The 288,358-nt window shown below is 41.1% G+C and overlaps 1 protein-coding gene across 1 annotated transcript; it reads right to left on the minus strand.

Annotated features, from left to right (window-relative positions):
- Positions 1–101,567: 101,567 nt before the first annotated feature.
- LOC124789014 (U-scoloptoxin(05)-Sm1a) lies at positions 101,568–230,238 on the minus strand. The gene is made up of 3 exons (XM_047256304.1): positions 230,037–230,238; positions 107,686–107,841; positions 101,568–102,351 (listed from the first exon to the last, which is right to left on the minus strand). Exons 1-3 carry the CDS (start codon positions 230,110–230,112, stop codon positions 102,143–102,145), a joined length of 441 nt encoding a protein of 146 aa, XP_047112260.1. The 5' UTR covers positions 230,113–230,238; the 3' UTR covers positions 101,568–102,142.
- Between the last annotated feature and the right edge of the window lie 58,120 nt (positions 230,239–288,358).

Consider the following 288,358-nt stretch of genomic DNA (forward strand, 5'->3'; position numbering starts at 1 on the left):
TGCCAATAGAATATGGACTAGTTTTTCAATTCAATGCAATTACATAGAACTTTGAGATTTAAAGATTTTGGAAGAGACACTGGGTTCACGTATATAAAAGGAGTTTATAATGTTGCAGCACAATTGCAACTTCCATGAAAGCAACAGACCATTGGAAGATATATATCGCCTTTGTACACTAACTGCAACTATTACAGCAAAGTTTAACCATGATTTAAAAAATAGTAGTTCACTCATATTGGTGTCCATGACCAAGCGAGGCTTAAAACAAAGTTCACACATATAATAGCCACATAAATGTCAAAGAAATTGTGTCACAAGTTTCAATGACAGTATGATGCAGAAAACTATTTTATTTGGAATGTGCTTTGAGAGGTGAAGTTAAAGTGAAATTACAATGAATTATTTGCCAAAAACTACAGTGGAACTGATTATGACTCAGTTCTTGCTGAAGAAGATTGTGAGCTGAAAAAGTCATATATAGCAATCATGATTAAAGATGAATTCAGGAGTCCCATGCGTGCATAGAATGTATTTCCTTTAGTGTCACAATCATATATCTTTGCAAAGAATAAAGTTTCTGATGAGACATATCAAAAAGGTTGTTCTCAAAACTAATGTAAAACAAACAAAATGTGCACTCATTTAATAAGTAACAACGAAGTGGAGCAATAAATGGCAATGGATTTCAAATTTATCTACCATACTTAATAATTATTATCCACAGATGATGAATAAGGATATTTATTCGTGTAAGTGAATAATGTTTCGAATAATATTTGTTATTCACGAATGTCGAATGATAATTATATCTGTATTTGTTATTCGTAATTCACATATATTTGGCCTATTTGGTGGTAAGTGAAGAACATCGCACATGTGCACAATGCAGATTCGCAGCGTATGTGCAAATGAATGCAGGTACATGAAATCCACGTGACTGTAGAGTGTGCCAGCCATGTGGCTGGATGTACATGCACTCACGTGGCTGAAATTGGCATCGGTACTCTTCAGCAACTTCTGCCAATGTTTGTGAAGCATATATGGGCTCTTTCACACTGCAGGCGCGTGCAGGCAATGCAGATAGGTCATGTGCTGCATGACTCTAGTGAAGACATCATCCAGCCGCCATTCCATCTTAACTATGGCGTCTCAGCTTGTAGTGAAAAAAGGCAAGGCAGAAAATTTTCAGATGCGTTCAGAAAACCACCAGTCAGTAATTTCAATCTGTGATCTATTCGATAGTAATGTAGAACACGTTACTGGGCTTCTTGTAAAGTTATTTTACCTTAAAGATTATTTATGCCACAGTATAAAGACAAAAACTTGTCTTATACATCATTATATTATGATGTTATATGCCCCTTCATAGCAGCACTACTAGTATAAAGACAATATGGTCGCTTTTGATAGGTCATTTGTTTACAATTATCTTTCATTTAATAACAACGTTATTGCAAAGAATTATTTCAGTGCATTTTGGTCAACAACAGTATTGCACAAGTAACAAGTGTGCTAACAATATTCAAATTTCAGTTTACGTTTCAATCCCGCAACTGAGTTTACTGAGATATAAAATTTCATTCATGCAGGTAACTTTGCAGTCAAACAACAAATTATTAAAGTCATCTAAAGTTTGCTAAAAATCATTTAAGTTTGAAATATCAATACGTTCACGTTTCTTTCATAAGTGTGGAGTAAAATTTGCTCCTTCAGAGCAGGTGACTGATCTTCATAGATTGATCTTCAATTATTTACAGGGTATAACTCATGGTAATTGATCAATGCTCTCACTGGTCATTTCGAGGTTATATGCTGTTGAGTCTGCTAACTGGAATCCAAAATGCAGGAGAGTGTGTGAGGTAGGAAGTGCGACTGTGTACAAAAAGTAGGATAGTGTTTTACCTAGGACTGATTCTCTAATCAACGCTGTACTTCGATGACAAAGTTCGATTTGCATTTTATTTTGTGCCATATCCGAATTAAATATTTTCTGTAGGAATACATGTCAAAAGTTTGTCATTTAATATTTAGTAACTGTGTTAGATCAAGTGTGAATATTGTGCATAGAATTTTGCTAATGCTCAGATGAGCTAAGCTAAGTGACAGTGAAATATGTTGTGTAACCTCCCCACTATAATTGTTTCTGTATGAAATTTACCCCAACTTTACCTCCCATTCCATAAACATCTGCATATTGCCAAAACTATGTACCTACAAACATCCAAGTTATACTCGTATGCTAACCTAATTTGAATCAAACTGTAGATGGTTTGAACACAACTTGTCTATACATTAAATGTGCAACTGAAGTAAAACAGTTATCTAGCTCAAATCAAGATTTCCACTTACCTCGCATCTTGACAACATTGTTGCAGATTTCTCGAAAGTGCGACAGCAAACAGCGTGCAGGCAGCACCTAACCTATTTTTCTATTTCAAAATAAATATTCACACTATTTCAAACTACATTGTGCAATGTGGTAATGTGTAATAATGAACAGTGGGATGGGAAGAGTAACTACTCCTATGAAATTATATTCCAAGACAACGATTTTAGAATGAAGTATGGATTCAATAAGATACAGTAAAACTTTACATGATCTTCACACATAACATGGTCTGAGCAATACTATGTTTAACAAAGTGAACAATGATTTAAAGAGGGTATAATGTTAACAGAGAATTTCTATAAAAATCAAACAGCTTAATAAGTTAATATGTTAATGCAAGACTCAGGGAAATGGGGAGGCCTTTCTCTCAGCTCTGAAAAAGTGAACAAAGTTAACTAGCTCCCAATAATCGTTTCTACAGATTAGGTATACATGTTTTACCTCAAACTTCTTATCTTCAACAAATAATAACATTTTGTAGTGCTTCAAGAATTTTGCGGTAAATTCTAGAAACACTTCGCTCTCAACAGTCTCGAACACCCGATATTTTAATGACAAGAGTGAGAGAGCCTTTTTACTGCGCCACACATGTCTGTGTGTGCAGGAAGGACAGCTGTCACGAGGAACCAGGAGCTGTGTCAGATGAGTGCCCTGACAAGTGGTTACAAGCAGCGCCCTACCAGTTATATCAAAACGTCAAACAGTATTTGTAGGTATAATGTTCCATGGTGTTATGAGGATTGTTACAGAGACAGATGAAGATTGTGTCATATAGAGACTTTTACTTTATGTCTTGGCTCTGCGTGAGGCAGAACGTATGTAATTGTGTGAGTGTTTAGTCGATTCTAACATTTATCTCAGAACCAGTTGGTTTGCTAGAGTTGGTACAAAATAATTGTTACTTTGGGCCGAGAGCCGAAATATATTGTTGTTGAATTGAGACAAGCCTACGAGTACATAATTTATTTCAAGAATATAGAGCTGGTTAATAATATTCCCCTTAACCTGATACAGTCTTCGGAGATGAATGGAATGGTGAGAGCAGAGTAGCTGATAACCCAAAGAAGACGATCGGCTGCACACACAATGTGTAAGTCAACTGGAAGAAACGTGTGAGTCGTTCAACCCAACAGCGCACTGTCTCTTGTCATCTGAGAAAGCGTTAGAACGTGGCGATCCAAATGACAGGACTCGGAGAAAGAGGGAATTTTACGTCATAAATCGAGATAAGAAGATATTGAGTTGCCACAGCAACTGAGAATAACAACACAAGGAAACTGTTACTCAGAATTGGATTCTGCCTAAAAGAAAAAAAAGGGTAAAAATTTTAACAAGCACCAAACAAAGGAAGACGCAGAGAATAGTTGAACTAAGCAGTCCTCACACACACGTCGACCCAGCCGACGTATACACAGTAATCAGCCGACGCTGGCGCAGTAACCTGCCAACGCCGACGCAGTAACCAGGCCCTGATGTCGAAGCAGTATCTTGCCAACAACGCCAACACGGTAACCAGCCGTCGTCACCGTCTGCAACTGCCATTCGCCATTGCTGACTTCGCGTCCGCTCGCCGACGCCGACGCCGCAACCACCGTTCGACGCAGCCAGCGCCCGTGCGGTTCACCGGTGTCGATTCTATACCTGCTCACTGACACAGCCTAGCCCTATACGACAGGTGAGCGAAAACCAATAACTCTTTGGTGAAGTTGAAAGAACTGCAGGACAATAAACTGTGGGTGTAGTTGTTGTACACAATATTTTAGGTTAGGTGATTACTAGGGCGAAGAAAAATAGAGAGATGGATAATATTCAGAAAGTTGGGGAAACTTCTGAGCCAGCCATGGCAATGACTGTAACAAAAGAAATGCCAGACTGGGCTGAGGTAGCAAATTTAATTAAAGCACTAAGCCTTAAAATAGATAACCAAATACAAGAACAGAGTGAAGCTCTAACTAGGTTAGATGCTAAGTTAGAAGCACAGAGTGTAACTTCAACTGCTCAAATTGCCTCTTTGAGAAATGTGATAAGTGCTACTTTAAGTGAAAAGTTAGAAGCACAGGGTGAAGCTCTAGTTTGTAAGTTTGAAGTGTTAACTGATAAAGTGGAAAATTTACGATTAGATTTAAAGAATGAATTAAGTAATTCTTTAACTGTCCAAATGAATCAAATGTTTACGGATTTTAGCTAAAAGCAGGATGATCAATTTCAGAAATTGTCCCAAAGATTAGAATTCGATATTGAAGACAAGTGTAACAATATAGAGTCTGAATTTAGCGAAAAATTAGAATCTTGTGAAAATGTATGTAATATTAAATTTAATTCTGTAAGACATGAACCGAATATCTTGAAAGACAGCACAGATTGTCCTAAGGAGTTAATATCGATTATTCAGTCGAAAATTCCAAGTGTTAGTATACGAGCTGCTACTACATGAGCTGTCAGCTTGTGAATGAATAATGTAAAACAAAATTTCAAAGAAAAAATAGTCAACTTCGACATTATAAGTGTAAGTAGTCTTGCAGAACCTTTCGAACTAATTATAGATCGAGAAGTTACCGAGAGTATAATGTCCGGAAACGTTGCGACTGTTGCTTTTTCGAAACATAATGATACTGACAAGGTTATGGACAAAGAATTCAAACTTGTCCATGACAAAGTAGAAAATAGAATAACTTTACGTAACATTGTGTTACGTAGTAAAGTGATAATTGTTTTCTTGTGGGGAGACTTTCACGCAAAATTTAACGAAAAGGGCCAGTTTGCATTAGCTCAAGTGAGGTTAATGGCAGATCCATGAAATCTGGGTGGAGTCACAACTGTTCCCCAGGGATGTTAACATTCTGTGTTCATGGGCGGAGTGACGACCGTCAGTGCCTGAGTTGTTTGTGGTGTTCCACTCCACATCAGCTTTCCTACACCAAATTCCCTTCAAATTTTCAACTCTTCTGTAATCTGTTCATAACCTCTTAAACTATCCTAAAATGTTAGTATTTAAGTGACCGAATATGACTATAAGATAGTGACTAATTTAAGAGAATCACGAATGAACAGTGATCTGTAAACATGGAATGAAACGATTAGAAAATAGTACTAGTATAAAGGTAATATCATGGTATATTCAAGCAAAGTAATATCTAGATGTCAAAAACTGAACAAAGTACTTTACATGTGTATGAAAAATAGTATAAACTAAATGACTAAACAATTATGTTATCGTAGTGTATAATTTTCTAATTTTATAGAATAATTTTATACAGTTTGTGAGATGTAAGATAAATGGGAGGGTTTGTATCACTTTTGGAAAGGGTGGATAGTGTAGGTACAAACATTACTAACACTACAAACACACCACACCTTTCAGACAACCCTCACAGACAAGTGTAACTGATTCTTCACCATTTGTCATTCCATAGGAGTTGCTAAGATCTTTCTTCAGGGAATACAAAGGTGAAAGTCAGAATGTCCATTCTGTAGGAGACGTTAAACATCACACCTTCTCTGGTTTCTCACTCAAGTACTGGCGAAGTAGGTATCCTGAGGAAGGGGGGTGAGAAGTATTTCCTGTCTTTGGGGCTATCTTCTTTCACTTCTTCGATCTTAGCAACCATTTCTACTTTTTCCTTTCTTATTTCTCATCTGAGTAGAAGTCTATATTTCTCTCTTTCCATATGCATACACTTGTCACTGAAGTCCTTCTCATTCTCTGTGGTTTCCTATAACCTTCAACTTATTCAAATAAGTAGGCTGAAGAACTGGGCTGCACAAACACACATCGACATACACGCAAAATTACACTTAGCCAGAAACATGAAAATTATGGATTAGAAACCTAAAGCAATGTCAGAACCACCAAGAGATTTAAGGGAATAAAGCCCTATGTACATATGGGTAGATGCACATATTGTATGGTTGATATATGATGGTTCTGTATCGCCCCCTTTTTTTCCTTTTGTCACTTCTTATATATTTATTCAAAGGTATAAGAACAAAGACTTTTCTATATCGCACAAGGAGGTGTGAGAAATGAAGAGCTAATGAACAGAAAGGTATGATGTAGTGAATTCTATATAAATATGAGGTCTACTGAAAGTGTAGGAGTTGAAAAGTAGCGGAGGACTCTAGGGGATCAAATAAGGTACCAAGAAGTAAGAGAGAAGTGTGAAGTGGAATTGGCTTTTGCCTGGTAATATTTAGCGACAGTATACATAAAAATGTATGCTAGGGCAGTGAACTATGAAGCCTACTCAGGATAGTTATTATCTAAACGAACCAAAAAAATAGAAAAGGAAAATCTAAGTATTAAGTACACAAGGACTAAAAGAGATATATTGTATGTTGATTGAAATATAAATTACTGTTGTGATAGATATTAATGTACATGATGAATATGTGAGGGCAGGGGGACCAAGAAGGGGATTGACCTGTACCATAGTAGATTAGGAAGTTTAAAGGGGTTTACGTACCAAAACGGAAGGAGGAAGAGCATTGACAGTACCAACCTGTAGGTAAGGTATAGGTACTGTGCCTAAAAGGAAAAGGGCAGTATCATGAGAAAAGTCACACATTTTGTAGAGATTATTCCAGTAAGTTTAAATTCTCTATTCCTCTAGCATTGTCAAGTTTCATATTCGTAAATGTCAGAAAGCACCTTTCCATTTGCCCAGAGATTCTCCAGACTCCGAGAAATGTTAGTTAATGAAGTTAATATGTACCAAAGAAAAAAAGTACAGAGAAGTAGAGTAAAGAACGACATAATTAAGGGCTTATGACACCTGGAGTTTGTGAGTGGAGGTTATGAATATTGGTCACACAATCCTTTTATTTAGATGTATGAAAGTCCTAACTTCAATATTGAGTGCAATGCTCAGATAGTTATTATCGAAACAAAAAAAAAAAAAAAAAAAAGAAAAGAAAAGAAAAAAGGAAAATTATTTAGGTATTAAGTACGCAAGGACTAAAAGAGATATATTGTATATTGACTGAAATATAAATTAGTGTTGTGATAGATATTAATGCACTTGATGAATATGTATCAAATATCGCGTGTTCGAGCTAAGGGGAGGGATATGCAGTGCTTCGAGAATTTCAGGGTAAATTCTAGAAACACTTGGCTCTCCACCATCTTGAACACCCGATATTTTAATGACAAGGGTGAGAGAGCCTTTTTACTGCGCCACACATGTCTGTGCGTGCAGGAAGGACAGCTGTCACGAGGAGCCAGGAGCTGTGTCAAAAAGTCAAAGAGTATTTGTATAATGTTCTATGGTGTTATGATGGTTGTTACAGAGACAGATGAAGCTTGTGTTATATAGAGACTTTTACTTTATGTCTTGGCCCTATATGAGGCAGGACATATGTAATTGTATGAGTGTTTAATCGATTTTAACATTTATCTTGGAACCAGTTGGCTTACTAGAGTTTGTACAAAATAATTGTTACTTTGGGCCGAGAGTCGAAAATATATTGTTGTTGAATTGCCACAAGCCTACGAGTACACAATTTATTTCAAGAATATAGAGTTGGTTAATAATATTCCCCTTAACCTGATACAGTCTTCGGAGATGAATTGAATGGTGAGAGCAACGTAGCTGATAACCCAAAGAAGAGGATCGGCTGCACGCACAATGTGTAGGTCAACTGGAAGAGGCGTGTGAGTCGTGCAGCCCAACAATGCACTGTCTCTTGTCATCTGAGAAAGCGTTAGAATTTCTCAAAATTTGTATTCTCTTTGCTTTCTAATATATACATCTTATTCGTCCTTACTGTCCTTTACAATCAATCTTTCTTCATTTAACAGATGCAATCACAAGTCAACACTGCGCTACTAAATATGTCCATCACGTACCACACTTGAACTAAGAATGCAACAGACTGCTCAGAGGCGAAGACTGTGCGACAGTAAGACCAAAGACTGTTCAATAGTAACGTAACTTGCTCTCTCTTTGACATTCACATCGATAACATACAAAAATCAAAATGAGATGACCACCTTACAGAACAGGGGCAGCGACCTGCACTTTTGTGAACGAGTGCCACATGACCGACCAATGCAGCGAAAGAGTCGTCAAACGCACAAGCGTAGAAGTAGTAAGTGGCTGCCGATTCTAGCAAGGCTAACACATTAAAATTACAATTAGTTACTAAATTTCGCCGATGCTGACAATAAACAAAGTACATTGATGAGATCAGGGGTAAAGAGAGCCAGCTGTACTTGACATTACAGGAATTGAAATTAAATAAACGTCACCTACATTGTAAACAATAGTGATGTCAAAGTAACAACATGCAAGCAATGCAATTTGGGTTCATTGGTCAGGGTACAACTCTCCTACGCACCCCTCCCACTGCCGTATTCTGCTGCCTGCCAAACCTGTGGAATATTCTTATCCATACCTTCTCTATCGAACTTTCAGGCCCTTGCCTCATAACTCATATCCTTGCAATAGACCTATGTTCATTACCCCCATACATTCTCCCATCACAACCTCCTATTCCAATCCAGCAACAGGCATCACCTGTCCCATCAAGAGCAGGGCTACCTATAAATGCAGCCATATTGTCTAGACACTAAATTGCAGTCATTGTGCTGCTTTCTAAGTGGGTATGACAACTGACAACGGTCTACATGAATGGAAACTGGTAGACTGTGGCCAAAAGACAGCTAACCCACCCAGTTGCTGAACTTACTGCTCTATACAAAGTGCTTCACTTCAGTGCATGCTTCACAGCTTGCATGAGCTGGATCCCTTCTACTGACACCAGATTTTCTGAATTGTGCAGGTGGTAGCTTTCCTTGCAATATATCTAAGCACTATGGCCTCAACCTTTGCTGATCCCCATCCTCCACCTACCTATCCCCTGCCTTGCTCCCACTACATAGCCTTCTATCCTGCCAATGCAGTCACTAGTCTTATTCCTTTTCTATACTTTCCTGCTTTTCCACTCCCCTTCTCCCCTCTCCCAACACAAAACCTTCCAATTGCACCTAGCAACACTACCCTGATCGCACTACATCCCTGCATGCCCCTACAGGCAACTCTGCGAAGCCCTATGCTGCTATCCTGGCCTCTCCCTATCTGTGCCTCTTTACCCTCACCACCTATGTCAGAATGCCAGACTGCTGCTACCATCACATGCAGTTAATATCCACAGGCCGACCACTACAGCTGGAAACAGTGGTCATGTGTGGGTAAGTTGTGTGAATGTGTGTGTATTATTTTCAGAAGAAGGCGTTTTGGGCAAAAGTTTAAATGTATAGTGGTCTTTTCAGTATGCCTATCTGTGACTAAACGTCTCCTCTACATGAATAAATAATAAGATTAAAGCTGTATGGGACACTGTCAAATGGGGGACAGGACAGCCAGTCAGTGTAAAAGATACCATAACAATTAAACCAAATGATAATGTTCTGACAGGTAATTCCCAAGTAGTGAGTACTTTTAACAATCGCCTTATAAATATAGCAGGAAAAAGGATTAAATGGTTCAGCAGAAGCAGCAAGAGAATATATTAAAAATATCATTCTACAAAACCATAAGCAACAAGAAATTGCACCAACATCATTCACTGGCATTAACAGAATTATAAAAATTCTAAAAAACAAAAGCTGATATAGTGTTGATTGATTCTAAAGCAAAATTCTGAGAATTTGTTCTAACTTAACATGAAATGGCCTTATGGACAATATTTAATGCATCACTGGCACAGATTAAAATATGCAGTTCTGAAACTTATTTATAAGAAAGATGTCAAGAAGGACTCAAATAATTATTGTCCAATCTCCTTAATAACATCTTTTTGGAAAATATTCGAAAAAGTAATGTACTCACATTTAAGTAGAAGCAATTTACTTAGCTTATCACAGTTTGAATTGCAGAAAGGTTGCTAGACTGAGAATGCCATGTATGCATTCACCCACCAAATATCACAAGGCATACATAATAAAAATATAGGCAGTTAATATTTCAAGTGATCTTTCCAAGGCATTTGAATGTGTACCTCATGTTACAAGCTTACAAAAACTTATGTTTTAAGGCAGTGTTGGCTTTACATGCAACTGGTTTGGGTCATACTTAACAAAATGAATACAAAAAGTTGTGCATAATAATTAAAACAATGTTGGAAAGGTAGACAATTTTCATGATGGGGGAGAAATCACAAATGTAGTCCCAAAGGATTAAATTTTGGGGCCACTCCTATTCCTTAAGTATGTGAATGACTTTCCCTTAACATTCAACGAACAGATCTGGCAATTTTTCCAGATGGTGTTAGTGTTCTAATAAACTGTATAAAAGAGAATATGACAGAACAGATTGTTAATTATGTTTTTCAAAGAATTATGAAGTGGTTCTCCGAAAATGGACTATTCCTTAATTTTGAGAACTCACACTATATTCAATTCTGTACAAAAAATACTCATACCAACAACTAATGTATCATACAAAGAGGAGTCACTAAATAGGAAAGACCGCTCAAAATTGTTGGTGGTATGTAATGATGAAAACTTGAACTTTAAGAAGCACATTACTGAGCTTCTCAAACAATACACCTGGCTACTTTTCCTCCTCATATAATTGCTGCTCTTGGAAACAAACTAATCAACTTTCTGACATAGATTACCTATTTCCACTCAATAATATCTTATGGGATAGTTTTCTGGGGTATCTCATAACTTAGAAAGAAAGCACTGATTGTACAAAAGTTAAGAGTAAGAATAACACGTGTTCATCATGTAGGTACTTCTTTAAAGATTTAGGTATTTTAACTACACCATTGCAATATGTATATCACTAACGAGATTCGTCATAAATAATCCGTCATAATTTGAGAAGAACAGTGATATCCACACCTACAACACTAGAGGAGAAATGACCTTTATTACTCGTTATTAAAGCTGTCAGTGGCTCATAAATGAGTTCAATATGCAGTAACAAAATTTTTTCATAATTTACCTTATAAGATAATCTGTCTGACAGGTAGCAAAGTAAGTTCCAAATCTAACCTAAAATCATTTCTCCTGGCAATTCTGTCTATTCCGTGGACGAATTATTATTTAAGAAACGGTAGCCTGCAAAAAATCCTAGTTTTCAAGCATAGTTGTCTGAGTATGACTGAAACAATAATGTTTTCATTAATGTGACACTAAACATCTGCAGATACCATGAAAGCTCGTTCATTTCCCATCATTTCGGCAAAGGAATTATTCAAATCATCTAGAGAACATGTAACTAACTATCCAGCCAGCCTGGGTGGCCAAGCAGTTCTAGGCGCTACAGTCTGGAACCGCGAGAGTGCAGGTTCAAATCCTGCCTCGGGCATGGATGTGTGTGACGTCCTTAAGTTAGGTAGGTTTAAGTAGTTCTAAGTTCTAGGGGACTGATGACCTCAGATGTTAAGGCCCATAGTGCTCAGAGCCATTGAACTATCCTCTTCACTTCACCCCTCATTAGCTTGTTACCCAAATAGCATAGCTCAGCTATTACTTTTAGTGTCTCATTTCCTAATCTAACTGCCTCCATATAATCTTATTTAATTAGACTACTACCCTTGAGTTACTTTTGTTGATACTCTTATTAGAACCTTTTTTCAAGACGCTATCCTTCCCATTAGAGTGGAACAAGTGTGATTCTGAGCCACTTTTAATTTATTCAAGAAGTTGGACTCTCCACCCACCCAAACTCCCTACCCCTTGGTGTAGATACAGCAATGTTGTGCTGATGATGACATGGGTTTTTCCCCTTCCCTGCCTCTACCATCCACACCCTCCTCTCCTCAGCCCTGTCCCGCCCAGAAAAAAAATTGCAGGAAAAGAAGTTCAGTCTTTCCTGACCTGTTGGTGTGGAAGGACATAGGATTTTTTTTTGTTTTCTTTATTGTGAGTGATATCCTGTTGGAAAATTTACTTTATTTCATCATTTTCTGGGTTAAAATTCGTGGTAAATTCGAAATTTTTGTGGGAAGCAGCTGGCCGCTGTGACTGAGCTGTTCTATATATATATATATACACGGTCGCAGGTTCGAATCCTGCCTCGGGCATGGATGTGTGTGATGTCCTTAGGTCAGTTAGGTTTAAGTAGTTCTAAGTCTAGGGTACTGGTGGCCTCAGATGTTAAGTCCCATAGTGTTTAGAGCCATTTTGTGGGAAGCAGGACAGGCATTTACCCTACATCCTTGGTGTATGACCTACTTTGGAATACTGCTCTAAATTCAAATTTTTGGCTGGAAACATTTGGCTATATCCTAATTACAAATCATGCAATCATCTCCCCTCCCACAACCTGGAAATTGGCGGTAAATACGCTCAGTCTCTGCTAGCCTGTTGGTGTGGCAGGACATATGGAAGTTTTTCTTTATTTTTTCTTGTGCAGGAGCTCACCCTGACATGTGGAGACCAGATGGCCTTGTTCACATTACTACCTCCAGAGGGCGTTAGGAAAAGCAACCTCCCCTGGCCCACCTAGAAACTGGTGGGAATGCACAGTTCTTTTGTCGGTGTTACAGATCGTCAGTGACATGTTCACCAGTCATTCCTTGGCGGATGGAATGTCTTTGTTCCATCCACTAGAGGTTTCTACAAACCAGATGATGCCACCCGTTTCATTCTTGGAAATACACTTGGTAGCCTTTGTGAGAGAGACCAGAATGCTTCATTCTTTGTTAGTGTTTCAAGTGGTCAGTGGTATTTAAGTGTTCAGCTGTCCGGCTGTTGGATGTAGAGAGAATATTTTCGCTACTAGTCCAGCACTAACAGTTGTTCCATACAGTCTAGCCAATAGCCATAGGTGGGAATGGTGATGATTACATCTACATTTATACTCAGCAAGCCACGCAACGGTGTGTGGCGTAGGGCACTTTACGTGCCACTGTCATTACTTCCCTTTCCTGTTCCAGTTGTGTATGGTTCGCGGGAAGAATGACTGCTGGAAAGCCTCCGTGAGCGCTCGAATCTCTCTAATTTTAAATTCGTGATCTCCTCGGGAGGTATAAGTACGGGGAAGCAATATATTTGATACCTCATCCAGAAACGCACCCTCTCGAAACCTGGACAGCAAGCTACACCGCGATGCAGAGCGCCGCTCTTGCAGAGTTTGCCACTTGAGTTTGCTAAACATCTCTCCGTAACACTATAACGCTTACCAAATAACCCTGTGACGAAACGCGCCGCTCTTCTTTGGATCTTCTCTATCTCCTCTGTCAACCCGACCTGGTACGGCGGATCCCACACTGATGAGCAATACTCAAGTATAGGTCAAACGAGTGTTTTGTAAGCCACCTCCTTTCTTAATGGACTACATTTTCTAAGGACTCTCCCAATGACTCTCAACCTGGCACCCACCTTACCAACAATTAATTTTATGTGATCATTCCACTTCAAATCGTTCCGTACGCATACTCCCAGATATTTTACAGGAGTAACTGCTACCAGTGTTTGTTCCACTATCATATAATCATACAATAAAGGATCCTTCTTTCTACGTATTCGCAATACATTACATTTGTCTATGTTAAGGGTCAGTTGCCACTCGCTGCAACAAGTGCCCATCTGCTGCAGATCTTCCTGCACCTCGCCACAACCCTCCAATGCTGCAACCTCTCTGTACACCACAGCATCATCCGCGAAAAGCCGCATGGAACCCCCGACACTATCCACCAGGTCATTTATACATACTGTGAAAACCAATGGTCCCATAACACTCCCCTGCGGCACACCAGAGGTTACTTTAACGTCTGTAGACGTCTCTCTATTGAGAACAACATGCTGATAACAATAATAACAGGACAGTAAAGTATTACTGAAGTGCAGTAGAGTGGCATCCTCCGATCTGCAAGTGAATAGCTGCTGGGTGGGATGTAAGGATGGATAATAATATTAGTTCAGCGATCCACTGTCCCAGTGCTGCTGTAAATCCATACTCCCTGTATACAGGAGTCATGTAGCAACAGCATTGGGAATGAAACACACTTGTGCCTGTTCACGAATCACAAGTTACATCCTAGCCAACAGAAATGTGGGGAAATACATCATGTTTTTTTTTTTAAAGTGTAATGCTGATTGTCTTACTTGAACACAGCATCTCAAGACGAAAAATTGGCCAGTCATCTCCACTCTGGTGCAGCGCCACATACCGAGTGTATTGTATACCTGAAGGGCTATCTGGTCTGAGCCTTTCTTTGTACCCACATGCTCGCGATAGGATAAGCCACGGCTTCCGGTCGGCCAAGCCCTCGTGACCACACCTGCTGCTGCCCATGGACCAGCGTCACTAACTGCTAGCATGAAGAGCAACTATGAGGGCAGGTGCGTCGCGCGCTCTTGCAGAGAGAGAGAGGGAAGATATGTTGCGAGGCTGCCAATTTCAAATGGTTCAAATGGCTCTGAGCACTATGGGACTTAACTTCTGAGGTCATCAGTCCCCTAGAACTTAGAACTACTTAAACCTAACTAACCTAAGGACATCACACACATCCATGCCAGAGGCAGGATTTGAACCTGCGACCGTAGCGGTCTCGCGGTTCCAGACTGTAGCGCCTAGAACCGCTCGGCCACCCCGGCCGGCACTGCCAATTTCCTTCCGTCAGTTCACGCACTGAGACAGCTGACGGCGCCTTAGCATAAACATTATTCCACAGTGAACTTTAAGAAATGCATTCTTGGTAACGAGAATCCTTATGCGCGCGCGCACACACAACCTTCCACATAGAATTAATTAATGATGAACTCAATCACAACATTCCCAATCGTATAAAATGCCGAGATAAATAATTTCTCCACATTAAGTTCCATATGGTAGAAGACGACAGACTCTGAAAGTAAGACAGCTGTAAAGAAAAACATAAAAAACAGGAAACCACTGCATGTGGTAACAAGGTATACATGAAAAGCTTTATGCTGTTTTCAGATTTGTAAAAACTTCCTTAAAACCTCTAATTTATATATTTATAAGTAACAACGAATATTTTTTCTATTGTATAACAGAAAGCAAATGAAAGCCCAGCGATGATGCCGAAACCTCAACGAAACGTCTCTGTGTGTTAGCACAAAAAGAAATAATTGTGTTTTGCTCAAGGCAGATCCCTTCCAAAAGTACAGTTTATTTGTAAAGCAGACACAGACGGAAGAGCTTCAATTTCAAGATGATACACACACTATTTTGTCAGTAATCATGATGCAGCTTCATTCTTTCTCTAAATAGTGTAAATTTTTAATGTTCCGTCTTTTGACCGACGACAATTTGTTTCGTTAATCAAACGAATTTTGCGTTGCTTACATTAGGCACCTGCAGTGATTGAATACATTTAAGACATTTTCAAGTTTTAATAATTTGTGAGCAGGATATCAGAAACAGATCATCTAATGTGTTACTAAAAGCTAATTTTCATTCATTGTGAAACCTGCTATGGCGTTATAGTATGTGTACTTAGTTGAACGAAATATGTTTTATTAAGAAAATTGCGTTAGTAGCTCAAAGATGAAACTTGAGCTACTAATAATTTTTTATGCTGCTGCAGGCACAGTCACACAGTCATAAGTAGCAGTAATTGGTACTTACATAATTCACAGCAAGAAATCCACGCCATTGCCTTCTCTGTCCGACATACATGAATCAGACTCAGCAAAATTTATGACAAATGGTTCCATAAACGTGTCCCTACCAATTTCCCTGTTGTCATCTTCATCTTGCAGTTTTTCTGTGCGTCTTGCGCAAGCTGCCCATGCAGATGTTGAGATGCTGTCTATTGCCTCATGTGTAAGTCTCTCAACATATGCGATTTTGAATGTATTGTTATTTTTTGCAATATATGCTTTCACCCGAGCCCATACCAGCTCTATTGGGTTGTAATGGCAATCCCTCTCATCTGTCAGACCGCTTTCTCTCTCCTGCTATTCTATTAGGACACGTCTGACATGCGTAGCCGGCATGTGCGCGTAGTGACGTGACATCTCTATCTAAATAAGCGTCAAGTTTCCTCTGGGCCATGTGCCTGCGTGTTCACCGCTGCTGACGTCTTTCCCATCTATACCTGCACTCCATCGAAGACGTATTTGCAGAGCGACTCACCCTCGCAGACGCTATAGAAAAACTGTTCCACCGCACGCGACGTATGTGCGCGTGACGTGCACCCTGTCATCACAGATTATGCAATAGGAATCTGCTCGCGATTGTAATGGCACTCGTGCGACATGTGTAGCCCGCACGTGTATAGTGATGTCACAGCGTATAGCCCGCACATGTATTTTGTTCCACCACTCGCGACATATGTGTGTGACGTGCATACTGACATTACAGATTATGCAATAAAAATGTGCTGATTCAAATGGAACACATGCAACGTGTAGCTGAAGCATCATGCACCTAACAAAGTTCTCAAGTAACATAGCTATGTAAAATAAGAACTACATCGAACTCTCCAAAATTATACACTGCATAAGAAATACTTAACGTCCACTTTCCTCATGTCTCAGCCTGTCTGCATAAAAATTCACACCCTGACATTAGCTGTTTACCAAAATAGCTCAGAATTTCGTCTTTTCTGCTGTACACCATTCCTAATTCACCATTTTATCATCTCGAGACTTTCTAAATCCTTGATCAAGCCTATATCTAATTGCATCCTCATCAGATGAGTTCGTAATATACACATAATGACTTCAGATTCAAAGGTTGAATTTAATATAATCCAGCGTGTATTCCAAATAGCATCTTCACTCATAGTATGAATTCTTTCGCTGTAAATCGATAAATTATCATAGATTGCGCCTCGAGGTACTGGAAACATCTGGTTAGTTCAGCCTTCAGTCGCTAGAAGTGTTAGTGAGCTCAGCCCCCACCCACAAAATGTTCAACCCTTATTGGTTCACACTGAGATCACGTGATACTACGTTATCACATCTATATAAGGAACCACTTTCCATCAGTCTTTCTCACTCGTCCCTTGTTCATGGCATCGTTCGTTCGTTCGTTCGTGTGTGTGTTTGCTATTTCTTTTATCCCTGCAAAGATGAAGAGGAGTGAAAACAGTCTTGCTCACAGTTCCTCCGAGCTCAAATGTGTCCGCTCATCCGAGACCCAGCGTAAGTTATCATTATCTTTTTTTACGCGTGATCAATCTTCTGCACTTCACACTGAAAATTGTTTCAGTTCATGTGCATTTGTCTAGCTCAAATTTTATTTCTCTCTCTCTCTCTCTCCTACACTATATTCAGCCCTTTCGTTGCAGCATTCGGGCTAGACGTTTCAGGAGAAATAAATCAGAAGGTTGTGGGGGAGATGAAGGAACAACAACAGTCTTCATCATCATTCCAAAACCGTGAGTTGGAATTTATTTATCTTCTTATATTGTTATTCTGTCTGTGCATCCTACTTTAGATTATACGTACAGGCAACTGATGCAGACGCATAACCTTGCTCAGTTATTGTTTCAGAGCATATCTGTTTAATGAACTTCCTTTGCTTAATTCATGCGCTTCATGTTACCGAGTCTGTAGATCCATGTCCATCCTCCTCACCAGTGCCCGAGTGGGTGCACGAAATGGCTGAGGAGCGGGGATATACAGCACCCAACTTCGCGCAAGATGTAGTATTCGATGCGAATATTTGGGAGGAAATGCTGTCCTGGCAGCAGGGTGAATTAGGTAATTACCATTATTATTATTATTATTATTATTATTATTATTATTATTATATCAACATGTGTTCTATTCCTAATATAATATCGATCTTACTAATTATCGCCTCCGTCCTATCTTTACAAAACCACCTTCTCAGCGCATGTTTCGCACTCCTGCACCCTCCGTAGATGCACACAGGTTGTGAAAGCGGCAGGTCCCCGCTGTCACACGTCGCTGGCTCGCACCCCTTTGCTGGCTGCTCGACAGAGGTTGCAGGAGGCTGCAAGCACCTCTGCAAGTGGCTGCGGGGTAAGTGACGGTAGGGCAAGACAACCGAAAAGACCCAGTGTCATCTGCTACGCTCCACCTGCACCTGCACCAAGCCCAGGCTGCTCTCACTAGGAAGCAGCTACCGTAGCCGCCCCCTCCGCTGCTCTGGGTCCCGCCCCAGCCGCCATGATTGGAGCAGCATCGCTCTGGCGTCCATGGACTGCCCTCCCTCAGGCTAGCGTTTTAGGGCTGCAGCAACCAGACTGCTCGCAGCGGTCTGATTCCACACCGCCTCCTCCTCAGCCATCATGCCATCGCCGTCAACGAAAGGTGTATGTACCAAGGTGCATACACCTCCCTACAGCTGACGCACCCTCACCAGCCCCATCATAGATGGGATGGACTCCTAGTTGTAGTATTAGTAATAGTAATATTGATTATCCTATGGCTAGCAGTACTGCTCTCCCCCATCCTATTGATAGTGAAGAACATCAGAATAGTGGTATAATGACCGTCTAGAATACTCAGCAGACACTAGGGATTTTTAGGGGCGCATCTCATTCACAATTCAGATTCCGGGAGGGAGGTATCGCGACCCTTTCAGGTTTTTGGAAGCATGCGTCTCTGTCTTGGAGACTGAGCTCCTCAAAGTCCTAGACAATCCGAGATTTAACGCCACTAAATGCAGTGCAGTACCATGCTGTGAGTTGAATCACACACACAAAACATCCAGGTGATGCAGAGGCTACAACTGTGCTCTATATATGGGGTGATAATCGCGTCATTTCTCGAAGCACATCCATTGCTGTGTGGTATCATGAATCGACCTTGAGCACTGTTGTGGCCCGATTTTCTGAGATGAAAGTATGTGGATCCACTAAAGTGCTCAGCCATATACCACACCTTGAAATCCATATACATATCTATGATCCGGTAAATGAAGGGTCCAGCTACATTAAACTCCCTAAAGGTATATCAAACAAGAAGGCATGCATTAATGTCGAAAATCAGTATGACAATGCTTGTTTTGCATGGTCAATCCTGGTGTGAGAGAAATTACCAGAAACATGTGTAGTGTCCAAATAGTTACAAAGTCTGTGATATTAAGACATCTTATAACTTTGATGGTATAGAGTTACCTATAAAGATCCAGGACATACCTAAATTTGAGGCGCAGAATACTGGAAAAACCAAGTCAGATGAGCAAGACAAGCACACCATCGTCGGCCCCCTCCATTTCTCGAAATTTGAAGTTGAGCGAGAGTTGCATGAAAACTTGATGCTCTTCTCTGAAGGTGATAATTGTCACAAACATAGTGACATCATAGTGGATCAAAGACATGTCCCAACTCCTTTCCTCCCAACTGTCAACTAGTCATCGTCCAAAACATATTTGTTTATGGTGTCTGAATTATTTTCATCAAAGGATTTATTAGCGATACATCTGTTAGATTGTGCTTCCAAGGACTCGATACATGTTATTATGCCCACAGAGGAAAACAACTTCATTAAATTTCAAAATGCTCACCACCAGCAGTGATGTCCTTTTGTAGTGTACGCCGAGTTTGAATGCCTGCTGGCTCCTATTACTCGTTGTGAAAGGAGCCCCTTAGCCTCACATACAACCTCCATACAAAAACACGTACCTTATGCAGCAGCATTCCAAGTTGTATGTGGATATGATTCTATACTTAACCGCTATGAGTCTTATGTCGCAGATGATCCGGTAGTTTGGCTCCTCACTGAACTTGAAAAACTTTCATGGGAAGTTGATAAGCTCTACAGGACCAACATTCCTATAACCAAATCAAAGGAAGATGATGAATTGTATGAAAAGGCGGTTAAATGTCATATTTGTGGGCTAATGTTAGACAGAAAAGAGGAAACTCCCCGTAGAGATCATTGCCATCTTAAGCGAAAGTTCCACTGTGCAGATCATAATGCATGCAATTTAAAGTATAAGCTACCACAGAACATATCTGTCTTTTTTCATAATTTGAGTGGGTATGATGCTCATTTTATCGTTGAGCACTTGGCTATTTTCGGTATGAAGAATGATCAGGTCAGTGTCCTGCCTGAAAGTGCTGAGAAGTACATTTCTTTCCCAAAACGAATGACGCCAAAAATTACGCTCTGCTTCCCTGACTCTTTATACTTTATGCAGACTTCACTCCAGAAACTCGTTGGAACTTTGCCTTGGAATGATATGCATATCACTCGATCTGCATTTCCTGATGAGGAAAAGTTCCAACTTGCGACTAGGAAAGGAGTTTTCCCAGACGAGTATCTTGATTGTATGGTAAAACTCAATGAAACCAGGCTTCCTGACATATCAGTATTTACCAGTACTCTCACAGGTGATGTCGTAACTACAGAAGATTATGAGCATGCCATGAATGTCTGGCGGGAATTCAACATCTCCAATTTGGGAGAATATGCAAGACTATACATGGACACACAGGTGCGTTTGCTTGCAGATGTTTTCGATAAGTTCCGGTGTGTATGTTTGGCCATGTACTCTCTGGACCCTGCCTTTTATTACACAGCACCTGGGTTGTCCTGGGACGCTATGCTTAAAAAAACGGGGCACATCATTGAACTTTTGACTGATGCTGCAATGCTTCTATTTTTTGAGCGCAGGATCCATGGGGGACTTTGTCAATGCATTCACAGGCATGCGAAGGCAAATAAACCATGGATGGGTGTCTGGTTTCATGCATCCCTTGATATGAGTTACATTATGTAGTTCGATGTGAACAACTTATATGGGCATGCCATGATGCAGCCACTGCCAGTTCGTGGGTTTCGATGGGTGCCCGAAAATGAATTGAAGGGATTAGGTGGAAAAATAATGGGTCATGCGACCGATTCTGATGTAGGGTATGTGCTTGAGGCAGACATCTCATATCCTAATAATTTGCATGAAGAGACAAGCGACTTGCAGTTCTGTCCAGAGCAACAGATTCCGCGAGGAAGCAGCATCCCTAAACTGTTGGCTATTGTTGGAGATAAGCAGAGGTATTTATTCGTTATCATAATCTCCAGCAGGGCCTCAGCTTAGGGATGAAGCTTGTTAGAATCACCCGGGCTATCTCCTTCAAGCAATCCCCCTGGTTGAAGGAGAATATTGAACTAAATACCGAAAAGAGGGCAGTCGCAAGTAATGATTTTGAAAAAGATTTTTATAAATTAATGAACAATTCCATTTTCAGGGAATCTATGCATAATGTAAGAAATGAACGCGATATTTTGATTAGAACCCCATGGGAAGGGTATTATGGCGTGAGAAAGTGTATCGCCAGGCCAAATTATAAGTATGCCACCATCTTCAATGAAAACTTTGTTGCTGTGGAGATGTCGAAGACTGCAGTAGAGTTTATGAAGCCTATTTATTTGGGGATGTGCATACTGGATATCTCCAAATTCTACATATACCGCTTCTACTACGAGTCTGCATGACCTTTTTTCATAGAACCAAAGTTGCTTTATATGGATACAGACAGTTTTATCTATTGGATCAAGAACTGCAATCCATATGAAGTAATTAGGTGCCACGGTAAAGAATTAGACACGTCTTCTTATGAGGTTGATAATCCTTACGGTATTGTTCCTAAGAACAGGAAGGGTATCAGTCTCATGAAAGACGAGGCGAATAGTTTACCGATTGTAGAGTTTGTGGGATTGAGGTCTGAAATGTATGCATACCGCACAATAAATGGGGGCACCCAGGGGCGGGCAAAGGGTGTTAGACGTGTGGCATCTCGTGCTCTCACAGTTGATTACTATTTTCAGTGCCTGTATGGTCACAGCGTTCAGGGCGCTCCTCCACACATCGTGCGGCAAACTAGTATTCGATCGCGAGCTCACGAACTGTACACTGTACTGCAATCTAAAGTCGGATAGTCTCCTCATGACGATAAAAGAGTCATTTGTGAGGATGGGGTGGAAGCCCTCCCATACTCACACTATTTACTTGAAGCGAAAGAAGGGTGGGGGACTCTGATTTAGCGATAGAGAGAGAATAAGTGCGTGAATGTGGTGGGATGGGTTTATGTATCAAATAGCATGGCTCTTTTACCATAGTGTAAGTATTGGTTGTGTGTATGTTGTGTGATGTGTGGTCTGAGCGTGTGTTTTTCCGTGAGAGTGTAAAAAAAAAGGTCCAAATAGCTCTGAGCACTCAATATCTGAGGTCATCAGTCCCCTAGAACTTAGAACTACTTAAACCTAACTAACCTAAGAACATAAGGACATCACACACATCCATGCCTGAGGCAGGATTCGAACCTGCGACCATATATATATATATATATATATATATATATATATATATATATATTCTGTTCTGGGAAATTTGTCGATGATTCAAATTCAATTCGCACTTCTATAGGTCCAGACTTAATTATCTCAATCTGCTTCGTGCAGTCTATTACGATGATCAGTGAAAGCTCTTTGAACATATGCGGACTGAGGAGACACCCTCCTCCCTCTCCTTCGGCAATTTCATAGAATGAAAAAAAAATGGTTCAAATTGCTCTGAGCACTATGGGACTTAACATCTGTGGTCATTAGTCACTTAGAACTACTTAAACCTAACTAACCTAAGAACCTAAGGACATCACACACATCCATGCCCGAAAAAGGATTCGAACCTGCGACTGTACATATATATATATATATATATATATATATATATATATATATATATATATATATATATATATATATATATAGTCTGTTCTGGCATAGCTGGCCGGCGTAGAAAGAAACGCGAAACTTTGCATACATGTCATACGCTAGACTGCATACATCTTGATTCCACAGCAGATGTAGATTGTCATATGGGTAGAATTCTGAATTGAGTCAGACTTTGGCATTAGTTAACTTGCAGTTGTCGAACACGTTGGAATCATTTGCTATATCACCTCTTCTATCACTCTGAAACGCAAGTATGATGAATCTAGGTGTCTCTAGATGGCTGGAGGTTTTAATAGCCCCTGTTTGTTTGCTCGCAGTTGGTAACACTGGATACTCGAAAATCTCCCATGAGCGAAATGTCAGTGACAGAAATGTACCTGAATTCAGGACTTTTAAAAGCTTCAAATGCTCCTCATCTGGTACATTGATGTGAGGCATTTTCCATATTATCTTGCTGATCGTGATCACATTCTCCTTTTGAGCTCCTTGAACGTATGAGTTATTGTCCGTCGCACTCCATATCAGAATGAGTTCCTGTTTAGCGTTCATAATAATCTGTGGCATGTCCTCAAAGTACCCCATAAGCATTTTTAGAGGTATACAGGCTGTAAATCGCTTGTATTCTGCAACTTTTCTTTCCTCTGGATCGTCTATGAACCATCCTGCATTTTCTAAACTATGCAAATCTGCTGGTGATGCGGAGACATATGTTTTAAGGGTTGATGTTATGCTGACATTGCTTGTGCCGTCGATCTCAGACCTGTTGAGTTCATAGCATATCTCTTGGAACAGCAATGTTAAAGCGTTACGTGTCAGCTTGGATACCACTGTATTGCTGCTGTCAGTTTTCTTGAATGACCCCTCTAGATATATGAAACTCTTGCATGGAAGCATGAGTGCGTCTTGGTGCTGGATGACAATCCTCATTTCATCGTTCTTGTTAAACGTGGTTGAAGTGTAAGGTTTATGAGAGAAGTATTCCTAATGTATAATTTTCTCATCATACTGTACTGGACTGGTGATATTGAGTGAGGACATCATTGTGCGCCTTCACGTCAACTGATTTAAGAAACACGTAGTTCGCACTTGTTATCACTTTGCTGTTCGCTAGCGAAATGGCATGCTGTCGATTGCATGCACTTGTTTTATACCGTAAGCCTGTCCTGCCTTAGATGTAATCCTACAATGATTTCCTCACCACGAATGTCGACAAGTTGATTATTCTGGTCCACAATACGCAGCTCAGAATAGTCAAATGCCTGAGATGTCACTGGAAGGTATATTGCATTGGCAGGGGTCTCAACAATCTTATACCCCATTGCAACTGAGGGGAAGAATCCGTTAATAGTGTGAATCAGACTATCCTTGAGACAGGAGTTCGTTGCAATGTTACACTCAACAAAGATTGTGCTGACGGTGAGTATGTCCACAGTCTGATCTGACTTGTAAAATTTACTTACATTCTTCTTCAAAATCTGTCCTTTTGTGAGGCCCAGCAGGCGCCCTATTGAACCATCCTGGTTAAAGTCAATCGTTGCATTTAAAGTCATTATTTCAGATTTAAGTGTATTGATGTTTGCACGTAGTTCAATACCTTTACCAGACTGTTTTAAGACTTCGTTTCAATAATTGATATCGTATGCACCCGGTTCTATTTCCACAATATCTTTTTCACCATTAATATCCAGATGCAGTTTATTGTTAGTCTCAGTGATATTTGGGATGCTGTTGTACGTCTCCAGTCCAATCAATGCAATACTCCTTTCACCAACGCTCAAATCAATTGGAGGGAATGTCAAAGTGTACGTCATTGCATCTGTACCTCAACTGATGAACGAATGTTTAAATCTCCTCCTTATATAGCATGCTTCTTCTTCTTTTTCTTTGTGAACGTCAAAAGAAACATGATGCATAGCTGTCCACAGAGGTGTGTATTAAAGTCCTGATAGCGTCGATAATTGTAGAGCACACGTTTTCTGTGAGTGAAGTATCATTGTAATTCTTCTGGTGATTGCAGGTCACCAATTGAGTCGAAATAGTAAATGGTATCGTCATTATTTATAACATATGATACCCAGTGGGTGCGTGTCTTCCAGCAACATAGCAACATCTAAATTCACAATATCGCATTCACCAGTTTTCCACATAGTCTTCTGTAATGTATCCCGCGTAAACACACCACGGAATCTTGGTATCTTGGATTTGGCTCTAAAAACTTACGAACATCTGTATTTGTGAGTGGTCTATCTGGTAGGACGGCTAATGTGCTTTTTTTGTTTATGAATAGACCAAGCCCTTTCCTGTCTAGTCCTTTTCCGATGCCTGCGGCTTCCATCATGCGGTTATGCCTTCTTGCCTTTCTAACTGTGCTTGGGAGTTTTGCGCATTCTTTACCGTTAGAGCAGTAGCTGCAGCACCACCAGCTAGGGAACCTACCGCCAAGAGTGCAGAGAGGCCTGGGATGAGAAATGGAATAAAACCGCCAGATGTCTTGGGTATTGGTAGAACTCGAGGTGCTTTAACCAATCCTCCTCTTATTCTTCTTCCCACATCTTTCTGTTTCAGTGCGTTTTTAGCTGCGTACATCGCTGTCAGGATACAGTTCTTCAAACAGCCCTGCTTCCCGCCCTTCTTGTTCTTCTTCTTGTTTAGTGCACAACATTCATAACTCGCTTGAAATTCATCTCTCCTAAACCCAACTTAATTTTTCCATGGATGGTTTTATCAGCTGCAAATGCTGCCATGCATTGACCTATGCCAATATCCCATCTTCTCCATATCATCTTAACCTTATCAGCTAAAATCCTATCTGCAATGTGACGATTCGATAGATCTTTATTTGCAGCGTATGTTCCATACACACTTTGTCGAGAAGATTAACTCCCTTATCAACTTGTGCCAAGTGTTTCTGAAGCTTTGTCCCAGGTCTATAGTAGTTATAGCCAGGGATGTGTAATTCCACTGGTAGTTTGTCTAGAATACCACCTCCTCCTCTAATGCATCTCCTAGCACCCATGTTACGCTACTGTGGTGGTTGTGGACAATGCATGCCCAATTCATAGCAAATCGCCGGCATCAATCCAACTGTTTTGTGTAACAGGAAAACCAAGCCAGTTGACTAGTGCTTTATTTCCCCGACGTCTTATGACTCTCTCCACGAGAAAAACATCCGGTTCTGAGCTTTTCTGCATCTCCTCAGTGTAGAAGCAACCTGTAATTTCTTCACCTTTACTATCCTTCAATATATAAGTTCTAGGATTCGTTCGTTGCACCTTTGAAACTGTAAATACCTCAGTTGACCAGTTGGGTAGGTATGATTTCTCAAATGCCGTCTTGTGTTCTGAGATACACACCAAATCACCTACGTTAAATTTCTGTTTGCGTGGATCCAGCATCTGAATGCGCTACTACACCATATCCATGAGTCCATTATCACGAACATCGATTGGTCACATTTTTATTATGCTATGTTTGGTTCGATTATACTGAGAAATTATTTCTGGTAGGATAATATCCATTTGTATGAGCCGCGAAGGTTACAAAGCATCCACAATTTCTGGGAGGATATCTGTCCATTTGTATGAGCTGTGAAGGTTAAAACGCATCCACATTCGACCTTTTGTTGTTCTGTTCAGCCGCTCCACGATACTTGCCTTCAGGTGAGTGAATGTCAAGTAGTGATGTATTCCGTACCACTGCATCACAGTCTTGAAATACCTATTGTAGAACTCCCCACTGTGATCAGTTTGGAGGTTGTCTGGGCATCGATTCGTCACTGTCTGTAGCAAACGCTCAAAAACATCTGTGACATTTCCACCCGTTTTTGTTTTGACAGGTAATGCCCAGGCAAATTTGGAGTATGTATCAATAACCATTAATATATATTTGAATCCATTATTCTCACGTGAATATTCCCTCATATCTACAAGATCAGCTTGCCACAAGTCATCCAATCCTTTAATCATAACTTGCAAGGGTATGTTTTGCACGCTAGCTTATGCAGTTCTCGAACTACTGTCTCCATACTTATTTGATGATACCTCTCCCTGAGATTTTTGAAACAACCTCATTCGAATGAGCTGTATTATCTGCAGCAGATGGTGCCATGACCAGCCATAGTCGATCTATTAGCTCGTTGGTGTCATCATAGCATACATAATGAGGGACTCGATCGTTCACTGCTTTACGCCCAATATCAATACCATCACCGCTGCTGCTGTTGTTTTTTTTGCCGTCAAGTATTGGTTTTATAATGGTTTAATATTTATTGTTACTCAGGCTTTCCGTGATCTTGTGAACACTAGTCATGTGCAGTATTTCATGGTACGTTTCTCTATCATTAACTGAATAATTTATAGGTCTTGTGGTAGGTCTTAGAAAAATAAGATCCATTAAGCCGGGCGTTCTCTCAAACTGTCTATCACCAATCTGTATTGCGTCATCAGTTACAGTTATAGGATGCGTACCCAACATATATGGTCTTCCCCTGCTAACGCAGAATGTTGTATCTATCTGACTGGGGTGCGACGAATAATGAATTCATCAATGGCAACACCCTCGTTATCGTGTGTTTTTGTTTTTACTGAGAGCTTTCAGAGAGATTCAGTAACGGGCTTAAAGGTCTCTTTTAGTGTTTGCTGTCGATCCATATGCCCTAACCTCAGCAGCTGTAATTTCTCACGAACTGCTTCACGTGCCTGAATCACGTTCTGCTTTGTCGACATCTCGGTGTATACTAATCAGACATCTCTGCAGCATGAGACTCTATATATCCAGTCATTTTTCTTTCTCCTCTTACTATGATCCTGATCGCCCTTCTCAACAACAAGGAAGTCTACATCTATTTTCCCCTCAATAGCATCGACCTTTTCAGTTAAGTCGGTTACTTTCTTACTGACTTGATTAACTAGCCCATTTAACACATTCATCGTTCTCAGAAGAGTCTGGTAATACGTCTCTAGTTCCAGCACATACCTGCGACTTTATGTGCAATAGCCCGAATTGTCGCATCAATTTACAGGCCAATGTTCTGTCTGTGTACACCCATCCCAGGGGTTGAGAGGTAGACGTACGCGCGAATTTGTCCATGGTGTTGCGTAGACTGATGTACCAACCTCTCTTACTGTGCTATATGTGCAAAAACTCTTGAAAGTTTTGCCTGTACCTACCATCACTGAGTTTTCTTGTTTTATCAATAACGAGAAACCCATACTGTGAATGATTCCAGCAATCTGCACATATCTTTACAAAATCATTGAACGACATGTCTGTTCCGACATGTGCCTGGTAAATGTGTTTTAAATTCAGGTTGTCTTGTCTGAAAGCTATAATGAGGGTTGCGTTACTCCTAACCAATTGTTTGGGGATTCTGGAATATGTTTGACTTAGATAAAATACATCAGCACCCATATGACAGCTGAAACAGAAGTAATTTCGAATTTAGTCTTGGTTTTCCACAGCAACATCGTCAAGTATTTATTTATTTATTTATTTATTCATCTGTGGAACAATAAATATTGTATGGATGTCGTCAGTTTACAACACATGAGCACACATTTACATTTACAATGAAACCGGTTTATCATATTTTGTGTAATTTTTATAACTAGTCATACACACATTTATAATTACATAATATTTTGGTGATAATGTCATATGTTGCTAATAATCTACATCTATGTTAAATATTCTTTTACAGTATAACAACTTTTACTTACTAAAAAGGTTTTAAGCTTTTGTCTGAAAGTGAGGGGCTCATTTATTTCTTTAATTTCTTGTGGTAATTTGTTATACAGTTTTATCCCATTATAAAATATACTTTTTTGCGTCTTTGCATTGTTCTTTCTATCTAGATGGAGGTGGTGACAAGCTCTTGTTTCATGGTCATGTATTAGGCTGTTTGTGTTGTACATGTTGAGATTTTTCTTAATGAACATTATGTTCTGAAAGATATACTCACAAGAAACAGTTAGAATTCCTAGCTTTCTAAATAATTCTAGACAGTGGGCCCTGTTGTTGCTGTTTGTTATTATCCTTATGGCTCTTTTTTGTACTTTGAACAAAGTTTGTATGTTACTGGCACTTGTTCCCCAAAACATGATCCCATAGCTGAGGACTGAGTGTAGATATCCGTAATATGTTATTTTAAGACAGGTATTATTGCATACTGGTGCAAGGATTCTAAAAGCATAGCATGCTGTGGATAATTTCTTTGCCAAAATGTTGACATGGTTTGTCCATTTCAGTTGGCTGTCTACATTCATCCCTAAGAATTTGGTACTTGTTACACGTTCTAATTCATTATTATTAACTTCTATTCTAGTGGCAATATGTTTTTTGTTCAATTGGAAGTTAATATAGTTAGTTTTCTTTACATTTAGGGTTACTTTATTTTTTAATGACCAGTTGTGGACATCATTGAGAGCCTCGTTTGCTCTTTCTGACAGTTGTGTTGGATTTTCACCTGTTATTACCATGTTGCTGTCATCAGCAAAAAGTATTTTTTCTCCATGTCTGATACTTTGTGGGAAGTCGTTAATGTATATAAGAAACAATATTGGGCCTAATACACTTCCCTGTGGGACGCCTATATTCACATTTTCTGGGTCAGACAGGTGTTTTATAAGGGAATTGTTTGAAACTTGTGATATCTCAACTCGTTGAACTCTGTTTTCCAAGTATGATTTGAACCACTTCTTTGTCAGACCTCTTATTCCTATTTGCCCTAATTTATGAAGTAAGATTTTGTGGTCAACTGTATCAAAGGCCTTGGACAAGTCTAAAAAGATACCACTTACATTTTCACCTTTGTCCAGTGCTTCTAAAATTACTTTAGTGAACTGTGCTATAGCAGATTGTGTGCCTTTTCCGGGCCTAAAACCAAATTGGTCATTGGAAAGAAGATTATATTTATTCAGGTAATTTAGCAGTCTCTTTTTGACTAGTATTTCTATTATTTTAGAAATGATAGACAGTATAGAGATCGTCCTGTAGTTCTATACATTTTCCACATCTCCGTTTTTAAGGATAGGTATAACTTTTGCTTGTTTTAGGTAGTCCGGAAAGTATCCAGATTCGAAAGATTCATTAATTATGTCTGTTAATGGGCCCTTTGTGGAGTCTATACAATCTTTAATTACGTAGACTGGGATTTCATCAAGTCCTACTGAAGTTTTATTTTTTAGTTGGTGTACTACTAGTGCCATTTCCCTTTCTGTAGTTGGCAAGAGCACCATTGAGTTTGTTGGCTGGTTCTGAGTAGGTAAATCGTACGTATCTGGAAATTTCTGCTGTAATTTTTTTGCAATACTACTGAAATATGAGTTTACAAAATCAGTTAATTTTTTAGGGTTACTTACTGGTACATCTTTGTTTTTAATATATGAATTGAGGTCCTTTTTAGTAGAGTTAGATGTTTCCTGTTTGATGATGTTCCTGGCTGCTTTGCTCTTGTTTTCAGCTTCAAGTAATATTTTGTTGTTTGAAAGTTTTTTTGCGGCTAGCAACACCTTTCTGTATATTTTCCTGTACTTTTTGTAGAATTGCAGAACTTCTGGGTTAGATTGATTATTTTTTATGGAGTTGAGATATCTAAGAGTTTCTGAGGATTTTTTGATACCTGTAGTCACCCATTGATTTCTCTTTGTAGTTTTAATTTGATAAAGAGTTTTGGGAAACATCTCTTCAAATCTGAGTTTAAAAATTGACATGAACTTGATAAATTTCTGATTTGTATTGGTTTCTGCATAGACTTCCCTTCAATCTTCATATTCTAGCTGGGATTTAAACTGATACAGGGCTGATTTGGAAAACATTCTTTTGTATGTACAAAGTTTAGGAGGAGTTTCTACATGAATGTTAGTTTTTAAGATCTGGCAGAGGTGGTCTGATAGACCCAGGTTTTGGACAACATATGACATTTTTTACTATCAATATCTGTAGCTACATGATCTATAGATGAGGAGGATTCTTTCGTTATTCTAGTTGGACAATTAACAAGGGAGGATATTCCATAACAGCTTAGAATATTCACATATATGTTGCTAGCGTTATCAGGCTTCATCATATTAATGTTTAAGTCACCACAGATAATTACATTTGCTTTTGGTCCAGAAACCTTGTCTAAGCTTCGATTCAGTTTTGAGAAGAATATATCAATGTCTCCACTGGGAGAGCAGTACACACAAAATATGACTATTTTTTTTGCTATGCCAGGTCTTATTATTTCAACAGCGGAAAGTTCGAAATGTTTGTCCTCACCTAGATCTAAAAGATCATATCTAACTTTAAATGACATACCTTTTTTTACATAGATACATGAACCTCCACCATTCATTGAGATTCTGCTATAGTAACATGCAAGGTCAAATGAGGCTAATGCAATGTGTTCAGTTTCCTTCCCTTCGCACCAGTGTTCAGTGATACACAAAATTTGGCTATCAAACTTTTCGAATTCTACTTTTAGCTGTTGTGCTTTGTTCTTTATGGCTTCAGTGTTTTGGTGAAACACTGTTAGGCATTTGTTTTCACTTATCTTGGTGGCGCCTTTCCCTTTAGACCTGATGCTAAAAAATCCTTTAGGTGAGCTGGTGGCATGGTTATTCTTCTGTTGATGACAGTGGAGGTGAGTATGAAGATGGTGTTTGGGTTTGCTCTTTCAGGTGGAGGGATGTCACCGCTTTCACTGAATGTCATGTATGTAACACCATCTACACCATGCAATAATCCTGCAATAGTTGATACTTGGGTTGAAACAGTGTTTTTGAGAATACATAAACATGTTAAAATCGAACCCCATCTACATGTGTTAGCAGAGTCATGAAGACATTAGTTTTCCCACAGTTGGATGGACCTACAATAATTGCTTGTATATTATCAGGAAGGAGAATTGTGTTCTTCTTCAGGTCTTCAATTGCAGCTTCACAGTATATAGAAAAATACACTTGAAAGTATAATAATAGTATGTGTAGCCACTATAGTTCCATCACTTAACTGACTGAGCTATATTGACTACACAGAGAAAACAGCTATATATTTTACCCATGAAGAGTAACGTGATCAATGATCATCTCAGTAGCTCGTAAAGCATTGAAAAAAATTAATAATTGTAATACTTTGATTATAACGAGAGAGGTATAAAATAAAACACAAACATGGTTTGAGATTATATATACATAAATTATTTATTTAAATATCATACATGGGGTGTAGTATTTCAGGAAATCATTACATTCTGTATGTATTGTCTTCTTCACACCTGTACAGTATTTACCAAATAAAGCTTTTTGACATGCAATAATTTCAGTGCATATCTCACTCAAGCCAATAGATGACTCACAGTACTCAGGTTTTTCACACACACATTTAATCTGTTTCTCTTTAGATTTAGCGTTCATGTGCAAACAAAGGTGCTGCTTAAGATCTTCAACATGTACACAAAGCACCCATAGGGAGTTTGAAACATCATTTTATGCAGAGTCTACACTAGGCAACCAATGGTTCAGTCTGTCCAGTGCAAGGCATATGGCAGTGTCCAGATCGTATAACTTCACAACTGAGTCATGTCTTATTATAAACACAGATGTCACCCGATTTCACACATAATGCACAGTCATCATACACTGTTGTAATAGAAAGTGTCACACCAGTAAGGCGAATGGCTGAGGGAGAACGAATTAGATAATACTCTGTAGTCATCTGCTGATTGATGTAGTGCCCTGCACGACATATTTCATCCCAGTCGAACTCGGAAATTGGCATTTTAACACACTTGGATACATTTTCAATTTCCATTCTTGCAAGCAATCGCCAGACATGAAGCGCTTCTATAACAATGTTCACACATTTAGATCCACTGGGAGTTAAATTGTATGTGGAGGCGAAAAGTGTAGGTGCACTCGACGCCCTCTTATCCACAGTATCTGCCCTCTGTGGTTGCACTGTCACAGGGGTGTTCTGCTGGGATGGGTCATATGTTGGCAACCAGTACTGACCTCCATCTTGTTGTTCAACACCGCAGTGACAGCATTTGATATCCTGGAGGCAGCTCACGTGTCCTCATCACACAAATCAATGAATGGGATGGCTAACAGCAACTCCTTGTCCTGCTCCAACAAGTGGGCTATGTGCGCTACTGGATCCCACATGGCCACTATTGATTCAGACACGCTGGATGCTGTTGCTGCAGGTCTCGATAAGATGGCAGCCGAGGTTGCTACAGGTCCAGACGTGGCAGCAGAGCTTGGCATGTTGGCGCTCGCCCATGTAGAACAAAGACGAGGAAGCATTACACTTGGACCAAGATGTGAAAACATTGAATAATAATAATAATAATAATAATAATAATAATAAGGTTAACAAAAGAGAAAGATGCGATAAGGGAGACTTACTTTTCTATTTAATCCTGTTCTGCGTGACTGTGCTGGAGTGCGACGTGTTGGTGCTTCATGGTGGTTCTTTTGCTGCTGCTGCAGCTACTGACTGACTTGACAAGACTGAGGTCCAAGAGGTGCTGAGCCTTCCTAAAATGACATCACCAGTGAGTTGATTAAGGGTTCTTATTGGTTCCCTCCATTTACCTCACCCCATAATGTCATCTTGGATTGTATCATGGAACAGATGATAGCGCTCTCTAGTGGTGGTATGTGTACTAGGGCCAGACCTCGTGGTGAAACCACTGGTTGCCACCATTTTGGATAATGGTACTTGCGTCATCAGATGATGTCATGCCTGCCATCTTGGATGACAGCAGCCTCTAGCAGTGGTACTGTGTACTAGGTCAGTTGGGCTCTGGACCTTGTGGCAAACACACTGGATGGCGGTAGTGGCTCAATTGGTTAAATAAAGACTGATGCATGATTTTGACAGTTGACGATTAGCAAGCATGTTTGCAGAGTCTTTTAGTGGTTCGCATGTCTGCAGGCTGTGTGACATGACCCCAAGCATGTCAGAGCATGTGTTTTCTATCAGTGTAATAAATATACTCCATCCTTAAATAAATTGTTCCAAAATAAATAAAGTACACTCCTTCCTCTCTCCACCAGCCCAGTGCAGGCTGAATCCTTTTCTCACCAATCCCTAGGAAGAGGTGACAGTCGGATGACTTAGGTTAGTGTAGGTAGGCCAAGTGTCCTTTCTTTCATACCATTTTCTTAGCTTAATAGAGATACGTGAATTGAGCTATCTTCCTGCCAAAATTCAAACTTTGCACCAGTTCCTGGAATGAGGTAGTGGTTGGCTGGCTTAGGTTAGTGGAGGTAACCCAACTGACCTTTCTATCCCGCCATTTTCTTAGGGTAGTAGAGGTTGCATTGTCCTGATGGAATTTGAAATTCCCCCCTCACCAGGGGTGTGTGTGGCAAGGGGGCATGGCAGGGGGGCGTGGCACTTTCCCGCCATCTTGGATAATGGTACTTTGGGCCAGAAACCAACCGCCTTGGGGTGGGGTGACATCACGACCGCCATCTTAGATGACGTCATCAGATGATGTCATCGCCTCCATCTTGGATAACGATACTTTGGGCCAGAAACTGCTTTGTCCCAATACTCATACTTTGCAGTTTCGTCTATCTCATAAACTCTGTATACAGGCTTGTGTTGATTGACAAGAACCAGCAATTCTACTCTGGTATGCGACGAGTTACGAGGTATTCCGTTAGATGACAGTCATGCAATAATGTCTGTCTTTTTGGAGTTCGTATTTGGAGCTTTGTTCCCTTGCACTGAGTGGATGCTCGCATTGTTCATGATTATAACTGAAGACGCAGGAATATGTGGCAATAATTGTTGTGTAAAACACCTTTTGAAGACGCTGTACATCATTTCAGAGACGTAACCTTCAGAATTCTTAGCTTTAGATGCCTTAAAAATCAGCTTACCCTGGGTAATGAAGCCAGTATCTGCTGATCCGACATGAAGCACTATAATTCTGTTGCCCTTACCAACAGGAAGTTTTAATCCGCCGTACCCATCGCTCATTTTCCGGCACATAGCCCTTTTGTGGTTCTGATTAACGATAGTTTCATATAAGTAATAAATTCGAGATGTGCCAGCTTCTCTGATCTCCTGCATTGTTCTCAAAAACACAATCCTTGGAGCTACCATATCGCTTTGTTCCATTAATAATTCCTACCATCGGTCATTTTCTGATACCTGAACCCCATATCTTTCAATATCCTTAACATAGTCCATTTCCGTTAAAATTTTCAGCTTCTTTCATACGCGAAAATTGTTTCTCTGCTGCTGGATACTCGCCTTCAGCATGGCTGCTGAACACTATGCGCCGCAAAACGTTTTTCGCGAAATCGTCTAGTTCACCCACTTCTCTTTTGCAGTTGTGTTGCTTCCCTGGTGATTTGAAAACAGATGAGCCGCAGGCTTGCATAGACGTCTTAGCTTCGCTGGATATTCTCTGAACGGGCCTCAAACAAACACCACAGGCTTCAGCTGTCTGCTCCTGGCATTTGCCAACGGCGCGACCCGCTCCTTGTGCCGGCGTGGATTCAGCAGAAGATTGTCTCTTAAAGTATTGGTACATACGGAACACTATTCCTCTTGCCTGTTTGTGTAGCAATTGGCGTGATTGCTTAAACAGTTAGAACTTCCGAACACAGCACGACCCGCACAGAACAAAGACAAGAATGTCACTGGCGAGCGATTGGCTGTGAGTCACTTGCTACAATTTCGCATGCTTCTGCACATCCGACCCTCGCCCGCCTTCGTAGCTGCTCTCCACTTAGCATATTACGATACAAGATGGTGCAGCCTGGAGCTAGAGTTCTAACTGCAATTTCTATCTGACATAATTCTCCAATTTAAAAATCCATTATCCAACCTGAGACCAGAATATTGTTGTTCACACACCTCGAATTTTTCACACGAAGTGTAGAGTCCTTCCTTTTATACGTGTTATTTCTAAAGACAGAAGAAATTGGAGCATACACGCTTTTTGACATTGCTAAATTATCGTTACTTGTTGATACTTAGTGTGAAACCTTGAACAACAGTATGGCATAGGTTATATTTCACCTATGTATTCTCTCAACTGGTAAAAAATATCTGTTCCTAAAAGTTTAACATCTGTTACACCCTGCATCACAGGACAAGGATATAAGACTTATCTTTGACTCATGAAGTAATGCTAAGAGCATGCTCTACCTCTGTCACAAGATGCCTCCTCACTTTCGAACTCTCTTAAGCTAGTCAAATGCCTCACCACCTCCATAGTCTCTTAAGGCAGCCAAACAGCAGCAAAGGGAGTTGTAAATATCTGGTTAATACCACGTATAACTTTATAAATTCGGTAACATACCGTACGTAATTTTATTTCGATGGCCATCCCTCCCTTTGTAGGTGGGAGATTGAAATTTCGTTAAAAGATCTCACCGCAACGAAAATTGCTTGATTACCGCTCCAACTCGCGATTCATATCTGTGGTATTCTCACTTTCGCTTCCACACGGCTGGGCGGGCGTCACTGATAACATGTTGGTCAACTAATTAATTAAATTGATCATGAGAGTCCCTTTGCATTGTGAGTGATGTTTTTTGTGCTGTCGGGCTACACTCGCCAGGTAACTCAAATGGGAATCTCAGGAGGAACGCTATTGAGAAAATTTAGAGAACCGACATTTGAAGCTGTCTGCAGATGTATTTTACTGCCACCAACGTACATTTCGCATAAGGACAACGAAGAAAAGACACGAGAAATTAGCGCTCATACGAAGACACATAGGCAGTCTTTTTTTTCCCTCTGTTTGCCATTGGAATAGGAAAACAAATGACCAGTAATAATACAGGGTACCCTCCACCATGCTCCGTGCGATGGCTTGCAATGTATGCATATAGATGTAGATGTAAATTTCGTCTACTTATTAAAATGTCAGTCCATCCATTTATAGGAAAACAAAAGTCATGGAAGAACGTAGTCACTTACTTATTTAGAAAACAAAAGACGGAATGGGACTGACTTTCACTAAAAACCTTTGTATTAGCCTCTAATTTCCTCATGTTAGAAGCTGTAATATATTTGCTTTCAACACTTACAATTAGAGGAAGCAATATAGAGCACTTCTTTCAATTCCCCTTTTGTCGGAGTATCACTTACCCGCCATATTCTCATGACTCTTCCTGTCTTTGATGCATAGGATTTGAATCCACCTGATTCTGATGAGTAAGAGCCAAATCACAGATCTCTGCTAATTCTCTTGATATCCCATCGCTTTCCGACGGCACTGTTCCAGCAGTTAGAAGACTGTCTAGTCCCCCACCTTTCACTGACTAGGTAGAGAGCTATCACGACGAAAAAAAATAGCACTTCACATTTTTTTCCTGCAGGTATATCGCCGTGGCTACTCTGCACTTCCTATTTATCTCGGTCCCAAGGTACTTATACAGGTCCAATACCAATTTCCATGAACATTTTCATACTTACTCGATCAGTTTGTCGATCAGTTGAGGTATAGCCGCTAATTTTCTCATTGCAGTCACCAGTCACTTCACGAGACGCATGTAGGAGAGAATAGTATGTTTTCTCACAACGATTAGAAGAAGCATTAGAGATCACCTCCTAGCCTCCCTCTTGTCGGAATATCGCTCACTCCTCATATTCCCACGAATCTTCCAGTCTTCGATATATAGCGATATATACCACAGCCAAGTCACAGACCCCCGCTAAATCTCACGGAACCTCATCACGTTGCGACAACACTGTTCCCTTAGTTCGAAGGCTGTCTAGCCCTCTATCCTTCGCTGGCTATGTAGCGCGCTACCACAACAAGAAAAAATAGCACACTAACTTTCAGGGAGAAATTCACCACTATACGGATGCTCACGATTGGTACTGCTTCTAGTGATTTGTAGTCAAAGACGCTATAGGACAGTAGCATATCTCGTCGGCTATTTTAGATTCAATAATTACATTTATGTACATTCAGCGCCAACACTCACCAGTCCTCATCGTCTGCAAATCGCAATGACCTGCTGATGTCGCAGCACTGCTGTAAATACGTATCCTCTAAATACATATTCTGCAAACCACTGCACTGTGAGGACTATGTCTTAGCAGTATTACCGATTTTTTCGTCCTTTTTAAATCCAGAAGTAATGCTCGGCTAAAAATGAATGTCCCTAATCTCTTCTATAATCGCTACGCCAGATTTACGTTTTTCTAATGGCCAATGGCTGCACCTTTGCTATACGAGGACTGCACAAAGAAAATCTGATACATCTGCAATTCATTGATATTGAATGATTGTCTATAAATATGTTCCCGTACATGTCCCAATCTCCTTTATCGTATTCCAATGATCACTACGCTAGATATGCGATGGTATAATCGCAACAGAGTCTTCGTTGACAGCATAATTTTTCATGAGAAATACATCACCAGTCTTTCAGTTGGGATATACCTCTGTAATACAATTCTGAGAGTAGCACAGAGCTTCCAACACGCGCGTTATCCACTGAATCATTTACATTGGTGCAACAGTCTCGCACCTCCACTCACAATTCAGAGTTACTGCAAGAGCAGGGAAAGATTCAGGGTTTAATCATAGCGCTGTTCATTTTTCCCACACACGCTCCTCGGGTATGGACCGACCATGACAACATATTCCATCTAGAACAGAGTACACTCAGGTGACAAAAGTCATGGGATAGCGACATGCACATTTACATATGACGTAGTATCGTGTACACAAGGTGTAGAAGAGCAGTGTATTGGCAGAGCTATCATTTGTGCTCGGGTGATTCATGTGAAAAGGTTTCTGACGTGATTATGACAGCATGACAGCAATTAACAGACTTTGAAGGCGGAAACGTAGCTGGAGCTAGACGCATGAGACATTCCATTTCGGAAATCGGTGGGGAATTCAGTATTCCGTGACACACGGTGTCAAGAGTGTGCTAAGAATATCAAATACCAGGCATTACCTCTGACCAATGACAATGCAGTGGCCGACTGCCTTCACTTAACTACCGAGAGCAGCAGCGTTTACGTAGAGTTGTGAGTGCTAATAGACAAGCAACACTGTGTAAATACCTGCCGCTATCAATGTGGGATATATAAAGAACGTATCTGTTAGGACAGTATGGAGAAATTTGACGTTAATGAGCTATGGCAGCAAACGATCAATGCGAGTGCCTTTGCTAACAGCGCGACATTGCCTGCAGTGTCTTTCCTGGGCTCATGACCGTATGGGTAGACCCTAAACGACTGCAGAATCGTGCCTTGTCGAATGAATCCCGATTTCAGTTGATAAGAGCTGATGGTACGAGACACGTGTGACGCCACGAAGCCATGGACCCAGGTCGTCAAAAGGCAATGTGGAAGCTGGTGGAGACTCCATAATGGTGTGGGGCGTGTTTTCATGGAATGGACTGGATCCTGGTTATGCTCGGCTATTTGGAGACCATTTACAGCTTTTTATGGACGTCAGGTCCCGAAACAATGATGGAATTTTTATGGATGGTAATGAGCTGTGGCGCTGGACCACAATTGTTCGTGATTGGTTTGAAGAACTTTCTGGAGAGTTTGAGCGAATGGTTTGGCCACCCAGATCATCCAGCACGAATCCCATTGAATATTTATGGGACACAATCGGGAGATCAGGTCGTGTACAAAATCCTACAGCGGCAATGCTTTGGCAATTATGGACAACAATAGATGCAGCATAGCTCAATATTTCTGAGGGGACTTCCAACGACTTGTTCAGTCCATGTCACACTGAGTTACTGCACAATATCAGGCAAAAGGAGGTCCGACTAGGTATTAGGAGGTATACCATGAATTTTTTATCTCAATGTATATCCACGTGGTAGTATATATATGCGTAATGCAGCTATTTTTTAGAAGCAGCCGGCCGCTGTGGACGAGCGGTTCCAGACGCTTCAGTCCGGAACCACGCGGCTGCTACGGTCGCAGGTTCGAATCCTGTCTTGGGCATGGATGTGTGTGATGTCCTTAGGTTAGTTAGGTTTAGGTAGTTCTAAGTCTAGGGGACTGATGACCTCAGATGTTATGTCCCATAGTGCTTAGAGCCATTTGAACAATTTTTTCAGAAGCAACCACAGTTCCTACACGCTTGCCCAACTATCGTACAATGAGAGCCAGCTAACCAACAAGTACAAGCCAGACAAAATCAATGTCCATGTTTCCTCCAGCAACAGCACTCTTAGAGCCTCTTACATCTCGATCTGAATCGTAGTGAGACAATCTCCAGGTGACATGCCAACGGAAACTGCGATCACTCGCCTCCCACACTATCACTGCTTAGCAGATGGATTACACCTGCTTAAAAATCCATCTTCTTCTGATTTAGCTCACTGACATGTCAGTCCTCAGTGTTTGAGTTGATTCCCTTAAGATTCCAGTAAATAAATCTGACCCTGACTGAAGCATTCTTCTTGAGCTCGCTCCCGATGCCTAGTGTTAAGAATTTTACTGCAGTTATCGCTTCCAATGACAGCATACGGGATATCTAGCTTTATTAATTTGCAATAGATCTCGTTACGTTCAGGTCAACTACCAGCCCAATCATAGGTCTTCCCACCTGCTTGCAGATAACTCTATCATCTCTGAACGTCATGCCCATAAAAGAAATACACCACAAGCTGCTGTACAGTGCATGGTGGAGAATACATTGCACCAGTATTATGGATTATCCTTCCATCCCAATCTCAAGCACTGATCTAGTAAAAAAATGATTATCTACATACTTCTATACATACTCTATTCCACCCTTATGGTTCCGTGAGAAATAGGTCATCTTTCACAGAGTTTTTTTTCTGTTATGTATTCGAACAGAGTATACCAATCCATGTGATCCTAGCAGCACCAACATGATGCTTTTACTTCGTGGGTCACCCAAGTAACATGAACTGATATGGGCTCACATGATTGGTGGATGGGGACAATCCAGTGTTGAGCTGTCGAATCGATGTTACTGTTCACCAGTACGTATCATTTAACCACAAACGAGTCTACACATCTTAATGTGGAGTTGATAGGTGACAATGACCTCAAAGTTATAGTGGAAGTTAAGAATGTATGTTGAGGTACGAAGGTGGAGCTCGTTCACATAGATTAGAAGAAGCAGTGTGCCAAAGTGCACAAAATATATCGTAGGGCAGTTGACAGATAGGTATGACACACTGTCTTAGTATTCCTGCCTCTGACAGCAGCAGTGTAAATGTGTCATTACTCATTACGCTTGGTGTTGCTGTTTTAAAATCAACAGCTCAAGAGGCATCATAGAACGTACTCTTAAAGGATCGAAGTGTTGTACACGTACATGGACTGCAGAACGCGGTATGAGCCGCAGTGGAACGAGAGTAAATACAGAGTATAGTCTTGCTTAAGATAGCGAGCGCATTGAGATGGAGACGCGCTTTTTGTGATTTTGGTCACTCAGTCATTCTAAGATTAACGATAGTTCAATGCATGCTGGTATACCTACTCTATCAGGTTTTGGATGTAATAATGTCAGAGTGTACAAAACGACTATCTGTTAAAGACTGTCGCATAGTCTTCAAACGTAAGTCACTATTATTTTAAGCACAGTGGTGTGTGTGGTACTTCCTCCCACCCTTAACACATGTTCCATTAAAACTACAGTCCTACATATTATATACATGCATATAGACTTCATTCCAATTTCAAAATGTAATTTGCTTACGAAGAAAAGAAAACCAGTAATACAGCGGTGCAATGGAATCAGATGCACGTTAGATAGGTTCCAAATTTCTGTCAGGGCTGTTTAAGTGCAGTAATGCTGTATAGGTACTTCCACTCATCACTAACAAATGTTCCACGAAAACTATGGTCATCCACATCATATACATTCCATACTGATTTCTGAAATGTACTTCCATATCGCTAGCATTTAGACAAAATCAAACTCGAACAGTCCCTTCCCGTAGTTATAAATCAAAGCTTAAAAACCATGTTCTTTTAGAGGAGGAAGATGAATGGGGAATGGGCTACAGAGGCCCAACTCATGTAAGGTGGAAAGGATGTGGTGTAGCCAAGTGGTTTTATAAGCTTTACGCATGTCGAAGAGGCCTTCAACAAGGTGCTGACGCTGGGCAAAAGCCATTCGGATAGCAGACTCCAGGTGGAATAAATTATCTGCAGTAGAGTGACCTCGGCAGAAGCCCCTCTGCGTTGAAGCCTAAGGGTCCTGGGATTCAAGGATCCAATACAGACTTCGACTCGCCGTATGTTCAAGTAACTTGCAGAGAATGTTGGTTAAACTGATCAGATGATAGATACAATACAGACTTCGATCCACCGTATGTTCAAGTAACTTGCAGAGGACGTTGGTTAAACTGATCAGATGATAGATACAATACAGACTTCGATCCACCGTATGTTCAAGTAACTTGCAGAGGACGTTGGTTAAACTGATCAGATGATAGATACAATACAGACTTCGATCCATCGTTTGGGTCTTGAAGATGACATCACACGCGTAGCTGTCAGGAAATCCTGATCAGTAATCAAGAAAATGATAGCTGTTTTTTTTCAGATCGAGTTGTTTTGGACACACATAAGACAGTCACAGCTAAGTGGTACACTGAGCAGTGCCTGCCAAGTCATTCAACCCTTGAAGAATGTGCGACAGAAATCAAGAATAAACACTTGGTTCCTCCATCATGACAACACTCCAGCTCACCGAGCCAAAGCAGGCACCAAATATTTGCGGGATACAGGAATGAAACTTCTCGAGCATCCTCCTTCTAGTCCAGACCTTGCTCCTTGTGACTTTGCATTGTTCCTGCATGTGAAAATTAAGCTGAAAGCAGTGAATTTCTCCTGACGACTTGCGACAATGGGTGTGCCTAGGGAGAACTGGCTTAGGGATTGGTTGCGAAGGATGGAGAGTTGTATTCTATGTGGCGGAAATTACTTCGAAAAAATTAAATAAATAAAGTTGTACTGCAAAACTTTCCTACTGTCCTTTCTATGACGTTGGGTAGCCACTGGTAAATGTTGAAGTATTGGTTGTGTACCCAGTCTGGTCCAGGAGTCTTGTCAGGGCAGAGAGCAAGGGCGCTGGTAAATTCTCATTTGCTAAGCGGGAGCAGACAATTCCAGGGGTAGATGTGGACTCTCGCCACAACTGTTCGTTATGAACTGTAGATTAAAACTGAAGAAACTATAAAAAAGAGAGAATATAAGGAGATGGTACTTGGATAAACTAAAAGAATCAGAGGATTTAGAGAGTTTCAGAGAGAGCATTAGGGAATGATCGACAAGAACAGGGGAAAGAAATACAGTAGAATAAGAATGAGTAACTTTGAGAGATGAAACAGTAAACGCAGCAGAGGATCAAGTAGGTAAAAAAACAAGGGCTAGTAGAAATCCTTGGGTAACAGAAGAGATATTGAATTTAATTGATGAAAGGAGAAAATATAAAAATGCATTAAGTGAAGCAGGCAAAAAGGAATACAAAAGTCTCAAAAACGAGATCGACAGGAAGTGCAAAATGGCTAAGCAGGGATGGCTACAGGACAAATGTAAGAATGTAGAGGCATATATCACTAGGGGTAAGATAGATACTGCTTGCAGCAAAATTAAAGAGATCTTTCGAGAGAAGAGAATCAATTGTATGCAGATCAAGAGCTCAGATGAAAAACCAGTTCTAAGCAAAGAAGGGACACCATAAAGGTGAAAGGAGTATATAGAGGGTCTATACAAGGGCGATGTAGTTAGGGCAACATTATGAAAATAGAAGAGGACGTAGATGAAGATGAAATGGAAGATATGATACTGCACGAAGAGTTTGACAGTGCACTGAAAGAACTAGGCTGAAACAAGGCCCCAGCAGTACACAACATTCCATTAGAGCTTCTGTAGCCTTGGGAGAGCCAGCCGTGACAAAACTCAACCATATGGTGAGCAAGATGTATAAGACAGTCGAAATACCTTCAAATTTCAAGAAGAACATAATAATTCCAATCCCAAAGAAAGCAAGTGTTGACAGGTGTTAAAATCACCGAACTATCAGCTTAATAAGTCAGAGATGCAAAATACTAACATGAATTGTTTACAGACGAATGGAAAAACTGGTAGAAGCTGACTTCAGATAAGATCAGTTTGGATACGTAGAAATGTTAGAACACGTGAGGCAAAACTGATCCTACGACTTATCTTAGAAGATAGATTAAAGAAAGGCAAACCTACGTTTCTACCATTTGTAGACTTAGCGAAAGCTTTTGACAATGTTGACTGGAATACCCCCTTTCAAATTCTGTAGGTGGCAGGGATCAAATACAGGGAGTGAAAGGATATTTACAATTTGTACAGAAACCAGATGGCAGTTATAAGAGTCGAGGGGCACGAAAGGGAAGCAGTGATAGAGAAGGGAGTGAGACAGGGTTGTAGCCTATCCCCAATGTTATTCAATCTGTATACTGAACAAGCAGTAAAGGAAACAAAAGAAAAACTCGGAGTAAGAATTAAAATTCATGGAGAAGAAATAAGAACTTTTAAGGTTTGCCGACAACATTGCAATTCTGTCAAAGACAGCAAAGGACCCGGAAGACCAGTTGAACAGAATGGACAGTGTCTTGAAAGGAGGATATAAGATGAACATCAACAAAAGCAAAATGAGGATAATTGAATGAAGTCGAATTAAATCAGGTGATGCTGAGCGAATTAGATTAGGAAATGAGACACTGAAAGTAGTAAATGAGTTTTGCTATTTGGGGAGCAAAATAACGGATGATGGTCGAAGTGGAGAGGATATAAAAAGTAGACTGGCAATGGCAAAAAAAGCGTTTCTGAAGAAGAGAATTTTGTTAACATCGGGTATAGATTTAAGTCTCAGGAAGTCATTTTTGAAAGTATTTGTATGGAGTGTAGCCAAGTATGGAAGTGAAACATGGAAGTCTGGACAAGAAGAGAACAGAAACTTTCAAATTGTGGTGCTACAGAAGAATGCTGAAGATTAGATGGGTAGATGACATAACTAATGAGGAGTTATTGAATAGAACTGGGGAGAAGAGGAATTTGTGGGACAACTTGACTCGAAGAAGGTATCGGTTGTAGGACACGTTATGAGGCATCAAGGGATCATCAATATAGTATGGAGGAAAGTGCAGAGGGTAACAATTGTAGAGGGAGACCAAGGCACGAATACAGTACACAGATTCAGAAGGATGTAGGTTGCAGTTGTTACTCGGAGATGAAGAAGCTTGCACAGGATAGAATACCATGGAGAGCTGCATCAAACCTGTTTCAGGACTGAAGACCACCACAACAACAACAACAACAACAAAAAAGGGTGTTATAAGATTCCAGATGGCTGGGAACGAAAGATGAAGGGACTCGTTCCAGACACCTTTTGAGAAGACTGAACAGGGGCATATAGTGGACTTATGCTGAAACCTGGGAGGAACGCTGAGCAATATGCTCAGCGACAGAGTCCAAGCTGGTGAACGGAATTCCCAGGACACCTGTAGGAGGGTGGCAGCCAAAAATGCGCCTGATCTTTGTCCTTTGCCAGAGACAGATCATTCCCAAAAAAATCTGTTTGTGGCGTTTAAGAAGATAATGGGCCCAGGCCCGAAGCCATTTAAATGGCAGGAGGTAGTCGAGAAATGGATGCTGTTTACAGCATAGGAGAGCATGACAGCAGTATTTAACAGCCACAGCAATTCTGGGAGTCAACGAAGGGACAGTCTTCCACAGGGAAAACCCAAGGAAGAAGTAATTGCTGAAGCAACTGCCAAAAGGATGGCATTAGTCAAACTCCATATGCACTCATGAATGGTGTCATGTGGTGGAGCAGTTGGGATAGCAGCTGAGGGAAAGGGTTCCCAATCCATGTTAGCAAAAGCTGGGAGGGAATCCAGGAAAGTGACACTGAAGAAGAGAGAAGACCTTCGGAAAATGATCACAGTCACACAAATAGTCACCAACTTCAAGGATGGGTGAAATCCAGGCCAAGAAAGCGCTATGTGGTACATTAAAGCGTGTGGGGTTCCAATGTTGTGGAGGCAGACATCAAGCTCTGCCAGCAGGTCTTCAACAACCCTGCCCCGGTCAATGGTTGCAGTACCACCCCTCAGAGGGTTACAAGTGTTAAAATCTGCAAGGAGAAGGAATGGGGGGTGGAGCTGTCGTAGAAGGGCAAGAAGAGGGGAGGTGTAGGAGGCCAGGCTAGGAGGAGCTAGAGATTGCACATAGTTACTGCTAAGTCTAAATGTATCAGAATGGCCACCACTCCCTGTGCAGTATGAAGAGGAAACCTGAATCCAACAATGTCTGTGCAAACCAATGTACAGACACCACTGGATGTTCACGAAGGACCAACCCGGTTCTGGCAGAAGGCTTGGAAACCATGAAGAATTGGCGAATAAGTATCCACAAATGAGATCCTGCAATACAACATTATCTTGAATGTAAGATCAGACCCTTATTGAGAGGAAGTGGGCGACACATGCTGGGATGTTGGAGGAACTTGTCCTAAGACTTATGAATCTTCGTCTTCTTCTCCTCCAGAGGGTGAATCGAGGTGTGGTCAGGAAGAGAGCAAGTTGTGACACTATTGTGATCCGAAAGAAAATAAGTAGCCTTAACGCCCACAGAGCCTGCATCCTGCATCTGACTCAAAGTAAGAGGGTTTTCGTCCTGTAGATGCTGGGGAGGGGGATTTCTAGATGGAGCCACACCGCTGGCAGGTGCCAGGGAAGAGGGTTTCTCCTCTGGCTGAGAAGGAGTGGTTCCATGAGGGGAATGAATGGGAACTACCAGGGAGGAGAAAAAGGAAGGGGGACAGGATGTTGATAAGAAGGAAGGAAGAGGAGGAAAAGACGTAATGGAAACGAAGGTAGACATCAAAGATACAGAGAGGATACAGTCGAATTTCTGTTGGGCCTCAGAGTAGGATAGACAGTTGGGAGTTTTGAATTCCTGAATCTTGCTTTACTTTTTATAGATTCAGCAATCCAGTAAGCGAGTAGAATGTGCACCAGAACAATTCACGCACTTAGGTGGTGGGGTGTGAGGACTCCCCAAATAAAGAGGGTGGCCACAGTTGCTGAAAGTAGGATTTGCCTTGCACCATGAAGACGTGTGACCAAAGTGGAGACCCCAGAAACAGCGCATGGGAGGTAGGATATAGAGCTTCATGATGCAATGGTAAACCATAACTATCACTTTTCTGGAAGGGTATACAGCTTCAAAAGGCAGAATGAAAGCGCTGGTATCGACTTGATTGTCCTTAGGACCTCTCTGTACTCGCCAGATGAAATGAAGGCCGCGCCATTCCTGATAAGTCTTGAGTTTCTCGTCAGAGTGAAGGAGGTGGTCCCTGTGGAAAATAATTCCCTGCGTTACACACTGACAAAAAAATTGCAGCACCAAAAATAATAATGAAGAGTAATGTGTGCTAGATATCAGTTTGTGGGAGGAAGTTCCATGCTTGTTGCATTTGGTTGGTCAGTACAGGGACGATTAATGCTGTTTGTGGATGATGCTGGAGTTGACATCCACTGATATCCCATATGCTCAAATGGAGACAGGTCTGATGACTGAGCAGGCCAACAGACATGTTGACACTCTGTAGAGCATGTTGGATTACAACAGCAGTATGTGGACAACCGTTATTCCGTTGGAAATGCTATTCATGAATGGCAGCATAACAGGTCGAATCACGAGATTGATGTAAAAATTTGCATTCAGGGTTCATGGGATAAGCAAGAGAGTACTCCTGCTGTCATATGTCTTTGCACCCCAGTCCATAACTCCTGGTGTAGATCCAGTGTGTCTAGCATGCAGACAGATTGGTTGCAGGCCTTCAACTGGCCTCTTCCTAACCAACACACAGCCGTCTCTGATACCGAGACAGAACCAGCTTTCATCAGAAAAGACAACAAACCTCCACGTTGTCCTCAAATGAGCTCTTGTTTGACGTCGCTGAAGTCGCAAATGCTGATGGTTTGAAGTCAGTGGAATGCACACTACAGGGCATCTGTCTCAGAGCAGTCCTTGAAGTAAATGGTTTGTAAGAGTTAGTTATGTCACTGTGGCGCCAACTGCTGCTCAAATTGCTGCTGCAGATGTCGCCTGATGCGCCAGAGCCGTATGACAAGCATGGTGGTCCTCCATCTTGGTAGTGCCGTGTGGCCATCCAGAGCCAGGTCTTCTTGCAACCATACATTCTCATGACCACCACTCCAGCAATCATGTACAGTGGCTACATTCCTGCCAAGTCTTTCTGCAGTATCACAGAATGCACATCAAGCTTCTTATAGGCCTGTTGCACGACCTTGTTCAAACTCAAGGAGGTGCTAATAATGCCGTCTTTGTTATCTTAAAGGTATTCTTGATTAACATCAACTCATCACATCTGATCTCAAATGTAACTAAAGCTCATCTACATCTACATCTACATTATACTCCGCAAACCACCTAATTGTTTGTGGCAGAGGGTACTTTCCGCACCACTATCTGATCCCTCCAACCCTGTTCCACTCACGAATACTGCATCGGAAGAAAGATTATCGGTAAGCCTCTGTATTGGATCTAATTTCTCGAATTTTCTTCTTGTGGTTAATGACTGTTGCAGCAGGTATTTAATGCAAAGCTGATTTGTATCCTCATAGTGTCGCTACTAACGCCACTCATATGTGACTGGCGTGAAATTTGGATAGGCATCAGCTTTCAGATGTGGAAACGTGCCTATCAACTTTCGTTTATGTTGTACAACTCCACCTTGGCGTTGTAATTTTTTCTGTCCGTTTATTTAAGGACTGATGAGGAGTAATGCTCACTGGGATGTCTCCTAAATGCTCACAAGTACCAGGGGAAGCCAATTGACTGACAGAAGAGGTTTTAATCGGTAGGAAACCAGTTTGCATCTTGCAAAGTGAGTCAGCTTTACCAAACTTATCTTCAATATGTTCTATAAAAAAAGAACGGTTTGGTAGGGGCGAAAGTCTCCCTGTCTATCATGGAACAAACCAAATAGGGGGAAAAGGGGCTCGCCACAAACTGGCAGGCCTGATCCTCCTCCCACAGGGTGGGCAGGAAAGCAAAATCTGAGGAAGCAAAAGTAGGAGCACAGAGAGAACCATTCCTGTTTGAAGAGAGGGCTACAGAAGCATGCCCAGAAGTATGGATCTCAGCACGCTTCTTGTGCAGAGTGCCTGCACTGGGACCAACCACTTGATCAGGAGCTCGCCCCTCGTGTGCCACCCACTCTGTGGAAAGGGCTGCCTGGCACAGTGGTCGTTGTTGGGAGTTTAGATGCCCCTTACCACTCCTAGGCACAAGGTGGTGACAGCTCAGGTATCATAAATGTGATCCCTGCGTCGGCTCATTCAGATGGGTACATAACAGCCCCACCACACAGACTGTCTACATGTGATAGTGAGCTGGGGAAGAAGGGGGACTATGGCAGGAAAGGAGGGGTCTGGGGAACGCATGCCAGAGAGGCTTGGGAGGGAGTTCCACCCCCAAATGACTCACAGTACCGGAACAGAATTTAGAAAAGGATGTCAAACTCCAAGGACGACCACAAAGGGCAGGAAAAAAAGAGAGAGTTGAGAAATGAGACCAAAAAGGTAGTGGAACCGAAGCAGTAGCTAAGTTGTCACAGAGAAAAACACTGAAAGAGAAAGGGGGGCAGGATGGGAAGGGGCTATGATGGGAAGCAATGGATATAGGGAGGGAAATCTTGAACATTTATGTCTGAGAGCTTCGTCTCCAGCGATGCTATAAGTTTACACTGGAATATCTACTTTCCGTAAAGTCAGTGATTACATTTAATTTTTCAGAGATAGTATTTTATGGTTTTTGCATAAATGACAAGTGTTAAGGTGTTTTGTATTTATCATGGTAATTTGCCTTTTTTCTTTTATAATGTCAATAAATTTTTCAGTGTACTTGTTTTGTTTATCATGTGGTTTGTTTGTTAAGGACGTTTTCCGGATAATTTTCTGTACGAGAGTGAACTTCCATTTCCTCCAAAATGTTCGCTGTATATTCTTTAGATAACTGAGTGAACTTTTAGGACGTTTTCACTATTTTCTGCCTTATGTTCTTGGATCCTTAAATTCAAGTATAATGTGGACTGGTTGCTTTCACAGCTTCGCACTCATTCTTTAGATTTGATTTCGAAATATATGCCTGTTATTCTGATATAAAATTTATTGCATTTTTCACTAGAAGGTCTGTGCGCATCATATTTGAAAAAGTGGTGACACTATTTTTTGTTGATCATATTTTGGCCTTCAACTTGTTATTTGTACAAAATATTGTAATAGATTTGTAAGGACATGCAAATAAAAAAAAACACATAAAGAATGTGACGATATCATAAGAAAAAAGGACCTAAATTTACACCCCAAGGTGCCATATGGACCACATCATAGCAGCTATGATGTAAGCATGAGGCGCATATGCAGATATAGACTAACACAAGAAATAATATACCTATTGCACCATCTTCACAAGTACATTTGATAAAGACAAAACGCCAAAACGAGCTCGTTGTGTAACTTGTATCACTATGAGTAAATAAATAATGTAGCAAAAACTGATATTTAAAATAAAACATGTCGTTCTTCGCCCTTATATATGAAAGATGTTTTTTATTCTTTACCTGTAGTACTATGGCATGTCAAGTATTCTTCTAAAAGTTACCCATAAGTGAGTAAAACTATTACTACTTCTATTACTAGAATATTCATCCTCAGTGAGTGGTACATCTCTAAAGACATCCTTGTGAACAAAATGTTAAACTAAATACTAACCTTGCTACATGCTATACAGAAAAGACCTCCAGGTTCCAAGCAACCTGGAATTCCCACAAGCTCCCCTAACCGTAACTCGCTTATACCTAATGGTCCATTGCCGTAACTCACTCATACCCATCACTCTCTCTTGCCTATTCTCACGCAATCATTCAGCCCAGTTCGTTGTCATTATCTCTTTGTGTCTCTCTAACCGTCAGTCTCCTGCCTCACAGCCACAGTCTCCTCCGTTCTGTTGTACCACTGCTGTCACTGTCTCCCTCTTACTGCTACTATGAGGCGTGTTTTTTTAAGTGAGTACCGTTTTGAAATTAAAAAAAATACGTGCTAAGATATCTCAATCATTTTATTTTTACATGAAAGCCTGTACCTTAATCTACGCTCTGACGTCATTACAGTCTGATTCTTCCTTGTTTACGTTGTGTACTGAGAGTTTAAGATGCCTCTGATAATCGTGAGTCCCGCTGACTGTGAAGTACGGGCTGTTATAAGATTTCTTAGTGCTAAAGGCCTAAAAGCGATCGATATTCATCGTGAGATCTGTGCAGTTTACGGAGAAAATATTATGAGTGCTGGAATGGTAAGAAAGTGGATGAGAGCATTTAAAGATAGCCGCAAAACGCTTTACGATTTCCTTCTTGCGGGATGACATTCCTAATGTTTCTTGTAGTGTTCTGTATGGCATTGTGACCGAGCACTTGAATTACCGAAAATCGTACGCACGTTGGGTACCGAAAATGTTGACGGATGTTCACAAAACCAAACGTTTAGACAGTGCATTGACTTTCCTTGAGCGGTACCACAACGACGGTGATGATTTCTTAAGTCAAATTGTTACGGGCGATGAAACATGGGAGGCCTACGTCACACCAGAATCACAGCAACAGTCCGTGGAGGTTGAGCAAGGTCATCGTTTTGCTGCAAGACAATGCCCGTCCGCATGTGGGGAATCAGACCAAAGATCTCATCACATCTTTTCGATGGGAAACTCTAGATCATCCTCTGTACAGCCCCGATCTTGCGCCCAGTGACTATCATCTGTTCCTGCACTTGAAGAAACAACTGGACCGTCAGCATCTTCATGATGATGACGAAGTCAAAATCAGTGGTGATGCAGTGGTTAAAAAGTCAGGCGGCAGACTTCTATGAGGAGGGTATTCAAAAACTGGTACAACGTTATGACATGTGCCTCAATATTGACGGAAATTATGTAGGAAAGTAGATTAAGGTACAGGCTTTCGCGTAAAAATAAAATTATTGTGATATGTTAGCACGTCTTTTTTAGATTTGAAAACGGTACTTACTTAAAAAACATGCCTTGTATCTGCCACTCTCTCTCTCTCTTCCTCGTTGTCATTGTCATACACTCTGAATCTCATTATCATTGTCTCTCACTCACTCCACTTTCTCCTTCTTTCATTCCTGTCCCAATGGCACAGTTTTCTTCACTTTTTTCCTAGCATTATTCTGTTGCTGTCAAATATGTTCCACTGCCACTGTGTCATCTTCCTTCTCTCCACTATTTATTATTTTTCCCATTGCCATTGTCTTCTCTATCAGCATAAAAAAGTGTGAATATTTTCATATGACAATAGTTTTGTAGGTGTTCATGAAGGTAGAATGAATCAGCTGGTACCCCACTTATCAGGCAGAATTTTTAAACACAGCATGTTCACCTCTTTTGTGCTGTGGTAGCAGCATTTTTCCGCTGGTTCCCTTCTTTTCTCTGCCACAGTGGGGCATATCGTTCATACGAAAATTACTTTATGAGTCAGTGCAATTTTGATATTTTACTGATACGAAATTGAAATAATGTTAACATATTTTAGACATCAGACCGGATTTTGCACGCAGAAAAATTTTACATGTGATTCAGTACTACATCTTGGGGTACTTGCGCATTTTACACTTCAAGAGGTACCTCTGTATCTCAGAAACAGATAAAAGTATCAACAAAATTGTCAAAGTTTTAGGCATTGGGATCTTAAGAATATATAAAAATTTCACTCATTTGCTGTGCATAGCCGTCATGTAATCTTTGGCTTGGTTTTGGTACCCAAAAACAGTGTTTTTGGGATTTTCTCGATAATGGATAAAGATTTCTGAAAATGAGAAGATAGCACTTCTAGATAAACACCTACAGAACGTAACGTTAAAATTTGAGCAATTTGCTACTGTTATTTATTATATAGAATTCGGCTTAAACCGTTTTCTAAGTGTGTATATTACATGTACAAGTAGGGTAACTTCGAACCTCGGTATCTCGGAAACGGATATAAATATCTATTAACTTTTCCAGGTTGTTCGAGATCGGGATTTTAGAAATATATCGTTAAAGTTTCAGCCATTTGCTGTGTATAGCCGTCTTGAAATCTGCAGCTATAGTTTTGGTACCAAAAACTGGTAAAAACAGTTTTTTTAAGGGTTCTCTAAGGAACCGCCCATGAGCTAATGGTGCCTCCATAAGCACCCTAAGACCCACTGTAGACCACATCAAATGTAATAAGAAGCAGACAAATTGCTCCATTCCCCTAAGCAGAAGGAAGTGTACAATATTTCTTCTTTGACCTCAAATTGTAGGATAGTGACACTAAGACGATCCTTCTGTTGGGTATACAAATGGTCTCTAGCTCATGGGCTATCCGAAACACCTGTCTCTACCTTTCTACCACGAATAAAATCCGAAGTATCATCACCAGAAGAATCCCATTCTTATACATGGCGTTTTGGGACATGCAATGGCGGGGGGGCAAGAGGGGGGGGGAAGGATTGAGAGGGCGCTGTCATGCATACACATAGTATAGAATTTTCCCACTAGATGGGGTTAGTAGAGGCCTTCACGAAACAAATGCGCAGACAGCGTCAGTGTGTAGGTGAACGTCCCCCCCCCCCCACCCCCCACCCGACTGTTGGCGTCCACCGCTTGCAAAGTCGTTACAGCAACTTTAAAAGAACAAAGAGCGTGTGTGAAATTTTGTGTCCTGTTTAAAAAAATCGGCGACGGATACTCACTAAATGCTTCAAGAGGATTTCCAGGAGAATGCTATGAGCCTCACACAAGTTTTCGACTGGTTTGGGTGCTTTGAACGTGGTGAAATAAAAGTTGAAGACAAATCTCGTTTTGGACGCCCTGTAACACGAAGTGAGAAAAACATAGGAAAAAAGTCCGCCAGAAAATCAACGAAGATCGGCATTTCAGAATCGGCCAAATTTCATCAGAGACAGACAAGAGTTGGAGCTGGTGCCAGCAGATTTTGAGTGAGGACCTGCACATGAGATGTGTTGCCACTAAATTTGTCCGTTTCAACCCTCTGGATTCGCGAGACCTAGATCTGTGCTACTTTCTCCTGTTCCTGTGAATGAAAAAAAAAAAACGCAACAGAGTTGGAAGAGTTCCGGACATGCTTCAGTGGGAAAAAAAACTTGACAACTGCATCACATTTAACGGAGAGCACTTTGAAGGTGACTGAAAGAATTTCGTAAAAAGGTCCATGAATAAATTTTTTATAACATAAATATTTTTATGCATCACCCCTCGTGTTATATAGCACATGCTGTTACATGCATACTGATTCTCTTGGTGTGTTCAACAATTTATGATGACCTATCACGGACTGTAATTGTGAACTATCAAGTGACTACAGTGTGTCCCTATTTTCTGTTAATAAACAGTCTGTTGCACTGTAGCACTGATATACTTCCAACGATGGTTTAACTTAGCGTGTGTGTTAGGGCAACAGGTGAGCAATTGTGGATCTGGGGTTTGCAGCAGCAACAGCTGCAACTTCAAATGCAACAGCAGGCATGACAATAAAAACTACAAACGCAAATGCTGGAACAGCAACAAAGGCAGCAAGTTCCAATTATGGAAGAAGAACAGCTTATGCCACAGCAGTTTGTCATGCCAGGACAGCATCTACCACCACCATTTGTGACATTTCACCCAGAAGACAGAGACTAGGACTCTATGATGGGCAAGAACAGTCCATCGGATATACATATAAAAAGCTTACGTCAGCCCAGATCAATTATTCACAAATCTAAACAGAGCACTGGAGACGTATCTACCACCCAAGGATTCCATACAGCACAAAATTTCGCCTCATAATGGACAACAAACCGTAATTTTCTTCTTCAGTCCTAAGAACAGTCACCCAGAAAAAAACGACTCAATGCCTACAACACTGAGTCCTCTAGCTCAGCAATTACAGTGATTCAGTTCACTAGATTAGATTAGATTTACTTTCATTCCAATTGATCCGTAGTGAGGAGGTCCTCCTGGATGTGGAACATGTCAGAAAAACAACAATACATGACAAATATTTACAACTAAAACAAATAAACTAATGTACCATTCCACAGGTCCCAAGTGGAATGATCGTCATTTTACAAATACTAATGCACTGAATTTAAAATAAAAAACGTTTTTTATTTATTTATAAGGTAATAAACATGTAATACAACTACTGTAATACTTATTTACAATGAACACATTACTGCACTGAAATGGTGCAGAAGTTAGATTATACTTACACACACACACACACACACACACACACACACAAATTTTCAGTGAACACATTACTGCACTGAAATTGTGCAGAAGTTATGTTGTACTTATATACAAATCAGTTGGTTTTACTAAGAAATTCATCAATGGAGTAGAAGGAGTTGGCCACCAATAAATCCTTTAGGCTTCTCTTAAACTGAATTTCATTGGTTGTTAAGCTTTTTATGGCTGCTGGCAAGTTATTGAAAATGTGTGTTCCTGAATAATGCACACCTTTTTGTACAAGACTAAGTGACTTTAAATTCTTGTGAAGATTATTCTTATTTCTAGTATTGATTCCATGAATTGAGCTGTTGGTTTGAAAAAGTGATATATTTTTAATGACAAATTTCATTAAGGAATAAATATACTGGGAAGCTGTAGTTAGTATCCCTAGTTCCCTAAACAGGCTTCTGCAGGATGTTCTTGAGTTCACACCACATATAATTCTTACTGCACGTTTTTGTGCCCGGAAAACTTTAGCTTGGCTTGATGAATTACCCCAAAAAATAATCCCATATGACATTATGGAATGAAAGTAAGAATAGTATGCCAGCTTTTTCATTTTTATATCCCCTACATCTGACAAAATTCGCATTGCAAACAGAGATTTGTTAAGACGCTTCAGCAGTTCTGTGGTGTGCTCCTCCCAATTGAATTTATTATCAAGCTGTAATCCCAAGAATTTAACACTGTCCACTTCTTCTATCTTCTTGTCATCATATGTTAGACATATACTCTTGGGACACCCCTTACAAGTTCTGAACTGCATGTAGTGTGTTTTTTCAAAGTTTAGTGACAAAGAATTGGCTGACAGCACAACATGCTAACGCTGATGTACTCTCCAGACCACCTATGGGTCCAGGTCCCACATTCGCCTCTTGGGAAATACTGTTGTAATAGGATGACCGCAGCAGTTGGCACGGTCGGGGTTGTAGGGCGTGGCTGGGTAGAAGAAGGTGGCTGTTTTTAGCAATCTTCCTCTTTATTGTTGGTTCGTCCAATACATTTTCCGGTAGCTCAGCCCCACCGCTCGTGATGTGGTGGAGACGTGCTGATGCACGCAGCCCAGGGAACGTGAAGCCATGCTTGGTCAGTAGCTGCGCAGGGGGTAGGAAGTTAGCAGCAAGATGCCCAGCCTAGCGTGCCTCCTGCAGACGCTGCGGCTCGTGATGACGCTGGAGTCGCCGGTGCAGCAACGGGCAATGGCAATCGGTCGAACCACATGCTGAAGCCCACCTCTGATGCCCTTAAATAGTGCAGACCGCTACTGAATCTGCCGGTTATGCAGTGCTGTGTTTATCAGAACTTTCTTGACGAATTGGCTAAAGCAACCGCGCCACACGCGGCCCGCACCTGCGTAATTCTGCTAATGCTGCATTCTGGCTGTTGATGGCTGCCTCGCACGTACACACATACCGACGCTCATTGCCAAACTGTGTCACCTGCATAACGCGCCGGCCAGCCTTCGTCCGCCGTCTGTCATGAGGCTGGTGCATCACGCACTGAAACACACTAAATCACAATTTCGCCATATTTCCTAAAAATAACCCCTTGTCCTCTACAATTCCTCCCACGTACGAAAAGAATTCGTCTCCGAATTCAACCAAAAAGTCAAAACAACTACAGTTCACTTCATAAACACCACAAAATGCGATTGATTCACTATTTACATGGTGTTCATTCACTTCTATCCTCAGTCTAATCTTTGTTCATAACCATTACTCAGTGTTCTGCTGCGGTGCCTCACAACTGTTCAGTGATTTTGTCTGTATGCTTAGGTTCAAGGTTGGAAGGGGCGGGATTTGGGCTACCTTCCTCTTGAGCCGATAGTACACTAATCCTGCGACAAAGATAAAAATACAGGTGGTGGTGGTTGATGATCCAATAACTAGTAAACGTTGCTTATGCTCATTACGGTACTCATGCACTTGTTGAAAAAGACGTTCCATAGTTATATGTCTATCCTGAGCTGCTAGCATCTGGTCCAAAGAGGCGAGCAAAGTCGGATCTAATGTGCTATTCAAAAGAGTGAGATTTTCTTTCGTGATGAATTGCACCAGTTGGTCAGGTACATAGATCAATGTGCGTGTTATGTTCTTGATTGTAGCTCCAGTAAACACAGCTGGGAAACGGAAAGTTGGCCGTGAAATGTCACACTGTGTGCCGTTAATTAACAGTCCCTGCCCCTGCAATTCTATTCTTTGCGTACTCGCTTGCTTACCCTGCTCGTAACAAACGCAAATAACGACTGTATTGTCGATTACTGAAAATACCCAATGTGGACGCATTTGCTGGAAGAACTGTACCGTGCCTGCTATAATTTCCTTGGGGAACTGTTCGACTGGTTCTTGAGAGCGGAATAGAGAATACTCACAAGATTTGGGAACAGTGTGTAACAATTTCGTGGGGCAGATGGTAACCGGACCTGTTCGACAACACAGCAAGTCTTGTGCAGAGAGGAACGCATGAGCTCATCTGTTACATGCCACTAACAGTATTTCCCGTACGGTTAATTGTACGAATTTCTGCAAAATTTCCCACTTCACTGGATACGTATTCTGGTACCGCGCGCCGCGGAATTTGAATCCGCGCCAGACGTCATGGACGTCGAAGACCCATAGAGGTAGCTGCACCTAAGTTGTGGCAGCGCGAGCCTCCTGGCCCGCTTTTAGTGTGGGGGCGCCACCAGTGGAACACGTGGTCCCAGCGGCCAATAGCGGCGCTCCCAAGAGCGTACTTAAGCGCCAGCCACTCACACGTCAAGTCCATCCGAGGGTTGGATTCCCTCACTTCTTCATCGAGGACTCGCACTGCCTGGGCTACTCTCAGGGTGTATCTTCGACGTGGAAGAGCCCCACCATTTCCTTGCCGTGTCGTCTGCTCGCCATCCGGTCGTTCCTCACCGCCGCCGCCGCCTGCCAGTGCTCGCCGCCGCCTGGTCGCCACCTGCCAGTACTCGCTGTCAACGCCGCCGCCGCTCGGTCGCTGCCTGCTGCCGCCGCCTGGATTCCGCCGTCGCCACCGCCGTCGTCGCCGCCTACCGCCGCGCCGCCGCCGCTCGGTCGCCGCCTGCCGGTGCTCGCCGCCGCCGCCGCCGCCCTTCTCGCGCGCCGCCACCATGTCCCAACGCACCACCACTATCATTTTCACCTCTCCCTCCACTGCTCCAACCACCATCACATGGAGCTCATCCTCCACCCCCCTTCCCATCCTTCCTTCTCTCCCTGTCCACCCCACCGCTGCGCCACTTTCGGCTGTAACCACCCCCAACTCCCCCTCCCCTATCACTGTCGCCCCATCGACAGCTACTGACTTTCCACCGCTCCCTGCACTGCCTCCGAAAGGCTCCGAGCCGGCACGGATTTCGGCTCGACGTTCCACAGTCTCTGTGACACCCACACCCCCTCCTTCTCTGTCGTCTGCTGCTCAGGGTGGTACTGGCCCCCGCCATCTCCCCCTGAAACTCATTCCCCAGCCCCCTCTCCACCCTGTCGTGACCACGAAACCTTCAAAGTGCCTGAATGTTGACCCTTCCCCTGAAATCTCCTCCAAGAAAACCCCCGATCCCCGTGACCCACCCGCAACCCTCACCCCCTACCACACCCCGTCCTCTGCCCGTCAGCCTCAAACTCCCCGACGTCCGCCAACCTTCACCGCTGTGATCACGAAGCTTAGCCCCGTGATCACAGAGGCTGAGGTGTTGGCCCAACATTGAAATCTGCTCGGACCGTCGCATCTTCAGTGATGCCGGGCCAACTTTTCTCATGCGGATATTCAACGAATCCTCCTCCTCCATTGACTGCCTCCTTCTGTTCCCCAGTCCAATCCTACCGCTGCCAACGCTGTCTCACATAGAACGACCATGTTACCTCTGCCTGCAAGAACCCCCTACTTGTCCCCACTGCAAAGCTTCACACTTCCTCAAGAATTGCCCCAACCTCACCTCTTCCCCTCCTGCAACACTTGTAATGAACCACATCCTACCTACTCCTCAAAGTGTAAAGCAAAACCTCCTCCAGTCACCCCTGAGCTCACCGTCCCTGTCCGTCCTGTTGATGACCCCATCCACCCCAACAACTCGCTCTACCCTCCACCTACTGCAGAGGACATCATCCATTTCATCACCCATTGTGCTCCAAAACATCCACCCCTTCCAGCACTCCCACACCCTTTCCCAAATCGCCCTCGCTGCCCGTTCCATCTTCCATCTTACCACCTATGCCACATACTCCCACAACAAGGCCCACTTCATCTTCACCCCCCTCACCACCCTTGTCTAACTCTCCCCTCCCATGGTACAACAACCCTACCGTATCCTGTACCACAACATTCGCTCCTGCCCACCCCACAAACTCCTCTTCCTCCACACCCTGCGTCAACACCGCGTGGATGCCTTCGTCCTAAATGAAACCTTCCTTCAACCCCGTATCTCCATCTCCATGGCTCCTTACACCCTTCACCGCACTGATAACCTGTACCCTCTGGCGCATGGCGGAGTTGCTATAGGCCACCTCAAGCAACTCCCTGTCTGGCCCCAACCTCTCCTTAACAATCCTGCCGAGCATCTCACCCTCAGCCTCTTCTTCCCCAACCTTACCATCACCTGTGCCACCATTTATGTCCGCCCTCGTACCCCCATCCCGTACGATTTCCTGGCCCACATTGACTGCACCTTCTCCACCTACGTGATTGCCACCGACCTCAATATCCACAGCCGTGATCCTGCCGACCTCCAGCGGTGGCATCAGTTTCTCACCACCCTCCAGAGAGACCTGGTTCCCCTGCCTAGGCACACCCGACCCGTATCCAACACCACTCCCGATGTGGTCCTTGCCTCTCCCAACCTCCTTGGGCGCATCACTGCAGATGACCTTGACCTCATTGGCAGTGACCATACTCCTGTTCTCCTCACTATCTCTAATGGTCGCCATCCCCACAACGCTCCTCACCCCGACGTCTATAGCGTCCCCAGTGCTATATTACGAAAAGACTTAAAAACAGTATTTATAAATTGAATAATATATTTTTATCATGTAGCCGTAAAGTAATAATCTCTCTGTCCGAGTTTCAAATGCAATGAAATAATTTATGACAAAATGATCTAAAGAGACGACAAGATACGCTCTTTTGTTAATTTTTTTAGTCGTCTGGACTTCCTCTTTTGTCTTGAAAGTGTATAGAGGGACATCTTGCGAGTGCTGGCAAATGTAAGCATATTTGTATGAGTTAAGCATATAATATACTGATTTAATATTATTGTGCACTTTTAATTTGTAAGAGGTGATCCCGATTTCATGTCCGCCTTCCTTGAATTAACCTGCATTCAAGTAATTTACAGTTCAACAATCGCAGCGGCCGATGCAGCCAACGACGCCATTACGTGGCGATATTAAGTTTTAGCGGAAGCGAAAAACTCGCCCGCTATTAGCATAATATTAATTTTTCTCCACAGCCGCCTGACGTTGCAGAAAATACTTAGCTTTAAGATTCTCATTTTCAGTACCATAGCCGAGACCCAGAGCCAGGAGTCTGACTACAATACAATGGTTAACGGAGGTAAGAAAAATACTCTCGCGCGTGTGTGGGCCGCAATTTTAATTAACAACTAAAGATCTTATGCTTTAAAGTGAACTGACTATCTGTGGAAATTAATATGAAAAGTTTATTACATTGTACAACTTCTATGCTCATGTTTTAAGTTTCAGCGAGTCTAACATTCATTAACGTAACAAATAATTTGAAATTAATATTGTTAAAAAGGAGAACTTCAGGAAAGCATTTAATCGTAAAATCAAAATTAAATGGAATATTATTTTTATTAAGGTCCACCATGTAAGTCGGCAACAATCAAAAAATAATAATAACCATAACAATATATTAAATTACGACGGCCGACGGACGCGAGATGTTCCTCCTAAACTTGTCCATGATCACTCCCATGCTAACTGGGATGCCTACCGGGACTCCATTCACATCCAGGTTTATGGCCACGACCTTACCCTCCAATCTCCTGATGACATCTCTCGCACTGCTGCCTTCCTGCACCAGACCTTGTCTGACGCTGTCGCCACCCATATCCCCACCAAAGCCATCCACCCTCACCGCCCCGCCCTGCCTCCACAGGCCGACCTTCTCCTTCGAGGGTCCCGCCGCCTCTACCGCTCTTTTCTCCGCACTCATGACCGGGATACACTTACCCGCCACCGGCAATTACAATGACACATCCACAACCTGCTTACTGCGAAGAAACGCCGTGCCTGGCGCTAGACATGTAAACAACTCAACACCACGCTCCCCATAAACTCTTCCAAGTATTGGTCTGCTTTCCACTGCCTTACTGAGAACCGCCCCACCCCCCAGTACCCTCTCCTCCTTAATGACCGTCCCTTTCCTGACAACCTCAGTAAGGCCAACCACTTTGCCTCTCACCTCTCTGATGTTTTTTCCATCCCAGATGATCCCCTCTTTGATTATTCCCTCTTCCCTGATGTCATGGACCGTACAAATACCTCTGTTCCTCCCCTTGCTCCTAGCTTCCAGTACTTGGGCCACACACCACCATCTGAACTTAACACTCCCATCACTACACAGGACATCAGTCTCACACTCCGCACTAAACACAACACTGCTCCCGGCCACGACTGCATTACCTACCGCCACCTCAAACACTGCCCTCCCTCCATCCTTTCAGTCCTTGCCACCCTCTACAATGTCATCCTTGCCACTGGCTTCTATCACGACCTGTGGAAAACCTCCCATATCCTGATGTTCTCCAAACCCAACAAGCCTCCATGTGATGCCTCTTCCTATCATCTTATCTGTCTCACATCGGTGTTCAGCAAGCTCTTGGAATCCATCCTTTCCCGGCGCATCCATCACCACCTCCGCCAAAACCACCTCCTCCCCAACACCCAATGTGGCTTTCGACCTTCCTTCTCTGCTGATGACCAACTCCTCTGCCTCACTCATCTCCTCTCCCTCCAGTTTAACTCCCGTCGTTCCGCCATTTTTGTCTCCCTCGACCTCGAAAGGGCTACGACCGTGTCTGGCATCCCGGTCTCCTGTTTAAACTCCAAACCTACGCCCTTCCTATCAACTACATCCGTCTGATGGCCTCCTTCCTCTCCCACTGCCCCTTCTATGTTACCATCCATAATGCCAATTCCCACACCTTCTACCCCTCCGCAGGTGTACCCCAGGGCTCTGTCCTCTCCCCTCTCCTATCTATACCTCCTGTACACGGCAGATATGCCCCAACCCCCCCCCCCCCTCTTGCAATATGCTGATGACACCGCATTCCTCGCCCTCGCTCCTACCCTCCAACGGTCCCAATGCCTTCTCCAGAATCACCTTGACCTTTTTGCTGCATTGTGTAACCAGTGGCTCCTGAAAATCAATCCTTCCAAGATCCAGGCAATCATCGTAGGTCATACCACTCGCTCCTTCTGGCTCCTAGATTTCTCCCTTACTGTCTGCACCCGTCCTGTCTGCCTCACCCCCACCCTCACCTACCTTGGCCTCACCATTGACCGTTACCTCACCTGGATCCCTCATCTCCGCTCCATCCAATCCAAAGCCCACAACTGCCTCCGACTCCTCAAACTCCTCTCTGGCCGGACATGGGGGTTGCACCCCTCTACCATCCTCCACACCTACAAATCCTTAATCCGTCCCATCCTCTGTTATGCCAGTCCTGCCTGGATATCTGCCCCCCCCCCCCCAAATTCTATAAGTCCCTCCAGATCCTTGAGCGTCATGCACTCCACATTGCCTTCTGTATACACCTCCCGTCCCCCACACGGATCCTCTATGATCTCATTCCTTTCCCCCATCTGCTCCTATTCCTCGAACATATCCTCATCCTCTACACCTCCCACAGCCTTGATTTCCATCACCCCCTGGTTGCTCTTCTCCTCTTCCATCCCTGCCCCTTGCCTTGTCTTCACTGTTGTGTCCCCCCTACCCTTCATCTCCACCCTTCATCTCCTTTCCCAAGGTGGCTTCCATCAACTCCCCCTCCCGGATGATGCCCTCTCTCCCTCCATTTATCCCTCCTATCAACTCGGATCCTCACTCCCCCTCCTTTCCTCTGTCCTTTTCCTGGGCTCCCTCTCCCCCCTTCCATCCTATTTTTTCCCACCTGCCATCTCTCTGCCCCCTTCTCTCCCCCGAGTCCTTTTGCATTTCCCTCCTCTTCCTCTTCTCATTCCCTCTCATGTCTGCCCTGCCCCTCTCCCCCTTTATGAGTCCTTTCCCTCCTTGGCTCCTCTCCTTTCCGTTTTTTCCTTCCTCCCTCCTTGTTCTTCCCCCTCCTCCAGGTCCCCCGCCCCCCCATCTGCCTTTGGCTCAGGAGTGTCATCTTCGTACCGCCATTTCCGTGCAGTGTTTTACAGTGAGTGTTCCGTGTTGTGTTTTTTGGGAAGTGTTGTGAATGGCTATCATACTGTCGCTGGGTGTGCTTTTTATCTCTTGTGAACAGAAACCAGGCTGTCGCCATGTTTTTTTTAATTGTGTGTGTACTATGTTACTTGTCTGATTCCTGTGTCTTTTATTAACATTGCAACCCCATTTGCTTTCTGTTTTAACTTTCCGCATTTTTCCGCCATTTTACACTTTAAGTCACCATTTTATCGCCTGTTTTTCTTGTTTCTTTTCTTCTTCCGTTTTTTTAAAAAAAAATCTGTAGGTTGTAGAGCAGCGTACTAAACTGCTGCCAGCCCGCCCCCTTCGGGGGGAATTGAAAATCAATAAAGAAAAAACAATACATCAAGTCAGTCTTATCTCGCTTACGTCTGTTTGCACCTCGCTTGCGCTAGACTGCTTTCTTCTTGGTTCATGTACGAATTTGTTTCCTTGTGACTCTGTTGTGTGGTCTTGTCGTATTCATTCTGTCCTACGTTGGTCGTGTCCATCCTTTTCCGTTGTGTTGTTGTTCGCGGGCCTCTCGGCGGGTCCCGCCGTGCCTGTTTTCAGTGCTACCCCGCGACCGTCCTGGTCGCAGTTACAACATGTATGCAAGGCGTAACATTCAAATTTACAATCCTTAAATGTTAATGGTATTATGATATGAATTCTCAGCAGGGTACCCATCTCCGTACTGGTAACAGTGACCATTTTGTAGTACAGAGATAAGTGTTCGTCTGTTAATGTCGTCAGTAGCTCCAGGGATGCGGGCAATTCCGATTGACCTTTCCGTAATCCTTCCCGAAGTTGTTCTGAACGTAACAGTACCGGGGTTAGGTGCCCACGCATTGCGTGCAACAAAGCCTCTGAAGTTCCGTGGCTTCTATGAGTGCTTCCGTAATACTATCAGCAAGAAAACGGAGCAGCTTAGCGATTATCAGCTGTGAATCGATGTTATCCAACCGGCACTTGATTATACCCAAGTCGTGATTGGTTGTGTCGGCTGTGGCCTTAATGTGGGACATCAAGGTCGCGCCCAAAGCTCGAAATTGGCGCGTATTATTAACTACATCTTTCTCCAAACTCTCTAATTGGGTTGTGCGAAGATCTAGCATTACCTGGTGTAGCGTTTCATTAATACTTTTAGTATCTTCCGCATCAGCGGTCCCAAAAACAGTTTTCAGGATACGGCCACCTGCGTCTAACCTTCCTCTTTTCCTGCGGACGTGTGGGATTAACCCTGCAGTTTGATGCAAATGAGCGCGTTAGCGTGCAAAAGCTGATTGTAGTAGCTGATATTACCCCTGTGTGTCATTAAATCTTGACTGATTAGCCACTGTGGAATGAAGTTCATTAAATGTATCCTCTAATTTACAGATTTCGTCTTCAACCGCCCAAATATTACAGTCCATTGATGTCCGGACATAATTACATCTGCTTGTCACGAGAACAAAACACCACTTGATATAGGACGTACCTTCAAGGCTTCAGCTAAGTTGCAACAGCAAAACAGAATAACTATGCTGAGAGATAGTGCACACCTTCCCTCTTCACTCTTCAGCGCAACCCATGACACTGGAACTGCTGGTCTTCTCAGAATGTCTCGCCTCTTGAGAAACCAAAGAAAAACAACTCACATTAGCTCTTCATTTTTATACATGTTTGATCACTTCACAATTAACTCGGTTCTCTTGTTTATCTACTCCTTTCTTATTATTTTTCTTAGATTCATCTTTCTCTCCACTAGAAGTTACTGCAGACAATGAAGGAAGTTACTCAAAATTCCCCTTGAAAGGCCTAATTCGGCTCACATGCACAATAGCAGGGCATGTTGGAAGCTGTAATTTTAGATCCACCAGCGATGTCATCTCGATCACCTGGAAAGGACCTTGATAATGGGATATAAATTTTTTCGTTTTGCCTTTTGGCACATATGGATTAGTCATCATCACCCATTGTCCTACATGATATTTGGGTAAAGCAGCCTTTCTATTGTGAACTTTGTCCTGTCTCTCTAGCGCTTTAGTGTTCATTTTTTTCACCTGCTGCCAGATTGTTTTCAACGTTGTCGATAAATTATTAACAGCTGAAATATCAGTTCCTGGTGGGGTCTTCAGCAATTCAAACAGAGATGGCATCTTCCAACCAAACAGTACTTCACACGGAGACAATCCTGTACTTTCATGCACTTTTGAGTTATACGCCGTGGTTACAAATGCCAATAGGGTATCCCAATTGTTGTGTTGCGAATTTACATAATAACTTATCATATTACCTATTGTACGATGAACTCTCTCGGTTTGACCATTATCCTGTGGGTGTAATGTGCTCATTCTCAATTTCTTTACATGCAACAATTTGCATAACTGTTTCATCAAATTGGACATAAAGTTTGTCCCTTCATCTGTAATTATAGTTTCAGGCGTTCCGAATTTCAATATCCATTGATGCACCATGACGTGAGCCACTGACTTGGCTCGCTGGTCCAGAATAGCTGTCACAGACACATAGTGCGAAAAATGATCTATTATTGATAAAACATAGTGAGTGCCCACTGGTGTTTGCACGAACGGTCCCAAGAGGTCTATGCCAAGTAATTGGAGAGGTCTATCCGCTTCCGGTAGTCGTTGCAACACAATTTTCTGATGACTCAATTCCGCCCGTTTGCAGGGAAGCAGCATACTCACGCCTTATAAAATTCACATCAGTCTTTCCATTGTGTGCCAGCCTAGTCCGCTGTAACTAGCTCTGACGTCATAAATATTGCGCAGTGCTTTAAAATGAATTAAATAACCTGAAACGTTTCTAGCATGTCAGGAGTAATACAAAATCGATATGTGTTGGATATCAGTTCAATAACTTTAACCATTTTCGAAATATGGATGTTTTTCTATAAAAATCATTGGCGCAACAGAAAAGAGCTAGAAACTTAAAAATTTATATTTAGATTCCTTTTGCATAATAATTTACTAGAAACAGTATTCTGGATCTCACAAATTAAAATTTTAGTTGAAATTCATGATTTTCTGGTTTTTGTCTTAGAAATTAAGGAAGCAAGATAGATTAAGTAGGCGAATAAATAAAGCTAGGATGTTTAAATTTAAGTAGAAGGGAGATCCGCTATAATCATAAAAATGTGAGAAGTTTCAACAGAATAGCTATAAAACTATAGCTATAGTGTGTCTCCAAAGAGCAAGTTCAGTGTAATGTAATTAAATTAATTCTCTCGCCCAAAATATTTGACTTAGCCACGTCAGACTTTTATTATGATTACTTACTTGTGTGCTGATTGCACAATTAAATTGAAAGCTTCATCGGCCATCAGCAAAGGAAGCAATGATTTATTCGATAACGTAAAGTGGTGCATTACTAGCCCAACAGCTAGTCGGGAGAGCAGATTTGATGAGGCGTTCCCTTAGCCGTCCGCACCACGGCTTTATATGTAAGAACGCTGCACGAGAAGAAGGAAGACCCAGTTCTGTCCAGACGCTGATTAGCGCACCACCTGTGCCGGGAGTCGGTATCTTTGATATAAACAGCCTCGGATGCAGTAATAAGTTACTCGGGATACGCGTAACCATGAAATCGTTTTCGAGTAAAGTGTTAATTTTGGGATGACGTTAATGATCTATCTTTAGTTTTTGTATGTCGTATTTTCACGTGCCACCACAGGACAGACATTCTACCATTATTAGCGTGGCGTTTGATGAACATTATCATCAAATTATGGCGAGCATTCACTTAAACATTTAATTTGAACAGTTATAGTTGCATCAGCGCATTAGACTCTGAACTGCTCTGGTAGTTGGATTGTGTGGATTCGTTTTGGTCTGTGACTTTCAGAATATAGCGAACATTTTAGAGAGAATGGTTTTGATTATGAATCCCAGACAATCTCCTAATTCCTCAGAGCTATAAGCTGTAGCTATAAATGTATTTCTCAGATGAAGTGGGCACTAGGAATTCTAATTACAGGCTTCACGTTTTGCTAATCACTTTCTGGTTGCCAATGTTGTAGTTAGAGAGCCAGTGTTGAGAACGGCAAACAACAGCATTAAATAAATAATAGGAACATTTAACAATTATTCCACCCACCGCCCCACATATGGTGCATCGGCCGGGAAAGAAACTGAGTAAAAGTGAAAGTGATTTTTAAATATTCGGATTCGGGAGTGAAATGCGACACGCAACTGAGTAATACAACAGTGATAGTGTTATGTGTGCATGTGGACGACGCAATTGGATTAACAATGCATCTGGATTGACAGAGCTGGCACTGAGTCTAGCGGCACTGCCGGCATCGCGAGAAGCCAGTTTTGCCTCACCGCAGTCGTCCACCGGAGCAACCGGAGCCGCGCCTGCAGTTGCGGGCCACGCAAACACACAACAGCCGTCGAAGTGCCGCCTGCAGTTCAACGCGCCGCGTCGCATCAGTAATCCTGGTACGCCGCGCTGGCAACGCCATACGTCGTGCAGAAGGAACTAAGTTAAGTGAAAAGATGTTAAAATTTTTACTAACCTGCACTAAAAGACTGTCTGCGATGGAACCGCCAGAAGAAACTGAGGTTAAACTTAAATCAGAACCTATGTCTGTTGAGGGAACTGTAAATCCAATCAACGGTTCAAGTGTAAATATGCATGAAAATAGTAATGTTAAAGTGAAATATGAAGTATTGTCTCCTGACAGTAGTGTGAAAAGGGGCAATGATTCAATAATGGAGACCCCTGTAGTAAAGCAGAAATCAGAAATTGTTAATTTATTGGATGATAGTTTATCTGATGAGTTAAAAACGAAACAGTCATCAGAGGTGGTAGAGTTTAAAAAGGATAAGTTAGATATGACTGATCAATCAGATGTTTCATTTCGTTTTGATGATTCTGGTATTGGAGCTAGTTTTTCGTCACCTGAGTGTGATAAAAACCAGCTAGTGAGCAACCCAAAGATACTGGGCCTATTGATTTAAATGTTATATTACAAGCAATAGCTACCAGTGATGCTAAAATGACAGCTGAATTAAAGTCTGAAATAACTAATTTTAATAAACGATTGGAGGTAATGGACAATACCTTCAAGGCTGGTTGCAATAAGTTGAAAGAGGATCTGGACAGTTGAATTATAAAATTGATTACAATCATGAGGATATTAAGAAAAAGGTTTCTCAACAATTTTCTGAAATGTATAAAACAGTAAAATCCGAAGTTGCTGAGATTCGCAAAGACTTCCAAATGGAAGATGCGAAGCTGGAGCACAAGTTAACAGAAAAGATCGAAGCGGAATCTGAACTGTGCTCAGATAGGTTTAAAGATGTTAATATAAAAGTAAACATACGTCAAGCAGAAGTAGACGCAATCAAAACTGATACTACTCGTATTGTGCAAAGAGTAGATAATGTTGAAATGAGAGTAGAAAATATTAGTACTAACATTGATAACATTGAGAGTGAAGTAGCTTCAGTAACTTCTGGTAATGGTAGTATACAACAAGTATAGTAGTATACAACAAGTTGTAGCTGCAAAGGCCGCATTTATCGGATGTCGGTAGTTATTTCGGTTCGATCCAGATAAAAATATCCACCCGCTAGATTTCTGGAACGATTTTGAAGATGTGAATCCACCAACTTGGTCTGAACGGGAGAAAATCTCATTTATTAGAAGCCATTTAGCAGGTGACGCCATGCGTTGGTCAGCTGATGTTATGTTGAAGTGTAAAACATTAGCGGAATTTAAAACAGCTTTCATTAATGAGCATTGGTCTAGCAATAAGCAAAATGAAGAGTTGAGAGAATTTTGGAGTGGAAAACGCTTCAATGCAGGCAAGGAATCTATTAAAGAGTTTGCTAGGTCATAAATTTCACGTTTGTCACATTTGGCGGAAAAGCTGAAACCTGAAATGATAATACTAGGTCTTGAAGCCAAACTGCCGTGGTATTGGCAAACTAGAATTATATCTGCCCCTAGAGACAATCTTGATCGTTTCATTGAGTATTTGGAAATTGTAGAGCGTGTTGCTGCCAATGAGGAGCAAGCACGTAATAACAGAAACGGTAATAACACTAGTAGTAATTTTAAGAACGAGCAGAATGGCAATGTAAACATCAGAACAGTAGGTGTTCGCCATCGTAAGAGGGGACGAATTGGAGAAATAATTATCAGAACCAACAATGGCATCCAAATGATAGTAATTTTGTACCGAGCAAAATTATGCAGGTAAACAACAGTGCGGAAAGCAATCCTGTGCCAGTTAACTATAATGGAAATAAAGGAAACAGTAGTAGACCGAGGCAGGAAAACTAGTTCCCGTCTATGAGGACCCTGGCGCTCACCAGGCAGTTACTTTTCCTAAGCCAGTAATTACAGTAATTGGTAAGACAGATCAGAATACTCAGACTGAACATGTGGATGAGGGGTCGGTAGCATCTAAGGATACAGCAGAAATATTAGATCACTCACAGTATTTAATAGATACCATGTTAGAGACGCTTTCTAAGTGAGAAGAGAAAGAGAAGGCGCAGCAGTGTAACGGTAGGGAAGAGCTACAAAATACTGAATTGTCAGGTGAAGAAGCAGAAGAAATTCATGCTTATATTTACGATAAGGATGATGTGCTCTTATCTAAAGTGCCTGTGCAGGATGTTGATACTGTACTAATAGATTTAGGATAGGAGGTAAGTGAGAATGTAGAGGACAGCCTGTTGTGGGACGATGAACCCAGTAGCTGTGACCAGTTGTCACTTGAGAAGGAACCCGACGATAATAGTGAAAGTGGTTTAGCTGTAACTAGTGTTATGCCCGGTCTGGAGGCGCAGAATCGCTCAGACTACAGTAATTTGGGTCATGTTCAGCAAACTAAATGTAAAGAAGTCGTGCGGTGTTTCGATTTAAAATTAATAGACCGACTGGAAAAGTTAGCTGAAAATGTAATTCAGGAAACCCCTACACACTTTTACCTAAATGTAACGAAGACAGATGTCGATCACTTTAGTTGGAGACAAATCCAAAAGGAACTATTGGATGAGTTTGAGGAACCACCTGTACAACCTAGAATAAGCCACCCTATAATAATAGTGAATATGTTGGGTATCAATGTACGTTGTCTCTTAGACAGTGGAAGTGAGGTGAGTGCGATATCTCAGTCCTTCTTTGATGCATTACCTAGTAAAGACAAGCTTACCGTAATGAGGGTATCAGGACTAAGAATAATTGGTGCTACTGGCAAGGTGTCAAAAACGGTAAAACAAGAAGCTTTGCTGCCCTTTAACATTAATGGTAATTTAATTGACCATCCATGCTTAATTGTAAATAATCTCAGTATTGAGGTTTTAATTGGTATAGATTTCTTGTCGAAATATCAGTGTGTTGTTGACTTTGAAAGAAGCCAGTTAAAATTGGTCTTGCCGATAACCAGAGTAATCACGGTACCTTTTATTGATAAACATGTTAATGATGAAATTGGGAGCTGCCTATACGAGTTCTGAAAAATAGCAGATATTGGGACGAAGGTGTTAATCTTAGTAAAAGTAAGCTATCCACAGACGAGAAGAAGTTAAAGGCTAGGACAAATATAAGGAAAAGAGCATTGGGAGGGAAGAAGCGTGATGACGCAAAAGCTGTACCCACCAGTTTTGAAATAGGTCAGTTAGTCCTTGTCAAAACCAAAGGAAAATCAAAGAAAATAGATGCAGAAACAAAGAAATTCATGTTCGTATACCAAGGACCTTTCAGGATCATAGGAAAACCATATGCCAATGCATATAGGCTAGAGTACCCTAAGAGTAAAAAGCTATTAGGTCTCAGGAACGTGATCGACCTAAAGAAGTTCATAGGTAGTGAATGCTTTCTGTAGGGAGGAGGTTGTTCTGTAACCTCTACACAGTGTGGCAGCTGTGCAGTCCCAGCTGTGTGAGATCTTCTTTCCATTTCAGGTCTCACTCATTCTTCATCTTTCCTATCTACAAAAATTTCGACTCCTTCCTTCCAATAAAAAAAAATATTTCTGAAACCAATGAATTCTGTAGGGAGGAGGTTGTTCTGTAACCTCTAGACAGTGTGGCAGCTGTGCAGTCCCAGCTGTGTGAGATCATCTTTCACATTTCACATCTCACTCCCTCTTCAGCTTTCCTATCCACCTAAAATTTTGACCCCTTCTTTCCAATACGAAAATTTTCTGAAACCAATGAATTCTGTATGGAGGAGGTTGTTCTGTAACCTCTACACAGTGTGGCAGCTGTGCAGTCCCAGCTGTGTGAGATCTTCTTTCCTTTTCAGGTCTCACTCATTCTTCATCTTTCCTATCCACCAAAGTTTCGACTCCTTCATTGCAATACAAAAATTTTCCGTCATGACTATCAAGCCATGAGTTCTGTAACCATTCTATCCACCGATTAGTGAAGAAAATACCTAATGTGACAAACCTAACAGTGACATAAACAACTGAGAAGTATGATGTAATTAAGATACAAAGGTGTTTGAGTAACGGGTATGTATAGAGCCCTGGTAATATTATAAGTACAAAGTTGTTGTTTTATTGGAAATGGTCCACCAACAGTAATTTAAAAAAGATATACAAGTTCGTTTATAAGCAGGATCTGAAGTGGCAATGAGACCTAGTGTATGCATTAGAGCTAACTAATAAATAGTAAGAGAGAATGCTTAGTGTTATGAAAAATAGACAGATAAGTTGTAAAAATGAACTCACCTTGTGTAGCAAGGAATGGCAGTGTAACAGAATTGAACAGTGTTTATGGTTGAGACGTGAAGGACACGTCCTTGAAATATTTATAAGGTACACGTATTGAGGTTATGACTTGGAGGCGTGAATGCGACCATAGGTACCCTTATGTTAGATGAGACAGAGCAGCTCATGGTGTCCCATAGGTGTAAGGAATTTAGCATTACGCTCGGCCATAATTACTTAATGCACTTTAGTGGTAGGTCGAGAGAGACTACCTATGTTTTCAGCATCCAATGAAGTGGAAATGGACTGCAACGTGAGTAAACTGATCAGCTGCAATACACTATAGATATAAAATAAATGAGCTATCCTATGCGTTAAATGATAATAGATTGAGTGTTAAATAAGTACATACACTAGCAACATAATTGAGTAACATAATGGCAGACGTGAAACATTATTTACAGCTCAGCATAAATACACTTCGATGATGTAAGTACATAATTGCAGATGTGGAACTGACACAGCAGCAGAGGACCAATAAGTGGATTTAGTAGTCAACTAAACGTAGTGTGTTTTGAACACTCAGAAGTGTACTATTACCACAAGTTACTCACATGTACAAAGAGGCTGAGAAGACAACTGCTAATCAAATATACTCATACTATCTGTAAGAATAAGGTAATCGAAGATGAGTCAGTTAAGTAAATAAAATACAGATTTGTCAGGAATGTTCCGAGCATTGGTTAAGTGTTCCGGCCCAGAAATAATAAATTGAGATTAAATAGGATTTATGATTGTATGCCTTGAGCATAAATTTTCTCTAGTACGTGACTAACGGCGTTTTGAGCCATTTGTTTACCGATTTTATGACAGTTAAGTAACCGCGAGAGTAAAATTGAAAAAGTTCTGTTAACTTTGTTCCAGTAACATATTGAAAGATAAAAATGTATATATCCCCATTTCATTGTGACCCACCCTTAGATATTAAGTGAACAGAGTCTGAGGCACTCTTTTTGTTTGTTCTACAGGACAAACCAGATAATGGCAGCCTGGTAGCTGCGTGAAAGCGTGGAGTGACTTGGACACAACTCACAGTGACCCCTCTCCTTTCCCCATGTAATTTAGAGTGAACGTGAAGGGCGCACACCACAGCAACTTCCCCTCCTTTACCCTTGTGAATGGAAGTGTAGAACGCCAGCGAAAGCGGCTACAGTCGCGTGTGTAAAAATGAAATTTAAATGATATGTGAAATTTTCTTTCAGGTTTAGAAAAGACTGCTAAGATATAATTATCTGTTTATATATCATGAATATCTGTGTTATTTTCTTTGAATTTGTGTATGTAAAAATATTTACAGACAATTTAATGGATTTAAGATTTTCATAATTTTACATATTTTTATGTGTTTGTCTGTCTAAGGCAATATGTATGCCAAAGTCTTTCATTGATTTTGCTTAAATTTTGAGTCATAATTTTGCTTAAGAGGCAGTGAACATGCCAGCAGTTTAAATAATTGAAGTAGGTAATAAGTTTTCTTTTAATATTTATATATGTTTACATTTCAATTTTAATTTTCATAGGGAGTTAAGCTGTACTCTTGCTTCCCTTTTTGTAATTAATTTTTTTGCATTTACATTCAAAAAAATTAAGTAGAGGGTGATGTAGGGAAGCAGCATACTCACGCCTTATAAAATTCACATCAGTCTTTCCATTGTGTGCCAGCCTAGTCCGCTGTAACTAGCTCTGACATCATAAATATTGCGCAATACTTTAAAATGAATTAAATAACCTGAAACGTTTCTAGCATGTCAGGAGTGATACAAAATCAATATGTGTTGGATATCAGTCCAATAAATTTAACCATTTTCGAAATATGAATGTTTTTCTGTAAAAATCATTGGCGCAAAAGAAAAGAGCTAGAAACTTAAAAATTTATATTTAGATTCCTTTTGCATAATAATTTACTAGAAACAGTATTCTGGATCTCACAAATTAAAATTTTAGTTGAAATTCATGATTTTCTGGTTTTTGTCTTAGAAATTAAGGAAGCAAGATAGATTAAGTAGGCGAATAAATAAAGCTAGGATGTTTAAATTTAAGTAGAAGGGAGATCCGCTATAATCATAAAAATGTGAGATGTTTTAACAGAATAGCTATAAAACTATAGCTATAGTGTATCTCCAAAGAGCAAGTTCAGAGCTCGTCCACTGTGTGTAGTGTAATTAAATTAATTCTCTCGCCCAAAATATTTGACTTAGCCACGTCAGACTTTTATTATGATTACTTACTTGTGTGCTGATTGCACAATTAAATTGAAAGCTTCATCGGCCATCAGCAAAGGAAGCAATGATTTATTCGATAACGTAAAGTGGTGCATTACTAGCCCAGCGGCTAGTCGGGAGAGCAGATTTGATGAGGCGTTCCCTTAGCCATCCGCACCGCGGCTTTATATGTAAGAACGCTGCACGAGAAGAAGGAAGGCCCCAGTTCTCTCCAGACGCTGATTAGCACACCACCTGTGCCGGGAGTCGCGTCGCGTCGGTATCGTTGATATAAACAGCCTCGGATGCAGTAATAAGTTACTCGGGATACGCGTAACCATGAAATCGTTTTCGAGAAAAGTGTTAATTTTGGGATGACGTTAATGATCTATCTTTAGTTTGCGTATATCGTATTTTCACGTGCCACCGCAGGACAGACATTCTACCATTATTAGCGTGGCGTTTGATGAACATTATCATCAAATTATGGCGAGCATTCACTTAAACATTTAATTTGAACAGTTATAGTTGCATCAGCGCATTAGACTCTGAACTGCTCTGGTAGTTGGATTGTGTGGATTCCTTTTGGTCTGTGACTTTCAGAATATAGTGAACATTTTAGAGAGAATGGTTTTGATTATGAATCCCAGACAATCTCCTAATTCCTCAGAGCTATAAGCTGTAGCTATAAATGTATTTCTCAGATGAAGTGGGCACTAGGAATTCTAATTACAGGCTTCACGTTTTGCTAATCACTTTCTGGTTGCCAATATTGTAGTTAGAGAGCCAGTGTTGAGAATGGCAAACAACAGCATTAAATAAATAATAGGAACATTTAACAATTATTCCACCCGCCGCCCCACACGTTGTGCAGACAGAATGCAATTTTTTACGTACTGATCGACATTTAGCCTGCGCGTTGACCACCAATAACTCTTTGCTACCCTCCTTTCCGTTGCTCTTAGACACGAATGACCAGAAAACATTGAATAATGTGTTTCCCTTAAAATTTCGCTTCGCAGTTTTTCTGGTATGGCTATCTGTGGACCATTCCTAGTTTTACGGTACAATATCCCATCATCCACGACTAAATGTCGCTGTGAGATAAATCGTTGACAATCTGTGTCTGCAGTTTATGCCTCCACCCATTTGTTCTCGTTTATTCCTGTGCATTCCACGGCGCATACTTTACGACTCAGACCATCCGCATTTTCGTGCGATTTACTTGGTCGATGAATCACCTCAAAATCGTACTCACTAAGACGCAAAGCCCACTTAGTTAATCTACTCGTTGGGTCTTTAAGCCCTAACAGCCACTTAAGTGCTGCATGATCAGTAATCACCTTGAAACGTCGTCCATACAAATAACACTGGAAATAGATTATTCTGAAAATTAATGCCAATAACTCCTTCTCGGTTGTTGAGTAATTTTTTTCTGCATTATTTAGCTGTCTGGAAGCATGTGCTATTGGGTGTTCCTGCCCATCTATTTCCTGAGATAATACAATACCCAAAGCAAAATTGCTAGAGTCACAAGATAATATAAACTGTTTACCAAAATCTGGAAAAGCCAAAACCGGACTAGATGTTAACAAATTTTTTAACTTTTGAAAAACCTCTTCGCATTCTGCTGACCAGTGAAATTTTGCTCCCTTCTTCAACAACTGCGTGAGGGGCCTTGCAATTTCCGCAAATTTTGGAATATATCTCCTGTAAAAATTGGTGAGGCCTAAATAAGACTGCAACTCTTTTACTTTTGTAGGTGTCGGGAAATTCATTACCGCCTCTACAAGTTTTGATGCGTGCGGACACCTTCCTGTCCTATAATATGACCTAAATAACAGACTTCTTGCAACAGAAAATGTTATATTTCCATATGAAGAGTTAACCGCGTTGCTTTCAGACGATCGAAAACTTCGCGCAAACGGCGCGCATGTTCTTGCACGTCCTTTGAGAAAACAATTATGTCGTCCAAATATACCATACACTGATTAGGTTTCAGCCCTCGTAACACGACGCTATCTAGTAACCGTTGGAAGGTTGCCAGAACATTTTTGAGTCCGAAAGGCATTCGCCGATATTGAAAATGACCTGTAGGTGTTGAGAAAGCTGTCTTCAGTTGGTCTTCCGGGGCGACATCCAACTGGTGGTAACCGCTGCAAAAATCCCAGGTCGTGAATTACCGACACTGACCCAAATTATCCACAGTTTCAGTGATATTAGGTACTGGGTATGCATCCGATACAGTTTTTTGATTCAGGAAACGATAATTACAACAAAAATGATATGCCTTGCCCCCATCAGGTGATTTTTTACCCACTATTACGACAGGAGCGGACCAGGGACTACTACTGGTTTCTATTATCCCATCCCTCAGCTGTTGATTAATAAATTCTTCCATGACAGGCTGTAAACTTTTTGGAACACGATATGGACGTTTATACACCGTTGCTTCATTCCCAGTGGGGATGTAACGCTGAACTAACGGTGTGGCGGGCAGTGGACCATGAGAATTAAATAAGTATATTCCGTCAAAAGGTTCTCCACGACTTCTCTGTCTTGCCCTTCTAAATGTGCTACTTTACCCCTCAGTGCTGACCAGCTGACAGACACTCCTGGCATTGTGTAATCTGCTGCGAAATCCTTATCCAGTTCATCTTCCCCTATTATCTCCCGATTCGCTATTACGGTACCCCGTGCTTACTGCACCTCTTCAAGGCCAAAATTATCAATACTGACAGGCACAACCTTTTTTCCTTCTATCTCCTGCACGTAGGACATGCTACGGCGCGTAAAACACTTCATTTTATCCAGCGGCTCATTCTCAGACAAAGGTTCAACGACACACAACGAATTTACCGGCACGTTAGCTCCAACATCTGCCCAGATTATTTTACTTGTACCCTTCGTTATAGCATCCTGCGAGTTAACCCTAAGGGACCTTGTACGCAGTTTAGGTGGCCCACCCGACGTCTGGGCAGTTCCTTGCGACAGTTATGGTTTTTCGGCCGCAGAACCTAGGCGAAATTGTATTTCATCCAGTTCTACTGTACGCCGTTCAAGGTTAACTTTTGCGTGATGCGCAACCAGGAAATCCAATCCGAGTATGAAATCATAGCTGCTGCCAACAACTAGAAGAACTCCTACCTTCACCTGGAAGTTCCTCATTTCCACTTGGAAATTTAACACCGCTGATCCGAGTGACTTCACCTGTCACCCACCCACGCCATTTAACGCCCAGCGTGGTGGTTTTAATTCTACTTTACCGAGTACATTTCTACTTGGCACAGATACGTGAGAACCGGTATCCAATAAAAATTTGCATGGTCTGCCCCTCACCAAGCCGGTCAGCAAAAAGTCTGCCACTGATTCTGCACTAGCATTAATCCTTACTGGGGGTGCTACACAGTGGACACATTACCCCCTGCCCCATTTAACTGAGGGGGGTGAGGCCCACCTTGCGGTTTCCTATCATGTTTCTGCCAGCACATTGCAATTACGCTCCTGATGACCGCAATGTCTGCATTTCCTTCTGCACTTCCTTGCAATCGCGTCTAATGTGTCCCATACGACCACATCTGAAACATCTTATTTCTGCATTAAATACTGCTTTCCCGTCCCACGTCTTTGTTACTGCTTCAACTTCCTCTAATGCCACAGCGATTCCGACTGCCTCATTGAGAGTCTTAGGGAATTCCATCCTAATCTTGGGGGAGCTTTCGGGTTGTATTCCCTGCAAAAATGCGTCTAGTGCCCTCTGCTCAGCTTCCTGCAGAATGGCTTCATTAACCCTATCGGAATCCGTTAGCTCATGGGTATTAACATTAATTTTTCGAATTCGATCTACAAAAGCTTCTATAGATTTCCCATTCCTTTGATACATTCTACTCAATTGTTCCCGATAATGTCTAGACATAATTTTCCTCCGATTCCTTTCCAGCAGTCCTTTTTTGAATACTTCAAATGTCCGAGCATCACTTAATTCTTCATGGCATGTAACGTATGCTCTTGCATCCCCAGTTACTTTCAACTTAGCCACATGCAAAATCGTTTCTGCATCCCAATTTCCCAATTTAGCGACTGTGCTAAGGTTCTGAAAAAAAAATCAGAACATTCTCCCCGGGTTTTCCCGAGAAAGGGGTGACCAAAGACGCAGCGTTAGTGTCAGGAATTACTGCATTAACAGGAATCCGTTCCTTGCTCACTTCATTAGACCAAGCAAGCTCTATCTCTAATTCCGACACTCACTCAAGTAGCTGCTGAATAGCCACCTCGGCTGACACAGTCTGTTCCATCACTACCAGCTATCGAATCAAGTCTACAGTAAGCCCAGAAAGAAGAACAGGAAAGGGAGACAGACTATGCTACAGTTCAGACAAACCGCCAAACGAAAAATTGGCACTTACTTGTCATGTTGCAGGAGTTGCTGATCCATTGTTGCCCTCCTCAGGTGCCACATATCCTCGTCGATTACCAGCCACAATTTCCTCCAAATCCAGGGAGAAGACCACTACTGTCATCAATTGTAACAGGAGTGTGTGATGCGCAGGTTGCCTGAATGACACCACTTGTAATAGGTTGATCGGAGCAGGTAACGTGGTCAGGGTTGTAGGGTGTGGCTGGGTAGAAGAGGGTGGCTGTTTTTAGCAATCTTCCTCATTATTGTTGGTTCTTCCAATACATTTTCCGGTAGCTCAGCACCATTGCTCGTGTCGTGGTGGAGACGTGTTGATGCATGCAGCCTGGGGAACGCGACGCCATGCTCGGTAAGCGGCTGTGTAGGCAGTAGGAGGTTAGCAGCACGAGGCCCGGCCACGCTCGCAGACACGGTGGCACGTGACGACGCCAGGAGTCGCTGGTGCAGCAGTGGGCAATGCCCTCCGCTGGCCGGACCTCGGGGACAGCGTCACTGATGACGATGCAGCAAACAGCGACCGAACGCCCAATCGGTCGAACCGAGCGCCGACGCCCACCTCTGATGCCCTTAAATAGTGCCGGTTACGTAGAGGCGTGTTTATTACAGCGTTTTTGATGAATTGGCTAACGCAACCACGCCACACGCGGCACGCGCCTGCATAATTCTGCTAATGCTGCGTTCTGGCTGTTGGTGGCTGCCACGGACGTACACACACACCGAAACTCGTTGCGAAACTGTGTCATCTGCATAATGCGCCGGCCAGCCTTCGTCTGCCGTCTGCCATGAGGCTGGCGCATTCTGTACTGAAACACACTAAATCACAATTTCGCACCATATTGCCTAAAAATAACCCCTTGTCCTCTACAATGCATAAAGACTCCATTCCAATTACAGAATGTAATTTGCTTACGAAGAAAAGAAAACCTGTAATCAGTGGTGCAATGCAATCAGATGCATGTTAGATAGGTTCCAAATTTCTGTCAGGGCTATTTAAGTGGAGGTACTTCCATTCATCAGTAACAAATGTTCCACGAAAACTATGGTCATCCACATCATATACATCCCATACTGGTTTCTGAAATGTACTTCCATATCGCTAGCATTTAGACAAAATCAAACTCGAACAGCCCCTTCCCGTAGTTATAAATCAAAGCTTAAAAACCATGTTCTTTTAGCGGAGGAAGATGAATGGGGAATGGGCTACAGAGGCCCAACTCATGTAAGGTGGAAAGGATGTGGTGTAGCCAAGTGGTTTTATAAGCTTTACGCATATCGAAGAGGCCTTCAACAAAGTGTTGACGCTGGGCAAAAGCCATTCGGATAGCAGACTCCAGGTGGAATAAATTATCTGCAGCAGAGTGACCTCGGCAGAAGCCCCTCTGGGTTGAAGCCTAAAGGTCCTGGGATTCAAGGATACAATACAGACTTCGACTCGTCGTATGTTCAAGTAACTTGCAGAGGACGTTGATTAAACTGATCAGATGATAGACACTTTCTAGCCATTGTGAAAGGAATTCCCCCTCACTCTAGAGACGGTTAAAAAGGGCAAATGTACAAGGGGTACTAGGAAAGTTTTGCAATACGACGTAACGATAAGTCGCAAGAGGCTGATTGTTGAGAATACTTTAACTGAGAATACTTCATACTTGCACTGTAGCCTCTGGGCCAAGTCTGTGGGTGCATTCGTTCACTAGCAGGATGGCACAGCGGCCACGAAGTGAGATTTGGGCAGTTTTGCAGTACAACTTCGTGCGTGGCTTAAACATAGAGAGGCTGCTTTGATGAAATGTCTCTTGCACTCTGTGATGTGTGTCCACATCGTACAACTATATTCAGGTGGTATAGAGAATTCCAAAGAGGAAATTACATCTGGAGGACGCTGCGAGAACAGGTAGGCCACGTTCATCAGTTCTGGAGGAAAACATTGATGCTGTCAGGAAAATGCTAGCAGAAACAGACGAGTGACCTATAAGCAGACAAAGGATACCTTAGGGCTAAATGCACCAGCAGTTTGTTCGATTCTGCATGATCATTTGTAAGTAAAGAAACTTAGTTGTCTTTGGGTGCAGCATAGACTCACAGAAAGCAGATGACATGACGTCTGAGTTGGTGCCAAGAGATGTCAAAAAAGTTTTCTAAACGACAATCTCAATAAGTGAATAACATCATGACAGGTGACGAGACTTGGGTGTACTATTATGACATGCCGACTAAGACAAAGAACAAAATTTGGGTCTTGCAGATGACATCACACGCGTAACTGTCAGGAAATCCTGATCAGTAAACAAGAAAATAACAGCTGGTTTTTCTTCAGATCAAGTTATTTTGGACACACATACGACAGTCACAGCTAAGTGGTTCACTGAGCAGTGACTGCCAACTCATTCAATCCTTGAAGAATCTGCAACAGAAGTCAAGAATAGACACTTGGTTCCTCCATCATGACAACACTCCAGCATGCACCAAATATTTGCGGAATACAGGAATGAAACTTCTCGAGCATCCTCCTTCTAGTCCAGACCTTGCTCCTTGCGACCTTGTATTGTTCCTGCATGTGAAAATGAAGCTGACAGCAGTTTTACTGAGGGTTTGGGACAACGAGTATGCCTAGGGAGGACTGGTTTAGGGATTGGTTTTGAAGGATGGAGAGGTGTATTTAACGTGGCGGAAATTACTTCGAAAAAATTAAATAAAAAACTTTACTACCATCCTTTGTATGGTGCTGGCTAGCCACTGGAAAATGTTTAAGTATTGGTTGTGTACCCAGTCTGGTCCAAGAGCCATGTCAGGGCAGAGAGCAAGGGCGCTGGTAAATTCTCACTCGCTAAACAGAGGCAGGGGTAGATGTGGACTCTCACCAGAATCTCTTGGTTATGAACTGTAGATTAAAACTGAAGAAACTGCAAAAAGGAGCGAATTTAATGAGATGGTACCTGGATAAACTGAAAGAACCAGAGGTTGTAGGGATTTTCAGAGAGAGCATTAGGGAATGATTGACAAGAACCGGGGAAAGAAATACAGTAGAAGAAGAATGGGTAGCTTTGAAAACTGAAACAGTCAGGGCATCAGAGGATCAAGTAGGTAAAAAGACGAGGCCTAGTAGAAATCCTTGAGTAACAGAAGAGATACTAAATTTAATTGATGAAAGGAGAAAACATAAGAGTGCAATAAATGAAGCAGGCAAAAAGGAATAAAAACGTCTCAAAAACGAGATTGACAGGAAGTGCAAAATGTCTAAGCAGGGATAACTACAGGACAAATGTAAGAATGTAGAGGCATACATCACTAGGGTAAGATAGATACCGCTTGCAGGAAAATTAAAGAGATATTTCGAGAGAAGAGAACCACTTGTATGAAGAACAAGAGCTCAGATGGAAAACCAGTTCTAAGCAAAGAAGGGAGACCAGGAAGGTGGAAGGAGTATGTAGAGGGTCTATTCAAGGGGGATATAGTTTAGGACAATATTATGAAAACGGAAGAGGACATAGATGGGGATGAAATGGGAGATATGATACTGCGTAAAGAGTTTGACAGGGCAGTGAAAGACCTACGTCGAAACAAGGCTCTGGGAGTGGACAACATTCCATTAGAACTACTGATAGCCTTGGGAGAGCCAGCCCTTACAGAACTCTTCCATCTGGTGAACAAGATGTGAGAGACAGGCAAAATACCCTCAGACTTCAAGAAGAATATAACAATTCCAATCCAAAAGAAAGCAAGTGTTGACAGGTGTGAACGTCACCGAACTATCAGTTTAATAAGTCAGAGATGCAAAATATTAACACGAATTCTTTACAGACGAATGGAAAAACTGGTAGAAGCCACCTCAAGGAAGATCAGTTTGGATTCCGTAGAAATGTTGGAACATGTGAGGCAATACTGACCCTATGACTTATCTTGGAAGACAGATTAACGAAAGACAAACCTACGTTTCTAGGATTTGTAGACTTAGCGAAAGCTTTTGGCAATGTCGACTGGAATACTCCCTTTCAAATTCTGAAGGCGGCAGAGGTGAAATACAGGGAGCAAAAGGCTATTTACAATTTGTACAAAAACCAGATGGCAGTTATAAGAGTCGAGAGCCATGAAAGGGGAGCAGTGGTTGAGAAGGGAGTGAGGCAGAGTTGTAGCCTATCGCTGGTGTTATTCAATCTGTATATTGAGCAAGCAGTAAAGGAAACAAAAGAAAAATTTGGAGTAGGAATTAAAATTCATGCAGAACAAATAAAGACTTTGAGGTTTGCCGACGACGTTTCAATTCTGCCAGAGACAGCAAAGGACCTGGAAGACCAGGGAACACAATGGACAGAGTCATCAAAGGACGATATAAGATTAGTATCAACAAAAGCAAAACGAGGATAATTGAATGTAGTCGAATTAAATCAGGCTTTGCTGAGGCAATTAGTTTAGGAAATGAGACACTTAAAGTAGCAAATGAGTTTTGCTATTTGGGGAGCAAAATAACTGATGATGGTCGAAGTAGGAAGGATATAAAATGTAGACTGGCAATGGCAAGGAAAGCGTTTCTGAAGAAGAGAAATTTGCTAACATTGGGTATAGATTCAAGTGTCAGGAAGGCTTTTCTGAAAGTATTTAGTTGGAGTGTAGCCATGTATGGGAGTGAAACATGGACGATAAATAGTTTAGACAAGAAGAGAATAGAAGCTTTTGAAATGTAGTGCTACAGAAGAATGCTGAAGATTAGATGGGTAGATCATGTAACTGCTGAGGAGGTACTGAATAGAATTGGGGAGAAGAGGAATTTGTAACATGACTTGGCTAGAAGAAGGGACCGCTTGCAGGACACGTTTTGAGGCATCAAAGGATCATGAACTTAGTATTGGAGGGAAGTGCAGAGGGTAATAATCGTAGAGGGAGACCAAGGCATGAATACACTAAACAGATGCAGAAGGATGTAGGTTGCAGTTGTTACTCGGAGATGAATAAGCTTGCACAAGATAGTGTACCATGGAGAGCTGCATCAAACCAGTATCTGTGCTGAAGACCACAACAACAACAAACAGGGTGTTACAAGACTCCAGATGGCAGGGAATGAAAGATGAAGGGTCTCGTTCCAGACAGCTTTTGAGAAGTCTGAGCAGGGGCATATAGTGGACGGAGGAATGCTGAGCAATATGCTCAGCGACAGAGTACGAGCTGGTGAGGGAAATTCCCAGGATACCTGTAGGATGGTGGCAACCGAAATTGCGTCTGATCTTTGTCTATAGCTGCAAAGAGGGAGAATGGAGTCCTTTGGCAGAGACATATCGTTCCCAAAAATACTGTTTCTGGCGTTTAAGAAGCTAATTGGCCCAGGCCCAAAGCCATTTAAATGGCAGGAGATGGTCGAAAAATGGATGCTGTTTGTAGCATAGGAGAGCACGACAACAGTCTTTAACAGCCACAGCAGTTATGGGGGTCCACCAAGAGACAGTCTTCCATCAGGGAAAATCCGAGGAAGAAGCAATTGCTGAAACAACTGCCAAAAAGATGGTATCAGTCAAACTCAATACACACTCATCAATACTGTCATGAGGTGGAGCAGTTGGGATAGCAGCTGTGGAAAAGGGATCCCAATCCATGTTAGCGAAGGCTCACCTGGGAGGGAATCCAGGTAAGTGATACTGAAGAAGAGATAAGACCGTCATAAAATGATCACAGTCACACAAATAGTCACCAATTTCAAGGATGGGAGAAATCCAGGGCAACAGATGGAAAGATCAATGGCCAAGAAATCACTACATGGCACACTGAAGTGTGTGAGCGATCCAGTGTTGTGGAGGCAGACATCAAGCTCTGCCAGCAGATCTTCAACAACCCTGCCCCAGTCAATCGTTGCAGTACCACCCCTCAGAGGGTTACAAGGGTTAAGATCCCCAAGGGGAAGGAAGGGGGGATGGAGCTGTCATAGAAGGGCAAGAAGAGTGGGGAGTGTAGGATGCCAGTCTGAGAGGAGCCAGAGATTGCATATAGTTATTGCTAAGTCTAAATGTATCACAATGGGGTCCACTCCCTGCAGTATGAAGAGGAACCCTGAAACCAACAATGTCTGTGTAAACCAATGTACAGACACCACAGGATGTTCACAAAGGACCAACCCGGTTCTGGCGGAAGGCTTGGAAACCATGAAGAATTGGCGAATAAGTATCCACAAATGAGATCCTGCAATACAACATTGGCTTGAATGTAAGATCAGACCCTTATTGAGAGGAAGAGGGCGACACATGCTGGGATGTTGGAGGAACTTGTCCTAAGACTTATGAATCTTCGTCTTCTTCTCCTCCAGAGGGTGAATCCAGGTGTGGTCAGGAAGAGAGCAAGTTGTGACACTATTGCGATCCGAAAGAAAATAAGTAGCCTTAACGCCCACAGAGCCTGCATCCTGCATCTGACTCAAAGTAAGAGGGTTTTCGTCCTGTAGATGCTGGGGATGGGGATTTCTAGATGGAGCCACACCGCTGGCAGGTGCCAGGGAAGAGTGTTTCTCCTCTGGCTGAGAAGGAGTGTGGTTCCATGAGGGGAATGATTGGGAACTACCAGGGAGGAGAAAAGGGAACGGGGCAGAATGTTGATAAGAACGGAAGAGGAGGAAAAGATGAAATGGAAACTAAGGTAGACATTAAAGATACCAAGAGGATACAGTCGAATTTCTGTTGTGCCTCAGAGTAGGATAGACAGTTGGGAGTTTTGAATTCCTGAATCTTGCTTTACAGTTTATAGATTGAGCAATCCAGTGAGCAAGTATAATGTGCACCAGAACAAATCGCGCACTTAGGTGGTGGTGTGTGAAGACTCCCCAAATAAAGAGGGTGGCCACAGTTGCTGAAAATAGGATTTGCCTTGCAGCATGAAGACGTGTGACCAAAGTGGAGACCCCAGAAACAGCACATGGGAGGTAGGATATAGAGCTTCATGTTGCAATGGTAAACTGTAACTTCCACTTTTTCTGGAAGGGTATGCAGCCTCAAAAGACAGAATGAAAGCGCTGGTATCGACTTGACTGTCCTCAGGACCTCTCTGTACTCGCCAGATGAAATGAAGGTCACGCCATTCCTGATTAGTCTTGCGAACCTCGCCAGACTGAAGGAGTAGGTCCCTTTGCAAAGTAATGCCCTGGGTTATACATTGACAGAAAAAAATTGCAGCACCAAAAATAATAATGAAGAGTAATGTGTGCTAGATATCAGTTTGTGGGATGGAGTTCCATGCTTGTTGCATTTGGTCGATCAGTACAGGGACGATTAATGCTATTTGTGGATTATGCTGGAGTTCACATCCACTGACGTCCCACATGCTCAAATGGAGACAGGTCTGATGACTGAGCAGGCCAACAGACATGTCGACACTCTGTAGAGCATGTTGGATTACAACAGCTGTATGTGGACAACCGTTATTCTGTTGGAAAATGCTATTCTTGAATGGCAGCACAACAGGTCGAATCACGAGATCGATGCAAAAATTTGCAATCAGGGTGCATGGGATAACCATGAGAGTGCTCCTGCTGTCATACCTTTTTGCATCCCAGACCATTACTCCAGGTGTAGATCCAGTGTGTCTAGCATACAGACAGATTGGTTTGCAGGACCTCAACTGGCCTCTTCCTAACCAACACGCAGCCATCACTGATACCAAAACAGAACCAGCTTTCATCAGAAAAGACAACAAACCTCCACCCTGTCCTCAAATGAACTCTTGTTTGACGTCACTGAAGTCGTAAATGATGGTGGTTTGGTTTGAAGTCAGTGGAATGCACATTACACGGCATCTATCTCAGAACAGTCCTTGAAGTAAATGATTTGTAACAGTTATGTCACTGTGGCGCCGACTGCTGTTCAAATTGCTGCTGCAGATGTGGTCTGATGCACCATACATTCTCATGAGCACCACTCCAGCAATCATGTACAGTGGCTACATTCCTGCCAAGTCTTTATGCAGTATCACATAGCCACATTGCAAGATCTTGTTCAAACTTAGGGACGTGCTGATAATGGCGTCTTTGTCGTCTTAAAGGTATTCTTGATTAACATGAGCTCACCACATCTGATCTCAAAGGTAACTAACGCTCATCTGCATCTACATCATATTCCGCAAACCACCTAATGGTGTGTGGCAGAGGGTACTTTCCGTACCACTATCTGATCTGTCCAACCCTGTTCCACTCGCAAATAGTGCATCGGAAGAATGATCGTCGGCAATCCTCTGTATTGGCTCTAATTTCTTGAATTTTCTGGTCGTGGTCAATGACTTACAGCATGTATTTAATGCAAAGCTGATTTGTATCCTCACAGTGTCACTACTAACGCCACTCTTATGTGACTGGCGCGAATTTTGGATAGGCATCAGCTTTCAGATGTAGAAACGTGCCTACCAACTTTAGTTCATGTTGTACAACTCCACATTAGCATTGTAATTTTTTCTGTCCGTTTATTTAACGACTGGTGAGGATTAATGCTCACCGGGATGTCTCCTAAATGCTCGCAAGCTCAATGGGAAACCAATTGACTGACAGAAGAGGTTTTAATCAGTAGGGAACTAGATTGTATCTTATGAAGTGAGTCAACGTGAGCAAACTTATCTTCAATATGTTCTATAAAAAAATATAACGGTTTGGTAGGGGCGAAAGTCTCCCTGCCTATCATGGAACAAACCAAATAGGGGGAAAAGGGGCTCGCCACAAACTGGCAGGCCTGATCCTTCTCCCACAGGGTGGGCAGGAAAGCAAAATCTGAGGAAGCAAAAGTAGGAGCACAGAGAGAACCATTCCTGTTTGAACAGGGGGCTACAGAAGCACAGCCAGAAGTATGGAGGTTAGCACCCTTTTTGTGCAGAGTGCCCACACTGGTACCAACTGCTTGATCAGGAGCTCATCCCTTGTATGACACCCACGTGTGGCAAGGGCTGCCTGGCACAGTGGTCATTGTTAGGAGTTTCGATGGCCCTAAAAGACAAGCAACCACTCCTACGTACAAGGTAGTGACAGCTCAGGTATCAGAAATGTGTTCCCTGTGTTGTCAGAAGGCTCAGTCAGATGGGTACATAACAGCCCCACCACATGGACTGGATACATGTGAAAGTTAACTGGGGAGGAAGGGGGCCTATGGCAGGAAAGGATGGGTGTGGGGAACGCGTGCCAGAGAAGCTTGAGAGGGAGTTCTTCCCCCAAATGACTCACAGTGCAGGAACCTCAAGGGGGGACCAGAAAAGGCAAAAAAAAGAGAGAGTTGAAAAACGAGAGCAAAAAGGTATTGGAACCGAGGGAGTAGCCAAGTTGTCACAGAGAAAAACACCGAGAGAGAGAGAGAGGGGGGGGGGGGGGAAGGATGGGGAGGAGCTATGATGGGAAGGAATGGATATGGGGAGGGGATTCTGGAACATTTATGTTCGACATCTTTGTCTCCAGAGATGTATATGTTTACACTGGAATATCTACTTTGCAGAAAGTCAGTGATCACATTTAATTTTTCAGAGATAGTATTTTATGGTTTGTTGCATAAATTATAAGTGTTATGGTGTTTTGTATTTATCATGATAATTTGCCCTTTTTCCTTTACAATGTCAATAAAATTTTCAATGTACTTCTTTTGTTTATTAAGGATGTCTTCTGGATAATTTTCTGTATGAGTGTGAACTTCCATTTCCTCCAAAATGTTCACTGTATACTCTTTAGGTAACTGAGTGAACTTTTAGCACATTTCCACTATTTTCTGCATTATGTTCTTAGTTCCTTAAATTCAAGTATAATGTGGACTGCTTGCTTTCACAGTTTCATGTTCATTCTTTAGATCTGATTGCGAAATACCTACCTGTTATTCTGATATAAAATTTATTGCATTTGTCACTAGAAAGTCTGTACACATCATAGTTGAAAAAGTGAAGATATTTTTTGTTGATCATATTTTGGCCTTCGACTTGTTATTTGTACAAAATGCTGAAATAGATTTGTAAGGACATGCAAATAAAAAAAACACATAAATAACATGATATCATAACAAAAAAAAGGGAGCGAAATTTATGCTCCAAGTTCTCGTGTGGACCACGTCATAACAGCTACGATGTAAGCATAAGGCTCATATGCAGATATGGAGTAACATGAGGAATGATATACCTATTGCACCATCTTCACAAGTACACCTGATAATGACAAAACGCCGAAACGAGCTCCTTGTGTAAGTTGTATCACTATGAGTAAATAAATAATGCAGCAAAAACTGATATTTAAAATAAAATATGTCGTTCTTCGCTCTTATATATGAAAGATGTTTTTTATTCTTCAACTGTAGTACTATGCCATGTTTAGTATTCTTCTAAAAGTGATCCAGGTGAGTAAAACTATTACTACTTCTATTACTAAAAGATTCATTCGCAGTGAGTAGTATGTCTCTAAAGACATCCTTGTCAACAAGATGTTAAACTAAATACTAACCTTGCTACCTGTTATACAAAAACAACCTCCAGGTTCCAAGCAACATGGAATTCCCACAAGCTCCCCTAGCCGTAACTCGCTCAAACCTACTGGACCATTACCGTAACACACTCATACTCGTCACTCTCACTTGCCTATTCTTACTCAGTCAGCCCAATTCATTGCCATTATATCTTTGTGTCTCTCTGTCAGTCTCCTGCCCCACAGCCACGGTATCCCTCGTTCTTTCGTACCACTGCTGTCACTGTCTCCCTCTTACCGCTACTATCTGCCACTGACTCTCTCTTCCTCGTTGTCATTGTCATACACTCTGTATCTCAGTATCACTGTCTCTCACTCACTTTCCACTTTCTCCTTCTTTCATTCCTGTCCCAATGGCACAGTCTTCTTCACTTTTTTCCTAGCATTATTCTGTCACTGTCAAATATGTTCCACTGACACTGTCTCCTGCTTCTTCTCTCTACTATCTCCCTGTATTTATTATTTTTCCCACTGCCATTGTCTTCTCACTTAGCATAAAAAAGCGTGAATATTTCCATGTCAGAAAATTTTTGTAGGTGTCCATGAAGGTAGAATGAGTCAGCTCGTACCCCACTTATCAGGCAGAATCTTTAAACAGAGCATGTTCGCCTCTTTTGTGCTGTGACAGGAGCATTTTGACATTTTACTGATACGAAATTTAAATGACGTAAACAAATTTTATACCTTAGACTGGATTTTGCACGCAGATAAATTTTACATGGCATTCAGTCCTACATCGTGGGGTTCCCAGAAACCTTCTGATGATAACAGACACACTTTATAGTGTATTTCTCCATGCTACGTCACTTTATAAACTACCTACGTTCTCGCTTTACACCGGATTTTATGTGCGAATTTTACGCTTCAAGAGATACCTACGTATCTCAGAACTGTTTCTGAGATCAACAAAATTTTCAAAGTTTTAGGCATTGGGAACTTAACGAATATGAAAAAATTACACCCATTTGCTGTCCATAGCCGTCATGTAATCTGTGGCTTGGTTTTGCTACCCATAAACAGTGTTTTTGGGGTTTTCTCGATAACGGATAAAGATTTCTGTAAATGAGAAGAGAGCACTTCTAGATAAATACCTACATAACGTAACGTTAAATTTGAGCAATTTGCTACGGTCATTTATTATTTAGAGTTTGGTTCAAACCGTATTCTATGCGCGTATTTTACATGTAGAAGTAGGGAAACTTCGAACTTCAGTATCTCGGAAACGGATATAAATATCTATTAACTTTTCAAGGATGTTCGAGATCGGGATCTTAGGAACATATCGTTAAAGTTTCAGCCATTTGCTGTCTATAGCCGTCTAGAATCTGCAGCTAGAGTTTTGGTAAGAAAAAAATGGTAAAAAACACCACCAATAAAATCCAAAGTATCATCACCAGAAGAATCCCATTTTTATGCATGGTGTTTTAGGCCCTGCAAAGTCGGAGGGGGCAAAAAAGGATTGAGAGGGCGCTGTCATTCGTACACGTAGTACAGAGTTCTTCCACTAGTTGGGGTTGGTAGAGACCTTCACGAAACAACTGAGCAGACAGCGTCAGTGCGTAGGTGAGCGTAGTGTTGTTTTCCCCCGACTGTTGGTGTCCTCTGCTTGCAAAGACGTTACAGCAACTTTAAAAGAACAAAGAGTATGTGTGAAATTTTGTTTTCTGTTCAAAAAATCGGCGACGGATACTCACCTAATGCTTCAAGAGGATTTCCAGGAGAATGCTATGAGCCTCGCACAAGTTTTTGACTGGTTTGGGTACTTAGAACGTGGTGAAATGAGAGCTGAAGACCAACACCCTGTAACATCGCGAAGTGAGAAAACTTTGGAAAAAAGTTCACCAAAAAATCAACGGAGATAGACATTTCAGAATCGGTCAAATTTCATCAGAGACAGGCGTGAGTTGGCCGGCTGTTGTGGCCGAGCGGTTCTAGGCGCTTCAGTCCGCGCTGCTGCTACGGTCGCAGGTTCGAATCCTGCCTTAGGCATATGGATGTGTGTGATGTCCTTAGGTTAGTTAGGTTTAAGTAGTTCTAAGTCTCGGGGACTGATGACCTCAGATGTTAAGTCCCATAGTGCTTAGAGCCATTTGAACAGGCGTGAGTTGAAGCTCGTGCCAGCAGATTTTGAATGAGGATTTGCACATGAGATGTGTTGTCACTAGATTTGTCTGTTTCCACCTTCCGGATTCGCCAGACCTAGATCTATGCTACTGTCTCCTGTTCCTGTGAATGAAAAAAAAAACGCAAAAAGGTAAGGGTCATAGTGATGTGGAGGCAGTAAAAACAGCTTCACAAACGGCACTGGATGATATCAAAGTTGGAAGAGTTCTAGACATGCTACAGTGGGAAAAAAACTTGCAACTGCATCACATTTAACGGAGAGCCGTTTGCAGGTGCCTGAAAGAATTTCGTAAAAAGGTCCATGAATAAATTTTTTATAACAAAAATCATTTTCTATGGGTTCTTCCTCGTGTTATATAGCACATGCTGTTGCATGCATACTGATCCTCTTGGCGTGTTCAACAATTTATGATGACCCATCATGGACTGCAATTGTGAACTATCAAGTGACTACAGCCGTGTACCTATTTTCTGTTAATAAACAGTTTGTTGTAGCACTGATATACTTCCAACGAGGGTTTAACTTAGCATGTGTGTTAGGGCAACAGATGAGTGATTGTGGAGCTGGGGTTTGCAGCAGCAACAGCTGCAACTTCAAATGCAACAGCAGGCATGACAAGAAAAACTACAAATGCAAATCCCGGAACGACAACAAAGACAGCAATTGCAAAGTATGGCAGAGGAGCAGCTTATGCTACAGCAGTTTGTCATGCCAGAACAGCATCTACCACCACCATTTGTGCCATTTCACCCAGAAGAATGCATTTTCCAAGATTGGCTGGAAAAATCCCACCCCACTTCCATCCAGAACGGCGCAAATATTTTTCGCTAACAAACAGGATTCCAATAGTAGCGATAATATTGAGACTGATATTAGATGATGACGATTGCCACTGCATTATACACCTCTTGCACACTGCCCAATTGGGGGATGATACACATGAAGGCACTCACAAGGTGGCACACTTACTACTCTGACATCACACAAGACATCAAGGGAACAGCCCACTCCTGTGAGACAGGTACCACCCCAGTAAGTACTACTGCAACAGTTTCACACCTGGTCAACCACACCAATACCCATGGGAGTGCGTCCATATAGAGTTTGTTGACCCCTTTCTCAGAGAGATGTCGCCCATCGTCATATACTTCTTTTCAAGTTGCCTTTTATAGTTTGAATGTGAAATACCACAGCAAGGGAGACAATAATTTGCAGGAAATATTCACCATTGATGGGAGCCCAAATACAATCACTTTGGACAATAGCCTATAAGTTTCATCAAGTACATTTCAAGATTTCTGCTCTCGGAACTGCATAATGCCCCTGACAATGGTGTCATACACCCAGCCTCCAATAGTGAACCCGTTCATTCACACCTTTGGGGTGCAAATGTGGATGGTGTCAGCAGCATCCAAGGCTGAGGTCCCGCCCCAGTTCCTGACCTCCTGCAGGACCACAGTGGTACAGAGCACATTCTGGCAAAACTGCCACAGAACCACCAACACTGGACACTGTAGCACCTTCTGAGGCCTACAACATACTCATATCACTCCAACTGTTTCCCATTACTTGCTAGATACAGAGATTTGGAATCAGATTACCAGAAGAGTCCCAGGGTGGATACCAGGCATCACCAGAGCTGCGCAGAGATGACTAATTTTCACAGTGGATGCAGTGCTCATAAGCCATGTTAACCCAATGTGCTCAGTCTTAGTGACTTTGACCTCAAGTCAATCACCATTGCCCCAGAAGCCAGGTTAATGCAACTTCAGATGCCTGGCAGATCCACACCAATGTCTGGCAGATCCACACCCCCAAGTTCAGCACCATTAGAAGTGACAGACAGACAGTGAAGTGCTGCAGGTTAGATGGAGGGCAGGCGAGAGGTGGGGAGGCGGTAGTGGAAAAGAAAAGAAGTAAAAACACTGGATGCACTGCAGGAATGAGGGCTGTGTAGTGCTGGGATGAGAACAGGGAAGGGGCTGGATGGGTGAGTACAATGATTAACGAAGGTTGAGGCCAGGAGGGTTACAGGAACGTAGGATATATTGCATGGAAAGTTCCCACCTCAGCAATTCAGAAAAGCTGGTGTTGATGGGAAGGATCCATATGGCACAGGCTGAGAAGCAGTCACTGAAATGAAGGATGTAATTTTTGGCAGTGTGCCTGGCAACAGTATGGTCCACTTGTTTCTTGGCCACAGTTTGTCAGTGGCCCTTCATGCAGACAGGCAGCTTGTTGGCTGTCATACCTACATAGAATGCAGCACAATGATTGCAGCTTAGCTTGTAGGTCACATGACTGGTTTCACATGTACTCGTGTCTTTGATGCGACAGGTGATGTTTGTGACCAGAAAGGAGTAAGTGGTGGTGGTGGGATGTGTGGGACAGGTCTTGCATCTAGGTCTATTACAGGGTTACGAGCCATGAGAAGGGTTTCGGAGCAGGGCTTGTGTAGGGATGGACGAGTATATTGTGTCGGTTTGGTGGACGGCGGAATAACACTGTGGGAGGGTGTGAGAAGGATAGTGGGCAGGACATTTCTCATTTCAGGGCAAGACGAGAGGTAGTCGAAACCCTGGTGGAAAATGTAATTCAGTTGCTCCAGTCCTGGGTGGTACTGGGTTATGAGGGGAATGCTCCTCTGTGGCCAGACGGTGGGACTTTGGGAGGTGGTGGGAGACTGGAAAGATAAGGCACCAGAGATTTGTTTTTGAATAGTTGGAAGGATAATTACAGTCTGTGAAGGATTCAGTGAGACCCTCGGTATTTTTCGAGGGGGACTGCTCATAACTGCAGATGTGAATACCATGGGTAGCCAGAGTGTATGGAAGGGACTTCTTGGTATGGAACAGGTGGCAGCTGTCAAAGTGGAGGTATTGCTGGTGGTTCGTAGATTTGATATGGATGGAGGTACTGATATAGCCATCTTTGAGGTGGAGGTCACATCTAGGAATGTGGCTTGTGGGTTGAGTAGGACCAGGTGAAGCAAATGGGGATAGGGTGTTCTCACCCTTGATCCAGATCACAAAGATGTTATCAATGAATCTGAACCAACTATTAACTACGATTAACTTGTGCTCTGTGCAGAATTCTACCAGGTGGCTTCCTCTACCATTCCTTACCCCCAGTCCATAATCACCTACCACTTTTCCTTCCCTTCCCTTCCCTTCCCTACTATCGAATTCCAGTCCACCATGACTATTAACTACCTCAATAATTTCTTTTATCACATCATACATTTCTTCAATCTGTTCATCATTCAGGAAAATTTCAATATCTTACCTACATTTCACACTCAGCAATGTACGAGCTAAAATCAACTATACACAAAGTTAGGCAATGCATTTTTACCTTAGGTAACTCTTCATAATCTCATGCACTGTTTTACTTAATTTGATGCAATACACTAACTATGACGTATCGCTTGTCTAGCTGCTTTGAATTTTAGCTTCACTTCCTATTGCATAAAACAGATGCATAGCTTAGCATATAAAACAAATTTTAGAGACTACATTACTGGCCTCATTTATTATTCCCTGCCGCCGTTGGATAAGCAGCTGAGCAGCAAGTCGTATACTCCTAGCTCACTCATTTGTTACATAGTTTAATTCTTAATTTCTTTGCGTGTTTTTGGTACTTGCATTGTTTAATTCATAAATTTCGGGCGTATTATAGTATTTGAGAGTTGTAGCATCGCGTTTTAGTACCTGAATAGTGTAAATTCGCGTAGTCGTTTGTCTTCTGTTTTTGTTTTGAACGGCCAATGTCGGTTGGTCACAGTCAGTGTGCTCCCTGCCGCCGTTGGATAAGCAGCTGCAGCAGCAAGTCGTATACTCCTAGCTCACTCATTTGTTACATAGTTTAATTCTTAATTTCTTTGCGTGTTTTTGGTACTTGCATTGTTTAATTCATAAATTTCGGGCGTATTATAGTATTTGAGAGTGTAGCATCGCGTTTTAGTACCTGAATAGTGTAAATTCGCGTAGTCTCCTTTCGTCGCCGAGCAGTCTCAGCAGTGCGCAAGTAGCAGCATTACTGCATTTACTAGGCAATCTTGTAATTTAATAACCGTTTAAATTTTGTTGATTTGTTTGCGCTCTCTGTAGATTAGTTCAGACGTTCTTTGCAAAACAGTTTTTAGCATGGATAGGGACTGCAACTGCTGTGTTCGGATGCAGGCTGAGTTGGCATCCCTTCGCTCCCAGCTTCAGGCAGTGTTGGCTTCGGTCACACAGCTTGAGGCTGTTGCCAATGGGCATCACTGTGGGGGTCCGGATGGGGGTTTGTCGGGGACGGCCAGCTCGTCCCACGCATCCCCTGATCGGACTACGACTGTGGTTGCCCGGGATACTGCCCGCATTGAGGCTGATCCCTCACCTGTGGTAGAGTGGGAGGTCGTCTCAAGGTGTGGCAGGGGGCGAAAGACATTCCGGAGGGCTGAACGGGATGCCTCTCCAGTTTGTCTGACGAACCGGTTTCAGGCTCTGTCTCAGGCTGATACTGATCTTCGGCCTGACATGGCTGCTTGTCCTGTTCCAGAGGTTGCCCCTCAGTCTGCAAGATCCGGGCAGTCGCAGAGGGTGGGCTTACTGGTAGTTGGGAGCTCCAACGTCAGGCGCGTAATGGGGCCCCTTAGGGAAATGGCAGCAAGAGAGGGGAAGAAAACCAATGTGCACTCCGTGTGCATACCGGGGGGAGTCATTCCAGATGTGGAAAGGGTCCTTCCGGATGCCATGAAGGGTACAGGGTACACCCATCTGCAGGTGGTCGCTCATGTCGGCACCAATGATGTGTGTCGCTATGGATCGGAGGAAATCCTCTCTGGCTTCCGGCGGCTATCTGATTTGGTGAAGACTGCCAGTCTCGCTAGCGGGATGAAAGCAGAGCTCACCATCTGCAGCATCGTCGACACGACTGACTGCGGACCTTTGGTACAGAGCCGAGTGGAGGGTCTGAATCAGAGGCTGAGACGGTTCTGCGACCGTGTGGGCTGCAGATTCCTCGACTTGCGCCATAGGGTGGTGGGGTTTCGGGTTCCGCTGGATAGGTCAGGAGTCCACTACACGCAACAAGCGGCTACACGGGTAGCAGGGGTTGTGTGGCGTGGGCTGGGTGGTTTTTTAGGTTAGATGGCCTTGGGCAAGTACAGAAAGGGCAACAGCCTCAACGGGTGCGGGGCAAATTCAGGACATGCGGGGACCAAGCAGCAATCGGTACTGTAATTGTCAACTGTCGAAGCTGCGTTGGTAAAGTACCAGAACTTCAAGCGCTGATAGAAAGCACCGAAGCTGAAATCGTTATAGGCACAGAAAGCTGGCTTAAGCCAGAGATAAATTCTGCCAAAATTTTTACAAAGGTACAGACGGTGTTTAGAAAGGCTAGATTGCATGCAACCGGTGGTGGAGTGTTCGTCGCTGTTAGTAGTAGTTTATCCTGTAGTGAAGTAGAAGTGGATAGTTCCTGTGAATTATTATGGGTGGAGGTTACACTGAACAACCGAACTAGGTTTTAATTGGCTCCTTTTACCGACCTCCCGACTCAGCAGCATTAGTGGCAGAACAACTGAGAGAAAATTTGGAATACATTTCACATAAATTTTCTCAGCATGTTATAGTCTTAGGTGGAGATTTCAATTTACCAGATATAGACTGAGACACTCAGATGTTTAGGACGGGTGGTAGGGACAGAGCATCGAGTGACATTATACTGAGTGCACTATCCGAAAATTACCTCGAGCAATTAAACAGAGAACCGACTCGTGGAGATAACATCTTGGACCTACTGATAACAAACAGACCTGAACTTTTCGACTCTGTATGTACAGAACAGGGAATCAGTGACCATAAGGCCGTTGCAGCATCCCTGAATATGGAAGTTAATAGGAATATAAAAAAAGGGAGGAAGGTTTATCTGTTTAGCAAGAGTAATAGAAGGCAGTTTTCAGACTACCTAACAGATCAAAACGAAAATTTCTGTTCCGACACTGACAATGTTGAGTGTTTATGGAAAAAGTTCAAGGCAATCGTAAAATGCGTTTTAGACAGGTACGTGCTGAATAAAACTGTGAGGGACGGGAAAAACCCACTCTGGTACAACAACAAAGTTAGAAAACTACTGCGAAAGCAAAGAGAGCTCCACTCCAAGTTTAAACACAGCCAAAACCTCTCAGACAAACAGAAGCTAAACGATGTCAAAGTTAGCGTAAGGAGGGCTATGCGTGAAGCGTTCAGTGAATTCGAAAGTAAAATTCTATGTACCGACTTGATAGAAAATCCTAGGAAGTTCTGGTCTTACGTTAAATCAGTAAGTGGATCGAAACAGCATATCCAGACACTACGGGATGATGATGGCATTGAAACAGAGGATGACACGCGTAAAGCTGAAATACTAAACACCTTTTTCCAAAGCTGTTTCACAGAGGAAGACCGCACTGCAGTTCCTTCTCTAAATCACCTCATGAACGAAAAAAATGGCTGACATCGAAATAAGTGTCCAAGGAATAGAAAAGCAACTGGAATCACTCAATAGAGGAAAGTCCACTGGACCTGATGGGATACCAATTTGATTCTACACAGAGTACGCGAAAGAACTTGCCCCCCTTCGAACAGCCGTGTACCGCAAGTCTCTAGAGGAACGGAGGGTTCCAAATGATTGGAAAAGAGCACAGATAGTCCCAGTCTTCAAGAAGGGTCGTCGAGCAGATGCGCAAAACTATAGACCTATATCTCTGACGTCGATCTGTTGTAGAATTTTAGAACATGTTTTTTGCTCGAGTATCATGTCGTTTTTGGAAACCCAGAATCTACTATGTAGGAATCAACATGGATTCCGGAAACAGCGATCGTGTGAGACCCAACTCGCTTTATTTGTTCATGAGACCCAGAAAATATTAGATACGGGCTCCCAGGTAGATGCTATTTTTCTTGACTTCCGGAAGGCGTTCGATACAGTTCCGCGCTGTCGCCTGATAAACAAAGTAAGAGCCTACGGAATATCAGACCAGCTGTGTGGCTGGATTGAAGAGTTTTTAGCAAACAGAAAACAGCATGTTGTTATCAATGGAGAGACGTCTACAGACGTTAAAGTAACCTCTGGCGTGCCACAGGGGAGTGTTATGGGACCATTGCTTTTCACAATATATATAAATGACCTAGTAGATAGTGTCGGAAGTTCCATGCGGCTTTTCGCGGATGATGCTGTAGTATACAGAGAAGTTGCAGCATTAGAAAATAGTAGCGAAATGCAGGAAGATCTGCAGCGGATAGGCACTTGGTGCAGGGAGTGGCAACTGACACTTAACATAGACAAATGTAATGTATTGCGAATACATAGAAAGAAGGATCCTTTATTGTATGATTATATGATAGCGGAACTAACACTGGTAGCAGTTACTTCTGTAAAATATCTGGGAGTATGCGTGCGGAACGATTTGAAAGGGGAGTGATCATATAAAATTAATTGTTGGTAAGGCGGGTACCAGGTTGAGATTCATTGGGAGAGTGCTTAGAAAATGTAGTCCATCAACAAAGGAGGTGGCTTACAAAACACTCGTTCGACCTATACTTGAGTATTGCTCATCAGTGTGGGATCCGTACCAGATCGGTCTGACGGAGGAGATAGAAAAGATCCAAAGAAGAGCGGCGCGTTTCATCACAGGGTTATTTGGTAACCGTGATAGCGTTACGGAGATGTTTAATATACTCAAGTGGCAGACTCTGCAAGAGAGGCGCTCTGCATCGCGGTGTAGCTTGCTCGCCAGGTTTCGAGAGGGTGCGTTTTTGGATGAGGTATAGAATATATTGCTTCCCCCTACTTATACCTCCCGAGGAGATCACGAATGTAAAATTAGAGAGATTAGAGCGTGCACGGAGGCTTTCAGGCAGTCGTTCTTCCCGCGAACCATACGCGACTGGAACAGGAAAGGGAGGTATTGACAGTGGCACGTGAAGTGCCCTCCGCCACACACCGTTGGGTGGCTTGCGGAGTATAAATGTAAATGTAGATGTAGATGTAGAATAGACATCTGGGGCAAAAAGACAATAAGATAAAACAGTGAAAAGAATAGAAGCCATGACTGAACTCTTTCTGTGATTCTACATCTACATCTACATCTACATTTATACTCTGCAAGCCATCCAATGGTGTGTGGTGGAGGGCACTTTACGTGCCACTGTCATTATCTCTCTTTCCTGTTCCAGTCGCATATGGTTCATGGGAAGAACGACTGCCGGAAAGCCTCCGTGCGCGCCGTGTTGCTATGACAGCCACTTCATAAATGAATATTTGGGATTTTTAAAGTTGCAACTGTCACCTCAAAAAACATTACTTAGTTCAAGTTAGCTTGTTTGTTTGCACATACATGTCTGCAGACTGGATGCACATTGAAATCTCCCTTGTCACCATACTGTAGCACACCACTAGAGGAAATGAAACAAAATGGTGCCGGATTAATACATTTCCCACAGCAGCAGGTATGTTGAAGCTGTGTCAGGTCACTGAAGAAACTGAACTTACAGATTCTTGAAGACATTCATAAACTATCCAAGAAAGCCTACTGACAAAGTTTCAAGAGCCAGCTTTAAATAGTGACTCTATGAATGTATCGCTCTCATAAGGATCATGGGGATAAGATTAGAATAATTACACCATGCACAGACATTCAAACAATCATTCTTCCAACACTCCACATATGAATGGAATGGAAAGAAACCCTAATAATGGGCACAATGGGGTGTAAGTCCTGCCATGCACTTCACAGTGGTTTTCGGATTATAGATGCAAATGTAAATTTAGATCCAACAGCTGCAACTTTTTCTACTGCTAAAAAAGAATGACTGCATGATATGCCACTTTATCAAGGCTCCTCTAGCAGCATGCTATGATACTGTGGTGATATATAGTAACATGTATCAGGGTTACAGATATGTACCTGCAGAAAATAAAAAAAAATATTCACTTAACATTATTTTTTCAAACTGATGGTTTAAATGCTATGTTATTCCAATTCAGAAATGCTTCTGATAAAAATAAACTCTTGTATAAGTACTATATTACTTACTGTCGGTTTATCTGCCAGCTTCTTCCTATTTACACCGTCTACTATATCAGCATGGCATTCCAACACTCATCTCTTAATTTCTTTTCCTTTTTCATTTTGAGTAGCTTTCACATTGTTTCTTTCTTCCACATTCCTACTTACTTCATATTATTTAACTCTTTGTAAGTTGTTGGTTCCTCCACACCTAATCTTTTCTTGGTAATATAAATATATCAGTATGTTTAAGCTTGTTGCCAATCCTCTCTACCACAAAATCATCTCTTTATGATCTTCTAACAACATCCTCCTCAGTTCTACAAGAATTTCAGAGCACTCTCCAACTACAGTTAATGCAGATTCCAACAAAACTGATTTGCTTCCTTTATCAACAGCACCCAGTATCCTCAGACCTATACTTCCTTTTGGGAGCATCACATCCGTTATCTTAATTTGACTGATACCTTATCTTAGATGTTGACAAATCAGTGTTTTCTTTGAGAAACTGTAATTTGATTGCATTTTTAAAACAATTCATTATCAATAATACTTATTGTGCACTTTAAAAAACACTGTTGGATATTACATACTATGATGTAATTTGGTTCTTTGGTATACAATGAACATAATTCTATACAAACATCAACGATCTTGACTTGCTTTCATAAAAAAATTACAGTAATTGTATTAACATGAAAAGCTGTGAGATAACATCAATAATGTGCCGTCTCAATCTGAAAAGGGGAAGGAAAATGCAATGATTTCAGTGAAGCTTAAGATAATTTTAAGTACAGTGTGACATAACATATACAGTCCTGTAATTTAGCACATTTTTAAGTCATTTAAAAGTATTCATAACGTAGCAGAAAACTGGAAAAAGACAAAAATTAACATAAGTGTGCGTTATTCAAAAAAACATGGTGTACAAATTTTATAGGATGTATTTTATTGCTGAATGTTTTTTGAAGATTTTGGTTACAGAATTACAGAGTATCCACATTGTATCACAGACTACAATAACTGTTACACCAAGAAAAATTATCAACATAATTTTAGTGTGTTTACAATAGGTACAATGACTTTTCAAAAAAACTCATCCAAAGGAGAAATTTCATTCCATTTTTTCTGTAAAAGCTATTTTAATAATATTATCTGGAAATTAGTAACAAAAGGAAACAACAGATCTAACAAAATAAGTAACTATGTCATTAAGTACAAAATCCTTATCGGTGTACTTAAAATTTATTACAGTGGCCACAGTTTCAGAACTACATCTTCATACGGGTCACAAATCAGGAAGTTAAACATGAAGTCAACCATTTCATTCATGGTGGAATGAACTTCACTTCACATCACCAGTCCACAAGTTGCAGAAGCATAATACCCTGAGAAGTTTATATTTATGAAATATTGATGAATGTGGTGTATTGCACTCAGTTTGAGCACTTTTGTGCCAAGTCACTGCAACATTAACCACAGATTATTCTAGAACAAAATTTCAGTAGAAGCTGAAATAAAATCCTGCAAACAAAAGGCTGCAGAGAAACGTGTGAACTGTGGGTTGCTGGACATTGGCAGCATTGCAACCATCTGTTGAGCATGTGTAAACACATGAGCGGTATTCCAGTTCATCACCTGGCTGCTGGATATAATTGCAGTAATTACCCAAATCATGAGATGAACAGAATCTCTTTGTGCCTAGGCCACCTGAAAACAAAGGATATACCACTTTAGTATTTAAAATGCGGTTTTACACAGACACTCACACATTATCATTATAAATTTTCCATAGATGAGACTAGATTAGATTCTGTCTGATATAAGAGAGGTTGAGAAATAAGTAACAACATGTTCCCTTGGCCAGGAAAGTTCCAGGACTTTTTTTTTTTTTTTTTTTTTTTTTGGTAGAATATTGCACTTACCAATTAATGATCCTAGCTACTATCAAATGATCCCCCTGGCTATCTATATACAGTTGGCCACCTTTCTGGAAGTCTTTGAAGCAAGCAAGGAAGTTTTCAATGTGATGCTTGTAAGCTCATTTGTCACAGCCCATTGGATCTCTGCAATATCTTGAAGAAACTTTCCTTTTAATTGCCTTTTCACTCGCGGAAACAAACAAAAATCGGAAGGTGAGAGGTTGTGAAAATATGGTGGATGTGGGATGGCAATAACAGAAGATCTGGCCAGATACTTGGTAACAGATAAAGCAGTAGGGGTCTTGCAGTGCCATGCAGTAACAACTAGTCTTAAGAACGCTACAAATCAGGGCAGAAACGGCAAATTTTGTCGCAAACATTTTAAGACTTCAATGTAAAGAGTTTGGTTCAATGTTTGACCTGAAGGAACACACTCATGGTGAACTCATCCTTTACTATCAAAGAATGTGATCAACATGTCCTCTAAGTTATCGTTTGACTTTTTTTTTAGGCTGGTGATCCAGGACTCCACCATTAAGCACTTTGACACTTCATGTGAGGGTCATACTGGTAGCACCAACTTTCATCTCCAGAAATAATCTCTGACAGAAATGTGGGATCACATTTAGCTCTATCAAGTAGTTCAGCAGAAATTTTTTGTCTTCCTTCTTTCTGTTCACATGTTAGTTTGTGAGGGATGACTTTTGCATTAAGTTTCCATTTCCTTAAATCTTCATGTAAAATCTTATGACACACGTCACAATTCAAATTAAGTTGTTCTAATACTGCACGCACAGTTACATGACAGTCTTCTTGCAATAACTGCCTTAGATGCTCCACATATGCATCGGTATGTGCTATAGATGGATAATCAGCTCTGGGATCATCTTGCACTGAATCTCTGCCTTCATGAAATCTGTAGTGCCACTTGAAAACATGACTTCTTGAAAGTGCCTCCCTTGCTTATGTTTGCTTAATCACTGTTCACGTTTCACTAGGGGTTTCCCAGAGCTTAATGCAGAACTTAATGTTCGCTCTTTGCTCACTGTCAACATCCATTGTCACACTACAGCTAATGCATCGAGTACTCAAACAGTGCATTATTATGCACAGCCATACCACCTAGTGAGTTTATGTGGAAACATGGCCAAGGTCACTTCGAGGGTGCGCACGCACACACACACACACACACACACACACACACACACACACACACACACACACACACACACACCAGATAACATAAAAACAACATTTGTTCCTTTTTAGTAATACAAACTCAGAAATAAGAAAAAACCAGACCTGTAACTTTTCTGCAAATGGAGTATTAAGAATAACTTGCTGGCTTAGTGAAGCTGCCAGTAGTATATGTCAAATATGTCACTCATGAGCTATAGATAATATTGATCATTATATACAGCAGTATATTAACTTCACTGCCTCACAACTTGCAAATATGAGAATCAACATCAGTGAAATGTAGTCTCCCCACATCAAAGAAAAAATAGCAGTGGATGTTTCAGTCTACGACCCATTTCAGGTGACATCACATTTTGTAATTTCAGAATGAAGATACACAAGCCTCAGTTAACTTCACTGCAGTTCTTAATTATATTACATTTCTGTTGGTTCCAAGTACTTTACTTCCTTAAGCTTATGAGAGTATTCAGAGAACATTTTCTATAAAATGAGATAGGTGTTCAACTGTAATATATATTCACTGATGCAAACCTAATATTTTCTTTCTCATAATTTATGTAGTTGCACAATCCACCTTCACTGCAACTCTCTTTATTTTTACCATTATTTTGAGACTTAAGACTTATAACACTTATGCCTAATTTGTAAATCACAAACACCATACAGCATTATAACTGCTGACAAGAGCTGACGGAAGCATGCATTTTAAGCAGCACACTTGTCGCATGTGAATCAGCAGATGATAAATCTGGATGCACCAACATATAACTTTTACTATAGTTGTACATGCTCATAAGCTGAAGTATTCACTAACAACCAGAATATGGTATATTAATAACAAAAGAAATAGTACCACATTTGGTGGCTTGCACTCTGTTGAAGTTCAGTTTTGAAATACAACAATACTTTAAGCCATTTATTTTTGCCAGTTCCTCTGAGCGATTCCCATACACCTTGGTGGGGGGCAAACATTGTGGGGTAATGGATGTGGAAGAAAATAGCATAATTACAATTAAAGGATTGGGGTCTCAGACATACACTCAGGTGTAAATGAATTTTGTGGCTGACACATTCTCTACGATGTGTGCCAGTTCAGGAAGGGGGTGCAAAAATCCTGAAATTCATGGAATCACATCATTTCAGTGTACTACATTTTAATCCAAAGCCATTAAAACACACAATACTAAATCAAGATTTGTTCATGGATGTCATGTTAACTGTCTGTTATATAGTCCTCTCCAAATTAGCAGGTAAAAGTTTTGCAGAATTATTGTACTTTGCATTCACTCCCATATCAGTCTGAGGTTTAGGACATAACCAAATTCAATTTTGGAAAACAGTGGCAATAGTCATATGGAAAATCTCCAAAAAGTCTTTTGTTGAAATCAGAGTAGGGAACTGAGTTTATTTTGAAACTGAGTTACTGAAATATTGCATGAGTGAAAACTCCTAAAGTGTGTGCGTGTGTGTGTGTGTGTGTGTGTGTGTGTGTGTGTGTGTGTGTGTGTGTGTCATTCTTACTGCAAGAAAAAGACTTTATTCACACGAAATTTGTTCTTACAGCATAGTTATTACATGGTCTATCACACTTATCATATGGTGTAATACACAAAAATTAAAAGTGCACAATAGCACAGAATAAATTTTTTCATCATTAAATTGCTTTTCCTCACCTTAGTGTAAAAGCCACAACTGACTACACTAAAACTGATAATTATGTACATTATATCACACATGTGACTTTATAGCTTACCCAATGGTAACATTTTGTAGATGTTATCTTTGATCACTAGCTGCAATTCTGACAGTCACAATAATATGAAATATGGAACATTAGCTGAATCACAGACAGCAATCCTAACGAACCATTTAATTGAGTACATTCTGACTATGGCTGACATGGCCAAAGAAATGAGTAGTAAAAAGTTGACATTAGGAGGCAGTTTGTTTATCATTTGTGAATATGGGAACTGAAGGAAAACACCTCTAACATATAAAATCAGAACAGTAAGTTACCAAAAAGCTTTATGAAAATCTTTAAGTAATATGAACTTAGCAGGCTGTACTGATAAGAACTAAGAAGTCAGCATTACTCCAAGGGAGCACGACTGTAGATGCAGATGGACCTTAGTAGGGCATGTCTGTCACGTGGAGAGTAATCCATTCTTTTCTCAGTATTTTCAGGATATTTTTTTTAATTCCATCACAAAAAACAGACAACTACAAACAGCAGTTGTTCACAGATGGAAACTATATTTAATATGGATTACAGTAGACAATGTGCTTGCAACATGCAACTACTAGCTTGATGTCTATAAAAGTGGGAAGGAGCTACACAATATTATAAGATCATGTACCTTCTGGAGAGGTATTATAAAACTGTTTCAAAATGTAGAAGAGGAAAATAACTGAACTACAAGGGATGTCAAAAAAGTACAGCCAGTGAAGAAACATCAGTACTCACACTTCATAATAAAGCAAAGTCATATTCCACAACAACGATAATAATAATTAGTAACAGTCTAAACTAACTGTAACAATGAGCATTCAAAAGATATACTGAATATAAATCAACATAATCACTCATAACTCTGCTCATGTAACTTACCTTCAAAGAAACCAGTTGTTTTAATGCAGCACATGGCTTCAAATATCCCATCACAACTGTGAGGGCTAAGGGAACTTTCATGAATTACATTATCTGCACATTCTATGTTTTCAGTTGATGAACACTGATAACAACTTATTGCCTGTACTGTATCCATGGCAGCATGTGAACAATACAATCATATTTGTGTATTCATGTCAACTTAACAACAATAAAGTGTATTATCAGACAACAGCAACAAACTTCTTCAGAATTGACATGACTATTTTGCGTATACTGAGAGAAATGAAACATCCCGCTGAAAAGGATTTGGGACCAGAATAAACATCAGAGAGTGTAGCAGACTGTATCCTGTAATAAAATTCACTTACAAACATACTGTGTGCCGGAGTGGATTTAACAGTTATCACCCTAACAGTGCCTCATAGCTTCACCTGAAGTTCCAATGTGCCAGTATCTCTCTCCTACAATTCAGAAGATATTCTACCACAAACATTTGTGGACTGCAACCTCTGAGGAAGCTTATAATGGACAACAATGTAGTCACAGCTAAAATTTTGTTTCCAGAATGACATTTTTGCACTGCTTCTGCAATAAGTAATGCAGAACTTCTCAGAAATGTGTAAAAGTGGGAACAGAGACTGGCAAATTGAAATCTTGTGTCGGGCAGTGAGGTGTACTTTAATAGCTTAGCTGCTAGAGCATTTTCTGCTGCTAGAGCATTTTCTGCAAAAACGACATCTGTTTATTTGGTCCACTCAAAATGCCATGTATCCGTCAGTAATTTTGGTTTGTGACCCCTTTCACATGTGATACATTTATTCTTCACATACATCTCGGCTGAAATGCATGGGGCACCTTTACTCATCACTAATGATTACTAAAATTGTTTTAATACAGTATTAAATAAAATATCTTGGATATCTCTCTCTCTCTTTTCAGTATTTCCTTCTTTTGCTTAGCTCTGTTTAATCACTCACTCTGGATGTCACTTTCAGACCTGATTTTTGTGGGTGACCTTGTGTGATCATTCATGCCTTTCACTGTATGCACTGTTGAATACCAGTACTGTGTTTCTTTCTGAAATGCCTCCACTTCCCTTACATGTAATATGTTTTTATTGACTCAACTTTTACACCCCATTCAAACAGTAGTGCCAGCACTATAAATGCAAAATTATACCTAATTAACATTTGTGGTTGATTATTTAAAATTGATAGTCTACAGAAAAACTGTTACATTAAGCAGTTAGTAACTCATCCCATTTTTGGTGTTAGTTGATTGTTAGTATGTAACTAAAAATTTTCTTAGCACCTTCAAAGCGACCAGTTTGTTTGACACAGTACTGAGCATTGTACACAGCTTTACAATCCAGCGGCTCAATGCTGATGTCTGACGTCATGTACTCTCCACATTGAAAAGGGTCTTTATGGTCAGTGCTACGGCACTGGTAGCACCAGATTGCAGATGCTGTAACAAAACACTTCAAAGTCAGTTAACCACACTTAAACAATTTGAAGTGAAACTTATTTCATATCATTTCTTCTGGTTTATTTTATGTTATGGAATATATCACATTAATCAATACTTTCTATTCTAAACCAGAAAAAATATACTTCAGATTGAACTCTGAACAGCTGTTACAAACTGAAGCAATATATTTCTAAGAATCTACGAACAGCAAGTACCATTAGTGCACAACAAATAATATAAACCACCAAAGATAAACTGTAACTGAATATGCTCGATGTGGCAGTGTGTCCGAGTTGTAGATTACATACTGGCATGATCCAGAAACAGATGCACATTCGTGAACTTCTTTTAAAATGAGAAGTTTAAGCAAGATATATTCATCAGAAATTGCTGAATGTACCACAGTGAACAAACAGTTCATACAAGGCTAACAAATATACAATGATATGCTAAAACATTACGACCATTGCCCACCATGATGCTGGATGCCACCTGGTGGCACTGAAACACGTGAAATGGTAACAAAAGTATGTAAACGAATCAGACGCCAATGGGGAGGGATCACCGTAGTGAGGGTATGTGCTGCAAATGGGGAAATCCATTGAGGTAAGTGACTTTGACAAAGGGCAGTTTATTCATACGCAGAGCCTGTGAATAAGTACCTCAAAAATGGTGAAGCTGGTCGAATGTTCACATGCTATTATCATAAGCATGTATGGAAAGAGGTAGGACAGTGAAACTACCACCAGGCACTAATGGTTGGATGTCCATGACTCTTCATGGAACATGGAATTTGGAGACTTGTCCAATCGACAGAGTAGGATAGATGGTGATCTGTGGCACATCTGCTGAAAGAACACAATGCTGGTGTACTCACAAGTGTTTTGGAGCACACGTTCATCGTACATTTTGAACATAGAGCTCCGCGGCAGATGACACCTACATGTTCACATGTTGACCCAACAACATTACTAATGATGATTGCAGTGGGCACGGGACCATCAGGACTGTCAATCAATGGAAATGTGTAGGCCCCTTGGGTGAATCACACTTTTGCTAAACTAGATTGCTGGTTGTCTCTAGAAATGCCCTCATCAAGGTGAACGGTGGCTTGAAACGCGCATCGTGCCAGGGACGCAGACTGGTGGAAGCAGTATTATGCTATGAAAGACATTCTCATGTGCTTGCATGAGATCTGTGGTAGCAATCAAAGACTTGCTGATAGCTGTGAACCATCTGCGCCCCTTCATGCTTGATGTCTTCTCTGATGGTGATGTCATCTTTCAGCAGTGTAACTGTCCATGTCTCAGAGCCAAAACCATGTTACAGTGGTTTGAGAAGCATTATAGTGAACTCACGTTGATGTCTTGACAACCAAATTCGCCTGATGTAAGTCCTATGGAACCCAACGGGGTCGCTATTGGGCGCTAACACCGTGTACGCAAAGCAGCAGCCCATTATTTGCATGAATTACATGACCTGTGCATAAACATCTAATGGCACATGCCTCTAAAAACTTACAATGATGTATTTTGTTCCAAAGACATACAAACAAGCTATTAAGCAGGTGGTCATAACATTTTGGCTCATCAGTATAAATACATGTTCAGTGATGTAGTGGTATCTATATTTCCTGTTGATTCCTGTCTTACAAAAAAGATGATTGCATCATTGGTGCAATCTTTATATAAATGAAACACATCAATGAAAACCAAACAACAGGATATACATACAGAATAGTTTGTAACTGTAAACAAACAAACAATTAATGCTTTATCCTAAGCTAACAAAATTAAAAATGTGTAAAAAAATGAGTTAACATTAAGTAAAAAACTCACTTTATCAAGGGAGATGCATAAGTTACAGGAAATTATGCAGTGCAAACTAATGAGGGCAATTCACTGCATGATGGTAATGATTCTCCTCTGGCAGAGGATAACGTTTAAGAAAATTTGAAAGAAAGCGTTGTAACACTACACAGAAACATCAAGTCATGTCTGTGCGGCATTAATTTAATCCCTAAGTTTCCATAAATTTTTGTGTGGAAGGAAGAAAGTTAAAAGTGTGCTAGATAATATTGGGACCGGTTGCAAGCTGTTGTATTTCTACATAAAGCAACCAATATAATTTATTTAAAAAAGCTAAAAAAAACTTGAATGGTATTAATTTTGTTGGGAATACTGTTAGTCCTGAAATACACGCCGATTCCTACAAATATTTTGTATATGTGACTTTGATCTCTTTCTAGATCTGCCTCACACATCTGCTCATACACTTTTTACACCTACAATCTCTAGAAAGAAAGAATTTGCCAAGAAACATCAGTGTCATGGATGCTATCAATATGTTTTGTGGCTCTCTTAGATATTTTTTATTTCAATTTTACTGGGCTCACGTGTAGACAGAAGCACATGATTACTTTTTTAATGCAACCGGTGTTAAAAAAAAAACTATTATACTTTTGATCCAACCATCCTATTTAAGGGATACATCTTAAAACTATCAAAGATTTAAATGTACTTCATCCACATATCATCTTTCTGGGACAAGTAGCAAAGTGTCATCCTCCCATCACCTCGTTCATATTTTACTTTATTTGTGACCAAATGCCAGAGCAATACAACTTTCATAACATTCTGTGGGGCATTAAACAACTTTAATATATTAATAGCAGCACGAGTAATAGAGCCTGTGCAGGTGGCTTTGATAAACAACCTTGAAAGGAGCTCATTGTTTCTCTGAAGCCTTTATTTATCACTGAAGAGTGTGGCTGATTGATCTTATTACTACATGAACAGTGTGTGTCTATATCACTAGGATTTTTTCGTATTCCCCATAAAAATAATTATTCTCATATTTTCTAACTGAATATTATTCCATTAATCAACTATATCTACCATCACTGCTTTAGGCACAACATATGTGATTTAAGAACAAAACAAAATTCAGGCATAGTATGTGCTGAAATGGTGCTCTAGCTTGGATCCTTGTTTATCACAGGCAACCAACTAACCTACCCGGATAAAACTGACAACACATCCTCACAGCTTCAGTTCTTCCAGTATCTCTGTCCGGCTTTCAAAATTCGTTTCTTTTCAGTAACAAATATCTTGGCTGTGGCAAGCAATCTCTGGGCAATATGCTTTTGTTCCAGGGTGTTAGCCAAAAATCTTGTAGCTTCCCTAGTGACAGGAGTAGTGGGGGACATCAGTTGCTAATCTTTTCACAGCAGCAACAAACACTGTTTATTCCCCATATTTCTATACTCTTAGACCTTTATTTATTGCTTTACACTTTAATTGCAATCAATTTCAAAGCCATGGGGCTCCACTGTCAGGCACAGGGGAGTGTGGGACCTACAAGTATATCATGTGATATACCTGTTTTATATTATACAGTATGTTATATGATAAGTCTGTTTTATGATAAACGTAATTTACTGTAGTTACTTTGTACAGTAGAGCGTCGATTATCCGAAGTAATTGGGGGACATGGGTGTTCGGAAAACTGGTTTGTTTGGATAATCGAACTATACATGTTTATTTGCCAAAAAGAAGTACTGTACAGTAAATTTATTCATAAAAACAGGCATCTCTTTTAGTATTACAAAGTAACATACAAAGGCAACTTCAGTAGGAATATATAGTAATAATCTCGTACTGGTCCCTCGTAGAAAGGACAACACGTTTATGTTTAAGCATTTTGTATCGAGGTGACTGTTTGCACCGTGAGAAGCTCTTCTTGGGAGCGCGCAATCCTTCAAAGTGCGTGGAGCGGCACACCTCAACCCTAAAGCTGGCGCAGCTGTTGCTGTGAACAGCTTTGATACTGCCGCTACTTCTACTGCCAGTGCCAAGCCAACAGAAGTGTGCTGATTGTTAAACACAGCGACTGGCGGCTTGGCAGGTCAGCAGCGCCATTAGAAGCAATGTTCTGCCAGCGGTGGCCCAGTGCGGCGACTACTGTGAGAAACTTGGTTTGGGAGTGAGGGGGATGATGGACGGTAGGGCGGGAGAGTAACAGGTGCGAGCGAGTACACAGTTCGATTAAGCGGTCGTTCGGATAATCGACGCTCTACTGTAATTTTATGTAAATATTGTTACACACATTAATTTTCAATCTATTCCCAGTTGGTATACGTCATTGACTAATCTGAGTTGTCTCTGCGTACGCTGATAAGCCAAACTGTTACCACTGCCCATCACGAGACCGAATGCCAGCTGGTGGCATTGCAGGAAAGTATTTAAGTGGAGCAGGAACCAATAGGTAATCATTCCGGCAACAACATGGGTTGCAAATAGCCGACTCCACTGTTATAAGTTACTTTGATAAAGGGTAGAGTGTTATGGCCCAACACCTGGTAACGAATTTCTTGGAAATTACAAAGCTGGTCAGTTGATGAAAGACGGTGAAACCATGAACAGGTGACAAGCTGTAGGACATCCATGCCCCAAAGCAAAATGTTATGTAAATCACATAGGCAGTGAATTGTGCATGCACAAGTGTTTTGTAGCACACTGTTCAGTGCACACTGCTGAGCCAGGGCTAAGTAGCAAATGATTCCTAAATGTTCCCAGGGTCATTGAGATTAGCTCATGTCACCTGGTCAGATGAACCACATTTCGTTTTACACCAGGTTGTTTGTGTCATGATACACTGTTACACAGGCATACAGCTGCTGGAAACAAGCAGCATGCCACAGATACAGGGCAGTGGGGGCATTCACCTGTGCTTTTGTGAGACCTGTGGTTATCCGACAGGGTTACTTCTTAATGTCAAACAAAGGCAATAGTACAGTACATCAGTAGGATGTAGGTAAGGAGAGCAGGTTGTAAATTACTCTCATGTTACCTTTACCTTTCATGTTTTTATAATGTAAAATTTCCAGTTATAAAGTGTTTTTCAAAGCTAAAATTATTGCTGCAACAATTACACAGAACAATGATCATCACAACCTTTTCATTCACTTTAAATTAAATGATCTTGTGTGCTTCCTAGGTTGGGATTGAAGTTTATTGCAGGCAATATATCTACATTTACACCCATAACTCTGCAAACACCAGAAGTGAATGACTGAGGTACTTCCCACTCCACCACGTACTAGGGTTTGTTCCTGTTGCATGTGCATCTGATGCTGTGAAAAATGACTGTTTAAATGCCTCTGTGCACACATAATTACTCTAATCTTGTCTTTGCACTCTCCAGAAGAGCAATACATAGTAGGCAGTAGTATATTCCCAGATTCCTCATTCAATACAAATTACTGGAATTTTGTAAGCGGGATTTTGTGGGATAGTTGGTATCTATTTTCAAGAAAGTGTCAAGTCAGGTTTTTCAACAATTCTGTGATACTGTCTCATGTGTCAAAGTACTGTATCACCACTCTTGTTGCCTTTCTTTGTATACGTTCAATATCCTCAGTTAGATTCATTTGGTTCCATTCACATGAGCAACTTTCTGGGATATGCTGCGTAAGTGTTTTGCTGAAACTACTTTGTTCCCTAACTTTTCAGGCTGTCACATGAGAAAATTGCAGTTTGGGTTTCATATAAGCAACGTTTTTTGAGTTCAGACTGTGCTTTAAGATTCTACAACATATGGATGTTAATGGTATTTGTGTATAACTTGCCATCCTTCTTGCAGACACCTGTTAGCTGTGCTCTCTTCCAAACAGACAAAGGATAATTATGTGCAGCATCCTGTTCCTATTAAAAATTGGTTAGCATTGAGTATTATTACCAGATTATTTAGTTGGTTACAAACTGAACAATCACTAGAGTGACAGTAACTTACTATCTTCCACCATCTGGCACCTAAAAGATGATGAAATATATTGTTTTACAATACTTTTCTGTTGATGTAAATCACTGTGATTCTGCTATTGTTCTTCAAAATTTGACTTACTTACAAAGCCCCTATTATGTTAGTTTCAAAAACTTAAGCAGAACCAGAAAATTAGGAAAATGGAAGTAGGAAAGGTGAATGTAAATGATTATCAAAATTTCCTACAAAGCGAAATTATATCAGTACAGTGAATAGAAAAGTAGGGTGTATGCTATCCTTTTAATAAACACATAAGGTAATGAGAACCAATATATTAGATTCATAATATCTCAGTCATTCTTTTTTTTCTTTCATTGTGTGCATAGAGTTGTCTTCTGATGAGATATGCAACAAATTTCCCATCCATCCTCTTTTGCAAAACTGAATCCTCAAGCACCCTTAGGCATGTCAAACATTCTAAGAAATGCAGGAATCTCTGCATGACAGTAGAAATCCTAGGAACACTGTGGTTTGGTGATGTTTGTGTGGTGCTAGTCTGGGGAGGCATCAAGCTGCATCAGCATAAAAAGTTTTTTATCTTCATTGGTGGCCCGAGGAGCACAGCTAATGCCCAGTAGTACAGAGATAAAGTATTGCAACCAAATGGGAATGTTTTCAGAATGTATTTAGTCCAGACTTCTTCTGGTAGTGATAACTCACATTCATACACACCTACTCAAACGAATGAATGTTTCACAAGTGAAGATAATCACGGAACAGAATAGGCACCAAGGCCTGCAGATCTAAATTGTATGGAGCTTGTCAGGTACACGTTACAGAGTTTGATTGCAGTGTGTCAGCTGTCACCAATAACTCTTCTGTACATTTGTACAGTCCCTTCTCAAGAACGGTACTGCCTGCCAATAGAGCCACATCATAGCAAAGTGTAGATTTGCATGCTGTTGGTAAGCAAATGTGACAGCTACAGGTAATAATATCTCCTATGAAAGACTTCATATGCATGAAAGTGATTTTGTAATTTTACTACAAAATATGCATCTTCATTTTAAAAACATTTCTAATCACGTGTTTGGAAACCAACAAGATTTGTTTTAAGTTTTGCCTTATTCTACTGCTGTACTATTCCAAAAATAAGCCACTGTTTCTGGTTTATGCTTAAGTACTAAAAGCAAGTGTAGAAGCCCTCCAAATACGTAATGAGAATTTAGAAACACTTCATATGACAGACAGCCAAAATTCAATTATCATATCGAAGAGAGTTTAGTTTTCTGCATTTGATACGAAACAATGCTGTAACAATCCCTGCTGAGTTGGTGGAAGTATACGGTAACAATTCCTCATCATATAACACAGTGGTTATTTGGTGGAGTTAAATCCATGGTTCTCCACGAAGTCCGAAAGATGAACAAACAGTGAAGTGGTAGACCATCACACTGTGAAGAACTTGGAATTGCAAGAGATGTGTAGGTGTTGTTGCTCAAAGACTGGTGTTTCACAACTGCGGTGATAAAGGAAATAGGAAAATCAGCCACGGATCACTTTTTATCATATTTGAGCATGACAAAGCATGACAAAGATCGCTGTCCGCTGGATACTATGACTGCTCATACGCATTAAAATGCCTGCTGAGCCAAGGCAGCAGCAGAAATGTTGCAGCAGTGTTGGACCAATCTAGAGGATATATCTAGCCCTCTAATCACTACCAACACATCATATGACCCTGAGAAAAGAAGCAAAGCAAGAAGTAGAAACATGTGAAGATCCAATCATCATCAGGCAAGGTGATGCAGTGTTTTTTGGGACTGCTGTGACATGGTCCCAACAGATTACGCTCATAAGGTTTGTATCACACAGAAGCACACTATCAAAATCTCCAGACAGTGTTATGGGAGGCTGTCAAGATGAAGTGTTGTGGGAAGGTGTCCACCAAGGTGGTGGTTTTGCTTGACAACCATAACCAGCTAAATGTGTACAACACAGTTACTCATGATGATTCTTTGGGATGTCAAACTTGGCTCAACCCCTTCATTCTCCTGGCATGGCACTGTATGACTTCTTTCCTCAGATGAAGAAATCATTGTGTGGCTGCCACTTACAGAACAATGATGTGCTTTTCAAGGTGGAGCATATCCTGTGCAAGCAAGGGTCTTCGCCTAGTCATCAATCATCTGGAAAAATGCATTGTAGGGTGAATACGTAAAGAAGGACTGAGATCATCACCAGGTTTCATCATAGCAGCTTGAGTTTCGAGGTGATGATTGTTAGCTTTATGCCTACCCTTTTTATGAACACTGTTGAACTGACGAGAAACTTAGTTTATTTATTTATTGGGATGCTGTGGATACACTTCATAAATATTATGAGAGTCCCCTTCTGGTAGTTTTACCAGGCATCCGATACTGACATTGGACTGACCTTAGATCTTCATACGAATAACTACAGAACATATTTGTCTCTTGTACCAAAATAAATGTTGTGACATAACAAACACCTTTGAGAAGAAATAACTTCTATATTTTTTTGAAAATGTATTTATGAAATACACCTATGGGTGCCTTTTTCACAGGGTTTTACTCTGTTGATTTTTCCCTAGGGTCTACACATGCTGATTTGGAACTTCTGAACAACCGATGAAAGAAATTTTGCAAGAATTTAATCAGATTCCACCTGCAATGACAATTTTTTGTTAACTGCTTCAAAGATGTGTGTTCACTAAAAGATGCTACTTGACCACTCTGTTTTTTAAAACTACACCACAAGTACTTCTAAGTAGCAGAGGACTTTGATTCTTACTTGCCTCCTTAGATTTTTATTGTCTTTCTGAATGTGGGAGATTCCCTTCCCAGCACGGAAATTATTTTTGCTGCATTGTGTATATTATCAGTAGTATATAATAATAAGACTATTTAAAAACTTTCAGTTAGAATACTGTGATTGTAACTGCCCATCAGTCTGAAATGAACGAAACTTAGGATTTAATGCTCCGTCACCAACAACACGTTGAGGTACTTCAGAAAGCAAGTTACACGTCTCATCCCACACTGATATCATTGTGCAACAAGAGTGGCACACTGTCAGAAGACAGTACATGTTCTGGGTTTCCTGCAGGTACAGTTCTGCTGCTGTACAGATAAAAGGTGCATCCCAATGGATGACTGAAATGGCATAGCAGCTGGAAATCTGCTCCAAGTTGAACTAAGTGGGACATTACAATCCCTGTTTGCAAAATGTCTAAACTGCACATACATTCACCATGAATTTTGGCAATGTCATGTCCAGCAGTACTGAAATGATGGCAACAATCTGACCAAGGTTGAACAGATGTGAGTGATGCTGATTGGCACCAAGCAATTTCCGTCTCTTGGCAAGCTGAAAGAACATCTGTGAGGAAAGAGATTTTTGGTGGTGGTGGTGGTGGTTAGTGTTTAACGTCCCGTCAACAACGAGGTCATTAGAGACAGAGCACAAGCTCAGTTAGGGAAGGATTGGGAAGGAAATTGGCCATGCCCTTTCAAAGGAACCATCCCGGCATTTTCCTGAAATGATTTAGGGAAATCACGGAAAACCTAAATCAGGATGGTTGGAGACGGGATTTAACCGTCGTCCACCCGAATGTGAGTCCACCTCGCTTGGTGGATATTTTTGAACCATGAGGATGTTCACAGTGGTTCTCCAGTGGCTGTGTGACCGACAAGCAGATTTCTATGGTCAAGGAACTGCACGACTGATAGACCATTCCAATTGCTGTTTACAGAGACTTTGAGACCATGTTGAAAAACAGTGTCATGTGTCTGTTTTACTACGAAGTGTAATGCAGCATTCAATCAAAGTTACTTGGCCTGTCATCATAATGTGTAACTTATTCCTTGAAATTCCCTTGTAATTGGAGGTGAAGCACAAGCTAGGAAGCAATGTATATGAGGAAGAAAATTTGTTGTTAGGAGTTGCCTTGGTCACCACGGTAAGCAGATTAGGGTACTCACAAAAAATCTAAATATGGACTGTAGGTAGGGAAGTTGAACCCCTGCTTCTGAATTACAAATCCAGTGTGTTAAACACTGCACCACCTCACTTGATATTGATAGCAAAGACACGAGAGAGAGAGAGAGAGAGAGAGAGAGAGAGAGAGAGAGAGAGCAATCAGTCACTCACTAGATGCTGCATACAATTTTGATTGATGTACAACATGGCGCGGAGGGTGGAGGATGGGGTTGGGGGTGTAGAGGTACAAGATAACTGAAGGATGCACTATTACTTTTATACAATTATACAGCGGACTCAGAAACAGTCTGCAAAGCTTTTATGGGTGTTGCACAGTAATTTATGCTGAGAAATAATTGTAAAGGAAAGAATTCAATACGTTGCACCATTTTCCACTTAGTTAGTACTGAAGTTTGCCAATCAGGCGGTAGTGCACAAATTCAAGCAGCCTGTCACAAATGGTGCTGCGTTCTACGTTTGTTACCTCAAATTGAACAAACATAGCTTTTGCGCAACTATCTTAAACTGATCACTTTCGAAAATGGCACATTTTAGCTGGTAATGAGCATTTCAACAAGTGGTAAATAACGGACCTGCAGATGTAGTGCATTAAGGGATTGAATCTGCACGGACAATGACCCGATTGGCTAACGCCAATGATAATTAAACTGCTAACAGGACGACGTATCGAATTTTTTTCTTAACAGCTATTTCTCAGCACAACACCCTTTCAGACTTTTCACACTGTTTCCGACCACCTTGCATATTAAGTAACAAGTTAAATCCATCTGGCTCTCCATATGTGTAAGACATATGGACATATGTTTTGTGACTGCAGACTTGAACGCTTTTTCTTCAAGTAAATTAGCTACCATGGGCAGCAAGTGCCTACCCATGGCGACACCATCAATGTGCTCAAAATATTGGTTAGCGAGGAGATTAGCTCATGCTTAAATAATGCTATTATGTCTTCCTCAAACTTGTTGCTAATCAATGGGAGAGAGAGTCAACCGTAGGTACTTCAGTAAACAAGGAGAGAAATTCAAAAATAACCAATAGAACAGAGCCGTTAAATTTCAGTGTTTTTTCTATTGATAAAATGTTCTGAATTACGGACAAGGTGTTCACAATTACCTACAAAAGGCCTCAACAACAAGACTAATATACCTGGCGACCAATAAGTAGGTGCAACAATATTGGTCTAAAAGTTACAACTTCTAGTATCTGCTCCAAGCATGGATTATGACTTCTATTTTCTTCTGAATCACTTTTGTTTCTGTATAACTTTGTAGGCCTCAGGATGTTGCTTAATCTGGGAGGCCCAGAGTCAGTCAGTTGATAACCCCTTTGGGTAGAGAACTGGAGTTCAGAGGTGAAAGCAATTTTTCTTTGAACACATGCAGTGGGATACTTGCCAATCTTACGATACGCTGTGTCCTCATGTAAACTGTACGTCTTCTTTACTGTAGACTTCTCTCGGCAGCAAAACAGTGGCATGACCTTTGTTTGCACGAAGAACCACTGTTCTGGGAATCGTTGCGGAGATTGTCTGAGAGAGCTGCACTTTGCAATCATATGTTACTCTCTTGTGGACGGGATCTTGCTGGTGCTCCACATGCGTTACGTCTCATTTTTTTAGCAGCGTCAGCAAGTAGTTTTCTGACGGCTGCCAGTGCCTCGCCTTGAAGATGGCTGTAAGGTTTTCTCCCGAAAAATCGGAAGAATAAATAATACTATCCCGGATGCACGCCTTTTTGATGATGGAATACACTTTTCTTTCGTTTTAAATGTCTAATACAGAATTCATATTTCGTCTACTGTTGTGAGACATCAAAAAAGCTTCACTGGACTTGCGTTTATATAAGCCTCACTGGACTTGAGTTTATACAAGTCTAAACACAGATTCTAATGCGTCGATGGTTAATAGACATGGTAACATCACGCGGGAGGCTTTGACGTATCCGGAACTTACTGGCGTGTCGAGATCTCTTGTAAAGTCAGTGAGCTCTCGCGGCTTCAATTGACCGCCACCGAGTAAAATGGCATAGTGAATTTGTGTTGCAAACTTGTTGCTCGTAAAAGTTTTCAGTGCTCATAATCATCTTCGATGGGTGTACGACCACACTTAGAGTTAGGAGAAAAATACTCTAGTTCCTCTGTTATATTCATCAGATTTAGGGATCCATACTTGATTACGGTTCGTAATTTTAGATGGAATTCATCTATTTTTGAAAATATCGATGTCCACAACAAAAATTTCATATTCTTTATTAATTTTTTATTTTAATTTTCACTCACAAAATAGTATAAAATACAACAGACAGGCATATCTGTATTCAAAAACCCAGAAAAAACCTCATATTCCTTCCTAATTTTTTATTTGGATTTTCACTCTCAAACTACTATGGAATACAAGACACGGACATATTTGTATTAAAAATCTAGAACAAATTCTATTCTCCAATATTTATTTTGACTTTCAGACGCAAAATATGAAATACAATAGATAGGCATATTTGTATTAAAAAATCAATTCGAGAAATTACATCTGCTGGTCTTGAGCCATTTTCCTAAAGTTAGATTCACGTGGAGCAGTTTATGCGAATAGTGTCTTGAAGACGAGTGGCCGTTAATCTTGAGCGACACCTGATCTTCAACAAATTCGTTTTTGAAAATGAAATTTCACAAATATATGTGTAAACAAACACAGTGGCCAAGTATATGGTTAATTTTTTGCAATTTTCATATTTTTCTGGGACATGTTTACTCCCAAATTCTTTAGCGGATGCAGTTTTACATATTTGCAAGGAAATGTCTTCCTCAAGCCTACCAATTCCATCTGGAGTAAAGGCTTTGAAAGGGAGAACAACTTCGCAGCCACATCGTCAATTCTGCCTCTGGAGAACCTTCAAAGGGCAATTTTAAGAATCACGACAGCTCTATCTCTGAAAAGTCATGGAGTCTTACTGCAAATTCCTTCTTAAGATATAACATAAAATTTGAGAATACTGAAATATCGCTTTCAGAATTATTTTTATATTTAAAAATTGTTGGATAGTGAAAAAATTCTTGACTTGCACTGTCTTTATCAAAGACATCCAGCTTGCGACGGAAAGAAAAAACACTTTATGTCAGATCACATATTGATTTCCTATTTCCTCGGAGCTCGGTGCTGAACGCATTTAATTAAATGCACATGTATATTTCTGAAACTAATAAACATATGCAATGAATTTTGTTTTTTGCTCAACGCGAAACTCAAAACGTTTTTTTTTCATACCTTTTCGTAGGTCTTCCAATATGCCGCACTTGATATGCACGGCGTATGTCAATCATCATCATCATCTTGGACAGTTTCCAGCCAGTGGCTGGGTCTGTCGGGAACACAAGCCTCTCCATCGTGTTCTGTCTTTCCACCATTCCCCTTCTTCCACCTTCGTCCAGTTCTCTCCTCTTCTCGTCACACATTCCTTCACTCCCTTCACCCATCTATCTCTTGGTCTTCCCCTGGGCCTCTTCCCCTCCAGTTGCAGATCAAACATCCTCTTTGGAATTCTTCCCTCATCCATTCTCTTCATGTGTCCATACCACTGCAGTCTTGATATTTCTATCCTGTCCTGTACTGGTTCCTCCTTTAGTCTTTCCCTCACATACACATTTCGCAATCTGTCTCGTCTTGTTACACTCAACCTGCTCCTCTGGAACTTCATTTCACTAGCTTGGTTGGCTCTGAGCACTATGGGACTTAACATCTGTGGTCATCAGTCCCCTAGAACTTAGAACTACTTAAACCTAACTAACATAAGGACATCACACACATCCATGCCCGAGGCAGGATTCGAACCTGCGACCGTAGTAGTCGCGCGGTTCCGGACTGAGCGCCTAGAACCGCTAGACCACCGCGGCCGGCCACTAGCTTGTATTCTACTTTTGTCGCTTTTGTGCATTACCCATGTCTCACTTCCGTATGCCAATATGGGGACAAAGTAGGTTCGGTATATAATTCCCTTGGATTTCTGTGGCACCTCCTTGCTCCAAATAAGCCCCCTAATGCATTTGAAGAACTGCCCTGCTTTTCTGCACCATTCATTTATTTCCATTGCGTTTCCCCCCTTACTTTCAATCATGCTTCCCTGGTACTTGAAGTTCTCTACCACTTGTAGTTTTTCCCCTCCACAAGTTATATCCACATTTGGCCTATTCTTCTTCCTTGTTGTGACAATTATTTCACTTTTCTTTGCAGAGAAATGCATTCCATATTGTGGTGCCGTTGCCTCCCATACATCTAACTGCTCTTGCACCTCCTTCTCGCAATTTCCCCATAACATCAGGTCATCGGCAAAAAGCACTGCTTTCATTTTATGATCTCCAATTGCATCTGATACTTGCTGTAGGATTTCATCCATAACAATAATAAACAATAAAGGTGAAAGTGCACTTCCCTGTCGCAGCCCATTTTCCAGCTTGAACCATGCAGTACGTTCCCTCCCCACTTTCACACAACTCTCACTTCCCTCATACATTTTTCTGACTTTTCGTGTTATCTCTTCATCTATCCCTTTTGCGTTCAGCACATCCCAGAGCTTGCCCCTATAGATACTGTCATACGCTTTCTCAATATCTAAAAAGGCCATGATTTAAGTCCTTCCCGTACTCATAGTGCCTTTCCTGCAGTTGCCTTACCGCAAATATGAGGTCCGTTGTTGATCTTCCCATGCTGTATTCAAATTGTTCCCACACTGCAGCGAGCATGTCTTGAGTTACAGCTGCTGTTATGCGATCTCTCAGTTTATTCACTGTTGTTGGTAAAGGAGGCACATAAACAGTCTTTTATAAATCTCCACAAGAAATAATCACATACGGTCAGGCCCGGTGAACTTGGAGGCCAGTAATGTAAGACTGATTCATTAGATTCAGTGCGACCGATCCATCGTTCACTAATCCTTTAATTTAAAAATTCCGGTACTTCCGGTTGCCATGTAAAACTCGAGAGTTTACTCTTCCCAAACAGTACGTTGTTCACATACATATCTCAAACAACATAATAGTATGATTTTTTAAAATCGGATGATTCTTTTTGATAGACCCTGAATTTCAGAACGTCTTTTAAGGAAGCCACAGATAGCGTACTCGTTCGTTAATGGTTTCTTTGCTTCTTCTGAAACCAAGTTTTATAGGAAGGATGTTAGTTTTCTTTTATTTGCCAAAAAGTTCGATCACTTGACCTTCACTCAACGAAACGCTTCGTACAAGATCGCCACGCAACTACTGATGAAGTGGCTATTAAATTTGTGTACTTTATTTAGATTAGGTTTTTATAAAACACAACACGTGCAGACGCACCGCAAAGGGACTACTTCCGTGTCAAAGAGTATTCTGCCGCACACCAAAGCAGCCGCACTGCAAATGTGGCGCTTCGTCGTCAAAGATCGCCACCGCCGACTGAACTCGCCCGAAGTTCCATAAAGCAGCTGCAAAGCTATTGTTCGAGTTACGAGCACAAAAATATGGAGTTTAAATGAATACGCCTTCTCCGATTTAATAGCGGTTTCAGAGGTTGACAGAGCTGAAATCGATTTATAAAATTTCCTTGTTCATCAAACAAAATTCTTGTGTTGCATTCGTGTGTACAGAGCTTTTATGTGGATCAGCCGGCCAGTTTGCTCCCTTCCGCCCCCACTCTTCAGCGCACTCTCCATGTTGCACAGCATTGCAATTGTGTATTTAATCTATCTATAACTATCCATTAAGAATTATAATTACTCGGCAGTTAATTGTACACTACTAGAAAAAATTATAAGGGTGCTGCTCTAACGAACTGTCATCAACAGAAAAATATTTTTTTTAATAATCTGAGTATGTAATTTATACTTTCAAAATATTTTTGGCGGGCTTTTCCCGCCTTTGAAACGTTGCTCTCCGGTGGTGCGGCCCCGGTGAGCGCGCGGAGCATTTCACGGCCTGTTTCTTCCGCTCCGTTGACTGACGAACGTAGGTGTCTGTTCAAGATTGCTTATCGTGTAGACAGTCGATAGTGATGTTGGAGTTGGAAAGAAGTTTAGTCGTTTGCCGAGTACCAGCATTAACGCATCGTTGATCTTTCTCCCTGTAAGACTGATGACACACGCCTAGGTGGTTCTTATGTAGTTTTATGTCGTGCTGCGAGCCATTCATATTTCGACGTCGGCTTGGTTGTAGATTTTCTTCTGTCCGCCTGTGCCCATACGACGTCAACCCAATAATGAAGTGGGAGAAAGCACTTGAGATGACGGTTATCGCTGAAACAACCGGTTTTCGGATTTATAGTTTTCTTTTTTCACGCCATTTTAACCTGTTGATGAAAATCACTCAAAACAACCAGTTTCTGAAATAACCGATTTTCGGTTTTTTATTCCTGTTATTTCCTACAAAAAACGTGAAATCAAAACTGGTCCGTCCACCATCGCTGCTTTTCTGGGAAAGTGATAAATGGGGAATACTACATAAAATCACCAGAATTCTCCTATTGATTGTAATTTGTTTAAAGTCTGCTCAAAAATCATTTTGTCATCGGGTGTCAAACCACTAGGGCATTACGAATACTCAGTCCACAGGGCGAAAAGTGAGGTTGAAGAACTCTTTGTTTTTCGTCTTAATTTGTCCGTTTTCAATGGCTACAAGCAGATATATAGACACAGGCAACAGTTCAGCTACTTCTAATTATTATAGTATACTATGAAGGAATTGTTCAAAAAATGGTTCAAATGGCTCTGAGCACTATGGGACTCAACTGCTGTGGTCATAAGTCCCCTAGAACTTAGAACTACTTAAACCTAACTAACCTAAGGACATCACACACACCCATGCCCGAGGTAGGATTCTAACCTGCGACCGTAGCGGTCGTGCGGTTCCAGACTGTAGCGCCTTTAACCGCTCGGCCACTCCGGCCGGCAAGGAATTGTTAATAAGTTTTTAGCATGTTATTGTTACCATAATTTCCTTCCCCTTTTATTATTTCATAGAAATGGCAGACAAAAAAATTTAATCTCTTAAAGCAAATGAAGCGTTGTACTTCCTTGTTATGTCACTTCCTAAAAAAAGTTCCAGACAAGAGTTGGTGGCACACAGCACGTGTGCGGCAACGGCCCCAGTGGGTGCACACTCCATGCCACGTACACGCATACCTTAAGCCACGACACACAGCAACAGGGACATCATCGTCTCAGGAACGCTGCACCAATTATTATGCTATGTGTCTGTTGCTAATTGCGTTGTTATTAAAATATCACTGATCGCTTTTCCCTTTTTCTATAATAATAGGCAATAGTTCAAACCAATGGAAATTTTACGAATAAAACTTACTCCTTTTTTTTAAAAAAAAAGTTTTATTTAAAAACGAAAAATTTTGACACTGCTGCTTTGGCTAATTGGTATTTCGGTTTTTTACTCAGTTATTAGTTAACAATAAAAAAATACCTGGAATGAGATTTTCACTCTGCAGCGGAGTGTGCGCTGATACGAAACTTCCTGGCAGATTAAAACTGTGTGCCGGACCGAGACTCTAACTCGGGACCTTTGCCTTTCGCGGCCAAGTGCTCTGCAAGGTTCGCAGGAGAGCTTCTGTAAAGTTTGGAAGGTAGGAGACGAGGTACTGGCAGAAGTAAAGCTGTGAGGGCGGGGCGTGAGTCGTGCTTGGGTAGCTCAGTTGGTAGAGCACTTGCCCGCGAAAGGCAAAGGTCCCGAGTTAGAGTCTCGGTCCGGCACACAGTTTTAATCTGCAAGGGAGTTTCAAAAAAATACCTGTTGTAACAGAGGCCAAACAAATAACGAAAAATACCGGTTATTCAGAACTAAAATACCAGTATCTGTTAACCGGTCCGCAGCTCGTGGTCGTGCGGTACCGTTTTCGCTTCCCACGTCCGCGTTCCCGGGTTCGATTCCCGGCGAGGTCAGGGATTTTCTCTGCCTCGTGATGACTGGGTGTTGTGTGATGTCCCTAGGTTAGTTAGGTTTAAGTAGTTCTAAGTTCTAGGGGACTGATGACCATAGATGTTAAGTCCCATAGTGCTCAGAGCCATTTTTTTGTTTTAACCGGTCCCTACATAGCGCTGATGCTATCTTGACATGTTTGCCGAATTATCGTGGAGAACTTACGTCGTGACCCCGGCGGTCACCCGAGAATTCTACAAGTTAGAAATACACCACGGAAACATCAGATCGCAAATGAATTTTACCACCTCGGAAGTAGAACAGATAAAATAGGAAGACATAGCACCGGGAATTTCTCAAGGTGAAAGGGCTTTATATCGAGAAAAGTTGCTAACATACAAAATTAAAATGCTTGAGTTCAGATAAAGATTCACGAATAATTATGTTTGGGGTATATCCCTGTATACACGCGAAACCTGATCAATGGGAAGGACAGAAATGAAACGAACAGAAAAGTCTTTGATGTTGCAGGAGAATTTTGAAAATCAAGGGACTGATTGTGCAAAGATGATGTTCTGCAACGAGGCCCCGAGAAAAACTCATGAAGAATATAATGAATCAAAGAGCGAGAATGGCTAGGTATGTACGAGCAACTACGACATGAGATTGCTGAAAACTGTAGCGGAAGGAAAGAATCGCATAGGCAGATCGACTAAAGATATGAGTCTATAAAAAAAAATGGTTCAAATGGCTCTGAGCACTATGGGACTCAACTGCTGAGGTCATTAGTCCCCTAGAACTTAGAACTAGTTAAACCTAACTAACCTAAGGACAGCACACACATCCATGCCCGAGGCAGGATTCGAACTTGCGACCACAGCGGTCGCGCGGTTCCAGACTGTAGCGCCTAGAACCGCTCGGCCACCTCGGCCAGCTTAGTTTATGCGCATGCCTTTACTGAAGATAGGAAACAAGACACCATCTGTGACATTGCGTTTTTTGTACGTAAACCACGACTGTGACAATACTACGCGGAAAGCAATCATGTGTGAAAAAGCAAAAATCGGTCCGAAGAAGGAAATGCGACACTCTAATCGTCAAATTGCCAAGAAGTTGAACTGTTGGAGTACAGTATTTGACGATTTCCTTAGATTGGGAACATGATATGGACAGAACGGAAAGTATGAGCAAAGTAGTAAATTGTCTGCGGCATAGAAAGGGTTACTTTTGCGCAAAGCAAGGGTCACAAATCATTATTTTTCTCGTCTTGTTGCTGATTTACAGTTGGCAGTAACTGCTAGTGGTGTACGACAAATTTTGTCACATGACAAACTTCTTGCATTCATTTACGATTGCGGAAACGCGCTCGAACACCCAAACACAGACAGACTAGATTAAAATTTACTGAAAAGCAGCCGGCCGCTGTGACCGAGCGGTTCTAGGCCCTTCAGTCCAGAACCGCGATGCTGCTACGGTCGCACGTTCGAGTCCTGCCTCGGACATGGATGAGTGCGATGTCCTTAGGTTAGTTAGGTTTAGTAGTTCTAAGTATAGGGGACTGATGACCTCAGATGTAAGTCCCATAGTGCTCAGAGCCATTTGAACCATTTTTGCAACATTTAGGAAAACACACAGGATGGGCATATAGTTAACTGTAAGACAAACTACAAAACGGTATAAGAATACTAAATGTGTTAATTATACTTTGCCAGAAATAGATGGGGCTAAGCAAGGTGATTTTCCTGAGGAAAACTAATTGCATATCGTATACATTCTTTGGATGAGACGTGACAATAATATCTTCGATGCAGAATCCGAGCTCCTGAAACTAAGGGTCACAGTGTCGATCGAAGAAACTAAAATCTGCAGGCAATAATATCTTGCCCGCTTATATGTTTGCTATTTGGAACGCGCATGCGGAAGTGGAGATTTTGCGGCTGCCGGAGGCTGTGCCATTCGTACTAGACGGGGCAGGAAGGCAAACATTAATATGCGCCAGCTCGGCCCCAACAGTCATTCATTCACTCCGTGCTTCGGTTTGATGCGCAAAGGCCTGGCTGGCTTGTGCAGCTGTGCCCTGGGCAAACCTGGCCAAAAGCTCTTTCACCGGAGGCTGGCCTTCCGCAAAGCAGAAGGGTCTTGCATTACGAAAGGAGCTGAAGGCAGTTTCTGGGTCCGCGAAATAGCACATACAAGGGGAACAACACATTTCGCAAGAAAGATCTTTTTCTGACAAGCAACTCATATTTTCCGACATGCCAGGTTGACGTTATGTAGTGCTCTTTGAAGCGTATCGCGCAGGTAAATTTACGCGTGCTTTCAGGTTCTACTTGTTTATGTCTTGCGTTCACGTTTGGGACGTAAAACTAAGGCTCGTTACTGACAGTCGTCACTGTCCACAGTTGTGTTGCTGAATAATCCATGCAAGATGGAAGAGGAAGGCAATACTTATTCTACAAGCACCCATTTCACAGAAGCTATACACAGCATCACTTTCATTTTTCCATTTTCTTTAGTTTCTGTTCGGGAATATATTTACTTGTTTTAAGAGGCGCCATAAAACAGCGTGCCAACAGGGGCGTGGGAAAATAATAAACACAGCTTAGTAGAAATGTGCAACTTACGGGCTAACCAAAAGATTCGAGGTTGTTATACTATCTGACAACAAGACAAGAACAGAGACTATAATCTAACATAATAAAACGCATGTGATGCCACTTATGTCGCAATAAATGATTAATTTCATCTGACCTCAGTTTTTAAAAATAGACTCCAATAATAGGACTGTGATGGAGCCAAGCCAGCAAAAAATTATTTTCACAATGTTTACATAAATACAAAAAAAAAACACTAATTCGCAGTGTTGATAATGGAGTCAGAAGACCAGCATTTTCACTTCTTTCTTCTATAGGAGTACACAAATTCGATTTCTGTGCTTTCTTTCATGCAATCTAATCTCTCATCTCCAAAGGGCCCTGGATTTCGTTATAGCTGCATTTTTATTTCTATAGGAAGAAAGCCAAGTGGATGTAGGTTGCGGTAGTTATGTGGAGATGAATAGTAGGTTGCAGTAGTTATATATGGATGAAGAGGCATGCACGGGATAGAACAACGTTGAAAGCTGCACTAAGCCATTATTTGGACTGAAGACGCCGACAAGAATTTGTAGCAATAGGCACGATAGTTGAACACGTTAATAGATGAATTTAAATTTCGACTACTCTTAACATTTAAAAGTTTAAAAGCGCAGTTAAAGTGTCTGCACTGAGAGAGGCTTCCGGAACTTGGTCCCTCTGCACCGCACCAGTTCTCGCACCCACACACTAACAGTATTTGAAAAAAAAAAGTTAAACATTTTGACTTCACTTCTTTCATTGCTTATTTTCTGCGTCGTTATGAACAGGCGCAAATAAACTTATAGGTGTTTATAAGTAATTAAACAACACGGAAGTCATTAAGCATATATCGGCGTTTCAGAAATTCGTTGTGGTGTGTGAACTAAGAATTAACTGACCGATATTCATGAGTGTGGTTTTATTTAAAAGCGTGTAGCATATTGTCCTTTAATTCACCAACTTTAGGTAGTTCTTGAGTTACGGCAGCAATGCTAAAGGCATTTCGGAAGAAGTCCAAGTTATGAAGTCAAAAGTATAACCAGAATAACCAAAACGTCTTCAGATGAGTAAAGGCACTAATTCTCGACGCAGCGGTACCACGTACTCCTAGTCACCGTCCAAGAGCGGCGCGTGAGCAGCGCAAGCAATATTTGACACGCGGGGAAGAGAGTTGAAGTACGGATGCGTAGGAGTTCGCAGGGTGGCCCGAGTACAAGTAGGATGGGAAGATACTAGGCCTAATGCAGATTTTACGCTCTCGACTACTTATCATTCGAGTAATACGACGACGCCAAGTAGTTCAGGACAATGTTTCAGTGTAATCCGCTAAGTTTCAAATGTGTGTGTGTGTGTGTGTGTGTGTGTGTGTGGTTTAAATGGCTCTGAGCACTATGGGACTTAACAGCTGTGGTCATTAGTCCCCTAGAACTTAGAACTACTTAAACCTAACTAACCTAAGGACATCACACACATCCATGCCCGAGGCAGGATTCGAACCTGCGACCGTAGCAGTCGCACGGTTCCGGACTGCGCGCCTAGAACCGCGAGACCACCGCGGCCGGCTGTGTGTGTGTGTGTGTGTGTGTGTGTGTGTGTGTGTGTGGGGGGGGGGGGGGCGTTCGTTGATGATCTCGAGCGATAGTTAATGAAACCGCTGCATTCTTTCGAATTTGATACGATTTCAAAAGTTGCAACAGGTCTACCAAAGAGACTGCTCACACTACGCTTGTCCACCCTATTCTGGAGTATTGCTCTGCGGTGTGGGATCCGCATCAGGTGGGACTGACCCATGACATCGAAAGAGTACAAAGAAGGGCAGCTCGTTTTGTATTATCGCGAAATAGGGGAGATGGTGTCACAGACATGATACGTGAATTGGAGTGGGAATCATTAAAACAAAGGCGTTTTTCGTTGCGACGGGATCGTCTCATGAAATTTCAGTCAGCAGTTTTCTCCTCCGATTGCGAAAACATTCTGTTGGCACCCACCTACCTAGGGAGAAATGATCATCACGATAAAATAACAGAAATCAGGACTCGCACAGAAAAGTTTAAGTGCTCGTTTTTCCCGCGTACCGAGCGACAGTGGAACGGTAGAGAGACAGCATGAAGGTGGTTCATTGAACCCTCTGCCAGGCACTTTATTGTGAATAGCAGAGTAATCACGTAGATGTAGATGTAGACGTGGAGCCATGCCGACTCCAGTGCATTGGGCAGTTGCGCTACCTTTTTGGTTGAGGATCCACGGCGCGAAATACTCCCACAGATCTCGATTGGCTTTGAATTCTGGGTGTCTGGTGGCCAGAAAGGTACGGAAAATCATCTTGGCGCTCTTTGAACCACACACATACACTGCGAGCTGTGTGAACGTTGCACTGTCCTGGTAGACGCCATTTTGTCGAGGAAAAAAAAACTGCATATAGGGGTGGACATGGTCCCGAAGCTGCATACTTGTATTTGTCCATTACGCCATCCAGAATAACGAAATCACCCACGAAATGCTACGAAAGCATTCCCCAGACCATAACGATCCCTCCTCCGACTTGGACCCTTCCAACGATTGTTGCGGAGTGTTTGCTTTAAGACGTTTCACGCCGTTCACAGCAACGACCATTTGTCCGATGGAGCATAGAAAGTGATTCGTCTGAAAAGGGCACTTGTCGCTACACAGTGGACGTCAACTTGCGGTATTAGCGTGCAAATTCCAGCCTTCGTCGCCGATGACCAGTAGTCAGCATGGGTGTATGAGCCACACGTCTTTTGCAGAGGCCCATACGCAGCAACGTTCGCTCAACGGTCGTTCAGGAGACACCTTGGTTCATTTGGGCGGTCACTTGCTCAACAGCTGCACGTCTATTCTCCCGTACACATCTCCGCAGCCATCGTTCACCCTTGTCATCTGTGGACCACAGTTGTCTCGGCGCCGGTTTAGCGCCATTTTGCCCTGCACAGTATACTTTAACTACGGCGGCACGTGGACGTTTACAAACTTAGCCATTTCGGGAATGCTTTCACCCTTGGCCCGAAAGCCAATGATCATGCCGTTTTGGACGTCAGATAGATCGCCCCATTTCAGCATTACGAAAACGACTGCACTGTTTTGCCGCGTCCCCCCCCCCCCCCCCCCCCCCAACGACTCAGGTTATTGCTAGTGCTGCCACCTGCCGTCTGTGTGGGGCTATGGCACGTTGGCGTCGAACATAGGTGGTGATCACATTAAAAGTGTCTGGACTGTGTGCTTCCGACGACACAAGCGTTAACGGATCGGCAGTGTTCCTGTCAGGCACTGGATACGAACTTCTTTTCCAGTCTACAGACTGTGTTTCATCGTTTGCCGTAGTCTTGCTGGCTAACAACAATGGGACTGGGGACTGGTAACATGCGCTGCGTGTCACGCCGTCACAGCCACTGCAGCATTTCACGAAACGCAGCAGACGCAGGACACGGGTGGTGAGCTGATGAGCAGCACCTCCTGTGGAGCGCCGCCGTAGGCGTCATGTTTGCCCACGCGGGAGCACGAGGGCCTGATCGATGCCCCAGCGCCTCTCTACGCTGACGTGGATCCTGCGCTGCCTTAAAACGTCGCCACGGCGGCTTACGAGCAGCGTTCTACCGAACGGTCTGCAACGCTCGTGTAGGGCCCTCGCGAGCACGCAGAAGTGTCGCAACACGACGTGGCATGGACTCGACTAATGTCTGAAGTATTGCTGGAGGCCTGTCCATAAATCCGTAAGGGAGTGGAGATCTCTTCTGAACAGCATGTGGCAAGGCAACCCATATAAGCTCAATAATGTTCATGCCTTGGAATTTTGGTGGCCAGTGGAAGTGTTTAAACTCAGAAGAGTGTTCCTGGAGCCACCCTGTACCAATTCTGGACGTGTGGCGTGTCGTATCGTCCTGCTGGAGTTGTCCAAGTCCGTCGGAATGCACAATGGACACGAATGGATGCAGGTGATCAGACAGAATGCTTACGTACGTTTCATCTGTCAAGTCGTATCTAGGTGTATCAGGGGTCCCATATCACTAAACCTGCACACGCCCCATTCCATTACAGAGCCTCCACCAATCCCCTGCTGGCATGCAGGGTCCATGTATTCATGAGGTTGTCTCCGTACCCGTACACGTCCATCCGCTCGATACCATTTGAAACGAAACTCGTCCGACCATGCAACAACTTTCCAGTCACCAACAGTCCAATGTAGGTGTTGGCCGGCCCAGGTGAGGTGTAAAGCTTTGTGCCTTGCAGTCATCAAGGGTAGACGAGTGGGCCTTCGGCACCGAAAGCCCATATCGATGATGTTTCGTTGAATGGTTCGCACGCTGAGACTTGTTGATGGCCCAGCATTGAAATCTGCAACAGTTTGCTGAAAGTTTTCACTTCTGTCCCTTTGAACGATTCTCTTGCCGTCGTAGACTCCGTTCTTGGAGGACCTTTTTCCGGCCGCAGCGATGTCGGAGATTAGATGTTTTACCGTATTCCCGATATTCACGGTACACTCGTGAAATGGTAGTACGGGAGTCACCACTTCATCGCTACCTCTGAGATGCTGTGTCCCATCGCTCGTGCGCCGACTATAACACCACGTTCAAACTCACTTAAATTTTGATAACCTGCCATTGTACAGCAGTAACCGATCTAAAAACTGCGCCAGACACTTATTGACTTGTATAGGCATTCTACATCTACATTTATACTCCGCAAGCCACCCAACGGTGTGTGGCGTAGGACACTTTACGTGCCACTGTCATTACCTCCCTTTACTGTCCCAGTTGCGTATGGTTCGCGGGAAGAACGTCTGCTGGAAAGCCTCCGTGCGCGCTCGAATCTCTCTAATTTTACATTCGTCATCTCCTCGGGAGGTATAAGTAGGAGGAAGCAATATATTCGATACCTCATCCAGAAACGCACCCTCTCGAAACCTGGACAGCAAGCTACACTGCAATGCAGAGCGCCTCTCTTGCAGAGTCTGCCACTTGAGTTTGCTAAACATCTCCGTAACGCTATCCTGGTTACCAAATAACCCTGTGACGAAACGCGCCGCTCATCTTTGGCTCTTCTCTATCGCCTCTGTCAAACCGACCTGCTACGGATCCCACACTGATAAACAATACTCAAGTATAGGTCGAACGAGTGTTTTGTAAGCCATCTCCTTTCTTGATGGACTACATTTTCTAAGGACTCTCCCAATGAATCCAACCTGGTACCCACCTTACCAACAATTAATTTTATATCATCATTCCACTTCAAATCGCTCCGTACGCATACTCCCAGATATTTTACAGAAGTAACTGCTACCAGTGTTTGTTCCGCTATCATATAATCATACAATAAAGAATCCTTCTTTCTATGTATTCGCAATACATTAAATTTGTCTATGTTTAGGGTCAGTTGCCACTCCCTGCACCAAGTGCCTATCCGCTGCAGATCTTCCTGCATTTCGCTGCAATTTTCTAATGCTGCAACTTCTCTGTATACTACAGCATCACCCGCGAAAAGCCGCATGGAACTTCCGACATTATCTACTAGGTCATTCATATATGTTGTGAAAAGCAATGGTCCCATAACACTCCCATGTGGCACGCCAGAGGTTACATATCTCATATTCTGCCTTTACATATCTCAGTACTTGAATACGCATGCCTATACCAGTTTCTTAGGCGCTTCAATGTATTTCTCGACCGTCCTACCCTCGAACAGCATGTGGGAAAAATGTACACTCAAGTAATTCCGTATGAGCTCTGAATTCCCTCATTTTATCACGACGATTATTTCTCCCTATGTAGGAGGGAGCAAACGAAATATTTTGGCGTTCGGAGAATAAAGTTGGAGATTTTAATTTCGTGAAAAAATCTTCCTGCAATGCCTACGTTTTAACGACTGCCAAGCCAACTCACTTATCATATCCATGACAATCTCTCCCCTATTCCGTGATAATACGAAACGATCAGGCCAGTTGTAAACTGCGGGTGTGAAACATGGACATAATGACTACTGATGAGTGGCGGCTGAGGAGATTTGAATGCAGAGTTCTGCGCAAGATCTATGGGGCAGTTCAATATAACAACGGTTTCTGGAAATAAAACGCGAACGCTGAGCCGGACCCTTGGACAAGGAGCTGAAATTTTAAGATTAACAGAAAGTCGGAGAATAGCCTGGCGTGGACACGTCCTTAGGATGGGTAGTAGAACAACTACTAGAAAGGTTATTGAATGAAGGCCAGCAGGTAGGAGACAACGGAAGGCCGTGAAAGCGATGGATACATGATACGGAAGAAAATATCAGATCTCTCAGAGATGGCGAAGAATTGCGCTGGAGAGGGCAGAATGAAGGAACCTTGTTGAAGAGGCTAAGACCCATGAAGGGTTGTAACGGCGTGACAAAAGGGGCTGCCCTTCCATGAACTTTTTCGATGTCCTCCGTTAACTCTATCCTGTATGATTCTTGCACCCCGCAGCAACATACCAAGAGAGAATGGAAAAATGCAATGTAGGGAGTCTCTTTAATAGGTTTGTTGAACCTTTTAATCGTTCTGCCAATAAAATGCAGTCTTCGATTCGCTTTCCCTCACATTTTCTACGTGGTGGTTCCAATTTAAGTCGTTCGTAATTGTTAAATCCCAGGTATCTAGCAGAATCGACAATCTTTAAATTTAATGGAATTTTTTCGTACTCAGGCACAGGAACAGAAAGTTATTGTTTAGGGTCATTTGCCACTTTTCGCACTATGCAGACGTCTTACCTACATCATTTTGTAATTAGTTTTGGCCTTTTGATGACTTTACATTAAACAACGGCTCATCTGCAAAAGCGCTGCTGATATTGCTTCCTAAATCGTTTATAGAGATGAAGAAGAACAGGGAGGCCTATAATGTTTTCTTACAGAACCACAGTTATGACTTTTCTTTCATGAAATGACTTCCCCTTAATTACTACGAACTGTGAGCTCTCTGACAAAAAATCATGAATCCAGTCGCATAACAGACGACACGCCACAGACATGCATTTTGATTAGAACCCGCTTGTGAGCATGTTTGTCAAAAAAGCCTCCTGGAAATCTGGAAATATAAAGCCAATTTGAGATCTCCTGTCGACAGCACTTATTCTGTATTGAACATCCCGAGGAGCTGCCCCTTCTTCTAGCAACCGTTTACCATAGGTAACTGGAACAACCAAACGTTTCACGTGCCTGGCAAAGGGGACATTGCGCTGCAATCTATAACAAGGGTCAGAAGACCGATGTACTATCTCGCTAAACATCAGATTGTTGCCGAGTCGTGGTCCGTAAGCTCAGCTGACAAAACATTAGTTACCACATTAAAACAGCATACTACCCGCTTTGCATCGCTGTAGAGTGTAGATGGTGTAGAACTGATCTTGGGCGGTCATGTGACTCTCCACGGCTGACTTGAGTCATGACAGTTAAGTGGTGTGTATGTGCGGCAGAGGTTATATGGAATCAGGGTACGTCGAAGTGGAGACGTGCAGAACGGAACTACCTTTTTCCATATGTCCGTGATAACACCATGAATGAAGCTGCCTGATTTGTTAATGTGTCAATCCGTCTACAAGAAACGGCGTACCACACGCAGTCACAAAACACGGCATAAGAACAGTGGTCTCAAAGCAAAGACATGTGACTGAAATGGAGACACAGGTAACAGCACATGGGAGGTGGAGTACAGCATTTCACATCGCAACACTAAACCTAACTGACTTTTCCCAGAAGCGTATCCCCCTCAAATGCCAGGATGAAAGCGCCAGTATCAACACAATTGTCCTTAGTACCTCTCTCGACTCGAGGGATGCATTTAATGCTGATCCATGCCAGAACAGTCCGTCAGATTAAAGAAGGAGGTTTCTGCCAAGATAGTGTCCTGGGTCATATGTAAGGACTGGTGAGAAATACTGCTCACCAAGATGTCTCCTAAGCGTTCACAAGCACAAAGGGAAGCCGAATGATTGGCAGAGTGGTTTTAACCAGTAGGGAACCAGAATGCATCTTACTATGTGAGTCAACTTCGCCAAACTTAACTTCGATATGTTTTATAAAAAAAAGAGCAGTTTGATAGCAGCGAACGGCCTCTGGTAACACGGTCTCGTACTTTCATTTATTTGCATCAGTTAGTTAATATATTGTGTTACTTTATCTATTCCGTCCTTAAGTTTTCCAGAGCAGTGTATTTAAACTATGTGACGTGTTCGAGGTGTTCACCACTGACATCATAATCCGGTCCTACTGGGTACTTTCTCTTTGTTATAGGACCTTACCCTCGATTTGTCAACATTTAAATGGGGGTGCCATTCATTACAGCACATGTAAATTTTGTGCAAGTCTGTCTGCAATTTCTAATTATCATACTTCCCTGTACACAACATTTTCGCTAGCGAACAAACTTACAATGCTGCTTATCCTACGTCACAAATCTTTCATATATATAGGAAACATTAGCGAGGGTACTACGCTTCCGTGGGACACGCCCGATGTTACTTTCAATTCAATGGAACATTCACCGTCAAGTATTGGTTTTTATTAATCAAACATCCCTCGAGCCAATCACATATTTGCAAAGATAATGCTATGATCGTATCTTGATTAGTAGCCGACGAGGTGGTATGGTGTGTTAACATTTTTCGGAAGCCCAGGAAGACAATCTACTGAGTCTATTCTCACCTGCATTTATGGTTTGCAAGGCGTCAGGTATGAAGAAAGCAAGCTATGACTCAAACGGGTGGTTTTCATGAATCCGTGCTGATTTCTAGAAAGACGCTTGTTTTCCTCCAGGGACGTCATTATGTTTCAGCTCAGAATATGCTCTAGGATCCAGCAGCAGACGGAGATCTTCGATGCTGCCCTGTAATTCTGTGCATCTGATCTTTTACCATTTTTGTATACAGGAGCGCCTTGCGCTTTTTTATGGCACATGGGATTTACTAGCTGCACAAGAATCCATAAATATTAGACTAATTGTGTGTGTGTGTGTGTGTTTCCATATACCCTACTAAAGTATAGGACCGATATTAACCACACTTGGTACACATATTCCTGTCAGACAGCAATCGGTTTCAGGGTAAAACAGAACCAACCTATCATATTTCACGGGATACCACATCATAAACAATGAGATACGTGAATAACTGTCACATCTTGCATGACTTGTAAATTTATTTCTTCTCCGCTATTATGCCAATTCGCAACAAATTTCTCAGACACTATCTACATATGACGCTAAATGCACCTACAAACTTGTATCTTGGGGCCACACTAGCTCAGGCGATATATCATAAACCCTGGGATCCGTGAAAAACTGCCGCACCATTCTTCGCTACTGACTCGATTCGTCACATGTCTGGCAGACAGTATCCACATATGCCGCTGAATGTACGTATACAAATGTATCATTGTACGACACACAGTTCAAGAGATATGACATTATGAACACAGAGATGAGTGAAAAAATGCCGCATCAAGCATTAAGTTTTCATACATTTATTCTTTACTACTAAGACACTCCTACAGACAAGTCAATTTAAGGAAATCCCTGATACCGGGCAGCACTCCAACGGCGAAGCGGAAACGGCTTTAAGCGAAAATAGCAGTCTATAGAAACACCGACAAAATAGAGTTGCAGACACGCGAACAGCTGCACCCTGTGTAGAAAAATACTGTTTCTTAATTTGGATACTATACCTATACATCTCTAGGTTATGCATATTTCTCTGTACGACTGTTTCATAATTTCGAAGGTGTTTTAATGAATACATGGAAATGAAATTTTTTCGATATTATAGTATAAACACAGTTCATTTTTTGTTTTCGTTTCTAACAGCAAATTAGCAAAATGAATACTTGGGCTATGCTGGGTTTGTCAGCCAGTTCTCAGTACATATCAGGTAGAAAAGGAGCTGATTCCAAGGCACATTGAATGTAAAACCGAACGTATTCCATCAGGGCCTAGTGCCTTGTCCTCTTTAAGCAGTCGTAATTGAGTTTCAATACAGTTTCTCACATCTCTGAGTCTATGCCTTGGCCAATATCGATAGTAGTGGAACAAGCTATGTTCTGGTGCTTTTGTTAGTGCAGGTTGCCTACCACAGGGGCAGGTATGCACTCATGGGCAAATTTATTGTTCTCCTTTGACTGACAGGTACTTAACCCATTGTTCTCCTTTGACTGACAGGTTCTTAACCTATTGCTCTGCTAAAAGGATCCTTCCTTTTGATTGACAGGCACTTAACCTTTTGTTCTCCCACCCCCTCCCACTCCCTTCCCCCCTCAGGAAAACTCCCCTTACTGCTACAGGTACACTTTCAGGTTGATTTATTGGAATAGCCCCTCTCACTCTTATCAAATTGATTGACTACTTAATTAAATCAATCAATTAATTAACCTCCCTTCTGATAAAACCACTTCTTCCTCCCACCCTCCCCTCGGAAATTGACGAGAAAACGACTCAGTTGGTCAGTCATTTGGAGGAAATTAGATTGCAGTGTATGGAATATTGTTAAAACAATTCCTACAATATATAGAATGTTGATTGATTATTTATTTATGGCAGTGGATGGAATATTGTTTATTTGAACAATTTAGGGGATTCAAGGCAGTGTATTGAATATAGTTTATTTATTTATTTAAAGAATTTTTCAGGAAATCGATGACCACACCCACCATCCCATCCCCAAGCCACACCTGGAAATTGGCGGCTCCGTGGTAAAGAGGAAGGATCTCATGAAGGGAAATTCAAGGGTATATTGTTCACTAACATAAAAAAAATCATTTTGCCGGGCTTGGATTTCACTTGCTTATCGTTCTCTGCTGTTTGGAACGATGCAGGTCTTGTGAGAAGTAATTACATCGATCGCATTTCTTTTTTATTGCGATTGCGCAAGGAATACCGTCATGAAACTCACATCACTCGTAATTACACACAGTTAAAAGTCATTCGATCGCGAAGCACGCACCGCCCGCCGTCCCCTGTCCACTGGACCGCACAGGACGCTACCGCACTCGCTCCCAGGAGTCGGGATGCACCGGTGACCCCCACGAAGTGACGACGCGGCCGTCCGCTGCCGAACCACATGCAGGTGTCAGTTCGGGTCCCGCAAGAATAAGGCGGCGGCATGCCTTTGATACACGACACCTGAAAAATCCCTGTCGAAATACGTGCTCACCTAGGCATCATGCAGACGATCCATCTCTGGCAATGATGCCGTCACTCATCCGCCACTGTGGCATCACGACATCTCCAGACTGTAGGTGCAGAACACCAAAAGTTTCTCTTCTGTAGGACAGTTCCTCGAACTCTGCGTAATTGTGCTTAGACAGTGCTCTCTTTCCAAACAACAAGAATGCTTTTATGATTAACGGTGTCTTCGCGAGCGTGCACAGACATGACGAGGGCTTTTAGCGGTGAGAGCGTTAACCGTTTCTGAGACGTATGTTGAAAGCAGGACGTCACGATTTCCAGGAAGGGAACAAGCGGTGTATCGTTAGGACCATCAGGAAGAATGCATTCGGTGTTATTCTGGGCTATTTTCGTAAACAGGTCCTGTTAGGGCAAGAATTTCCATGCAGGCAAGCCGAGACACACGAAAGCTCCTAGAAAAGCGGCGGTTAACTATTCCTGCAGCACTTTACGATTTCGGGGAAGGGACTGATAATTAATGGACGGGATGTCCCGTCACATCTCTCTCAGTACTGGACTAGCAGCTCTGCGTCATCCCGCCAGCAATGGTGCCTAGGTGAGCACGTATTTCGACAGGGATTTTTCAGGTGTCATGTATCAAAGGCATGCCGCCGCCTTATTCTTGCGTGACCCGAACTGACACCCGCATGTGGTTCGGCAGCGGACGGCCGCGTCGTCACTTCGTGGGGGTCGCCGGTGCATCCCGACTCCTGGGAGCGAGTGCGGTAGCGTCCTGTGCGGTCCAGTGGACAGGGGACGGCGGGCGGTGCGTGCTTCGCGATCGAATGACTTTTAACTGTGTGTAATTACGAGTGATGTGAGTTTCATGACGGTATTCCTTGCGCAATCGCAATAAAAAAGAAATGCGATCGATGTAATTACTTCTCACAAGACCTGCATCGTTCCAAACAGCAGAGAACGATAAGCAAGTGAAATCCAAGCCCGGCAAAATGATTTTTTTTATGTTAGTGAACAATATACCCTTGAATTTCCCTTCATGAGATCCTTCCTCTTTACCACGGAGCCGCCAATTTCCAGGTGTGGCTTGGGGATGGGATGGTGGGTGTGGTTATCGATTTCCTGAAAAATTCTTTAAATAAATAAATAAACTATATTCAATACACTGCCTTGAATCCCCTGAATTGTTCAAATACATAATACTTCACACATTGTCTAAATCGTTTCAACAATATTCCATCCACTGTCATAAATAAATAACCAATCAACATTCCATATATTCTAGGAATTGTTTTAACAATATTCCATACACTGCAATCGAATTCCCTCCAAATGACTGGTCAACAGAGTCTTATTCTCGTAAGTTTCAGGGAGGAGGGGGTTTACCAGGGGGTGGTTAATTAATTGATCAATTTTTAAGTAGTCACTCAAATTGATAAGAGGGCGAGGGGCTATTCCAATAACTCAAACCTGAAAGTTACCTGTATCAGCAAGGGGAGGTGTCCTGAGAGGGGAAGGAAGGGGGAACAATTGGTGAAGTGCCTGTCAATCAAAAGGTAGGATGCTTTTAACAGAACAATAGGTTAAAGACCCGTCCATGAAAGGAAAACAATGGGTTAAGTACCTGTCAATCAAAGGAAAACAATAGTTTTGCCCCTGAGTACCCCTGAGGTAGGCAATATGCACTAACAAAACGCACCAGAACATAGCTTGTTCGATTACTGCTATCAATATGGTAGTATCGTCTTACGCGCAGACATTTTTAAATGCAGAATTTAAAATTTCTACTTTGTGCCCACTGTCTTGAATGTCAACTCCACATGGATCCACGAAAAACTGAATGGAAGATTTGGATCTGTTCATTGACTTTTCCTGATGACCAGAATTTCCTGATACAATACCTACCACAGCTTGCCGACCAGTCTTTCTATAGGCGAAATTGGTGAAGGTATTCTTCACATTTATTCACGATGCTGATGAATAGCACAGAACTGTTTGCACCTTATCCATCACATTCGCGCTCTTCGGACCCCGAGAGACACTGTAGCTGCAGTTTGCCCACTTCAGCTTTAATGAACTAACGGCGTTGCCCTTTCGACTTTCCGTACAGCAGAATGCCCAGTGTAAGCGATGTTTTCCACCGTAGCATGCCCAAAAGCTTTCTTGAAAATTCCGTGAGCTTGGGTCGGGATTTCACCTTCAGCATCCCGCAAAATAGTACGTCACGAAGTCTAGTACTCCCGTAACTGTAAGCAATTTTCTCATATTCTAAAGTACAGTCTGCCTCCTATTGACGCAACATTTAAATCTATACCAAGGTGACAGAAGTCTTGGGATACCTCCTAATATCGTGTCGGACTTTATTTTGCACGGTGTAGCGCAGCAACTCTGTGTGGCAAGGACTCAAAAGCCGTTGGGAGTCCCCTGCAGAAATGCTACCTCTATTGCGGTCCATAATTGCGAAAGCATTGCCGGTGCAGAATGCCGTGCACGAACTGACCTCTCGATTATGTCCGATAAATGTTCCATGCGATGCATGTGGGTGTGATCTGGGTAGCCAAACCACTCGCTCGAATTGTCCACGATGTTCTTCAAACCAATCCTGAACAATTCAGGCCCATGAAGTCCATGAATGGGAAAAAATGGTCTTCAAATAGTCGAACATAACCATTTCCAGTCAATGATCGGTTCAGTTACACCACAGGACCCAGTCCATTCTATGTAAACACAGCCCACACCATTATGAGGCCTTGCACAGTGACTTGTTGACAACCTGGGTCCACGGTCTCGTGCGGTATGCGCTACTCTTGAGCGCTACCATCAGCTCTTAGCAACAGAAATCGGGACTCCTCTGACCAGGCCGAGGTTTTCCAGTCATCTGGGGTAAAAGCGATATGATCACGAGCCCAGGAGAGGCCCTGCAGGCGTCGACGTGCTGTCAGCAAAGGCATTCGCGTCGGTCGTCTGCTGCCGCAGCCTGTTAACGCCAAATTTCGCCGCACTGTACTAACTGATACGTCCCCGTCGTTCATCCTACGTTGATTTCTGCGCTGCTTGTCTATTATCACTGACAACTCTACGCGAATGTCGCTGCTCTAGGTCGTTAAATGTAGGCCGTCGGCCACTTCGTTGTCCGTGGCGAGAGGTAATGCCTGAAATTTGGTATTCTTGGCACACTCTTGATACTGTGGATCTCGGAACATTGAATTTACTAATGATTTCTGAAATGGAATGTCCCATGCGCCTAGCTCCAACTATCATCCCGCGTTGAACGTATTGTTAAGTCCCGTCGTGTGGCCATAATCATGTCAAAAACTTTTTCACATGTGTCAACTGAGTACATATGACAGCTCTGCCTATGCGCTGCCTTTTTATACCACGTGTACTCGATATCACCGCCATTTGTACGTGTGCATATCGCTATCCCATGACTTTTGTCACCTTGGTGTAGTTATTCACATAAAATAACTTTCGGGGGAGTCGGTAACGCAGTACCAGACTGTCGTCATGCAACCTAACGTGGCCTCAAGCTTCTTTGCAGATCACAAGTTTAATAATATTAACAATAACAATAATAATATATAAGCAGAATAAACATTGTCTGTGTTCTGTTCTATATCTGTTGACTCCGTTGCTCTCTTATCCCAATATTTCACGGAATAAAAAACCGTACGCATTACTTTTGCTGCCGTTCATTTCGTTACGTGAAACCAGTTAAGCTACAGATAAACAACGCAACCGCTCAAGTATTCAATATCCGGGGAGAATCACGGTCTCCTTTAGGTGCCAATCTCTTTCATGAAACGCGAGGCCAAAACACGCCTGCAATTAAACGTCAAGCGCCCGTCGCGGGGACGGCGGAGTGGAGTTTGAGTGGCGATGTGTCAAATGCTAATAGCATGCTAACCAGCGAGCTGGGCGCGCCGAGGAGCTGCACCGGTCACTCCTGCGCTGCTGCCTTCTCTCATCCCACAGAAACATGCACCGACAGCGAACGGGATTCTGAAACTGTATTCCAGGATTGCTATGAAATGTGACAGACCACCACTACGGCCACATAAAAAATGAAAGTAATGACCTGGTAATATCGACACCCACCGAACACGGCCAAACGGGACAGTAAAAAATTAAATTTGTTTATGCGAATATTCTGGGCCGCAAACGTCCACTTGTGCAAGGGGCCGATCAAAAAGTTTCCGTTCGAAAACCGTAAAGTCTAGAACCGGTATGTCTAACAGGCAAAATCGCCGTGAGCATTCAGGCAATCATTGCACTGACACACCAGGTTGAAGATATACGTTTGGCAAAACACCGCGACCTGCTGCGTGAAGAATTCCATAACTGCCTGCTGCATATCCTGGCCCGACAGGAATCATCGACTTCAAGGCCTTCTTTTAGAGACCTATGGCGCGATAATCGCATGGGAGAGATCAGGTTCAAAAATGGCTCTGAGCACTATGGGACTTAACTTCTGAGGTCATCAGTCCCCTAGAACTTAGAACTACTTAAACCTAACTAACCTAAGGACATCACACACATCCATGCCCGAGGCAGGATTCGAACCTGCGACCGTAGCGGTCGCGCAGCTCCAGACTGTAGCGCCTAGAACCGCTCGGCCACTCCAGCCGGCGGAGAGATCAGGACTATCGGGCGTTTGCTGCAGTGTCTCTCACTTGGGTTGGCACAACTTCCGCGTTACATTTACGACATGGAAAAGTGCGTTGTCACGACCAGCACGGTATTTGGCGCACCATTCCACAACAGTGGTTTTCATCAGACATGCTGCCCCATACACATTCTTCATTCTTCCACGGATGTCTGCCGGTGTTCGTCATTCGGCAGCCGAGAAAAATAATAACGGCACGTTTGTCCTGTTTGGACGCATTTAATAATAACGTCGGCACAGTTCACGTTTCCGTATTTACCGCACGAATGTCAGAGAGAGACGAATGTCACACTAATCCCTTGCCTCCATGTCGTTGCTTATATTCCCGCAAAGAAGTCGCGCTACGTTGCATATACGCTGCATCAACCTCCTCAAACGGAAACTTTTTGATCGTCCCTCATAGTAGAGATACTGGACGCACACAGAGCTGACAACTGTACATGAAAGTTGGCGGGTGGGGGGATACTTCATAACGTCAGTAAGGGCGCGACAAACGTCTGTCCTCCATGTCACGTGGCTACGTGAAGGCACAATCAAGTAGAGTGTAGGGTACCAAAGATGACATCTGAAACAATGTTGTCAGCTAGTTCCTTTCGGAGGAAGGGGATGGATGCAGTCGTAGAAAGCCTGAGTTTTTTTCTAGAACATAGAGCAGCAAAGAGAGCCGAGAACAAAATGTAGTACAAATATTTTAAGATCACTCCATTACGGCGATTACCGTGTCAGTATCGCGATTTCTTTTATGGAGCAGATCCTTGATTGTCAAAGAGAAAGATTCATCGCTCGAGGTCTGACATTGCCATTCAATTTCCAATAAGATATGAAACATCACATAAACTATTGCTGTAAAGCAATTGCATTTATTGTGTCATTTGAAAAAGGGTGCTGGGCTCTTGAGAGTTGTTCTATCGTAAATAAATTATTTAATGGTGAGAGTTTAGGGGAAATTTATATCACGTTAACATATTTAATCATCCGCATGAGCTACTGCCAAGTTTATGGCGGAAATAAACTCTAGTAAAGTGTCTGTGAAATTGACCAGATGCAGAAACGTCGGCACTGATCCAAACTAAATACCACAGTAAATCAAAAGGTCGACAAAAAATTTTGCCATGTTTACAATTCAATATAACAGCAATACAGACGATGCCAAAGTGGTCGTCTATACGTGCCTTCTATATTTCATTTCTACTTAGCTAAATCAAGGAGGAGGTGCCCGCCAGTTAGATGAAAATGTAATCAAACCAAAGATGTACCGATCTTATTATTAATTGGCAATCTACATAAATTAGCATGTTATGATGTCCCAATGGCCGAGCCACAGTAAAGACGAGGTTAGTTGCCCATGGGCCACCAAGTACCCCTCGTTTAAAGTCCGCACAATTCGTAACACTTTGCATTGATTGCGCTCTCTCTCTCTCTCTCTCTCTCTCTCTCTCTCTCTCTCTCCATTTTAGACCACCTCATCGATCCCAAAGTTGACTGTATTTGACTGACGAAGTATTGTTGCACTGTGTGTGAGCGGATGATTCGTTGATTAATAACAGCAATTACACTTATATTTAAATAAATTGTGCAATATGAGACTCGACCATAGACGTTTATTAAATGGTCTTAATCTCATTTTTTTTTTCTACTCGTGGTGTTTTATTTCAACAGCCTTAATTTAATTTTACATTTCTTGCTACAAAGTGTACCCCATTTGAAGATCTGAAGACCACTCACTAATGTACATTCACTAATGCATGTTACTTCCGTTTGAAATTTATACCGTAGCAACCCGCTCGCTGAGTTGTCGGTACTGAAAGACAAACCACAAAGTGTTCCCACTCTCACAATCTCCAACCTCTGCTCCTGAGGTGCGGGACCAACTTTACTTAGCTCACGGCCGAATTCACGAACGTCTGTTAAAATTAGGCACATCTTAAAATACAACCGAGTCTGTAAGTATTTTGCTTGTTACTGAGCACGAAAACTACACTTTTGAGGAGCTCTTAATGTTAGTCGACGTTTTTGGATTCGGCTCTTAGATGCTAGATGCATACTGTTCAAAAATACCGGCTGAGAACCGCGAGCCGCACGAATGCTTGATTAGGGCCGTAGTTTGACGACCACTGATTTAGAGTCAGTTGCCATTTTTCACACGGTACATATATCTCCCCTAAACCATTTGGCAATGCGTTTTGATTGTCTTCAGATTATACAAGACGGCAAACGACAGTATCGTCTGCAAGCAATCTAAGAGGACTACTCAGATTGTCCCTAAATGGTTTATGTAGATAGATCAGAAACAGCAGAAGGCCTACAACACATCCTTGGGGAACGCGAGACATTGCTTCTGTTTCACTCGATGACATTCTGTCAACTGTGACCGTTGCGACAGGAAATCACGAATCCAGTCGCACAACTAAGTAAACTGAGTATCATCAAGAACAATGGTCCCCAAACCTTTCTTAGACCGTTACCCCTGAGTGTAATCAGACATTAGCTAGTACCCCCCCCCCCCCCCGCCTCCCCCCACCGTCTGTTGCCTCCGTTGCCCCCCCATTATGGGCAACTAAACTAACTAAACTATACAATAAAAGACTTTTTTAAAACTTTTATTTTTAAAATGATGAAAGATGAATTATTTTAGTTTGCGCACGTGTGTGTGTGTGTGTGTGTGTGTGCTTCTGAACTGGCACAAACTGGTACACTTCAGACTGTTTATTCATTGTGTCTGACCACAGCCGTTAATAGTAATACTGATAATAACACTGTGTACAGAACTATAGTAGCGCTTACGTAGTTAATGCTGTGTCGTGATTAATTCATTTATCTGTTTCGAAGCGAGTAATGAAGCAATTTCTAGGCTATTGCAGATACTATCTACAACTTGGAGAAGACATTTTCTTTAGGTATTTAACATTTGTTAAGTATATGCCTCACTTTTATCATCAGCAACGTACGGGACAAAGTACAACATTTGTGTGTTGTGGTTGGACTCTTAACCTCCACCGCATTAATACTACTAATTAAGAAAAGTTATTATCGATAACTTATATAATCAATATTACAGTCTTACAAAATTATGATAAAAGTAATGATCTTTTGAAAAGAATTTACTTTCTTAACTGCAAAAGAATAGAATCGTTTAGTTTTTACCCCTCAGAATATTTCATTTTATCCCTCAGGGGGCAGTTACCCCAAGGTTGGGAACCACTGAACAAGAAGCATAAGTTGGAAAACGCTACAGAGCTTCCTTAAGCAGTATTCCACTGAGAGTTGAACATTCTTACCTAAATTAGACACGAGTATCGGTTCATCCAGCAGGTATAGGGGTACCTACAGTTTAATATGGAATGTGAACCACAAAACGGCTTGGATTTTTCAACTACAAAAAATATAGGCAGAGACGAAAGTCACATGCACAGAAAAACCTATTACCAACGGCGAATTAATGCCCAACACTTACCAGTCAAATAATACCTGCCCTAATTGCAATGACCTTAGCTAGGCCAAAACCACTGAAGATGTGACATTCGAGGCATTACGTGTTCCATGCTTCGAAACACTTAATCTGGCTACTTGTCTCTTGAATTAGCTTCATTGAGGCAACAGTAGCGTATTAAAGAACAAAACGACGACGAAGAGCAATTAGGCCAAATTTAAAAGCTTCGTCAACGGTTAGCATCCGCCAAGTAGCAAAAACCAACATTGACAAAGGCCACTGCCACGGAAAAACACGTGCCGCACGAAAATATTGTCTGGGGTTTAGACGACAAACAAACAGTATTGACAAACGTACCAGATGGTGTCAAATGTATCGGCAAGTTATGGCTCCTTACCCTACACACCTGGAAAGACGTATCAACTACGAGAACTAGTTTCTAACCGAAGACAGTTTCATACGGACAGCATTGACAACAAGGGATTTCAAATGGTTCAAATGGCTCTGAGCACTATGGGACTCAACTGCTGTGGTCATCAGTCCCCTAGAACTTAGAACTACTTAAACCTAACTAACCTAAGGACATCACACACAGCCATGCCCGAGGCAGGATTCGAACCTGCGACCGTAGCAACAAGGGATTTCTAAGCTCCTGTCCTGGGCGACGCTATTGCTGAATTTGGTCTGCCGTTGCCCGTCTTCACCTTGTCGTTATGGGTCTATAGATTGTTTTGCTAACTGTGCAGTGAAATGCCGCATGTCTTCTTCAATGTTACCTCCCCTTAGGGCGTCCTCGCAGTGAGAAAGAAAAGTCGCACTGCGGTTGTGCACCTTTTTTCCGAAGGAATCCTTCACACTGTAGCGGAGTGAAAGATTCATTCTGGGAAAGGTCCACAAGGTCGTAGCTAGGCTATTTCTTTGTAATATCCGTTCCTCCAGGAGTGTTAGTCCCCCAAGGTATGGAGGAGAACTTGCGTGATGTTCGGAAGGTAGCAGAGAGGTACTGGCCGATGTTATAATGGTCTATCTTTATTTTCCGGGCACTTGTAAACAGGGAAAAATAGTCATGTATTCCGTTGTGAAAAGTAATTCTAAGAATTTTGTGAGTAGGTTTCTAAAAGAAATGTGATCTGATCTCGTGCAAGGATTTATGGTCCTTCCGACAGGCGTATCACAATGGCTCACAGGCAACCACAGTCAGAAACAGCATCTGAACCTGGTTCCTTAAGAGTATACCACTATGAAGTCTTCTAACGTCTAGCTCGCTGCTTCGCTTAAATCACGCCGACAAATATTTCTACATGCCTCAGTACTTTCCTTGCTCCGGCGGCACTCTACTCTCACTAGTAGCGGTTCCCAGGAGGATGTGTTCGACGTCTTTGAAAGTGGCTTACAGTGGGACAGTGATGGGTAAGCTGTGTGACAAAGGCCTGTCCCAGCGGGGGAGTGCCTTCACCTTCCTATCCCCTCCCTCCACACCGTTCCCAGCAGAGGCGAAGCTGCTGCCGCCTCTGGGAAACAACGGAGGACTTCACGCTGCGTGCGCCAAGCCGTCCTCTACTTGGAGCACAAGGAGCATCTAGGTCAGGTGGCAAGGTAGGGCCCATTCTTCTTTAACATCGTTCCACATTAAATTACATCGCCATTAATGAACGCCCCCACCAATAGGAATAGCTTATCTCAAGCTGTTACAATCTGGGTCACTGGCTCTTATCGTAGAAAAGCAAGATTTCCGCCAAGGTACGGTAATGTCACTATAAATTTATTTCATTTTTTCCTGCAAAATGGAAAACAGATGCAAGCAGATTTGGAGTGGCATGGTGCTGCTGCAACTCAGCGCTCAGCTCAAGTACTACACATGGCTGACTGGGCTTACATCAATCCTTCGAGGAAGGAATTCAATTTAATTCGCTATATTCATCGTGGGTGACCAACTGCATCTCATTTAAATTGGCTATACATATTTACAAGCATAGGTAATGGATGCAAGTGAACGTTGCAAGCTGGAGATGTGTTCATATGTTGATAATATACATGTAATATGGATCAAAAACTTACACAAAGGATAAAAAATATAGTGTAATATTTACTACATAATTAAAGAGCGAATGCGTTACTACCATATGTGACAGACTTCAAAAAATTTGATCAAGTTCAACTTTGCGTCACACATTGTCCATAATGAGCACTCTGCTGGTGATATCAATGACAACTTTTCTGTTTTACGCATTACTGACAAAGGATTACTGATGGATCTCCTCGAACAGTTGGAGATTTACATTTTTAAGCTAAAATCACCTCAAAAAATTCTTAACGAACAAAATCTATTAGTACAGAACTTTTTCTTCCGGAATTTCCAAAAAGTCTTGCAATAGAACTCCTCCCAAAAAAAAGACAATAATGACAGACATATTACGGGTTGATTCCGTGATGATGGCACAAACTTTCAGGGATGATGGACAAGGGTAAATGCATCAATTTAAGGCAAGGAGACCTGCTCCAGAAACGAAGGATTCGAAAGTTACAACCGAAACTATTACTGATGCATCTGACAGTGGAATACTGTTGTTGCTAACACTGCAGGGTATGCAACTTTCAGAGGTTATAGTATGGACCAAAACAAGGAAAAAAGTCTTCTAAACATGGGCTCTAACATGCATACCTTGAGAGCTATGACTACTTGTTTATCTTCCCTACTGCAAAACACATATCTTCTACTCAACAATGCTCACAGCTCTTAAGGTACGCATTTTTGAACCCATGTTTACCAGACTTTTTTGCTTCTAGTTGTTGTTGTTGTGGTCTTCAGTCCTGAGACTGGTTTGATGCAGCTCTCCATGCTACTCTATCCTGTGCAAGCTTCTTCATCTCCCAGTGCCTACTGCAACCTACATCCTTCTGAATCTGCTTAGTGTATTCATCTCTTGGTCTCCCTCTACGATTTTTACCCTCCACGCTGCCCTCCAATACTAAATTGGTGATCCCTTGATGCCTCAGAACATGTCCTACCAACCGATCCCTTCTTCTGGTCAAGTTGTGCCACAAACTTCTCTTCTCCCCAATCCTATTCAATACTTCCTCATTAGTTATGTGATCTACCCATCTAATCTTCAGTATTCTTCTGTAGCACCACATTTCGAAAGCTTCTATTCTCTTCTTGTCCAAACTATTTATGGTCATGTTTCACTTCCATACATGGCTACACGCCATACAAATACTTTCAGAAATAACTTCCTGACACTTAAATCTATACTGGATGTTAACAAATTTCTCTTCTTCAGAAACGCTTTCCTTGCCATTGCCAGTCTACATTTTATATCCTCTCTACTTCGACCATCATCAGTTATTTTGCTCCCCAAATAGCAAAACTCCTTTACTACTTTAAGTGTCTCATTTCCTAATCTAATTCCCTCACCATCACCCGACTTAATTAGACTACATTCCATTATCCTTGTTTTGCTTTTGTTGATGTTCATCTTATATCCTCCTTTCAAGACACTGTCCATTCCATTCAACTGCTCTTCGAAGTCCTTTGCTGTCTCTGACAGAATTACAATGTCATCGGCGAACCTCAAAGTTTTTATTTCTTCTCCATGGATTTTAATACCTACTCCGAATTTTTCTTTTGTTTCCTTTACTGCTTGCTCAATATACAGATTGATAAGTCGTAAGGTCAGTATTGCCTCACGTGTTCCAGTGTTTCTACGGAATCCAAACTGATCTTCCCCGAGGTTGGCTTTTACTAGTTTTTCCATTCGTCTGTAAAGAATTCGTGTTAGTATTTTGCAGCTGTGACTTATTAAACTGATAGTTCGGTAATTTTCACATCTGTCAACACCTGCTTTCTTTGGGATTGGAATTATTATATTCTTCTTGAAGTCTGAGGGTATTTCGCCTGTTTCATACATCTTGCTCACCAGATGGTAGAGTTTTGTCAGGACTGGCTCTCCCAGGGCCATCAGTAGTTCCAATGGAATGTTGTCTACTCCGGGGGCCTTGTTTCGACTCAGGTCTTTCAGTGCTCTGTCAAACTCTTCACGCAGTACCGTATCTCCTATTTCATCTTCATCTACATCCTCTTCAATTTCCATAATATTGTCCTCAAGAACATCGCCCTTGTATAAACCCTCTATATACTCCTTCCACCTTTCTGCTTTCCCTTCTTTGCTTAGAACTGGGTTTCCATCTGAGCTCTTGATATTCATACAAGTGGTTCTCTTATCTCCAAAGGTCTCTTTAATTTTCCTGTAGGCAGTATCTATCTTACCCTTAGTGAGATAAGCCTCTACATCCTTACATTTGTCCTCTAGCCATCCCTGCTTAGCCATTTTGCACTTCCAGTCGATCTCATTTTTGAGGCGTTTGTATTCCTTTTTGCCTGCTTCATTTACTGCATTTTTATATTTTCTCCTTTCATCAATTAAATTCAATATTTCTTCTGTTACCCAAGGGTTTCAACTAGCCGTCGTCTTTTTACCTACTTGATCCTCTGCTGCCTTCACTACTTCATCCCTCAAAGCTACCCATTCTTCTTCTACTGTATTTCTTTCCCCCATTCCTGTCAATTGTTCCCTTATGCTCTCCCTGAAACTCTGTACAACCTCTGGTTCTTTCAGTTTATCCAGGTCCCATCTCCTTAAATTCCCACCTTTTTGCAGTTTCTTCAGTTTTAATCTACAGGTCATAACCAATAGATTGTGGTCAGAGTCCACATCTGCCACTGGAAATGTGTTACAATTTAAAACCTGGTTCCTAAATCTCTGTCTTACCATTATATAATCTATCTGATACCTTTTAGCATCTCCAGGGTTCTTCCATGTATACAACCTTCTTTCATGATTCTTAAACCAAGTGTTAGCTATGATTATGTTGTGCTCTGTGCAAAATTCTACCAGACGGCTTCCTCTTTCATTTCTTAGCCCCAATCCATATTCACCAACTACGTTTCCTTCTCTCCCTTTTCCTACACTCGAATTCCAGTCACCCATGACTATTAAATTTTCGTCTCCCTTCACTACCTGAATAATTTCTTTTATTTCATCATACATTTCTTCAATTTCTTCGTCATCTGCAGAGCTAGTTGGCATATAAACTTGTACTACTGTAGTAGGTGTGGGCTTCGTATCTATCTTGGCCACAATAATTCGTTCACTATGCTGTTTGTAGTAGCTTACCCGCATTCCTATTTTCCTATTCATTATTAAACCTACTCCTGCTTTACCCCTATTTGATTTTGTGTTTATAGCCCTGTAGTCACCTGACCAGAAGTCTTGTTCCTCCTGCCACCGAACTTCACTAATTCCCACTATATCTAACTTTAACCTATCCATTTCTCTTTTTAAATTTTCTAACCTACCTGCCCGATTAAGGGATCTGACATTCCACGCTCCAATCCGTAGAACGCCAGTTTTCTTTCTCCTGATAACAACATCCTCTTGAGTAGTCCCCGCTTGGAGATCCGAATGGGGGACTATTTTACCTCCGGAATATTTTACCCAAGAGGACGCCATCATCATTTAATCATACAGTAAAGCTGCATGCCCTCGGGAAAAATTACGGCTGTAGTTTCCCCTTGCTTTCAGCCGTTCGCAGTATCAGCACAGCAAGGCCGTTTTGGTTATTGTTACAAGGCCAGATCAGTCAATCATCCAGACTGTTGCCCTTGCAACTACTGAAAAGGCTGCTGTCCCTCTTCAGGAACCACACGTTTGTCTGGCCTCTCAACAGATACCCCTCCGTTGTGGTTGCACCTACGGTACGGCTATCTGTATCGCTGAGGCACGCAAGCCTCCCCACCAACGGCAAGGTCCATGGTTCATGTCGTGTCGTAAACATTCAACTGTATGCATTTACGCCACTGATTATGATACACCCTATATAGCCTATGGACGGCTTCTGATTGGTCGGCAATTACGTCACTTTGCCATACAAGGTGTCAACGTCTACATCTACATCTACATCTATACTCCGCGAGCCACCTTACGGTGTGTGGCGGAGGGTACTTATTGTACCACTATCTGATCCCCCCTTCCCTGTTCCATTCACGAATTGTGCGTGGGAAGAACGACTGCTTGTAAGTCTCCGTATTTGCTCTAATTTCTCGGATCTTTTCGTTGTGATCATTACGCGAGATATATGTGGGCGGTAGTAATATGTTGCCCATCTCTTCCCGGAATGTGCTCTCTCGTAATTTCGATAATAAACCTCTCCGTATTGCGTAACGCCTTTCTTGAAGTGTCCGCCACTGGAGCTTGTTCAGCATCTCCGTAACGCTCTCGCGCTGACTAAATGTCCCCATGACGAATCGCGCTGCTTTTCGCTGGATCATGTCTATCTCTTCTATTAATCCAACCTGGTAAGGGTCCCATACTGATGAGCAATACTCAAGAATCGGACGAACAAGCGTTTTGTAAGCTACTTCTTTCGTCGATGAGTCACATTTTCTTAGAATTCTTCCTATGAATCTCAACCTGGCGCCTGCTTTTCCCACTATTTGTTTTATGTGATCATTCCACTTCAGATCGCTCCGGATAGTAACTCCTAAGTATTTTACGGTCGTTACCGCTTCCAATGATTTACCACCTATGGCATAATCGTACTGGAATGGATTTATGCCCCTATGTATGCGCATTATATTACATTTATCTACGTTTAGGGAAAGCTGCCAGCTGTCGCACCATGCATTAATCCTCTGCAGGTCTTCCTGGAGTACGTACGAGTCTTCTGATGTTGCTACTTTCTTGTAGACAACCGTGTCATCTGCAAATAGCCTCACGGAGCTACCGATGTTGTCAACTAAGTCATTTATGTATATTGTAAACAATAAGGGTCCTATCACGCTTCCCTGCGGTACTCCCGAAATTACCTCTACATCTGCAGATTTTGAACCGTTAAGAATGACATGTTGTGTTCTTCCTTCTAGGAAATCCTGAATCCAATCACAAACGTGGTCCGATATTCCGTAAGCTCGTATTTTTTTCACTAACCGTAAGTGCGGAACCGTATCAAATGCCTTCCTGAAGTCCAGGAATACGGCATCAATCTGCTCGCCAGTGTCTACGGCACTGTGAATTTCTTGGGCAAATAGGGCGAGCTGAGTTTCACATGATCTCTGTTTGCGGAATCCATGTTGGTTATGATGAAGGAGATTTGTATTATCTAAGAACGTCATAATACGAGAACACAAAACATGTTCCATTATTCTACAACAGATTGACGTAAGCGAAATAGGCCTATAATTATTCGCATCTGATTTATGACCCTTCTTGAAAATGGGAACGACCTGCGCTTTCTTCCAGTCGCTAGGTACTTTACGTTCTTCCAGCGATCTGCGATAAATTGCTGATAGAAAGGGGGCAAGTTCTTTAGCATAATCACTGTAGAATCTTAAGGGTATCTCGTCTGGTCCGGATGCTTTTCCGCTACTAAGTGATAGCAGTTGTTTTTCAATTCCGATATCGTTTATTTCAATATTTTCCATTTTGGCGTCCGTGCGACGGCTGAAGTCAGGGACCGTGTTACGATTTTCCGCAGTGAAACAGTTTCGGAACACTGAATTCAGTATTTCTGCCTTTCTTCGGTCGTCCTCTGTTTCGGTGCCATCGTGGTCAACGAGTGACTGAATAGGGGATTTAGATCCGCTTACCGATTTTACATATGACCAAAACTTTTTAGGGTTCTTGTTTAGATTGTTTGCCAATGTTTTATGTTCGAATTCGTTGAATGCTTCTCTCATTGCTCTCTTTACGCTCTTTTTCGCTTCGTTCAGCTTTTCCTTATCAGCTATGATTCGACTACTCTTAAACCTATGATGAAGCTTTCTTTGTTTCCGTAGTACCTTTCGTACATGATTGTTATACCACGGTGGATCTTTCCCCTCGCTTTGGACCTTAGTTGGTACGAACTTATCTAAGGCGTACTGGACGATGTTTCTGAATTTTTTCCATTTTTGTTCCACATCCTCTTCCTCAGAAATGAACGTTTGATGGTGGTCACTCAGATATTCTGCGATTTGTGCCCTATCACTCTTGTTAAGCAAATATATTTTCCTTCCTTTCTTGGCATTTCTTATTACACTTGTAGTCATTGATGCAACCACTGACTTATAATCACTGATACCCTCTTCTACATTCACGGAGTCGAAAAGTTCCGGTCTATTTGTTGCTATGAGGTCTAAAACGTTAGCTTCACGAGTTGGTTCTCTAACTATCTGCTCGAAGTAATTCTCGGACAAGGCAGTCAGGATAATGTCACAAGAGTCTCTGTCCCTGGCTCCAGTTCTGATTGTGTGACTATCCCATTCTATACCTGGTAGATTGAAGTCTCCCCCTATTACAATAGTATGATCACGAAACTTCTTCACGACGTTCTGCAGGTTCTCTCTGAGGCGCTCAACTACTACGGTTGCTGATGCAGGTGGTCTATAGAAGCATCCGACTATCATATCTGACCCACCTTTGATACTTAACTTAACCCAGATTATTTCACATTCGCATTCGCTAATAACTTCACTGGATATTATTGAATTCTTTACTGCTATAAATACTCCTCCACCATTGGCGTTTATCCTATCCTTGCGGTATATATTCCATTCTGTGTCTAGGATTTCGTTACTGTTCACTTCCGGTTTTAACCAACTTTCCGTTCCTAATACTATATGCGCACTATTTCCTTCAATAAGAGATACTAATTCAGGAACCTTGCCCTGGATACTCCTGCAGTTTACCAATATTACGTTAACTTTTCCTGTTTTTGGTCTCTGAGGACGGACGTTCTTTATCAACGATGATAATGTCCTCTCTGGTAAGCCGTCAGGTATTTTATCGTTTCGCCCAAGGGGGGTCCCTCTAACCTAAAAAACCCCCGTGTGCACGCCACACGTACTCTGCTACCCTAGTAGCTGCTTCCGGTGTGTAGTGCACGCCTGACCTGTCTAGGGGGGCCCTACAGTTCTCCACCCAATAACGGAGGTCGATGAATTTGCAACCATTATAGTCGCAGAGTCGTCTGAGCCTCTGGTTTAGACCCTCCACACGGCTCCAAACCAGAGGACCGCGATCGACTCTGGGCACTATGCTGCAGATATTAAGCTCAGCTTGCACTCCGCGTGCGATGCTGGTTGTCTTCACCAAATCAGCCAGCCGCCGGAAGGAACCAAGGATGGCCTCAGAACCCAAGCGGCAGGCGTCATTCGTTCCGACATGTGCTACTATCTGCAGCCGGTCACACCCAGTGCGTTCAATAGCTGCCGGAAGGGCCTCCTCCACATTACGGACGAGACCCCCCGGCAAGCACACCGAGTGCACACTGGCATTCTTCCCCGACCTACCCGCTATTTTCCTGAGGGGCTCCATAACCCGCCTAACGTTGGAGCTCCCTATAACTAATAGGCCCGCCCTCTGTGACTGTCGGGACCTTGCCGGAGAATCGGCCACTGGCCCAACAGGCGAGGCATCCTGTGGTGGCTCGGAAACGATGTCATCACCACTAGGAAGCACCCCGTACCTGTTGGAAAGGGGTAAGGCAGCTGCCACGCGGCCAGATCCCACCTTCGCCTTTCGGCCAGGCACGCGCGAGCCCACCACTGTCCGCCATTCACCCTGGAGTGATGGCTGACCGGTAAGATGCTCACTGCCGGAAGACGCAGCGACATCAGGGGTTCCATGTGATTCCAAGGCCACCGAAGTAGGCATAGGTCTCACCACAGTTGCCCCAACGCCACTACGAGCCGACGCCTGCGCCTCGAGCTCGATGAGCCTAACAGACAAAGCCTCCACCTGCCCCCGAAGAGTGGCCAATTCTCCTTGCGTCCGCTCACAACAACCACAGTCCCTACACATGACTATGTTTACCCTACTCTATACGGTGACAAATTGCCAAGATAATCTTCTGATGAGCTACTCTGATAATCAAGAAACACTCACTGAAATACGAGACGCGAAAACTACGCTAGGTTTTCCCAGAAAAACTATTTAAAAGCTAAGCGCAGCAAATAAGTACAAAAACGCTTTATACAAACAGTACTCGCTGCTGCTGGTGCTCTCGCTCTGGCTGTCACAAGACAACTGCTGATTCAAGTGACTAGTGGCTAACGGCCGCGAAACAAATAAAAGACGGTTTTAGGGCGCTTTCTGTTCTAAACGATCAAGAAAACACTAAGAAATCTAACACGAAAACTACGTAAAGTTTTATCAAGAACTGTTAGTTACTATGCAGAGCAGATAAACACAAATAGAATCCCTTCCTTAGTGGAAGGTCGTAAACAAAATGCAAAATAAACGCTTTATATAAACAGTACTCGCTGCTGCTGGTGCTCTCGCTCTGGCTGTCACAAGACAACTGCTGATTCAAGTGACTAGTGGCTAACGGCCGCGAAACAAACAAAAGACGGTTTTAGGGTGCTTTCTGTTCTAAACGATCAAGAAAACACTAAGAAATCTAACACGAAAACTACGTAAAGTTTTATCAAGAACTGTTAGTTACTATGCAGAGCAGATAAACACAAATAGAATCCCTTCCTTAGTGGAAGGTCGTAAACAAAATGCAAAATAAACGCTTTATACAAACAGTACTCGCTGCTGCTGGTGCTCTCGCTCTGGCTGTCACAAGACAACGTCTGCGCTGGTGGCGCCACATCGCTCCCGTAGGAGCGTAAACAATGCGACGAATTTCTGTTTCTTCTCCGCATAGAGAGCTCGCTTCAACGCACCACTGACAAGATGTATCCCCTGTATCGTGTGAATTTGCTCCCGTACATTCTTATTTCTGTCGGAAATGGTACGGAGTGACCGACGTAGTTGCTCCCGCACCGACAAGAGACACTGTAAATCCCACGGACCCTGAGCCTGAGACTGTCCTTAACTAGGCACAGTGTCTTCTTTATCTTCGTAGGTGGTCGGAAAATAGGTCTCAACCCGTCATCTTTCCAGGACTCTGCCCATTTTGCTACATGTGGCACTGCATCACGTCATTGTTCCATATTTCCCAGTGTCCGCTTCTTGGAGTAGATCTACTTTGTATCATGTGAACTGTAGCCATTCTTTCGGACACGTATTTTAGATGATTAATGTTGTTATTCAAGTTGTCCTCGTCTGAAACATTTTTAGCCGTGTGATCTCTAAAGCTTTCTCGACGCGACTGATTTGTAGTATACTTCAAGAGTTCCACGAAAATTTAAACTCCACACACCATAATATAAAATTCACGATGGAACTCGAAAAAGAGGGCAGACAACTACAGTTCCCCGGTGTGTTAGCTAAGAGAATAACGGACAGACTCCTGGGTGACAGCGCATACAGAAAACCTACGCACACTGACCTCTTATCTTCACGCTTCGAACCGTCACTATCCGTCATAAAGAACTCCTAACACTTTAAGATAAGTAGAGCGTCGCCAAGAATTACAACGTCTACGAATACTGCGCCGAAGGAATGGGCACTCAGATCATCAAATTGAACGGGCGATGCCGTCAAGTCAAGAACGCCTGAGAAAGAGGTTGAGACTGAGAAGCAAAAATTCGCTTAACTACCTTATGTTGACCCAGCATCCGGAAAGATCAATAGACTCCTACGGAAATATGGCATCCAAGGCATTTCGCTCCCTCCAACTAAGATGAAAAATATTCTTTGTAATGTTAAAGTCTATCTAGGATTCCAAAAGCAGGGTGCGCAACGCATTCCATGCGCAAGTGGAGTGTGCCACGAGGAGCCAAGCATCAGAACAGTCGAAGAGAGATAGATGCAAGGAACATCGGCGACATACCTGACAAACAGCCAAGCAAATCAGCTTCGCCGAGCACTGCCTCGGATATAGTCACGAAGTGAAATACGATGAGACGAGTATAGTCGTGCAGAGGATAAGTTTCTGGGACAGCATAGTTAAGGTGTCTATCGAATCAACATGTCAGAAAACTTACTACACAGGGACGACGGTTTCAATTTGAATAAGGCTTGGAAACCGGCAATTAGTTTATTAAAATCTCGCCGGCCATCACACCCATCAGAGTTGAAATTCGCTGAGAGGCTCAAATGGCTCTGAGCACTATGGGACTTAACATCTATGGTCATCAGTCCCCTAGAACTTAGAACCACTTAAACCTAACTAACCTAAGGACATCACACAACACCCAGTCATCACGAGGCAGAGAAAATGCCTGACCCCAGCGGGAATCGAACCCGGGAACCCGGGCGTGGGAAGCGAGAACGCTACCGCACGACCACGAGCTGCGGACTTCTCTGAGAGAAGTAGCGTTTCACGCAATATCATTGCGAGATCTGAAAGATAAAAGTGCATTTCAGGACGTAGCGGGCGTTCGGAACAGAACACGGCTATGAATAACGGCATGACACCAACAGAAGTTAACAGTCTGGTTGGAGTATAGGCAGAAAGTACGCGTAACAACAAAAGTCCCTGCACCTGAAGAAGATGACTGCGTCAGTCGTCGACATATTGTGCATAAAATGGAAACAACTCAGCAGGACACCTGGAATTACGCAGTTTAATTTTAGCCCTGTATATCAATGTATTTAAAACGGCTCTCTTCTGGACTGGATTGTGGAAACAGCGCGCTGAGAGCTTTGGTCGGCTTAACGGTAACAGAGTGGCCGAGACACACATCCGATTTTCGTTTTACCACCAGCGTAGACGTTGAGACCATCTGTGGCAGTATGACGTAGTTGACGACCAATCACGAATTGTCTATGAGGTATATAACGTCATCAAAACAGCAACCGAGACAGCCAGTTGTTAGAGACGAAGACGACGGCGATAATCGTCGAAAGCTCGCGGTTTTACACAGAACTGACGCAGGGAGAAATCGGAGAATATTTTATGCAAGAGTGTCGCGAAAATCTTCCTTCTCATCCTAAAACATAACGTTTTCCCCGTAGCTTTCCGTTACTGGTAACTAAAATAATTCCGTTGTTTCTTCCAGCACAAGGACCACACCGTCTAGCTGCACATGGTAGAGATAATGCTCCTGTAACTCTTCCATCTGATGATGAGCCTGCAATGGCTTGGAAACAAGTCAGTATAAAAAAAAAGAACATACGAAATTTTAAAAAATCAAGTGGTTGCATATTGTACCAAAATAAATTGCCCATTTTGTTTTGTTACAAGACAGGTGCTACAAACGTCCGACCACTCAGATTTAGGATTTCCTTAATCCCCTTAAAAAGGCTCTGAGGGGAAAACGATTCACCTCGGACGAAGACGTCCAGCTGTACGTGCAGATCTGGTTAACATCGCAGCCCCAGGAATTTTTTGAGACAGCCATTCACCGCTTTGTGTCATGGTGGGACAAGTGTCTCAACAGCCAGGGTCAATACTTTTAACATACAGGTACTGGTTTCTGTAATTATGCCTCCGGCTCGTTTCTTTTTTAACGCCACTTATATAAGAAGTGTCATGGTAGTCTCTCCATTGGAGTATGATTTCGGACTAGACCCCCATTCGGATTTCTGGGAGAGGACGTAATCCACTGTGCAAAAGGAGATGATACTCTAGTAATCAAGAGAGACTGAAATGCGATAGTAGGAAAAGGAATGAAGAGGAGAGGAGAGTTACGAGAGAATATCGGCTTGGTAGTTGGAACGAGAGAGAAGAAAGATTGCGTGCTGCAATAAATTACAGCAGGTAACAAATTATAAACTCTCCAAAAATCACAAGAAGACGTGGTATACTTCGAAAATGCCTGGAGACACGGGGGTAAACCAGGCGGATTACATCATCGTCAGAGATGTCGAAATCAGGTATAATACTGTATTGTAAGGGGCAGCCAGGAGCAGACAGACTCAGGTTACAAACCAGTAATAATACAGAGTAGCCTGAAGTTGGAAAGAATCAATGAGGAAAGGATTGGGATACTGAAGTACTGAGAAATAAATGACGACACACGTTTGAGATTATCCACGGCTGTACCTTCTGCGATAATGAATACCACAGTAGATAGTTCAGTTGAAGAGAAATGAAAAGCTCCAGAAAGGGTAATCTCAGTAGATGGTCAAACACAGGTACAAAGAAAGAAACGATAAAGAGACCTTGGGTAACAGAAGAAATATAATAACTACTGATCACTGTAAGAAGGAAATACAAAAATGTACAGGGAAAGACAGGAAAAAAACAATTTGAGTCACTTAGAAATGAAAAAAAATGGGACGTGCTGGACAGGCAAGGCAAAAATGCCTGCAAGAAAAATGTAAAGAAATCGAAAAAGAAATGATCAGTGGAAAGTGTGATTCAGCATACAAGAAAAAACAATCTGTGGTGAAATTAAAAAAAATGGCGTCAACATTAAGTGTGCAAACTGGGAATTCCACGGTTAAACGTAGAGGAGAATGTGGATAGGTGGAAAGAGTACATTGAAGGCCTCTGAGAGGCGGAGAACTCTTCTTTAATGATGTGATAGATGAAGAAATGGGAGTTGATATGGTAGATATAGGGGCTCCAGTATTAGAGTGTAACGGAACTCTGGAAGACTTGCGGCTAAATAAGGCTAGCGGGCTATATACTCCTTCGGAATAAGACTTTCGGAAAAATATCATTCACACAATCCCGAAGACAGCAATGGCAGATGAGTGTGAGAACTATGGTGCAATCAGCTTAGCGGCCCTTGAATCCACGTTGCTGACAAGAATAATATACCGAAGAATTGAAACGAAAACTGAGGACGTGTTGGATGAGTTTAGCTTTTGGATTTACAGCCTTCAGATTTGTGTGACTTATCGCGTAACCGAAATTTAGTGGCTTTCTTTTAGTGCCCATGTAAATAACTTTACACTTTTCTTTATTCGGTGTCAACTGCTACTTTTCGCACCATACAGATATCTTATCTAAATCATTTTTCAATTCATTTTGGTCAACTGCTGACTTTACACGTCTGTAAATGACTCAAACGCTTCGATTCTGTTTAGTCCCCCTTAAACATCCCAACAACCACCACCGCTTCGATTCTCTTCTGTTCTGGTCCACAGTCCATGATTCACTATCAAATAGTGCTTTGCCCCAAACGTACATTCTCAGAAATTTCTTCTTCAAATTCAGACCTATATTTGATACTGAAAACTATCTAAGATGGCTACCAAGATTGTGTCCTATATCGTTAATATAGATCAGGAACAATAGAGGGCCTATAACACTTCCTTGTGGAACGTCGGATATTACTTCTGTTTTACTCGATGACTTTCCGTCTATTACTGCGAACTGTGACCATTCTGACAGGAAATCACGAGTCCAGTCGCACAACTGAGGCGATATTCCATAGGCGCGCAGTATGGTTAGAAGACGATGATCGAAATTTTGAAAAAATAGAAGTAAGCTATAGGAAAGACAGGTGATGTGCAACTTGTACAAGAAGCAAGACGGAACAATAACAATAGAAGACAAAAAATGAAGTACTCGGATTAAAAAGAGTGTAGTGAGACAGATGGCTCTGAGCACTATGGGACTTAACATCTGAGGTCAGCAGTCCCCTAGAACTTAGAACTACTTAAACCTAACTAACCTAAGGACATCACACACATCCACGCCCGAGGCAGGACTCGAGCCTGCGACCGTAGCAGTCGCGCGGTTCCGGACTGAAGCAACTAGAACCCTCGGCCACAGAGGCCGGCTGTAGTGAGACAGAGATTCAGTCTTTAGCACCTACTGTTCAATCTCTATATCGAAGGAGCAATGACCGAAATAACAGAAAGGTTCTGAGTGGGATTAAAATTCAGGGTGAAAGGATGTCAACGATAAGATTTGTTGACGACACTGCTGTCCTCAAGAAAAGTGAGGAAGAAATTTAGGACTTGTTAAATGGAATGAACGGTCTAATGAGTACTGAATATGGACTGAGAGTACACGGAAGAAAGGTGAAAGTAATAAGGTGCAGCAGAAATCTGATTAGCGATTAAACTTAACATCAATATTGGGGATCACGAAGCAGACTAAGTTAATGAATCGGCGAAGAAAGGAAAATACTGACAAGAAGAAGGGGCAGAATCACAGGTCTAGCGTTTGACATCAGGAAAAAATTTTCACGGCAGAAAGGGAGGCTTTAGAGGGTAAGAACTGTAGGCGAAGACAGAGGTCGGAGTATATCAAAAAATAACTGAGGACATACGATGCAAGTGCTACGCTAAGATGAAGACGTTGACACAAGGTAAGAGTTCACAGTCGGCCGCATCAAACCAGTAAGAAGACTGATGATTAATAATCTGCTCTCAGCCCGCAAGCGAGATTAGCTGTCTTCATCAAAGCAGCCAGACAATTTTCATACGGTTGCACCCAGTGCACTAATCGCTCCTGGCAGTCTCCTCAACGTCTCGGACGTGATCCTCACGACAAGGAAGCAGAATGGACACTGGCGTTCTTTTCCGACCTGCTCTCCATTTCTCTAAGCGGCTCAATCACCCGCCTAACGTTGGAGCTACCTATGACACGCAGTACCACCCTCTGCGCTTGTTCGGACCTTTCACGAAGATTGACCTCGATCCAAACAGACGAGTCGTCCATTCCTAGCTCACATGTACTTTCGGCAGTGGACAGTACCTCAGACGTGTTTTTGAGTCGTAAAGGGACAGCCGTGTGGCCAGTACCCAATTTCTCCTTCCGCCGAAACACTAGCGATCCCGGCATTGTTCGCCATTCACAGGTGACAATCGGCTTGGACGAGACTATTGGAAGCGCTACGATATGGGGGATCTCGGGCGACACTGTAGGCTCCACAGACCAAAGCTTTGCTCTCACCAGGTGTCCCAGCGGCACCAGCAGCTCAGGACCGCAGCCTGAAGTCTTTAGACCGTGGCGTACACAGATCCCACGGACAGTGGCCAATTCCCCCAGCACCGGTACATAACAGACACAATCCCTATCCATCTTTAATCAGTTTTCGTCTATATCACAAGTAATATAACGCTAACTCAAGCAGCCACTGGGTCCAATCAAAGTTCTGCTGCTACGCTACTACTGGTTTTTACTATACTCCGAAGCCAGCTCACAGAATGCAAATGCACTGAAATTTACGCAAGAACTTGGAATAAGTTAGAATACACTAGTCAACGCATCTAAATACACGGATATACCGGGTGATCAAAAAGTCAGAATAAATTTGAAAACTTAATAAACCACGGAATAATGTAGATAGAGTGACACACATGCTTGGAATGACATGGGGTTTTATTTAAAAAAAAAAAAAAAAAAAAAGTAGTTCATAAAAGATCTCTTGCGCGCGTCGTTTGGCGATGATCGTGTGCTCAGCCGCCACTTTCGTCATGCTTGGCCTCGCAGGTCCCCAGACCTCAGTCCGTGCGATTATTGGCTTTGGGGTTACCTGAAGACGCAAGTGTATCGTGATCGACCGACATCTCTAGGGATGCTGAAAGACAACATCCGACGCCAATGCCTCACCATAGCTCCGGACATGCTTTACAGTGCTGTTCACATTATTCCTCGACTACAGCTATTGTTGAGGAATGATGGTGGACATATTGAACATTTCCTGTAAAGAACATCATCTTTGCTTTGTCTTACTTTGTTATGCTAATTATTGCTATTCTGATCAGATGAAGCGCCATCTGTCGGACATTTTTTGAACTTTTGTATTTTTTTGGTTCTAATAAAACCCCATGTCATTCCAAGCATGTGTGTCAATTTGTACCTCTCTATCTACATTATTAAGTGGTTTATCCCGTTTTCAAATTTATAGTGACTTTTTGATCACCCGGTACTTCACTTTTTCGCAAAAGAACGTGAGAACAAAAACTAAACTATATCCTGCGTATAAACATACTGGCGACTCCGCGGGTGCAGCTATCACGTTCACCGCCAGGAAACAGAAGAAAAAGAAGGAAAGTTCGAGTACAATCGCAGAGTATATCAAGTGAGGCCTGAAATGAGCTTTGTAGAGTTGAAACCAAACAGTGCAGCGCGCTGCTCCGGGCTGTAGGCTGGCACTTTGTAGGGGCGACTACGTTCGCTTGACCTTTGTAACGCTGCTCGCCTGTGTTTCGCAGCGCGTTTTTTGTCGAAACGAACGACATGAAATGTTAACGCCTCGCTTTGTTTTGTCCAGAACTTGTCAGGTACAGTGCAGAGCGGCAGCACGACGTGGAAAAGGCAAGGCTTGACAATATATTTACTCTGCTCGTGTTATAACATTTTTTTTTTTAAATTAAAGCGCGTAATTTCACAGAAAAAATATTAGTCTTAAAACATTCAACCTCTTTTCGTTTGTGCACTGTTCTGTTGTAGTTACTACGAAATAACCGATAAAACTGTTAACTGGTAAATGCTTATTTATTTCTTTTACTGTCACCAAAAATTTTCACTTCTTCGTAGTAAAGTTTACATTAATATTAATTTCGTAGTTGTCTCTGCTGAGGCTCTCAAACGATGTCGCTGAGATTTGGCAATATTTCTACGAGGAACCAGTACGTCATACGTAGGCGTAGGTGTCGACTGTTCTTTGCTTGCAGATTAGAAACAGTTTGTGGGCAAACACACACTTCTCCATCCCAGTGTTTATGCGCGACTCACTGACAAATTGAGTCGAGCGAATAAGCACTGATAACACATTGCTCCGAGCTTAGTTATAGCCGGTTAATAAATTAATTGTAATTTAAAGTTTATGGCCCAAAAAACGCGAAGCCTCCAATGACAATGCAATAAAAATATCTTCAGATAGTCTACACCTGCATTTATATTCTTCGAATCCTTATGAAATGTACAGCAGAAGATATCTTTCTACCGTACCATTGTCTCTAATCTAACCACGGAAGGAGCATGGGAAGAATGACTTTTTATGTACCTCTGTGAGGGCTGTTGGTATTTGTTTAATTTTTACGGGATAAATTCGCAGAGCGCTGAGGAAGATTCGTAATTTCTGCCTTGAAGGACGATTCTTGTAGATTTTTAAGCAAGGTCCTGCGAGACGCATTAAGCCTTTCTTGTAGGGCCAACCAGTTAAGTTTTTTCAACATTTTTGGTTCAGTCTCCTGCCAGTTAAATAAGACTGCGGCCATTCGCACCTCAGAATTTGTTGTTGTTGTGGTCTTCAGTCCTGAGACTTGTTTGATGCAGCTCTCCATGCTACTCTATCCTGTGCAAGCTTTTTCATCTCCCAGTACCTACTGCAACCTACATCCTTCTGAATCTGCTTAGTGTATTCATCTCTTGGTCTCCCTCTATGATTTTTACCCTCCACGCTGCCCTCCAATACTAAATTGGTGATCCCTTGATGCCTCAGAACATGTCCTACCAACCGATCCCTTCTTCTGGTCAAGTTGTGCCACAAACTTCTCTTCTCCCCAATCCTATTCAGTACTTCCTCATTAGTTATGTGATCTACCCATCTAATATTCAGTATTCTTCTGTAGCACCACATTTCGAAAGCTTCTATTCTCTTCTTGTCCAAACTATTTATCGTCCATGTTTCACTTCCATACATGGCTACACTCCATACGAATACTTTCAGAAATGACTTCCTGACACTTAAATCACTACTGGATGTTAACAAATTTCTCTTCTTCAGAAACGCTTTCCTTGCCATTGCCAGCCTACATTTTATATCCTCTCTACTTCGACCATCATCAGTTATTTTGCTCCCCAAATAGCAAAACTCCTTTACTACTTTAAGTGCCTCATTTCCTAATCTAATTCCCTCAGCATCACCCGACTTAATTAGACTACATTCCATTATCCTTGTTTTGCTTTTGTTGACGTTCATCTTATATCCTCCTTTCAAGACACTGTCCATTCCATTCAACTGCTCTTCGAAGTCCTTTGCTGTCTCTGACAGAATTACAATGTCATCAGCGAACCTCAAAGTTTTTATTTCTTCTCCATGAATTTTAATACCTACTCCGAATTTTTCTTTTGTTTCCTTTACTGCTTGCTCAATATACAGACTGAACAACATCGGGGAGAGGCTACAATCCTGTCTTACTCCCTTCCCAACCACTGCTTCCCTTTCATGTCCCTCGACTCTTATAACTGCCGTCTGGTTTCTGTACAAATTGTAAATAGCCTTTCGCTCCCTATATTTTACCCCTGCCACCTTTAGAATTTGAAAGAGAGTATTCCAGTCAACATTGTCAAAAGCTTTCTCTAAGTCTACAAATGCTAGAAACGTAGGTTTGCCTTTCCTTAATCTTTCTTCTAAGTTCCCCGAGGTTGGCTTCTACTAGTTCTTCCATTCGTCTGTAAAGAATTCGTGTTAGTATTTTGCAGCTGTGACTTATTAAGCTGATAGTTCGGTAATTTTCACATCTGTCAACACCTGCTTTCTTTGGGATTGGAATTACTATATTCTTCTTGAAGTCTGAGGGTATTTCGCCTGTTTCATACATCTTGCTCACCAGATGGTAGAGTTTTGTCAGGACTGGCTCTCCCACGGCCGTCAGTAGTTCCAATGGAATATTGTCTACTCCGGGGGCCTTGTTTCGACTCAGGTCTTTCAGTGCTCTGTCAAACTCTTCACGCAGTATCGTATCTCCCATTTCATCTTCATCTACATCCTCTTCCATTTCCATAATATTGTCCTCAAGTACATCGCCCTTGTATAGACCCTCTACATACTCCTTCCACCTTTCTGCTTTCCCTTCTTTGCTTAGAACTGGGTTTCCATCTGAGCTCTTGATATTCATACAAGTCGTTCTCTTATCTCCAAAGGTCTCTTTAATTTTCCTGTAGGCGGTATCTATCTTACCCCTAATGAGATAGGCCTCTACATCCTTACATTTGTCCTCTAGCCATCCCTGCTTAGCCATTTTGCACTTCCTGTCGATCTCATTTTTGAGACGTTTGTATTCCTTTTTGCCTGTTTCACTTACTGCATTTTTATATTTTCTCCTTTCATCAATTAAATTCAATATTTCTTCTGTTACCCAAGGATTTCTACTAGCCCTCGTCTTTTTACCTACTTGATCCTCTGCTGCCTTCACTACTTCATCCCTCAAAGCTACCCATTCTTCTTCTACTGTATTTATTTCCCCCATTCCTGTAAATTGCTCCCTTATGCTCTCCCTGAATCTCTGTACAACCTCTGGTTCTTTTGTTCTCTATTGGTTTTGTATGCATTTTCTTCTGTAGGCTCATTCTGCAATGAATCGTAGCCTGCCACTGTTATAGATATACAGGTGGCATGACTACCTGTAGTCATCCGTTAACAACGTAGACAAAGGATACCATTTTTACATTTCTGCTCTACTTTGCTTTACATTCATTATATTTAGCTGTTATAAATTCTTCTGTTATCTGCTACGTCCATGCGTACAAAAAGCTGAGAATGGCCGAGTTCCCATCTATTATTCGCGAAATTCTTGAGAAGCATCATAAAAGAAAACCTAGAGACCACCGATAGGAAGAGAAAACTGCCTTGCGACTAGAAGAGCAGCGTTTTACGAGATTGTTGAATTGTTTCAAAAAAGAAAGCCACCTTGTGAAAAGATGTATCGTTTGAAGTTCCGAGCGAGGTGGCGCAGTGGTTAGACACTGGACTCGCATTCGGGAGGACGACGGTTCAATCCCGCGTCCGGCCATCCTGATTTAGGTTTTCCGTGATTTCCCTAAATCGCGCCAGGCAAATGCCGGGATGGCTCCTTTCAAAGGGCACGGCCGACTTCCTTCCCCGTCCTTCCCTAATCCGATGAGACCGATGACCTCGCTGTCTGGTCTCCTTCCCCAAAACAACCAACCAACCAACCAACGTTTGAAGCAAGAAATACAAGCCGAAGGAATTGTGGTATTATTGTAAATGATACTTTGTGTGGATATGTTGTGTACCATTTTTGACCTATACTACACCAGAAAGAATTTACATAATGTGATATTTTCCTTTACTGTAAAGCTTCAGACGCGCCGCGTTGTGGCCAACACTGTCGGGAATGACACAGAAGAGCCACGGCACTGAAGCAGAGAGCGAACTGTGAAGCTCAACCTTGGAGATGGGAAGTCCCATTCCTCCATACCCAACCGTCAGAGAACCGTAAGTCGCAAATTCTCGAATAGCGAGCCCAACTTAGGGTGCTTCGATGTATTGTTGTTACATATCGTTGTCTGACGCCGTCAGATTTTCGGACGATACGCGTTTTACACAGTTTTATGCTGGTACCTCTCTCAATAAAAGTTTGCGATCGTCAGGAAAGTATTTTATCTGTCTTTATTTTTCCCTCGCCTGAGAAACTGCTATCTGAACAATCGCAATTTCGAGTCTTGTCCCTCTGGTTTTAATCCGCTTTCTGTCTGCTTTGCAGAAAGCGCATGTTAAATACGTCTGCAAGAAGAACGGCAAGTGATCCACGAAACCGCTGTATACTATAATTGAAATCTATCTGCTGTAGAAATTGAGAATTTATTCGGAGCCCAAAGGTATCTCGTACGCAACGATCTCCACAATACCAACCAGCACGGGATTCGGTCACACGAAACACAAATTGCGCTTTTCTCACATGGCATCCCGAAATCCACAAAACAAACGAAATCTGAGACTAGACGGATGGAAGGGCGAACCGCATGTTATCTTGGATGGAAAGTCATCGACAGATGATGTAACTTCAGGTGTGGGCCAGGGTAGTGTGTTGGACGCTTGACTTTCTGTTCATGTGTATTAATGACCAGGTAGGTAACATTACCAGGAAGATAAGAGTTCGAGGAGAAGATTCACAGAGTGGAGAAGAGTACTGTTTTAGAAAGAACTGTACGTCCGAAGTCAGCTTTTCCTTTTCTTACATGATATCCTTCGAACCATGGACGAAAGGCAACAGGCAGGTTCCTTATTCCTAGATTTATGCCCCACTGCACACTGTTGAAGGTCCCAGCAAACGTAGTAGGGTGCCAGATAAGTGATTGACTCCAAGATTTCTTAAATAGTAGAACCCAATACGTTGTCCTCGACAGCGTGTGATCATTAAAAACAAGGACGCCGTCAGAAGCGTCCCAGGGAAGTGTGGTAGGACAGCTCTTATTCGCTACAAACAGAAATGGTGTGATGGACAAGGTGAGAAATAATTTACGGCTATTTGCTGACGATGCCGTTGTGTACAGGGAGACTCCTCGTTGAGTGATTGTAGGAGAATACTGGATGACTCAGACAGAATTTCTAGTTGGTGTGATGAATATCATTAGCTCTAAATGTAGACAAAAGCGAATACTATAACAATTTTTCACTTAATACTTTTCTATTAGATTGCTGACCACTGAATGAAAATCAGTTTGCCAAGCTTTCTACATATACATACATACTCCGCATCCGCCGTACGGTGCATAGCGGAGGGTACCATGTACCACACTACTACTCATTTCTTTTCCTTTTCGACTCGCACACTCGCAGACAGAGCAAGGGAAAAGCGATTGTCTATATGAGCCCTGATTTCTCTCGTCTTACGAGGCGCATTTTTTAAAAGTAAATACCGTTTTGAAATTAAAAAAAAAAAGACGTGTTATGATATCTCAATAATTTTATTTTTACATGAAAGCCTGCACCTTAATCTACTTTTCTACATAATTCCCGTCAATATTGAGGCACATGTCATAACGCTGTACCAGTTTTTGAATACCCTCCTCATAGAAGTCTGCCGTCTGACTTGTTGACCACTGCATCACCACTGTTTTGACTTCGTCATCGTCTTGAAGACGCTGACAGCCCAAGTGTTTCTTCAAGTGCAGGAACAGATAGTAGTCACTGGGCGCAAGATCGGGGCTGTACGGAGGATGATCTAGCGTTTCCCATCGAAAAGATGTGATGAGATCTTTGGTCTGATTCGCCACATGCGGACGGGCATTGTCTTACAGCAAAACGATGCCCTTGCTCAACTTCCATGGACTGTTGCTTTGATTCAGGTGTGACGTCGGCCACCCATGTTTCATCGTCCATAACAATTTGGCTTAAGAAATCGCCGTCGTTGTGGTACCGCTCAAGGAAAGTCAATGCACTGTCTAAACGTTTAGGTTTTTGCTCATTCGTCAACATTTTCGGTACCCAATGTGCGCACAATTTTCGGTAATTCAAGTGCTCAGTCACAATTTCATACAAAACACTACGAGAAACATTAGGAAAGTCATCCCGCAAGGAGGAAATCGTAAAGCGTCTGTTTTCTCTCACCTTATTGTCCACTTCCTGCACCAAACTTTCATTAACGACCGAAGGACGCCCACTCCGTTGTTCATCATGCACATTTGTGCGGCCATGTTTAAATGCTCTCACCCATTTTCTTACCATTCCATCACTCATAATGTTTTCTCCGTAAAGTGCGCAGATCTCACGATGAATATCGATCGCTTTTAGGCCTTCAGCACTAATAAATCTTATAACAACCCGTACTTCACAGTCGGCGGGACTCAAGATTATCGGAGGCATCTTAAACACTCAGTACACAAAGTAAACAAGGAAGAATCAGACTGTAATGGCGTCAGTGCGTAGATTAAGGTACAGGCTTTCGTGTAAAAATACAATTGAGATATCTAAGCACGCCTTTTTTTAAATTTCAAAACGGTACTTACTTTAAAAACATGCCTCGTATCTTCTTGGTCCTAAAGCAGTATAATCGTCCTGCAGTCGGTCTCAAATGCCGTTTCTCTAAATTTCCTTAATAGTAACAAAGGAAATGCCGCGATCAGGCCCCGCAGACGACGCGATAGTCGACCGACTGCGTGTTATTTTCAGTCATTCATCATCAGATGCGTTATGGAGAAGCACGGGGTCAGCACAACTACCACCGACGGCTGTTGCCGGCGTGCAGATCTTGGAGCCGCTGTCTCTCTATTAGGTAGCTCCTCAGTTGGCATCACGGGGCTGACTGCACGCCGTTCCAGTCCCACCGTCAAGGGAAAGTCCCTCGCAGTATCGGGATTCGAATCCGTGTTGCCCACGTGAGGATCTGTCGCGTTGACCACTCGCCCACGTAGGCGGACTTCCTTAATAGGGAAGAACGCTTACTTCCGTTCAGGGACCTCTGTAATACTTGCGTACTGGTCGAACCTACTAGTAACAAATCCAGCAACACACCTACGAACTTCGATGTCTTCCTTTAATCCTACCTTGTGGAGATTCCAAATACTCTAGCAGTAATGTTCTGTACGCCGTCTGCTTTATGGGTGGGCTCCACATTCCCAAAATGCTTTAGACGTACATTCCACAGTACCCCTACCTTTTCGCCCTAGCTGTAAACTCGGTCAAGATCGCAACAAAACGAAGTTGACCATTCGCCCTACTTACTACCAACCTGATGTGAAGCAGTATCGCTCCCGTAGGGACTGGGAAGACAACATTAGATCAATTACTGCGCCCACAGAGGCATTTAAGCTGACTTTCCTCCCGCGCTCCTTGCGTGAAAGTTACGGGAGTGAACCCTAATATATTTCCGCAGCTCGTGGTCGTGCGGTGGCGTTCTCGCTTCCCGCGCCCGGGTTCCCGGGTTCGATTCCCGGCGGGGTCAGGGATTTTCTCTGCCTCGTGATGACTGGGTGTTGTGTGATGTCCTTAGGTTAGTTAGGTTTAAGTAGTTCTAAGTTCTAGGGGACTGATGGCCATAGCTGTTAAGTCCCATAGTGCTCAGAGCCATTTGAACCCTAATATATGGTGCGCCGCGAAGTACCGTCTGCAACGTACTCAACAAAGTTTTGCTGAGTTTGGGTGTACAGGTTTTGTGTTATCCACACGATGAGTATGCGTGACGCTGAGGCACATAAATATATAAGACCGCTGTTGAATCACTGTGTAGCGTGCTTTTCAAAGTTTGTGAACCATAGTGTGGCAAATGAGGAGACCATGACAATTGTGGACATACTATGACGCACGTACCTGATCTGCGCGTATATGAGTAGCTTAAAATTGAGTCTACAAGATAGACAGTTGAACGGAACCCATGTGGAATCTGTGTCTGTAGGAACAGCCACTGCTGTGCCAAAGCGGGTCTCCGTGTAGTTAAAGGATACGCTAGTTCGCGTCACAATGACAACACGTAAACACTCAAAACACGAAAATGTAAAAGTAAGATTTAGGAAGCAAATGGGGTGGAAGTGTGCTCAAGGACCAAATTTGTAATCCGTTTCCAACGACCTCGTCGTCGACGGTACATCACGCCCAAATTTTTCCTTGATCCTTTTGTTGATATCGATGAGTAGTCTATGTGCATGCAGCTACAAGGCTTGACGAATTTTCTGCTTTCGTCGAATTTTATTGCCAAATACAGTTTAGCACAAGGCCTTCGGCAGCAAGCTGACTTTTCAAGCGTCCATGTGTTGCTAATATGTTAAGCTGTGTGGCACGAGGGGCTGTCAAAGTTTTAATTATACCTCGAAAAACTAAAGTGACCTAATTATTTTTGTTTGTTTGTTTACATGCACACGATTGTAGATTTAGAACACACTGAAATCCACGCGTTACAGTGGCGTAGCAAGCCGCTAGGGAAGCCAAAACAAAATGGTGCGCCCATTGATAAAGTTAGTATCGTATTCGGCATTAGCGGAAATATGGCAGCTTTTTCAGAAAAATCTTTAGGTGTCATCTTGTTTTGTCCCCTTTAGCGGCATGCTATACCGTACTGTAAAGCGTGGATTTCGGAGCGTACCAGAACTGCAGACATTTACTTGCAAACAAACAAAAAATTAATTACGTAATTTTAATTTTGGAGTGATACTTAAAACTTTATTACTATTCCTGGAACATATCTATTTCAAACGGTAAGGTTTTACAAGGTGTGAGAGTTACACCTTGTTGCGGGACGTTGTCGGCTGTGTGATGAAAGTAAAGAGCACAGTTAACCCTGCATGAATTCTATAGTCTTATCATGTAGCTAACAAATTTTGCTAATTAGTTCAACTTGTACAAAGAGCTAAAACCTAAAGAGTTTCATATAAGTGCGTACAAAACAGCACAACGCATTGCTGCTAGACAGGTACCCGAAGACAGCAGAATGCTGTCTAAACAAGCCCCGCGAGACTATTTCGGCAAAAAAGAAAAACTGAATTCAGAAAAAAACATATGAAGTGCTATAAGTTCCGAAGAAATTCAGGATTAAGGGCAAAGTCAGGTTGTTCCCTCATCGGTTGCCAAAATTGTAGCTGTGACTGCAATAAAAGCATGTGATCTAGATTGTGCTTTGTTTGCTTCAACAGGTTCCTTTGTAATACATATAACATCAAGTTTAACAAATGGTTTGGAAACAGGACTCACTCTCCCTTATTAGAGCAAATGATGATGTAGCGAATGCAATCGAATCAGACCACTGAAAATGATAATTTTTACAACCAGGAAGGGCTGGTGCTCATTCAGTGCCGACACTTAAAGAAACCGCGAACTTACGCAATTGACTTGAGGCAAGCCAGAGCTGATAGGGTACAACACCGCTCAGGGATAGCCGTCTGATTACGGGCACACAATGGGGAAGGCGGAGAGGTGACTCACTTGGGAGGTACGAGAGACGCGGTTTTACGGTTACGACGCGGCACGGTAGCTTAGCACGTTCCGCAAGCAGGAGCGCTGCGTAAGCGGATAGCGGCGGCTCACGCTGAAGGCCACCCCACACTCGCCTAGCTCCTACCTCAACGTAGGTCGCCATACAATTGCATGGGTCCAGCTGATCAGCCCATCTGTAAATATGACTGGCCAGTCATCAGGTAACCGCCATGTTTCTTCCCGACTGCGCGCGGGATGTAGAATTAGGTGGCGTCGCAAGGTGAAATGCAGTCACCTATAGAAAACTTGTGTAACAAGTCATGGAATTGGCGAGTGATATTAAAACAGCACTTTTAGGTACGGCATGTGGCTAAAGCAAATGGCATTCCTATTGGAAGTACACGTTTGATGTCGAGTAAATTGAACAGTATACTGTGGAGCAGTGTATACGTCTGACGAACAGTGAGCATAGTGAGATATTAGCCATTTACTGCAGTTTTCTTGGCGTTTTGGAAATAATGGGAATCGAACGGAAAAAGTGTCAGTTTTGTTTCAGTGAAACTGAAATGACTTGGATTCTTCCTGAAAGGATGTTCACGGTTGTAGTAGGTAGTTTTTAAGCTTTGAATATTTTTCTTTCGTCCCTGCACAATACATTTTCTATAACTAATTGTGGATCCAACTGGCGAAATCCAGAAAGCTTATTTCCCGTATTGCCGTTTACAAACTACATCATTTAAAATCGAAAAGAGAGTTTCGAAGTAGTGGCCAGATTTTCACAAACGAAACACCGATGCTTTCAACACTGACACAGTAGGTTATAATGCGTGCCGTAGCAGATAAACGATTACGCACGTTAATCACACAGCCAAAATACCGACTCTCTGAGTTATATTCCTTGCGCTTCATTTTCCACAGCCAATAAGTTGCCTCGTACCCATTCTCTGATTTATATGCCTTGTGCTTCATTTTCCATAGCCAGTAATTTGCCTCGTGAACGTTCAAAAACAGCAATAAAAAATCAATCTGCAAAATAAAAAGATTTGCAGTCTGTAAATTGGATGTATTACAACAGACGTATCTCACAAGTCGCAAAACAAAATTTTCGCATTTACAAGTCACTACTATATATTACAGAGATGATGAAACAGTATGGCAGCTACTCTCTAACCCACATGCTACAATGAATCATCAGTTTATTCATCACATATATTATGTTACGTACTAAATACTTCTAATGATATGCACAGGGCTATTACTGAAAGCATAGTATGACAACTATTTGGCAGTGAAGATGCGGTATTTGTTTTTATTCACAAATTATACACTGAAATGCTGATAAATCTCGTAGACATTATTAATGGAACATTTCCATTCAGAAAGAATGCAACATTTGTCGGTTTCCAAAAGTCGTTTTCACGGTTCTCGTCCTCTCGATTATCTTTCACTATGTACTGTTTGCGTCTTTATCAATTTCTTGGAAATACAAGTGTCGTGAAGCCATTCGCCACAATTTTTCCAACAGATGGTGAGAACAACCTGTCTTTGATCTTAATTGTCCTTAATAATTACGTAAGCCATATTCATGATATTCAGTAAATTCCCATCACTCAAAATTTAGTGTACAAAAATTGATGTGACAGTTATCGCCGCGGATGGAACTTAAAACATTATTCGTTTATCGACGATAAATCATGTAAAATGAACCGACAAATTAAATAACAATTCCACGGAAGTGGTATTGGGAATGCTAAAACCGATCTACAACAGCACTGCGTGTGACAGCTTTAATTTAAAAAAGTGCTAATAATTTGAATGGAACTGGATGATAAATAGAAAACAAATAATTATTTGATTCACAAGCTTTAGGTTCGAATTTCTCTTACGACTTAATTTCCTTTATTACACACACGTCCGTAATCAATGTCTGCTTCGATGGGAGAATGAACATATAAATAGCTTTATAAAATACACAATACTTCTCCCGCAGTAGCAATGGTCGCTTACTATGTGGACAGCACAAACTTTAATTGCGTTAACTGAAGTGTGGGTCTCGATAGAACTATGATATGAGAACAGGACTAACACTTTACTTTTTTTTAGTATCATAACTTCCAATTTCAATATGTTTGAAAGCTCAAGTAGCGACTCGACGGTCCAGTATCTGATATTCATAGAAGTGCGTAACAAAATTGCAATTTCAGGAGTGGTAGATAGAATTCATATTGCTTTCTTTACATCATCCAGACGACTTGTGGCCATATAACGAATTTAAAAACAAGCGCTGGTATCGGGATTGGCGCCAGCAACAGAATGTCTTTGTCGTCACGACTAGCTGTACTACAGAGCTATAATTTCGTATTAAAATTCAATTTCAATAAATAAAATCAAGCGCATCGGCACTACACGCGCATGTTACATTAGCCACAGATAAAAGGAAATGTCATGCTAAATACTCACTGAATATATGCAGGGAGAACCAGAACTCCACAGACAAACTTTCAGACTTTGTTCAGGAATAATGTGTGAGTTTTTTGGTGTAAAGGACCCCCGGTCTCCAGCAGCTCGTTCCGGAGTTACTTTAACAGCTACACGAGCCCCACAATGCTGCAAACATGCAATTAGTATGTACCATCTGTTGATGAATCGCTAGGCGATTCGAAACCGGCAATGGAAAATAAAAACTGAAGAATAAAACAAAAGGTGACTGGCTGCAGTAACTTGTGAAACCTTTTGTAGCATTTCGTTTGGATTACCTAGTTTTTGAATAAAGTTTGTGATTAATGTTAACCAATCATTGGGTATCGTTACGACACTACCTTTCATTTTCCTTTCCAATGAAACTGGCAGTTTATGACAATTTTTCAGTCTAACAGAACGCAACATGCTTCTTTGTTCACAGTATGTGCAGGGTTTGAAACAATGTAAACATCGTTTGGGATGCAGCATCGCGACTGCGCTTGCGTGACCTGTTTACTATACAAGCAGCCTTCATCTGCACCAGGAGTCCGGAAGCGACTGACCCCTCACCACCGAGGGTGACTGTTCTCTACTTCCGGATGCTATGGCGCGCTTTCAACAAAGCCAACCTGACTTTTGGCCATTCCCGTTTCTGTCACACACTCACTGATGGCTGCAGTGAATCAAATCTGATGACGAAACCTCACACGCGAGTAACGAAAATTCTCGTCCTTATGATAACTTGAAATACCTGAATTTCATCTCTTACTTAACGCATTTCGTTCTACATCGCCCCCTATCGTCCGCAATAACGTAGTCATGAAAGATTTTAGTGACATCTTCACTCACGTTTATCCGATAGTAGAGACACATAATAAAGAAATGACGGTATACATCTGCTAGATTTAACGTACTTGCTCTGTGTTTCCAACGACTAATGAATACGACTAGCATATCTTATTCTCTTATATGTGAATGGTTCGTCCTCTCCATCCATAGTCAATAACCGTATTTTAGCACACAGCATAAACGTTTTTTATGAATAACGGCGGATTCTGGAATTTGATGCTTCAAAAATTTTCACAGTTTATGTTGTGTTGTGTTTAGTGCCAGTTAGAAGTTCTTTCTTTTAACCTGGTGCTACTAGCAGAAGCTTGCTACACCTTATGAAGCAACGTATCTTATGATAGAAGTGAGCTAGTGAATTAGTGGATAGAAAGGACTATTCTCATCTTAACACGTAAACACATTACTTTGAGCTCGGGTAAAATGATGGTGCGTGTAACTCTCACTGACAAATCACTTTGTGGTAAAAAAAAAAAAAAAAAAAAAAAAAAAAAAAAAAAAAAAAAAAAAAAAAAAACACGACACTCAATTTTTCGCGTGTCGGTTGGTAGGAACTTACCCACAGACAAGTATATAATTGCGTATTACTACGACCACTTTTATTTTAGTAAACTACTAGGCTATCATAAAAGAAGTTCTGGAACTTAAATCACCTGGCATCGCATACATTTTAGGTAACTAAGAAATCTTATTTTTATAAGGTACTTTCTGGGCTATTCTTTCCTTATAAGATTAATTAATTAATATTTTGATCACACACTCTTATACTCCCACTAAAAACAAATCAACAAGCTGGCTTCTTGGCCCTTAAAACATTCCCTCATTCTTTTCGTATTCTTATTATATGGTTCTTTTACTTTTGCCTCTTAACACCAATTTTTATGGCCATATAGCCTTTCTTTCTCGGGTTTGGGGCGAAGAATGTTATAAAACAAATTTACAATGTCGAGAATGGATGTCTGGGAACAAAAATCTCAATATGGATTAAAAATCTACAGAAGAAACGGAATAGACTTTAATGACTACCTTTTGTTGGTTATATATCCTTTCCTAGCAAGTATGCGACTAGATATAAAACGGTCAGCATCTGGTCATAAGTGTGACTGACAAAGTGTGTTATAATTGTAAACTGACTCGCTCCACGTCATGGTGAAAGATTGTAATTATGATGCACGAGATATGCAAACTACTCTAGAACCGGTCGCGCTAGTGCCTTGCATGCAGTTTTCTTGAAGGATAGGCATCAAATCCCCAGCACTCTTCAAATCCATCTAACTCTTCCCTATTACTGATTTCATATATTTGTCCCATTTCAAATAGCCTTCTACGTTTACTCATAGATATTCGATGTGGCGACCAGACTTCTTGTAATGCGTACAAACGGGTCTTTCCATCTCTGTTGTGGGCATTATGTAGTACATGCTCACATTTGAAGAGAGCTTCCTTTCAGTGCTCCACATGGAAACAATATGGCCACGTAGCTCAGCAATATCTTTATTATTATTCAGCGACGATACTTCCCTATAGACTATAAAATCGTTAGCGAAAACTCGGTGGTGCTGCTGACACTATCTGATAAGTGGTTTATGTGTAAAGAAAACAAAAACATGAGCGTACCTGTTAACCTTCCCTCGGGGAGGGACGACGACAACACCCGACGTCAATTTTACTATTGTTGAACACTTGCTATCCGGTGTAAGTTACGTTGTATCACTCAGGTATTCGAGCCAGTAAAATATCTGTGAAGATCCTCCGTATAATGTTATCTTTGCACCATTTACAAGACAAATATTTGTGAAGCTACGAGTTATGTTTCATGCGACTGGATTTTCCTGAAACTGTGCTGATTCTTTGACAAACGTTTTCTTCAGGAACGTAGTACTGTTTGAGCTTCGAAAATGCTCAAGGATTCTGTAACAAACGGGTGCTAGAGACATAGATATTTTTCTTTTTCTTTCTTATTATTATCAACAGAAACGACATGCGGTCTTATACAGTATCCGAGAGTAATAGCTGTACGAGATTCACGATAGTGAGCTAGGAAAGTGACAAATTCTGCAACGTAATAATTCCGTCACGACCTAATGCCTTAATTGTTTTTTTTTAGTACCGAGAGTCCGTTTATTCGGCGGTCAAACAGTGGATGCGTGTCCGGCTCTGTAACTCCGACTTTGATATCTTCGTTACGGTCATAGTGGGTAGTGATACATGGAAGTACGTAATAAGTTTTCTTAACAGCAGTCTTGGAAAGTACGTTCTTGTAATTTTAACCGTAATCCTTTACTTGAAATACTAAGTTTGTCCAGTAGCAACTCCCAGAGGTAACTGTTGAGAATCTCTTTGACATTCTTGGATCGATTAAAGAAATCTGACGAATCGCACAACACATCTCCCCCTCGCATATTGTGCTCTCTCTCTCTCTCTCTCTCTCTCTCTCTCTCTCTCTCTGTGTGTGTGTGTGTGTGTGTGTGTGTGTGTGTGTGTGTGTGTGTGTGTGTGTGTGTGTGAAGACAATCCCAGAGAAATTGCAACCTGGCTGTAGCTACTCTGTTGAGTAGATATCAGACAAAAGCCGCACGTGGCGAAGGAGCCACTGTACGGAACTTGCGGCATCGTTTCCTAGATATAGACGGCAGTCTGGCCAGTGAATTAAGGATGATTTAATTCGAAATACCGTCCACCCTTTCTTAAACGTGAAACAATTTCAGTAAAGCAACGGTCGGTCACAAATAAGGAGAGGGCTGAGCATCCGTCTTCGGAGAACGAACGGTAGCCTGCTACTATTTCCCTTTCCATCATACTCAACTGACAAATAATCCCTCCGTTAAGTTTGACATGCAACTTGTTCATTATAGTCTTTCAGGAACCACAGTCGATGCCTCTTGGACAACAAGCCACGTCAATAGAGATTCCTCAGTATACATCCACGCCGCCTTCGATTGCATTATTTCAGTACACGACGTTTTCTGTGTGCGATTTGTCCTCTGACACACAGAGTAAGTGGAGTTCGTTCTTCAGGCAATGTAATTCTTCGCTTCTGCTCCGCCCCACTGAGTGGCCGCCCTCGCAAATGATATCGTGTTGCCGGTCTCCTCGTCCTCGTTCCCCTTCCCGCTGCACTCGCAGGATTCAGATGTTGACGTGACTGACTATATGGACACTCCTAATTCCTTGAGACCTGTGTATATATGTTTATACACCCTAACGTCTGTTGTTGTCAAATGACTGGTAACACACTGGGAACCTTTGTAGCTCATAGCACTCCGTTGATTTAGATCCGCATGTGTTTTTTTAAGGGTATCCTAGTATTACATGGTCCATGTCTTCCTCTTGCCACAAGTGGAAAGAGGGTTGTCGACCAGCCCCACATGGTGTTCTTTTAAAAAGATCGTGATTGAATTTCACTAGTGCAATAGTTGTACAAAAACCCCTTAACACCTTCTGCTTCAAATACCAAAGCGCTGACGCGATCGCAGAGATCACAGGCAACAGGCCGTCCGTTAGGAGCTCCGATTGCGGCACATGAATGCATCACAAAACACGGAATAATCCTCGGTGTCAGATAACATACATTTCTTGTATTCTAAGCAAGTGTTTATTGTCCTGTATCTTACCTTTAGCATTAGTCATTTCAATCACAATAGCTTTCTTCGTGTTACAATTTTCACAAAGATTAGTACACACACTGAAGAGCCAAAGAAACTGGTACACCTGCCTAATATCGTGTAGGGCCCCCGCGAGCACGCAGAAGTGCCACAGCACAGCGTGGTATGGACTCGACTATTGTCTGAAGTATTGCTGGAGGGAATTGACACAATAAATCCTGTAGGGCCGGCCGTGGTGGTCTCGCGGTTAAGGTGCTCAGTCCGGAACCGCGCGACTGCTACGGTCGCAGGTTCGAATCCTGCCTCGAGCATGGATGTGAGTGATGTCCTTAGGTTAGTTAGGTTTAAGTAGTTCTAAGTTCTAAGGGACTGAAGACCACAGAAGTTAAGTCCCATAGTGCTCAGAGCCATTTGAACCATTTGAATCCTGTAGGAGCGTCCATAAATCCGTACGAGTACGGGTGGGCGGAGATCTCTTCTAATCAGCACGTTGCGAGGCGTCTCCGATGTGCTCAATAACGTTCACGTATGGGGAGTTTTGTTGTGGCGTAACAAGCTAGTTACGCCACACTGAGAAGGGAGCTGAAAGGCACGCGTACACACACGCCGACTGGCGTCAAGTCTGGAACAGGATACGTTATGACTGCTATAAAGAAAATACGTAGCTTTGGAATACACTTAACTTTATTCTTTGTTGGTTTACAACGTTCTTCTTGAGACATTTATATGATAACTCTCAAACTAGGTAAGGCTAATGGCGCCTTGCTAGGTCGTAGCCATGGACTTAGCAGAAGGCTATTCTAACTGTCTCTCGGCAAATGAGAGGAAGGCTTCGTCCGTATTGTCGCTAGCAATGTCGTCCGTACAACTGGGGCGAGTGCTATATCGTATCTCGAGACCTGCCTTGTGGTGGCGCTCGGTCTGCGATCACACAGTGGCGACACGCGGGTCCGACATGTACTAAATGGACAGCGGCCGATTTAAGCTACCATCTAGCAAGTGTGGTGTCCGGCGGTGACACCACAAGTTTGATGGCCAGTGGAAGTGTTTAAACTAAGAAGAGCGATACTGGAGCCACTCTGTAGCAATTCTGGACTTTTGGGGTGTCGCATTGTCCTGCTGGAATTGCCAAAGTTCTTCAGAATGCGCAATGGACATGAATAAATGCAGGTAATCAAGACAGGATGCTTACGCACGTGTCACCTATCAGAGTCGCATCCACACCCCGCACCATTACAGAGCCTCTACCAGCTTGAAAAGTCCCCTGCTGACATGCTGGGTCTATGGATTCATGAGGTTATCTCCATACCCGTAAACGTCCATCCGCTCGATACAATCTGAAACGAGACTCGTCCGACCAGGCAACATGTTTCTAGCCATCAATAGTCCAATGTCGGTGTTGACGGGCCCACGCGAGGCGTAAAACTTTGTGTCGTGGAGTCATCAAGAGTACACGAGTGGGCCTTCGTCTCCGAAAGCCCATATCGATCATGTTTCGTTGAATGGTTCGCACGCTGACATTTGTTGATGGCCTAACACGGAAACCTGCAGCAATTTGCGGAACGGTTGCGCTTGTCATGCTGAACGATTGTCTTCAGTCGTCGTTGGTCCTGTTCTTGCAGGATCTTTGTCCGGCCTCAGCAATGTCGGAGATCTGGTGTTTTACCAGATTCCTAATATGCACGATACACTTGTGAAATGGTCGTTCGGGAAAATCCCCATTTCATCGCTGCCTCAGAGATGCTATGTTCCATCGCTCTTGCGCCGACTGTAACACCACGTTCAAACTCACTTAAATCTTGATAACTTGCCATTGTAGCAGGAATACCCGACCTATCAACTGCGCCCTGTCTGATATAGACGTTGTCGACCGCAGCGCCGCATTCTGCCTGTTTACGTATCTCTGTATTTGAATACGCGTGCCTATACCAGTTTCTTTGGCGCTTCACTGTATTACGGATGTCATGGAGGTAGTTTCATCGGAACTGAAATCAAAATCAGAATCTGTGCAGCTCTTTTGTCAAAGATGGAGGCGTCAGAGTACTTACGCAATGATTATCTTTGAATAAACACAGCACCGTGTACAATTATTTGATTATTTATTTATATAACAAATTACGTTTTATTGTAAAATATTATGGAAGAAGAATTAACGATTAGAGATATAATGTAAATAAGTCAAATTATTGCGAGACATTCTAAAACTATACAGGCTATCTATAACAAACCGTCATTTGAACCTGCTTCGCCAAAATATTTTACATTTTTCTTTGACAAATACTGTCTTACTCCGCCATGTAATATTTAAAGTTTTGCCTTTACTTTCCACAATGACACTCGATCCTGAGACATGGAAATAACTTTTAGTCTGATGCACTCAGTGAGTAATACTTTCCATAAGATCGATACAGGGTGTCCCAAACCTTTTGAGGCAAAATGAAACGGGTGATAGTGGTTCCACAATCGATTATATTGAGATAAGAAATCAATGGTCGGAAATGCATATTTATTGTGCTATGGAGTGCACAGCGTACAGTGCATAACGAAAGTGTAACTCATAACTGTTCAAAGCGACGACAGACAGTCTCAATGCACGTATTGCAACGGCCCATGCACATCTGCCGCATTCTCGCAACGATGCCCATTGCCTGTTGTACACTGCAAAAGGCATCGGGCGATAAACAGCGTACACCCCTGACCACCAAACGTATGGGCGGGCATTGCCGAAGATTACATAATAGAACCTTACTTGCTGCCTCGCCGTTTGATTGGTCCCCGTTACCTGGTGTCCCTGTGAGACGCGCTGCCACACTTTTTCGATACTACATCCATTGTTGTCCGCGAAAGGATACGGTTTCAATAAGACGGTGCACGAGCCCACGTCGGTGTTAATGCCCGAGAGCTCATGAACATCAACGTATCCTTATCGTTGGACTGGAAGGGAAGGCCCTGTCCCAGAGCCGCCACGACCGCCGCATCTCACACCTCTGGACTTTTCCCTCTGGGATTACGTAAAGAAATTGGTGTATGAAACCTCGAAGCAACAGATGAGGACCTGCTTGCTACGGTCCAAGCTGCTCATCTCCTGATTCAACAGACACCAAGGATCTTTGAGAGAGTGTGGAGGAACTATAAGTGCCGTTGCCATTCATGCATTGAGACTGGCGCTCGTCACTCTGAACAATTTTTATATTTTCATGAGCTACGTTGTTGTTATGCGATGTATGCTGTGTATATCCATACCAAAATAAGTATGTATTTCTGGCCACTGTTTCCTCATCTCCTTATAATCGACTGTCGACGCACCCACTATCACCTGTTTGAACTCGACTCAACGAGTTTGAGACACACTGTATATCGACAACACACTCCTTGTAGAGTTATGATAACTGTAGTTACCTTTGCAAGTCACCAAAACATTTGATAAGGTTAGACATTGCTTTTAGCTGTATTTGTCCGAGTTTCGGCGCTAGTGCTAGGTTCAGAGGCCTCTGCCGTGTTAAATGTGAACGATTCTACCCCAGCTCGTTTTCGGGTAGGAGTCTGTTTCACTAACAAACTGATAGAACACATCTTACAGACGCCTCAGTTAGTGTTAAAAGTTTCTCATTAACGGCACCACTAAAAAAAACTTCGTTTTACACCGTAAGAACGTGAAATTCCACTAAGTCTCCTCACAGTCGACATATGAGCGATCTGTAGGCATCGTAATTCCTTTTTGTGTGGATCGAGACAGTTCAGGAGACGTCGACGTCCATCGATCGTCCGTCTTGGTGAAGTTAAAATTTGAAGACTGACATTGTGTAAAATCGCCGTCTCTCAACTATCGGAGCCGATGCCAGAGTTGGACGTGCAACGTGAATCACAAATCCCGACGTTTCGAAGTCCGAGGCGCAGCTCTGTTACACCCCTAGCACTTTTGTTCTGCAAATGAGCATACGAGCGCAAGAACTGGGTTGGGTTTGGGGGGGAAGGGAGGATGGGGGAGGCTGTTGTTGTGCTCCGGCGGCGCTCCCTGCTAACGAGGCGGGGGCGTGGGCCGGCCTGCGCCTGGCCCCGGGCCTTTGACCGCAGCTCGCGGCCCCAATTAGGGCCGCTATCAGGTTATGAGCCGCGGCAACCCGATACGGCCGCCGGCTGCCCTGCGACCTGCAGACCTCTGTCAGCGGCAAGAATTCCCATTCTCACTGGCCGGCCGGTACACAGACTGGTGGCCCTGTCTTAGGAGACTGTAGGGTGTAGGGGTAGGGGTAGGGGTAGACCTGTGTGTCAGCCCGGAGGGAAAATACTTCCGCGTCTTAGTATCTCTACGTTAACAAGAGTAAAACGCAACAGAATGCAGTCGAAATAAAATCGTGCAATGTTCAGGAAATTAGAACAGGAGATGAGGAACTTAAAGTAGTATAGGGGTTTTGCTAATTATAAAACGAAATTATGTAATTGACGGTGGCTGAAATGGGGTGGATATAGCACACAGACTGGGATTAGCAAGACAATCATTTCTGAAAAAGAGAAATCTCACACGTCATCCGGCCTCTGGCGATCCTCAGCGCCACTGCGTGAGCGCTTTCCGGGTTTCGGCTGGTCAGTCGGGCCGTGTCCGCTGCCGCGCGGCCCTCTCAGCTTGCACGGTCATTGCCGCTCACATCATTTAAAAAAAAAAAATTTAAAAAGATTTTTAAATTTTAACTACCGCTTTCACCAGATGACGGTATATTGGACGTGAATGGTGGGGAGTGGCTACAGGGCAACGTTCAACGTTACCATTTTCTAAATAGCGTATATTGCCTGAGAAGTGGTGCGAAACCGGTCGCAGATTTAATAAAAATCATTGATACAGCCAGTGCGGAATTTTCTTTGGAAAAATGTCGAAGTTTGGCTGTGGTTCCCCGCCCTACAAAACAAAGAGCAATCTGTTAACATCGAATATAAATTTAGGTGTCTGGAGTGCAGCCTTGTATGGAAGAGAAACATGGACGATAAACAGTTCAGCCACGAATGTAACAGGAAGTTCTTAAATGTGGTGCTACAGAAGAATGCTGAACATTTTTGGATACATGGAATTACATGAGGTGATACTGAATGGATTTGGGGAGAAAAACTTATGACACAAAAAGACGGGGTCGGCTCATAGGACACAAAGTCAGACGTCAAGGGCTTGGTAATAATTTGGTAATAGAAATGTGTGTGTGTGTGTGTGTGTGTGTGTGTGTTTGAGTGTGTGTGTTTGAGAGGGAGAAGGGAGTAAAAACTGTACAGGGAGCCTAAGAGTTGACTGCAGTAAGCATATTCAGTCCTGTGCGAGGCCCACGAGAAAGACAGGCCGTGGCACGTACGTAACAACGCGTGACACTGCAGGTCTCACGATTGCCAGCAGCCGTGTCTAGCTGGGAGCGAATTGACTCAGACGTGTTTAGTAATTCTTGACTGCGCGTTTAAATGCATGCAAGCCCTTGATAGAACACGATAAGAACTTTAGTGGGTACCTTCTCAATTACATATTGATTTCCTGTGGATCCTGCACGGAGCCCAGCGTTCGCGAAGTGTGGCGAACAAGCCGACTAGGGTGACGTAAACAGGTTCGTTGCAGGACTCGAATTTCTGGTGGACCCTGATCTTAAGTAGGTTGTAGTAGTTACTCGCCCGGGTAGCCGCATGTGTTACCTCGCTGCTTCTGCGATTCGGGCAGATGCGCCGGCCCCGGATCGAATGTGCCCGACAGCCTGGATGTGGTTTTTAGGCGGTTTCCCACATCCGGCTAGGTAAAAACCGAGCTGGTTGCCAAGTCCCGCCTTAGTTACATGATTCGCAAATATTTAGAAAACGCTGGCACACTTTCGCATGGATAACACTCACGACACGCAAACAGTTTGGGTACTCATATGCCCTCCCATGGGATAACGGAGTGGCAATAGGAAAGGCGTCCGGCCACCAGTTAACATAAACTAAACCAAATCCGAAATTAACCACGTCGACTCCATGCAGATGCGGCACAAAGGCGAAGAAGAAAAAGAAGTTGGTTGCAGTAGTTACCCAGAAATGAATGAAGACGCTTCCTCAGGACAGACTAGCGTGAACAGCTGCATCAGTCCAGTCTTCGGACTGAAAGCAGCAACAAAAACACGTTGGAAGCAGGTTCTCAAATTTTTCTTTTAATAGTTTGAAAACAAAGTGCTCGCCGTCGTTCTATCGCAGTTTTTCACATTTCTGACGTGACGCCTTTAATAAGTTTGTAGCTGTTCTGTTCCATATTTAATATCCAATAGCACTCCATCCAGCTACTGGGCTTCGGCCGATTTTAACAAAAAAAATAAAAAAATAAATAAAAAAACACGCTCGAGTACTATGGGACTTAACTTCTGAGGTCATCAGTCCGCTAGAACTTAGAACTACGTAAACCTAACTAACTTAAGGACATCACACACACACATGCCCGAGGCAGGATTCGAACCTGCGACCGTAGCAGTCGTGCGGTTCCGCACTGAAGCGCCTAGAACCGCCAGGCCGGTGGCCGATTTTCCTCATCACTTGCGTTCCTGAAAGGCGGCGTTTGGCGAAGAGCTTAGCAACTCGTGGCCATTGCATTTTGCACAGGTTGAAACATGTTTGAAAGACATCTTCTCTCTCGGAGGGTTGAAACTAATAATACGCGACGTTTACTTCGACGCATCGTGCAATAATGTAGCGAGTGTTGTATGTGTGCAAACAAATACAGAACACAACACAGACAATATTTATTCTGCTTTTATACTGAGGCGTCAAAAGTCATCGAGTACCTATTAATATCATATCGAACCTTTTGTTGCCCAGTGTAGTGCAGCAACTCGACGTGGCACGGACTCAACAAGTCGTTGGAAGTCCGCTGCTGAAATACTGAGCCATGCTGCCTCTGCAGCCGTTCACAATTGCGAAAGTATTGCCGGGGCAGGATTTTGTGCACGAATTAACCACTCGATTATGTATGATTATAAAGGTTCGATGGGATTCATGTCAGGCAAACTGGGTGGCCAAATCATTCCCTCGAATTGTCCAGAATCTTCTTCAAACAATCGCGACGTGGAGCATTATTTACCATCCATAAAAATTCCATTGTTGTTTGGGAACATTAAATCCATGAATGGCTACAAATGGTCTCCAAGTAGCTGAACATAAACATTTCCAGCCAATGATCGGTTTATTTGGACCAAAGAACATTGTCCATTCTATGTAAACATAGCCCATACCATTATGGAGCCACCACCAGCTTGCACAGTGCCTAGTTGACAACTTGTGTCCATAGCTTCGCGGAGTCTGTGCCACACACCAACTAACACCCTACCATCAGCTCTTACCAGCTGAAATTGCGACTCATCAGACAGTCGTCTAAGATACAACCGATATGGACACGAGCCCAGGAGAGGCGCTGCAGGAGATGTCGTGCTGTTAGCAAAAGCACAAACGCCGGTAGTCTGCTATCATAGCCCATAACGCCAAATTTGGTCGAATTTTCCTAACGGATACGTTCGTCGTACGTCCCACATTGCTTTCTGCGTTTATTTCACGCAATGTTGATTGTCTAACAGCACTGACAATCCTATGCGAACGCCGCTGCTCGCGGTCCTTCAGTGAAAGCCGTCGGCCACTGCCTTGTCCATGGTAGAGGTAATGCCAGAGATTTGGTATTATCAGCACACTCTTGACACTGTGGATCTTGGAATATTGAATTTCCTACCAATTTCCTAAATGGAATGTCCCATGTGCCTAGCTCCAACTGTCGTGCAGAGTGGCCGCGCGGTTAGAGGCGCCATGCACGGATTCCGCGACCCCTCCCGTCGGAGGTTCGAGTCTTCCCTCGGGCAAGTGTGTATATATATATATATATATATATATATATATATATATATATATATATATATATATGTGTGTGTGTGTGTGTGTGTGTGTGTGTGTGTGTTTTGTTCTTAGCATAAGTTAGTTTAAGTAGTGTGTAAGTCTAGGGACCGATGACCTCAGCAGTTTGATCCCAAAGAAATTCACGCACATTTGAATATTTGAGCTCCAACTACCATTCCGCGTGCGAAGTCTGTTAATTCCCGCCGTGTGGTCTTAATCAAGTTGGAAACCCTTGCACGTGAAACACCTGAGTACCAATGACAGCTCCGCCAATGTACTGCCCCTTAATACCTTGTGTACGTCATGCTACCGCAATCTGTGCATATTCCAATCCCACGACTTTTGCAACCTCAGTGTAATTATTATTATTACTACTATTAACATTATTAAACTTGTTATCTGTAACGTAGCCTGGGGCCACGTTATGTTGCATGATGACAGTTTGTTACTGCGTTACTGACTCCAGCGAATGTGATGTCACGAGAATAACTATAATTTTTGTAAAATTTATTGGCGATGCCACATTTATAAAATGACGATCGCCTTTGACTCCTCCAGAAATTATCTTCAGAAATTTTAAAGCTCTGAAGACAACTGCTTGAGCAACCGGAACTCACTACAACGAAATTTTAATGATCTGAAGATCATTGCTTGGGCAATCGAAAACGGCCACCATTTTATAAATGTACGATCAAGACAACTTTGCATATAAAAGTTAAGATTGCGTATTCCAGAAACTTTTCCATGTCAAGGTTTATATAACATTATTCTTCTTAGGGTGAGTATTTTACGCATACTGGATTTCGATGAGTGTTTTATGTTCGTTATTTTGAATGCCTCGCGGGCGAAGACGACGGGTAGTATCGGTAATGATAACAGTTCACCCTCCTGAGAATCCGGAATTGCATCCGGCAATCGGACCGATAATCTTGGCGTGATGACTATAGTATAAACTCTTACGAAATAATGCTCATATACAAACACGTCAAATCTTTCAGATGGCAGATGGCCGTTATTCTTGTCGCGGACAACGGCGGCGTCCCTTTAATCCGAGTAGTTGGACTGCCGCTCAATTTTTTCATAACCGATGGTTGTTCTTAACTGCAATCAATAGACGGCGCGCAGGCTGAGAATTTGTGCCACCTAGAACTGAACTTGTGACTCACTATAAATGCAAAGGTCAGGATGCAATCCTCAGTCTCTTCTTGACTCTTTTCTTGAACCTGTCGCTCCTTTCACCTCTGACAATGATTTGTATGTCCCTCCTGCATCAACCAGCAGATGAATACGTCGGAGGAAGGAAACGCCGTACCATCTCCAATAGGACTGTTATACTTAGCAAAGTACTACAGTGTTCAAACCAACCTTCACGTCGAGGACAGCAGCAGCTCATAGTCGTACGTACGGACGCTGGACAAAATCGCAGAACTCCTTAGAAACAGCCCAGTTCCGACTCTTCACTTCAGACTGACATGCAAACTCGAATTCCCACAAATCTGCAATTGCATACTTTCACAAAATGTTTAGCCTCCATCTACTACTTCTACGAGCTCCAGTCGCAATTGCTACTGGCATGAATTCCCAAATGGCGCCAAATGAAGTAATACGCAAGCTGAATGTGGACGGAGGAGAATATAATATATAAATATTCATATAATTCATATAAAGGCTGAAGAGCACTACAATTTATGGCAGATCTTTGATAAGCGGCGACAAAGCGCCAACAAAGACGCAATTGTTGGCTATTAAACTGGTTTTCGAGTAGAAATCATTTGCACGAATCAAATACCGTAATACAAGAATTACATACCGATGACAACGTGCCCTTGCAAATTATTTTCAAATGACGAAAATTATATTAATTGCGATTCATAATGTATTGTGTATACCGAAACATTTTATTTAGATGTGTTTCTTGAAGTTTTCCAAGCAGATCGAATTTTCCATCATTTTTCGGTCGTGTATCCGGGATAGTTTTAATTCATGTTCCAATATTTCGTCTGACAACCTTTCAGCCATTCTCTAGGTGAGTCTCCTGCGACCTTTTAAATCACTTTACACACTGTGGAGTAAACGCGCACACATCTGAGATAACACCGTTGGTAACAAGAGCGTCAGTCATAATTTAAACATGAGTAAAACAAAGCAAGCGCAGAATGACAGAATTCACAGTGTTTACAGTGTGATGTTGATAATTAAGGATGGCTTTAAGACTTCGAATATTTCCTTTAAGCGCGCAGACGTGAAACGTGGAGTTTCCATGATTTGTCGAACTGGAAACCCTGATCTTCGTCGAACAGGCTGTTTGCTAACTAGATTCCCACGGCTTCCTTCACACTGTATTCCAGCACGATGAGGCTGTCGCCAGTATCTTAACTTTCCCTTAGTCCATGGAATGGCCGGTGGAAATAAAACAATGAAGAATAAAATGGCTGTGATTTTCCTTCCACCAGCCAAGGCGGTAGTTCTTCTGGGATCTGAATGATCTGCTTTTAGAAAGGCGGGTATGAAATTCCATGTGAGTGTAGCAACGTTGCATTGAACACCAGCGATAAACCCATTTTCTATAGCCTATTAAATCAGAAGTGGCCGAACATTGAATTTCCACTGGCCATTCCATAACTAAAGGAAAGATAAGACAGCGGTCACAGCCGCATCCTCCTAGGATTCATTGATAAATTCCGCTGTGGAAATACAATCAGCAGACAACCTGCTCAACAGAGACGAGGGTTTCCAGATCGACAAATCAAGGAAAGTCCTCGTTTCACCTCTGCGCTCTCAAAGGAAATATTCTAAGTCTTCATGCCAACCATAATTATCAACAACACGCTTCGTAAGCACTGCGGGTTCTCTGATCCTGCGGATGGAGGTAAAAAAAGAAGGGTGATGGCGCTACAGACTTATCGCTGTACGTTGTTTTGAAGCGATAGTGGGCGGGGCCTGCCGTTATCTTAAATAGCCCAAAACATCAGCACAGTACTGTTTACGATTGCTTCTTGCTCGTTATTTCTGTTGAGTGCACACAACAACTGTGTTAAATACTAAAATTTACAGTGCTTAAATGAATAACATAGCGTCAGGAAGGAAGTTTCAATCGTTTTTCTGTTCTTGAATGCGTATTTGCTCTAGTAATACGACACATTTGGCCTCGCTAATGTAACTTGTTTGTTGCTAATATACTTCAAATAACCAAAAGGAGAAGGAAATGGTGTGAAAAAGCATGCTTTTGTAATCCATTTACTCCCACACTTACTGTACTTGCATCGATAGTACATGAAACTGGAACTCCGAAACCAATGCTTGTTTGCTTATTGGTACCGGTGTCGCTTCTTGTTCGTTACATTTTCAGCTTTCAATTCGTATGCATAATATTTTAATGTTCACGTTTGCAAAAAAAAAAAAACTTATCTGCGTGTTCTTTGCTAGCCCATAAATACGTGGAACGTGCATGTCAACAAAATGAACGATTACTGAAATAACTAAGAAAGAACTGCATAAAGGTATACTTCCACGCAGAATAGAGTTCTTATTTCATTAGAGTGACAGTGCATTAGTTTCGCTGTAGTTTACGTATCTTCTCACTTTGAAATGTTACCTACTATGTTTCATTCCGTGTGTGACCAGTAGTAGCAATGTACAGTGTAAAAAACGAAATGCTTTTTTAAACATGTCCAGTATTGTGCAATACTGAAAATGTGATAAAGGGAATGTTTTGAACGCTTAGACCCTGCAAGACAGATATTTTACTTTAATATGTATGTAAGCCTTTTTTTTTAGTAATGTTGGCCTAATCTGTGGAACATATAGCATTCATTACTTCTTTTCTCCGAGCGTTTCTCGCCAGTAACTCTGTTGATCTTTTTTAGGAGTAACCAAACATATCGCAATTGGAACGTACCTCTATTTTGATCATCTACTTCATTTTACTATTGAATTAAATTTTGAACTTGTCAAACTACATAAGTCCATGCCGTGCTTTGTTGTGTACCAATAGTCTGTTAGTTAGTTACAAGTTCCATGTATTATTAGCAAGATAAATCGTGTTGATTGGAATGTGTCATTTTATACTAACATCAATTTTTGTTATAAATATGCCTCCTTGATGACAGTTTATTAATTTTTATGTTTTTAATTAAAGACACAGATGCTAATAATTGCTACCTGTCACAATATACACATTACAATAGACAAACTCTCCTGCAAAATACAGGGAGTTTTGTTCCAAATTTTACTTTGCTGTCTATATCATTGGGTAAGTGATCAAAACTTTGAGTTGTAGCATTGTGAACCCCTGTTTGTCTACAGGAAACGTTAAAGTGACGTAATACAGGTCATTTTTTCTTCTGGTATTGTAATTATGTAGATCATTGTTTCTGCTGGCGGGTAGATGGCTACTTTCATGCCGAGCAGCAGGCAGACACGACGAAAACAAACACACACACACACACACACACACACACACACACACACACCCATAAACACACTGCCAATTTCATAGGGCTACAAACCAAGAAATAATTAACTTGATATCGAAATTTGAGGAAGAGACAGTGGCTTTCTATACCATAACATTTGATTACTTACATAAATGGGCTTTTCTTTTAATAAATATCAAGTATTTGACTGGCTGACACTATCTGAAAACCCATATTGGATGATGATTGAAAACACTATTACATATCTGACTAAAAATGGTGTGAAGATTTCAGGCTACAATTGTTTCCAGGAATTTATGTCTATGGAGAGCTCTTTAGAAACACCGTGACTCGGAAGAATGGAAGCCTAAATACTCCGTGGAAGGAAGGTGGATTTACTTTCTTAAGGAAACCGAAAATCCTGAACACAAGTGCTAACTGCTAAAATTATGCGAGTATTTGTTTTCTATTCCCGCACACAACGTCACTGTGGGAAGAGTATTTTCGCTGATGTCGGCTCAGTGGACTGATAAAGAAGTCGCCTGCTGCGAGGGACTGTGGGATCAACCTTAGAGTGCCAGTTTAACCACAAGCTGACTTGCATGGAGTTTTACAAATACGTAAAAGACTTGCTGAAAAAGATGAAATCTTCCGAAAAATATGGTGTACCAACTACTTCTGCCGCAACAAGTTCTGTGTAATTGTGTTCTGAATAAAAAGCAGTTACATAAAATACATTTTTTTACTTCATTTCTGTGCCCTCTTCTCAGAGTGTCTCGACGAGGTCCCAGCTAGATATGACAACCCTACACATACAGAAAATTGATTTCTTTCGGGAAACTAGAAGTGAAACATTCATCACTGCTAAAGTTTCAACACACCTGGGCACGATGCAAAGTATTTGTTTACATTTTATGAACGTAAGACATATAAAACACTCGAATTTCACTGCCCACGCCTGTAGACGTAAAATCGCTACTCCGATTCCAAAGGCGCGGACTATTGTCGTGCTATTTACGTAGTGAAGACTTGCAGAGTCCATTTCCTTGCCAGGGCACTACTTATGTGAACAAATGGAAAAGCTTTCAAACTCTAGTTAAACCAGAATGGACGCAGTTCGGCATTGTCTCACCTACTGTTAGCAGCTGTAGGCTTTCGGCACTGCTAGAACTGAGCAACGCTAGCACGTTGAATCGTTTTTAACTTCTGTGACCGCCATGACAGCTGGCATTGCTAGTACTGTATCCATATTTTAAATTAGGGTTAGAGAAAGAAGGCATTTTATAGTGATGAATATAAATTGTGTAAAACATGGGTAATGATATATTTCACATCGTATGAGAGAAGTTTTTCAATGCACCAAAGACCAGTAATCGAAAATCATTAAATAAAATTGAGCAATATACACAGGGTGTCCCGAAAACCTCCGACAAGCTTTAGAGACAGGTTCCTTACGTCAAAACAAGAAAAAAAGTCTTGTAAACAAGGGTTTCTAAAACGCATACTTCAAGAGCTAGGATCACTTGCTAAGCGGAAGAGATGTATTTCACTCTAGCGAAGATGAACAAGTGCTCATGGCTCTTAAGGTATGCATTTTAAACCGTATGTTTACTGGACCTTTTTCCTTGACCTGGTCCACGCTACCTCCTCCAAAAATACGGAAAGCAAAGTCCTTGCAGTAGAAGAGATTTGTTTCATAGCATGGAAGATGAGCAAGTGCTCTAGTTCTTAAGGTGTGAACTTTAAGAGCCCGTGTTTACTTGACTTTTTTCCTTGTTTTGGTGTAATGAACCCTAAAGCTAAAGCTCGAGGGTGTTTTTGGGACACCCTGTATCTCTTAGCTTCTGCCATTCGTGTAAGGTTCAACATCGTTTCCTGAGCATATGCACTATTTTATAAAATACTTCGTCTGATGTTACATTTTCAATAGTAACGGCGTTCTTGATCCAGTAGGCCTGTCATATGGACCATGTTATCAATTAGAAAATAGATCATGGAGAGATTTGTATCCTATGATAATAGGAAGGAACTGCTGGTTAATAAAGACGTTTCTGATTGGTCGCAACGGTTCTACCACAATATCAATACACACAAATTTTGCAATGAAGTTCTGTGTCTGATGGTTATTAATAATAAATTCAGTTGTTATTACAAAGTAATAACACAACTCACCACAGTGCTACTTTCTCTTGACTCATTTTCCTGTTGAAACGAGATAGTCGTTCTTGAGAATGAGCTGTAAAACTGGCAACGCTATCCTGCGTTCAAGCAAACTTATCTCCGGCGTGTACACAGTGCCCAAGAAGCCACTTCCTTTTTTAAGTTTTAGAAATATAATCAAGAACCAGGTTCCAACTTTGAAGCATTTAAGATGCATGCTCCTTAGCTCAATTTAGCTCATGGAAGTTGCAGTGAAAAGAATGTATTGGCGTTAATGACCTCGAATGCGCTGTAAGTTCAATCGATGATTCCCATCTACACGACAGTTCGAGTGCCATTTTAAGAGACCATAGTGCAACAGAAGGGAAGGAAGGTCATTGGAGACGGAGTACAAGATCTGACTGGGAAAGGACGCAGAACAAGATCGACCGTTTCTTCTCAAAGATACCACATCGCCTACAAGCACATTCGCTTCAAGCGATGTAGGGAAATCAAAGAAAGCATGGCCATACAGGGAGTCCAATGTCTTACCAGAGCGTCTCCTCGTTCAGAAGTACAACAGAAGGTGTCTGGAATGAAAATCTTTAGAGCATTTGATACAATAATTTCGTAAAACTATTCAAAAAAATGTCGATCGACTTTCTGCGATCACGCTTTGGGTCGCCGAAATTTCTGGATTCTGAAAGTGGTTTCTTCCAGCACCAGTAAACCCCTGACTCTTTAAAGAATCGCACTGGCTATAATATCCTACAGCCAGTGCGGATCAATTTATTCAAAATGTGTAAATTTGGCTGCGGTCGCCCGCAATTTAAAATGACATGCTCAAGGCAGACTGGGCAATTTGCGCTACATTTTAAGCCAAAACTAGTTTTTCTCTCATTTATATGTTTATGACGTCATATCTCCTGAATTATTTGTCGAACAATAATACAATTTCGCAGGTACATTCAGGATAGGCATGCTTGACAAAGTTTGACTGCACTAACAGCGCAAATATAGTAAGCTATAAAGTTATTTTCTTTCATCATTTTGTGGGGGGTGTCTCAGATAAGAAAAGTTCTTGGTGGGTGTCTGCAAGAAAAAAACTTCGTAAAGATCTGAAATTATGTGTTAAGTTGGTTAGGACTCATTAAGTGCTCTCATTCTCAAATACCGGATGAATATAAGCCGCGTATTTGCACGCCGTCAGTTACATTACCTCAAGGCAACCACATAGCTTCTAAGTCTAATAGCTTTGTTAAATTTTTAACATAAGAGTGAATCTCTTAATGAGCAGATTATGGCATTTCAAATTTTTAAATTCGGCCAATAATTGGGCAGAATACTGAAAATTAAATGTTTGTTCCCCTGGAAGCCGCTACATAGGCGCCGGCCGGAGTGGCCGATCGGTTCTAGGCGCTACAGTCTGGAACCGCGCGATCGCTACAGTCGCAGGTTCGAATCCTGCCTCGGGCATGGATGTGTGTGATGTCCTTAGGTTAGTTAGGTTTAAGTAGTTCTAAGTTCTAGGGCACTGATGACCTCAGAAGTTAAGTCCCATAGTGCTCAGAGCCATTTAAACCATTTTTTTCGCTACATAGGCAACCCTTAATTTGATGTACCCGGTTCCGATATAACGGTTTTTTAATACAGATATTGCGTCATGATTAGATTGCAATACACTGGCAAAAAAACAAGGAGTCGTGCGACACAAACGAAAGTTAGTAGGCGCGTTTCTACATCTGAAAGGCGACATCTATTCAAATTTCGCACCAGTCGCAGAAGAGTGGCGCTAATAACGCCACTATGAGGATGCAGATCAGGTTTGCTTTAAATACTCGCTGTAACGGTCATGAGCGTCAGTTACCTTTGAGACTGGACGTCCTGAGTTGATGTCAGTCAGAAATGTCTTTAAGGGAACAAAGACGCCGTTATAAACACCTCAATGATTTTGAACGAGGTGCTGTAATAGGGCTACGAGAAGCTGAATGTTCCTTCTGCAATTTTCCTGGAAGACTTGGCAGGTACGTAGCCACTGAACATGGTTGCTGTTGCGATGGTCCCAAAAATATAGACACAAGACGACCGGGCTCCGGACGTCCACGTGGCGCTACCAAGAGGGAAGAGCATCTTGTCAGGCGTATGGCTCAGACGCATAGTACAGTATCTGCAACAGTAATTTGAGCAGCAGTTGACACCACAGTGACAACGAACTGTTACAAAAGGTTATTTCAAGGACATCTCCGAGCCAGACACCATGTAGCGAGCATGCCACTGACCCCAAACCACCGCCATTTGCGACTTCAGTGGTGTCAAGCGAGAGTTCAATGGAGGGCAGGTTGGAGGTCTCTTGTGTTTTCTGATGAAACCTGGTTCTGCCTCGGTACCAGTGATGACCATATGTTGGTTAGCAGGAGGCCAGTCGTGGACCTGCAACCAACTTGTCTGTTGGTAGATACCTGGAGGTATGGTCTCGGGTGTGATTTCATATGGTAGGAGGATCACTCTCACTGTTGAGCTGTCATTCATGAACACCATTCTAGGGGGTGTTTTTCAACAGGATAACTCTCGCCCACATACCGCAGTTGTAACCCAAGATGCTCTACAGAGTGTCACGTGCCGCCTTGGACTGATCGATAACCAGATCTGTCTCCTGTTGTTGTTGTTGTTGTGGTCTTCTGTCCTGAGACTGGTTTGATGCAGCTCTCCATGCTACTCTATCCTGTGCAAGCTTCTTCATCTCCCAGTACCTACTGCAGCCTACATCCTTCTGAATCTGTTTAGTGTATTCATCTCTTGGTCTCCCTCTACGATTTTTACCCTCCACACTGCCCTCCAATACTAAATTGGTGATCCCTCGATGTCTCAGAACATGTCCTACCAATCGATCCCTTCTTCTAGTCAAGTTGTTCCATAAGCTCCTCTTCTCCCCAATTCTATTCAATACCTCCTCATTAGATATGTGATCTACCCATCTAATCTTCAGCATTCTTCTGTAGCACCACATTTCGAAAGATTCTATTCTCTTCTTGTCTAAACTATTTATCGTCCACGTTTCACTACCATACATGGCTACACTCCATACAAATACTCTCAGAAACGACTTCCTGACACTTAAATCTATACTCAATGATAACAAATTTTTCTTCTTCAGAAACGCTTTCCTTGCCATTGCCAGTCTACATTTTATATCCTCTCTACTTCGACCATCATCAGTTATTTTGCTCCCCAAATAGCAAAACTCCTTTACTACTTTCAGTGTCTCATTTCCTAATCTTATTCCATCAGCATCACCCGACTTTGGTTTTGTTGATGTTCATCTTATACCCTCCTTTCAAGACACTGTCCATTCCATTCAACTGCTCTTCCAAGTCCTTTGCTGTCTCTGACAGAGTTACAATGTCATCGGCGAACCTCAAAGTTTTTATTTCTTCTCCATGGATTTTAATTCCTACTCCGAACTTTTCTTTTGTTTCCTTTATTGCTTGCTCAATATACAGATTGAATAACATCGGGGATAGGCTACAGCCCTGTCTCACTCCCTCCCCAACCACTGCTTCCCTTTCATACCCCTCGACTCTTATAACTGCCATCTGCTTTCTGTACAAATTGTAAATAGCCTTTCGCTCCCTGTAAAACCCTGCCACCTTCAGAATTTGAAAGAGAGTATTCCAATCAACATTGTAAAAAGCTTTCTCTAAGTCTACAAGTGCTAGAAACGTAGGTTTGCCTTTCCTTAATCTTTCTTCTAAGATAAGCCGTAGGGTCAGTATTGCCTCACGTGTTCCAACATTTCTACGGAATCCAAATCGATCTTCCCCGAGGTCGGCTTCTATCAGTTTTTCCATTCGTCTGTAAAGAATTCGCGTTAGTATTTTGCAGCTGTGACTTATTAAACTGATACACTCCTGGAAATTGAAATAAGAACGTGAATTCATTGTCCCACGAAGGGGAAACTTAATTGACACATTCCTGGGGTCAGATACATCACATGATCACACTGACAGAACCACAGGCACATAGACACATAGACACAGGCAACAGAGCATGCACAATGTCGGCACTAGTACAGTGTATATCCACCTTTCGCAGCAATGCAGGCTGCTATTCTCCCATGGAGACGATCGTAGAGATGCTGGATGTAGTCCTGTGGAACGGCTTGCCATGCCATTTCCACCTGGCGCCTCAGTTGGACCAGCGTTCGTCCTGGACGTGCAGACCGCGTGAGACGACGCTTCATCCAATCCCAAACATGCTCAATGGGGGGACAGATCCGGAGATCTTGCTGGCCAGGGTAGTTGACTTACACCTTCTAGAGCACGTTGGGTGGCACGGGATACATGCGGACGTGCACTGTCCTGTTGGAACAGCAAGTTCCCTTGCCGGTCTAGGAATGGTAGAACGATGGGTTCGATGACGGTTTGGATGTACCGTGCACTATTCAGTGTCCCCTCGACGATCACCAGTGGTGTACGGCCAGTGTAGGAGATCGCTCCCCACACCATGATGCCGGGTGTTGGCCCTGTGTGCCTCGGTCGTATGCAGTCCTGATTGTGGCGCTCACCTGCACGGAGCCAAACACGCATACGACCATCATTGGCACCAAAGCAGAAGCGACTCTCATCGCTGAAGACGACACGTCTCAATTCGTCCCTCCATTCACGCCTGTCGCGACACCACTGGAGGCGGGCTGCACGATGTTGGGGCGTGAGCGGAAGACGGCCTAACGGTGTGCGGCACCGTAGCCCAGCTTCATGGAGACGGTTGCGAATGGTCCTCGCCGATACCCCAGGAGCAACAGTGTCCCTAATTTGCTGGGAAGTGGCGGTGCGGTCCCCTACGGCACTGCGTAGGATCCTATGGTCTTGGCGTGCATCCGTGCGTCGCTGCGGTCCGGTCCCAGGTCGACGGGCACGTGCACCTTCCGCCGACCACTGGCGACAACATCGATGTACTGTGGAGACCTCACGCCCCACGTGTTGAGCAATTCGGCGGTACGTCCACCCGGCCTCCCGCATGCCCACTATACGCCCTCGCTCAAAGTCCGTCAACTGCACATACGGTTCACGTCCACACTGTCGCGGCATGCTACCAGTGTTAAAGACCGCGATGGAGCTCCGTATGCCACGGCAAACTGGCTGACACTGACGGCGGCGGTGCACAAATGCTGCGCAGCTAGCGCCATTCGACGGCCAACACCGCGGTTCCTGGTGTGTCCGCTGTGCCGTGCGTGTGATCATTGCTTGTACAGCCCTCTCGCAGTGTCCGGAGCAAGTATGGTGGGTCTGACACACCGGTGTCAATGTGTTCTTTTTTCCATTTCCAGGAGTGTAGTTCGGTAATTTTCACATCTGTCAACACCTGCTTTCTTTGGGATTAGAATTATTATATTCTTCTCGAAGCCTGAGGGTATTTCGCCTGTCTCGTACATCTTGCTAACCAGATGGTAGAGTTTTGTCAGGACTGGCTCTCCCAAGGCTGTCAGTAGTTCTAATGGAATGTTGTCTACTCCGGGGGCCTTGTTTCGACTCAGGTCTTTCAGTGCTCTGTCAAACTCTTCACGCAGGATCGTATCTCCCATTTCATCTTCATCTACATCCTCTTTCATTTCCATAATATTGTCCTCAAGTACATCGCCCTTGTATAGACCCTCTATATACTCCTTCCACCTTTCTGCTTTCCCTTCTTTGCTTAGAACTGGGTTTCCATCTGAGCTCTTGATATTCATACAAGTCGTTCTCTTTTCTCCAAAGGTCTCTTTAATTTTCCTATACGCAGTATCTATCTTACCTCTAGTGAGATAAGCCTTTACATCCTTACCATCCTTACATTTGTCCTCTAGCCATCCCTGCTTAGCCATTTTGCACTTCCTGTCGATCTCATTTTTGAGACGTTTGTATTCCTTTTTGCCTGCTTCATTTACTGCATTTTTATATTTTCTCCTTTTATCAATTAAAATCAATATTTCTTCTGTTACCCAAGGATTTCTACTAGCCCTCGTCTTTTTACCTACTTGATCCTCTGCTGCCTTCACTACTTCATCCCTCAAAGCTACCCATTCTTCTTCTACTGTATTTATTTCCCCCATTCCTGTCAATTGTTCCCTTATGCTCTCCCTGAAATTCTGTACAACCTCTGGTTCTTTCAGTTTATCCAGGTCCCATCTTCTTAAATTCCCGCCTTTTTGCAGTTTCTTCAGTTTTAATCTACAGGTCATAACCAATAGATTGTGGTCAGAGTCCACATCTGCCCCTGGAAATGTCTTACAAAATAAAACCTGGTTCCTAAATCTCTGTCTTACCATTATATAATCTATCTGATACCTGTTAGTATCTCCAGGGTTCTTCCATGTATACAACCTTCTATCATGATTCTTAAACCAAGTGTTAGCTATGATTAAGTTGTGCTCTGTGCAAAATTCTACCAGGCGGCTTCCTCTTTCATTTCTTAGCCCCAATCCATATTCACCTACTACGTTTCCTTCTCTCCCTTTTCCTACACTCGAATTCCAGTCACCCATGACTATTAAATTTTCGTCTCCCTTCACTGTCTGAATAATTTCTTTTATTTCATCATACATTTCATCAATGTCTTCGTCATCCGCAGAGCTAGTTGGCATATAAACTTATACTACTGTAGTAGGCGTGGGCTTCGTGTCTATCTTGGCCACAATAATGCGTTCACTATGCTGTTTGTAGTAGCTTACCCGTACTCCTATTTTTTTATTCATTATTAAACCTACTCCTGCATTACCCCTATTTGATTTTGTATTTATAACCCTGTATTCACCTGACCAAAAGTCTTGTTCCTCCTGCCACCGAACTTCACTAATTCCCGCTATATCTAACTTTAACCTATCCATTTCACTTTTAAAATTTTCTAACCTACCTGCCCGATTAAGGGATCTGACATTCCACGCTCCGATTCGTAGAACGCCAGTTTTCTTTCTCCTGATAACGACATCCTCTTGAGTAGTCCCCGCCCGGAGATCCGAATGGAGGACTATTTTACCTCTGGAATATTTTACCCAAGAGGACGCCATCATCATTTAATCATACAGTAAAGCTGCATGCCCTCGGGAAATATTACGGCTGTAGTTTCCCCTTGCTTTCAGCCGTTCGCAGTGCCAGAACAGCAAGGCTATTTTGGTTAGTGTTACAAGGCCAGATCAGTCAATCATCAAGACTGTTGCCCCTGCAACTACTGAAAAGGCTGCTGCCCCTCTTCAGGAACCACACGTTTGTCTGGCCTCTCAACAGATACCCGTCGGTTGTGGTTGCACCTACGATACGGCTATCTGTATCGATGAGGCACGCAAGCCTCCCCACCAACGCTAAGGTCCGTGGTTCATGGGGGGGGGGGGGAGATCTGTCTCCTGTCGAGCTCATATGGGATATAATTGGACGACAATTCCAGCGTCATCCACAAACAGCATTAACCGTCTCTGTACCGCCTGACCAAGTGCAACAGGCATGCAACTCCTTCCCACAAATTGACATCCAGCACCTGTACAATATAACGCATGCACGTTTGAATGCTTGCATTCAATATACTGGCGGTTACACCGTTTAGCAATGTACTAGCATTTCACTTTTTCAATCGTGCGCTTACATGAAACAGTGATATTGCAATGTTAATAAGCTACGCAGACAAATGCATTCCCGAAATTTCATTACTCTACATTACTTATTTTTTGGTGCTGCGATTTTTTCCGTCGTTTGTGACAACCGGCAACAGATCGGGGGTTTTCCCTGGAATGTCAAAAGTCAAGAGGCCTTGAAAGGATTGGGTACAGAGGAGAGAATAGCGTTTACTAATGCAGGTGATAGACAGGCAACAGTAAATCGAGCCTTGTGACCAGGGGCAGTCGACTGCAGAACAGCAGGTATCTTGACATAGTTTCTTTCGTTCGTTGTATGTGGATCTTGAGGAGCTAAAGTCTAGAGAACACAAGCGGGTCTTTAAAGAGAGGTACTTTCTACATCCAGCATGTCGGCATCGTGTGGCCATCCTAGTTCTTCATGTTGTTATACTGTTTTTTTATTCCGACATCTAATATTTACGCCGTTACGTACCTGCCGCCTGGCAAGCAAAGACCTTTTGAAACTACGTGAGTCGATCGCAGCCATCTTGATGTTGGGCTATTGTTGCTTTATTACGCTCACCCTGCCGCATATAGCTTTCGCATTCCGATCACGTCCGCTTTTCATTATCCTGGTACAGCTATTTTTGTACTAAGCTAACTTCTATTGCTTTTTATACGTAAATAAAATGACTAAGAGTAAAAGTAACTTCAAGAAACGCAAATTTGCGGGTAACATATGTGACCTGCATTTTCTTCTGAAGTACGTGAAAACACATGTGCTAGCCGTGAAGGAAACCAAGATAATTTTTCTGAAGTGACCACGCCCCCTAGTGCATCGAACAGGAAAGTAACTTTAGAAACGGGTGACAGTGGTAAAAGTAATGATATTATGGGCAACGTCATTATTGATCTGCAAATCCTTGCACAAGTTCTTTCTGAAACTGTCTTTTGCTGTCTTTGTGGCGGTGAAGTTAAGCTTTATGGATATTGGAGCTAGAATAGGTGTTGTGTCTAAATTAATTATTAATGTTAGAAGTGCAAAAATGAAAAAGCATTTCATACCTCACAAAGTGTAACTAATGTGAGACTGTTCTATGGCCCTAGATGCATTGGTAAAGGTGCAAGGGCTGGTAATGTTCTCTGCACTGTGTTGAATTTGCCAAAACCACCTTCTAGGTACCGGTATACGAAATATGTAACAGCAATTGGGGACTCTGTAAATGCTGTGGCTGAAGATTCAATGGTTGCTGCTACATCAGAAGCTGTTGAACAAAATGAGAGTGACACAGACATCAGCATTGCTATGGATGGATCCTGGCAAAAGCGTGGGTTTAGTTCTAAAAATGGTTTTACATCTGCAATAAGTATTGACACTGGAAAAGTTTTGGATTTTGAAGTTCTCAGTAACCACTGCCAAGGTTGTACAGTGAACCAGAAGAACAGATTATTTCATAAGCAGCAGTGTATAAAAAAATTACGAAAGCACAAGTGGAGGAATGGAGGTAAAAGAAGCAGTTAACATTTTCCAGCGTTCGCAGGAGGAGAGAGGTGTCAGATATTGTCCACGCAAATAAAGTTGACACTCGGCGCGGTGGCTGATGGGAGCGACTGTAAATGGGAAATGCCTTTACGGTCGCTCCCATCAGCCATCGCGCCGAGTGTCAACTTTGTTTGCGCGTGTAGTATGTGAATTACTTAGGCGATGGAGACAGCAAGGTTTTAATTGCTGTACAAAACAGTGAGCCATATGATGTTCCTACACAAAAACTTGAGTGTGAAGGACATGTCAAGGAAAGGATGGGAACACGTCTGCGTAACCTAAAAACCAAGCTAGGTAACACAAAACTGTCTGATGGTAAGACAATAAAATGTGCTGGAAGACTAACAGACGAAATAATTGGTGAATGACAGGAATATTATGGGAAGGCCATTAGACATAACTGTGTCAATTTAGAGAAGATGAAAAGAGCTGTGTGGAGCACTTTCTTTCATCGAATATCAACCGATGAAAAGCCGTGTCATGCTTTGTGTCCACCTCCACCAAACACTTGGTTGAAATATAGGCAAGCTGAATTTTCTGGCACCCAGCATGAGTTTACACATTAACATTCTCTTCCTTTGGCAGTAATGGAGGCAATCAAAGCTAGCTATAGATTTTTGGCAAATCCTGAGCTACTAAAGAAGTGTTTACATGTGAAGACCAAGAATGTCAATGAGTCCTTCAATAATGTTGTGTGGTGCCGTGTGCCTAAAAATGTATTTGTTGGCCGTATGACTCTAAAGTTAGCAGTGTCCGATGGTGTAATAACTTTTAACGGTGGGAACCATGAAAAACTTAAGGTTCTGAAGAAGTTAGGGGTAAGATTTGGACAGAACACAGATAAAGGACTGCGGGAACTGGATGAGCTTCGTGTACGTAAAGCAGAGTTAGCTGCTCAGCAAATGACAAAAGAAGAAAGAAAGTAGTGAAGGAGGAGGCAAGCACTGGGCTGTTGTGACACTGAAGAAGACAGGGCAATTCTAGTGCATAAAAGGCGCAGAAATGTAAGTATGTATACGAATTTGTAATAAAAAAGTTTTGGACCTCAATATCTCTGTACTACATTTTTTGCTATAAATGACCCGTTTTCTAAAAAAGTACTGACGGTAGAGACATGAAATTTTCACAGCATGCCGTGTGTGAGAATCAACACATATGAAACTATAATAATTAAAATATCCTGAGTTCTTTTGTTTTATGTTCATTTATTCACAAAATTGTGTCAAAAATTGAGTACAAACAATCCCGTTGGGAGTACATCCGCAACTGAGCATAATAGGAGAGGTTGAAAATACCGCTTCAGTTATAAATTTCTTTATTTTCACACGACCGGTTTCGGACTGTTATTACGCCCATCTTCAGGTACCGTAAATGTGCTGTGGTCCCCGAGCGCCGCGTACCAGGAGCAGTGTGCCGCCTATGAGTGCAGAATAGGGTCGTGTGAAAATAAAGAAATTTCCAAAAACCTGAGTGTTTGAGAAAAAAAAGATAACATGCCCCACAATACAATTTTAGTAATAATTCTAGTTCAGTATCTATCTAGAAAGGCGCATTCAATAATTATGGAAAATTGTAAGTTGGTGTCTTTTAAAAGTTTCCAAGACAATGGGTCATAAAATTCGATAATTTAACATTGGCGGCGTAGGACATGAAATGTCCCCTTAAGGGATCCTTCGTGGGCATTGCAAAATCTCAGCTATTGCAGCTACTTCGAAATATTGGCTTTTCACGGCAAATCACCGTGCCCCCATGGGTCTCTTAAGGCCTTCACTCAGGGTAAGCAAGCTACAGGGAATTTTTGTCCTTTTTGTTGTATATGTTTTACTTTCGCTTATCTCATATGCGCACAGGACAAAGAAAAAAAAATGATGTGTCCCCAGAGACATCGTGGTTCAAATGGCTCTGAGCACTATGGGACTTAACATCTATGGTCATCAGTCCCCTATAACTTAGAACTACTTAAACCTAACTAACCTAAGGACATCACACAACACCCAGTCATCACGAGGCAGAGAAAATCCCTGACCCCGCCGGGAATCGAACCCGGGAACAGAGACATCGTGCTGATAGCGTATAGAACCATCATAACGGTCTCAATTCTGCGAGGAAGAGAGTCCACAAGTTTATTCAGGTACACCGGGTCCAGCTTTCGCCACTCGCTGTGGTAAGATCTCGTGGTGGTCGCTACCAAATTCTGGGGATGTTGACTGGACTGTTACAATGGTCTCGCTGTTACAAACAGTCTCTGATCTTTCGTATCGGACTAAGATCGAGTCATTTAGCGGCTCAGTTGAGGTGCGGAGCGATTGTCTGAGAGTTGTTCAAATCAGGAACGTATGCATGCAACTCTGTGAATACGGCTGGGAGGACGTGGGTGTCAAAAAAATGGTTCAAATGGCTCTGAGCACTATGGGACTTAACATCTATGGTCATCAGTCCCCTAGAACTTAGAACTAGTTAAACCTAACTAACCTAAGGACATCACACACATCCATGCCCGAGGCAGGATTCGAACTTACGACAGTAGCAGTCGCGCGGCTCCGGACTGAGCGCCTAGAACCGCTAGACCACCGCGGCCGGTGACGTGGGTGTCCACAGCACACTTATCACGAAGATATACATATATCTAAGACTGGCAACACCTCGATACCGAGAAAGTTGAAAGAAAAGATACTGATTCATGTACAATGAATTAATGAGTGACCATGGTAAGAAAAAAAATCTTGGAAAACATCGAAGACCATCTCCGACCAGAACTACAGGTTCACTCTTCACATATTGCGGCTTAAACTCATCATTGGTTACTCTGTACATTCGACGTGTTGCCACCACTTGAAAAGAGGTAAAACTATGGCTCGTTGGGCAATACTACACGTCTCCCGTCATTGACCACGCAATTTCTGCGATGTTTTGCCCATTAAAGACATGCAGCTGTATGTGCTGCTGAGAGCAATCGACTTTCCCGGAATACGCGAATCCAAACGTTCACTGCACGCAGTTTGCCTCCAATGCCCATTCGGAAACTGGAAGAGAGGGAGTGCATTCACTGACTGCAGCAATTGCTCACAACACTTCCTATGACGTCACGCGCAATATCGACGTCCGTAGTTACCGCTATCGACTTCGTTAGCGTTCGATAGGACCTCTCACAAGACTTCACGCATGCATATTGGAGATTTGCAAAAATACCTCATTTTTGGAACAATGTGTTATAATTATTGCTACAATTAAACGTCACATACTTATTTATCGAAGATTAATGCCTTCATACAATAGTGCTCTTTCAGGAGTGAGTTGTTATCGTTAATAATTTACAAATCAAGTATGAACCATGCTTGTATTATAATTTGCAGTAAGCAGACGGAGCACTAACACGTCAATGTCGTCATTGTCAACAATATAAGCCTTTAAGAGATACTAAGATAACTAAAACAGCACTAAGCGCTAACGCAATGGATAATGTCGTATATTCTACAGTCGAAAGATGGAGGTTTGCATATCTCCCAAGGCAAATATTTTTTTCATGTTAGTGCAGTAAACACGTTCTGGGACTTTCTTACGAATGTAATACAAGTATGTTCTGCACAATTCGATATCATATACTTTTCTGTCTGATTAAGAAAAGGATGAAATAAATATTTAGCGATTTTCGAGTATATGGTTAGGCACAAACCTAAGAGATCACCTTACATTGCAGCGAGTGAGTCGAGAAGCAGGAGCATATTCATACTTGTGACAAAGTCGATAACAGATCATGCTGTCGCTTATATTGTGTGCGACGTCAAAATGACGTCACGTTTGCAGGAAATGTGAAATGAATCTTACCCGCAACTGCTGTCGGGTGTGTAACCGATAGCCATTGACATCTCTGGTCCTGTCCGTCAGGATCTTTCTATGACCACAGTTCTTACGCCGTGTTACATGCCTGCAAGTGATACACCATTCCTTGTAGCCACATTGGACAGTCCTCGTCAATACACAAACAAATTGGACAATTTTAATCACGGTGTGGTTATGGGCACGTCCAAATACGTTAGCTCTTTTCTATTTTTCATATCCACGTCGCTCCATCTCCGCTGATTCTAGGCACCCGACTGCCATATGCTCACCCAGTCACTGCCGTGACTCAACGTCAGCGGTGGAGTATCACACGACACGCGTTACCAGTTCTACACCACCTAAAGCGCGTCCGAAGCAACCAGTGTGCGTTTTTAAGTGACGACTAATAGAAGCTCTTTGAGTTTATCTCGATGTATACGTTTATTACAATATCTGATAGGATGGCATCCTATACAGAGCTCACTTAACTCCAGATTATCACCACACCATGTAGGTATCTGATGGGTGCAATGGTTTTCTGTAGAGTGTATGTCCCATTTTTTTCTGGAGATTCTGCACACTTCTGTATTCAGAATACACATCTTATGATCTTCCATCTCTATGTTTTTATGTGGGCTACGGAGACACTAATAAAATCTTGGTAATTTTGCTTCCCTACCCACTCATCCACTACAGATCACCTAACGGAGTGTGTGTAGCTTGTTAGATGGTTTGAGTAACATCGATCATTTGCACAATTTCCCTGAAGATGACAAGGGACGACTCTTGTTTACAGGCTATGGCACGGAATTTAAAGCTAAATAATTAATGTAAATTAGGAAATTTCGGGAAAACATTTGTCTACGTAACGTATTTAGGCGATTAACACTGCAAGATCACAGGTTAAAGTAAGCGTAAATAAATCATCGCAAATGTAAAATGCTGGTACATTAATAAACAATGTAACCGCCAGCATGTTGAATGCACGCAAGCAGACGTGAATGCGTTGTGTTGTACAGGTGCCGAATGTCCATGCTTGTCGCACGTGGTCGGTTAATACAGGGACGGCAATGCTGTTTGTGGATGACGCTGGCGTTTCCGTCCGATGATGTCCCATACGAGGTCGATTGGAGACACATCTGGTGATCGAGCAGGCCAAGGAAACAACTTGACATTCTTTAGAGCATATTGGATTACAACAGCGGTATGTGGGCGAGCACTGTCCTGTTGGAAAACAACCCATGGAATGCTGTTCATGGATGGCAGCACAATAGATGGAATAACCAGATTGACGTACACGTTTGCAGTCAGGGTGCGTGAGATAACCACGAAAGTGCTCCTGCTGTCATACGAAATCGCACCCCGGACCATAGCTCCAGGCGTAGGTCCAATTTGCCTAGCACACCGACAAGTTGGTAGTAGGCCCTCAACTGGCCTTCTCCTAGCCAACACATCCCCCATCACTGGCAGCGGGGCAGAACCAGATTTCATCAGAAAACGCAACAGACCTCTACGCTGCCCTCCAATGAACTGTCTATTGACATCTCTCAAGTAGCAAATGGCCGTGGTTTGGGGTTTGAGGAATGCACGCTACAGGGCGTCTGCCTGGGAACTGTCCTTGAAGTAACCGATTTGTAGCAGTTCGTTGTGTGTTAACGTGACTCAGCAATGCCTTTGCGACGTCTAGGTTACCGTCGTCGCTGGCGCCGCAGTGTACCTGTGTATCGGAGCTTAAAAGCAATTGACATTGTCTCGGCTGGACAGTTTAATAAACAGCAATTAATTGGAGATCCCAATGTGTTTCGTGGACTGCGTCTGAACTTCACGTGTGATGTGCAAGCAGTGTTTGGAGGCAGTACATGGCTTACCTTGGCTGTTGTTTGGGGCAATCACGCAGACTATGGTGGCCTTGAAGCATTTCCAGATGCAAATATTATTACTTGGAAGACGTGGAGTATAGCTGAGACTACAGGACTGTTGGCTAAACAGCCTTATGGTATTCTTGTTCCAAGCATGCCATTTGTTTTGTCAACCAGAAGAAAGAAGAAGTTGAATGCCGATGAGTACCTGTTTATATGGGCTAAAGTCAACTGCTGCTCAGATTGCTGCTGCACATGCAGCACGATGCGCCATAGCCACATGCCGAACAAAATGGTCTTTCCTCTCGGTAGCGCCATATGGCCGTCCGAAGCCCGGCCTTCTTGCGACCGTACCTTCTCGTTATCACTGCTGCTAGCAACCACGTACAGTGGCTACATTCCTGCCAGGTGTTTCCGCAATGCCGCACAAGGAGCATCCAGCTTCTCGTAGCCCTATAACACGACCTCGTTCAAACTCAGCGAGGTGTTTATAATGGCGTCTTTGTCGCCTTAAAGACATTCTTGACTGACATCGACCCACCACTTCCAATCTCAAAGATAACTAACGTTCACGTCAGTTGCAGCGCGTATTTAAAGCAAACCTGATTTGCAGCCTCGTAGTGGTTCTACCAGCGTCACTCTTATGCGTCTGGCGCGAAATCTGAATAGACATCATCTTTCAGATGTAGAAACACGCCTACCATCTTTCGTATATGACGCACAGCTCCTTCTTGGTAATGCGAATTTTTTCGTCAGAGTAGACCAGATGCTACCGGAAAGCCCACTGTAATTCCGTCTCTCTGCCCTATGATTTTATTCCCGTATAGAATATTGGCCTATCGATCGATTGGCCTATCGATCGACCGAAGCTTTATCGTGTACCTGATACTTCACTGAGGGGCGGTATTGGGGCCACATGTGGTCTCTGAATAGCTCTCACCGTCGCTTAAGGAGTCTTCGGAACCGGAGTGACTTGTCCTTCAGATTTCTTCTCAGTAATTCCCAGGACGTTGAAAGAACCTTGTTTCAGTCGTCCCATCGACGAAAAATCCTTCGTGGTACCGGCAACCAAATCGGTTCCTCTGAGTGCCACAATAAAGCACACTGGTTTCTCAGGCATACGAGCTACTAAGAAATATACGTCACTAGAATGGAATCGTAAAGAGTGAAGGAGTGGTGACATTTTTACACAGATGGGCATAATGTAATAGTCGATAGGACATTAGGTTCTGGTAAAATTCATTTCCTGTACGCGTAAATACTCACGTAACACGAACTCTACACTAATTTGTAAGAAAAGTGACAGACAATGGGGAGACCACGGTATTGACACTATAAATTCCAGAAAAGTATTTTATATCTGTACCTCTGATATCCTAGTCACAAAAAGGCCCAAATTTTTCAGATACTGTGTTGAACTGATTTTCAAAATACTCGGAAAACAGGGGTAGCGTATCGTCTGTTGAAATAAAAGTCGTCTTGAACAGTGAACTCTCTCAGGCAGTACCACGAGACTCACTATTATGTCAGCTACTGTGCCCCTTGTATTTCAATGACATCTCGTACGCGTTGTTCTCCTGCAGATCCATTTCTGTGTTGAAAACCTTCAGCTTTGCTTAATTTGCCAAATCTGAGGATACCGTTACTGCGCAGACAACGGAATCTGGGCCATCGTAACGAACTTTAAATTCTCATCCGAATCTAATCAGACTCGAATTTCGCGATCGCTTTCCTATTAATCTTCTTTACGGTATCCAAACACTGTACGAAAAAGTGGCAAAGAATCTTTATGAATACTGGTCGAGTATCTCATTGGACAGAATACGCTGTCTTATGCCCACGCACTCAAAAGTCTGGAAACATTTTTCCGTCCAACGTGAAAAAGAAGCTTTTGTACCAACTGGTTCAGTCGAACCTTCACAATTTAGATTTAATACTATACCTCTAACAGTTAGTGAAAGCTCTAGACGTGTAAAGGAAACTGTGGATGCTTTGCGCATTACACACGAAATATGTTTGCACACCTCTCTTCACATATAAAATACTTCTCATTAAGTGACAATCGTAATACAAGATGTCATGGACGTACCCATCCAATAAATAAACGTACCCTCTAAATCCAGCTCAACTGCTTCAAACCTTTACTGTAACAAAGTTACGCTGCACTCTACGCAAAATCCAGCGCTATGCCGAATTTAAGAGAACAAAGTCATTTCTTCTGTAATGTAATTTCTGTTTCAAAAAGAGAAACAGTAGTTAGGTCATTTCGCCTGAAGCAAATCCCCATTGTTTTCTCCACTACCGTTCTTTTCTGCATTTTTTCCCTTCCTTCTATCCCTCGTGTTTATCTTTTCACTGCGCACCCCTCCCTGCCGCCTCCCTTGCAACTACCATTCCAGCCAAACGGTTCAAATGGCTCTGAGCACTATGGGATTTAACATCTGAGGTCATCAGTCCCCTAGAACTTAGAACTACTTAAACCTAACTAACCTAAGGACATCACACACATCCATGCCCGAGGCAGGATTCGAACCTCGACCGTAGCAGTCCCGCGGTTCCAGACTGAAGCGCCTAGAACCGCACGGCCATAGCAGCCAGCTCATTCCAGCCAAATTCCACCGAATAAATCTATATTTTATTCTTCACTTTACACAAACTGTCAAAAATTATTAGTAATATTCTTTATAAACGTGTGTCCATAAAAATCTGTTGCACAATTAGATTAGACAACAGTGTCATAACTGAAGTACTAATAAAATATTGCCGCGCGGGGTAGCCTTGCGGTCTAAGGTGTCTTGTCACGGTTCACGGGGCTGCCCCCATCGGAGGTTCGAGTCCCCCCTCGGGCATGGGTGTGTGTGATGTCCTTAGGTTAGTTAGGTAAATCAGTTTAAGTTAGATTAAGTAGTTCTTAAGCCTAGGGACCGATGACCTTAGCAGTTTGGTCCCATAGTCCTTACCACAAATTTACAAAAATTAATAAAATATTAGGATTAGTTTAAGTGTTACAAATGGGGTTACACCAGTAACGATGCAACTAGTGAGTTGATTCGTAAATCAGAAGAAACTTTCCTTCCAAGATTTAAGAATGTTGAAGAATGAAGTTGACGAACGCCGTCAGTGACTTTGTGTAATGAATGACAGCTCTCTTTAAATGTGTTCAAATTCATGATTATGTCCATAACAAAGAGATAGGGCCCAAAAGTATTCGAGGATAACGTTAGTGGTTAACTAGTAGGCTACTTCAACACTTAGGGCCAATACTAAGAGGCGAATCAATAGCACGGAAGATGAAGGGAAGACTTGGTTTTGCCAGTATGGTTCCGGGAAAGTGCAGAACATATTTAAAGGAAAACCTTAAAAGTGTGAAATTCTGGTGAACTGTTCCAGTGTTTGGCCTGACAATACACACAGAAGGAATTCCGAAGCAAGCTACTGGTATTGTAAGAATTTGGGATAGATCACACAAATATGTATATTCAGGAAACATAAATGAGATATTGGAAGAAATGTGACATTGTTTTCACCAAACCTTGTTGGATAACTTCTGGTGTCTGAAGACTGCGTGGCAATGTTAATGGCCGCGTAATGTTCGTGAGAATAAGATATGATAATTCAGCTTGCGTACAGAGACATGCAGACATTACTTTCCCCTCGCTCCATACGAAAACAGAAGAAGACATAAAATCGCTAATACGTGTACGACTTACTGGTCGGAATGCACTGTATAGTGGCTTGCACGTGATCTAGATGTAGACTGAGGTAGCGAAAGGTGACGCACTGAAGCAAAGAACATGTGATTACACAGCCATTATTGTTGTTGTGGTCTTCGGTCCACGTTACTATATCCTGTGCAAGCCTCATCATCTCCGTGTAACTGCTGGCACCTACATCTTTTTGAATCTACCTACTGTATTCATATCCTGGTCTCCCTCTACGATTTATACTCTCCGCGCTCTCTCCAGTACTAAGCTGATAATCCCTTGATGACTCAGAATGTGTCCTACCAAGCGATCCCTTCTTCCAGTCAAGTTGTGCCACAAATTACTCTTCTCCTTAATTCTGTTCAATACCACCTTATTAGTTACATGACCTACCCATCTAATCTTCACTATTCTCTTATATCACTACATTTCAAAAGCTTCTATTCTCTTCGTGTCTAAACTGTTTATGGTCCATGTTTCACTTCCAAACATGGCTACATTTCATGCAAATACTTTCAGAAAAGACTTTCTGGTACTTAAATCTATACTCGATGTTAACAAATTTCTCTTCAGAAACGCTTTTCTTGGCATCGCCAGTCTACATTTTATATCCTATCTACTTCGACCATTATCAGTTACTTTGCTGCCCAAATAGCAAAACTCATATACCGCTTTAAGTGTTTCATTTCCTGATCTAATTCTCTCAGCAGCATCAGATTTTTTTTTCGACAACATTCTTCCATTATCATCGTTTTGCTTTTGTTGAGGATCATCTTATATCCTCATTTCAAGACACTGTCCAGTCCGTTCGACTGTTCTTTCAAGTCCTTTGCTGTCTCGGACAGAATTACAATGTTATCGGTAAACCTCAAAGTTTTATTTCTTCTCCCGGGACTTTGATTCCTACTCCAGTTTTTTTTTTCCTTTTGTTTCCTTTACTGCTGCCTCAATATACAGATTGAACAACATCGGGGATGGGCTACAACTCTATCTCACTCCCTTCTCAACCACTGCTTAGCTTTTGTGCCCCTCAACTCTTAGAACTGCCATCTGGTTTCCGTACAAATTGTAAACAGCCTTTCGCTCCCTGCATTTTACCCCTGCCACATTTAAACTGATCTTCCCTGAGGTCGACTTCTAACAGTTTTTCCATTCGTCTGCAAAGAATTCGTGTTAGTATTTTGCATCCGTGACTCATTAAACTGATAGTTCGGTAACTTTCACTCTTGTCAACACCTTGCTTGCTTTGGGATTGTAATTATTATATTCTTCTTGAAGTCTGAAGGTATTTCGCCAGTCTCATACATCTTCCTCACCAGATACAAGAGTTTTGTCATGGCTGTCTTCCCCAAGGCTATCAGTAGTTCTAATAGAATGTCTACTCTTGGGGACTTATTTCGACTTAGGTCTTTCAGTGATCTGTCAAATTCTCCACGCGGTATCATCTCTCTCATTTCATCTTTATCTATGTCGTCTCCTATTTCCATAATATTGCCCTCAAGTACATCTCCCTTGTATAGACCCTCCATATACTCCTTCCACCTTACTGCTTTCCCCTCTTTGCTTAGGATCGGTTTTCCAGCTGAGCTCTTAATGTTCATACAGGTGGTTCTCTTTCCTGTAGGCGTCATTATCTTACCTCTAATGATATATGCTTCTACATCCTTACATTTGTTCTCTAGCCATTTTGCACTCCCTGACGATCTCACTTTTGGGACGTTTGTATTCCCTTTCGCCTGCTTCATTTACTGCATTTTATATTTTCTCCTTTCATCAATTAAATTCAACATCTCTCGTGTTACCCAAGGATTTCTACTAGCCCTCGTATTTTTACAAACGTTGTCCTCTGCTGCGTTCACTACTTCATGTCTCAAAGCTACCCATTCTTCTTCTACTGTATTCCTTTCCCCTGTTTTTATCAATCGTTCCCTAATGCTCCCTCTGAAATTCTCTTCAACCTCTGGTTCTTTCAGTCTATCCAGGTCCCATTGTAAGGTAACGGGGAATAATATGGAGCTCTTACAAGTGGTTCGTAATTTAAATTTAAAGCACAGCAGCAGAAATAATATGTTGGGCTGATATACTTCAATCAAAATGTTTCATAGTAGAATTAAGTTATAAAGATGTTTAGAACAACTGCAAAGTAAGTAGTTATTTTATTATGAAGACACCGTTCAGTTTCGATCTTTGTAGTGCCAGACAAGTATCTGCATGTCTCATATTTCGTGCAAAGATGTCATTAAATGAAGGGAGAGGGTGAAAGTGTGCCAAAACATGAAGTTATTTCTAATTATGTAAATCTAATAGCATGTCATAAATTAGTTCTGATTTTAATTTTCTGTGCTTCAGAATATAATTATGTATTAAATGCAGAGTGAAAATAGTGTAATGCAAAATGGTCATGAAAATACTTGTTTTGTGTTTTGATGAGCATCGTAGTTCCGTTGCATAGTATTTTTTTAATTACAACGAATTATAAAATGATCCGGTGATAAATGTGTGTAAAATTATGTAATGTATTTAAGTATTTAAATCTTATAAAAATTGTAAACGAATTGTGGCCATGTTTAGGAATTATTTTGATTCATGTAGTGTCACGTGACCCGACTCAGGACTGGGGATATGAGCAGGAAAAGGAGGTCTTTTGTCCGTTGTGGTGGTATGTTCGGAGCGGCAAAGTGCCGCGAGTGTAAGTATGGACGCCAGTGTATGTGAATAAACAGTGAAGGAACAACGTGAAAGTGCGTAGGTGCGAGACAATAAACCATGTGCACGAATTGCACCGAATATTAATTATCCAGATCGGTTTTTTTTGTGAACTTAAAAATGCATGTCCACAAAGTTAGAAGTGTTTTTTTAAATAAATAAGTTTAAATCTGAACTTGTATAGTGTACCTCATTTTGCGCAAGGTTGTGGTATAGACAATTGTGTATTCAATTCACTGCTGTTCAAAGGCTAGCCAATATATGACTCAGTATTAGGGGCGCAAATGCAACCGTTCACTACCAACCCCCTTTTACAGATGAGCCACATGAAAAATAGGTAGTGAACGAGCCCGTGTACAGTTGCACCACATTTTCACTGTCCGCGCACAGTCGAGCGTGCACGACACCACAAAGTCCGCTGACTAATATTGCAGAAACGCAAATATTTCATCTCGCACTTCTTTTTCACTCTGCGAAATTCCTTGGTCTCCTTTCTGACGAAATGTCAGCTTCGGCAACTGTTGTTGTAGATATAATGCAATGTTTGCTTTGTTTATCGTTGCCATTGCTCTGCTTTGTATCAACACCACTAACTCTGTGGCACTGTTGTGAGTTACTCGTCGCCTAAGCAGATCAACTACGCTCCGTAGTCTCACTGAATATCTCAGTCCCGCCACCTATTGCCAATATTGTGGTTGCACGGTAGGCAATGTATGGGGCGTCAAATGCCGTAAACATCTTTGGCCTTTTTGGGACCTCGCACTCATGGAGTTCCTTGTTAGTCATTTGGCAGCACATCAGCGGCAATGTGCCTGTGTTGTTTTTGCGTGTTAAGTATCTCGTCTGTACGTTTTTGATTATTTTATCGCTATTCATCTTTAGTCTCATCGTGTAACGACGCGAAAAAGAAAGGATGTGTTTAATGTAAACCTGCAAAAGGAATTCAAATTTAAAATTGTGTAACGACAGTAGCAATTTTATTCCACACTAGGTACTGGAGAATTTTCCGTTGCACCTAAAGGAAGGGGTAACGTTAAAGACCAAGTGAAAACAGCTAAACATAGCAGTGCTACCAATGGTACCGTTTCACCAAACATAAGAGGTTTTTGAAAAGGCAGAGATGGGAATTGTGATCTGGATCGTGCTGACAAAGAGGCTACAATTTCATATCACGCTCAATTTCGAAACATCAGACTGCACATTCACACTGGTTAAAAAGTTATATGATCCAAAATTTCCAGCTGCTAGAACAAAAACCGAGACAGTTATTGTTAACAATATTTTGCCGTTTATGTGTGGCGTTGTTCGGGGAAACATTAATTATGTAGCAGTAACGATAGATGGCTCAAACAGAAGTGCAGTGAAATTTGTCCCGATATTTCAGCCTGCAGAAGGGAACTCAAGTTAAACTTTCAAATTTCAATTAGGTGTCGGGTGAACCTGTTCAAATTATGACTCAGGATCCTTTCCCACTGTGGGAAAAAATACAAACTCTAGGATAAGTTGGTTTGTTATACTGCTCATTACATTAACAAAAATTCTAGTGGTGTAAAGAGAAAGGGGAATGAAAATGTGTCCAGAAAAGTTCAAAGCGAATTAGACAGACATATTGTTGAAACTGGTTGTTCAGCCCACGTCATAGACAAACAGTGTCTGAAAAAAGTCACGTCTAATGAAAAATGCAACTAAATAAATAAATTTTAATGTCTCAGTAAATTGTTAATACTTAAGCAATTTCAAAAATGTCTGGGATTGGACCCAAAGTAATCTGTTACGTCTACTTCTAAGCAACCATAAATAATAAATAATTAAAGCTCCGAAGTTGCTCCGCGGACAGAATCATGTTGGATACTGATTTCGTATATCATTATAATATTAAAACTTCCGTCAACAAATAGACAGTGAACAGTCGACAAAGTTCGCTGAAGACACTGAAGGAGTACGCGATTGCGAAATTTTAACCAGGCAACTCTTCATCATGTCACATACATACAAACGAAGAGAAAAAAATGAGCACTGTTAGAGAATGTCAGTACAGAACAAGAGACTTAATCCTTTTCTCCGCCTCTTCGTCCTGAGACAGCGTTCCAGGGACGACATCGAAACATGCGTCTCTGGAGACTTCATTAACAGGGATACTGCCTACAGGCTTTATGTAGCACTGGCACTTCTGAAATCAAGTCGATTACGGAAGAAATAAAAGAAAGTCTGAACAAACACAAAGTTATGAAAAGTTGCTCCATTTGCAAATATATATTGAAACCATGAAGCTGCTTCATTTGACTTCGTACACTGTCTGCATACCTTCCGTCCTCCGCCACAATAATCTGTGGAGTAATATTCTTCTAACACTCGGTAAGATAACTGCCCAAATTAAGAAGAAGATCCGACTTCGAATCCCGATTTGGGGGAAAAAACATTTATCGCGGCATTCTTCTTACACTGGAAGTTCAGAATATCTGAACGGATTTCACTGGCATTTTCATTGATTTCATCCCCATTGATTCCAGCCATTTTATTTAATTGGTTCAAATGGTTCTGAGCATTATGGGACTTAACATCTGTGGTCATCAGTCCTCTAGAACTTAGAGCTACTTGAACCTACTAACCTAAGGACATCACACACACATCCATGCCCGAGGCAGGATTCGAGCCTGCGACCGTAGCGGTCACGTGGTTTCAGACTGAAGTGCCTAGAACCGCACGGCCACACCGGCCGGCTTTTTATTTAATTAATGTTTCTAGAACATATATTTTGTTCTTATCAGGACATAACCTTATCTCATCTGTAAATTCTGGTGTGAAGGACGGAGATTCCTACGGATGAGTCGTTTGTCAACTTCACCTCAAGGTTCGCATTAAAATCATATTTTATTATACAAGGTGTCCATAATTAAAGTTTCAGCTTCAAAACGCTTTAGAAAGAGAACCATTGCTCAGAATGACGTCAAATTTGAACAGCATATTATTGGCGCAGGGGGAAGCGTACACAAAGAATAAATAAATAAATGACCAACAGATTGCGCTGTGACAGGTAGAATATGCATATCAACATAAGCGCGGCACACGGCTGTTCCTCAGTTTGCGTCCGAGACGCCACTGGGAGAGCTCTTTTACGACAACGCCGAGTGCGAGCCAGTAGCCCTGCAGAAATTCCGAACACTCAAGGACATGAAAAAAGGCTTTGGTCCGATGTCTGCTAAGGATCTGGAGAAAACGATTACAGAATTCTAAAAGACAGGTTCTTTTGAAGCACAATGAGGCAGAAGGAGGAAAACAGTTGATCAGACCTCTGTTGAAGACGTGGCCATAGAACTGCAGGAGCGGTCGAACGTTGGTGTGCAAGTACGCAGCGCAAGGGGAATTGTCCGAACGTTGGACATACCTGCGAGCACTGTGTACAAAATCCTACGAAACATCCTTCGTTGTCATCCATACAGAATCACCCATCTTCAGGAGTTGCTTCCTGCAGACGTCCCAGCAAGACAAACGTTCGCTCTGGAATTTCTTGCCCGCATGGAAGTGGGCAGTGAACGGCGGTGGAGCATTCTGTGGACAGTGGAGGCCCATTTCCATCTCCAAGGACATGTCAATATGAATAATATGGGCAAGGGAAAATACGCACGCATCAACCGGCAACAGTTCATTCTGCACACGTGGCGGTGGAACGAGTTGATGGTATCGTTTATCGTAGGGTCGCAGTTTTTCGCGGAGATGAGTCCGGCGTGTCCCGTTACCTGTACCATCACTGGTAACTGCTATGAGAGTGTTTTGCGCACCAGAGACTCCCAACCCTTCAACGACGTGGATGTATGTGTAGGGTCGTTTTTATGTAAGATGGCGCCCTTCTGCACACTGCACGGCCAGTGAAGCGACTACTGCATAGACATTTCCGAAACGGTAGAATTATCAGTTGTCATTTCCCTGCAGCCTGCCCGTGTAGTCGATCTGTTCTTGACCCGTGTGACTTCTGGCTGTGAGGTTATCTGAAAGATGTTGTGTTCAGTGCTCCAATTACGAACGTATCTGAATCGAAGGCACGCATTGCACAACGCGTTCTGAATATGACCCCCGAGACACTCTGATCATTTGTGGAACATGCTGTTTCTCGATTTCACCTTGTGGACAGCGTATTGAATATATCTTGCACCAATCTCACGACAATTAGAAACCGATATTATTTTGCTTTTTATTCGATTTTTGGCCCCAGACAATCAGAAACCGGTCTAACTTTCTTTTCTACGCGGTTTTCAGCCTCAGGACAATTAAAAACCGATTTTCCCCATCCGACGTGGTACGACCTCGCCGTGGCGGATGGGCTTACCTGTCTAATAGTGCGACAAACTGCTGACTGCCAAACTTGTGCAGTCATGCACCGTCGCATGCGATTCATATATCATTTGTAGCCGACCCCAATTTACGTTAAGATTCTATTGGTAAAATTTTGGTTAAATTTGTTTTGTTGCCCGAAGTTACCCTCTGCGTTAATAATATGCTGTTCAGATTTAACATCATTCTGTGCAATGGTTCTCTTTCTGCAGCGTTTTGAAACTTGAACTTTAATGATAATACATAGGGCGTTCATTGTTGTTGTTGTTATGGTCTTCAGTCCTGAGACTGGTTTGATGCAGCTCTCCATGCTACTCTATCCTGTGCAAGCTTTTTCATCTCCCAGTACCTACTGCAACCTACATCCTTCTGAATCTGCTTAGTGTATTCATCTCTTGGTCTCCCTCTACGATTTTTACCCTCCACGCTGCCCTCCAATACTAAATTGGTGATCCCTTGATGCCTCAGAACATGTCCTACCAACCGATCCCTTCTTCTGGTCAAGTTGTGCCACGAACTTCTCTTCTCCCCAATCCTATTCAATACTTCCTCATTAGTTATGTGACCTACCCATCTAATCTTCAGCATTCTTCTGTAGCACCACATTTCGAAAGCTTCTATTCTCTTCTTGTCCAAACTATTTATCGTCCACGTTTCACTTCCATACATGGCTACACTCCATACGAATACTTTCAGAAATGACTTCCTGACACTTAAATCAATACTGGATGTTAACAAATTTCTCTTCTTCAGAAACGCTTTCCTTGCCATTGCCAGCCTGCATTTTATATCCTCTCTACTTCGACCATCATCAGTTATTTTGCTCCCCAAATAGCAAAACTCCTTTACTACTTTAAGTGCCTCATTTCCTAATCTAATTCCCTCAGCATCACCCGACTTTATTCGACTACATTCCATTATCCTTGTTTTGCTTTTGTTGATGTTCATCTTATATCCTCCTTTCAAGACACTGTCCATTCCATTCAACTGCTCTTCGAAGTCCTTTGCTGTCTCTGACAGAATTACAATGTCATCGGCGAACCTCAAAGTTTTTATTTCTTCTCCATGAATTTTAATACCTACTCCGAATTTTTCTTTTGTTCCCTTTACTGCTTGCTCAATATACAGATTGAACAACATCGGGGAGAGGCTACAACCCTGTCTTACTCCCTTCCCAACCACTGCTTCCCTTTCATGTCCCTCGACTCTTATAACTGCCATTTGGTTTCTGTACAAATTGTAAATAGCCTTTCGCTCCCTATATTTTACCCCTGCCACCTTTAGAATTTGAAAGAGAGTATTCCAGTCAACATTGTCAAAAGCTTTCTCTAAGTCTACAAATGCTAGAAACGTAGGTTTGCCTTTCCTTAATCTTTCTTCTAAGATAAGTCGTAAGGTCAGTATTGCCTCACGTGTTCCAATGTTTCTACGGAATCCAAACTGATCTTCCCCGAGGTTGGCTTCTACTAGTTTTTCCATTCGTCTGTAAAAAATTCGTGTTAGTATTTTGCAGCTGTGACTTATTAAGCTGATAGTTCGGTAATTTTCACATCTGTCAACACCTGCTTTCTTTGGGATTGGAATTATTATATTCTTCTTGAAGTCTGAGGGTATTTCGCCTGTTTTATACATCTTGCTCGCCAGATGGTAGAGTTTTGTCAGGACTGGCTCTCCCACGGCCGTCAGTAGTTCCAATGGAATATTGTCTACTCCGGGGGCCTTGTTTCGACTCAGGTCTTTCAGTGCTCTGTCAAACTCTTCACGCAGTATCATATCTCCCATTTCATCTTCATCTACATCCTCTTCCATTTCCATAATATTGTCCTCAAGTACATCGCCCTTGTATAGACCCTCTATATACTCCTTCCACCTTTCTGCTTTCCCTTCTTTGCTTAGAACTGGGTTTCCATCTGAGCTCTTGATATTCATGCAAGTGGTTCTCCTTTCTCCAAAGGTCTCTTTAATTTTCCTGTAGGCGGTATCTATCTTACCCCTAGTGAGATAGGCCTCTACATCCTTACATTTGTCCTCTAGCCATCCCTGCTTAGCCATTTTGCACTTCCTGTCGATCTCATTTTTGAGACGTTTGTATTCCTTTTTGCCTGTTTCACTTACTGCATTTTTATATTTTCTCCTTTCATCAATTAAATTCAATATTTCTTCTGTTACCCAAGGATTTCTACTAGCCCTCGTCTTTTTACCTACTTGATCCTCTGCTGCCTTCACTACTTCATCCCTCAAAGCTACCCATTCTTCTTCTACTGTATTTATTTCCCCCATTCCTGTCAATTGCTCCCTTATGCTCTCCCTGAATCTTTGTACAACCTCTGGTTCTTTCAGTTTATCCAGGTCCCATCTCCTTAAATTCCCACCTTTTTGCAGTTTCTTCAGTTTTAATCTACAGGTCATAACCAATAGATTGTGGTCCGAGTCCACATCTGCCCCTGGAAATGTCTTACAATTTAAAACCTGGTTCCTAAATCTCTGTCTTACCATTATATAATCTATCTGATACCTTTTAGTATCTCCAGGGTTCTTCCATGTATACAACCTACTTTCATGATTCTTAAACCAAGTGTTAGTTATGATTATGTTGTGCTCTGTGCAAAATTCGACTAGGCGGCTTCCTCTTTCATTTCTGTACCCCAATCCATATTCACCTGCTATGTTTCCTTCTCTCCCTTTTCCTACACTCGAATTCCAGTCACCCATGACTATTAAATTTTCGTCTCCCTTCACAATCTGAATAATTTCTTTTATTTCATCATACATTTCTTCAATTTCTTCGTCATCTGCAGAGCTAGTTGGCATATAAACTTGTACTACTGTAGTAGGTGTGGGCTTCGTATCTATCTTGGCCACAATAATGCGTTCACTATGCTGTTTGTAGTAGCTTACCCGCATTCCTATTTTCCTATTCATTATTAAACCTACTCCTGCATTACCCCTATTTGATTTTGTGTTTATAACCCTGTAGTCACCTGACCAGAAGTCTTGTTCCTCCTGCCACCGAACTTCACTAATTCCCACTATATCTAACTTCAACCTATCCATTTCCCTTTTTAAATTTTCTAACCTACCTGCCCGATTAAGGGATCTGACATTCCACGCTCCGATCCGTAGAACGCCAGTTTTCTTTCTCCTGATAACGACATCCTCTTGAGTAGTCCCCGCCCGGAGATCCGAATGGGGGACTATTTTACCTCCGGAATATTTTACCCAAGAGGACGCCATCATCATGTAATCATACAGTAAAGCTGCATGCCCTCGGGAAAAATTACGGCCGTAGTTTCCCCTTGCTTTCAGCCGTTCGCAGTACCAGCACAGCAAGGCCGTTCTGGTTATTGTTACAAGGCCAGATCAGTCAATCATCCAGACTGTTGCCCTTGCAACTACTGAAAAGGCTGCTGCCCCTCTTCAGGAACCACACGTTTGTCTGGCCTCTCAACATATACCCCTCCGTTGTGGTTGCACGGCTATCTGTATCGCTGAGGCACGCAAGCCTCCCCACCAACGGCAAGGTCCATGGTTCATGGGGGGGGGGGGGGGGGGGGGCGTTCATAATAATTATTATTCATAATAATAATAATTGTATAATTAAGTAATGTTTTTTCGTGAATCTGTAAGAGCCCTCGACTTTCAGACAATGTATTAGCAACAGAATAACATTCATTCATGTGAGCGACTTTAAAACAGGAAGTGGGAAATATGTGCGACCCTCGTGCTACAGAAGCACAGACTGTGTGGCCCACGAGTATCAACAGGTTGCTGCCTGCTTTTGGAACTCGCGCATGTGACGGTCAAGCATTTCCCACAGCCTCTGCCAAAATACTATACATGACACGCACGTGCAGTTTTAACCTATCTTTTAGAATGGTACCAAATAACGTATTTTACGTAACAAACTATCACAGCGGGCTGAAAAATAATCTTATAAAGTGGTATAGCGTTATGGAAAATGTCCCTTCCTGACTCGAAACGTAACTGGTACTTCTTTATACTAATTATCGTCTTCTGGTCACTGCATCGCTCCTGCAGAACGAACCACTGCGTGTCCCTGAGGCGAAGTCAGTCTTTGTATTCACCAACGTGTAACTATTAGTAAAGATGCTCGTGTTGGATGCTGACTTCTGTACCCAGGCGAGGAGATGGGCCTGGAGGATGGCTGGACTGCTGCAGTCACCCCTTTTTCTTCCGACGTTACGTCCTGGGCTAGTCAATCCACAATTGTTGGCCATGCAGTGCAGTTTACTCGGTTTTATCGAAACTGATGTAGTCAAGCTAGATGCTTGAAAAGGCAGCTCGCGGAAAGCCTGGCACCTACATGTGACAATGTTCTCAGTTTCTCTCGGCTCGAAGACATCACTAGGTCACATGTTTTGAGTTACAGAGTCTTGCCTATTATGGGCGTGATTTCTCAATAACATGTAAGACTGTCAGTACAACATCTGATAAACTACTTATGTTCTACATTTTTGCTATGGCAGTTCAGGGTACTTCGCTTCGTTGTGCTGTGTACAACATAAGGTCGAATCAACTGGAAAGATGTCAAGGTTCTACGATAAAATTTTATTCCGGGTTATCTTCATCTGAGTGTCAATATTTTCATTGTTGCAGACGTCATTCGGCATAGAGTTCATCTCTAAGCCTCTTCTGTCTCTAAGCACTTAGAACACGCTGTCGGCAATCCTTATCCGTTCTTAAGTCAGCATAAATAAATAAATCACGACAGTATTCTTCTGTCTGAGATACAAACATCTGTGAACCAGTAAACGCAAATGTAACGATAAAAATGAGACTCAAAAAAAGAACGTAACACAAAAACAACTCACAGAAATGCCAAAAGGAAGGAGGAAGTACAGATAAGGATATACGTAATTTGATTTGATGTCACTGACTGTCGTATCAGTATTTCACGAATCTGAAATCCCCATCCTCTTATAATTCTGTTATAATTCTGTAGGGCAACAACAAAACGGACTGCAAAATCAGGCTCAACAACCGTAAAACTTATTTTATAAACTATACCTTCTAAATCTTTCAATAAAAGCACACCTTTTGTGTGTTTTGCGTGCATGCAAACTGTAGGTACCCATTCCTTTCCGCTCAACACATCCAATACAACTGCGTGGGGAGAATGGAATATAATGAGTCAACAATGAAACGAATTGGATTCTGTGATTTTGCAGTAACGCAAAAAAGTCTTTTGCGCACGATTATTTCCCAGAATTCTGTGCAGCTTCAGATTTCGTTTTCTTTATCAGCAGCTATAGGAGCTCTTTTGCAATGACGGCAAGGTCACTTCCAAAGCGCTAGGGGCAATATTGCTTACAGAGTCCACATCTGCTAACTGCAAAGGGAGTTCACAAGGAAAATAACACAAAATAATGTAGAATGTGGGTAAAGGTACACTGGAAGGGCAAAGCAGGCGCTGGATGCATGGGGTCCGCGGAGGTCATTCTGCTCAGGATGCCTCATTTGGTTTGAATGAGACGTTCTGAGATTCTAAATCATATGGATGTTACAGGATATCGGACGTAATTCTGTGGATAACTTCTGCTTATCTTCTTGTACTCAGGTGCGACGCGTGCTTTCTTGTAACTACTGTATACAGTTCTGTTTTAGAGCGATCTATGGTACATTATGGTTAAAAGAGGATCTAACTGAGCCGCAAACTCTGTATGGAATATGTGATATTCCATCACACACTGGAGCTTTGTTTAGTTTTGGCGAATTCAGAAATAGTGCAAGAAGTAAACTAGACCAGTAGATCTGTATCTTTCTTTTTGAAGGAACAGTTGGAAATGGAGTTCAGAATTTCTGCTGCTTTTGTTTTGCTATGTTCAGATTCTGTTCCTTGGCCATCCATGAGTATCTCGCCACTAACTTTGATGCCCCTGATAGCCTTTACAAATGACCAGAATTTCTTTGGGTTCTGTGCATTCTGTAAAATTATATTATGGCAAGTGCCTCGACAGTGAGGGTTTCTTTTAACTCATGGCTTTTTAATTCTTTTTTTTTTTCAGCTACACTCATTCCATTCAGTGTATCCTTTATCAGACTTCTACGCTTCGTCTTATATCCGTTGTGGAATAGTCGCCATTCATTTAGCATTTTCTTTCCACAGAGGCTCTATACTATGGAGGGTACCTGCACTAGGTAGAAATGGACTTTTAGACGCGATCCTATCTGTACAGAACTCTAAAAACTGTCAGCACCTCCTTATTTGAAGAAGAATTTATATTTGAAATAAAGTAATAAATAACCAAACTTGAGCTGTATCGCCGCGTCGCATTTACAGGCTCGTCAACGACCAAGAACACGAACACCAAAATGGAGGTACATCAGCTGGTGGCAGTTTCTGAACTAATCGTTGTACGTGATATGTAATTAAGTCAAAGTTGAGGTAATCTGTACAGTTTCGGAGGTGAAGTGGTCACAATAATATATAAGTACAACAATAATTGCTGTAGCAATATTATTTAATGCTGAGACGGATGCTAAAATGAGACCATGATATAACGCATATGAAAACTGAAACACTGAAATCATGCAAATATTATGGGATGAAAATAACTTCGCTACGATCTCATTCATTACAAAATACGGAAACAGAGTAGGAATTCTTTGTACTCATAAACTGCGCAGAATAATAAAATAAATTCCATCTAGTAACAAAATTAGCGCCGATCATGGCAGAAGCGCGGACTTTTTATTTATGGGGTAAGGCTCCAACGCTACAATGCGGTTGTGGGGCAGCACATTGTCACAGAAATGTCCCAGCAGGATATATCGTAGGATTTTCAACTATTTCCTGAAGACAAAGCAATTGATTATATTACAGCTTTAAACGTCTGTTTGTAAATTACATGTGCTACTGTGTATATTTTATATAACACTGTGCTTCAAAATAATACAATAAATAAATAGTAACTGACGTACAGATGTGAATGACTGACGACACCCAAAAGAGTTAATGCCATAAGCAGGAGCACAAGGGCAACAACAGAAACTAATTAGCAATTCTGTGGCAACATATCTGTTCGCTACGAAAGAGCTGGACCTGAGTGGTGTGGTTTGGCGTGTTTAACCCAAGAGTGTGTGTGATCTCAAACGTAAGTCCGGTAATGGGACTGGGAAGTAATGTGCTATTACGACTATTCGGACCAACATTGACATTCACAAAACCGTCACCAATTTACGATTTGGAAAACAGCCAATAACGGACAGAAGAAACTGCAAGATTCCCCCTACTACGCAAGTACCAACCACAAATTGTTGACATGTATTGCTCTACGAGCTACCGGTAAGTTTTACTGACAATAAGACAACACTCAATCTTTGGGACGAGTCGCGAAAGTTTGTTACATTTGAGATCTTATGCCATCACGTTCACGGATTCTGCAATGCTTCGTCGCGGCGCTTTGGGTGTTAAGTCGTGTTGAAGACTCACAATTAGCGTTATTACACTCTCCAAGATTTAATGATGTTGCCGGAAGGCTTATTTGATGGCTTAAGTACACAAAATTATTCTACGTTACGAACCGCATGTCTCTAGAAAAGCCTAAAAGCGTTTAACACTGCAACGACGAAATTAAGTACAGCTGCGCCAGTTCACAACTGAAACAAGTACTGATGAATAGTTTTACAAAAATTGTGGAGTACGCATCTACTACGTAGTAGTCACCTGGCTCAGATTACTGCTGATACGGGTAGCACAATTAAAATACACTCTTTTTAGTGTATTTCCCTATAAACTGACAGATGGTGCAAATGCGCCGCCAAAACAAAGCTTTCAGTTTTAACTTCGCTACTTCTGAACAATAACTCATTTTCCCTTCATTGCTGGTGCAAGGAAACACTGGTTATCCTTTGCTAAATGTACATGGCAGACATAAAGTACTTTACAGTGATCTCCATATGGGAGAATTTGCCAAGGCGGAACTATTACACAAACAGAATTACTATTTCACTTGCAACTGTCGTGGCAGACGAACATCAAATGGAAATTGAAATTTTTAGACATCTTTCCTTATGTTCCACAGTGCTCTAACAGCAGCCTCGTTAATAAAGAACACCGCATTCAATAACGGCCTCGTAAGTGCCAAGTTAGAAAGTCAATGACGCCGCGTCTCAGTGCTATATGCACTTGGGAGAACATCATTGTTCATGATTAATGATATGTCATAAAACCTCCGATTTCGATTTGGAAACTAGCTGTGTACAGTAAAACTGCACTAGTTTTTCGCCCTCTTTTAGAAGTCCAAGCCATTAAATGATAATCAAGTTTTAAGCACAAAACACGCCTGGTATATTTCGTCTTATTTACTAGCTTCAGTATTTATACCTAACTCAGTTTACATAATTTGAATAGCGTCGAAATTTGAGTACGCTTGGTTGTGTTGTCAAAGCTCACCTGGTTTAAAAATAACTGCCGCAATAATGCACGTAGCAAAGAATCCTTGACGAGACAAAGCTCTCTTCATTTTCATTCTTCTGGCAGCTACACCCAAATGTTAACACTTGCTATGCACTGCTATCACAACATTCCAGATGCACCCATCCACGCCTTGCCACTACCTGCAGCGTACTGTTACCCACACACCCAATGGCAGCGCGCTGTGTTGTGATCGGTTGCCACGAGAAACACCAATCAGCTCGCAGCGCGCTCCCGAGGTATGCGAAGCGAGACACCTGGTGCCGGCGGCGGAAGTACTGAGACCGCGCCTACCTGGCTTGAAATAAAACAGCGGTGAAAGCCGTGAGGCACTTATAAGCGGAAATAGTTTGCGGGCATGCGAAGAGTTTGTCGTCAGTGTATTATTATCTCACTTCATTTTTAAATTTGCTTCATTGTTAGTGTGGCACAACAATATCCTAACAAAATAATTTCATCTTTATAATTGAAATGGCTGTAAAAGAAGGATAGTGACGCAAATTCTGGAGAAGACGCGTCTTTGACCCAAGACAGAAAACCAGGAGGATGAAAATGCGAGTTCTGATGACTGACGATACAAAACTGATAACGGTGCAAGGTTTCTCACCCGAATAGCCATTTCACACAAACGAATATAGATCTGTTTGGAATATACAGTGCAGCATTGTACAGAAACTTGGTTGAATGTGTGAGGAAGTGACTAGGAAAATATTAGCTGAACTGTACTAGCGTGAAACTTTTAACCACAGGGCGTTTTCAATTCTTTTTCGTAATCAGTGGTTTGACGTAAATACTTCATTTTCCAGGGGATGAGAAACGAGAGTCTAGCAAAATGGGGTATGGTAAAATACGATGGCAAAATGCTTGACGTGATAGAATCATGTAACCTAACAATAATGCGATTACGTTATGTTGATCACCAGGACAGACATATGTGGATCCATAGATAATTGATTGTGTGATTAACTACATCTAATAACTTAGGGTTTCAGTATTGCGACTTCTAGGAGTGCCATATTCTGCTGTGCCTATTACAAATCTTTTTAGCCGACAACGTTATGAAAAATGAAAATAATCTGAATTTATGAGGCCGAAAATTAGCATAGAATAATCATCCAAACTTTTAACACAAAACCGAATTCTAATAATTATTATAAAATATCCATTCATATTTGTTGTTTTTGCAGTAATCACAGTCTCTTTCTGCCCATTCAGATATGCGAGTTAGATACTCTCACGTAGGCATCATAAAATGTTGAACTGGTGTAGAATGAGAATACTCTATGATGTGTTACATATAGTCTCAAAAACAAAAAGTTGCAAAGCATGAATTATGATTCAAAACTAAAAATAGCATATGTATTCACCTAGCACATGAAACACGAGTCTCAAAGAATGAGACAAGGAAAAGAGAGTTGTTGATATCAAATTATAGTGCTCATGTAAATTAAAAACTAACAACAAAGCAAGACGAAAGAAAGTACACAACCATAAAAAATTAATAGAAAGGAGATTTTCTTTGTCTTTGACAAGGGAGCAGTCTGGAATCATTTACCATTCTAAATGTGGTGCAAGGTGTGAAAATCAAATAATAGCAAAATAACCTGATGAAAAATGTGTACACAGTGAAGGAAACATTTCCTGTCATGGAATCATTCAGTAAAGAATCAGTCACAACAAAAGGGTCAAACTGAAAGTTTGAGAATAAACTCTACTGGCCTGTCAGCAGAATTAGAAAAAGATGTTTCATTGTAATCTGTGACAACTATTTTTTTCCCCTGCCTCCTTCAGATATTTCAGCAATATGTTACTATTGGATGGTAGGGCAGCCAGTAATAGGCTCTATAAGATATTCAGTCAATGACAGCCACAGACCTGAAACAACTTCTCACAATAGCTAATGTGTGATGGTCACAGAATTTGGACAGTAATGTTTCCATGCTATGACCGCTTACAATTTCAAAATTGGCTGACAGCTACTACCTCATTTAGTGTACCCTTGCAACTGAATAGGTATCTGATGTTACACGTCTTCATCTGAGAAATATTTGGACTATATGGACACGACAACATCTAACTTGGATACAAAAGACTGCACATAGGTAATTCAGTCAACAGCCGCTACATAGGTGAATACTCAAATTTCAAACACAATGTCTGACATTTTAATTAACCTTGTAACTTGGATGTATCAGTTTGACCAGAGATGAGCAACAGTCATGCATTTGCACCTTCTCAAATTACACTCATCTTACAGGTATGAAGGTAGCATTTTCTGTAGGTAAAGAATGGGATTTTACCTGGAGAAAAGAATGTTCTTGGAGACTTTAATGATGACTTCCCGTCAGACAGTACTGATCAAGGGCAGCTAGAGTTGTTGATAGATTACTTGTTACAGAAAAAATCCCTCTAAGAATTAAAGGACATAGCACAACAGACATTGATATTTTACTTTTAGACCTAACAACTTGCTCTGATTCAACCACAGAACCAATAGATGCTGGTTTATCTGTCCATAATGGCGAAATATTAACAATAAAATATACAGAGCAGTTAGATACAGATCATGTTAGAAATGTTTCGTATTGCAAAATCATTAACAATAACTCCATCATGGTGTTTAGAGAGAAACTACAGGAGGAACATATAATTCATTGCTAAGCATATTTCTACAACAGTTCCTCTAAATTAAACAACAATACAACTAAACCATAACGAGGGTAGGGAACTCATAACTTTTAGAATTAAAATGTTTAGTGAGAGGAAGAGAGAACCCTACCAAATTTCAAAGCCAAATGTAGTCAAGAGATGAGTATCCATGTGACACACCCACGCTCCAAGAGTAAGACAAAACCAATTTCAATGTTATTGATCAAGAAACAAACAAAAATAGCAATCCAGATGATTCAGCCCTCATAATATAGCTCTGACAGAATTTATAACCCTTTCAAATCACTGACCACCAAATTCAATAATTACTTTGTAACAGAGGCAGCAGATATTGCACCCAGAATCAAGAATTAAATACAGATGCATTAGATTTAGTTGTGCACATCACAAACAGACATTAGTGCCAGAAATACAGTTGCCAAGGAAATTATAAAATTAACCAGATCACTAAAACAGTAATTATGATTATTATGCTAGTGTCTGTAGTAGAATATTAAAATCTTGTGGTGACTTAGTGGTTTAATCTTAATCCATCTTTGTAATTGGTCAATGATTCACACCACCTTTCTTCGCAGACTTAAATATTCTGTAGTTACATCCATCTGTAAAACTGAAGCTCAGGAAACTATCTCTAACTACAACCCCCTTCATGCCATACACTCTTTTCAAAAGTGAGAAGGTGGTCCATGATAGGACACTGACTATTTTAACTGAGCAGAACTTATTAACCGCCACTCAGTTTGGTTTTCATAAAGGATTCTCAATAGCTGGAGCAATACCAGACCTCACAATTAAAATCCTCACAGAACCAAATAAGAGAAATTATCCTGTTGGTCTATTTTCCTAGCTTGGTGAAGCCTTTGTGTGGATCACAAAATTCTGCTTGATCAAAACTATAGTGTCATGGCATCTCTCTTGCATGGATGGAATCTTATCTCACCTAAGAATGGGGGAACCTAATGTGTGGTGTTCCACAAGAATTGGTATTGAGCCAGCACTTGTTCTTAACCCACACATGTGATCTTCCAATTTTTTAAAGGGCTGTAAATTACTATAAAGTTACTGGTGACACAGGCATAATAATCTAGGTTTAAAGTACAGCCTCACAAGAAACAGTTCAAATGATAGCTGAACAGGTCTAAAATTGGTTCACAACTGACAGATTAAGTATTAATCGCACAAACACTCATATGATATGATTTCACACAACAAAATAATGACCAATTATCACCAGAAGTAAGCACAGATGGTCATATAGTAAATGAAACTCTTGAGTAAAGTTTGTTGGGATCCAGTTGGATAGCAACTTAAAATGGTGTTAACACATAAATAAATGAATCAAGAAGCTCAGTTCAGCTGAATTGTAGAAGTGGTTCTCATAATGTTGATCTAAAGACAGGAACATTGGCAGGTTTTATATATTTTCACTTTTTGTTGTCTTATGGCATTGTATTCTAAGACTCAGTACTTAAAATAAATAAAATGTTTTATTCAGCAGAAGCAAGTATTATGAATGTTGTCTAAAGTAGATAACAATGCATCTTACAGAAACCTTTTTTAAGAATCATGGAATTCTTACACTTACTTCATAATGCATTTATTCCATTATTGTTACTGGCAACAAAAATCAGTTTCAAGTGAACTGTGATCCACACAGTCATCACAATATGACACAAAAATAATTTTAACGTAGACTTCTCCTTGTCTAGGATTCCAAGTGACACGCACCCATTCAGTAATTTGTAGAATGTTCTGGGTGTATGGGGTATTTTTAATATTCTAAATGACAACTGGCAACTTCAAAGCAGACACAAAAAGTTCCAAGTCCAAGTCTGTAAACACCTACTTAATACTGAATTTTTAATCATTTTCCTCAAAGAAAAATGCCCTACTACACCTTTTTTTTTCCTTTCCCTGAAAGCTAAGGGGGGAGGGGGTGGAGGACCCCATTGCACCCATGTATGAATGCTCTTGTCCCAAGCGGAGTTACATATGCTGGTGCAAAAGAAGTCAATGAGCTGCCATGTAACTTGAAGTGAGAAACTGTGAATTACAACCAGTTAAAAAAAAATAAATACATTCCTCATTAGTCTCATTCTGTACAAATAACTTGAGTACCTAGATTCAAAGACTGAAAAATTCTGTGAACAATATTAGGAAAAGGATAAATTGCTACCCACCACATAGATGACACATTAAGTTGCAGTCAGGCACAACAAAAAGACTTACACATTTAGTTTTGACCAAAGCCTTCTTCTGAAAAAACCACATCTTGTGCACACATGACCAAATCTCTGCCAACTCCGATTGGAATGCAACTCCCGTGCTGATTGGCAGTCTGGAGTGGGGCAGGGAGGGCTAGCAGTGTATTGGCATGGGGGAGGGGGGGGGGGGGTTAGGGGGGGAGAGGAGTGCTGGATGGTGGGGTGTGCAGGGACTAGGTGGAAGTGTGACAAGACTGCCAGGTGCTGTATCAGGAGACTATGGGGCAAAAAGGTAGGGTGGGGGGAGGGGGGAGGAGCATGGGATGGGAAAGACAGAGGGGTGGGTTGACAGATGGTGGCCCACAATAAGGGTGAAGGGAAGTGAACAGGGAAGAGGAAGAAGTGGTGGACTGAGACATGACTAGGGAGAAGGTGATAGGACAGAGGGGTGGAAACTGTTCGGTGGAGGGTGTGGGGGCAGTAGGTTACTGTAGGTTGAGGCCAGAATGATTTCAGGAGCAGAAAATGTATTCTAAGGATAGCTCCCATCTGTCTAGTTCAGAACAGCTGTTGATGGAGGGGAGGATCCAGATGGTTCAGGTTGTGAAGCAGCCATTGAAATCAGCCATGTTAAATTTCCTATGCCATTTTCCCACACATCCCAATCCTTCCATAACACCCCACCACCCTCTTAAGAACCAGCTACAAAAAAGTGACCCCTTTGTCACCAAACACCATCCCAGACTGGAATGACTAAATCATGTCCTTAGTCAGGGCTTTGATTATCTTTCATCATGTCCTGAAATGAAGTGCTTCCTGCCCAAGATGCTTTCCACTCCTCCTAAAGTGGTGTTCACTCACCTATCCAACATCCACAACATCCTAGTCCAACCCATGCCACTCCCAATACAAACTCCTTGCCATCGGGATCATATCCCTGTGAAATATCCTGATGCAAGACCTGCCCAATCCACCTAGCCAGCACTTCATATTCCAGTTCTGTCGTACGCCTATCCTACATCATCAGAGGCTGGGCCATGCGTGAAAGTAGCCATATCATATTCTAGCTCTGTTGCAATGATTGCACAGCTTTTTATGCTGGTGTGATTACCGACATGATGTACAGGATGAATGACCACCACCAGACTGTGGCCAAGAGCATAGCAGACCACAACATGCAACTGAAAGTAACGTTTTTGATTCCAACGGCTGCTTCACAACCTGGACCATCTCGATCCTCCGCTCCACCAACAGCTTTTCTAAACTGTGCAGATGGGAGTTATCCTTGCAACACATTCTCTGGCCCTGAAATTATCTCGACCACAACCTATGGTAATCTACTGTCCCCACACCCTCCACCTAACAGGTTTTACCCCTTCTGTCCTGGCACCTCCTCGTTATTTACATCCACTCACGAAACCTCCTTTCTCTTCACTACCCACACCCTCATTGTGTGCTCCCCTGTGCCAGTGCACTCACCTGCCTTTCTCCTTCGCTGCTTCTCTCCTTTTCTGCTCCCCATTGCCCTCCACCTTCCTGCTCGACAGCCTTCCATGCTGTGCTTGGCAGTCTTGTCATGCTTCCACCTAGTACCTGGATGCTCTGCTAGACAGTGCATCTCTCTCCTCCCACTCGTATGTTGCTATCCCTTCCCCTTCCCAGCCCCAGTTCAGATAGTTGCTCAGTGTGACAGTTACATTCTGGTCTGAGCTGCATGAGATGGCAGTCGTGTATCGGAAAGGTATATTTGCTTGTATGAATGTGTGTGTGTTTTCTTTCCTAAAGAAGTCTTTGGCCAAAAGTGAAATGTGGAAAGTCTGTTTTTGTCTGCAACTCAATGTGTCATCTTTATAGTGAGTAGCAATCTATCCTCTGTTTGAAAAGTTCTGTTAGGTACGTGGCAAGTAACAATGTTCATTGTAAAGCTGCCTATACGGAATAATGTATTTAGAGATATGGGTAACTATTTTCTTTGAAAAAGACAAGTGTAATCAAGTAATTATTAAGCTACCAATGGAAGATAAATATCAGCTGCTTAGTGTAACTAGGAAACATGCTGTGTCCCATGTCAGTTGGAGGCAAATGAAAAATGGTAGGGGTATACATAATTGGCAGTTCAAATTTGTGGCAAGTAATGCTGCTCCTTAGGGAAATGACAGTAAGGGATGGGAAGGAACACCTTGCACACTCAATGAGTATTCCTGGGGGTTTCATTCAACATTCTGAAGAGTCTATCCTGGCAGCCATTGAGGAAACAGGGTGCAATCAGCTGTAGATTATAGTGTAATATATCACTTTGTTGAAGCGATGTGTTGCACAAGTATTTACCAAACTGATGAACAATGATCACCACCATAAAAAGTTCATTTATATAATGAATTAGTGTAGTCTGCTGTTCAGAAATGTGCTTTATTTATGTGCATGTAGTATGGAATGGGTGCACACAGTGTATCGACAAGCCGGGATGACAACAGATATCTTACTACTTTCATGGTACCTGCAGACTGGGTAGGTCCTGCCTTGGAGATATGGTATGTGCCATGGAAAAAGAATGGCTGTGACAATCCTGATGCTGAATAGAGGAAGACTGTTATCCATATATTCAACTGGTATCTGTAAATTAAAACAGGCCAATTTGGACCAGTCTGTATTAATGTATGTGTGATGTTGTGAATAATGAGCCAACCTCATTATTAATGGTCATTATAAATGAGAGTATAATATACTACATGTTGTTCATGTGACAACTGTAGCATTTCGAGAAACAAAGTCAAATCAGGAGATATTGGTGAGTGTGAAGAAATAAAAAGGTGAGCAACACTGGGTAATAGGAAATCATAGCTCCTGAGCAGACTTTACCTCACCAGTCAATCTCACTACAAAGAAGCAGTGGAACATTGAAGGATTGTGATGGGCAAGAGGCAAATGTGCCCATCTGGGTTTGAAGGTCATACTTGGCCCTCTCCAGTGACAGAGAGGATTAAGAAGGTTAGCTTTGTTCAAAGAGTTTCAGTAAGGCTTACAATCTGCAGTTTTGTCCTCAGAACTCAGTGTGGCCCCCTTTTCCATAGTCAAGTGGAAGGCTCGAACCAGAAACTTCAAAGATTCTGAGAAAACCTAGGCCGCAACTTCCAACAAATGTGCTATGGGGCTTGAGAACTTTATTGTCCCTTTCAAAGGATCAGGTGTACACCGCATATGAGAGACAGCTACCCAGGTAACAGACTGTCTGGGGGGGGGGGGGGGGGGGGCACACAAGGGCATCCAGTCCAGATAATGATAGCTGCAGGGGATCTGGAAGTATCAGTATAAGACCCAAAGAAATGTTACCCATGGGTAAGAATATTAAACTCCTTGTGTTAACTGATTCTTCCAGAGATTCTTATTGAACAATGTATAGTACTTTTGAAGAAGCATGATTACTTGAAAAATGTCAATGATTTCCACAGTCCTGTGTGCTTTCAAGCCTTTCCTAAAGATTTTACTAAATTATTCAAAGATGAAATTAAATGTGTCACTAATTCTTGCAAAGATGTATTTTCTGATTCCGAAGCTAAGCCACTAACTAATATGAACCCCGTGCCTACTGGACTGTACTGACTTCTGAAACTGCACAAATGAGATGTAACTATTCATCCAGTTGTATCATCATCCATAGCTCTGCCTTACAAATTGACTAGTTACTAAATTGAATACTTTAATTAAAAGTAAAGCAAACTTCAACTCAAATCGTGGTATTTCAAACTCAGTGGTCCTTCTAAATAAGCTGCCTCCAGTTTGTTTTCCAAATACCAATATTGGAATATTTGTTATTCTGACAGAGTTGTTGTATAGGTCTAATGTCACCCTGTTGAATTGAATGACTCTGGACTGTCCCCTCACACATGCTTAGCACAAAACTGTTTCCAGTTCCAAGGGACACTGTGTAAAGATTTAGACATTAGCTATGCCATCCCCTCTTAGTCCACTTTCAGTGAAAATATTCATGGGCAATTTTGTACAACATTTTTTGAATAAAGAACCTTTGAGTGCAAATATTAAAACTGGATCAAATATGTAGATGATGTGAACAGGCACTACAAGAAAGCTCAGCACATTTTTTCATAGCTTAAACAGTCAACATAAAAATATTCTGTGTACAGTGGAGATTAGCAACAAACCCATAAACTTCCTAGATCCAACCACTGACATTAGTACACAAACATGTTCCAAAATTTAGAAAAAATGCAGCTACAATGCAGTACTAGCTTCTCGCTCATGACATCCAGTAACACACAAACATGCAACTTTCCACTCAGTGGAGCACTAGTTCGCATCTGTTTTCATGTTGAAAAAAGATTTCAGAGCAGATTTAGATATAATAAAATTTATTGCTTCAACCAGTGGCTACAGTCCTGTCCTGACTGGCCACATCTTGTGTAGGAAACAAAAATTCAAAATTATGCACCACCTCTATGCTCCCCTGCTGCTCCTTTAACTGTCTGTAGGAAGTGGTGTACAATCCCATACCTAGGACAGGTACCACAAAGTGTAACAGAAACACTGAAATCCTGCAACTATAGGATTTCCTACTATTTGAGGAACACCTCAGCACTGTGCATTTTCAACAGTGAAAACAAGACCCAATTGCTAGCCAACAGTAAAGTATATACGAAATTACTTGTCCTTATTGTGATAAGTTTTAAATTGGTCAGTCAGAGTAATAGCAACTAGACTGGTTGAACATGATCACTGCTGGAATTGCAGAATTATGATTCACTCAGTGAGGGCCACAGCTTCCAGCTGCAGTCCTGTGTCCTCCACATAGCAAATTAAGACCAAAAACTTGACCTGTGGGAAGCCCAGGAAATAAACAGCCATCTGGGCCACAGTCCTGCTTTAATATTAAATCACCAAACACAGCTAAATACTTACCCTGTTCTAAACTTCACTTAATCCTCACAGTTTTCCAAATTCTTCCCACACTTTCTGTTCATTTCAATTCCTCCATTTTCCTGTATTTATTTATTTTAATGTAATGCCTATGTGCTTAACATAATCTGTTGTTATAACTGTCAATTCTATCTTTTACTCTCTTGATGTACCACTTTCCATACATAATAGTTCTTCATGTCATTCTTTAGTATTATTGTCAAGTACTAACTTTATTTTGTTGGTACTATTAATTTAAATTGTTATATAGGGATTTTTTTCAAGTTTAGTATTAATGTTTTTTCCTGTCTTGCTTCCTTTATATTTATTTACTATTCAACTCCTTGTCTTTTTAATTATGTTGCTGGTGCACTACCAAATATGCTGTTTACTGTGTGTTTGTGCTTCAGTCTTGGTGAATAACAACATTGTTTACAAACAGTATAACTACTTTTTTTATGATGACAGTTAAAATCTGATGATGGCCTTGTAAGCCAAAAACTGGTTAATAAATTAATCCTATCAAAATTACACACTATTGTGTTTTGTAACATTAGATACAGAAAGCTGGTTAAAGCCTGAAATTCATAGCAGTAAGAATTTTTGGAGGAATTTAGGCTTATGTTGAAAGGATAGTCTAATGGGAAATGGAGGTGCTGTATTTGTCACAGTACTCAAGAATCTCAAATCCACTGAGATAGGAATTGAAGATGCATGTGAGATTTATTGGGCCAGACTCAGTAATGAGGATGGGCATAAATTTACAATTTGATCCTTATACTGACCTCCAGACAAGCCTCCAGATCTACCTGAAAACTTTGGAGAAAACCTAAGTTTGCTAGTATGTAAGTTCCCTGATAATATTACAACCATCAGACGAGACTTCAGTCATCCAACAACAATTTGGGATACTTGCAGTTTTGTTAGTGGTGGGTGTGACAAGACATACTATGAAACATTAGCAAAGGCTTCTCTGAAATCTACCTAGAGCAGATAGTTTGGAACCTGGCATGTGATGGAAATATGTAGGGTTTAATGGTAATAAACTAATCTAAATCCCTTAAGGATTTCGCATAGAAACTGATGCTAATTGTAGCAACAATGATTACCAAAGTGCAAAAGACAACAAACTCAAGTAGAAGCATTTATATGTTCTGGAAAGTATATTAAGTGGCAGCAGTGTCGCAACTCGGTAAGGAACTTCAGACATTTAGCTCTGCACAATAGCATGCAGAAGGACTATGGCTCAAAAAACATGGTATCCTATTACTACAGTATCAATGAGTCACAATTGGAAATGGTTAACTTATAAAAATACCTGGATCTAACACTTTGTAGGGATGTGAAATGGAACAATTGTATTGACTCAGTTCTGGGTAAAACAGATGGCAGGCTGTGGTTTATTGGTAGAGTGCCAAGACTGGGAAACTGCATACACATCAATCGTGCGACCCAAAATACTGCTCCACTGTATGGGACCCATACCAAACAGGGGATGCTGAACAGTAGTAGAAAAGGGAAGCACAAATGGTAACAGGTTTGTTTATCCCATGGGAGAGTGGTATGAAGATGCTGAAGAACCTACACTGTAGATACTTGAAGATGATGCAAATTATCCAGAGAAAGCATGCTTACAAAGCTTCAAGAATCAGCTTTAAATGACGAATCTTGCAATATCCTACAAGCCTTCTAGTCTTTACCTAACTGTCACTTCCATTGACTAGTACAGTCATATGGGGTCTTGAGTGAAGTTTGTGGCTGGAATGAGGATTTCTTGGTATGATATCTACCTCAACCAGTGGATGTATAATTTTTAACAAGTAAACTGCGAAGAATACATGTTATCTTGGATGTAGACCCATTGACAAATTTAGAAGTAACTTTGTGATTGTTGCTGTTCATGTTGAGCGTTGATGATCTTGCAGACAGTATTAATAGTAACCTCAAACTTTTTCATGTGATGCGGTAATCTGTAGTGAAGTGTTTTTCTGGCACAGTCCAGCTAGTATGAGGATAACACAGATAGACTGGGAAACAGAATATGCCAGTAGGCCTTGTTATGAATGGCTCACAATCAGCAAAAGGAATTTATTGAGTGTTACCCTCTTGGCCTAAGAAAAACAAATAGCTTTGCTGAACACAGCAAACAAACGTAACAGAAGATGGGACCAGTTTTGACCAAAGATTGCATTTGTTTAGAAACACATTGCAAACTGTCATCTTACAGGGTCAGGACAGTGACCCAATGAGCATGTACAGTAATGGAAATTCAGCTTCCTGTAAACTGGAACTGAGAGAAAGAGGTGAACAAGGAGGAATCTTCTATTGGTGGCCACTGATACTTCACCAGCCAATAATATGAGGAAAAATAATTTCTGTGCTCTGAGCAGCACAGGAGAGAGGAGACAAGGAACAAAAGCCAGGAATTTGGAGTGGATTCTTCTCTTTGTAGTACTCCTAAAGGCTCATCCTCCTAAGGTCTTGCATGATTAACTGCCTGTCTTGTGTGCTTTTAACTTCTGAGCTTGGTCTCTTAACTTCTGGAAGGAAAATAGCTCTTAGTTTCTGAAGCTTCAAGTTGACCGTCTGACCTCGCTAATGGCTTGATGTCACTTCCTGCTTGTCTCTATTACTCAATGGCTACACTTTGGTTTTTCCCCATTTCAGTTTCATTACATTCCGTTTGTTTTATGTAGTTATAACTTCCTTTCCAGCGATTGCTGGATTCCACTAACAGTCCAATGATCATGTCGTGAACATTCAACTTTGTTATTCTGTACCTTATTCTGATGCTACTTTTGCAGTTTAATTCCGAAAGCCAATTGAAGCTTTGACTACAATTCCTCATATGTTTCCTGTGTAATACAGCTGTATCTACCTTGACCAGTGGATGTATAATTTGTAACAAGTAACCTGTGAAGAATACACAGATGATGTCATCCACCTGAAGTTGGTTGCTGTATTCCTTCTATCTGATACAAAAGAGAGAATGCCACTCACTGCCAGACCTTTGCTCTGAACAGCCTGTCTACAGAGATGGAGATGACCACTGCTGCAGCCATCTCCAATAAAGATCAATGGCCATCAGCTGCTTCCATCCTGCTGTCAAAAGCCACCATTTCCTCCCTTTGCAGCTGAAAGCTGATTCATGACATTGGTAAAGTCACTGATTCTTAGCTAACCAGTCTGTGCCATGTCTGTCCAGTCAGCATGTACCTGACATTATTTATTAAATTTTTTTCTTGTTTTCCTTAATTGGTTTCATAAATTAATTTTCATTGTGACCAATGTATTCACCTCTCAGTCAGTCTGACACCTAGTGCATGTCCCCTTTAAAGGTAACTTTTGGTTTCAGTTAAAATGATCAGACCTGGAGCCCAGCTAACATGAACTTTATTAAATCCTGCCAATCTGAATACTGCTTTTTAATTCAGCAACATTTTTAATGCCGGGGTAGGGCATAATTTCATGCTGAAAAATTTTTAAAGCCAACATGGGGGTGGAAATCACCTGAGTTGCCCAGTGTGAGGCAAGAAATCACTCAAGTCAGCACATTCTGTCACCCAACATGGGGCAAAAAATCACCCAAATTACAACATATTGGCACCCAGCATGGGGCATGATTTTATAAGACACGGCAGCATTAATTGTTTTCATAAATTAATTTTCATTGAAACCAATGTTTTATACTCTCTGAATTTGTAGGACACAGTAAGAAGAGGTTGACTTCATCAGACATGGCACTTCACTAACCAACCCAACCCATTGCAGTGTCATAGGACATGATAATCATACTGTGCACAATCCTAAGCTCACGGATGGTTTGTGCGTTTGATTCATGTAAATTAAATGAGCTTCTTGCAGTAGATGTAGTACATGCATATTTGATCAATTAATTTATAGTGGTAACTACAGTATGCATTTTATCCTTCCAGTATAGTGCTGGGCACTAATTAGTGTGTGTTGTTAGTTGTTGTCTAGATTTTCCTTGTGCATTTGCAATACTGTGTTGTCAAGTCACAAGTTTGTTGAGTTTAAATCAGTGTTGTGATTGGTGCTGAATCATTGCTAATCTTGTGGAGTATCTGCTGTAATTGTGATGAGACCTAGTCCAGGAAGAGTAGTCCACATGGAGTTGTACAGACAGCCTGAAACCAATGAGGGTGTTGGTGATGCTCTACAGAGCATTCTGGCAGGAGAAGTGTCTGGTCAAAATTTGCTGTGTAGGATATATGTGTTGTTGACGATCATTACTTAGCAATTAGCAGAATTAAAACAGAGCAACAATAGAACCACAGCATAACAATAGCATTTAGCAGAGGTGGAACAGAACTGTGATAGGATCACAAAACAACTAGCAGAAATGAGATGAGGAAATCAGGCTCAATTTACAAGAATGTAATCTGCGTTAAGACAGTGTGACCACAAGACTGACAAGCAGATCACAGAAGTCAGGCATGATTTAGGGATAAAAGCCAATGAAATCCAGGCAAAAATAGATGACGGACTGAGTGATGTGCAACATGCATGCTTTGACAATGCCGCTGGTTTGGAAACTTATTTCAATTAAAAAATGACAGAGATGATTACACACATTAACACTGAGAGAGTCATCCACTCAGGCACATAGGGTACAAAAGCAGCAACAGAACGAAATGCAAATAAGGATATCAACACTTGAAAATTAACTGTCAGCAATTCATCTTGGAAATAGTCATGGGACACAGGCCTCATCAATGAGTTCACCTGCAAATTCCTGGTGCTGTGGAACTACACTAAAAAGCCAAAGAATCTGGTACGCCTGCCTAATATTGTGCAGGTCCCCCATGAGGACACAGAAGTGCTACAACATGACATGGCACAGACTCGACTAACGTCTGAAGTAGTGCTGGAGGGAACTGGCACCCTGAATCTCACAGGGCTGTCCATAAATCCGTGAAATTATGAGGGGATGGAGATCTCTTATGAACAGCATGTTGCAAAGCATCGCAGATACCCTCAATAATGTTTGTGTCTGTGGTTTTTGTGGTCAGCAGAAGTGTTTAAACTCTGAAGAGTGTTCCTGGAGCTAATCTGTAGTAATTCTGTATGTGTGCGATGTCGCATTGTCCTGCTGAAATTGCCCAAGTCCGTCGGAATGCACAATGGACTCGAATGGATGCAGGTGATCAGACAGGTTGCTTACGTATGTGTCACCTGTCAGAGTCATATCTACGGGGCTATTACAAATGATTGAAGCGATTTCATAAATTCACTGTAGCTCCATTCATTGACATATGGTCACGACACACTACAGATACGTAGAAAAACTCATAAAGTTTTGTTCGGCTGAAGCCGCACTTCAGGTTTCTGCCGCCAGAGCGCTTGAGAGCGCAGTGAGACAAAATGGCGACAGGAGCCGAGAAAGCGTATGTCGTGCTTGAAATGCACTCACATCAGTCAGTCATAACAGTGCAACGACACTTCAGGACGAAGTTCAATAAAGATCCGCCAACTGCTAACTCCATTCGGCGATGGTATGCACAGTTTAAAGCTTCAGGATGCCTCTGTAAGGGGAAATCAACGGGTCGGCCTGCAGTGAGCAAAGAAACGGTTGAACGCGTGCGGGCAAGTTTCACGCATAGCCTGCGGAAGTCGACAAATAAAGCAAGCAGGGAGCTATTTTCATCTTTCAACAGGATGGTGCTCCACCGCAATTTCCATCATGATGTTTGGCATTTCTTAAACAGGCGATTGGAAAACCGACGGATCGGTCGTTGTGGAGATCATGATCAACAATTCATGTCATGGCCTCCACGCTCTCCCGACTTAACCCCATGCGATTTCTTTCTGTGGGGTTATGTGAAAGATTCAGTGTTTAAACCTCCTCTACCAAGAAACGTGCCAGAACTGCGAGCTCGCATCAACGATGCTTTCGAACTCATTGATGGGGACATGCAGCGCTGAGTGTGGGAGGAACTTGATTATTGGCTTGATGTCTGCCGAATCACTAAAGGGGCACATATCGAACATTTGTGAATGCCTAAAAAACTTTTTGAGTTTTTGTATGTGTGTGAAAAGCATTGTGAAAATATCTCAAATAATAAAGTTACTGTAGAGCTGTGAAATCGCTTCAATCATTTGTAATAACCCTGTAGATATATCAGGGGTCCCACATCACTCCAACTGCACACACCTGATGTCATTACAGAGCCTCAACCAGCTTGAACAGTCCCCTACTGACATGGATTCATATGGTTGTCTCCATACCTGTACGTGTCCATCCACTCAATACAATTTGAAATGAGACTCATCTGACCAGGCAATTTGTTTCCAGTCAACAGCACTCCAATGTCATTGTTGACAGGGCCAGGCAAGGCGTAAAGCTCTGTGTTTTGTGATTCTCAAGTGTACACAAGTGAGCCTTTGGCTCTGGAAGCTCATATCCTACTTGTTTCATTAAATGGTCTGCACTTTGACACTTGCTGATGGCCCAGCATTGAAATCTGCAATAATTTGCAGAATGGTCACACTTTCGTCATGCTGAACAATTCTCTTCAGTAGTCATTAGTCCTGTTCTTGCAGGATCTTTTTCTGCCCTTAGTGATGTCAGAGATTCAGTGTTTTACCAGATTCCTGATATTCATGATACACTTGTGAAATGGTTATATGGGAAAATCCCCACTTCATCGCTACCTTGGAGATGCTGTGTTCCATTGCTCATGTGCCGACTATAACACCACATTCAAACTCACTTAAATCTTGATAACCTGCCATTGTAGCAGCAGTAATTGGTCTAACAACTGCACCAGACACTTGTCTTACATAGGCATTGCACACTGCAGAGCCGTATTCTGCCTGTTTACATATCTCTGTATTTGAATCAGTTTCTTTGGCACGTTGGTGTATATGCCGCTGCTCAGGTTTGGTCATAATCTGAATGTTCACCTGAAGGCTTACCTGAGAAATCTGGAGACATATCTTCATGCGAAATGAAGAGCTGAAAGTAATTCACTATCTGTGCCACATCAAACTCTGGATCAGGAGAAAGCTGCCTGCTATGGTGATCAAAGGCAAAAGTACCATATATGTATTTTTCGCACAAAGTTCTTGGCCACATATTAGAATGCTGCCAAGCTGGTGAACACTATAATAACAATTTTGGGCCAGTCGTGTGTTATGTCTTTGCAAAATGCTGTGTAATTATGGTAAAATAATTTTCATACAGACATCTTTTGTAGTTATTGCCTTACAAATTCTTTATTGATGAATGTAGTTGTTAGGTTGCTCAATGTATCTCTGAACATGAAATCATTTTTATTTTTCTTTCATTTTTTGATACAATCTTATTACAGACATGTTAAAATATGTATGTAATGATTATTTTTATTATGAGGAGAGATAAAAATTTATTCTTAATTATTTTCAATTTTTCACTATTTGTAAAGTAAATTAACATGTCTTAGTGCAATAACTGTGAAGCTCACAAATGTGAATTTGATCATTTTACAGTGAAGAATTTTGAAAGTGTTTGACTTTAAAGTTAGAACAACACTAAGCAAGTATATAAATCACTTTTCTTTAAAAGAACAGATATTCCTCACAATTAGCCAGTTCAGTATTTATGTACATTTCTCTTTGTCAGCTAAATATCATCATAGTGACAGTGCATACACATATAAAGAATATTGTTCTTGTGGGAGGTCTACAGCCACAATATGTTTTAAGAAAGAAAACATAGTCCAAACAGGCTGTAATATGTTTATTGTTCATGCTGTTAGCTAATTCTGACTATTAGTCATTTTCAAGAACTTATCACAAGCCTCAAGCTTCACATTACATTTGGCTAAATAGACAGTATGTATGTAAAGGAACATATCACTTTCACATGCATGAGTAGCTAACTGTATAGCTAGAAATTTACAAAATGATAATATGCACAGGGATTCTGAAAGCTCACTAAGAATTTTTGAGAAAGTGAATTCTGCTAATTTGAATAGTTAACAACCTAACAGGTTATTTCAATGAAAGTATTCATTTTCAGAAACTGGAAATTTAGGTCTGTAAAACTATGGCACTGAATTCTGAGAATTACATCTTAAGATTGGATTGTTCTGGAACATGAAAATTCTGAATACAAATAACTGTTGAAATATAATTTTTTGGAAAAAGTAAAAGTTTTATTAAAAAGTGCAGAAATTTAAATAAGCTAGTTCAATCTTGAAACAAACAATTTTTAGCATCATTTAATTTTGATGTACACATGGTTCATAGATATTGTAAATTACAAAGATTTATTTTGATAAAATGTCATCATATGAACTAAATATACTGTTATCATTAGCAACTGGCAAAGTATACACGAATAATGGAATTTAGTGAAATACTACTTGAATAAGAAATCAGTTATGTTATGTAACTATCATATATTCATTACCAATGGAAAGAAATAATAATAATTGTGAGATCGTGAGTGGAATAAGAAGAAGTAGGATAAGTTCAACTTGCTATTATGTATTGTGTAAAGTATGTAACTGCACTTCTTGCAGAGTGCTTGTAAATGACTGACAATCAAAATTAGCTAATAGCAAGGAGAGTAAATATATTACAGCCTATTTGCGTGTAATTTTTTTATTGAATCACATTAAGAACACTACTTTCAGAAGATAATTTTTTTTGTTTGTATATCAGAACTAGACGTTGGACCGTTCTGTCATAGTAATATCAGAATTTTGCTAAAATTTCATGCCTGCAAATTTCTTGGAGGGATATTGTAATGGAAATGGTCAGTGGGCTACGTTTATTATGGACTGGACAACTATAAATTTACTATATCATACAAATAAGTTCAAAATTGTAATCTCCCATTTGATATAATTTTAATGACATAAAAAAATAGTGTTGCACACTTATACACAAATGCGTGTTCAAAAATGAATCTAACATAAATAATATTAATTTTATTATTTTTCAGAAAACTTAATTATTTTTCATACATTGAAATTATTTCAAAATATGATTATCTAAGGATAATTATATTTGAAGTCATTGACACTGGAATGGTTGATTATGGAGTTTCAAAATAACTTGAGAAAAAATTAATGATAAGTATCACATTTGTTGTGTGAAAAACTTTCTTTTTATATATGTATTATATTTGTTCTGCTTGGCTACTGGCACTTTTCCATTGCTTTTTGCATGATTGTTGCCTTTGGTTGGCTATGCCAGTTTCTCTAGTTCTGCACATATGCTATGAGCTTTCTTCCTATGGATGGGATCCACTTGTTCAGTATATATTGCACTAATGGGCTGGCCACTGTACCTGAGAAGATGTACTGCACATGTCTAGTAAGCTCATTTAAGTTGGGAGGTTCATTTTCTAATTTATGATGCTGGTTCTTAGTCGTATTTTGGTTCTAGAGCTATGTCCTTGTCTAGTTCCTCTGGTTACTTTACTGATGGTGGTTGAGTACTCACTGACACTAGTTTTGCACAGAAGATAGGGGACTTCTACTATTTGCTGTTATGGAGATTTTGGGATGTTATGTTTTGAAATGTCCCTATTCCTCACTTGCAAATAGACGTATCAATTCAGTACACCCCAGTTTAAGATAGTTCTAATTATGTTTTTTGTGTCATCTGTATGTCAACTGTTTGCCACCTGAAGAGTTGACTATAAGGTCATGAAACTAGTCGTGATTCATCAGTTTAAATTCTCCATTCACTTCTTGCACATGTGCCACACTCCAACATATAAAACAATGCAAAGTATCAAATTCATCATTATCCACAAAATATTACATGGTAGGTCAGTACCTACATTCACACAGAGAAGTTAACTGTGCCTTTGGCACACTGTCATTAGGACTGAGCATTAATGATAGTGTACCCAGTCTATTTAGTTCTACACTTATGAAAAGGGATACTTGTGACAATGTATCATTTGCAGTGGCCTGTCACAGCTGCAACAAGGTGCCACTGTGTTCGATAGTGTGTTGTGAAAGATCAGTTTTTACATGATGTTTATTTAAGAAATCCAGTCCCAAGACTGTGCAGTAACCCTCAACTACATGGGGCAACACTTCTATATTTTCTTGAAAATGCTCACTCCAGTGTAAAAACAGAGTAATGTTGAACCTAGTGATTCTACACCATTGTCCCTTACTCCATGTAGCCTATAACATGGAGAATTCAGTCTCTTTCTATGTAAGAGGTCCAGACTCACCACCAACACATGAGCCCCCATTTCCACTGAAACTTATGTTCCGTTCCATTTACTATGTCAACTAAGCAACACCCTTCCTATGCAAGATCCAGATTTACCACCAACACAAGAGGCTCCATTTCCAATAAAAACTTATGTTATATCACACTTATTATGCCTGCTAAGTAACACTCTGCCTATGCACACATTTTTGTAGCACTGAATTTCAAAGGGAATGCCATTTGGCAGCTTCAGAGTCCCTGCTGGTTTATAACAATACTCTACCATGTAATTATCCATTGTGTTTTATGTTCCTACAATCCCACACTTGACATCATACAATGCTCCATTTATGGCATTATAGCTAGCAGCACTGCTTCTGAATGTGGCTCACATCTGTAACATTTTACCCCAAGGATAAAACAATTCATTTGTCCTACACTCACATCACCCTATCTACTTCTTCTACCAGCATAAGCTATCTCGTTAGCTTTCAGAGCAATGCTTCACTTTGGCAGGTGGCCTACGTTGTGGTGGGACTGTGTCAGGTGGGGTAGGTAGAGGGAGAGAGGCAGGAGTCACAGAGAGGGATTGGAGGTGGGCAGCTAGTGGCTCTGAAGAAAACAGTCAGTTTTCTGGCTAGGAACATGGGAGAGAGGAGTGGCAAACACACAGGCTAGGCATGTGATGCACAGTTGTCAGAGCCAGGGGGAGCTGTGCATACTGAAGGTGACTTGGGGATGTGAGCTGGGAGAAGGTCCTCCCAATTCACATCACCTTCAGCACGTGCTACTCCCCTCCACCTTGCATCACATGCCTAGCCCCTGTATGTGCCATCCTTCCCTCCTGCATTTATAGCCAGGGCATTGGCTTCCTCCCTCTTTGCCATAAGCCACTGCCCCCCAAACCCCTCTCCCTGCCTCTCAAATGTCTCTCCCTCTACCCGCCCCACCTGACACAACCACAACCACAACCTAGTCCATTTGCTGAAATGCAGCACAGGGTACTGTTCGTTCAGCTGGCATTGTGTAGGGGCATAAGCATGTGCATGTGAGTGAGTGTTTCCAGTGTGTATCTTACTCTAGCTTGAGAGAGGATTACTCCGAAAGCTAGCAAGTTTTTCTTTCTTTTTGTGTGCACGTCCATTGATGACTCAACACTTCTGCTTTTCAATGAGTTGTATCTCTTATGCCAAAAGTATTACATTCTACCAGAAGTTTTCTGCAACATTATATAATGATATGTGCATTTTCTTTGCATATTCAAACATTGCAATAAATAATAAATAAAATATAGCATTAAAAAGAGCTGTGAGTGAAATTTTTGCCAACATTTTTAGTGGATGGTTTCCAGTCAATACGGAGCATTAAATTTTGAAGAAATTCACTACATGCAGCTCAGAATCTGCACAAAATTTCTACCTAGCATATTAAAAAATATGAAAACACAAAGATGGGAAAGGCTGTTGGCATTGTTACATTCTTGCATCTTTATGAAAAGTCAGTTCTGAGAAGGATACGCTGGAAGTCGTGGGTCAAGAGGAATATTCCATATCAGTCACCAGCTTTGACCAGTGACATAATGTTAATGGCTGCTTTGAGTCACATTTTTGTACACGGATTCACAGTTTTGTTGGTAGCTGGCAAGGCTGATGACTGTGAAAGAAAGGAAACCTTGTTGTGGTGGCAGACTGACCTGTAGCTTAGCCCATTAAAAAAAAAAAAAAAAAAAAAACAAAAAAAAAACCACTGACATGTTATAGTCATCACGTTGTTTATTCCATTTGTTACATATTTCTTATATCACTGTTCAAAGCTGAACTCCTGAAATGCCTAAATGTGAGCATCACATCTGTAGTGATGAGCTGTTGTCCCTCTCAAAATATACTGAGCGTCTCGCTAAGTCCTTTACAAATCATAATTACCCTCCCAACCTTGCACAAAAACAGATCTCCCTTGCCTTATCTTTCCAGTCACCCAACAGCCTCCGAAGTCCCACCGTCTGGCCACAGAGGAGTATTCCCCTCTTGACTCAATTCCACCCAGTACTGGAGCAACTGAATTATATTCTCCACCAGTGTTTCAATTACCTCTTGTCATGCTCTGAAATGATAAATGTCCTCTCCACTATCCTTCCCACCCCTCCCACAGTGGTGTGACGCTGCCCACTGAACCTACACAATATTGTTGTCCATCGCTACACAACCCCTGCTCCTAACCCCTTGCCTCATGGCTTGCATCCCTGCAACAGACCTAGATGCAAGACCCATCCCATACATCTTCCCACCTCCACCTACTCCAGTCCAGACACAAACATCACCTATCCCATCAAAGGCAGAACTATCTGTGAAACCAGTCATGTGATCTACAAGCTAAGGTGCAACCACTGTGCTGCATTCTATGTGGGCATGGCAGCCAATAAGCTGTCTGTCCACATGAATGGCCACTCACAGCCTGTGGCCAAGAAACAACTGGACCACCAGCTGCTGAGTATGCCACTCAACATGACGTCCTCCATTTCAATGACTGCTTCCCAGCCTGTGCCATCTGGATCCTCCCCACTAACACCAGCTTTTCTGAATTGTGCAGGATAGAACTTTCCCTGCAATATATCCTATGTTCCCGTAACCCTCCTGGCCTCAACCTTCATTGGTCATTGTACTTGCTGATCTAGCCTCTTCCCTGTTCCCATTTCAGCACTAAACAGCCCCCATTCTACCAATGCACCCAGTCTTTTTATTTCTCTACTTTTCTGCTAACCCCCGTCTTTCCCCCACCCTCCATCAACCTCCCAACTGCACCTAGCTGCCCCACTCTCCACCTCGTCGCTGCATGCTCCCAGCAGCACTTTATCATTGCCCTGCCCCTACCCTTCTATTCCTCCCCCTCCACACCTCAGCCTCTTCCTCATGCCCACTCAGTTGCCTCTCCCATAATGTCCTGCTGCTCACAGTCTTGCTCCAGCTTCCAGAGACTGTGGTCATGTGTGTGTGTGAATTGCGTTTTCGTGCATGTGTGTATGTAGTCTAATTTTGACAAAGGCCTTGTTGGTGAAAGCTAATTGTGTGACTGTCTTTTTGTTATGCCTTTCTGTGACTCAGCATCTATGCTATATGGCGAGTAGCAACTGTCCTTTTCATTATATTGTTACATTCATCCTGGATTTTCCATTGCTTGGTTGTAATAGTTCTTTATTCATGTCAATTACAGGGATGGAGCTATTGTCAGAGAGAAAGTTATTGGTCTCAGTGACATGGGTGGCCACAAGTGCATGGTGTGTCAGTGTCAGCATTTCACCTACCTGGCAGGTAATGTGTGTGAGGAGCCACAGCTGCTGATGTCCACATATTCACAGAAGCATTACACAAGTACTGCAGTGTCACTAGTAGGTGACTGTGGCCAAACTGGGGTAGATGATAGTTACACCAAGGTGCCCAGCACAATGAAAAATGATGGTGTGCTCCCATCCTGGGTGATAGTCATCAACAATGTGGGCCCGTAAAGGCTAGATGACAGTGACAGTGCAATTGGACAGCAAGCCCACCGAGGCACGAACTCACAGCACTGCAGAAGGCCAGCAGCAGAAGCTGTTCAACCAGCAGAGGATGCAGCAGAACAGATGCAACATGCTGACTACACGCAGACCTCAGCTCAAGTGGGAGCATATGGCTACTGGCATCAGAGTCGGCAGATGGCAGATGGCTTCATCATCTTGTGCTGCGAGTGGTCTCCATCTCATAGTCATCAGCTGGTGTAGACTGCATTGCATGGATGGCTGTACACACTTGGATACTGCTGGATATAACAAACATTTGAGTGAGGCTCTGATTTTGAGGGATATTTATGTGATACAGTTAATTAGCATTTCTTCTATGACAGCAATCCCCCCAAGAACTCTTAGCAGACTGGAGTGACAGTGCATAGCTACTGGATGGCAGTGAGTTTATTTGCTCTGGTTTTCTTATTTAATCAGCGCCTCTAGAGCCCTACTGGAACTGTGAGACGACTCCACTTTTCCTTTCAGAAGCACTGGCCATTGTGTTTTGCTTTGTCAGCGCCTTAATTAGTGCTCTTGCACTCTGAACATACCTCCTTGTGTAACATGGCCAGGACTTCAGGCTGATGACAGTTTCCCTCTCTGTAATGTCATTCTACTGATAGATGGAGGAGAGTTTGTCACTCTGGCAGAACTGCACTACAAAAAGAGAAGTTTCTGGCAGTGAGTTTATTTGCTCTGGTTTTCTTATTTAATCAGCGCCTCTAGAGCCCTACTGGAACTGTGAGACGACTCCACTTTTCCTTTCAGAAGCACTGGCCATTGTGTTTTGCTTTGTCAGCGCCTTAATTAGTGCTCTTGCACTCTGAAGATACCTCCTTGTGTAACATGGCCAGGACTTCAGGCTGATGACAGTTTCCCTCTCTATAATGTCATTCTACTGATAGATGGAGGAGAGTTTGTCACTCTGGCAGAACTGCACTACAAAAAGAGAAGTTTCTGTCAATATCTCTGTAATTAATGTAACTATGGAAAGAGACTATATGCCATTTAGTAAGAACTTCCTCACAATTCTTTTGAGTGAAAACAGAATTACAGTATCTTAAATGATTCCGGAATTATCTGAGCTAAACAGCTTAGCTGAAATGTCCTCTACATACTTTTTGCAAATATTTTACTTCCAAATTAATCTGTATATTATTTACTGTAACAATAAATTTTTAATTTGCACATGATGTTCCTTAAAAGAAAGGGCATAAAATAGAAAAGAGGGAATCATATATTTGTAATTCTGTAAAAAGGTGTTATTGCTAGTTTCAAGGTACGTTTGATTTATAAACATTGGTACATTTATGCATGTTGCAAATGGAACTGTAGAATCACTTTAAAAATAACTTAAGCAATTTTCTTCTTCAGAAGTATCCCCCAGAAATCATCAACAGTCATTCGAAACTCACTACCAGATATAGGCCTCCAAACTTCTCCATGTACTTTGATCTTGAATTATATGCTTTCCCATTGCTGATTCTCATTTTATGTTGTTGTCTACCTACCTTCCATAAATAAAATGAATCAATTTCACAGTTTACTTTATGTATCATATTATTACACAAGAGTCAATGAAGAAAACATGCACTTCATATTACAGAAAAAGATATTGTAAAGAGGCATTCTATGCCTTAGCATATTCCCATCGTAGAAGCATTGGTTTATCACATATGTCATTGTCTGAAGCCATTTTCACTGAATACATCTTCTAATCACCACTCAGAATCACATCTATGATGAGCAATGAAAGCCTCTTCTGTGACTGAAGTTACGTGATAATTGTTGGTAACAAAGCTTCAGATTCATCGTCAGAATGCTACAGATCCTTTCAATACCTTAGTGTTTCACACTTTTCTAGAATATCAGCCACCCATGACAAGTGCCTCACCTGAAAAAGAAAAGTGTATTGTAATAATTTCTTGCTCCTGCAAAGGAATGCAAATATATGGTACTTGTGTATCTAAACAGCTCCCCCCTCTCACCCCCCCCCCCCCTGACAGAAACCTCTAAACTTATTTGATTTGGTACTGTTCAACTTAAAGAATAAATCATAATGCCCCATCTCCTTTGCATGTGTTGTTTAATACACCATTAGTTTATTATTACTAACATTAGTGATAAAGTATTTCTTTTTACAGTTTAATTAACTTCTCACAGAAGTAACATATAATTACTTTTCATTGCAGTGAACATCATATGAAATTTTATGTAAATATATGATAGATAATTCAAAATAAATTATTTGAATCCTCTTATCATTTAAATGGATCTATAACACATGTAATACCTATGGTATAAGCTGTCAGTTTAGCAGTCATCAACCATAAATGCATGCATTTCAAAAGGGAAAGATCTAGCAATTTATTTACACATTTGTTTGGCCAGCTATCTTCTCATGAAATATTTGGGACAGCAAACACAGTGACAAACAAGAAACCTGAAATTCTTTGTGTAAGAAGCCCTAATTAAAGTGCTGGTCTGAGATAGTGGCTTTCAAGATAACTCACAGAATCTAGAGATTACCTTTTATTGATTGAATCATCACATGGGATTTATTTTTAAAAAGAATACATTAAAGCACATGACTTCATGACTGAGAGGCCATGACATAGCTCTTCACGACTAAGCTACCTCAGGGAGCCGTTGATTGCCTTTCAGGTGCAACATCTATGATGTTAAGGAGAATGACCTGATAACCTGCTAGCCATGCTGCTGGCTATGAGGATCACATGGGCAATGTTTGCAGTGCACCCAGTCAGCAATCCCCTGTGACATAGTCCTCTTTTGTTAAACAAACAATATTTGTTCTAAGCTTATTCTATTTTTAACAACATATTTCTTAACTCCTTTAAATTTTTTTTCTATTTTATCAGCAACTTTATAAGTGTACAGTTTTGTTCTCAAACCACAAAATTCTTCCATTATTTTTCCATTACTTTCATCTTTCATTTTTCCTAAAACTTTCTTGTTTACTTGTGGAATTCCATAAATATTATCTGCTGGACAATCACTTGTATCAAAGTAATCAATACTTGATTTCATATCTTCATAAAAATCTTCATTTTGTGTATTATAGATATAACTGTCCATATCTTGATAACACAGCTCAATTTTTCTCCATATATTGGTTTCATTATTTTATAGTGAAAATCATATATCAAATCTTTAGATAAATCCTCACTCTGACATAATGGGCTCATTAAGTGTGATTTTTGTCTTGTTTATACGAATGGCCACAAGATTTTCATTAAAAGTAGTTCTTCCTTTAAAGTTTGGCTTTGCTATTAATTTATCAAATTTTCTCCATCTGATACTAATTTTATATCCACTCTGTTTCTTATATTTTCCAATGTATTACCAAACACAGAATTGTTCATCATTTTGTAGAAATCTTTTTTAAAATCATTTTTGGCATTAGTTCTCATTTGTGTATTCAGTCGATATATTTCTTCAACCAATCAGATTGCTTAAATTTTAAGACTCTGTGTATTTTTGTGAGTTTCATTTCAAGAGACAGATGCTGTTTGAGGTTTCTATAATGAACTACATAATTATGCTTGTCAAGTTGAGTAGTCATCAACTTGCTTTCTTTAGTGTTAGGCACAATTTTCTTTTCAGGTGCAAGTGGTAAATCTTTATGTAAATCATGTAACTCTTTTGGATATTCTAAATTTACTTCAAAAATATATCCATTTTTAGCAGTGTCTGACTTTCACTTATTTTTGTGCAATCAAAAGAATCTGGTTCATGCCATTCAAATCCTCCATATAGTAAATATTGACTCATGGCATAACCATATACATTGTTTGCAACTAAATAAGCTAAATAATTTGACATCTTAATCACATCATAGTCATTCGGATATTTGTTGTTTCCCTTTACATATTTCTTGCAACATCGTGATATTCCTCCTCTTATTCTCTTTTCAATCATCAGAATCATGTCATAATCACGTAACAAATCAAGTGGTTGTTGAGTCATTTTCAACATTGCATTCCAAGACAAACCAGGAGCTGTACAATGCCAAGAAGGATGTAAATCATAAGCTCGTATATAGGTTTTTCTAAAATTTTCAAACGCATCAGCCAATAAGAAAACATCAGTTTTCAGATACATATCATGATATTCACAAAGATTTTCCATACTGGATATTTTCCAAACCAGTTTTGCATGTTTGTAATCTTCATTACTTAATTCACAGTCATTCAATTTGATGTAAAATTCTTGTTTTGCTGGTCATTGTGACTCTTCAAATTTCTTCCAAGAATCCATGTAATTACATGGATAGACACCTTTTCTGATCCCTAAATCAAATGGTTCTGCATTCAACAACTTCTTAATATTTTTAATTTGATCTCTCTTCAAATTTTATGAATATTTGTCAAGCAAAGAAGCCATAAATATAAATGTGTGAATAATTATCATTTTCAAACTTTCTGTCCTTTTACCAAAACTAATATATTTGTCTTCGGTGTTGGGTATTAAATCTATCTCTTTCTTATCATACCCAAGTTCTTTCACAAACAAATGAGAATCATATCCAGATAAATTACATAAATAAATTGGTTCAAAGCTCAGATGTGTTAACTGTAAATTACATTTATTACATAATCGATTTCCATATTTCCCAGTCAAATGATCATGATGTAGAACCTTCTTATTATTTCTTCTATAAGGACATCCACACAGTGTACAACCTTTAGATTTAATATGTCTTGATTGTTCTTCAGTAGTTAATGGACTCATTTCTTCAGTTTAAGAATAAATTCTTCCAATTCCTTCAGCCTCCTTTTTTGTGCAATCAATAAATTTCTTATGACAATTTGATCGTCTCCAAACAACAGGATCTTTATAATGCCCATTAAAGTACTTGATATAATAACAGAACCCACTTGGTTCATGTTTTTGATATTTCATTGTATATGAATTTTCTGGATTTGGTTGACAGTTGTCCATCTTCAATAGTAAACTTTCAAAATCAGCATAAATAACAAATGGAACTTTTTTTGTATGTTGATAATTTAAAAAAAAATGATATATGACTGTTTCTCTGTCATTTATACTTTTAATGGTTTTTTAGTCAAACAACTTGGTGTGTGATTATCTAATTTTTCATTGCTAGTGAAATGGAATAAATATAAATCACAAATAAATTTTGCTTCTTTGTCTTTAGTAATTTGGCTGGAAACAGGCCTAGATAATTTTTTTATCTAACAATAGCGTGAATTACTTCCTTCCTTGAAATATAGGGGTTTTACATGTTTCTCTTTCTTACATTTAGTAATTTTTAATGAATACAATTAAAATTTTTCATCAATCGAACAAACATTAATAGATAAATTACTTCAAATTTTGGAATATGCTCAACCACTACATGAAATTCAAAATTTTCAAGTTTCTCATCAAGATCAACACTTACATTTTTATATTTTGTTACTCTTTCTGAATTCTTATCTACTGGATATAATGCAGATTTTATGGACCACAGAAAACATTTTTGATTATTATTTTTCACATTAATGGATGCTTTTTCATTCTTTACTTCATCTGGTAATTCAATGTAAGATGATCCTCTCAGTGGAACATATCTGTTAATTCCTAATTGTAAACCAATAATTCTTTTTAATAACCATCCAGATCCATGTGCTTGAAAATCACACATTTGTGATAAAATATATTGTTTACCAATATTAATTTTTTTAATTAATGCTCTTTCATTTGTGATCGTATAGCTGTGTTTGAAAACCATATACCATAATATTTCCGTTCATTTACATTTGATTCTCACAAAATGTCTTAAATGTATCTCCAGTCTGTGCTTTATTCTTAGGTTGCCTTTTACAATTTTCATGATTTTCGATTTTACTGCAGTTAAGAAACTTTATTTTCCAAATTAATTGTATGTAATCTGTTTTTAAATGCTGTATCAACTACATAACTACGTAAAAGAAGATGGCGTCGCATATTGAAGAGTGTATAAACAGTTCCACGATAAATGGCTACATATCGAGTATAAATTGTATAAAGCGCAATAACTACATGGCGAAAGGTATCAAGTTATGTGCAGTGTCGCAAAAATGGATTCATACAAAGTGTTCCTCGCGGGAACGGAAGAATGGGACGCGAAATGTGACTGTGGCATGGAATGCTGCGATCTACTAACGGTAGCTTTGTCAAGATACGTAACTGCATAGAAGAAAGTGTTACTACATCACTTCAGCAAGACCTTGTGCTTGCAAATCGTTACGTAAATAAGTTAGAGGAACTGATAAAGCAGCGGAATTATGACGATTTAAAAAACGAGTGTAATGAAAACATACCGGCAATTTTCGTTTCAAACAAAACTTCTGCTAGTAGTAAACGAAATCTTTTAGGCGGTTTGACATCGTCAGTAAATAGAGTGCAAAGAAAAACGGGTAATAAAGACACGACAGGACGAAATGTGAACTCAAAAAATAAGACATGTGAAAGTGAATCTAGATCATCTGTGTGTTCTAACGAGAGAAATGTTTCTCCAAAGTGTACTATAAAAACGACAGAACGAGGGCTCCTGGAGAACAGAAAATATCAAGTCTGTGTATTAGGTGATAGTCATGCAAAGGGTGTGGCACAAATAATAAATGATCGGCAGTCGCAATTCAGAGTAACAGCCATTGTCAAACCTGGTGCTCCCCTTAATGAAATAGTAAATAATTGTGAAAACTTAGTTAAGACTGGAACATGCTGTGTGCTAATAGGTGGAGCAAATGACATATACAAAAATGAAAGCCAACTAGCGACAAGGGCACTTCAAACAACTCTAAAAAAGCTGTCAGATCTAAATTTAAAGGTTCTCGTTGTAAGTGTGCCACATAGACATGATCTAATCGAGAAATCATGTGTAAACAAAGAAATAAAGTCAACAAATAATAAATTCAGGAAGATCTGCTGTGCTTTTAAGTGTGCAACTTTTGTGGATGCAAACAGCTCAGTGAGAAATCATTTCACGAGGCATGGACACCACAGGAACTATTATGGAAAAAAGATGATGGGTGAAAAGATACTAGAAGAAATAAGCCGCATAACAGTAGAAAAGTTCCCTAAAATCCCACTCCAAATGAGGGCAGAAGCAGAAGAAATGAAAACCTTAACAAGAGCAACATTTGCTGAAGCACTAAAAACATCATCATCTGCTATTGTAAATATTAAAATGTCATCAGCTGCCACAGCTAGTATAAACAATCAATCAGCATCATCCACTTCAAGTAGGAAAAGCAACAGAAACAAGAAACCTGTGGTACAACAGGATTTTTGGTATCCAGCCATAATGAAAACTCCAAGATAACAGTGTTAAACGAAAGGAGAAATACCACCAGTGCTCACTCCCCTGTTCTAAAGATTATGACTCTAAATGTGCAGTGCCTCAAGAACAAATATTGTGAACTTGAAATAGCAGTAAGTAACACCCAACCTGATGTCATGTGTATTACTGAACATTGGTGTAAGGACCAAGAAATTAGTAGTATTCTATTAATCCATTTAAACTGGCAAATAATTATAGTAGGAAAATTGCAAAAGGTGGTGGAGTCGGTATTTACCTTAGACAAGTGTTAGAATTTAAGAAGAGATGTGAAGCAGAGAACTTAAGTATTGAAAAGTGTTTTGAAGCAGGTGCCGTCCAGCTATATGGCCTGATGAAAAGGTCATAGTCCTAACAGTGTATAGATCACCATGTGGAAACATAGAAGTCTTTTTTGATAAATTAGAATTGTTGCTAAATACTATTTACAAAAAAGAAACTCTGATTATTCTTTGTGGTGATTTCAATATTAATCTTCTAGTTGAAAGTCAACAAAAAAGGCAATTTTTGGACATATTAAAGAGTTTCAACATGTCACCACACATAAACAATTCAACTAGAATAACAAACACCTCCAATAGCCTCATAGATAACATTTTCTCAAATATGTCAGAAACTGACATAGAGGTAACAAACATAGATTTAGGATTGTCTGACCACAATGCTCTCACCATTGAAATCCCTTTAAGGTCGAAGGAATATAAAGGTGTAAATAATATTTACAAAAGAAACTTCTCTGTGGACAGCTGTAATCAGTTCATAAGTATCTTAGAAAATGAAAATTGGTTAGATGTTATGAAACAGTCCAGTACAGATGAGGCATATAGTGTATTTGCATCGATTTATATGATGAACTTTGAGATGTGTTTTCCAAAGAAACTGACCAGAATCAAGTCTACTGGATACGTAAGATCAAGTTCTTGGATGACTCTTGGAATTAAGAAATCATGTGAAAACATGAAAAAACTGAATTCAGAGTTGAGGGAGTGTACAAATATTGATTTTATAGAATATGTAAAGAGGTATAGGAAAATATATCGCAGAGTAATTGCAAATGCAAAGTTATTAAGTAATAATATGGAAATAAAACAGTCCAGAAATAAAACTAAAATAGCATGGGAAATTGTGAGAAAAGAAACCGGGGTACCTACCAAAGACAAGGAAATTATTCTAAAAGATGAGGAGAATAAAATGGTAGATAAATATGCCATGCCTAATTATATAAATAATTACTTTTTAAATGTGCCCCAGACATTAAGCAGGAATCTTGGGGAGCAGATTAAGATTGAAGCACCCAAGGAAGCCAGCAGTATGATGGCAGTTCCAACAAATGAAAAGGAAGTTTTAAAAGTGATTAAAAGTCTGAAGTCCAAGATGTCAGCTGGAGTAGTTGAGGTGCCAATAATATTAGTAAAGAAAACAGCTAATCAGATAGCGAAACCATTGGCGCACATAGCAAACTTGTCAATGGCTGAGGACGTGTTTCCACAAAAACTGAAAATTTCTAAAGTCATTGCCCTGTTAAAAAAGGGTGATAAACTTAAAATAGAAAACTACAGACCTGTCTCACTCCTCTCAACTTTCTCTAAAGTTTTAAAGATACTAATGAAATATAGAGTCACACATTATTTTAATATGCACAACCTGATAAACGGTAATCAGCATGGATTTCAAGCTGGGAGAAGTACCGAAACAGCTGTACTAGAATACACAAAAGAAATAATCACTAAATTGGAAGAGGGAAATAGTGTAGTTGGGATAAATCTAGATTTGTCAAAAGCCTTTGACACTGTTGACCACAGCATACTTTTGAAAAAGCTTGAAGCTATAGGTATCAGAGGACCGGTAAAAAAGTGGTCTGAGTCTTATCTGGAAAAGAGGATGCAGGTGGTTGAAATTACAGAACCAAATATTAATCAAAAAATTAAACTAAGATCAGATCCAAGGGAGGTCACAGTAGGAGTACCCCAAGGAAGTGTATTAGGCCCCTTGCTGTTCCTCATTTACATTAATGATATTCAGGTGTCAGAGAGAAAAGCTAGAATCATGTTATTTGCTGATGATACTAGTTTAATAGTTAGTTATACAAAGCAGTTATTGCACAGTACTGTGAACCATGTCCTACAAGATACACAAAAATGGTTTAGTGCTAACAAGCTAACACTGAATGCAAAAAAAACTAATTATGTGCAATATGGAAAAATAAGTGAACAGGACGACCTGAATCCCACCATGGAGGGCAAACAACTTGAAAGAGTACAGTGTGCAAAATTCCTGGGTATGCACATTGATGAGAAGATTAATTGGAAGGACCATGTGGTGAACTTAGCACTAAAACTAAATTCAGCATGTTTTGTGCTTAGAATAATTTCAAGAGTTTGTAGTAATGACTGTACCAGATTAGTATATTTTGGCTATTTTCAGTCCATTGCATCCTATGGGATAGTATTCTGGGGAAAAACAAATTGTCGTCTAAATGAGATTTTCAAATTACAAAAACGTGCTATTCGGATAATGACCCACAGCCCACCTCAAACACATTGTAGGCCCGTTTTTAAAGCATTGAAAATTTTAACGATTCCATCATTATACATTCTGAAATGTCTGTTTGTGATCAAAAGAAATCAGGACAAAATGAAAGCCAATACAGACTTCCATAATTACGATACACGGCAATGTAAAGATCTCCACATACAAGCTGTAACAAGGACCCGAAGCCAGAAACATGTATGTAATCAAGGCATCAAACTTTTTAATGCACTACCAAAACATATCAAAGAGCTGGAAAATGAGGATAAATTTAAAACTGTTCTAAACAACCACATGCTTGACAAATGCTATTACAGCATATGCGAATATCTCTGCGCAACTGTATAAAATATATGTTTAAGTTAATGTGACAAATGAAATTACATCAGTGCATAATAAACTATGTTATAAAAACACTTATTAGTTGTAGATTGTATTAAACATAAGATAAATTAATATGAATTCAGCACAGATACAGATTTTGTAAAGATATTATATAGTTGTTAAAATGTACCCTGACAAATCCTATATCACAAATGTGATCATTGGGATGATAATAAATAAATAAATAAATATATAAAAATTACTAACCGTTTTCCTGGCTCTTGGTTTCTCAAATAAGTTAGTGTAAAATGGAAACAGTTTTTCTTCATACGTTCTAGTTTTATGTTTTGCAGCCACATCAGTAGAAAATGAAAATATTCTTTCAATAGTTTATCTGCTTTAGTTTGGAAAATGTCATGATCATTATCAGTGTTATAATAAAGTAATTTTTTCCAAAGATTGGTCTTAAGGGGGAACAACCCACTTTCACTGTGTGACATCTAACAATACATGCTATTAGGTCAGCTTTCCTTAGTTTTCTTAAATTCTCTCTCTCCCAGTAATTACAAAGTTGAACAACTGTGAAGTTCTCCATTTGACCTCTCCAATAATCGTGACGTTGAGCAACTGTGATTCACTCCATTTGGCCTTTCTATTTAAAGGAGATTTGTCGTGACGTTGAGCAACTGTGATTCACTCCATTTGGCCTTTCTATTTAAAGGACATGAAATTCATGAGATCTGTAAAAAATAATTTTTCTAAATTGATCAATGAGAGAATCCTTATTTAACAGATATTTAATTAGTAATATGAGATGCTTTTATTTTCTTATTCTTCATGTATTCTGAAGTACACTTCTTACATTTATTATTATGTTTATCATTATGTGAAGGATTTATGTAAAAACAACTTAAATCTTTAATCTCTTGACTTCCTTTACATTTTTTTTGTTGATGAATCAATTGGTTCTTCATTATTACTCATCAATATTTGTATTTTGAAATGATCTTGACTTCAAATCAGCTGTAAATCTTCTTTATAATAATATTTATCAATACTTTTTCAATGTACACAAGGAATTCGATTTTCATTGTAATTTTTTACATGATATTTATTTACACATGGACTATACATAGTTCTGTAACCATCTTTTCTGTATTTTGTAGTATATAATTATCAATTGACTTCACAGTGTTGCAAAATTTGCAAAATTTGGATTTAATCAGCCACAGTCCTAAGGCTGACGCAGCCGGCAGTGACTCCATTTACATAGAAAATAATTTATTAGATTTGTGGAAAAGTAAAATTATCTAATTTTCTAATGCGTCTTTCAAAATAGTTATTCCTTCAGGAACTAAAGCACATGGTTTACTACAATCAATACCAAATAAAGATAAATCAGTTGTACCCACTCTAATTACCTTTTTTAAAAATTCACTGTATTCATAGAATGTATCATCCTTGAAAAAAATACAGTAATCCATTAACATATCTAAATGCCAAATTCTCTACATCCGCAATTACATTCATCTAATTCCACATAGAAATGATCATTAAAGATTAAATATGCTCTACCTGAATAAGTGTTAACAACACCATTTAATAAAAAGTTTTTACATAGTCCTGTACTAGGCATTGATTTTGAATATCCTGGAATTACTTGTAATGTGTGTAAATTCATAATATATACAGTATTGTCAACAAATTACAAAACTTTGCCACTTGATCTTTGATATATTCTGTCCATTTTTTGGAAATTTTGAGTAAGTATGTTAAGCAACTGGTTATCAATTGCGGCTTATCATCACCTATTGAAACCCAACTGTTATGAAAAAAGATATAAAAACTTAAAACCCATTTACAAAAAGTAAGTGATCGAACTTTTTCATTTGACAGAATGACTCAGTTCATTCATTTAGCATAGAAGATTGTGTAGATGATGGCATTACTGGTACAGTTAGTTGTGCTATTTTTTTGCCATAGAAACTTAGAATGACATCAATATCATCTTGAAAAAATTCTAAATGCGAAACATTATAGTATGGATACATTATTGATTCATAAACATCTGAATGATATAAACCTAATGAGTGACCAATTTCATGAACTAAAACATCAAATAAATTCGTCAGATGTTTTGGTATATTTTTGTCAGTTTCTAAGTATTATAACTCATAATCATCCATATGGATTATTATGCTCATTTGGAAAATTGCATGACATATCACATTTCCTTTTCCACCTAGATCCTTTGGACAATGATGACCATATATTTCATTTTTATGTAATCTTCTTTAATTTGAAATTAAAATATTGGGGTTATTTTTATTGAGGTGAAATTTAATATTAGTGTATTTTTGTCATTTTGTGTTATTTCTAATACTTTCTTAGTTGCTCATTTATAGAGCCATTTTACATTCTTTTTATTCTGTTTATACATACTAGTTCTATAGCTACCAAAAGAATCTTCTACACTACATCTATGGTGATTCATAAAATTTAAGGTACCTTTACTTAACTCACCAGATATTTCAAGATTGTGTGTTAGCTGAAATAACATTATTGAATCTCTGAATGCATGATCATTCACTTGAGTTATTTCAGTTGCTGATGGAATATCCAAGAAATCAAAATCAATTTAAGATTTACTGCTTTGTTCTTTTCATTAGGAACTACTATTTTCACAAACAAGAGTAGTAGAAGTATGCATTTTAATTTAATAGATCTGCATCTTTATAAAATGTAGATTTTCATCACAAAATTATATCCCAATTAAATTTATCTTTAATTTTTGTTATAAAATCTTCAGACTACCTTTGTTCACCTGATATAGCATCCCAGTTTAATTTGTCTTGGAATTCTCTTATAAAATCTTCAGAATTTTTTTGAGTACATGATAAAGTTCCCAAATTTAATTTGTCTTGAAATTTCTTTCACTAAACTTTCAGATAATTTATGAATTTGATATTCAGAAATACATTCCCAATTTAATTTGTCTTGAAATTGTCTCATAAGCTTTTCAGGTAAATAAAAAAATCGAGAAACAAATTGTGTCCAGTCAATTTCAGTAAATGTATTTCACTTTTTCATATAATCCGCAACTATGTCAACCTACTCATTGCTGATATTATTAATTCTGATAAGATTAATATGTTCTCTATTTTCCAGTACTGATTCTTTGCTCTAGCTTTTAACTCATTGACGTTCAGACGAATTAGGCTCAACATTCATTAGAAATAATTTTTAATAGATTTGTAAAAAAATCGAATATATCTAGACCCACCTCTTAGGGGGTCTAACTTATAATGAAAAAAGAAATATATTTATCAACGAAAATAAGGTGTCAGTCATTCACCGCTTCCAGAAAAAGAAATCATAATAAACTTGGCACTGTTGTTGATTACTGATGATATTTTAACTTTTTGTATATGGATTTCCATGTGCTAAATGTTTAGCGCCTGAATATTTTAGACAAAAGAGATTAAGATCAATTTCTGAAAGATATTTTTATGCCTTATTCATTACGGAAATTCAGGGTTGCCAAGTGAGAACCCTGAAATTCAAGTTCAGTTTTTCCACAGAAATACAACATGATGAACAACGACTAGAATTTCACAAACATACAAGAAAAAAACATTGTAATATTTATGGAAAGTTGGGGGAGGGGGGGAGCAAATGACTCACCCCTTCAAACATGCAGCCAAATAATGTTTTTATCAATGAACCAGCGATAGCTAAAGCAGTCTTTGCTGTGTCAGGTCTCTATTCTTTGATTGTGAAATCACTTTACTTTACCTTCAGCTGTCTCTTATTTTTTGCAAATCTAATAAAAATAAATTGTAATAAATGGCTGCTATCGCAAGCATATCTACTGTTGAAAGATCTACAATGAACTTGTTTGAATTTATTCAGAATAACAACAAGATTGTTTACAAGGATAAAGATCTTTGCGTGATAATCGATAAAGAGAATAATCCATTGTTTAAAGGTAAGGATACTGCTGAAATTTTAGTATATAAGAATGCTCAAGGAGCAATTTGTGAACATACAAGAGAAAAACATCTTAATATTTATGGAAAACTAGGGGTGAGCAAAGTACTCACCCTTTCCAACATGCAGCCAAATTCTGTTTTTATCAATGAACCTGGTCTCTATTCTCTACTTATGAAGTCAAAACTGGAAGAAGAAGAAAACTTTCAAGATTGGGTTTGTGATGAAGTTTTCCTTCAATCAGAAAATATAGTGTGTACAAATACAATCAACAGTTGAAAATTTACAAGAGCAAATTGAAGATTTATAAATTGAGAAAGAAATGATTATGTGTGTTCTGAGGAAAAGAAGAGAAGACAATCAAAACTTAAGACAACAAATTAGAGAAATACAGCTACAAGCAGTTGCAACAACCAAAGATATTGATTTGAGACATATGTTTGTCCTTTTAAAATTATTTAATGATGAATGTGAATACGAATACTATGTTATTAGAATATAAAGATGAAATTTACAAAGACAGTTATATGTAATTATAGACAGGCATCCAAACTGTGAAGAACTGTTAAGGCTTGAGTACAATCCTAACTCGATAATCTGTATCAACGAATGAAAGAACATTTGAGGATTGTCTGTCATCTCAACTATTTCAATATATTGCACAGGCAGAGACACAGTTCGAAAACTGCTTTGGCAGTTGCCAGTCTAAGACATAATTGTTGTGTTGTTGTGGTCTTCAGTCCTGAGACTGGTTTGATGCAGCTCTCCATGCAAGATATAATTAATGTAAGACATCGTCTTTATTTACCCAATTATTGTGTGAATTATCAAATCATAACCATTTAACATACACTTTATTTCCTTTCTTTCTCAAAACTTTTTCAATTTGGTAAACATCTGGATATTTTGTTTTCTGTAGCTCTTGCTCATAAAAATTTCCTTCGATATCTTTCAGCCTATAGATGATTGGATTAGTATGAATAACAGATTCAATTTCAAAAATTTCTGTTGACTAATTAGCAGTGAATCCCTTTTCAAGAAGTCCTTTACGTTGAAAGATTCTCACTTTAGCTCCTTTTTTAAATTTAGCGATATCATTAGGCAAAATGATGCCTACATTTACAGTTAACTTCATTGGTTTCATTTTTGTAGTTGAATGTTTTGAGTTATTGTATTCATCAACTAATTTAGAGACTAGATCGAGTCATTTATAATTTCTTTCAAGACTAAATTTCTTCCACATCTTTTCTTTAAGCGTCTGTTGAATCGCTCAACAACAGATGCTTTTAATTCTGTAAAAACTGAGTAATGATTAATGTTGTATTTCTTCATCAATTCTTGAAAATCTTTATTATAGAATTCTTTACCAGGGTCTGTCCATAAGGTTTTTAGTTGTCTCGACTTAAATATTTTTTCAAAAGCATCAACAAAAATCTTACCTGTTTCATCTTTAACTGGGATGGCACAAGGAAATTTAGAAAGAATATTGACAACAGTCAATTTATATCCTCGATTTTCTTCGAATTTCCTTTCAATTTGCCAGAATCCATTTCGACTAGATCGGCTTGCCATAGACCATAAATACCGAGAGAAATTACATTTCTTCATTTAAAATATGTTCTCATTCATTTATGTAATTCATTAATGATTTCTTCATAAATATTAAAAGGGTCTAGTGGTTGCCCTTCACCTACTGCTGAAGCACTCTTAAAACTATGTTTGCCAACAAACTTTTTTTAACAATCTTACTCTTTTTAGTTTTATATACCGGTACTATGCAAAGACCTTCAATCATCTGTCGTCCTTTTTTAGTGGGGTGTCTGTGAGGATTATGAGTCTCAGTAAATTTTTTAAACTTCAAATAATAAATGTGATCGCTCTGAAGAGCTGAGTGCAAAGTGTGATCTTTCATTTAAATATAATATAAATTTAATAAGATTTAAGTTACTTTACCAAATACAATTAACTTTGCATTTACTGAAACAGTTTTAACAGAATCTTTCAATCTTAGAATCAGAAAACATGATTTGTTTACAATTATTGACTGATTAGTAGGAGTTATTTCATAAAGACTATCGTAAACACTTAACGTAATATCAGAATCATTAAAAGATAGTTCTTTATTTATATTTCGACCTATAACAACAATTTAAAAAAAATAAACCTGTACTTGAAATTGTGTACTTTTGTTCCCCTCACATCATAAATGTAAGTTCAATTATTTGATTATCATATAATTTACCTTTAAGGTTACTTAACTCATCTAAGTATGGACTCATCTAAGTATGGAGTTAAATATGCCTTTGAAAAATAACCTGGAAAAGTTTTTTCTACTTCCTTTTTGGTAAAGAAATTTTTGTAGTGTTATAGTTATCTTGATGAATCTGATTAATCTTTTCATTAAGCTGTACAGCAGTGACATAATTATTGAAATGTGTTAAAAAACTTGTGTATTCAGGCTTTGTAACATTTTCTGTTTCTATATACTTTTAGTATCTTTGCCAGATCTTTCATATCTACAATTCTTCTACCTTTAAAATCAATGTATCCTTTAGCTACTTTAAAAATGGTACATAATTCTCTATAAATCTGTTTTATTAAACTTTCTATTCTAGGATCAATTTAAGTTTTGATTTTTCTAATACTGCAGTTTTTTTGTTTATCCATTGCTCTCCTCATTAGTCTTATTTCCAAAAATGTCTATTTATTAAACTCAAAATATCGTTGAATTAAAAATTTTCACAGAATAATTTTAAAACAAACGAATGTAAGTGACCATATATTACTTCATCAAAATTTTGTGTTCTGACAGGATTGTAGTATCGACAATTTTTTCCCAAATATTTGAGTAATCGTTCTGGCATAATGCCACAAAATGAATAAAAAACAAATTTTATATCTTTGTTCTTATATTAATAAATCCAATGAGAACCAACATGATCAGACTATCTAAATTTACTATACCAGATTCATATTCTCTGGGATGACTCGCTAATTTATCAATCATAAAAATTCGACAAGTGTGTATGATTTTTATTTGCTTAACTGATTCTTCCATATCGACATTTGATAATGGATTATTATATTTATTAATTATTTCTTTGAAGTTTTTCCTTATTTTCCATCTTTTCCACTGATTCATTAAATTTTCATTATCTCCATTATGATTAATATACTTTAACATTCATTCACTAATATTTATTTTTTTAGCTTTTTTATTTTACATTTACTACACATTTCTTTAAGACCACCGAACTTTAAATCGTCTCCAATAAATTCATGATAAATATGATTTAAATTTGTATCATTCTGTCGAGAAGTATTTAAAAAATTGAGATTACCTCTGACTAATTGTTTGGTATTTTTGAATAAGTCTGAGCTAAATAAAAACAGTCTATTCCTTAAAGTCTTCCTTTAGTAATATATTCTCTAACTATATCTTGATTTTCTAGAATGAAATCATCAAATACCACTACAGAATTTTCATGGCATTCATCTAATGGAATAATTTCATCATTATCTTCAATTGAAGTAGCAATTTTCTCTTTATTTTTTTTTTAATTTTTTCACACCTCTTTATAAATTCTTGATATTGTGGTTCATCGAAACTTTTAGAATATACACACAAATGATTAATTTTATTCCAATTCAACCATCCAGGTGCATGAATATAATTGTCGATCATTAATGTAGTTTTTCCAGAAACACTTGGTCATCTAATTGCACATTGAATAGAATTTGGTAAATGTTTACCACATTTATTTTTTGATTTCTTTTTGGGAATTAATGTTTTGGTTCCCAATCAGTATTCATTTAATTAAATAAAACCTTTTAATAGTAAATGAGCAGATTATTTCAACTGAGTAACAAGTCATCTATTCTCAAAAAGAGATTGACTACCTATATGAGACAGCTTTAGTAATGTTGCACTGGTTGGTTTTTATTCAACTTTTTTTACCTCCAAATATTACATCGAAAAATAATAAATTATATTGTGATGGAGAAACAATAGAAATTCCAACTGGTCAGTATAATTTGGGAAACCTAGAAAAATTAATTCATTGAAAAAAGCTTAATAATCGCATCATGAACAAAATTTAGAGTTATCAATTTTCTTATTCCCTGTGAATGAGAAGACTAAAAATAATTTAATTGTACCCAACAAGGATACTGAAACCAATATTAATATTGGTTGTGGATGGCTTCATCCTAATCATGCCCAATTATACATCAATTTAAGTATTATTGGAAGTGATGGCACACATTGTCAAACTTACGATGGAGATCCAATAAAAAATTAGTAGATAATTTTGTGGCGAAACTTTTTGATTTTATAATCATAAAGAAAAGGAATAATGTTACTTCTAGAGTAGAGCATACTTTTATTTCATCAGTTTTACTGCATTTGACTTCATCTTTTGATGATAAAGTAGGTGTGGAAGGGCATATTCTTAATAATGGAAAAATAAAAAGCAAGAAAAATGAAGTGCTTTATCAGATAGGAATGCTTGTTGGATTTTTTAAAGATTTTTTAATGATTTTTTTTAAGGAGTTTTTAAGGAAATTATGTGGGATGGAGATTTAACAATAAGTTTTACATGGTCATCAAGTGCTGGAGATTCTGTTCTTCGATGGTCTGATTGTAATGACGCTGGAATTGAAATAAAAGACACTCTTTCAAAAGAAGGTAAAATTGCTGTAGAATCCATGGAAATTCATGTACCAATTGTTAAATATGAGCCAGATTGGGAGTTAGAACAAAGGGAAAATATACCGAAAATCCGAAATTGTCGATATATTTTTATGAAATACAAACTGTAGAAGTTGCAGGACTGAGTGGTGAGAATAATTTTGAACAAGATATCACGAATTACTATAACTCAGTAGAATTTGATATGCCATATTTCGTATTTGTTACATTTCAGATAAATCGTAAAAATAATCAGTTAGTCGACTCTTCATTATTCGACCACGTTAACCTATAGAATATATGCCTGAAAAATGGAAGAAAAGAAATTTTCCTACAGGAGATGTGGAATATTAATCCTCCAAATAATTTTCTCAAAGCATACGATGCATTTTTCGATTTTAAACGAGTTACACAACTGAAAGCAGTAATTAACCCATATAATTTTATATTGGATTATCCGATGTATGTCATTAATGTGACTTGAAGAACGTATACAGTGACATCACAGAAAACGACTATGAAACTGCGTGCAACTTTTAATGATAAAATTCCTGCAGACACATAAGCATATGTAGTTATGTATGGAAAGAAGAAACTTACATACGATGCTCAACACAGAATAACAATGGTTCACATGGCTCTGAGCACTATGGGACTTAACATCTCAGGTCATCAGTCCCCTAGAACTTAGAACTACTTAAACCTAACTAACCTAAGGACATCACACACATCCATGCCTGAGGCAGGATTCGAATCTGCGACTGTAGCAGTCGCGCAGTACCGGACTGAAGCGCCTAGAACCGCTCGGCCACCGCAGCCGGCAACACAGAATACTTACTGAAAATTTTTAATTCTTATTTTTGCTTGTACATAAATGAACGAAAAATTCATAAAATTTATGGAAGTGTTAACTTCGTTCTTTATATATATATATATATATATATATATATATATATATATATATATATATATATATATTAAACATTTTAAAAAAGGTAGAGAAAGTAAAAAGCGATCAGCTTAAGCAGTCTTTGACTCTGTTATGTTAGCACTTTGAATTTTTAAAATCGGTTACTATTTGGCTGAGAAATTAGCGAAGAATCTATCTATTACTGTTGCTGTACAAAGCTCACTATTATGTAAGGTCCTGCTCCAAGTACGGCTCTAACTCGACTGATCATTATATAGTTAGAAACTTTTTGCTCTCGTACCGACTTCGTCACTCAAATACCAACTATATATACAATCTTCGAGCCTCTATACTCTGTCAAACCTCTGGCATGGTAGCTCAGCATGTTCGGTCAGAGCTCCATGTGCTCTCTGTAATGAAAAAACTTGAGTCGTGGATATCAACGATCAACTTGAACCTATGACTTGTGATGTCCGACCAGACCAAATGCAATGAACTATATCAAACAAAATGAAAGAAAAATAAAACGAGTACGTAGACTGAAGGATTTTGGTCAATATCTTATGGAGTCAGCAAGCATCAGTGTTTGAGGAGAGCTAGCCATTCAACTGAACATTTTGGTGGGTTTGAGACCTGTGTGTAGGTGGGATGGCATGTTTCAGCTTGAATAATAGAGCGGCTCTGTTAATTCAGAGAAGGGACTCAGTGCTGAGTTGATGTACAGAAGGCAGAGACCTGAAGCTCAGTGATCACTGAGTGGAAGGTGTTCAATAGGGAATGTTTTGCACTTTTTGAAAATGAATTTCACACAAAATATGATCTGAAATTTATATTAAATTTTATATTCTTAAATGGACAATGAGAAAGAATGTAGTAAATGCGTAGATAAAAAAGATATTGAAGAATTTGATTGAAATATACATCGAAAAGATGGATATCGAAATATTTGTAGAGAATATGTATATAATTACCAGACCATAAGACTTATGTGTGAATGTGGTAAAACTGTACACAGACCTGATTTAAAAAGACATTTACAAACTGCTCTTCATAAAAATGTTATGGTTGCTCAAGAAGAAAGCAAATAAGAGCGTTCTATTTAGGGAAATCAGTCATTTACTTTCATTCACCAATTCATTTTATTTATTTTCTTACTTGCACCAACCATTTTCTTAGTGCACCTTCTATAAAAAACAGGAAAATTTATTTTTCTTACATCACCTTCATAAAAAAATATATTCTTTTAAGTGAAAATGGGGCGAGTTGAACCTGAACTGTTGGAGTATAGTAGAAGGAAATGGCGGGTTCTGGATAAGTGGCTAAATTTCTGACGAACCAGGAGGCTGAGGCAGGAATTGAGGCGGTGAGCCAGAACCTGCCTTTTTCTCCTACTACTGTAACGAAAATTAAATGAAAAAAAAGAGGCGATGCACAACGAAGGAATCATCTGTATGGGTCGGAAACGTTAGATGTGATGTACATTACAAACAAACAAATAATTACAATTTCAGAAAAAAATGATGATCTATTCAAGAGAAAGAGTTTCAAAAACTTAGTGAGTCAATAATGCATTGCTCCACCTCTGGCCCAAATGCAAGCAATTATTCGGCTTGATGTTGATTGGTGGAGTTGCTGGATGTCGTCCTGAGGGATATCATGCCAAATTCTGTCCAACTGGTGCATTAGATCGTCAGGGATCCAGAGCTGATGGTAGAGTCCTGCTCATAATGCTGCAAACTTTCTCACCTGGGAGAGATACAGCGACCTTGCTGGCCAAGGTAGGGCTTGGCAAGCACAGAGACAAGGAGTAGAAACGCTCACTGCATGCAGGCGGTCACTATCCTGCTGGAATGTAAGCCCAGGATGGTTTGCCACAGAGGACAACTAAAGTGGGCATAGAATACCATCGACATACTGCTGCCTTGTAAGGGTGATGACAACCAAAGGGATCCTGCTACAAAAAGGAGTAACATCCCGGATTATCACTCCTGTTTGTCAGGCTGTGTGGCATGTGACAGCCAGGATGGTGTTCCACTGCTGTCCGGGGCGTCTTCAGTCACGTCTTCAGCCTGGAATCTCATTGACTGGTGTAGATTTGTCTTCAGTGATAAATACCACTTCGAACTGAGCCTCGATGGCCAGTGAAGATAAGTCTGGGGATGTGCCAGACAGTTGTTGGATACCAACCTGACTATCGTCCACCATACAGCCTGGAAGCCATGAGTGGTGGTCTGGGGTGCTATTTCTCTTCATAGCAGGACCTCTATGGTTGTCCACCCTGACAGCTGAGTGGTCAGCATGATGGATTGCCATCCTATGGGCCTAGGTTCGATTCCCAGCTGGGTCAGTCATTTTCTCCTCTCAGGGGCTAGATGCTGTGTTGTCTTCATCATCCCCATCAGGCCCGCAGGTCGCCCAATGTGGTGTTGAATGTAATAAGACCTGCACCAAGGCTGCCGGACCTGCCCCGCAATGGGCCTCCGGCCAATGACACCAAACGCTCATTTGCATTACCCCTATGGTTGTCATCCATAGCATCCTTACATCACAGTGGTATGTCAACGATATTCTACAGCTCGTTTTGTTGCCCTTTATGGCAAGCCACATGAAAAGCAAGATAATGCATGCCTGCACATGGTGAGAATTGTCTTTGTGCTTGCCAAATCCTACCTTGCCCAGCAAGGTCGCTGGACCTCTCCCCAGTTGAGAACGTTTGGTGGGTTGTGGGCTACCCCTCTAACAAGCTTGGGATTTATGTCGATCTAAGACCGTAATTATACAGAATTTGGCATGATATCACTCAGGAGGACATCCATCAACTCCATCAATCAACGCCAAGCTGAATAACTGCTTGCATAAGGGTCAGAGTTGGACCAATGTCTTATCGACTTACTCAGTTTGTGAAGCTCTTTCTCGTGAATAAATCATCCAGTTTTTCTGAAACCGTAATTATTTGTTACTCTGTATGTGTACATCTTGTCTATCGATTTCCGATCCCTTTTTGTCTTGGCGTGACTCTAGCAGTACCTGTAATTATTGCAAAGACTATTCGCTCTTTTTATAAGCTAAATTTGTAAAAACTACGTAATTGTAATGAAGAGGAATGGTTATTTGGTTTGCCAATACTGTCAACAAAATATGTAAGACACAAAATACCGATTAAAGAAAGGAGAGTTTGCAAATACAAGGACATTTATTCTACAGATAACTAAAAGTGTATGGCAGAGGGTACTTCCAGTTATACCAGTTATTTAGGCTTGTTTCTATTTCATTTGTATACGGAATGCAGGAAGCATGACCACTGTATAAGTGCCATAAATTGTCTAGTCTTGTCATCCCAACCATAACTGTAGCAACATGTAGGTGTGGCAATATATTCCTGGATGGTTCTTTAAAGGTGACATGTTGGCTGCCATGGGAACGTTTTCATCTTTGTTCAAGCCTCATCGAAGTCATGTTTTTCAGCCTATCTGTGATGCTTTCCTATGGATCAAACAAATCTGTGACCATTCATGCTGTCCTTTGTCATATACGTCCAATATCCCCTGCTAATACTATGGGTTCTCACAGACTAGAGCAATATTCTAAAATGGGCAGCACACATGTTTGATAATCTCCTTCGTAGACTGATGGCATGCTGCTAGTATCTTACCAACATTCCGAAGTCTGCTGCCTGGTTTATCTGCAGCTGAACCTATATAAACGTTCTCTTTCATAACCCTACAAATTGTTGCACAAAAGTATTTTTACAAGTGGACTGATTCAAAAAATTTAGATCATTCAGCACACACTTGTCATTAGCAAAGCATATTTTGATGTTGATATTCATACTTACACGCTTCTTTCAAGTTAAATTTTCATGTCCTGTGTTATAATTAATTATTTTTCAATATGTGTATTCTGAACTCAAGAAGACTGTCTTGCTAGTGATATCAAGTGTTTGTAAAATAGTTATTTTCTTTTTTGTATTTCTCTAAAGTTTACCTTGGGCAGTGAACATATTTGTTATTTGTAATGATGTTGGGATGAATGGCTATTTCAAGTATTTAGGAATCAGAGAAAATTTTATTAATAATTACAGGGACGAACCTCTGTTTCAAGTATTATTGAGTTTATGCTGTGTTTTACTCAAGTATCAACAGTGCAATTGACTGTTTCTTGAAAAAAGTTCTTCTTACTTCTTTCACAGTATTTTGGGCAAGTAGGGAGAGAGATGTCGGAGTGCTAGTGTAGAGTTTGTGAACTGTACACATGCATGCGTGTGAGTATGGGGATTGCTGGAAGGAAGGCAACTGTCAGAGAAATATAGTTGGTGTCGTTTTGGTGAACTGTGAACTTTTGAGAGAGTAGGCGTCAAGAGGGAAGGGATCCCCACTTCACGTACTTTCCCCATAGCCTCCATAACTGTCCCTGGACACAGTAAGAAGAAAATGACGTGTATCACTGTATTGTGCATCACCGATTGAGGCGTTTATCACTGTTGTTTAGAAGTGGCGCACACTGATACATGTGAACATGTCAAAGTCATATGTAGTTAGTAAGTGCTATCATTTCTACTCCTACTCGTTCAGTATTCGTTCTTAGTGACCTGTGAAGCCTACCTGCGAACAATGTAAATCTCTGGGAGAAATAGCAACGGTGTAGTTATTATTGAACATCTTCTTCACTGCTATTCCTGACCAGCCATTCCTCCAGCTGAAATAGAAAACTCAGTCAGAGATACTTATGTAAAAATTTTCTGTCAGACAGTAATCTTCAACTCTTGGGATAAAAGACGAGTAGTGAATATAATTTTTTGCTTCTCACAAATCTTTTTTGTTATTATTAGACTTGTTAAAAACGAGAGATAGAATAATTTCCATCTCTTTGCTTCATTTATGATGTGATATCATAAGCATAGAATGGAATCTGCAGTGTTTTGTTAACACTGTCACACTTAAAAGGACTGAATTTGTGGTCTGCGATAGAATTACTTTTTGTTAGTAACAAGAGTGGAACTCTTAATCTCTTTGTATGCTGCCCTCTGGTAATGTAGTCCAGTGTATTTTGTGCTCTGCTGCGCTTCTTTACTGTCTAATATTATCATACTGAAATGCCTTTAGCAAAGGATTGTTTATCTTTGTAAACACATTGATTTCAAGAAAACTGTGAGGGATCTCTGAGTATGTATAGACTGATACTACTATTTCTAAACAGTCTTATAATATGTCGTCGAAACTATAGTCATGTCCATATCCCAAAAGCAGGGTCGTCAATCAAGTGCAACCTTTAGAACTGAAAGCACATTTGTTACTGACATCAATGTACAGCCAGAACAGAACTTAACTCCTAGGCATAGAGTGCAGCTATTTATACAAGTGGTGAATATTCCAGAATTCTGATATTTATACATATATCGAATATTCCAGAACATACAAGCATTACAAAGATAATAAATTTTAAGAAAATACTAGAAATGATAAATACGTACTAAATAACTACTCATAGTCAGGTTTAAAGTTGCAACCCGCAGCACACATACCAATGATCTTAATCACTATGCCACACTATGTGGCCATAGCTCGTAGCATTACTTCATCTCTTGTCGAAACAGCGACCTGCTGTTACAGGAATTCTCATTGGAGCTGATTACATTACCTAGATCTACATCTTGTCAATGGTTCTCTGTACGGTGGCAGTGCGGGACCTCATATTCTGGTTGAATTGTTACATCTTCTTCACTATGACGAGTCTCGAAGGTATCCCCTCGCATCGAAGATTCGTGTTCGCTGAAAGGATCTTCAGCTTCTTTGAACCTCCCACTGTAGATATTCGACTCTGAAATGTAATTGGGATTGATACTGAATACATGGACGACGCCTCTGCACTCTTGTCTTCTTAATGAAGTGTCATAATCATTGACTCCATATGTGCCGTCGAACATATGACAAAGGATATGATACGGCTCAAAGTAAGTGCTTTAGTAACTTTTCCAACAACCCTACTTTCCACACAGGCGTAAAAATCCAAACCAAGTCCTCCAGGTTGTGTCTCATTGGTTGGTTCTTGGCATTGCAGCTCTCTCATTCCTTCTCCTGGGCGCCAGGGATCCAACTGTCTTGCTTCTTTGGTCATGGTTATGAGGTATTTTACTTAGTCATCCTGAGTATCGCCTGGTTGAAATGGGAGCAGTGTATCCATTGTCGTCTTGGCCTCGTGACCGTATAAGAAAAAAAGTGAAATGTAGTATCTTGCTTAGCTGTGAAGTACATGAATGCTATGATGGGCAGTATTGTATTGCAATGACTCTGTTCAGCATCAACATAGATCGAGAGAATATCTGCCAGGATATTACGAAAGTGTTACGTGAGGCCTTTCGTCTGTGGATGGTAGGAGATTATCATCCTGTTGGTAATATCATGGCGTGAAATTACATTGTGCGATCAATACTATCCGGACACCATCAAAAACACACGTTTTTCATATTAGTAGCATTGTGCTGCCACCTACTGCCAGGTACTTCATATCAGCGTCATCAGTAGTCACTAGACATCATGAGAGAGTAGAATGGGACGCCTCACGGAACTGACAGACTTCGAACGTGGTCAGGTTATTGGGTGTCACTTGTGTCATATGTCTGTACGCGAGGTTTACACACTCCTAAGCGTCCCTAGGTTCACTGTCTCCAATGTGTTAGTGAAGTGAAAACGTGAAGGTACATGCACAGCACAAAAGCGTACAGTCTGACCTCGTCTGTTGACTGACAAGACTGCCAACAGTTGAGAAGGGTCGTAGTGTAATAGGCAGACATCTATCCAGACCAGTACACAGGAATTCCAAACTGCATCAGGATCCACTGCAAATACTATGACAGTTAGGAGGGAGGTGAGAAAACTTGGATTTTATGGTCGAGTGGCTGTTCATAAGAAACACATCACGCTGGTAAATGCCAAACGACACCTCGCTTGGTGTAAGGGGACTAAACATTGGACGATTGAACAGTGGGGCAATGGTGTAGAGTGGCGAAACGCGGTACACAATGTGGCGATCCGATGGCAGGCTGTGGGTGTGGCGAATACCCGGTGAACGTCATCTGACAGCGTGTGTAGCGCCAACAGTAAAATTTGGAGGTGGTAGTGTTATGGCGTGGTCGTGTTTTTCACGGAGGGGCCTTGCACCCCTTGTTATTTTGCGTGACATTATCATAGCAAAGGCCTACACTGATGTTTTAAGCACCTTCTTGTTTCCCTCTGTTGAAGAGCAATGCGGGGATAGCAATTGCACTTTCAACACGATAGAGCACCTGTTCATAATGCATGGCCTGTGGCAGAGTGCTTACACGACAATAACATCCCTGTAATGGACTGGCCTGCACAGAGCCCTGACCTGCATCCTATAGAACACCTTTGGGATGTTTTGGAACGCCAATTTCATGCCAGGCATCACCGACAGACAGCAGTACCTCTACTCAGTGCAGCACTCCGTGAAGAATGGACTGCCATTACCCAAGAAACCTGATCGAACGTATGCCTGTGAGAGTGGAAGCTATCATCAAGACTAAGGTTGGGCCAACACTATATTGAATTCCAGCATTACCAATGGAGGGCGCCACGAACTTGTAAGTCATTTTCAGCCAGGTGTCCGGACACTTTTGGTCACATAATATATCTCTGATACTAGTATCGACTGAAAACTTTTCCACGACCAGAGATGATGACGAGGGGTGATCTATGCTTCAAAATGATGTCTTCTACAAGGAACCTTGCAATTTCCAGAGCTTTGGTAGTTGTTACAGCTTTAGTGACAGCATAGTGGGTGACCTGGTCAGCACAGTCTATTATCCATAGATTCCTGTTTGTCGACTTCGGGAACCTCCCCAAGGGATGAATTCCAATTTGGTGGAATATCACTGCTGCAGACGGAATTGGTACCATATGCATGAGAGGTAACTGTGGCATGTGTGTCTGTCATTGGCATTCCTTTTGGTGGCTCACATTGTGTTCTAAGGGTTGATAGAGACCTGGCCAGTAATACCTGCGTTTGATTATGCCTTGAGTGTTCACAAATCCCAGGTGACTAGATGTTTGAGCATCATGGGAAAATTGTAGGATAGGCAGCCGTAGATGAACTGGGAATGAGCCAGGAGGATGAGCAACTATTTCCATCCCACTGCATTGTAATTCCTCTTATACAATGCCCTGTTTGTTAAGTAGATTGCTCCTATGCTCAGTTCCTCCTTCAAGGCTTCTATGGGCTTCAGCAATGCTAGATCTTCCCTCTGTTCAGCAGCAGTGTCATTTAATGCAGCGATGACTCAGATTTCATCCATGTTGTTGCCTTTTGCCAAAAGATTCCTTGAAAGGCAATCAATGTCCTTGTGTTTGCGTCTGCTTTTGTATACCACTGTGATGTCATATTCCTGAAGATTTAGTGTCCATCTTGCCAGTCAATCTGATGGATCATTCATGCGCATCACCCAGCAAGGAGAATTGTAATTTGTTGCAACAGTGAATGTTTTGTCAGATAGAGTCAGAACATGTTGATGGCCCAAACAAGTGCAAGGCACTCTTTTTCAGTTGTACAGTAAATTATCTCAGACTTGGAGAGTATTCCAGAACCATAAGTTACTACCTTTTCAACACCTTCTTGAATTTGCAATAGAACAGCCCCTATTCCAGAACCGCTAGCATAAAAAAAAGAGTGAACTTCCATCTCGGCATTATCATCACACAATGCTGAAACTGTTGAAGACGTTAGTGCATTCTTAAGGACAAGGAAAGTGTCTTCTAGTGGTTTGTTCCAGGAAAATTTGGCGTCTCCCTGCAACACTTCTTGTTACAGAAGTGCCTTATTACAAAGGTATGGTTTGGATTCCATGTTAAAGTTTAATTTCACTTCCTGGTAGGGTTACAGGTGTAGGTTATGGACACAGAAGTTGACTAAGTGGTGTCTAGTTCGAAAGACTTGCATTAGACCACATAGCCACACCAAAATATTATTATATTTATTACTGAAAAAGGAAACAATTTTTTTAAAATAACTAATTTAGGTACATAGACATATTATCTTATTAAGAAAAATATTTTTACACAGTTCATTGCTATTACATCACTAATCACTGGCCATACTATACACATACACTTCATTGTAATGTACATACAACCCCCCCCCCCCACACACACACACACTCACAAAAAAGGATCATCATCAGGAGCTTGATGATAATTCCGCCACTCTATGAAATTCTTTGTGTTGTCCCCTTGGTCCATCTGAAAAGTTTGCCCCTCACCACAATAAATGTCATGTCAAGCTCAATAAAATAGAAAAAACAAGAATTGTCTATTACAGATTCTGTGCATAGGATTATTTTACAGTAGGAATCTATACTGTAGAATGACAGCTGTTTATAATTGAAGAATGTTAATTTTTTATCATTCCTAACTCTGCATTATCTAAATGATTGTTGAGTTTGTGGGATGAATTCTGTAAGAGGCATTCTTCAACTAACTTTTTAAATGTTTAAGTTTTAATTGTGTTTTTAATCTCCTTGTACAAATTATTGTACAATTTTTTCCCTTGTAGAAAATGCCATTTTTTATTTGGCTTTCATTTAGAATCTTGCATTTCTGCGAAAAGGAAGCGAGTTATCCTCACTTTAAGCTTACATGTAAATAAGTCAATAGGCGCTGGAATAGGTGAAACGAGTAGTCCTCAGTTCTCACGTTTTCTGATTGCACTAAATGTGGAATAGACGCTGGTAAGAAGTTGTGGGCTTCTTTCACCCATGCAAGTAACAAGAACTGCTGGCTGTTATGACTGATATTAGCAGAATGAATATACAGGTAATTTATTTGGATGAAAATGAAGGAATGTTAGAAGAAAAAATTATGATATAACTATCTTATGGAGTAGTTCTGCCACATTTGTCTCAGTGATGCTTAGTTACATGCCATTTATGCAGATCTTCATCAAAGACTAAAATATTTGACACACCAACATATGAAGAACAAAATGCACAAATGATGGAAATGGATATGACAATAAAAGTAGGATTTGCTATATCTCTTCAGGGAAGAAAACAATATGTTCTTGGAAAATATATGCAACCCAACATGCTAATTGTAACTGTAATTGCAACTGTAATTTTATTTATCCTGTAAATCATGTGTGCAGAGAATTACATGATGATATAGGACAAGTCAAAAATGAAGATGAGATGATACATGGTTAAATGATTATGACAATGGTATTATAATGATACAAATGTTCATGTAACAAATATGTAATGCCAAGAAGCGGACTGCACAATATTTCTAAATAAGTTCACATTATTAAGGGAAAGAAACATATAGGCAAATAACATGGAATATATTTACAAATTCATTACTAAAGTAAAACAGTAAAGGTGCCACACTTCAGTTCTAAAGTATTCAGGTTTACATGTAAAATTGTATGGAACATGGACAGGACAAGTAACATGGAAATTCAAATGTATACATTTAAAAAAAGGAAATACCATTGAAATACAAAAGTATACTATATATTTAAAAAATCATTACTAAAGGAAGACAGCAAAGGTGACACACTTCTGTACTAATCTGTTCAGATCTACATAAAAAATACAGAAAATAGAGAGAACAAATAAGATGGAAATTCAAAAGTATACATTAAAATACATTACAAAAGGGAAAACTCACTTCTGTATTACAAATTTTAGGTTTGCATACAAATGCATACACCAGGCACAGAAAAAGTAAAATTTAAACAGACTTAAATTGTATATAGAAGGTGAACTTTAAGGAGAAATTAGAATTTTGTGTCAAGAAATGTAGAAACAGGGTAAAAACAGTAATTTAACAAAATTTATTTTAGTTTTATTCTCATTTCCTTCAGATTATCAATTATCTTGGTCTCTGGTGTGAGATGGTAATAAATTTTTATGCCCATATATTTAACACCATCAGCATATAATTTGGTGCTGTGTGCTATAATTTTTAACTGAGATTTTTTCAAGCATAAAGCATGTGTGGCAGTCTACATTTCCGTATAGGATACCTAAATGCTGACCTACAAAGCAAACTAGTTCGATTGTGTAATAATTCTGACCTCCTGATTTTGTAATTTGAAAACTGGATTCGATTCAGAACTATTTCCCCAGAAAATTAGGCCATAGCTCATAATGGATTCAAACAGAACATGATATATGAACTTCAAAGTGTCAATATTGGCTGAATGTTTTATTTATCTGTGTAGGTAGCACATTTTGCTGAGCTGCTTTGCAACTATCTCAACTTGTAGTTTCCAGTTTAGTGTACTACTATCAGTTACTCCAAGGAATTTGGTGTCCTGCACACTGACAATTTCATCTTCGCAATATGTATGTCTGCACTGAAGCAGGTAATATTCTGCCTTGTGTGAAAGTTCAAACTTACATTTTCTGAGTGTTTATTAGCAGTCTATTAACCTCAAACCAAGACTTTATATGTCAGGCGGCTTTGTTAACTGTTTCTTGAAGCGCAGCCTCGTTGTTGGAAATTAAAATATTTGTATCATCAGCATACAAAAAAGAATTAGCATTAGGAATGTTTTCTGGGAGGTAATTGATTAGCAATGTGAAAAGTACTGGGCCAAGAACAGACCCACGTGGGACACCACAAGTTATATTTAAGGTATCTGACCTGGAATAGGTAGAATCCTTGGAGCTTCTGATTTCTACATATTGTCTCATTTCACTCAGACTGTGAGCAGAAGCCCTGATTCCAGATTTCTCAAGTTTTGCAATGCAAGGAGCAGTTTATGGTTGACCATATCAAACGTTTTCGAGTGGTCTAGGTATATACCAACAACAGGCTGTTTGTGATCAATTAGACTTGGGCACTTGTCGAAAAATTCATAGAGTGCATTTATGAAGAAACCCATATTGAGAAGATGTTATAATGTTAGTGGAGTATAAAAAGGATTCTAATCTTATGGAAACACTGTATTCAAAAATTTTTGGAAATGCAGGTAATATTGCAATAGGCATGTAATTCTTGTACAGTGGTATAATTTTAGAGATTTTTGACTGGTCAGGAAATTTCCCTCTTCAAATGAAATATTAATGATATTAGACAGAGGCCTACAGATGAAACTGGAATACTATTCAAGTGAAAGCAAGGTACCATATATTTCTTGATTCTTTTCCTTATAATACCCTCTGTTTCACAAGGTGTAGTTGGAGATAGGATAAAGACATTCAAGAGAATATTGTTGTTAGGATGAGAGTGTGCAGTGTTTGAACATGCAGGTAACATATTTTTTGAAATTTCTGAAAAATATTTGTTAAAACTATTGGCAATTTTTCGTATATTTTCTGTTTTTTGTCGTTCTATGTTCACCTTAAATTTATTCTCTGTGGTTCTCGTTCTTCAAGTTTGGTTGTGTATTAAACTGCATACTGTCTTACATTTGTTAGAGGAGTTCCTAATGAGGTTATCATTATGAACCTTTTTTGCTGCTTTAATCACTCTTCTATAAGTAGTTCTGTAACTTTTAAAGTACAAATTGAATTCTTCCAACTTGCCACTGTCCAGTTTGCTAGCTCTCTGCAGTAGATCATTTTTTCTGAGGATGTTTTAATGCATTTTGTAACACAAGAATTTGTATTTCTCTGGGCTATGGCTTTTTTTTAAAGGTAATTGAAGTGGTACTGGAATATCTGTATGAAGTTCTCAAATTATTCTCCTACTGTTGGTGAATGATATGCTCTTTTCCAGTCCACTTTTCTTGAACTATAAGTAAAATTATTTAAATTACTTTCGTTATAGCTTCTGCATTTCATAGCTACTCTCGGTGATTTCAACTGAATAATAAGTGCGTTATGATCTGAAAATCCAACATCGCCGACTTTTACAGTGGAATCAATACCAGTTGCAACCTGGTGAACACAACTTGTTAGCCTTGTTGTAGATGTAACTTTTATATTCAACTTGAAAGGAAACATTAGCTTCACAAAATGTGACCTTTTGGATGATTCTTCAAGAAAACCGATATTAATATCTCCATATACAACAGCTTTTTAAGAATTATTATGAGATGCTTTTTCTAGTAATGAGGTTAAGTTTTTAGGAACAAGAGCGAAATTATTATAAAGCGATCTGTATATACATATTTAGGTCTGCAATTTCTAATCCTGCTAATTCAATGTCTTTGTCTAAAGAATAGATTTCGCAGGGATGGAAAGGTTCACCTTTGATACCACTTCTTAGGTGTATATAAGTTTCACCATTTTTATAATTTTTCCTAATTAACCTAAAATTTTCAATATATTGATAAGAAAACTCCAGCTCTTTTAATCAATGTTCATTAATACACAACACATGTATATCAGATAAAGTAGTAGCATCATCTGTGAGGATTTCAGGTTCATTTACTTTATTTTGTAGTCCTTGGATGTTGTGATATTATATTTTCAGGCTGTCGCAAATATGATTTTCTGACCAATGTGTGGAAATAGGTGAGGCCATGTCCATGTTCGCTATTTCCCCTTGTGGATCAGGTAGCTTGCCCATAAAAATTTTCATTTTTGGGTGGTGCTTTTTTTGTTCTTGTTGATCTTCTTGGAACTCTTGAGTTGCTGCAGCTCCTGGTTGGAACTGTATATCAGATGGAATGTGAATTCCTGTCACTGAGTGTGATGGCATTAGAATCTGCTGAGGACTTACAGGTTTTGCCAGTTGGGTTCTTGATTTGATTTCTTGGTTCTTCAATAGCAGCCAGACCCCACTTAGAGTTTCTTCTATTTTCCTCAGTGGTGGTTTTTCATTTTCTGTTCCTTCAATTGAAGTTAGTGAGAGCTCTGATGACGCTGTTTGCTTTTCTATTGGAGCTGATGAGCAAGGATTTGTCACAGCAATGAATGAGTCATGAAGTTACGTTGAAGTTGGAGGTAAATCTTCTGTTGTCGCTGATGTAGTTTTATCACTTGAATCAGTGATCTGAAGGCCAGTGTAATCATGTCATCAGGTGCTGATAGGGGAGGTAAATTTGGATCTGTGCAATCAGCATTAATTGCCTGGCAAATTTTTTCACTGATATATGTGTTACCCTTTCCATTGAGGTGTTTCCCATGATTGGTGAACAATGCTCTGTTTATATTTTCAGTGGACACAAAGTTTACATTGGGAAATGCAGCACAAATGTTTTTGAACAGCCTGTTTGTATTCGCTGTTTCTGTATTCACAAATCAGACATCAACTAGGTCATATCTATGTGGAAATTCTATGCAAACAGTTTGAGAATTGCCTGAACCTTCTAAATATTCTGTTAATATGTGAGTAGCCTCTTTTGCTTCATTTCTACAAACATCATTTGCACCTGCTACTAGCACAATATATTTATCATTTTGTTCTAAATTGTTATTTATACCGTTTTTTGTGATTTCACGCAAACTTGCAGGAGATTTCTCAAAACTCGTTGCATTAGCTACATTCTCAGACATTAAACGTTCGTGCCAATCCTCTTCCATGTCTATCAGGATAAACTGAGATGCTGCAATCTTTCAACAGGGATTATCGATTGTTTATAACGTAAGAGGCTGCAATGTGTACTGTTTTGTTTATAACGACTGTTTTGTAAAGCTGCTTTGGGATCGGTTTATTTCGCTCATTTTTCCTTGAATATAGGCAGTTCTAGGCCTGCAAAAAATTTTAAACTATTTCTCACTATGTTCCAGTGACGGATTCAGGTGTGTACCCTGTAGAGGTCTTCAGGTCTTCTTGCACTTGTTCTTCTGATGATTTTGTACCACTTTTTAAAAATTTTACGTATTTTTTGCTTCTTTCAGATACAAACGCAATGTGTCCGACACTGAATTACTCACAACTTTCTTGCACATTTCAGTTGCCGATTTTCGACTGTTACGTTCGTTGGTTGGTTTGGGGATTGAAGGGACCAGACTGCTACGGTCATCGGTCCCCGACTGTTACAATTTAGGTCACAAACACAGGGATTGTTTGGTACAGTAGATTGAGAGAAACACTCAGAATGAT

This window comes from Schistocerca piceifrons, chromosome 1 (assembly GCF_021461385.2).
Source record: "Schistocerca piceifrons isolate TAMUIC-IGC-003096 chromosome 1, iqSchPice1.1, whole genome shotgun sequence".
NCBI lineage: Eukaryota > Metazoa > Arthropoda > Insecta > Orthoptera > Acrididae > Schistocerca > Schistocerca piceifrons.

Excerpts from the sequence above, each read along its gene's own strand:
- LOC124789014 (XM_047256304.1), bottom strand. The coding sequence starts at position 230,112 with ATGAAAATGAAGAGAGCTTTGTCTCGTCAAGGATTCTTTGCTACGTGC. Across the intron at positions 107,842-230,036 it reads GGCAGTTATTTTTAAACCAG|CATCTGCAATCTGGTGCTAC; the intron begins GTGAGCTTTGAC and ends GTTTTGTTACAG. Across the intron at positions 102,352-107,685 it reads ACAAACTGGTCGCTTTGAAG|GTGGCCTAGGCACAAAGAGA; the intron begins GTGCTAAGAAAA and ends CTTTGTTTTCAG.